The 288,358-nt window shown below is 43.3% G+C and overlaps 1 protein-coding gene across 1 annotated transcript; it reads left to right on the plus strand.

Moving 5' to 3' along the window:
* The first annotated feature begins 11,038 nt into the window (after positions 1-11,038).
* MYRFL (myelin regulatory factor like) lies at positions 11,039-237,978 on the plus strand. Its single transcript, XM_075859394.1, has 25 exons — positions 11,039-11,201; positions 16,221-16,311; positions 28,257-28,315; positions 43,474-43,717; positions 53,619-53,710; positions 53,840-53,990; positions 56,341-56,536; positions 63,428-63,504; positions 74,730-74,840; positions 75,887-75,977; positions 81,400-81,600; positions 102,010-102,118; positions 170,089-170,198; positions 171,038-171,201; positions 172,031-172,121; positions 176,377-176,456; positions 188,974-189,048; positions 189,296-189,354; positions 189,960-190,118; positions 190,823-190,885; positions 197,387-197,474; positions 198,095-198,169; positions 231,031-231,139; positions 235,040-235,114; positions 237,873-237,978. Exons 1-25 carry the CDS (start codon positions 11,039-11,041, stop codon positions 237,957-237,959), a joined length of 2,820 nt encoding a protein of 939 aa, XP_075715509.1. The 3' UTR covers positions 237,960-237,978.
* The last annotated feature ends 50,380 nt before the right edge of the window (positions 237,979-288,358 follow it).

The following is a 288,358-nucleotide window of genomic DNA, read 5'->3' on the forward strand; positions in this document are numbered from 1 at the left end:
AGAATGGGCCTTCTCCTTGGCTCCTGACGCCCCTGAACTTTCCTCCGTTGATCTTTTCTTTTCTGCTCTCGGACTCATTTATGACGAGACTGACAAGACTGCCTTTGCCGAGAGTCAGCTGGTGACCTTACGTCAGGGTAAGAGACCTGTTGAGGAGTATTGTTCTGACTTTAGGAAGTGGTGCGTAGCTACTCGGTGGAATGACCCTGCCTTAAGGTGCCAGTTTAGGTTGGGTCTGTCGAACGCCCTGAAAGATCTGCTAGTTAGCTATCCCTCTTCTGACTCCCTAGACCAGGTTATGGCTTTAGCGGTACGACTTGACCGACGTCTCAGGGAACGACGACTTGAACATTTTTGTGTTTTCTCCCCTGACTCCCCCATGATGCCTCCCGAGGTTCCGTTGCTTCGTTCTTCCACGGAAGACTCGGAGGTACCTATGCAACTCGGGGCCTCCGTGTCCCCCCAACAACGTAGAGAGTTCCGCAGGAAGAATGGTCTCTGCTTCTGCTGTGGGGATGACAAGCATCAAGTGAACAACTGTCCTAGGTGTAAGAATAAGCAGCCGCCTAAGTGATCATCGGGGAGGTCACTTGGGCGCACAGGTATTTCCCGTAAATATGAAACATAATAAAATCTTGCTTCCCTTTAAGGGTCTCTTTTGGTGGTAGGTCTGCTACCGGCAGTGCCTTCGTGGATTCAGGGTCTTCTGCTAATATCATGTCTGTGGAATTTGCTATGTCTCTAGCTATGCCTTTGATTGATTTGCCTAAACCTGTCCCAGTAGTGGGTATCGACTCCACTCCTCTTGCTAATGGTTATTTTACACAGCATACCCCTGTTTTTGAACTCCTTGTTGGCTCCATGCATTTGAAGCAGTGCTCTGTACTGTTGATGCAGGAATTATCGTCCGATTTGGTTTTAGGCCTTCCCTGGTTGCAGTTGCATAATCCCACGTTTGACTGGAATACTGGTGATCTTACCAAATGGGGTAATGACTGCTTGACGTCATGTTTTTCTGTTAATTCTATTTCTCCCCCTGAGGAGGTGAACACGCTACCTGAGTTTGTTCAGGACTTCGCTGATGTTTTCTCTAAGGAGGCCTCCGAAGTGTTACCTCCTCATAGAGAATACGATTGCGCAATCGATTTGGTACCAGGAGCTAAGCTCCCTAAGGGTAGGATATTTAATTTCTCTTGTCCTGAATGTGAAGCCATGAGAGAGTATATCCAGGAATGCCTGGCCAAGGGTTACATTCGCCCCTCTACTTCTCCGGTAGGTGCTGGCTTCTTCTTCGTAGGGAAGAAGGATGGTGGTCTTAGGCCATGCATTGACTACCGAATCTTGAATAAGGTCACTGTAAGGAACCAGTATCCCCTTCCTTTGATTCCTAATCTCTTTAATCAGGTTCAGGGGGCTCAATGGTTCTCTAAGTTTGATCTACGGGGGGCGTATAACCTTATCCGCATCAAAGAGGGGGATGAGTGGAAGACTGCGTTTAACACGCCCGAAGGTCATTTCGAATACCTCGTCATGCCCTTTGGGTTGTGTAATGCTCCCGCGGTCTTCCAGAATTTCATAAATGAGATTTTAAGAGACTACCTGGGGGTATTTCTTGTTGTGTACCTTGATGACATACTTGTGTTTTCCAAGGACTGGTCCTCCCACATTGAGCATGTCAGGAAGGTGCTCCAAGTCCTTCGGGAAAACAAACTGATTGCGAAGACCGAAAAATGTGTGTTTGGGGTGCAGGAGATACCATTTTTGGGTCAAATCCTCACTCCTAATGAATTCCGCATGGACCCCGCCAAAGTCCAGGCCGTGGCGGAATGGATCCAACCTGCCTCCCTGAAGGCGTTACAGTGCTTCCTGGGGTTCGCTAATTATTACAGGAGATTTATTGCTAACTTCTCGGTCATCGCTAAGCCTCTTACTGATCTCACTCGCAAAGGTGCTGATCTCCTCCGCTGGCCTCCTGAGTCTGTCCAGGCTTTTGAGGCCCTTAAGAAGTGCTTTATCTCGGCCCCGGTGCTGGTCCAGCCCAACCAAATGGAGCCATTTATCGTGGAGGTTGACGCGTCCGAGGTGGGAGTGGGGGCTGTCTTGTCCCAGGGTACCAGGTCCCTCACTCATCTCCATCCCTGTGCCTACTTCTCCAGGAAGTTTTCGCCCACTGAGAGTAATTATGATATTGGCAACCGCGAACTCTTAGCCATTGAATGGGCATTTGAAGAGTGGCGCCACTTACTGGAGGGGGCTAGGCACCAGGTAACGGTCCTTACCGACCACAAGAATCTGGTTTTCCTAGAATCTGCCCGGAGGCTAAACCCGAGACAAGCTCGATGGGCGTTATTTTTTACCAAATTCAACTTTTTGGTCACCTATAGGGCTGGGTCTAAAAATATTAAGGCTGATGCACTGTCGCGTAGCTTCATGGCCAGCCCTCCTTCGGAGGAAGATCCTGCTTGTGTTTTGCCTCCAGGTATAATCATTTCCTCTATTGATTCTGATTTAGTCTCTGAAATTGCGGCTGATCAAGGTTCAGCTCCCGGGAACCTTCCTGAGAACAAGCTGTTTCTTCCCCTGCAATTCCTGCTAAGGGTACTTAGAGAAAATCATGACTCCGCACTATGTGGTCATCCAGGCATCCTGGGTACCAAGAACCTCATTGTCAGAAACTATTGGTGGCCTGGGTTGCCTAAACACGTTAAGGCCTACGTCGCCGCTTGTGAAGTTTCTGCTAGGTCCAAGACTCCCAGATCCCGACCAGCGGGCTTACTACGTTCTTTGCCCATTCCCCAGAGACCTTGGACCCATATCTCCATGGATTTTATCACCGATTTGCCTCCATCTCAAGGCAAGTCGGTGGTGTGGGTTGTAGTAGACCGCTTCAGTAAGATGTGCCACTTTGTGCCCCTCAAGAAACTACCCAATGCTAAGATGTTAGCGACCGTGTTTGTCAAACACATCCTGCGTCTCCATGGGGTCCCTGTCAATATTGTTTCTGATAGAGGGGTACAATTTGTTTTGGAGAGCCTTCTGTAAAAAGTTGGAGATTGATCTGTCCTTCTCCTCTGCCTTCCATCCTGAAACTAATGGCCAAACGGAGAGGACTAATCAGTCTCTAGAACAATATTTAAGGTGTTTTATCTCTGACTGTCAATATGATTGGGTCTCATTCATTCCCCTCGCCGAATTTTCCCTTAATAACCGGGTCAGTAACTCGTCAGGGGTCTCCCCCTTTTTCTGTAATTTTGGGTTTAATCCACGGTTCTCCTCCGTTTCACCTGGTAGTTCCAACAATCCCGAGGTAGAGGTCGTTCATCGGGAACTGTGCACAGTCTGGGCCCAGGTTCAGAAGAACCTAGAGGCGTCCCAGAGCATACAAAAAACTCAGGCAGATAGAAGACGTTCTGCTAAACCCTTGTTTATGGTCGGGGATCTGGTGTGGCTATCGTCTAAAAACTTACGCCTTAAAGTCCCATCCAAGAAGTTTGCTCCCCAGTTTATAGGGCCGTACAAGGTCATTGAAGTCCTCAATCCTGTCTCCTTCCGACTGGAGTTGCCCCCATCTTTTCGAGTACACGACGTGTTTCATGCCTCCCTCCTTAAACGCTGCTCCCTGTCCTTGGCTCCCTCGAGGAAACCTCCTGTCCCCGTTCTCACCCCTGAGGGGGTAGAATTCGAGGTGGCCAAGATTGTGGACAGCAAGATGGTCCAAGGCTCCCTCCAGTACCTGGTCCATTGGAGAGGATACGGGCCTGAGGAGAGGACTTGGGTACCCGCCTGGGATGTTCACGCTGGGGTATTGGTCAGGAGGTTCCACCTTCGTTTCCCCAATAAACCAGGTCCACCTAGAAAGGGTCCGGTGGCCCCTCATAAAAGGGGGGGGGGGGTACTGTAAAGGATCTGCCAGGCACAGCTTCTGTGTCAACGCCCATAGGTAATCAGTCTGCACCTGCTTCTATGTCTGTGAGACTGACTCCATCTTCCACCACTCAGGATGGCAGGCTTAGCACTGGGAGAGCCTATCACAGCCTGGCCATACGGAGCTAGCTCCCGCCCTCTGTCTATTTATACCTGCCTTTCCTGTTCCTCCTTGCTTGTGATTCTTCTGTTTGGTTTCCTGGCCCTGCTGCAGCTTTTTGAACTCTTATCCTCTGCTTGTGATTGACCTTGGCTTTTCTGACCACTCTTCTCCTCTGCGTTTTTGTACCTCGCTCATCTCCTTGTTTGACTCGGCTCGTTCACCTCTCCTGTTGCTCACGGTGTTCCGTGGGTAACTTCCCCATTTCCCTTGCTTCTTTGTAACATTTTCTGTTTGTCTGTCGTGCACCTATTGAGTGTAGGGACCGTCGCCCAGTTGTACCCCGTCGCCTAGGGCGGGTCGTTGCAAGTAGGCAGGGACTGAGTGGCGGGTAGATTAGGGCTCACTTGTCTGTTTCCCTATCCCCATCATTACAGACGGTTTATATATGCAGCATCACATTGCATAGGTTCATCAGTCATTGGGCAATTAGCAATCACATGACCTGTCATATGACATCTAAAGCATCTTATTAAGTCTTTACTAATTTGCTTATATGTCACGTTCGTTCACACATACTGTACAAATATTTTATCAAATATATGTTTATATCTTTTCACTTTATTTTGGCAGCACTTTTGAAAAACTTTTTATGTGTTTAAGCAATTTGGGAGACTTACAAATGTAACAATCATTTTTAGAATTTTGAAATAAATGTTGTTTTCCTGCACCAAGCCATGTTTGCGATACTAATACCTATTGAGCGCCGCATCTGGGGGGTTAAACGACGAGATCAATACTGATATCGATCTCGCGTGTTAGAGCAGGGCTACCTCTGGTAGCTGAGAACAGGGAGATTTAACGGCTCCCTGCTCTATTTATTTATTAGCCGTAAAAAGGCTATTGCCTCGGAATAAAGCCCGTTAGTGGCCGCCGTAAAAGCACTAATGGGCGGTCACTAACGGGTTAAGGGATGTCGTGAGTATTTTGACCCAGAGGGTTTTTTTTGCAGGAATTAATACAAAGCAGGGAATTGAAAAAAAAAAAATCCACTCCCCTCAACCCTAAATGTGTCCTTTTTAAAGACCGGTTTTCTTTTATACAACACACATGTCCAGGCCCTGCCTGGACACACAGCAGGACCCAAAAGGAAAGGAACACCTGGTGGCAGGGGCGTAACTAGGAAAGACTGGGCCCCATAGCAAACTTTTGACTGGGGCCCCCCTCCCCTGGCTGTCACACAACCCCCCCTTGTAGATAGTGCCTTTTTTACAGCCCCCCTGTAGATAACGCCATACAACCCCCCTGTAGATAACGCCATACATCCCCCTGTAGATAACGCCATACATCCCCCTGTAGATAACGCCATACATGCCCCTGTAGATAGCGCTATACAGACCCCCCTGTAGATAGCGCTATACAGACCCCCTGTAGATAGCGCTATACAGACCCCCCTGTAGATAACGCCATACAGCCCCCTTTGTAGATAGCGCCATACAGCCCCCTTTGTAGATAGCGCCATACAGCCCCCCTGTAGATAATGCCATACATCCCCCTGTAGATAGCGCCATACAGCCCCCCTGTAGATAACGCCATACATCCCCCTGTAGATAACGCCATACAGCCCCCTTTGTAGATAGCGCCATACAGCCCCCCTGTAGATAACGCCATACATCCCCCTGTGGATAACGGCATACAGCCCCCTTTATAGATAGCGCCATACAGCCCCCCTGTAGATAACGCCATACAGCCCCCCTGTAGATAACGCCATACAGCCCCCCTGTAGATAACGCCATACAGACACCCCTGTAGATAACGCCATACATCTCCCTGTAGATAACACCATACAGCCCCCTTTGTAGATAGCGTCATACAGCCCCCCTGTAGATAACGCCATACATCCCCCTGTAGAGAACGCCATACAGCCCCCTTTGTAGATAGCACCATACAGCCCCCTCTGTAGATAGCGCCATACAGACCCCCCTGTAGATAGCGCCATACAGCCCCCCTGTAGATAACGCCATACAGCCCCCTCTGTAGATAGCGCCATACAGCCCCCCTGTAGATAGCGCCATACAGCCCCCTTTAGATAGCGCCATACAGCCCCCTTTAGATAATGCCATACAGCCCCCTCTGTAGATAGCGCCATACAGACCCCCCTGTAGATAGCGCCATACAGCCCCCTTTAGATAGCGCCATACAGCCCCCTGTAGATAATGCCATACAGCCCCCTCTGTAGATAGCGCCATACAGACCCCCCTGTAGATAGCGCCATACAGCCCCCCTGTAGATAACGCCATACAGCCCCCTCTGTAGATAGCGCTATACAGACCCCCCTGTAGATAACGCCATACAGCCCCCTTTGTAGATATCTACAGAGGGGGCTGTATGGCATTATCTACAAAGGGGGCTGTATGGCATTATCTACGTGGGGGGGCTGTATGGCGTTATCTACAGGGGGCTGTATGGCGCTATCTACAAAGGGGGCTGTATGGCGTTCTCTACAGGGTGGGGCTGTATGGCGTTCCCTACAGGGAGGGGGGGGCTGTATGGCGCTATCTACAGAGGGGGCTGTATGGCATTATCTACAGGGGGCGGTATGGCGCTATCTACAAAGGGGGCTATATGGCGTTATCTACAAAGGGGGCTGTATGGCGTTATCTACAGGGGGGCTGTATGGCGCTATCTACAAAGGGGGCTGTATGGCGTTATCTACAAAGGGGGCTGTATGGCGTTCTCTACAGGGGGGGCTTTTTCACCACTCCCTACAGGGAGTGGTGGGCTGTATGGCGTTATCTACAGAGGGGGCTGTATGGCGCTAATGCCATACAGCCCTCCCTGTAGGGAACGCCATACAGCCCCCCCTCCCTGTAGGTAACGCCATACAGCCCCCCCTGTAGAGAACGCCATACAGAGCACCCCCCCTGTAGGGAACGCCATACAGCGCCGCCCCCCTGTAGGGAACTCGATACAGCGCCCCCCCCCCTGTAGGGAACGCCATACAGCGTCCCCCCTCCCAAAAAAATGCGACCTACAGCGTGTCCTACAAATAACATGCATCCCCTATCCACAGGATAGGGGATACATGTGTGATCGCTGGCATTGATAGGGAGAACGGGCGACTGAAAGTCCCCCGAAGTTCTCCATGACTAACCTCAGACTTCCGGCGTCTGCGCAGCTCACTGCGGCGCTCCATTCATTTCTATGGAGCTGCCGACACAGACCCCGGAAGTCCGAGGTTTGTGATGGAGAACTTCAGGGGACTTTCTTGTGGATAGGGGATACATGTCTTTTGCTTAATGGCAGAGCGGGGAGTTACCTCCCTGCTCTGCCGTAGTGTTCAGTGGCGTCGCGCTGTAGCAGCCATAGCGGCTTCTAGCGGAGCCTCCGGCCATGGTGGGGGCCCGTGCCGGCGGGCGACACGGGCCCCCCCCCATGCCGCAGGCCCCATAGCAGCCGCTACGGCTGCTATAGTGGTAGTTACGCCACTGCCCGGTGGTTTCAGTAAACAAATTTTGGCTGAAAATTGTTTCAGGGCCCATTGCACATTTGTAGAGGCATTGAGCTTTCTAAAATGATAGTATACTCCCTCATCTAGATAAACTAGGCCCTTTAGGACGGGTTCACATGCTGCGGAATTTCCACAACAGAATTCTGTGCAGCATTTACAGTAGCAGCAAAGAGAATCAGACTTAGAAAATCTCATGCCCACACTGTGGAAAAATATCGCAGCAAGAAAGGTTTATAAATGAACCTGCAGTGTGGATATTAAATCCGTAGCATGTCAATTTATGCTGCATTTTCGTTGCTTTTCTGTTGTGGGTATTCCCGATTGCATTCAAGGGGATGTAAAACATGCAACAAATCGCAACTCGGAAGAAAAAAAAATGCTTAAACTTACCATCGAGGCATTGTCATAGCGACACTTTCTTCTGTACTTCCATGCTGGCCTCCTGGGATGACGTTTCATCACATGTGACTGCTGCAGCCAGTCACAGGCTGCAGCAGTCACATGGGCTGCAGAATCATCCCAGGAGGCTGGACTACTCAACAATGGCGGGATTCATTGCTATGACTATGGCCGAGATAAGTATGAACTTTTTTGGTTTTCCGAGCGTTTCTTTCTGCAGCAGAAATTCTGCTAGAAAAATAGCACCACAATGTGGTGCATTTTTTTGTGCAGCGTATCTGAACCGTGGGAACCCGGCTTTAAGGTTTTGATCTAAGTGTTTAGTGATTATTTTGACCCCACAGGTTTTTAATGTAATTAATGCAAAGAAGGTAAAAAAAAAAAAGAAAAACTTTTTTTCTATTTCTCTTGTATTCAAAAATTCCCTAATTGTGGCCTCAATCTGATTATTGGACGTGATGGACATGTGACTGGAATAAAATTGAGAGAGCACTCTTTGGATTTTAGGGCACAATTAAATGGATTCCAGGACCCATACCATGTTTATAGAGGCATTGAGCGGCAAGAACGATAGAAACCCCCAATGAATAACCTCTTTTTTTAAAACGACACCCCTTAAGGTATTCATCTAGGGGAGTAGTGAGTATTCATTTTTTTATACATTTTCACATTAAACAGGAGAAAAAGATATCTGTGAAATCAGTTACTGTGTTAGAAATATCTTGCATTCTTATCTTTAGGGGTCATACAAAAGAAAGCCAATGCTATGTTCTCATAATGGAGGCATGTCCCTAAAAATGAATTTGCCTGTCCATATGACGATGTCTTGCTAACAAAGCAGTTGTCCTACATTTGTGATTCTGATCTTGTTGGGAACAACATTCTAGTCTGATATGTAATAAATCATAGTGTAAAACATAAACTGTACAGGAGTGAAGGGCAATATCCCAAAAATTTAGAAAAATGTATCCAACTATGTGGCAAACTCGAGTTTGTTCACATGATTAAAAACACCAGTAAGACTATGATATTCCCTGCATAAGGGATTAACGTGCCAAGAGACGCGGTACATCATAACCGGCTCCTGCCTGGCAATTTAGGAACCGCTATTTGTACAAAACAACCAATCACCTACATAATACACAGTCGAGTCACATTATTATGAACACTAGCTAATATCCAGGGTAATCGCCGTGTGCAGCACAGACAGCAGCTAGATGGGCTGGGAATGACTCAATAAGGTGCTGGTAGGTTGTCTCAGGTATCTTAAGCCATGCTGACTGCAGTGCATCCCACATTTGCTGGAGGGTGCGTGGGGGAGGATCCCCTCATAAATCCACGCCCACCTACTCTAGATGACAGGATTATGCTAAATTACTCCCGTAGTTTCCAACACCCCAATAATTTATACCACAGTATGCTACCACCACCTATACTTATCTAGGCAATAGGGGCCTAAGTCTCTATGTTCCCTTAACACCAGTTCCTATAACACAGGTTATCTAAATTGAACATAAAATACAGGTAACGTTCCTCACCTTCGGAAGATTAAGTTCTGTAAGACTACAAGGAAGAGACTTATAAATATTTCAGATTTAATACACAATAGTGCAGTGCAATACATAAAATAGTTGTCAGAATAAAAGATAAAAAAATATACATACAGTTACAATGCAATCAAACAGTTTATGAAAATAAAAGGGATAAAAGAAACAGAACAAAACCTTACTGATGTACAGCGGCGATATCCTGCCTGTGGGGACAGCTGAAAATATGGGCAGTCACTCCAACCGAGATATGGATCCCTCTAAATTGTAAAGTGCTGCGTAATATGTTGGCGCTATATAAATAAAGATTATTATTATTATTATTATAGAGCGAACAAGACGATTGAGGTGGTCCCACAGATGCTTAATTGATTCAAGTCTGGCAAATTAGGGGGCCAGGGAAGTACTTGGGAGTCTTGGTCATGCTCTTCCAACCACTGTCGGACATTTCTTAACATGTGACGTGTCACATTGTCTTTCTGGAAGATTCCATCTGCCCCAGGGAAGACAAACCACATGTATGGGTGGATGTGATCTGCAACGATGAATTCATACACAAATCGGTTCAGAGTGCCTTCCACATGGATGAATTGGCCCAGAGAATGCCATGAAAAAATTCCCCAGACCATAACGCCGCCACCAGCTTGTGTTCTTCCAGCAATGGTTGCAGGGTGTTTGTTCTCTGATGTTTCTTGTCTGACACACCAACATCCATCCGTTCGATGAAAACGTGACTCTTTGCCAATCATCAGTGGTCCAATTCTGATACTGCCATGCAAAATGAAGTCTTTTTTTCCGATGCACCTTTGTTAGCATAGGAACAGTGACCATTCGTCTGCTTTGGAGCCCCATAAGCAGTAGGGTTCGCTAAACTGTTGTTTTAGACACACATCTAGTAGCTCCCTAGTTGATTTTCACGGTGAGCTGCTCTACTGTAGCGTGTCGTTCGGCCCTCGCACACCTTCATAGCCGACGTTCACCTCTCACATCAATGGCACGTGGTGCTCCGATGTTTCCACGTTGGTTATTCCCAATGACGCCATTTGTCCATTTTCCACCTACGGCAAACATGCCAACCTTATAAAAAACAATTATGAATAAATGTCTCTCAGGGAAAAGTAAGTGGTTAGGTACAACCAGCACATGTGTACAAAGTACCCCCAAAATATCTAATCAAAGGGTAGCAGGACTCTACCATATCAGATAAAGAAATTGAGAACCAAGAGTCGCAGGGCTACATATATTGTAGAAAGTTCATTTTATTAGAGATAAATATATAAACATATAACATACATAATAAAAACAAGCGAGGTATCTAAAAAGAAGAAAGTTATATATGGACCACTCCAAAACTGCTGTGGAATCGCAGAAATGGTGCAAATGCACCACCAAATTATAGGGTATAGTGTACACATACACCTTAGCACAGGGACATGGCTGCGGTAAACCAAGATAACAGATGCAAGATCATGAAGTCAGCAAAAAAATAGTAATAGTGCATAATCTATATCAACTGCTGTCCAATATGTAACATAACCACAATATCATGTACCGCATATGCTAAGCATCTTAATTGGCGATCTACAAACACGTGTTTTCCGAGAGAGGACCCCGGTGCCACATATCCAGAAGGAATATGGCCTGAATGTACCCAAAGGTGAAAGGCACTTCCAATCTGGAATCAACCAGAAGAAGTTAATGTCTCAGATCTTACCAATTGGTGTGGTGAGCCTGCGATCCACGTGGTCCATGTGACAAAGAAATAACACCCCAACGCGCGTTTCGCTGTTCTAGCTTCCTCAGGGGGTTTATAAAAAACACTTGTAATGTCGGGGTAGGGAGATAGACTGGTGAGCCCTAATCTACCCGCCACTCAGTCCCTGCCTACTTGCACGGCCCGTCCTAGGAGACGGCGTACAACTGGGCGACGGTCCCTACGCTCAATAAGTGCACAACAGACAAGGGTACACAGAAGCTAAGGGAAATGGGGCAGTTGCCCACGGCAACACCATGAGCAACAAGAGTAGTGAACGAGCCGAATCAAACTAGAAGTGTACGAGGTACCAAACGCAGAGCAGGAGAGTAGTCAGTAAAGCCAGGGTCAATTTGAAGCAGAGGTCAATAGTACTAGCAGGAACAGCAGAGCCAGGAAACCAGACAGAATCACAGGCAAAGGAAGAGCAGGAAATGAAGGTATAAATAGACCGAGGGTGGGAGCTAGCTCCGTCTGGCCAGGCTGTGATAGGTTCTCTCACTCCTCAGCCTACCAGCCTGAGTGGTAGCAGATCGAGTCACTCTATCAGACCTAGGAGCAGATGCAGACTGATTAACCACGGGCGTCGACACAGAAGCTGTGTCTGGCAGATCCTTTACACCACTATTACTAAATATTGGGATATGATGAAAAATTACCAAAAATATGGTATCTTGTTTAACCAGCTCAGGACCGGGCTATTTTGAGCCTTCAGGATCAGACATCGTTTAGCCATTTTTAGCACGCGTTAGTTAAATGGCTATAACTTTTTTATTTCTCGGATTAGCAACGTGATTTTTGTGATGTTTTTTCCATAGACAATGCAGGTTTCTTTTTTTTTATCATTTTTATACACATCCTTTTTGTTATTTTAGAATTTTTATTCATAAAGTTTGAAAATAGTAGTAAAAAAATAAGCTTTTTTACATTTCAGCTATTTTTTGGGGTAATAACATAGTTTTACCCTAAAATAGACCTTTTATTTATAATCGTCATTGTCTACCGTAAATGTTAATATATTACTTGTCTATATTAGGGTAATTGGGTCCGGGCTAGCGTTACGACAATGATTGGCGGGGGGGGGGGCATTTTTTTTTAGGGTGGGTATTTTATGTGTATTTATTATTAATGTTTTTTGCACTTTACTTTACTTTTATTTTTTTATTACTATGGTCTGTCCCTCAAAGGTAAAAATAGACCTTTGGGGAACGTTATATATATTTTTTTGCTTTCTTTTACACCGTGCTTTTCCACTGTAACTGGAGCTGCCCCAGTTACAGGGAAAATCAGCCCTCTCATCTTGACGATTGTCACTAATAGGGCTGTGCTGGGTCTAGTAAGACCCAGCAGCAGTCTGCCACTAACGGCAGCCGGCGATCATGTGACCAGTTACATGAACACCGGCATCAATAGAGACAGCAGCGCGGCCGCTGCCTCTATTCCTTTACACAGCGTTCATTGAGCGCTGTGTAAAAGAGATCGGAGAAGACAGAAGCAGCGAAAGCTGCTTCTATCCTCTCCTCAGCATCCCCGGCAGTCACTGACAGCCGGTGACCGACATTCAGCTTTGAGATTTCTAGCAAGGGAAGCAAAATCTCGCGAGATTTCGGAGGTAAACGAGATTTCGTTTCCCTTGCTGCAAATCTCACAGAAAAGATTCAGAAGTGTCCTGATAATGAATACACATGATCATCCAGCCTGGACGTCATGTGTATGCAGAATCCTGACACTTCTGAATCTTTTCTGTGAGATTTGCAGCAAGGGAAACGAAATCTCGTTTACCTCCGAAATCTCACGAGATTTCGTTTCCCTTGCTAGAAATCTCAAAGAAAAGATTCAGAAGTGTCAGGATTCTGAATACACATGACGTCCAGGCTGGATGATCATGTGTATTCATTATCAGGACACTTGATTAACGTTAACCTCTGTGTATGCGGCTGCACATCGCTGCTGTGTAAATCAATGGAGATGAGTGTATGATGCTGACTGGTCACTGATTGGTCAGCGTCATACACATAAACACGCCCAGTTAAAAACACAATACACTCCCAGTTGGACATAACGAAAAAACACTCCCAGTTGTCCATTTCAAACCTCATTTGCATAAATATAAAATGGCTCATAACTTGGCCAAAAATGAACGTTTAAAAAAAAAACAAAAACGTTACTGTTATCTACATTGCAGCGCCGATCACATGCAATAGGAGATAGGGATTTGAGAATCTGGTGACAGAGCCTCTTTAATGAAACCTGTAACTTCGGAATCTTTCTATAATAATGTATATTGAAATACCTTTAGATTTGCATATACTGTATATATTGCAAAAAAGACAAACATATATATATATATATATATATATTTATATTCTAGAGAGAACTATAAAATAAACTATCTATTGAATAATAATACGTAACATTAAATATACAGATACCTAGATATTATTAAAGAGGCTCTGTCACCAGATTCTCAAATCCCTATCTACTATTGCATGTGATCGGCGCTGCAATGTAGATAACAGTAACGTTTTTTTTTTTAAGGTCTATTCATATCTTTCCTTATGCCATTTGTCCACTCACAATACACTTTCACCACAGCACCACGTAAACCGTTCACAAACTGCGCTGTTTGAGAAATACTGCCACCCATGGCCCGAAAGCCAATAATCATCCCTTTTTCCAACTCTGATAAATCGCCCCCTTTAGCCATGGCAATAACAAGTGATATGTGTTCAGACAGCCTATCGCACACCTTATATACGCACCAAGCCAGCCCACCAAAACCATCTATAGGAACAGTAAAAGATCACCAGTCCCCAAAATAATGTTGATATTTCTAGAAGTATTGCCGGGTGTAAATAGTCCAGCAAAAGCACTAATGGAATAAAGCCCATACTATATTAATAAGGAACAGCTCAATTATTATAGATCCTCCAAATAAAAAAAAGATCATGCCCGTTTCATCATACAGTTATATGAATAAAAATAACAGTTTTGTGTGGCAGGACATGCAGTAGTCATAAGAACAGTCAAAAGAAACAAAATGATCAAAAATGCAATATCAGTATAAAAGTACAAAATTTAATTCAATAAAAAATTACGATTATCCACTGATAAATTAATATCGGGTACATAGGAATGTACGTAGGACTTATTCATTCAGAAGGGTGATCAACAACCTCAGTTCTCGCAATTATAACCTGTTCTTTTCTCGGGACAGGGGGGGGGGGGGCACGACTTGAAAATTGTCACTAAAATGCATGAACCACATGATTGCTATAAATACAGGTTTTTTTTCAGGGACACTTGTGTTGGTCCATGATGTAGAACAAGTAGATGTGGGTTTTTGTACGATAAAATGTCTGTTGAACAAATAATTCCGTGACTTGATCACCCACAAATAAATGAGTCACTAAAAATTGGGGTACTTGGGGGAGAGAATGAAAGTGCAGGATCCCACATTGCGGGAGGAACTGCGACACTAGGCCCTGCACCTGACGATTTGACGGTGGTGACTACTTCTATCATCATAGGGCTGAGGGGTCCAGTGGTAGTTGCAGAAGTTGTGTTGTCACTAGATGAATACATTTCTTCCTCTGACATGGTAATGCCAGAACTTTTCTCAGAGCTAAATGACTCTGACCAAAAGCTGACAGTTTCGTTTTTGGCTGGAGTTGCCCTTTAATTTCTTCCCTGGCTGTCATGTTTGTATAACAGGCCATCTCCTTCTCTGTTGTCATCAGTGAAGCTATACGGCTTCCCAGGGCTCGTCCCCTCAAAAGACACACTAGCAACATTATCTGCAAATTGGGTGGCTAATTGATGCAAACAAGATCTGAACTCATTAATACCTTCTTATTGATACATTTTACTACATTTACTACCGAGAGGCCAGACTCCCTAATGAGTAGTTTAGTTTCTTTGGTCCCTGCTGTTAGCTAATCAGTGACCCAAATTTGTTTAACCCCCTGTTGCCCATCAGGGACATTTATGGCATAGCCACAGGATATGCCATAAATGTTAGATAGATGTGGGTCCCACCTATGGGACCCGCACCTATCTCTAGAATGGGGCCCCCTAAACTCTGTTCCACCTTTCTCGGTTCCTACCACAGAAACAGTAATGAAATGCAGAGATTGTGAATAGACATCCCGTGGAATGTCTATTCACTGTCTAAATACTTCAGTATTGTTAATGTGTTAGTATAAGACAGCACATAGCGATCTAAAAGGATCCCTATGCGCTGCCTAAATGAATGGAGAGGAGTGCATGACGCTGATTGGTCAGCATCATACACTCCTCTGTACAACGCCCACTTGGTCTAAAGTAAAAATACGCCCACTTGGGCATTAAGCAACTCATTAGCATAAATCTAAAATCGCTAATAAAGGGGTGAAAACTTGATCGTTTTATTAAATAAAAAGCATTACTATCACCAACATTATAGCGCCGATCTCCTTATGTAGGAGACAGGGCACTTATAATGTGGTGACAGTGCCTCTTTAAGAGACGCACGCCTCATATTAAATTAGGCGCATCTCTGGCTATCCATGGGCCTGAAAGGGACATCTACGCCAGCAACAAGATAGTGTACCTTTTCACTATAATTTCCATTTTAAATTTGTCAAGCTGTGAGCTGAAGCTGTAAAGCTTTCTCATACCCCCTTTCACTAAGCCCCACACACTTTTTGGAAAAGTGGCGTGAGCGTCATAAATGCAGCAACGGTTGCAAATTGTGACTATTGATGCATTTGAAGCTTTTCTACGCCAGAATATCGGAATAGGAAAGTTAATAAATTCCCCCCCTTGGCTATGTTTTTTTGATGTGTACTATTAATAGATTTCAAAATTTTAAAAAAACAATACATGACAAGAGTTCACAGCACAAGACATGTTGGATCTCCATGCTCCAGTAGCCATGTCCTCAGTATTTTCTTATAACCACAGTTCATATTACCTGACCACAATGAGTTTTGTGTAATCTTGCAGGCCAGGATGTACACAGAGCCTTGGATAATCCGATGGTGGATACGAGCATGCTGGAGGAATATATTAGTTGTGACTATGCATTTGGAGCATTGTAAGTGATTATCACTTGTTTTCGTTTTTATCAACAGTGTATGTATATGTGTTTCTGTATGCGTTTTCCTAATAATATTTGAAATTGGTGAAAAAATAAATATTTAGTACATTTAGATTTAGTACTATGAATGCATTTAGGTCAGTTCACACGGCAATTTTTTTCCGGCACAATCCGCCACAATTTCACCTCCCATTCATTTCAATGGGAGCCAGATGCTTCTGTTTCACGCTAGCTGATTTTTTCAGCTTGGAGGAAAAAGAAACATCCTGCTTGATCTTCAGGCGGATTCCGCCCGAACCTCCCATTGAAGTGAATGGGAGGAGGAATCTTCCTGTCGATGACTGGAATAATTCCTCAGCGGATTTTGTGGCGCGACCTGCCAAGCAAAATCTGCTGTGTGAACTAACTTGGGCTCCTTGCACATCACTTTTGGTAGATCCACTCTCTAATATCGGATGCGGGCCAAAGGGAGGGGGAAACTGTAATGTCGGGGTAGGGAGACAGACAGGTGAGCCCTAATCTACCCGCCACTCATTCCCTGCCTACTTGCACGGCCCATCCTAGGTGACGGCGTACAACTGGGCGACGGTCCCTACGCTCAATAAGTGCATGACAGACAAACAGATAAGGGTACACAGAAGCTAATGGAAATGGGGCAGTTGCCCACGGCAACACCGTGAGCAACAAGAGTAGTGAACAAGCCGAGCCAAAACAGGAGTGTACGAGGTACCAAACGCAGAGCAGGAGCGCAGTCAGTAAAGCCAGGGTCAATTTGAAGCAGAGTTCAGTAGTACTAGCAGGAACAGCAGAGCCAGGAAACCAGAAAGAATCACAGGCAAAGGAAGAGCAGGAATTGAAGGTATAAATAGACCGAGGGCGGGAGCTAGCTCCGTCTGGCCAGGTTCTCCCACTCCTCAGCCTACCAGCCTGAGTGGTAGCAGATTGAGTCCCTCTATCAGTCATAGGAGCAGATGCAGACTGATTAACCACGGGCGTCGACACAGAAGCTGTGTCTGGCAGATCCTTTACAGAAACATTCCCTAACATTTCCTTCTTAGACAAAAAGCATTTAAAGAATGACTTGCCACCTCTCCTGGAATGTATGTTTTAGTAAATATATTCACCATAAAATAACAGGTCTGGAGCACAACTGGGTGTTCCCATTCCCCTTGTCAATAGGGTGTGTGTCCCTACACACTCTGGCTCTGTCAGCACTGATTGTACAGTGTCAGACTGTGTGCACAAAAGACTAGCACGCAAAAAGAAGAGAAAAGACAAATGCTACTAGAGTCACACATCCGAAACAATTTTAGTTACTTTATTACAATATACATGAAAATGTACAAACAATGAGCACAGCAGTACTCAAAAGATCTAAACATCTAAAAACAATTAACATATAAGAAAAAAAAAAGAGCACATGTCCAATGGCGTATCGACGTTAGTATGGCTTCATCAGGGGTGAAGCCGTGCCAATGACGATACACCTGGGGTCTCACCCCCACCCTTGCCCTCACAGGAGCCGTCCTTTAATTCCACCAGCATGGTGTGGTAATCGCATCTTATTATCTTGCATACTGTCTTTATTTATTTGCATTGTCTTTGCATTCTATATTTGACACTATATACCACAAAGAGACAAATAAGAGCCTTTATCGCCAATGTATATATAAAAGTTTAAATCTTTATTACACAAACACTGTACATAATAAAATAACATAAAGAAACAACTCTAGTATAACAAGCGGAGACCGCACCAGGTATTGTTACTACCTATCATCCGAGGGTAGCTACATAACTGTTTACATAAGTATCTGATTCAAAGTTAATATACCAGTAATACACCATTACTCAGAGGTAAGAAGAAAGGGAAAACAATGTCTCCATGGGTAAATAGTTGTGAGTAGGAAAGGGTGCAATACCTATCATAATAGATGGTGATTGAATCAAGACACGATTACTAAGACACAGGCTTAACCATAGGTAGAATCAAGTAGGTATAAACAGGTGGTGTCCGCTCCGCTGTATAGACCCCCGACGCGCGTTTCGCCACGTAGTGCTTCCTCAGGGGGATGTAGAGCTGCCTAGATGATATGGGGGGACAGTTGTGGTTTAAACAGTTCCCAGCCCTTGTTACAAATTCGTTTGGAGTCTATATATTGATTCTTTATTTGACACTGCATTTTCTGATTTTTCTGGGTGTCCTTTCTTTTAAGTGACATTTCTCCTGTTCAAATTCTTATAGGGCAATAGTGGGGGTCTCTTTGGCATTTATTCAGGCCAGGGACATGTGCTCTCTTTTTTTTTTTTTTCGATTTTAATTGTTTTTAGATGTTTTTAACCTTTTGAGTACTGATGTGCTCATTGTTTGTACTTTTTCATGTATATTGTAATAAAGTAACTGAAATTGATTTGGATGTGCGACTCTAGTAACATTTGTCTTTCCACACCTTTTTGTGTAATTGTTACACATTTGCTGAGTCAGCACTCCAACACCTTTTTATTATTTGGACAGTGACACAAGTTTTGGAATTTTATCTGCTTACCAAATATTGAATATACAGTTATATAATCAATATGGGCTTAAAGTGCAGACTCTCTGCTTTAATTTGAGGGTATTCACATCCTAATTTGAGGAAGAGTTTAGGAATTACAGCTCTTTAATATGTAGTTGTAATTGGACAATTCTCTCAAAAGCTATTTAATGGGCTGCATGGGCTATTTCCTCATTAATCCATCATTAATTGAGCAGGTAAAAGGTCTGAAGATGATTCCAGGTGTGGCATTTGCAATTGGAAGCTGTTGCTGTGAACCCACAACATGAGGTCAAAGGATCTCTCAATGCAAGTGAAACAGAGCATCGTTAGGCTGAAAAAAAAAGAAGAAATCCATCGGAGAGATAGCACAAATGTTAGGAGTGGCCAAATCAACAGTTTGGTACATTCTTGAAAAAAAAGAGCGCACTGGTGATCTCGTGAACTCCAAAAGGCCTGGACATTCACGGAAGACAACAGTGGTGGATGATCGCAGAATCCATTCCACTGTGAAGAAAAACCCCTTCACAACATCTACCTAAGTGAAGAACACTCTCCTGGCAGTAGGTGTATCAGTATCTAAGTCTACCATAAAGAGGAGACGTCATGAGCGCAAATACAGAGGGTTCACCACAAGGTGCAAACCATTAATCAGCCTCAAAAATAGAAATGTCAGATTAGACTTTGCCAAACAACATCTAAAGAAGCCAGCCCAGTTCTGGAACAGCATTCTTTGGACAGATTAAACTAAGATCAACCTGTACCAGAATGATGGGAGTAAGAAAGTATGGAGAAGGCTTGGAACGACTCATGATCCAAAGCACACCACATCCTGTGTAAAACATGGTGGAGGCAGTTTGATGGCATGGGCATGCATGGCTGCCAAAGGCACTGGGTCACTAGTGTTTATTGATGATGTGACTGAAGACAGAAGCAGCCGGTTGAATTCTGAAGTGTTCAGGGATTTACTTTCTGCTCAGATTCAACCAAATGCAGCAAGGTTGATTGGACGTCGCCTCACAGTACAGATGAACAATGGCCCAAAACATACTGCGAAAGCAACCGAAGAGTTTTCTAAGGCAAAGAAGTGGAATATTCTGCAATGGCCAAGTCAATCACCAGATCTCAACTCGATCGAGCATGCATTTTACTTGCTTAAGACAAAACGTAAGGCAGAAAGACCCACAAGCAAGCAACAACTGAAGACAGCTGCAGCAAAGACCTGGCAAAGCATCACAAAGGAGGAAACCCAGCATTTGGTGATGTCCATGGGTTCCAGACTTCAGGCAGTCATTGCCTGCAAAGGATTCCCTACAAAGTATTAAAAAAAAAACATTTTATTTATGGTAATGTTAATTTGTCCAATTACTTTTGAGCCCCTGAAATTAGAAGTCTGTGTAGAAAAATGGTTGCAATTCCTAAATGTTTCACAGGATATTTTTGTTTAACCCCTTGAATTAAACCTGAAAGTCTACACTTCAATTGCATCTCAGTTGTTTCATTTCAAATCCAATGTGGTGGCATGCAGAGCCCAAATCATGAAGATTGTATCACTGTCAAAATAATTCTGGACCTAACTGTATATTGTCGAGCCCACCCTATTTCTTTGTTAAACCCCCAACTAGTAACACCCTGTTCCCTGTTGTCAATTTATTCATATATTTCTAGGAGACATAACAGAGGAATGGTACATCCGGAAAAATAAGAAAAGACCACACAGAATTGTAATTTATGGGAAATACAAACAAATACTAAAATAGACATGTCAGGAAAGGTGACAGGTCCTCTTTTAAGAGATTTTTTCAAATGAAGTTTTAAAGTGGTCCACCTAAAAACGTCATGGTCCATATTTCAGGATGACGTCCAAAAACCGTTTTTTTTTAAATGTGCTTGTATCATTTAATGTTAGGCAAAGGTTTATTTTTTTACCACAACAACATTTTAAAAACACAGACTGGTACATAGTGCCACATACAGCCCCCCTTGTACAGAGTGCCACACACAGCCCCCCTTGTACAGAGTGCCACACACAGCCCCCTTGTACAGAGTGCCACACACAGCCCCCCTTGTACAGAGTGCCACAAACAGCGCCCCCTCGTACAGAGAGCCACACAGCCCCCCTGTAAAGAGAGCCACACAGCCCCCCTGTAGAGAGCCACACAGCCCACCTGTAGAGTGAGCCACACAGCCCACCTGTAGAGTGAGCCACACAGCCCCCCTGTAGAGTGAGCCACACAGCCCCCCTGTAGAGAGTGCCACACAGCCCCCCTGTAGAGTGCCAAACAGCCCCCCTAGTTGAGAGTGCCACACAGCCCCCCTTGTCGAGAGTGCCACACAGCCCCCCTTGTCGAGAGTGCCACACAGCCCCCTTGTAGAGTGCCACACAGCCCCCTTGTAGAGTGCCACACAGTCCCCTTGTAGAGTGCCACACAGCCCCCTTGTAGAGTGCCACACAGCCCCCTTGTAAAGTGCCACACAGCCCCCTTGTAAAGTGCCACACAGCCCCCTTGTAAAGTGCCACACAGCCCCCTTGTAAAGTGCCACACAGCCCCCTTGTAGAGTGCCACACAGCCCCCTTGTAGAGTGCCACACAGCCCCCTTGTAGAGTGCCACACAGCTCCCTTTTAGAGTGCCACACACAACCCCCCTTTTAGAGAGTGCCACACACAGCCCCCCTTGTAGAGAGTGCCACACACTGCCCCCTTGTAGAGTGCTACGCACAGCCCCCCTTGTAGAGCATGCCACGCACAGCCCCCCTTGTAGAGCGTGCCACGCACAGCCCCCCTTGTAGAGCGTGCCACGCACAGCCCCCCTTGTAGAGCGTGCCACACACAGCCCCCCTTGTAGAGCATGCCACACACAGCCCCCCTTGTAGAGAGTGCCACACACAGCCCCCCTTGTAGATTGTGCCACCCAGCCCCTCCCTGTAGATAGTGCCACACAGTATTTCTTTTTCACTGGTGCCCAAAACTGTACACAATATTCCATATGCGGTCTTACTTGAGATTTACAAAGTGATAGAACTATGTTCTCATCATGCGAATCAATTCCCCTTTTGATGCACCCCATGGATCTTATTTGCTTTGGCAGCAGGTTCCTGACACTGGATGCTACAGTTAAAGGGGTATTCCCAAAATCAACAATTATTACCTATCCAGAGAGGTCGATTGTTCCCTTCAGTCCCAAAGACATTGCATGGAGCAGTGGACACATGCTGGACCGCTGCTCCATTAAAGATTCTCACTGTGATGGGTGCAGTGAGGAGGAACGGGGGGTTTGGGACCACCGTTCTCGCAATCGGTGGAGGTCCCAACGGTGGAGCCCCAAGCGATCAGACCATTATCACCTATTCTGGATAGATGATAATTGTCGATTCTGGTACAATTCCTTTATGTTTACTTTCAACTAAAATTCCTATGTCCTTTTCCATGTTAGTTTTACCCATTTAGTCTGTAATGGTGACAAATATTTTCTTCCCATGTGCATAACCTTATATTTATCAGTGTTAAACCTCAGTTGTCACTTCTCTGCCCAAGCCTCAAACTGCTCCAGATCCATTTGTAATAGAATCTTTCCTTTCCTCCTTTATGTTAATTACTTCAAACTGTTTAGTATCATCTGCAAAAATGTATGTTGAACTGTGCAATCTCTCTACAAGGTCATTAATAAATATATGAAAGAGAATTGGGTCTAATACTGACCCATTTGGTACTCCACTACTATAGGTCACCCAATCTGAGTATATACTGTTAATAACCACCCACTGTTTTCTATCACTGAGCCAGTTACTTAACCACTATCACACATTTTCCCCCAATCCCCCAATCTCATTTTATGTATCAACCTTTTATATGGCACAGTAACGAATGCTTTAGAAACATCAAGCTATATGACATCTAATGACACCCCCCGGTCTAGTCCAGATGTTACCTCCTCATAGAAGCTGATCAGATTAGATTGACAGGACTGATCCCTCGTAAACCCATGCTAATATGGTAGTAGTGTAGCTAGTGGGGGGGGGGGCGGTGGCCCCGGGCCCACTGAGATGGTTGGGCCCAGGGTTGGTCCCCCAGAGGTGGTGTGTCCTGGTTTCAACTGTATCTGCATTCTCGGGACACAGATACAGTTGAATTCAATGCTGGAGCACGTAGCCGACAGCTCCTTGCTCCAGCATTCACTTTGTAATGCCAGCTCCAGCTGTGAGCGGAGCGGCTCGACGCCGACAGGCGCGATGTAGTGACGTCGCACCTGTCTGTACAGAGCCACATGCTGCACAGAGCAGTGAAGTAGGGGGGGGGGTCCTCCACTCATCGTGGGACCGGGGATAGGTAAATATTTATTTTATTATTTCTTTTATTATTTGTTATTAAGCACTATACTGTGTGGTGGCAGCTAATGGGGCATAATACTGGGTATGTGGGGGCCGCAATAGGGAATTTCACTCTATTTGGGCAGCTTTGAAGGCATTATACTGTATGGTGCAGCTATTGGGGCATTCTAATGTGTGAGGGCAACTATGAGGGCATTATACTATGTGAGGGCAGCTATGGGTTCATTCTACTGTATGGGGCAGCTATGGGGGCATTACGCTGCATGGGGCAGCTATGGGGGCAATATGCTGTATGTGGGCAGCCATGGGGCAGTATACTGTGTCGGGGCAGCTATGAGACATTATACTGTGTGGGGGCAGTATACTGTATATGGGCAGCTATGGGGGCATTATACTGTGTGAGAGGCACTATATGGGAATTATACTGTGTGGGGAGGCACTATAGGGGCATTATACTGTATGAGGGCCACTAAGGGTTCATTATACTATGTGGGGGCAGCTTTGGGGGGCATTATCCTGGGTATGGGCAGCTATAGGGGCATTATAGGGGGGCACTAAGGGGTTATTATACTGTATGGGGCCACTAAGGGGTCATTATACTATGTAGGGGCACTAAGGGGTCATTATACTATGTGGGGGTAGCTATGGGAGCATTAATCTGTGTGGGAGAATCCATAGGGGCATTATCCTGTGTGGAGGCAGCTATAGGGGCATTATACTATGTGGAGCACACTATGGAGTCATTATACTGTGTGGTGGGCCCACTCATATGTGTTTCGCCCACCTCCCTGTGCTAAACCCCTCTCTACGCCTCTGTGATATGGAGTTATACCATTATTTTCATTCAGATACTTAAAGATAGCAATAGAAAAAAAAATATTTTATTTTTTTTAAATTCGGTTTATTTATTATTTTTAGTTACAAATATATAGGCAAAACTGCCAAATAAGAAACATGAACAGTCAATTCAGTTTACATCTTATAGTTGAGACATATTAGCACAGTAAGTATACAGGAGAAAGTCACAACAGAAGTACAATATACATCATACAATTCAGACATATTAGCACAATGTATATACATGAGAAAGGCGCAACAGAAGTATAACATACATCTTACAAGTCAGACATACTAGCACAAGAAATATACATGAGAAAGTCACAGTAGAAGTACAATAGGCATGTTACACCCGCTCGGTCCCCTAATCAGTAGTGTCAGAGATAGCACACCAGGAAGCCCATATCTTATCAAACTTAGTAGGACATTTGCGATGGTGGTATAAAACTTTTTCATACGGAAGTAAGTCATTTACTAGAGATCTCCACTGGGTCAGATCAGGCACCGCAGGTGCCATCCACCGTAGCGCAATGGCCTTACGGGCCATAAACAGAGTTTCATGAAGGAAAATTTTTTGGTGGCGTGAGTAGGAGTCATCTCCAGTCACGCCAAAAAGGCAAAACAGTGGATCCGGAGAAAGTGGGGCCCCCATGACCCCAGAAAGATAAGCTATAATCTCACCCCAAAAGGATACAATGTAAGGACACATCCAAATCATATGCCAAAAATCAGCAGCCTCCTGGTGACATCTCAGACATCCGGAGGACGAAATCACCCCATTCTATGTAGACGTGTCGGAGTTAAGTAGGCACCATGAGTGATATAGAGTTGCGTGAGTCTATTGTTAGCAGCTGGCGAGACCAGCAGATGGGAAGACAACATATTCCCCCAATCATCATCAGACAGGAGGGTAAGACTGCCAGCCAACCTGCTTTAGCAGGTGGGACCTGTCTAGAACAGGTTTCCTGCACCAGAGGGGAGAAAATACAGGACAGACGCACAGGCCTAGAAAACAAATTAATAACCTCAAGTGTCTGTAGATCATGATGAGGATACCCTGGAAATTCCACAGTAAGGGCGTGTCGGAGCTGCAGATACCTGTAGAAGGAGCGAGGGGAAATCTCATAATTGTGTTGCAACTGCTCAAAGGTCAGCCATAAATCACCTTCTATTAAATGTTTCAAGTGGGTAACACCGAGATTCTCCCAAAATCCGGCACTGTCGAGCTGATTCGGCTCACGAAGCATGGGATTATGCCATAAGGGCCAAGATACAAGGGGTCCCGTGATATTAAACAGTTTCTTAAGCGCTGTCCACACCTGTTTCGCCACTCGATGCAGTGGCATGAGTAGAAATCCTGGCACCAAGATTCCCCCCTCAAGGTATACGAGCAGGTCCAACACTCCCCCCAGAAAACAATCATTCCCAGCAGAGGTCCCCACCGACACCCAGGGGCCCAGATATCTCAACTGAGAGGCCACATAGTACAAAAAAAAATTAGGAAGAGCCAAACCCCCCGATCTTTAGGACGCTTCAACATTTCCAAACTAAGTTTTACTCTGGACCTCGTCCAAAGAAAGGCTGTCAATATGCTATCAAGCGTGGCAAAAAAGGACCTTGGAATGGGAGTCCAAGTGTGCTGAAAAGTATATAAAAGTTTAGGCAAAATCAGCATCTTAACCAGGAAGAACCCACCCAGCAAGTGACAAAGGGAGCCTGCGCCACGCTGCAGTTTTATCACAAACCCAGCCAATAAGAGCGTTGATATTCAACCGCACAAAATCATCAGGGGTAGGAGCAATGACAATACCCAAATACTTGAAGGTGGGGACCACCTGCAGAGGAAGGCCCCGAGCCGCAACATTAATAGTTAATACGGAGGCCCGTGTGGCGACCAAACCCATCAATGATAGACATAGCAGTCGTCAGAGAATGTTGAGTATCTTGTAAAAATAGGATCAAGTCATCAGCATAGAGTGCAAGCTTCGAGGCAGTCCCCCCGCAGGTGAGCCCACGAACCTCCCCAGAGGTTCTAAGTCTGATGGCCAACATCTCAATAGCTAGATCAAAAAGTGCCGGATACAGGGGGCAGTCCTGTCTAGTACCCCTAAACAAAGAAAAAGTGCCCGACAAAGCCCCATTAGTAAGTACAATAGCGGAAGGTGAAGCATAAAGAAGTCGCACCCACTTACAGAACACATCCCAAAAAACTAATTTTGTCATGCATGAACTACCATTCTAAGGAATCCAAGGCCTTTGCAGCATCAAGAGAAACCATGACTCTATCCCTAACCAAATCATGAACCACTGAGTTATGTATATGAACCCTCCGAAGATTTATAGAAGTAGACTTGGTAGGCATAAAGCCCGTTTGATCATCGTGTACTATGTCAAGCAGAACTTTATTTAACCATTAGGGCCAAGACCTTAGCCAAGATCTTGCAATATGTGTTAAGATAGATCGGCCTATAGGATCCACACCCCCCACTATCCTTATCTGGCTTAGGAATGACAACTATGGTGGCATCATACATTGAAGGAGGGAGACAGCCCCTCGAAAACCCTGCATTGTACGTAGCCAGAAGCTGAGGCACCAATATCTCCTGGTAACGGGCATAAACATCTGGGGGGAGGCCATCAGGACCTGGCGCCTTCCCTGAAGGAAGGATGGAGATAGCCTTTGTAATCTCGACCAGAGTAAGGGGCGTATCAAGGGTCTCAGCCTGCGTAGAAGTAATAGACGGACATGGAAGGGACTGCAAATAGGCCTTAAAGGCAGCAGGAGATACCATAAGAGTCGAGGTATATAGATGTGAGTAAAACTGCCGAACCACATCAGAAACACCAGAAACTGAGGTGACAGCATTCCCACTAACCTTAAAATATTTTACCCACAATAGAGGTTAAAATGTAACTAAACGTTCGACAAACTTCTGACATAAGTCAGAAGTTTTGATTGGTGGGGGTCTGCGCACTGAGACCCAGCACCAATCGCTAAAACGAAGCTGCAGAAGCGCTCGTGTGAGCGCTCAGCCTCTTCGTTTCTGTTCGGCCTTTTCCGGAAATCAATGTATCGGAGTACGGGCTCAATAAAAAGTCTCTGAGCCCGTACTCTGATACATTGGCTTTCCAGAAAAAGCCGAACAGAAACGAAGCGACTGAGCGCTCACACGAGCGCTTCTGCCGTTTCATTTTAGCGATTGGTGGGGGTCTCCGTGCTCGGACTCCCAACAATCAAAAGTTCTGTCATGTTACTATGAAATGTCAGAAGTTTGTTGAACGTTTAGTTACCTTTTAAAGTTCGTGAGAATTCCTCTTATTGATTTTGTTACCATATTACAAGTGCAAGCATAGTAAAGTGAGAACATAGTAGAGTATATTTTCAAAAACTGTAATAATATACATAGGCTTTGGAGCAAGTGATATACAGTATATTGGCTTACATCTGCCACCAATCACACACACAGTTTTTGTGGCAGTTTTTTTTAGCCAAAGCCAGAAGTGAATCCAAAGGAAAAGAAAAGTATAAAGGAAAAGACGGATATGTCTCCTCTCTTAGGGTATGCTCACACGCTGAGTCAAAAACTTCTGAAAATAAGGAGCTGTTGTCAAGGGGAAACCGCTCCTGATTTTCAGCCATTTTTTAAGCCACTCGCGATTTTGGCAGCGTTTTTCGCTGCGTATTTTTACAGCCGTTTTTGGAGCTGTTTTCAATAGTCTATGAAAAACCGCTCAAAAAACGTCCCAAGAAGTGACCTGCACTTCTTTTTTGCGGCAAGTTTTTTTTTACGCGGCCGTTTTTTTTAAATGGCTGCGTAAAAAAAGGGCCCATCGGAACAGAACAACGTTTTTCCCATTGAAATCAATGGGCAGATGGTTGGAGGCGGTCTGCTTCCGAAAATAGGCTGTGTTAACATACCCTAATGTATCTGCTCCTGTTTTGGGCTCAAAACGCTGCTTTGAAAACTGCATGAGTGGTTCCAGGCTTATTGAGATATAGGACATAGATCAATGTAATAAAAGGCAGCAGTAATATGGCTTTTGAACATGGAACGTTCTCGAGCATTATAGCATTATACTGTATATATGAATATATAATTTTTTGTATTATTATCTAGCTGTGCACGTTTATATATAATCACCAGGGTTTTTTTTCTACAGTTACAGCTATGTGATACCATTAACAGATTATTTATATTATGAGTTGTTAATTTATAATCCTGTCCTCTACTATAAACCAGATTACCGGACTCTCCACCTGATTCTGGCTCAGAACCATGTTCACCCCCGCAGATCAATGGTAAGTAAGGTCCAATACTACTGAAACTTTGAAGTTCTGAAACTAAAGAGAATAGCCAAGTTCAAGAATTCTGTAATACATGTACGAACAATATTGTGCAGATTGGATGTTCTATTTCATTTTGTAGACATGGCACTTAATGCTCACAGTAACACCATGTCTCCCCATTTCAGGTCGTTCAGGAAACGGCCATCTGAAATCATTATGGCCAATAGAGGCCGCTGCTCATTTTCTCCCCAGAGTAATAGCAATTATATGCATTCTGTAGTAAAAAGAGCCTAGGCAACACTCTTCAGAGATTTTATTGGGTTAGTCATACAGCATTCACATAGTTTAAGTTGGCAGCACATTTTTTTATTAAAACAAGATGATTCAATTATTGGGCAGAACTGTGCAAGTAAAGGATTATTCCATATATGTGACGCAGGATACTTTCTGCTTTAAGGGCGTGTTCACATCAGCGTTTGGTTTCTGTTGAGGGGTTCCGTCAGAACTTTCCGTCCGAGGAACCCATCAACGGAAAGGCAAGTGGAAACCATAGATTCCTTTTGCATTACCATTGATTTCAATGGTAATGCTTCCGTTGCTAATGGTTTATGTTGTCTCTGTTCCATAAGGTTACAGTTTTTTGGCGGAATCAATAGCGCAGTCGACTATACTACTATACACAGTAGTAGGGAAAATGTGGCAGGGGGAGCGAGAATATCATGCATAGCATTAGATTTATATGCTGTCATGCTGGACCCGCTCTGCAAATATAACCTGTAATATTTCCATAACTACTGAACATTACTAAGTGACAGATCAATGAAATCGGCGTGATTGTTACTACTTTATGCTGCCCTCAGACAGAACAGAATAAAATTCTGACAGATATACATTAAGGATGTTGCCCATGTTATATGAAAAGAAAGCTTAAAGCGACCAAACCCCCTGGAAACCCACAATCCTCCAAAAAGTACTACACATATGCCATAAATGTCTGCCTGGAATACCCCTTTAATCATTGTATAATGACAAGTTATAGAACCTTTTAATACACACTTTGGGGGGAATTTATAAACTTTCTCGACTCTTGGGCCATTTACTCCCTTCTTGCCACTTTTTTTTAAATTATAACATGCTAGAAACTGGTGTAAATTATTGTAGAATTTCTACGCCAGCTCCTAGCTGGCTTTAATTTTACTCTGTAGTCAGGGGAGTAACAGGGGACAGGTATGCCCCGTACCGACCCCCCCATGATCACATTATAAAATAAAGAAAAATAAATGAAAAAAATGTAAAATAAAATTTACTCAACTCATTGATCTGCTTCCCATCACAATGCGTGCCTACAATGCATCCTGACGTTGCTCGGCATCAGGACCTTGTATGCGCCGCAGCCTTATGGAGCCTGAGGAGATGCGGTGGAAGAAGAGGCGGATGCAATAAGTACACATTAGTTTGTCTGAATGAAAGGGAACGGTCAGCGGAGAGATTTGACACATTTATTAAGAGGCATCCGCCTCTAATAAATCAGTTTAAACTTACTAGAGCAGAAAGCTAAGGCTGGCGTAAAAAACGCCAGTTTTCGCAGTTCTGCCCCTTTGTGTTACAATCCCTCACCATTTTAAAGACTACAGATTACGGTCAGTGAGTGTGAACACTTTTTGTTTTTTCACATTTAAACAACCTCCTGACCTACTGTGGCTCATAGAGTTGGTTACAATGTACCAGTCTAGACATTCCTCTAAGAATTCAACACAGCTGTGGCACAAATCTATCTCCTGTTCTGGATTCCTCAATTCGATCTCTTACTTAGGGTATGTGCACACGAGAACTGTCTTTTACGTCTGAAAAGACAGACTGTTTTCAGGAGAAAACAGCTGCGTCGTTTCAGACGTAAAAGCTCCTCCTCGCATTATGCGAGGCGTCTTTGACGCCCGTAATCTTGAGCTGCTCTTCATTGAATGCAATGAAGAACGGCTCAAATTACGTTGCAAAGAAGTGTCCTGCACTTCTTTGCCGAGGCAGTCAATTTACGCGTCGTCGTTTGACAGCTGTCAAACGACGACGCGTAAATGACAGGTCGTCTGCACAGTACGTCGGCAAACCCATTCAAATGAATGGGCAGATGTTTGACGACGTACTGTAGCCGTATTTTCAGACGTAAAACGAGGCATAATACGCCTCGTTTACGTCTGAAAATAGGTCGTGTGAACCCAGCCTAACACTAATACTCTATATGTATGCAAGCTTCACTAGTAGGACCTGTTTTCAGTCTTTGTGTGTAAATACAATGTTTTCGTTCAGTGACAGTAATCCGAGATCTTCAGAAGGAGTTGAAACAGACTGTAAATTGGAAAGCAGAATAACTTCATTATAAAAAGATTAAGCTTTATTATATAAGACTGGAGAACCACTTTAATGACTCCTGTTTTATAAATTGTTTATTACAGTGCAATACTAATCTCACACTTTAAATTATTAAAAAACGCAAAAGCAAAAAATTACATAATCCAAGCGCTAAGTTATTTTGTTAATAAATAACCAGGCCCAGGGTTCAGCTTACAAGATGACTTTTTTGCCATACCCATTTTACTGGCTAAGCTCATTATATGGACTTTACTGCTAGTTACATAGTTGTAATCAATGACACCATAAGCAATACTACTGGCTTGATAAGATCCTAATTATAGAGGAAAATTGGCAACAGAAGTGCATGGATCACAATATACAGTATCATAGTTTATGTACAGTGACTTCTGTGCAGTTGTGTGAGAGCCCAGCTGCCGCCCAACACTGCAGAATCTGGCATGTTCTTGTTTTCTGAGGTAAGGCCACACACCACGGTTGTGGCGCAGTTTTGCAGCTGTGGTGTTTTACTGCTAAAGGCAGATGTGCATTGTTGATGAATGAAAATTTAATAACGCGGTTTTAGGAAATGCTAATCATAGCATGTAATAGTTGGTGTTTTCCCACTATAACTTCAATGTGGAAAACATACAATATGAAATAAGCATAGGAAGTTTTTCCATGGTGTTTTAAGAAAAAAAAAAGAAGAATAAAAATGCCCTACAATTGCAGTTAGATAATCCCAAAATAGTGGTGCAGTAGGTGGTGAGCTTTATGTAAATAAGAACTTAAAGAAAATCTATCACCAGGATTGCATTATCTGTTTTAATTGAAAAGTTGCTACTCCCAGAAAAAAAATTATTACGTGAATTAACAAAATGAAGAAAAAAAATGTGTTATAGGTCGCATGCACAATATGTCCACAGGAGTCAGGTCCGAACTTCCTGGCAAGAAGCTTCCGTCATGCCGAATCGCCTTCCCATAAACCCCACATGGCGGAAAACATTGTGGTTAGCCACGAGATCTCGCTAGTTATCATGTGAAGCGCTATCTAAAGCATTTATATAACGATGTATATATACAATGCATTCGGAAAGTCTTCAGACCCTTTCACATTTTGTTATGTTGAGGCCTTGTGGTAAAATTAAAAAAGTACACATTTTTCCCAATCATTCTGCACACCATACCCCATAATGACAAAGTGAAAACAGAATGTTAGTAAACTTTGCTAATTTATTGGAAAGGAAAAACTAAAATATTGCATTGATATAAGTTTTCAGACCCTTTACTCAGTACTTAGTTGAAGCCCCTTTGGCAGTGATAACAGCCTCCAGTCTTTTTGGGTACGATGCCACAAGGTTTGCACACTTGGATTTGGGGATTTTCTGACATTCTTCTCTGCAGATCCTCTCAAGCTCCGTCAGGTTGGATGGGGAGAGTCGGTGGACAGCCATTTTTAGGTCTCTCCAGAGATGTTCGATTGGGTTCAAGTCAGGGCACTGGCTGGGCCACTCAAGGACATTCACAGAGTTGTCCCTAAGCCACTCCTGTGTTGTCTTGGCTGTGTGCTGCGGGTCATTGTCTTGTTGGAAGGTGAACCTTCGTCCCAGTCTGAGGTCCAGAGCACTCTGGATCAGGTTTTCATTAAGAATATCTCTGTACTTTGCTCCATTAATTTTTCCGTCAACCCTGACCAGTCTCCCTGTCCCAGCCGCTGAGAAACACCCCCACAGAATGATGCTGCCACCACCATGATTCACTGTAGGGATGGCATTGGGCAGATGAAGAGAAGTGCCTGGTTTCCTCCAGACATGATTCTTAGAATTGAGACCAAAAAGTTCAATGTTGGTTTCATCAGACCGCAGAATCTTGTTTCTCACAGTCTGAGACTCCTTTAGGTGCTTTGTTGCAAACTCCAGACACGGTTTTATGTGTCTTTTACTGAGGAGAGGCTTCTTTCTGGCCACTCTGTCATACAGCCCAGATTTGTTGAGTGCTATTGTGATGGTTGACCTTTTGGAAGTTTCTCCCATCTGCACACAGGATCTTTGGAGTTCAGGAGTGACAATTGGGTTCTTGTCCCCCAATTACTTAGTTTGGTGGGTCGGTCAGCTCTAGGAAGAGCCCTGGTGGTTCCAAACTTCTTCCATTTAAGAATTATGGTGGGCGCTGTGCTCTTGGGAACTTTCAGTGCAGCAGAATATTTTTTTGTACTCTTCTCCAGATCTATGACTCAACACAATCCAGTCTCTGAGCTCTACAGGCAGTTATTTCCTCCTCATGGCTTGTTTTTTGCTCTGATATGCATTGTCAGCTGTGAGACTTTATATACACAGGGGTGTGTCTTTCCAAATCACGTCCAATCAAATGAATTTACCACAGGTGGACTCCAATCAAGGTGTAGAAACATTTCAAAGATGATCTAGAGAAATAGGAGATCCCAGTGCTAAATTTGAAGTGTCAGAGCAATGGGTCTAAATACTTATGCCAATACGAAATTTGAGTTTTCATTTTTAATAAATTTGCAGAAATTTCTAAAATTATTTTAGCATCAGGCTTCAACATTAGAAAATGTAAAAAAAAGTGGAAAGGTCTGAAGACATTCCGAATCTACTGTAATATATATTGATAATATACACTGTACACTTTATGCCATGTGGGGCTGGTGTCCATGGAAAGGCACGTAATGCGCACATGACCTATATAGTATTTTTTTTTCATTATTTTTAGATAATTATTTTTTGTGGGGGCTAACAATTTCAATCAACCCATTGCCACCATAGCAATTTTTGTCATTTTTCATTTTAATCTTTCCTTCCCCGTCTTCCAAAAGTCATAACTTTTTTATTTTTGTCTACATGTTTTTTTTAAATATACACTTTATTAAGATTATATGTTCAATACACAGTCAGACAATTCATCATTATAAAAAGTATATAAATATTTTACAGGACATAAAGATATCCTCTCCCTTCCCCTCTCCCCATCTTCTGCCAAAAAAACATGTTTGGTCTATGTTTTTGTGAGATGAGTTGTATTATTTAACATACCAAATAAAGTGCAGGGAAAATTTGATTTCTCCATTGTTTTTTTGGTTTCATTTTTACGGTGTTCACTGTGCAGTAAAAACGGCATGTTATCTTTATTCTGTAGGTCAATAAGATTACGAAAATACCAAATTTAAATAAGTTTTTTTTTATGATGTGCTACTTTTAGGCCCTGTCCACACAGTGCCTTACATAGAAAAAACTATTTGTAAAAAGATTGTTTTGTTTCTCTTTATTCTGAGAGTCATAACTTTTTTAATTTTCCGTCGATGGATCAGTGTGAGGGCTTGTTTTTTGTGGGGTCGAGCTGTAATTTTTATTCATATAATTTTTGGGTACATACAATTTTTTTTAGTACTTTTTATTCTATTTTTCGGGGGGCTAAGTTGATTAAAGATTTTATGCGATGAAGCGTACAACGTCCTGAAGCTGCCCAACATCTGGACCTTCTATGGGCCTGATGTGGCAGTCTGGGGATCCGGGATGGGCCCCCTTCCCTCCTGACCCAATTGCAGTTGCACCCCCCTACAACCGCAAACGTTATGCCATTGTTTACAAAGTAAAAACACATTTGTTTAACCCCTTATTTTGGCCTTGAGGACAGAGAAATTTTTTTTACATTTCCCTCTTTGCATCCCGACGCTCATAACGCTTTTATTTTTTGTACGACCTAGTTGTATGAGACTTTTTTTTTTTGCGGGACGAGTTGTACTTTATGTACGTACCATTTTTTGGTACAAATACATTATCGTTTAATTTCTATAAATTTTTAATTAGATTAAAATGCAGAAAAAAAGCAGTTGCGCAGCAGTTTTAATATTTTTTTCTTTACACCATACACCGATCATCATAAATAATGTTATACGTTTGTTGTACAGGTTGTTACGGTCGTGGCGATACCAAATATGTCTATATTATTTCATGTTTTGGGACTTATATTTTAAAAAGTTGATTTATTATAAAAAATGTGTGTTTCTGTGTATTTTATTTACTTTTTATTTAGTTACCATTATTTTTTTTTTACATTCATTTAACTTTTTTGTTTAATCCCATAAAGGGATTTATCATTTTGATTTTGATTTTGTAACTGCAATGTACTGGCATAGATCTATATGCCAGTACATTAGCCTGTTACTGATTGTACACAGGCAGTTGTTAGGGCATACCTCAGTATGCCCTAACAACAGGAAATATGTTCAGACAGCCCTGGGGTCCTTCACTGGACCCTGGGCTGTCTGGCCATATGAGTTGTGGGCTTTGATCGCGTCACAGTTATTTTCTGTGACGCGATCAATGTGCAGTCCCCTCTCCTTGAACGCCGCGATCAGCTTTCATCGCGGAGTTCAAAGGGTTAACAGCGGAGAGAAGATGTTTCTCTCCTCTCCGCTGTCAGAGCGGGGCCGTGGCTGTGTATTACAGCAGTTGCCCCGCTCTCGATCGCGCGCACAGACGCGTACAGGGCCGGCTGTCACACAGGACGAGTATGCTCGTCCTAATGCACGAAGTGCTCGCCGCTCAGGACGAGCATACTCGTCCTGTGTCGGCAACCAGTTAAAACAAAAATCGCCATATTCTGACAACAATAACTTTTTTTATTTTTCCTTTGATGGAGCTATGTGAGGGCTTAAAGAGGCTCTGTCACCACATTATAAGTGCTCTATATTGTACATGATGCGATCAGAGCTGTAATGTAGATTACAGCAGTGTTTTTTTATTTAGAAAAACTATCATTTTTGACGGAGTTATGACCTATATTAGCTTTATGCTAATGAGTTTCTTAATGGGCAACTGGGCGTGTTTTACTTTTTGACCAAGTGGGCGTTGTGGAGAGAACTGTATGACGCTGACCAATCAGTGACCAATCAGCGTCATACACTTCTCTCCATTCATTTACACAGCACATAGCGATATAGCTATATCGCTATGTGCAGCCACATACACACACTAGAACATTACTGCAGTGTCCTGACAATGAATATACATTACCTCCAGCCAGGACTTGATGTGTAACGTTTGAAATGACAGTTTACACCATAATCTCGCGAGATTACGCTTGCTGTGCTGTAGTGTCGGTATTGTGTTAGCGAATTGTCAGGATTCTGAATACACATCACATTTTACAAAGGAGCTATCTGTTCTGAGAAAAACACAAAAAGTAACAGTAGATTAAATTATAAGGATTATCTCGTACTGTTTATATATATATATATATATATATATATATATATATATATATATATATATATGTATACATATATATATATATACAGTGAAGGAAATAAGTATTTGATCCCTTGCTGATTTTGTAAGTTTGCCCACTGTCAAAGACATGAACAGTCTAGAATTTTTAGGCTAGGTTAATTTTACCAGTGAGAGATAGATTAAATTTAAAAAAAAAAACAGAAAATCACATTGTCAAAATTATATATATTTATTTGCATTGTGCACAGAGAAATAAGTATTTGATCCCTTTGGCAAACAAGACTTAATACTTGGTGGGAAAAACCCTTGTTGGCAAGCAGTCAGACGTTTTTTGTAGTTGATGATGAGGTTTGCACACATGTTAGATGGAATTTTGGCCCACTCCTCTTTGCAGATCATCTGTAAATCATTAAGATTTCGAGGCTGTCGCTTGGCAACTCGGATCTTCAGCTCCTTCCATAAGTTTTTGATGGGATTAAGGTCTGGAGACTGGCTAGGCCACTCCATGACCTTAATGTGCTTCTTTTTGAGCCACTCCTTTGTTGCCTTGGCTGTATGTTTCGGGTCATTGTCGTGCTGGAAGACCCAGCCACGAGCCATTTTTAATGTCCTGGTGGAGGGAAGGAGGTTGTCACTCAGGATTTGACGGTACATGGCTCCATCCATTCTCCCATTGATGCGGTGAAGTAGTCCTGTGCCCTTAGCAGAGAAACACCCCAAAACATAATGTTTCCACCTCCATGCTTGACAGTGGGGACGGTGTTCTTTGGGTCATAGGCAGCATTTCTCTTCCTCCAAACACGGCGAGTAGAGTTAATGCCAAAGAGCTAAATTTTAGTCTCATCTGACCACAGCACCTTCTCCCAATCACTCTCAGAATCATCCAGATGTTCATTTGCAAACTTCAGACGGGCCTGTACATGTGCCTTCTTGAGCAGGGGGACCTTGCGGGCACTGCAGGATTTTAATCCATTACGGCGTAATGTGTTACCAATGGTTTTCTTGGTGACTGTGGTCCCAGCTGCCTTGAGATCATTAACAAGTGCCCCCCGTGTAGTTTTCGGCTGAGCTCTCACCTTCCTCAGGATCAAGGATACCCCACGAGGTGAGATTTTGCATGGAGCCCCAGATCGATGTCGATTGACAGTCATTTTGTATGTCTTCCATTTTCTTACTATTGCACCAACAGTTGTCTCCTTCTCACCCAGCGTCTTACTTATGGTTTTGTAGCCCATTCCAGCCTTGTGCAGGTCTATGATCTTGTCCCTGACATCCTTAGAAAGCTCTTTGGTCTTGCCCATGTTGTAGAGGTTAGAGTCAGACTGATTAATTGAGTCTGTGGACAGGAGTCTTTTATACAGGTCACCATTTAAGACAGCTGTCTTCTTTAATGCAGGCACCAAGTTGATTTGGAGCGTGTAACTGGTCTGGAGGAGGCTGAACTCTTGATGGTTGGTAGGGGATCAAATACTTATTTCTCTGTGCACAATGCAAATAAATATATATAATTTTGACACTGTGCTTTTCTGTTTTTTTTTTTTTATATAATCTATCTCTCACTGGTAAAATTAACCTAGCCTAAAAATTCTAGACTGTTCATGTCTTTGACAGTGGGCAAACTTACAAAATCAGCAAGGGATCAAATACTTATTTCCTTCACTGTATATATATATAGAAAGAAGCATAGAACACAGTAACGGCACCAGGACTTCAAGGTAGATGAAAGCAGGGTGGATTTATTCACCCCAACACAGCAACGTTTCGGTTCAACAGGAACCTTTCTCAAGCCATTGAACCGAAACTTTGCTGTGTTGAGGTGAATAAATCCACCCTGCTTTCATCTACCTTGAAGTCCTGGTGCCGTTACTGTGTTCTATGCTTCTCTCTATTGTGTTTTGGGGAATTGATTCACCCCCAGGTAACGAGCACATGGCCTGATTTTTTGGAACCATTGGAGTGCTGTGTTCATCTATTTCTGGACTGTATATATCACTAGCAGAACAGAGGATTTCTCTCAGTATTACAGGACACGATTTCTACTTTAATTTCAGCAGAGTGAGGTCCATATCTGCTGAGATTCTCTTCTTCTCTGGGAGGTACCAACTGTTAGGGAGGGCTAATTCTATACAGCAGTGGTACCCAACCAGTGGCTTGATCTTTCGGCGACCCACCCCCATTATTAAAAAAAATGCCCCATAAAAAAATTATAATGCCCCTTTAGTGCCCCCATACAGTATAATAACAATATTTAATAATATAATATTTTACAACCCCTTCAAGGACACAATATTTTGTCCTCTAATTGTGCACACAGTATTATGCCACCTGTAGTACCCATACACAGTATAATGTCCGCTTAGTGGCCCCCACATAGTATAGTGCCCCCCTGTAGATTTTGCTATACAGCCCCGATGTAGACAGTGCCATAATCCCCCACCTCCTTCTTGTAGATCATCCCATACAGCCTCCCCCTTGTAGATAGTGCCCCCAAACAAAAACAGGAATTGTACTCACCTCGGCCCCGTTCCCATGACGAACTGAGCTGCTCCACAACGGGATCATGTAGCACAGTACAGTGTTTCCCAACCTTTTCGGACTCTAGGCCGCACTGGAAAAATAAAATTTCCTCAGGGCACCCCTACCAAAAATAGTTTCGAGAATGACATAAAACGGCTAAAAAAAAAAAGCACTGCACTCGTAGGGTATGTTCACACAGGTTTTTTTTTTAAGAAAAAAAAAAATGTGCCTAAAAATTCATTCAGGAACTGACAGCGTTGTTTGAACTTTTTTTGTGTTTTTTCTTAAGCCGTTGAAGCGAATGCAAAAGACGCAGGAAAAAAAGCTCCAAACGAGCGCCGCAGGTATTTTCTGCCTCCTATTCATTTCAATTGGAGGTCAGAGGCGGAAACCACTTGAAGACCATCAGCCCCCCACTCACAGTAAAATGGCCATCAGCCCCCCACTCACAGTAAAATGACCATCAGCCCACCACTCACAGATTCCCCCTGTAGGTAGTGCCACACAGCCCCTTGTAGGTATCGCCACACAGCCCCTTGTGGGTATCGCCACACAGTCCCCTTGTAGGTAGTGCTACACAGCCCCCTTGTAGGTAGTGCTACACAGCCCATTGTAGATAGCGCTACACAGCCCCCTTGTAGGTAGTGCTACACAGCCCCTTGTAGATAGCGCCACACAGCCCCCTTGTAGGTAGCGCCACACACCCCCCTGGTAGGGAGCGCCACACACCCCCCTGGTAGGGAGCGCCACACAGCCCCCTGGTAGGGAGCGCCACACAGCCCCCTGGTAGGGAGCGCCACACAGCCCCCTGGTAGGGAGCGCCACACAGCCCCCTGGTAGGGAGCGCCACACAGCCCCCTGGTAGGGCGCGCCACACAGCCCCCTGGTAGGGCGCGCCACACAGCCCCCTGGTAGGGCGCGCCACACAGCCCCCTGGTAGGGCGCGCCACACAGCCCCCTGGTAGGGCGCGCCACACAGCCCCCTGATAGGGCGCGCCACACAGCCCCCTGGTAGGGAGTGCCACACAGCCCCCTGGTAGGGAGTGCCACACAGCCCCCTGGTTGGTAGCACCACACAGCCCACAGTCCCCTGGTTGGTAGCGCCACACAGCCCACAGCCCCCTGGTTGGTAGCGCCACACAGCCCACAGCCCCCCGGTTGGTAGCGCCACACAGCCCACCGCCCCCTGGCTCACCTCTAGCCAGGAGCCTCAACTTCATATAGAATATTGTTATAAGGGACAGACATACCATTGATGCAACATGTGCAGCTGCACTAGGGGCCCAGTAGGTAGGGTGGCCTACTGCCACCTTAAAGCAGTTTTGTACTGTCTTTTGGATTTCATGTGAGGGACTAATGACAATGGCTCACAATTATTGGTGGATTGTTAGAGACATAAGGTGAAGGGTGTTTTTTGATGAGCTATTGGAGAGTAAGGGACTCGCATACTATTTTTGAAAGGGGGCCCCTCTGCTGTCTATGTCCGCCCCTGAATGTTATGTTATTAGTAATGTAATAAGGTTTCCCTGTGTATTATGCAGCCCAGCTAGAGGAGGGGGATGCAATTGATTGTAAAGGGTTAATCTGCTCGAGGAGAATACAACTGCTTGTTAAGGTTTAATCTGAGTCCCTACATATGAAACCCATGAAGATGGTGATGTCAGTTGTACACTAGCCAAGAATGCTGGAGCAGCAGAAGAGACCTGAAGAGGGTGGTGAGATGGCGGGAGTATGGTTTGGGTGCGGTGAGAGAGTCTGGCGGTATGGAGAGCAGGAGCCTGCTGCCGAGAGAGACACAGCTAAGAGTCTGTTTGTCAGAGGGATTGCGGTGCTAAGGAGCAACTAGCCAGAGGCCAATGTAGGAACACAAGGAAGAGAGATGGCCTGCTTGCAAGGAACCAACAAAGGAAACATTCAGAGTGAGTACTGGAATACTGCGTGGACAGAGAATCAAAGTAAAAGCCCAACAGGATTTATACCAAAAGGGCCCCCGCGGTGTCGAATAGGTGAGGAGTCACCGGGGGTTGAACGTTACCATATAGGAGTGAAATACTATGGTGCATGATAACAGGACTGAGATGATAAACGATACCATATTTTAGAAAATTTAAAAGAAGTTATAGACTTTTGTGCTTCTTCTAGAGCAATCCTCTGGGTTTGTCATAATTATACTGGTGTTTCAAGTTATTTGCAACTTCTTCCGAAGTAAAAGTAAGAAAAATCGTTCTATCCGCCTCTGCCTCCATTATTACGCATATTACACATACACACAGCCAGTAGCAGTCACACACTGAGGAGGAAGCTGTGACAGGATTTACCTCTGCTGCTGCTTCTTTTAGCATTTTTCTTCATAATACAGAGGAATCCATCTTAGATTTCTGCTACTAGAACAACATCCAGTATGAAGCTAGATAGCAGCAGATATATTTACTGTACACATTCTGCACACTTAGTCTCCACCCCTCGCAGTGGTCTCTCTGAGCTTAGAAGCAGCAAATCTCACACAGCAGTTAAAATCTTGTGAGACTTTGACTGCTCACTGCTTCCTGTGGAGAACCATTTCAGCTGAAGTAGTCTTCCTTTCGTAACCCCTTGCCGCAGCAGACGTTTTGGCCTTTCAGACAGAGCCCCATTTCTCAAATCTGATGTCACATTATGTGGGAATAACATTTTAATGCTTTCACTTATCCAATAGATTCTGAGAGGTTTTTTTTGTTACATATTGTACTTTATGTTAGTGGTATATTTTGATTGACACATTTTGTGTTTTTTTGTGAGTAATACACAAATCAATCGTAAAATATGAAAAAGTTGCAATTTTCAAAATGTAAATTTCTTTGCTTGCGTGTTACACCACACAAAAAAGTTATTAATTAATATTTACCATATGTCTATTTTATGTTGGTATAATGTTTTAAACATCCTTTTATTTTTTTAAGGACGTTAGAAGGCTTTAGAAGTCTTGAAGAAAATTTCAAAAATATAATTTTTGTTTAGATACAAATTAAATTCTGAAGTAACTTTGACGGTCCTATTTATTAAAAACACCCATAATTAAACCCATTTTAAAAACTACAGCCCCCCACCAAAGTATTTAAAACAACATTTAGTAAATTTGTTAATCCTTTAGGTGCTGCACATGTATTAGAGCACAATGGTGTGAAATTTAAAAATTTCATTTATTTAGCAGATATTTAATTTGAATATATATTTTTTTTAACATAGGTGATAATAAAGAAACACAACTCAATATGTATTACTCTGATGCTGCAGTATTTAGAAATATCTTTTATGTGGCTCTAGTGTGCTTCTTCACTCAAACACAGGCCTCAAAAATGAAAAATGTGGAATTTGGGGCCTGCTTTTTACTAGGATGTTTTTCAGGCACCTTTATAAGTGTACACCTTTAAGTACCAAAACATAAGAAACCCCTCCAAAAAGATCCCATTTTGGAAACTGCACTTCTTAAATAATTAATCTAGGGGTGCAGTAAGCATTTTGATCCCACAGGTTTTTCAGAAATTTTATTAAAATTGGGACCTGAAAATTAAAAAAATAAATAAAAATGTGGTACTCAATTTCTCCCAAGTGCAGCAATACCAATTATGTGCCTGTAAACTGCTGTATCGACATATGGCAGGGCTCAGAATGGAAGGAGCGGCATTTAATTTTTGGAGCGCAGATTTTGCTGGGTTTCAAGCACCATGTCTTTTGCAGAGCCCAGGAGGTACCAGTACAGTGGATACCCCTGAGAAGTGACCTCATTTTAGAAACTACACCCATCAATGCATTTATTTAGGGGTGTAGTGAGCATTTTGACCCCACAGGTGTTTTCCAGAAATTATTGTGCAGTGGTGTTGTAGAGTAAAAATTAAATTTTTTTCATAGGTATGTCGTTTCACTGCCCAATATATTGCACCAAACCTGTGCCACTGTGAAAAGACATCTCTTTAATCATTATTATGTGTTTCCCGGTTTTATAAACACCCTACATGTAGCTCTAATCTTTTGCTTGGACATACGAAAGGGCTCAGGAGTGAAAGCGCACCATGCGCATTGGAGGCCTAAATTGTTTTTTTACACAGCATTGGCCCACTATTGCAAAGGCTCTGAAGTGAAATAATAAAAGATGTCGCTTTTGCAGAGCCCCTGAGGTACCAGTACAGTGGATACCCCTGTGAAGTAATCCCATTTTCAATACTACACCCCTCAAGGCATTTATCAAGGGGTGTAGTGAACACTTTGACCCCACAGGTATTTTTTTCAGAAATTATTGCAAAAATGGTGCAGAGTTTAAATTTTTCCACTGGTATGCCATTTCAGTGCGCAACTTCCTATGTCCAGCTTTTGCCACTGAAAATACACACCCCATAAATTGTTAAGCCCGGTATGGCATTACCATATATGTAGACTTAAACTGCTATTTTGTCATGCTGTAGGGTTAAGAAGGGAGGGAGCACCATTTGGCTTTGGAGCATGGATTTTGCTTGGTAGTAGTTCTATTTAGGCTTTTAGTGGAATTTCAGTTTATAAAGTGGGGGCATATTTAAGCTGGGTGGAGTACGCCAGGGCATAATAAGGTGGTATAATAATGTTGCAATTAAATGTTACAATGCAGGTGTAGATTTGCGACATTTTCTATCTTAATAAATCTGTTTAAAACTTTGAGACTATGTACACTCCCTTAGAACCACACCCACTTTCTATGCACTTTTTAATTCTGCAAGAGACAAGAAAAGTAGCACATTTTTGTGCAGCTACGTCGTGGGTCATGATTTGCGAATTTTTAAGGCACAGTTTTAGAGTAAACTAATTTATAAATATGAGCAATAGGGCCACACGACGGAAAATTTAGTGGGAAAACAATCTATCGGTATATTTTTGAAGTGTGGTTGGAAACAAAGGTACTTAGAAGAAACACACACAAACAGAAGAACATACAAACGCTGTGACATTTCTTCATTTATTTGCTCATGGCAAGACAACAATCTGATTCTTAGTGATATGTAGACATGGCAGTAAATGCCCACAGAGTAACACCATGGCTTTCCATTTCAGGTCGAATGCACCCTACTTGCTGGTCCAATGGGCTGCAACCCTCCCGTTTAACACATTCTTCAGAATCCTGCAGATACATGGATCGATCACCAAACCCTGGTCCTGGAGTCCATAACCTTCCGGCTTCACGGGACAGCTGTATGAAAGTGAATAACCAGGGCACATCTTGGAATGGCTCTCCACCACCACCTTGCATGGAATATGATTATCAATATATTCAACAGATGGTCTCCCCAAGCAACAGGTTACATTAAACATTGTAATGTGATAGTAACACTATTTGATCAGTACATGCTCAAAATTTCAAAGATATCATCGATGAAAATTCCATGCTTTGACCTCTCTAAACTTAGTTAATTCAATATTGGTAAGGCTACATGCACACATTGCGCATTAGCTGCAGATTTTCTGCATGGATTTACCGACGACAAATCTGCAGCGTAATACAGTACCAGCCTTGTAGATAAGAATTGAAAAAATCTCATCTATAGTCTGTAGAATTGTTCCACATGGAAATTGATCTGCAGATCGGATTTCACCACTTTCAATGAGCATGTAGTCTGTCCAAGTTCATTTGTAAAGTAGTTTTATGTAAATAAAATGTATTCAATTTATAATGAAAAATGTTGAAACGTGCTGATATTGTGTGCCTAGTCCTCACAGTTTTAACCCTGTAGTGATCAGCCTATTTTAGGCCTTAATGACCAAGCTCATTTTTACGTTTTTCGATCGTCTCAATCAAAGAGCTATAACTTTTTTTTATTTTTGCGTTGACATAGCTGTATAAGGTCTTGTTTTTTGCGAGACCAGTTGTATTTTTTAATAGCACCATTTTGGGGTAGAATGTATTGATTAACTTTTATTTGGGGGAAATAGAAAAAAACAGCAACTTCGCCACACTTTTTTGCATCTTAAATTTAAGCAGTTTACCGTGTGATATAAATAACACAATAACTTTATTCAGCGGGTTGTTACGATTGCAACGATACCAAAGTTATATGGATTTTGTATGTTTTACTACTTTTACACAGTAAAAACACTTTTTTTCAAAATTATTTGTTCTTGTGTCGCCATATTTCAAGAGCCAAAACTTTTTTTATTTTACTGCCGATGCAGTTGTATGAGGGCTTTTGTTTGGGCGGGACGACTTGTAGTTTTTATTGGTACCATTTTGGATTAGATGTGACTTTTTGATCACTATTTATCACATTTTTTTTAAGGCAGGAATCACAGAAAACAGCAATTTTTTTATTTTTTATTTTTTTTACGGCGTTCACCGTGCAGGTTAAATAATGTAATAACTTTATAGTTGGGGTCGTTATGGACGCGGCGATACCAAAAGTGTAACTATTTTTTTAAATAATAAAGTATTTTCATTTTCTTTTTTTACTCGTCCCACTAGGGAACTTCACTATACGATCATCCGATCGCTTTTATAATACACTGCAATACTTTTGTATTGCAGTGTATTTGTGCCTGTCCGTGTAAAACCGACAGGCATCTGCTAGGTCATGCATAGCAGGCATAACTAGTGGCAGACCTGGGGGCCTTTATTAGGCCCCCCGGCTGCCATAAAAGACACCTACACCCTGCGATCTTATCGCAGGATGCTGGTAGGGTGAGAGAGGGAGCTGCCTCTATCCAAAACCACTCAGATGCAGCGCTCGCTATTGAGCGCCGCATCTGAGGGGTTAAACTGGCGAGATCGATACTGATATCGATATTGACCGTTCGGGCAGGGTTGCTCCCAGCCCTCAGCTACCGGAGGTAGCTGAGAGCTGGGAGATGTAATGGCTCCCTGCTCTGTTTATTTATTCCGATACAGCACCGTGAAAAGGCGTATGTGTCGCAATAAAGCCCCATTAGTGGCCGCCATGAAAAGGCGTATTGGCAGTCACTAACGGGTTAAAGATCCCTGCTTGTTGTCAGTGAATGGAGTCATTAATTGTTTACATTCAGAAGCTAAAAACCCGTATTGATCTTAGGCTCCTGCAACAAGAAAGTTTAGGCAACAAGTATACAATGTTTTTTTGCACTAGAATCACTTTCACTATACGTTCCTATGAGACTCACATTGAGCGTCTCATAGGAATGTATAGTGAAAGAGACTTCCGGTCCATACAGCAGGCAGTGTAGGAATCAGCCGACCACAGTGTGGTCATGTGACATAATTGTGGCCAGGGTATTTCTACAACAAAGCACCCGGTAAAAGGATGGCCTCCCCAACATTTTGTACAGTACACCTGGTAAACGGGGGCCACAATAAAAAAATTTGCTGGAGTGTCTCTTTAAGTATGTTTATCCTTAAAAGCCCTTTAGCAGGTTCTTAGTGTTGTCAACATTATTCAGTATAACTGCACAAAACTATAGGCAGTTGCCTATGTATGCCATTTACAAGCCTAAAGCAGGTTTCTGTTTTATAAAAGATACCATTAAAATGATATATTTACTTTCCAAGTGTAGTGAAAATGACTCTACTGTGTCTAAGGGCCAGGTCACATCAGTGCTGTCTTTCCGTCGAGGGGTGCCATCTGAGCTTTCCGTCTGGGGAAACCCTCAACGGAAAGACAAACGGAAACCTTAGCTTCCGTTTGCATCACCATTGATCTCAATGGTGATGGATACTTTGCTAGTGGTTTCCGTTTGTCACCGTTGTGAAAGGGTTCTGTTGTTTGGACAGAATCAATAGCGCAGTTGACTTTATTTTATATAAGTAGTGGCTGGACTCTGGATCATAAATATATAAGCTTTCAAAACATATACCTGTCATTTAACATTTATACACTGTGAGTTATATGCAAAAATGAGAACAAATACATGGAAGCCCTCTAGGCATATATGCAACAAGGACTGATTTTGGCAGTGGTAGAAGCAAGTAGTGGGGCTCAGGTGTGACTGCAATCTCGGCATCCTCTATAGATACTCCCCTGATTAATGATGTGAGCACCTTTTCTAATATACAGTTAGGTCCAGAATTATTTGGACAGTGACACAAGTTTTGGCATTTTAGCTGTTTACCAAAACATATTGAATATACAGTTATGTAATCAATATGGGCTTAAAGTGCAGACTCTCAGCTTTAATTTGAGGGTACTCACATCCTAATTTGAGGAAGGGTTTAGGAATTATATCTCTTTAATATGTAGCTGCCTCTTTTTCAAGAGACCAAAGGTAATTGGACAATTATCAGAAAAGCTATTTAATGGGCTGCATGGGCTATTCCCTCATTAATCCATCATTAATTGAGCAGGTAAGAGGTCTGGAGTTGATTCCAGGTGTGGCATTTGCATTTAGAAGCTGTTGCTGTGAACCCACAACATGAGGTCAAAGGAGCTTCCCATGCAAGTGAAAAAGACCATCATTAGGCTGAAAAAATGAAGAAATCCATCCGAGAGATGGCACAAATGTTAGGAGTGGCCAAATCAACAGTTTGGTACATTCTTGAAAAAAAAGAGTGCACTGGTGATCTCATGAACTTCAAAAGGCCTGGACATCCACAAAAGACAACAGTGGTGGATGATGGCAGAATCCTTTCCATGGTGAAGAAAAACCCCTTCATATCATCTACCCAAGTGAAGAACACTCTCCTGGAAGTAGTTGTATCAGTATCGAAGTCTACCATAAAGGGAAGACTTCATGAGAGCAAATACAGAGGGTTCACCACAAGGTGCAAACCATTAATCAGCCTCAAAAATAGGAAGGCCAGATTAGACTTTGCCAAAAAACATCTAAAGAAGCCGCCCAGTTCTGGAACAGCATGAAACCAAGATCAACCTGCAGCAGAATGATGGGAGGAAGAAAGTATGGAGAAGGCTTGGAACGGCTCATGATCCAAAGCACACCACATCCTCTGTAAAACATGGTAGAGGCGGTGTCATGGGATGGGCATGAATGGCTGCCAAAGGCACTGGGTCAGTGTTTATTAATAATGTGACTGAAGACGGAAGCAGCCGGATGAATTCTGAAGTTTTCAGGGATATACATTCTGCTCAGATTCCACCAAATGCAGCAAGGTTGATTGGACATCGCTTCACAATACAGATGGACAATGACCCAAAACATACTGCGAAAGCAACCGAAGAATTTTCTAAGGCAAAGAAGTGGAATATTCTGCAATGGCCAAGTCAATCACCAGATCTCAACCCGATCGAGCATGCATTTCACTTGCATAAGACAAAACTTAAAGGGGTTGTCCCAAGTTGATAAATGGAGCTATAAAGCTCCCCCATGTAAAAATAAGAAGAATTCTAATTACCTGTCCGTCGTCCAGCGATGTCGTTTTCTTGATATCGTTGATTGAAGTTGCGGTCGGTCCCTCTTTGTATCCTGCTCGTTGCCTAGGTTCCCGGCCACCGCTATTTACCTTTAGCGGTGGCCGCGCATGCGTAATGACATCCTCTGCGTCCGGAGCAGAGGATGTCATTTACTCATGAACGCGCATCCCGGCGCATCTCGGCGCATGCGCAGGAGATGCAAGGAGATGAAGTGGAAGGTACCCGTCGCGAGAAGTCTGCGCTCCGCTAAAGGTAAGTGTGTGTGTGTGTGTGTGTGTGTGTGTGTGTGTCTGTGTATATATGGGTGTGTTTGTGTATATGTGTGTGTGTTTATGTGTGAGTGTATACATGGGTGTATTTGTGTGTATATGTTTGTGTATATTTTTGTGTTTGTGTATATATGGGTGTGTTTGTGTATATGTTTGACTGTGTGTGTGTTTTTGTATATGTGTGGGTTTGTGTATGTGTTTGTGTATATATGGGTGTGTTTGTGTACATATGTTTGTGTGTATATGTGTATATGTTTGTGTGTATATGTGTGTGTGCTTTTTTGGTGTGTTTATGTGTGTGTGTTTGTGTATATATGGGTGTGTTTGTGTATATGTGTGTGTATATATGGGTGTGTTTGTGTATATATGTATATGTTTGTGTATATGTGGGTTTGTTTGTGTACATGTGTTTGTGTATATGTTTGTGTGTATATGTGTGTTTGTGTATATGTTTGTGTGTGTGTGTGTTTATGTGTGTGTTTGTGTATGTGGGTGTGTATATGTTTGTGTGTTTTTGTATATGTATATGTGTGTGTGTATATGTGTGTGTTTGTGTATATATGGGTGTGTTTGTGCATATGTGTATATGTATGCATATGTGTGTGTGTATATGTGTGTGTGTGTTTGTGTATATATGGGTGTGTTTGTGCATATGTGTATAGGTTTGTGTGTATATGTTTGTGTGTTTTTGTATACGTGTGTGTTTGTGTATATGTGTGTGTGTGTTTGTGTATATATGTGTGTGTGTGTGTGTGTGTATTTATGTTTGTGTATATATGGGTGTGTGTGTGTATATGTGTGTGTGTGTATGTGTGTGTGTGTATGTGTGTGTGTGTATATGTGTGTGTGTATATGTGTTTATGTGTGTGTTTGTGTAATATATGGGTGTGTGTTTATATGTGTTTGTGTATATGTTTGTGTGTGATTGTTTGTGTGTGCGTGCGTGTATATATGTGTGTAGGTGAGTATAAGTATCGGTATTGTTCACATTGCTAACTTTTTTTTAATGTTGTTGCAGATTTTGATGTACCGATTGGACTACGTCTTTCGATTCGTTGGACTACTGCGTAGATCTACGTTTTTTGAAAATTTTAATAAAATGGTTAACGAGGGTTTTGTTGGGGATTTCTTATTTCAATAAAAAAAAATTGTCTTTGTGTTTTTTTTCCAAACTTTATTAGTGCCTAGATAATGGCAGTTGGCTGATTGACAGCGTCCATTATTAAGGCGGTACTTAGTGTTAGCCGGTGCAGAGGCTAGCACTAACCACCCATTATTACCCCGGTACCCACCACCACCAGGGGTGCCGGGAAGAGCTTGGTACGATCCAGTACCCGACCATCTGTTGTGATGGTCGGGTACTGGGGCGGCCGTAGGCTGGTATTATGAGGCTGGGAAGGGCCAAAAACAGTGGACCTTCCCACCCTTGTAATGCTAGGCTGCTGCTGCTGTGTTGTATCGGGCTGGTTATAAAAATGTGGGGGACCCCCACGTCGTTTTTTTGTAAAATTTAACAATAGACGTTGGGTCCCCCACATTTTTAATAACCAGCCATATACAAGGCCGCAGCAGCCTGGCATTACACGGGTGGGAGGGGCCACTGGTTTAGTACATTCCCAGGCTAATAACACTGTGTTTGTGGCTGGTTATGATAAATTGGGTGGAACCCCATGTCTTTTTAATAAAAATAATAAATAAATAATTTAAAAAAATGACGTGGGGTCCCCCCCATTTTTATAACCAGCCAGATACAACACAGCAGCAGCAGCCTAGCATTACAAGGGTGGGAAGGTCCACTGCTTTTGGCCCTTCCCAGCCTCATAATACCAGCCTGCGGCCGCCCCAGAGCCCGACCATCACAACAGATGGTCGGGTACTGGATCGTACCCAGCTCTTCCCGGCACCCCTGGTGGTGGTGGGTACCGGGGTAATAATGGTGTTTAGTGTTAGCCTCTGTACCGGCTAACACTAAGCCTCGCCTTAGTAATGGATGTTGTCACTCAGACAGCGGCCATTACTAAAGTGATAGTAATAAAACTTGAAAAGAAAAGACAAAGATATAGATAAAATATTTTATTGAAATAAAGCACCCCCAACACAACCCTCATTAACCATTTTATTGTAGAAAAAAAAACGTCATCTAAGTAGTCCTCGAAACCGACGTAGTCCAAACACCAAACCTGTAAAAAATCAAAAATATAAAAAAAAAAAATGAAATAAAACATGTCGTAGGCTTACTTTCACTTTCATGTGTGATACTGACTGTTATACCATGTATAGAAGCCTGCGGCAAAGTTGGCTTAGATACAGGGCGCCAGCAGACAGTATCATACATGGCCATACAGACATATATACAAACAAACATACATACATACATGCAAACATACATGCACGTATACACATACAAACATGACAACATACATACATGAAAACATACATACAAACATACATACATGCAAACATAACTACATGAAAACACATACATGAAAACATACACACATACAAACATGACAACATACATACATGCAAACATACATGCACATATACACATACAAACATGACAACATACATACATGAAAACACATACATGAAAACATACAAACATGACAACATACATACAAGAAAACATACATACAAGAAAACATACATGCAAACATACATACATGAAAACATACATACATGAAAACATACATACATGAAAACATACATACATGCAAACACATGCACATATACACATACATGCACATACAAACATACATACATACATACAAGCAAACATACATACAAGCAAACATACATACAAGCAAACATACATACAAGCAAACATACATACAAGCAAGCAAGCATACATACATACATACAAGCAAACATACATACAAGCAAACATACATGCACATATACACATACATGCACATATACACATACAAACATGCAAACATACATACATACATACAAGCAAACATACATACAAGCAAACATACAAGCAAACATACGTATATGCAAACATACATACATGCAAACATACATACAAGCAAACATACATACAAGCAAACATACAAGCAAACATACATACAAGCAAACATACATATATGCAAACATACATACATGCAAACATACATACATGAAAACATATACATACATACATACAAGCAAACATACATACCTACAAGCAAACATACATACAAGCAAACATACATACAAGCAAACATACAAGCAAACATACATACATGCAAACATACATACATACAAGCAAGCATACATACATACATACAAGCAAAAATACATGCACATATACACATACATGCACATATACACATACAAATATGCAAACATACATACAAGCAAACATACATACAAGCAAACATACATACAAGCAAACATACATACAAGTAAACATACATATATGCAAACATACATACATGCAAACATACATACTTGCAAACATACATACATGAAAACATACATACATGCAAACATACATGCACATATACACATACATGCACATATACACATACAAATATGCAAACATACATACAAGCAAACATACAAGCAAACATACATACAAGCAAACATACATATATGCAAACATACATACATGCAAACATACATACTTGCAAACATACATACATGAAAACATACATACATGCAAACATACATGCACATATACACATACATGCACATATACACATACAAACATGATAACATACATACAAGAAAACATATACATACATACATACATACATACATACATACATAACAACATACATACAAAAATAAACTCACCTAAGACGTTCCCACGAAGAGCTGAACGGTCCCGTCACTTTTCTTCTCCCATTCACAATAACAGAGCGGTGGGCGCAGATGAAGTAATCACGTGGGCCTGATATGATTACGTCATCTGCGCCACAACGCATTGTTACTATGAATGCGAGCGGCGCCAAGAAGAAGGAAGATGGCAAGTGACGGGACCGTTCAGAGCGCCGTTAGAACGTCTTAGGTGATTATTATTTTATTTTATATATTTTTAGTTGTTCGCCGGGTGCTGATGCAGCACCGATGCGGCGGGTACAAAAATGTAGTGACAGGGTGGGGGAGGGAAAAGTGGCTTGCCGAAACGGGGTGAGTGTAGTGTAGTGTAGTTGACATTCACGGTAAGTTCGTCTCAATCGGGCTTACCATGCCCGCTTGAGACGAACATTCTCCCGATGTTGCTAGAACTACAGTATGTAGCAACATCGGGAGCGCGCACACTGCAGAGCGGAGCGGCTTGATTAACATCAAGCCGCTCACGCCCCTTTTTAGAAAAGATAACCAGCACTTGCTGAGTTATCAAGTGTAAAAAAAAGGCACTTAGGAAATGAATTTTAAATTTTTTTTAACACCAAATGTTTTAAAATTCATTTCCTGCTTAGAATGTATAAAAAAAAAAATTTCAGTCAACTTGGGACAACCCCTTTAAGGCAGAAAGACCCACAAACAAGCAACAACTGAAGCAGCTGCAGTAAATGCCCGGCAAAGCATCACAAAGGAGGAAACCCAACGTTTGGTGATGTCCATGGGTTCCTGACTTCAGGCAGTCATTGCCTGCAAAGGATTCTCTACAAAGTATTAAAAATTTTTTTTTATTTATGGTAATGTTAATTGTCCAATTACTTTTGAGCCCCTGAAATGAGGAGACTGTGTAGAAAAATGGTTGCAATTCCTAAGCGTTTCACAGGATGTTTTTGTTCAACCCCTTGAATTAAACCTGAAAGTCTACACTTTAATTGCATCTCAGTTGTTTCCTTTCAAATCCAATGTGGTGGCATGCAGAGCCCAAATCATGAAGATTGTGTCACTGTCCAAATAATTCTGGATCTAACTGTATGCCTCATCAATCACTATAAGGCCTCCTTCACATAGCATTTTAATGCGTTTTAAAACAAATGTAAAAAACGACTGCAGTTTACAGCATGTTTGTTTTGTGCATGCATTTTAAGTGATGTTTTTATTACTCGTGTTATTTTGTTCAAGCGTTCTTGGGAAACCTTTGGAGCCACTAAAACACCACACACCAAAATGCTGTGTAGGAGGAAATTCTCATATTTCACTAATAGGTTTTCAATCATCATCTTGGCAATGCATTTTAGCCCCCAAAGAAACATTTATGGTAGAAGAACCAATGCTGCTAACTAAAAGTGTTTGTGTGTGTGTGTGTGTGTAGGTAGGTAGGTAGGTAGGTAGGTAGGTAGGTAGATATACATGTGTGTATATATATATATATATATATCCGCACATGGTCCTGAATTTGTTAAAGACCCCAAAACTAAAATCTAATCCTGTATACATTTCCTTTTATATTTGCACATCAATACTTTTGCATTCTTGCAACAATTGTAGTTTATAGAGGATTTTAAAATAGCAGAAGAAATGGTGTACAATATACAAAGTTAAAGTAAAACAATATAAAGTATTTTGAATAAAAGTGCTTTGTAGATCTACATGCAGAAGGTAGGCACTCACAAAGTGAAATATGCATCTTCAAGTTACAGATATATCCTCATAGAAAATGGTACTAGGGTTCTACCTTCACACTTTATGACTGTGTAACTTTGCTTTCAAGGTCTTCATTTTCTTCGTCTAAGAAAAGGAAACATTTACATTTGGAAGAAAGAGAGAACTGCACACAAACGTGGAATTTGGACTCAAGTCAAAGTAATTATTTGTTATGTTTCATGTTCTTAAATGTATTTTCACAGTTACCATCAATATGTGCAGGTATCTATTTATTTGTGGCTATACAACAACTGTTATGTATTAAAGACTATGTTTTTCTTATTGTAGCACCACCTGCTGATTGCATGATGGACATGCATGGATATGAAAGTGATGGACAGACAGTATCTTCCATTGACAAATGTTATCAGTCACTAATGTGGAAGCCCTACCAGACCTCATACTGGAGTAGCCTGTACAATGCCCATTCTGAGCAAATGTAAGTAATCACTTCTACATAAGGAAAAAGAGCTACAGTTTTTATATAAGGTAGGCCCAAATAATTATGCGTTCTCTGTAATGTCTGAAATTACATGCCTGTAGGTCCTTAAAGGGGTTGTCCATTACTGGACAACTGATTACCTAACCAGAGCAGCTGATCAGTGCGGGGTCCGGATGTCTGACCCATATACTCATGGACATCCGGTGTATAGGTTATCAGTTGTCTGGTAGTGAACAACCCCTTTAAACTAAGAGCATTAGACCTATGTAACACAAATAAAGAAGTAGCAGTGAATTATCGCTTGCTTTAAAGAGGCTCTGTCACCAGACTTTACAACCCCTATCTGCTATTGCAGCAGATAGGCGCTGCAATGTAGATTACAGTAACGTTTTTATTTTTAAAAAACGAGCATTTTTGGCCAAGTTATGACCATTTTTGTAGTTATGCAAATGAGGCTTGCAAAAGTCCAAGTGGGCGTGTATTATGTGCGTACATCGGGGCGTTTTTAATACTTTTACTAGCTGGGCGTTCTGATGAGAAGTATCATCCACTTCTCTTCAGAACGCCCAGCTTCTGCCAGATCACGCTGTGACGTCACTCACAGGTCCTGCATCGTGTCAGACGAGCGAGGACACATCGGCACCAGAGGCTACAGTTGATTCTGCAGCAGCATCAGCGTTTGCAGGTAAGTAGCTACATCGACTTACCTGCAAACGCTGATGCTGCTGCAGAATCAAATGTAGCCTCTGGTGCCGATGTGTCCTCGCTCGTCTGACACGATGCAGGACCTGTGAGTGACGTCACAGTGTGATCTGGCAGAAGCTGGGCGTTCTGAAGTGAAGTGGATGATACTTCTCGTCAGAGCGCCCAGCTAGTAAAAGTATTAAAAACACCCCGATGTATGCACATAATACACGCCCACTTGGACTTTTACTTTTAAACACACCCACTTGGACTTTTGCAAGCCTCATTTGCATAACTACAAAAATGGTCATAACTTGGCCAAAAATGCTCGTTTTTTTAAAATAAAAACGTTACTGTAATCTACATTGCAGCGCCGATCTGCTGCAATAGCAGATAGGGGTTGCAAAATCTGGTGACAGAGCCTCTTTAAGTTCTATTTCTGGGTGTGACATAAGAATCCAAACTAATGGTAGGTTGCTCTGGCAGCTTGTGATACTTCCCGATAAGGCAACTTATGTGGAAAAATGTTACATTTGGGCCTCATGCACACTTCCATCACCATTTTCACAGCCGTTTCTCACGGATCCGTGTGTCCGTTATGGTATCCGTGTGGTTTCCGCGTGTACTCAGTGTCTGTTAGGTGTTTCCGTTTCAAACGGACGTTGTGCTTCCGTTTGGCTTCTGTGTTTCCGTTAAAAAACAGAAGGTATTGAACTTTATTTGAACTTGTCACATGTCCCAGTCTGTGAACTTTGGCACGCCCTTCCGTTGCTAGGGCAACGGATCCGTCAGAAGCCTTCTGTGTGCCGTCCATCTTTTGACTGACCCATTGACTTCTATGGGCCCCACGGTCACGGAATCACTGACCAAAGTAGGACATGCTCTACATTTGACGGAACGGAGCAACGAATCCGTCAAAATAACGGAAGTGTGCATGGGCCCATTGAAATGAATGGGTTCAGGGTGCTATCAGTGACAAAAACGGATAGCACCCTGAAGGAAAAAACTCAAGTGGGCATGAGCCTAAGTGGGTTTTAATGCAATGTATTGTTTTCTTTTACAGTACAGTTGAGATTACTAACTATTGGTGCTTATATGATTGCTGTTGGACAGCAATCTTATTTCGTAACATTCAGATACACGAGGGATCTTTCTTCATAACAGGAACTAGAGATGGGGAAAGGTTTATGGTAGCATGAGTTGACTTATATCCTATGAGGGCATATGGAGGTCATAGAGTAGGGGCCCCCACATTGGATCCCTCTCTAACAGTCAGAGAAGAGAGCCACTAAGATAGAGTAACTTTCGTTTCATCAGACTTGGCCCAGGCATGCATTATATGGTCATCTATTCATTATCGGTTGCATGTAATACTACAATTCCCCTGCCATGGGCTATTGTTCCCTGACAAAACTTTCCCCAGCAATATCATCTGAATCCCGGGGTTCCAGGACCCACCGCTATCGGGGTCTTGATTAGTCAACCCCTTTACAGAAAAGTGTTTTACCTCATGATCACTAGTGTATCTCTCATGTAACACATATACAGTATATTGTTATCTATACTAAAGTGCAGGCAACAAGCTGATATAATTGCTTCAAATAAAGCCATGCATTCTTCATGCTGAGTTTGCAGGTGTTGCTGAATCTGTTCTTTCTTATAGTCCTGCTGTAGGATACCAAGTAATCACCGACAAAGGATTTAACTTTTCAACAGTGGATGAGGCATATGTATGCCAGAAAAAGAATCACTTTCAGGTCACAGTTCACATCCGAGTGCTTGGAAACCCCAAATATATCAAAACACAGCTGGGTCTGAATCCTGTTGACAGCTTTTATTTGAAAGTCTTTGGAGTAAAGGTAAACTACATTCCACGCATTTTTTTTTATTTCTTTAATGATTTATTAGAACATGCATGATATTTTTACACTCCATGCACACGACCGTGCCCGCAATCACGTCCCGCGATTGCGGGCACGGCCGGCCGCTGACTGACAGCCGCATTTTCGGGCCGTGCTCCCATACAAAGTATGGGAGCACGGCCCGCAAAATGCGAAAGAACGGACATGTTCCATAATTCCCGGAACATTTCCACGGCACTGACACCCTTCCGTAGTGCTACGGAAAGGTGTCAGTGTTCAATGAAAGTGAATGGCTCCGTTTTTGCGGACCGCAATTGCGGTCCGCAAAAACGGAGGTTTTTTGCTGTCGTGTGCATGAAATGGCCATTGAAACCGTGGTTTACGTTTAGCCCATGACAAAAAGTTTTGCTGGTCATTTGATGCCTACCAGTTTTTCGAGTGTGGGAATACTCTTGTTAAAACCACACAAACATGGGGAGAATATAAAAACTCTTATGTAGATGGATTCAAACCTTCAACACCTTTACTTCAAGAAAATTGTTCTAACCACTATGCCTTCCAGGGCTGGTTTTATAGAAAATGGGGTTTGGGCAATAAACAAAGTAGTCCCTTCCCCCCTTCCCTGCTTACCATTATACAGAGATCAATGCAGGAGAGAGTGGGCTCTGATGTAACAGTCAAATAGTTATCTGTATTGTCGGGCAGAACGATTAGTGCAGATGAGATCTCTACTTAACCTCTGCAACGGACAGTGGGGTGGAATGTTTTTCTGCTCCACCCTCTGATTGTTCATACATTTGGGGGCCACTGGTAAATGCCCAGTTTGTCACTTCCTTAATCCGACTCTGGATTTATCGTACCATTGGAACAATATCTGTTCTCCCCATGTCTTTTTTTTCTACACTTACACTTCTGTGTGGATTATTATAATCTGGACGAAAAAAAAATTGCATTGAAAAGACAGTAAGAGAAGTTATTTTTAAACCTGAACTGACCTGGATCAAAAGTGTGAACTATATATATGTATGTGTGTATATGTATATGTATATATATATATATATATATATATATATATATATATATATATATATATATATATACTACCGTTCAAAAGTTTAGGGTCACTTAGAAATTTCCTTATTTTTGAAAGAAAAGCACAGTTTTTTTCAATGAAGATAACATTAAATTAATCAGAAATACACGCTATACATTGTTAATGTGCTAAATGACTATTCTAGCTGCAAACGTCTGGTTTTTAATGCAATATCTACATAGGTGTAGAGAGGCCCATTTCCAGCAACCATCACTCCAGTGTTCTAATGGTACATTGTGTTTGCTAAATGTGTTAGAAGGCTAATGGATGATTAGAAAACACTTGAAAACCCTTGTGCAATTATGTTAGCACCGCTGTAAACAGTTTTGCTGTTTAGAGGAGCTATAAAACTGACCTTCCTTTGAGCTAGTTGAGAATCTGGAGCATTACATTTGGGGGTTCGATTAAACTCTCAAAATGGCTAGAAAAAGAGAGCTTTCATGTGAAACTCGACAGTCTATTCTTGTTCTTAGAAATGAAGGCTATTCCATGTGAGAAATTGCCAAGAAACTGAAGATTTCCTACAACGGTGTGTACTACTCCCTTCAGAGGACAGCACACACAGGCTCTAACCAGAGTAGAAAGAGAAGTGGGAGACCCCGCTGCACAACTGAGCAACAAGACAAGTACATTAGAGTCTCTAGTTTGAGAAATAGACGCCTCACAGGTCCTCAACTGGCAGCTTCATTAAATAGTACCCACAAAACGCCAGTGTCAACGTCTACAGTGAAGAGGCGACTCCGGGATGCTAGCCTTCAGGGCAGAGTGGCAAAGAAAAAGCCATATCTGAGACTGGCTAATAAAAGGAAAAGATTAATATGGGCAAAAGCACACAGACATTGGACAGAGGAAGATTGGAAAAAAGTGTTATGGACAGACGAATCGAAGTTTGAGGTGTTTGGATCACACAGAAGAACATTTGTGAGACGCAGAACAACTGAAAAGATGCTGGAAGAGTGCCTGACGCCATCTGTCAAGCATGGTGGAGGTAATGTGATGGTCTGGGGTTGCTTTGGTGCTGGTAAAGTGGGAGATTTGTAAAAGGGATTTTGAATAAGGAAGGCTATCACTCCATTTTGCAACGCCATGCCATACCCTGTCGACAGCGCTTGATTGGAGCCAATTTCATCCTACAACAGGACAATGACCCAAAGCACACCTCCAAATTATGCAAGAACTATTTAGGGAAGAAGCAGGCAGCTGGTATTCTATCTGTAATGGAGTGGCCAGCGCCGTCACCAGATCTCAACCCCATAGAGCTGTTGTGGGAGTAGCTTGACTGTATGGTACGCAAGACGTGCCCATCAAGCCAATCGAACTTGTGGGAGTGCCTTCTGGAAGCATGGGGTGAAATTTCTCCCGATTACCTCAGCAAATTAACAGCTAGAATGCCAAAGGTCTGCAATGCTGTAATTGCTGCAAATGGAGCATTCTCTGACGAAAGCAAAGTCTGAAGGAGAAAATTATAATTTCAAATAAAAATCATTATTTCTAACCTTGTCAATGTCTTGACTATATTTTCTAGTCATTTTGCAACTCATTTGATGAATATAAGTGTGAGTTTTCATGGAAATTGTCTGGGTGACCCCAAACTTTTGAACGGTAGTATATATATATATATATATATATATATATATATATATATACTGTATATATAGCACATCACAAACTATACAAGATTTGTACATTTATCACTTCATAGAAGTACATTTCAGCTTGTTTTCTAGGGCAAGCACAGGATGATAAAATGGGACCTGTCAGCTCTCCTGACATTTGTTTTAGTAAATACTTGTATTCCCCATAAAATTGCAATTCTGAGACATCTTCTATCTGAGAACTCTGTGTTGCGCCATTCTTCTGTTATTCCACTTGCAAATGTATGAATAAATCAAAACAAAGATACCACGCCTGCGTTAAAGCATAAAGTTGATATAAACCAAATGGAGCTGCAGTAGCTATTGTATATGGTCAGGGCATAAATGACTACCAAAGGAGAAACTACAAAATGAAAGTGAAAGTACCCCACCAAATAAAACACACACACAGAACAAAAAGTGTTAGAACTGCTAAATACACATACCTACAAGAGTACTGTAATATAGAGCATACTAAGCCGGAGTAAGGGGGGATTCACACGAACGTGTATTGGGTCCGTGCGGGCCGCGTGGTTTTCACGCTCCACGCACAGACCAATACAAGTCTATGGGGCAGTACAGACAGTCCGTGCTTTTTGCGCAGCGTTTGTCCGCTGCGCAAAAAGCGCGACATGCTCAATATCTCAGCGTATTTCGCGCATCACGCACCCATTGAAGTCAATGAGTGCGTGAAAACCACGCAGGTCGCACGGAAGCACTTCCGTGCGAACCGACTGAAACAGCGCACCAGCTGTCAAAAGGATGAATGTAAACAGAAAAGCACCACGTGCTTTTCTGTTTCCAAACATCCAAACGGAGTGTCTTTGAGATGAGCGAACCCGGACAACCGAACCGAACTTCACCGGGTTCGGCCGAACTCGGCAAAAAAATTTCCGGTACGCAACGTCAGGAGATAGTCACTGTCCAGGGTGCTGAATGAGTTAAACAGTTTCAGCACCCTGGACAGTGACTTCCGATCCCAATATACATGAACGTGTAAAAAAAAAAAAGAAGTTCTGACTTACCGATAACTCCCGGCTTCTTCCTCCAGTCTGACCTCCCGGGATGACAATTCAGTCCAAGTGACAGCTCCAGCCAATCACAGGCCAAGCACAGGCTTCAGCGGTCACATGGACTGCAGCGTCATCCAGGGAGGTGGGGCCAGATGTCAAGAGAGGCGCGTCACCAAGGACGCGTCACCAAGGCAACGGCCGGGAGGGAAGTTCTCGGTAAGTACGAACTTTTTCTTTTTTTTTAACAGGTTTCTCGATATTGTGATCGGCATTCACTGTCGAGGGTGCTGAAAGAGTTACTGCCGATCAGTTAACTCTTTCAGCACCCTGGACAGTGACTGACGTCGACTAGACTCATCTCTATGATGGCGGCTGTGCGAAAATCACGCAGCCGCGCATCATACACGGATGACACACGCAGCTGTCAAGTGTTTTTTGCGCGCGCAAAACGCCGCGTTTTTTGCGCGCGCAAAAACGCAACGTTCGTCTGAATCAGCCCTTAGGGAAAAGAATGAGAACCACAGGTGCTCATCCCTTATCTAGCAGCTGTTTGTAATCAAAAGGATGAAGTGTACGGCATAGCAGAAGAGTTTTGTCAGGGTATCGTGAGGTACACTGTATACCAAAATCCAGTCCATATTGCACCCCAGTCAGAGTAGGGAGTGTATAGTAGGATCAAACGTGTTTTAGAGATTAAACGTTCGGATTCCTCAGGGAAAATCCTGTCCTCGTTACTTCGCTCCTCTTAAGCCCTTGACTGAGCATAAAAACATTTGCACATTTTACAAGCAATATAGTTCTATACACAACACCAGAAGCAAGCCCAGTACATATATACAGCGCCAGAACCAAGCTCAGTACATAAATACAACACCAGCACAAATACAGCTCAATTTAGTGCAACCCCTGCCGTATAGGTATGTACGGCGTAAAACTACAGCTCCCAGCATGGCCCGAACAATGATAAGGATATGCTGGGAGTTGCTGTTTCACAAAAAATAAATCATATCATAAGCATCTCGCTGCAGATCACACAGTGACTACAGTGCTGATTAGAGGCAGAATGAACATTTACATTAGGTGACTCACCGGTGACATCTCAGATTCTAGTTCTTTTTCTCCATCCGATCGAGACCTCTATGATGACTTCTTCCGGTCACAGCCCATTTCTGCAGTTTGCCACTGAGATGTCTTCAGCTTCTCACTTTTCCAACATTTCTACACCTATAAATAAAGATAAAGTTCTCATTATTACACCGCACCTCTAATTATAATAGCACCATACACCGTGTCCCACATACACACACACACACACACACACACACTGTGCCCCCTGTAGATAGTGCCTGCCATAGTGCCCCCCATAGATAGTGCCCCCATATAGCCCACCCCCGTATATAGTGTCACACAAATAGCTCCCCCTATAGTGCTCCACAGATAGCCCACCCCTGTATATAGCCGCCCTGTAGATATAGCCCACCCCTGTATATGGTGCTCCACATATAGTCCACCCCTGTATATAGTGCTCTACATATAGTCCACCCCTGTATATAGTGCTCCGTAGATAGCCCACCCCTGTATATAGCCCCCCTGTAGATATAGCCCACCCCTGTATATCGTGCTCCACATATAGTCCACCCCTGTATATAGTGCTCCACATATAGTCCACCCCTGTATATAGTGCTCCACAGATAGCCCACCCCTGTATATAGCCCCCCTGTAGATATAGTCCACCCCTGTATATAGTGCTCCATAGATAGCCCATGCCTGTATATAGCCCCCCTGTAGATATATCCCACCCCTGTATATAGTTCTCCATAGATAGCCCACCCCTGTATATAGCCTCCCTGTAGATATAGCCCACCCCTGTATATAGTGCTCCATAGATAGCCCACCCATGTATATAGCCCCCTGTAGATATAGCACACCCCTGTATATAGTGCTCCATAGATAGCCCACCCCTGTATATAGCCCTCCTGTAGATATAGCCCACCCCTGTATATAGTGCTCCATAGATAGCCCACCCCTGTATATAGCCCGCTGTAGATATAGCCCACCCCTGTATATAGTGCTCCATAGATAGCCCACCCCTGTATATGGTGCTCCATATATAGCCCACTCCAGTATATAGCCCCCTTGTAAATAAAGCCCCCCCATAGATAGAGCCCCCCACGTAGATAAATCCCCCTTGTAGATAAAGCCCCCCCATAGATAAAGCCCCCCCTGTAGATAAAGCCACACATTTTTTTTTATTATAATAAAATAACAAACTATTCAAACTCACCTTAATCACATTACCACGCCGGCCGGCAGCAATGGAGACCTGCTCTCCCTGTCAGTCAGTGCCTTTCAGCGATGGAAGCGCAATACCACTTCACTCATACAAAAGAGCTGAATGGCCGGGCACGGACCGTACCCGGCCATTAATTGCTTCTAATTGTACCTGTGTCCTATAGACACAGGTACAATTATAGTGCAGGAGGAGGTGGCGCTGACGCAGCCTTGATGTGAGTCTTAGGCTAGCCATTTTTCACGTCCAAGGTGCATCCATTCTCTGCGCTGCGGGACGCGATATCACGCATCCACCATAGACTAGAGCCTATGGAGGGATACGTGAAGCGTGAAAAAATAGGACATGTCCTATTTTCACGGACCCTTCACACGGTCCATTGAAACAACAGCCGTGTGAATGGCCCCATTGAATTACATAGGTCTGTGTGACGGCCGCTGTTTTGACGGCCGTCAAATGGACGTATAACACGTTCGTGTGAATAAGGCCTTATAGAAATGAATGGAGAAACTGACTTTCTGTCCACACATGAGACGCTGTGGCAATTGGAGAGTCCTATTGCTGGTCACATGACACATCTGAGGTTCATAAGGGAGTGGATAACTCACAAACACAGCCACCGGTAAGACGATTACTTTCACCCCAATTTACATAATGTGCCTCTCTATTGGGCCAGAGAATAAAATATTTTTGTGGGAGTGCTCCTTTAGCTAAAACGAAAATGTCCGGAAAGCTGACAGATCCACTTTCAGTAACACAAGTAGGTACACAGTCTAACAAATATTAGCAGTGGCACCATATAAATACAGTCTGTATTCTGTACATGTTGCCGGTATATTAACATATTAAATGTTCTAGGTAGAAGCTATGAATCAGACAATCACCATTGAACAGTCTCAGTCTGACCGCACCAAGAGAGCTTTCAACCCTGTTACGTAAGTGCCTTTCTCATAATAATAATAATAATAATAATAATCATAATAATAATAAGACACTGGAGATGGAGGACGAACCAATAAAAAACGATTTTATTTAAAATTTATAGAATGGTTGAATAAATATGGATAGTTTTAATTAAACTTAAAAATGTGGACAAAAATACCAGGATCAATGTATAGCTGCATAATTATTATTACATATCATTGATCAGAATCCATATAAATGATCACATATCATCATTAGACAATTTTAACTCAAGCTCACCTAAAATAAATACACAACCATATATCTATATATCTATTTATATATATATCTATATATCATATATATATATATATATATATATATATATATATATATATATATAAATTCTAGATATATGACAATGTTGTGTATACTAAAACCAGGCAGAAGAACTAGAAGTCCCAGCAAATGTACCCAAATAGCATATGAGTTCAAATAATAGTTTGTAGAACCACAGACTCCAGCAATTTCAGTTCAATCGAGTTCATAAAAAATAAAGACACTTTACAATGTTCTTTTGTAAAACTACAAGTCTCAGCAACTCTAAATCTTATACATATTTATATATATATATATATATATATATATTATACAGGGTCGGCGTCAGCACACCGCGGACCCGAGCAAGTGGGGGGGCCCACTCGGCCGCCGGGTGCTGATGCTGCCATCATGACTCCTGCAGGAGTGGAATCCCTGGCCAGAGTCTTCTAGAGGGAGCCCCTGTCTGGGAGGCGGCATAACTACCGCTGTAGCAGCCATAGTAGCTGCCACAGGGCCCGTGGCATGAGGGGGAATGTGCCGCCCTCTGTTACGCACCCTCCCATGCCCAGTAGTCCTGCTAGCAGCCGCTATGGTTGCTACAGTGGTAGCGACGCCCCTTTCAGTTCTATCTGCGTAATTAGGATGCAGATACTATTGAACGCTGTGGCAGAGCAGGGAGGTATCTCCCCGCTCTTCCATTTACTATGCTACAGACTCCCAGGCAGATTTCTAGTAGCTAATAATGCTCTGCCCGGGACTCTGGCTCTGGGGAAGCCACAGACATCACTGTCCATATATGGACAGTGATGTCGGGAGGTGAGAAGAAGTCCCAGGCAGAGTGCTAGAAGTGGCTCTGCTACAGGACTCTGTCTCTGGGGTAGCCTCTGACATTACTGTCCATATATGGACAGTGATGTCAGGAGGAGAGAAGGAGTAGGCAGAGCACAAGAAGCGGCTCTGCTCTGGGACTCCGTCTGTCGGGAAGCCCCTGACATCACTGTCCATATATGGATAGTGATATCAGGAGCAGAGCAGTGTCCCAGGCAGAGTGCTAGTAGTGCTCTGCCCGGGACTATGGCTTTGGGGTTGCCCCTGTCAATACTGTCCATGGATGGACAGTGACGTCAGGGGGTTCTCCTGAATCAGAATTCCCAGCCATAGCGTCGTCAAAGCTCTGTCTGGGGATTTTCACTTCTAGAGGGAGCCCCAAAGGCGCTACTTGCAGGGAGGGGGGCTGTGTGGCGCTATCAAGGAGGGTGGCTGTGTGGCACTACCAGGAAGGGGGGCTGTGTGGCACTACCAGGAAGAGGAAGCTGTGTGGCAATACAAGGAAGGGGGTCTGTGTGGCACTACCAGGAAAGAGCTGTGTGGCACCACCAGGAAGGAGGGCTGTGTAGCACTACCAAGAAGGGGGCTGTGTGGCACTACCAAGAGGGGCGGCTCTGTGGTACTACCAAGAGGGGGGGGCTCTGTGGTACTACCAAGAGGGGTGGCTTTGTGGCACTACCAGGGAGGGGGGCTTTGTGGCACTACCAGGGAGGGGGGCTGTGTGGCACAACCTGGGAGGTGGGGGCTGTGTGGCACTACCTGGGAGGGGGGCTGTGAAGCACTACCTTGGAGGGGGCTGCATGGCACGATCTACAGTGGACACTGAATTTATGGGGTTACAAACTGGGGGCCTAACTTCTATATGGGAGCATAAACAGGGCCTAACGTCTATATGGGGTGTAAAGTAACGTTTACATCCATATTATTGCCGCTGTGAGTTCCCCCGCAAAGGAGCCTACTAAGTTTGTGTTGCCCAAGGACCCACATAAACCTGGAGCCGGCCCTGTGTGTGTGTGTGTGTATGTATATATATATATATATATATATATATAGTCCTAAGATATATAAACACAGCACTCCAGTACTTCCAAAAAATCAGGCCATGTGCTCGTCACCAGGGGATGAATCAATTCCCCAATTCAGAATAGAGAAAAACATAGAACACAGTAACGGCACCAGGACTTCAAAGTAGATGAAAGCAGGGTGTATTTATTCACCTCAACACAGCAACGTTTCGGTTCAACAGGAACCTTTCTCATGGGGAGGGGGGCTGTGTGGCACTACCAGGGAGGGGGCTTTGTGGCACTAACTGGGAGGAGGGGGCTGTGTGGCACAACCTGGGAGGTGGGGGCTGTGTGGCACTACCTGGGAGGGGGGCTGTGAAGCACTACCTGGGAGGGGGCTGCATGGCACGATCTACAGTGGGCACTGAATTTATGGGGTTACAAACTGGGGGCCTAACTTCTATATGGGAGCATAAACAGGGCCTAACGTTTATATGGGGATGTAAAGTAACGTTTACATCCATATTATTGCCGGTGTGAGTTCCCCCGCAAATGGGCCTACTAAGTCTGTGTTGCCCATGGGCCCACATAAACCTGGAGCCGGCCCTGTGTGTGTGTATATATACATATATATAGTGTACCATAAAAAGATTCTTCTCTTCACATACAGTATATACATTGGTTCCTCAACATACAATATTAATTGGTTCCGGGACGACCATTGTAGATTGAAACCATAACCCTATGGAAAACTGGTAATTGGTTCCAAAGCCCCCAAAATGTCCACCGGAAACGATAAAAAAAGGTGGATTGAAGACAAATAAGCACAAAAATACAAAAAACAACACAGTGCCCATGTAGATAGTGCCGCAATGCCCCTGTAGAGAGTGCCACATTGCTCACTGTAGATAGTGCCCACATAGATTGTGCCACAGTGCCCACATAGTGCCACAGTACCCACATATAAAGTTCCATAGTGTCCACATAGTGCCACAGTGCCCATGTGGATAGTTAAACCCCCTGTAGATAGTGCCACCTGTAGATAACGCCACACTTTCCCCCCCACTGTGGATAACGCCACACACACCCTACCCTGTGGATAGCGCTACAACCCCCCTCCCCTGTAGATAGCACCATTGGGGCTCCTTTTTTCCTGGGATTCCGCTTCAGGAGGAGTTCCCAGACAGAGCGTCCGCAATGATCTGGCCAGGGATTCCGCTTCAGGAGAAGCCTCTGACGTCATTGTCCATATATGGAAAGTGACGCTAGGGGCTCCTCCAGTAGAGCAGTCCCCAGCCAGAGCGTTGAGATGTCCCCAGCCAGAGCGTCGGCAACGCTCTAGTCAGGGATTCCGCTCTAGGTGGAGCCCCTGGGCGTCTCTATACATATATCGACATGTGACGTTGTCCCAGCCAGAGCATCGGCAATGGGATTAAAATTGGGATTCTGCAAGGAGAGGGTGTATAGCCCAATCCAAAAGGTTGGGGTGTGTGTGGTCGCTATCTACAGGGGGGATAGTGCGGCGTTATCTACAGGGGAAAAGTGTGGCGCTGTAATGACGGGGGTAGGGAAACGGACAAGTGAGCCCTGATCTACCCGCCACTCTGTCCCTGCCTACTTGCAACGACCCACCCTAGGCGACGGGGTACAACTGGGCGGCGGTCCCTACGCTCAGTAAGTGCACGAGACAAACAGACAAGGGAACACAAAGCAAAGGGAAAGGGGCAGTTACCCACAGCAACACCGTGAGCAACAGAGTGGTGGACGAGCCGAGTCAAACCAGGAGTGCACGAGGTACCAAACGAATAGCAGGAGAGTAGTCAGTAAGCCAGGGTCAGTATGGAGCAGGATCAAATAGTAGAATCTGTAGCTGGGCCAGGAAACCACACGAGAAGAATCACAAGCAAAGGAGGAACAGGAAAGGCAGGTATAAATAGACAGAGGGCGGGAGCTAGCTCCGTCTGGCCAGGCTGCGATAGGCTCTCCCACTCCTAAGCCTGCCATCCTGAGTGGTGGAAGATGGAGTCAGTCTCAGAGACATAGACTCAGGTGCAGACTGATTACCTATGGGAGTATACACAGAAGTTGTGCCTGGCAGATCCTTTACAGGCGCTATGTAGTGTAGTACATTAATGATGCTGATTGGCTGTAAGAAATAAACCCTGCAAGCGTTATTTGGCTGAAAGGTAACATCCAATCAGCGCTTGTCCTGTCTGTAATGTACTGGGCACAAGCTGAATGCCTGGATGTTCGATCCAATTGCGTGCGGCTACCCGGTCATGGCGCTGCTTCCTTGCCCGCCTGTTGCCGCTGACCAACACATTGTAACCTGAGACTGCATTCAACCTGCGATGACTCTTTAGAGACCATAGTATGTTGAATCCATCGCAAGTTGATTCAAACGTAAGTCAGGGGAACACTGTACTCACAAATGATTCACAATACAATATGGAAGGGGGCTTTATTGAAATCCTTATAATCCACAGGTAATACCACAGATGGGTCCTCACTGGTTTTCTTTATAATCCACTGAGAAGTACTGGGAAGATATTTCCTCATGGTAGGCAAATCACCTAGGCAATCCACCCAGTGATCACCACACAGGTCCAACTGGCATCCACACAAAGATAGGTAGACTCTCAATGGCTCCAACTGTCATAAACAGGTAGTTTGGCTGACTCTCACTGGCTCCACTTGTAATCCACAGGTAGGTAATGACTGCAGTCCAATCTCACTGGCTGCCTATACATGCGTACATAGGCTATTATTAGCCTGGACACAAGCTATGGTCTATAGCTCATCTCCTAAGCCACAGTCTTCCTTTGGGTCCCCTTCCAATATAATCATAAAAGGATAGGATTTCCCTTGGCTCTCTCTGGTGGGAGGAGCTTCCTTTCTCGAATGGCTCTCTATATCTTGGCCTTCTTCTGCTGGAGGTATTGCTGCTCCTGTTCTATCAACATTGTCCCTACACCTCTTCTGGCTCTTTTCTGGCTTTCCTCCGGTCTTCTGGCCTCTTGGTCTCACCGCCGGTGGACTGCCCCTGCTGGTTCTATGCACTGGGTATTATAACTCAGCCAGGAGGTGGGGTTATGATGTCATCCATGACATGGCAATGCAGAATTGATCCCTAAATCAATCCTCTATACGCTTAACATTGAGCTCATAGAGCCACACCTCTTTGTGACCTGTTACTACAGGACTGGTCGATTTTCAATACCACTGCGTTGATTGACCAGAGAGATCTGACTCCATTTTGGACTCCCTCTGTGCCATAGTTACCATAGTAACTGCAGTCCAGTGCAGAGGCGTAGCTAGGCTCTCCAGCACCCGGGGCAAAGATTCAGTTTGGCGCCCCCGCCCAACCTCTTTCCCGACATCTCCTTCCTCCTCTCCGTGTTTGTTTTCTCTACCAATCAATGACGTGTCAATTCTTTTCCACATTTCTTTTTTTGTAACGCGAGCATAAAAACATTTGTACATTTTACAAGCAATATAGTTCTATACACAACACCAGAACCAAGCTCAGTACATATATACAGCCCCAGAACCAAGCTCAGTGCATATATACAGCACCAGCACAAATACAGCTCAATTTAGTGCAACCCCTACTGTACAGGTTTGTACAGTGTCAAACTACAGCTCCCAGCATGGTCCAAACAATAGTAAGGATATGCTGGGAGTTGCTGTTTCACAAAAAATAAATCCTATCATAATCATACCCCCCATCATCTCGCTGCAGATCATACAGTGACTACATTACTGATTAGAGGCAGAATAACCATTTACATTAAGTGACTCACCGGTGACGTCTCAGATTCTAGTTCTTTTTCTCCATCCGGTCCAGACCTCTATGATGACTTCTCCCGGTCACAGCCAATTTCTGCAGTTTGCCGCTCAGATGTCTTCAGCTTCTCACTTTTCCAACATTTCTACACCTATAAACAAAGATAAAGTTATCATTATACCACACACTACGCCCAAAAAAATATAAAAGCGCCATACACTGCACCTCTAATTATAATAGCACCATACACACACTGTGCTCCCTGTAGATAGTGTCTGCCATAGAGCCCCCTGTAGATAGTGCCCCCATATAGCCCACCCCTGTATATAGTGTCCCACAAATAACTCCCCCTATAGTGCTCTACAGATAGCCCACCCCTGTATATAGCCCCCTGTAGATATAGCCCAGCCCTGTATATAGTGCTCCACGTATAGCCCAACCCTGTATATAGCCCCCTGTAGATATAGCCCACCCCTGTATATAGCGCTCCACAGATCACCCACCCCTGTATATAGCCCCCCTTTACATATACTATACCTAAATGGAGGACACCAAACAGTTCCCTAGAAAGTTCATGTTGAATGGCCCTTCACAATGATGTGTGGGCTCTATCGGGAACCGGGCCACAGGCCCATAATAAGCATGGTGGTAACGGTGGACCCGCTGAATATACAACAAAACCTATAACTAGGAGTCTGACACACAAAGGATGGGTTAAAAGATAAAAGTTTATTGAATCAATTAAAATAAACACATATGTAAACTTTATAGATATGAGAACCACAAGAAAGAATGGACAACCAGAACACATGTCACACAGAACATCACTGTGTGAACAGACTGAGCACACCTATATTAAATGACAGTCATAATAGAGAAGTGGTGTGCAAACAGCCAACTGTGTGTAAATGAGAAGTACTAGGAGATAGATGCATCAAACGTATGTGCACTTAATGATTTCTCTACTCAATATATCTAGGACAACAGTCCATGTACAATTAGGGTATGTGCACACGCTAGCTGTCATTTACGTGTGAAAAGACAGACTGTTTTCAGGAGAAAACAGCTGCCTCGTTTCACACGTCAATGCTCCTCCTCGCATTTTGCGAGCCGTCTGAGACGCTCGTAATTCTTGAGCTGTGCTTCATTGAGTTCAATGAAGAACAGCTCAAATTACGTGGCAAAGAAGTGTCCTGCATTTCTTTGCCGAGGCAGTCCATTTACGCGTCGTCGTTTTACAGCTGTCAAACGACGACGCGTAAATTACAGGTCGTCTGCACAATACATCGGCAAACCCATTCAAATGAATGGGCAGATGTTTGCCGACGTATTGTAGCCCTATTTTCAGGCGTAAAACAAGGCATAATACGCCTCGTTTACGCCTGAAAATAGGTCGTGTGAACCCAGCCTTACAGAGATTAACAAGAAGTGGAAATATATCCCAATGAAAATAAACTGTACATTGTGTGCAAATATCTCTTACCCATGTCAAGGTTCAAGTGACTGGCATCCACTATTCAAACTTACCTTAATCCCGTTCCCACGCCGGCCGGCAGCAATGGAGACCTGCTCTCTTCTGCGCAGGTCTCCTGGGGCTTGAACGAAGCGTCTATGAAAGGCGCTGATTGGCTGGAAACTATGACTTTCCCTGTCAATCAGCGCCTTTCATCGATGGAAGCTTCACTGGTACAAAAGGTACCAGTCGCTTCACTGGTACAAAAGCGCTGAATAGCCGGGCACGGAACGTGCCCGGTCATTCATTGCTTCTAATTGTACCTGTGTCCTATCGACACAGGTACAATTATAGTGCAGGAGGAGGTGGCGCTGGCGCCCCCCTCTAGGTTGCGCCCGGGGGAACATGGCCCGCCCGCCACCACCCTAGCTACGCCCCTGGTCCAGTGGCCCTTCAACAGAGCAAAGGCCTTTATAAAGGCCCATACATACAATGAAAAGCTGTCTGGCCATACAATTTACCAAATGGGAGATCTCTCTCTTACATTTTTTAGATTGGTATGTCATGCATGTAGGGGTCAGATAGGTAAAGGGGTTGTCTTACAACGACTCCTGTCCATATGCCCAGTTAGAGCATATGGACTTTAAAAAGGAGGGTCCAAGCTTAGGAACTCCTCATGTATTAAGACCTGACCGCTGCTGCGGGAAGATGTATGCATAGAAACCGTAAGAGAAGCCAGCCTTTTTTTCAAAAAAAGGGTTGTCTTTATGAGGAAATATTTTTTTCTCTAAGCCATTATTGATCGCTTTGCTGTTACTGACAGGTTATAAATGTTCGGTTAAACAAAATTGGTAAAACTAAGACATATCCATATTAGACATATATTCTGTAGGCAGAGTTTCTGCCCATGGGTTAAGAAGATTCATGTCAAATGATTTTTCCACTGTATTTAACTTGACGTATTTAACAATGTGCAAAAAAAGAAGCCTATCTTAAAGGGAATGTGTCGCTAGAATTTTTTTATTTTTTTTGTTAAACAGTTATTATATACATGATTAGACATTGTTCTAATTTTTTTAATTTTTTCACAAGTCAGGAAATATTATAAATTGGATTCTAATTTATAACATTCCCCTGTGCTGGTCACTAGAGGGAGCAATTCCCAAAATTGCAGCATTGTCATGTGGTAAAGCAACCACATGGCTTTATACTGCAAAATTTGAGAAGACACACTCGCTCTAGCGTCCTCAAACAATCCCCCCTCCTTTATCCTGGCTAGTGCCAGGAGAAAGGAGGAGATTGAATGTTCAAACCTCCTACACTGTGTGCCGCCATTTTTTGAGCGAATACACAGTGTAGTAGGCTTACATACAGTGGTAGTCACACACTAAAACACGAACATACACAAACATAACTTACCTGCTCCAGCCGCCGCCACTGCCTCCGGTCCGTCCGCTCCTAGTGCTTGTTTCTAATCACAAGGTTCGGAAGCCGCGACCGGAAGTAGTCATCTTACTGTCCGGCCGCGGCTTCTGGTCCACAAGAAAATGGCGCCGGATGTCGCTCGGCCGAAGACCTTCCATTTGGACTGTGTGGGAGCGTCGCATGCGCCGTTCCCACACAGACGGCGTACACCATAGTGAATGGAACGGCTCCCGTTCGCATTCTCTATGGGGATGTATGTGCCGTATTCCATCTCTGTATGTGTCGTTAATCGACACATACAGAGATTTTAAAAAAACGGCAGCCCCCATAGTGAAGAAAAAGTTAGAAAAAAATAAGTAAAACACAAACACACAAATAAATAAAATCTATTTTAATAAAACACTAAAAGCAAATTGATATTAAAAAAAAATGTTCGCGACACCTTTACTATAAACAGGATTTTGATATTCACTGAAATAACAGCACTTTTAATAAGTGCTCTAAAATGAAAAGACATTACAAACTTGTATCAACACTATTTACACGATTTTCTCATTGCTCTTTCCGACATCTTGTTTTGCTGCTGCCTTCGTTGAAGATCAGGCATATAATAAGACTGGCTAATACATAGTACACTATGATTCTGTTCTCTTCGTGCACTAAACTACCAGAGTATAATGAAACTTAATCAATGAAAAGAATCCCAAATACACTAGAATGGGAACTCAAAAAGCTGACCGGAAAGTTGCTCTTGATATCAGTGCCACAAAATGTCAATCAAGAATTTTCATGCCATTGGATCTCTTAACAAGCATGCAAATCTGAGTCTATGAGTGACTAGACAACTTTATAAAACCTCACCCTCTGAAAGGGAAATCGCGCTGTAGTGCTAGTATTTGATTTTGTTTAGGACTATTTATCTGAATTTTAAACACGCCCAAATAGCTTTAAATGTATTAGACCGGACAGTTATATTAGGCTGCGTTCACATCTGTGTTGTGGCTTCTGTTGTAGCGTATCCGGCAGAGGACCACACGAACGGAAGTTAACATTTCCGTAAAAAACTCTATTGATTTCAATGGGTTTTATTTTTGCATCAGTTGTGCTCAGTTAGGCTTCGTTCCGTCAGGTTTCTGTTTTTTTTTGATTGAAGAAATACCGTAGTCTGTTGCGTTATAGTTTCCATCAAAAACGACTGAAGCCTGACGAAAAGGAGCTTTCAGGCTTTTTTTTAACATTTAAGTCGTTGGATGACGGATACAAACTGACATTTCATCTGTTTGTATCAGTTAGGGCCTGTTCACATCACTGTTCGCTTTCCGTTCCGGGGTTTCGTCGGAGATTTCCGTCGGGTGAACACCGCAACGGAAAGTGAAAGTGAAACCACACTTTCCGTTGCGGGGTTCACCCGACGGAAATCTCAGACGGAACCCCGGAACAGAAAGCGAACGGTGATGTGAACAGGGCCTTATGCATTATATTTAACGGATCCAATTTTTTTTACTGCGCATGCGCAGACTAAAAATGAAAGCAAGAGAGATGCAAAGATAAAAACGGATCCGTTAAAAACGTAGTATAACTGATGACAAACTGACACAAACGGAAAGAAAAGAGTCAGTTTTTTAGACGGATCCGGTAAACTGATCCGTCAAAAACAAACATATTTTACCTTCCGTTGCATTCAGTCTAGGATCAGTCAGTCTGTCCATTTTTTTTAAATTTCAACGGATCTGCTAAAACAGATGCCACAACGCAGATGTGAACGAAGCCTTAGGGCTGGTTCACATCAGAGTTGGCTTTCTGTTCAGGGGTTCAGTCGGAGGTTTCCGTCGGGTGAACCCCTCAACGAAAAGTCGAACGGAAACCTTAGCTTCCGTTTGCATCACCATTGATATCAATGGTGACGGAAACATTACTAATGGTTTCCGTTTGTCACTATTCCGGTAGGTTTCCGTTTTTTAGACGGAGTCAATAGCGCAGTCGACTGAGCTATTAATTCCATCACAAAAACGAAAACCTGCCGGTATGGTGACAAACGGAAACCATTAGCAATGTTTCCATCACCATTGATATCAATGGTGATGCAAATGGAAGCTAAGGTTTCTGTTTGACTTTCCTTTGAGGGGTTCACCCGCCGGAAACCTCAGACGGAACCACTGAACGGAAAGCCAACGCTGATGTGAACCGGCCCTTAGTAATACATAAAAACTCTGAACTTTATATAACATAGAAGAGCAATTGACACCAGTTTTCTGCATCATTTTTAAAAGAATATTACTTTGTCCTGTTGGAAAAACCTGGTCCTCTAAAACAAAATTCTCAACCAGTGATTTTCCTAGATAACATCATGTATATTCTGGTTGAATTTTGGGTTTACAATTTGTGATTCAAGGTGAGCAATTTTTTTTTTTTTAGCAAAATTGTTTTTATGTTTTGTAGGGTAAATTTGCCCCCTGATCAGGTCACTAAAGTAACCCTGGGAAGGTTACATTTTAGTGAAACTACAGCAAATAACATGAGGAAGAAAGGGAAACCAAATCCAGATCAGAGGTACTGTACAATGCATGTGCTTAACTCCATCATTTTATATCACGTAATAATACTAATTAGTAAATGCAATTAAATAGTATTTGTCTGATTGAACTAGAAGAAAAATTCTCATATTAGATTTAATTGTTTTATTACAAAGTCAGTCTATGTTTATCATTCATATTTCACACTCTCTTTTTATGACCATACCTCCCATTGTGTAAACCTGCTTCAAAATTACATGTTTTTTTCTGAGATGGGTAAATATTTGCAAAGGCAAGTAAAATTTACCATGTGTACTGGCAGAACCTATTTATTGAGGTAAAGAATGCAAATGGTCAGAAATAAAACTCTATTGCTCAGCAGCTCCTTGACATTGTCAGCCTCCATAAAAAATACACGGAGCCCCAAAAACTGAGATAGGCCATCAGTTGTCCGGTTGTGAACAACCCTTTTAAGAGTTAAGGTCCTTTTACATGGGCCAATGATCAAGCAAATGATAATTCGCCTGAATGCTCGTTCCCGATCGTTGCCCTGTGTAAACAGGTCAAAGATCTGCCAAACGCTCGTTCATCGGCTAATCGCATAGTCTATGCAGCAGAAAATATTATCGTTGTCGGCAGCACATCTCCCTTTGTTATGAACTTAGATGTGATCGATAGCAGCTGAATCCTGCATGTCAGAGTCACGCAGGACATGCTGTCACCGAAGCCGTAGGATCCGCTGACCTGATGGATTCAGGTTTCAGTGCAAGATACAGCTTCTATATATCCAGGATACATAGAAGCTGTATCTCCAAAAGTAAACTTGTTTTTTTAAAAATAAAAAACAATTAAAAAGTTGCATTAAACCGCATCATACATTGTTTTATTTAAAAAAACAAAAACAAAGTAAGTGTTCAAAGGAATATATAGCCTTTAAATAATCTCTTATTTTATGTGGTTAATTTCAACTGGTTCTGAAAGTGACACCTATTCTTTTGGGCTATTCACAGTTACAGTAGCTGAGCATTGTCTATGTTAATCCTGTCTTGCTTGAAAACCCTTTCCCTGGTTGCCTTTTTACAGGTATTTTATGTTGGTGGTTGGTTTGTATGCTGTAAGTAAGGAGGAGCCCCATCTAGTTGTAGCACATGTCTCTGAAAGGATCATTGTAAGGGTATGTGTGATTTCTTTACTCATTTTGGTATAATATTTCGTTATAAATACCGAAGATGAAGCATGCCGTACAGTTGTAATCTCATTATCCATGCTGGTATTGTTACTAAATATGCGTTTACACAGACGGCAAACACTGGCATAGACAACTGACACTCTGTTAGGGACACTTTCCTCTGTGATGAAGTTTTATGTCAGCACATGTGATTCCCCATCACTCAGATTTGGATGTGAAAGAAAAGATGTCATCAAGATATTTCACAAGAGTTTACATCTGCCGGCAGAAGCAATACATGGGTTTATTTTAATACTGCCTTATCCTTGAAATACAAAGACCTACCAGAGATCAAAGATGGTAAAATGGAAGGAGGGTGAAGTCAGCTACATGGGGCAGGGGTGAAGTTCTATTTAGAACTAATGGACAACTGCATCTATCTGGAAAGTCTCATCCCAGAATTAATGGCTGTTGGAGGGAAAGGGAGACAAAATGAACTTTTTATCCCAATATGATGCCAGTATATGTTAACAAAGGGCTTTTGTTAGGAGTATTTTAAATGGGTTGTTCAGTCTTATGGCTATGCCAACACTTACAACCATTTTTTTTTTATTACTTCAATGCATCTTAAACAGGGGTATACAACTTTTTCTGGTCTGAGGGCCACATCGTCCGATTGTACCACTCCCAGGGGTTGCAATAAAACTTAATGAAGTATTTTCATCTGGGACTTTTCTGACATATATACTGTGTATACCATAAATCTCTGGAAGGTGGGGTTCCAATTTTGCCGAATTACGCAACTCTCATAAAATACAATAGAGAGACCAGCATGCATGCGTGGCCATGCACCTACCCTTTTAGAGGATCACTCTGGGTAAAGTTGACACACTGCATTATGCCTAGCGCAGGCCCTGAGAGGGTAGTAAATGAGAAAGTGATTTCAAGTGCACCAAAAAGAGAATACCAGTCATGTACTGACCCCTTCAGACCTGTGCGAGGCATAACGCCGTCACGGTTTATACCCCCCATAATAATGCCAGACAGTGCCGCACAGTGCCGCTGGGTGTCGCACAGAATGGCTTTGTAAGCTGCAGGTAGTGCACCCCTGATTTAAAGTATAATAAAAGGAAGCAACTTTGTCAATGGGCTTGATCAAAAATATTCTTCCATGTTGTGTCTACAACTCATATTAAGACCTACACCATATAGCCAAAAGTGCATGCTCCTCCTAATTATTGAGTTCAGGTATTTCAGCCACATCCATTGCAAACAGGAGCATAAATTCAAACACACAGCCATGCAATCTCCATAGACAAACATTGTTCGTAGTATGCGTTGTAATGCAAAGCTCCGTGACTTTAAACGTGGCACTGTTATAGGATGCTCAACTCCATATTAACGCCCATGGCTTTGGAATGAGATGTCCACCAAACTCGAATAGGTGTGGTAGTATGTGTTTCCATGGTTGCATACTACAAACAAGCCTTGTGTAGCCTGATCACCTAATCATGCTCTTTTCTAGCTAGACCCTACTTCTTGTTAATATAAATATGCAGTGGCGGATCATCATTGGGTGTTTTACGTGGCTGCCCGAGGCTCCTGGGGGGCCCATGACTGCCCAAAGTACAATGTAATTTTGTAACGTATTTGCCACGAATCGCGGCAAAAACCATGACAAAACGTCATTGTATATGTCCTGCAAAAGGACCTTTAGACATATGGTCACATGACCTCATCTCTGAAGTTTTTACTACTGTTTAGAGACCTGCTGGTCACATGACCGCAGGTCCTTGTGCAGCAGCAAAATTCCACAAAGAAGACTGAGGTGAGCTGCTATGTAAGTATAAGGGGATGGATTTGTTTAAGGGGACTGTATTTAGGGGGACTGGTCTGTATATTTAGGAGGTTTTGTGTCTGTATTAGTTTAAGGGGTCTGGGGGTCTGTATTTAGGGGGTTTGAGGTCTGTATCAGTTTAAGGGGTTTAGGGTCTGTATATTTAGGGGTCTGTGTTAGTTTAAGGGGTCTGGGGTCTGTATTTAGGGGGTCTGTATTAGTTTGACGTCTGAGGTCTGTATTTAGTGGGTCTGGTCTGGGGTCTGTATTAGTTTATGGGGTCTTTATTTAGGGGTCTGTATTTAAGGGTCTGGTCTGGGGTCTGTATTAGATTAGGGGGTCTGGTCTGGGGTGTGTATTACTTAAGGGAGTCAGGTCTGGGGTCATTATTAGTGCAGGGGGGTCAGGTCTGGGGTCTGTATTTAGGGGGTCTGTATTAGTTTGAGGTCTGGGGTCTGTAATTAGGGGGTCTGTATTTAGGGGTCTGGGGTCTGTATTAGTTTATGGGGTCTGTATTTAGGGGGCCTGGTCTAGGGTCTGTATTAGTTTAGGGGTCTGTATTAGTTTAGGGGGTCTGGTCTGGGGTCTGTATTAAGGGAGTCCGGTCTGGGATCATTATTAGCATAGGGGGTAGGTATGTGATCTGTATTTATGGGTCTGGTCTGAGGTCTGTATTTATTTAGGGTGCTTATTCTGGGGTCTGTATTTGTTTAGGGGGTCTGGGGACTGCAATAGTTTAGAAGGTCTGGGTCTGTATGTATTCTATGATCTAGTCTGGGGTCCAAATTTATTAGTCTGACTAAAAGGGGTTGTCCAGGCACATCGATAGGTCATCAGTATAAAAAAAACGGTCTGTGCCTGGACAACCCCTTTAATGTATGGTCCTAGGCCTTGGTGTCTAAATTTGTGTGTTTCTATAGAAGTTGGAAATGGCTGCAGAAGTGATGGGCAAAGATGACTCATCAGGAGAAGTCGCCATACTGGTCTGTGTCAGATGGAGAAGAAGAGAAAATTACTCCCATCAGAGAAGACATCACCTGTGAGTCACTGGATCCAAAGAGTATCTGTCCCCTCTCCTGACATGTCTGTTGTAGGAAATCCTTGTATTCATTATATCTTTGTGTACCCAGGAACTACCGTTTGTTAATGCTCACACAAAAAGGTGTTGTTGACTATAGACACGGCAGAGCGGCGGTGGGGGAAGGGGGCCCAAGTTTGTCTAACAGCTCAGGGCCTATGGTCTACTTAATCCACCACTGTAAATGTGGTAGTATGGGGGAGTATTACTGCACAGTCAGACTACACAGAGCTCACGTGTAGTCTGTAACCATGAGGACATACAGGTCTAAAAAGGAGCTGTAGACACAAGATGGCAGGAAGTTTCCAATTAAGGCTATTTGCAATATTGCTTCAGTTTTCTTTTTCGGTGCATTGGAGTAAAAAAAAAATCGTTGTGAAGCTGCACATACTCTTTAAATAATCTAAAAAAAAATAATGACCATATTTTTCGGACTATAAGACGCACCCAGGTTTTAGACAACAGAAAATAAGAAAAAAATAATTTCATATTTTACTACTTTTACAAAAAAAACTATTTGTTAAAACCAAAAATTGTTCTGAGCGCCATAACTTTTTTATATTTTTTCTATTGAGCGGTGTGAGGGACGAGCTGTAGTTTTTATTGGCACCAGTTTTTAGTACATACAATGTTTTGATCACTTTTTATTTAATTTATTTTAGCACTAAGGTGACCAAAAAACAACTATTCTGGTGTTTTAATTTTAATTTGTTTTACGCCATTCACCGCGTGACTTAAATAACTGTATATAGTAATAGTTCAGACTCTTATGGACGCAGCGATACCAATTTTTTATGTCTTTTTTATTTATTTATTTTCCGTTGTGCTTGGGGAAAAATGTGAAAAGGGTGGTTTTTTGAACTTCTTTTAAATATTTTTTTATTTTTTTTTCCACTCCTGAAAATGTATCTAACTTTTTTTTTACACTTTTTATTAGTCCCCCTAGGGGACTTGAACCAGCAATCATTAGATCGCTGGTACAATACACTGCAATACCAATCGTGTTGTGGGGGGGGGGGGCGTTGTGCTGTCGGAGGGGGAGGGGGCCGTCCCCCTTGGGTTTTCGCATGAAGGACATTTAGGACATTTAGGAGACATGCACAGGAAAAAACACTGCTGTAAAACGCAGCTGACGCTGCATGTGAGCCCACTCCAAACATCATCCCCCTGCTCCATAACGTCCCGGGAGGTCATGGGTCGGGAAGGAGTTAATTAAGGAAGCGGGGTTCCTTCCTGCGACTTATAGTCGGCAGTCGAGTTTTTAGCAAAATTTATTCTTGCTAAAAACTGCGTCTTTTAGTCTGAAAAATATGGTAATTTATTAAAAAACAGTATTATGAAAAGACAACAAGGCAACATTCTAAAATACATTGGGCCTCATGCACAAAATGTAATTTTGCCAATAACAATCAAACAAACAAACAAACAAACAAACAAACAAACAAACAAACAAACAACCAAACAAACAAACAAACAAACAAACAAACAAACCACATGAGCCGGGATCTGATTAGATGCTATGGGCAACAGTGCATGTAAGTTTTTGTGTATAAGGTTGTATGTGTTTTAATTCATCATCATTTTGAAGATAATTTCTTGCTGTCAATGAATGGGAACATTCTCTTCAAAATGTAAGATGCCTTTTAGAGAATACTTTAAGTACAGCACCATTTAAAAAGAGTAAGAAGAGTAAATAAATTTATGTAAAATTAATTTCTTTAAAGGGGTTTTCCCATCAGAGACATTTATGACATATCCACAAGATATGTCCTAAATGTCAGCTAGATATGGGTCCCACCTCTGGGACCCGCACGTATGGCTAGAACGGGGCCCCATAAACTCTGTCCTACCACTCTGTGTTGTGGTTGAATCTTGTGATTTCCAACCATGAATTACAGAAAAAGCGTAGCTCGCTGAGCTACACGGCTTCCGTAACTCCCATAGTAGTGAATGGCGGTTACGGAAGCAGCGAGCTACGCTGTTTCTGTAATTCATGGTCATAAATCACATGATTCAACCACAACACAGAGAAGTAGGACGGAGTTTATGGGGCCCCGTTCTAGAGATAGATGTGGGTCCTGTAGGTGGGACCCGCAACTATCTGACATTTATGACATATCCTGTGGATATGTCATAAATGTCTCTGATGGGAAAACCTCTTTAGTTTTCCTCTTTTAGAAACTTTTTATTGTTACTTGGCCTTACTAATTTTCTAATTTATGTCAAATATTACTTAAGAGTAACAAAATACATAGGGTTAATTAGAACAATCCCAATTTTAAAAGTTCACTTTCAGAATCTACATGTTTATCTCATAGCCCTAGGATTAATATGAAAACAGTATGTGTAACAGTTATTAGCTTATTATCCATGACTTATTCTGTAGTTGATTGACCATGGACTGCATAGCATATATCTACGCAGTCAGCACCTATAGCTCCATAGCCCACAAGCAGTTAAACACAAACTTGTCACGCATTTTGAAAAATATAGTTTTATGCTTTTCGTTTTAGGCATCGAACCCTGGGCAGTTTGAGAATGACAATGATGTCCTGTGGCAGAGAGGGCATGTCCCAGAGACTGTGGTATCTCACGGTCGAGTAGGTATTAACACTGACACACCAGATGAAGCCCTGGTTGTCTGTGGCAATGTAAAAGTGATGGGGACGGTCATGCATCCGTCTGACAGTCGAGCAAAGAGGAACATCCAGGAGGTGAGCCCCAAGGAACTGTTATTCTATTCTGGTCTGCACTGCAGAGTACAAACATCATTCAAGTGGCACATAAGATATGGCTTCTTCAAAACACATCAAAACTGTGACCTATGCAGAAGACCTGAGTAGCAGCCTCATAATGTATTGACTTACAGTATTCCTCCTGCTTTCCGTTTATTTGTCACTATACATAACATTACTGTTTGTTTACATGCATTTCTTAAAAGTACAGATTTGTAGCATATCATACAATACAATACTCAGCAGGGTCTATAATTGCTAGAATGGCTGCCTTTCCAATGTACTGTGCTCCTTCAAGTAACGGTGTGTTCACATCCGTGTTTGTTTCCCTTGAGGGGTTCAGTTTTTTTGACGGAATCAATAGTGTAGTCAACTGCGCTATTAATTCCGTCAAAAGATACTGATACCTTACACAACAATGACAAACAGAAACCATAAGCAACGGAAGCATTACCATTGAAATCAATGCTAATGCAAACGGAACCTATGATTTCCGTTTGTCTTTTCGTTGAGGGGTTCCTCAGACGGAAAGGTCCGACGGAACCAACCCTGATGTGAACAGGCCCTTACAGTATATTCGACAACATATGAAAGAGGGATTCAAAGGGAACCAAAAAGAGAATGACAGTTATGCACTGACCCCTTCAGACCTGTACTAGGCATAACATAGTAACAGTTTATGCCCCTATAACATTGCCAGACACAAGGTGCCCTCTATAAGGCCTCATGCACACGACCGTGTTTGGTCCATGATATACGGACTGTATGTCGGCTGTATTTCCCAGACTGACCACAGTTCAGGGAGCCGGTTATCTATGATGCTAGGAGTCCCTGCCTATCCGCAGGAATACTGTCCTGTACTGAAAACATGATTACAGTATGGGGCAGTATTTCCACGGAGTGGCAGAGGCATAGATAACTATGATGCTAGGAGCTCGGCTCCCTGAACTGTGGTCAGTCCAGAAAATACGGCCGACGTACGGTCCATATATCACGGACAAAACACGGTAGTGTGCATGATGCCTAACTGTTCTAGCCACACTGTGCTGCTGGGGGTCACACAGAATGGCTTTGTAAGCTGCAGGTTATAAACCCCTGATTTAAAATTTAAAAAAATAAAGCAACTTTGGACATGGTTTTGATTCAAAATATCCTACCATGTTGCGTCTACAACTCATATTGAGACCTACTGTTAAGGATCTGCCAGGCACAGCTTCTGTATCTACGCCCATAGGTAATCAGTCTGCACCTGTTTCTATGTCTGTGAGACTGACTCCATCTTCCACCACTCAGGATGGCAGGCTTAGGAGTGGGAGAGCCTATCACAGCCTGGCCAGACGGAGCTAGCTCCCGCCCTCTGTCTATTTATACCTGCCTTTCCTGTTCCTCCTTGCTTGTGATTCTTCTCGTTTGGTTTCCTGGCCCTGCTGCAGCTTCTTGAACTATTTGACCCTGCTTCATATTGACCCTGGCTTACTGACTACTCTCCTGCTCTGCGTTTGGTACCTCGTACACTCCTGGTTTGACTCGGCTCGTTCACCACTCTTGTTGCTCACGGTGTTGCCGTGGGCAACTGCCCCTTTCCCTTGCTTCTGTGTACCCTTGTCTGTTTGTCTGTCGTGCACTTATTGAGCGTAGGGACCGTCGCCCAGTTGTACCCCATCGCCTAGAGCGGGTCGTTGCAAGTAGGCAGGGACTGAGTGGCGGGTAGATTAGGACTCACCTGTTTCCTTACCCCCATCATTACATAATCACAAGCCCATATACCTAGTCTACCCTGGTCCCTCACACTACTATGGATCCCATTGAGACCCTGGCTCAGCAAATGCAGGGTCTCTCCCTACAGGTCCAGGCCTGGATCAGAGGGTCAACCAGCCTGATGCTACCATGGTAGTGCCCCTCACCTCACCTCTTGAACCCCACCTCAAGTTGCCTGACCGGTTTTCAGGGGACAGGAAGACTTTTCTCTCCTTTCGGGAGAGTTGTAGGCTCTATTTTCGCCCCACTCCTCAGGTTCTGAGAGCCAGCGGGTGGGTATAATTATGTCCCGGCTCCAGGAAGGGCCCCAAGAATGGGCCTTCTCCTTGGCTCCTGACGCCCCTGAACTTTCCTCCGGTGATCTTTTCTTTTCTGCTCTCGGACTCATTTATGACGAGACTGACAGGACTGCCTTTGCCGAGAGTCAGCTGGTGACCTTACGTCAGGGTAAGAGACCTGTTGAGGAGTATTGCTCTGACTTTAGGAAGTGGTGCGTAGCTTCTCGGTGGAATGACCCTGCCTTAAGGTGCCAGTTTAGGTTGGGTCTGTCGAACGCCCTGAAAGACCTGCTAATTAGCTATCCCTCTTCTGACTCCCTAGACCAGGTTATGGCTTTAGCGGTACGACTTGACCGACGTCTCAGGGAACGACAACTTGAACGTTTTTGTGTTTTCTCCTCTGACTCCCCCATGATGCCTCCCGAGGTTCCGTTGCTTCGTTCTTCCACGGAAGACTCGGAGGTACCTATGCAACTCGGGGCCTCCGTGTCCCCCCAACAACGTAGAGAATTCCGCAGGAAGAATGGTCTCTGCTTCTATTGTGGGGATGACAAGCATCAAGTGAACACCTGTCCTAGGCGTAAGAATAAGCAGCCGGAAAACTTCCGCGCCTAAGTGATCATCGGGGAGGTCACTTGGGCGCACAGGTATTTCCCGTAAATATGAAATGTAATAAAATCTTGCTTCCCTTTCAGGTCTCTTTTGGTGGTAGGTCTGCTACCGGCAGTGCCTTCGTGGATTCAGGGTCTTCTGCTAATATCATGTCTGTGGAATTTGCTATGTCTCTAGCTATGCCTTTGATTGATTTGCCTAAACCTGTCCCGGTAGTGGGTATCGACTCCACTCCTCTTGCTAATGGTTATTTTACACAGCATACCCCTGTTTTTGAACTCCTTGTTGGTTCCATGCATTTGGAGCAGTGCTCTGTACTGTTGATGCAGGGATTATCGTCCGATTTGGTTTTAGGCCTTCCCTGGTTGCAGTTGCATAATCCCACGTTTGACTGGAATACTGGGGATCTTACCAAATGGGGTAATGAATGCTTGACGTCATGTTTTTCTGTTAATTCTATTTCTCCCCCTGAGGAGGTGAACACGCTACCTGAGTTTGTTCAGGACTTCGCTGATGTTTTCTCTAAGGAGGCCTCCGAAGTGTTACCTCCTCATAGAGAATACAATTGCGCTATCGATTTGGTACCAGGAGCTAAGCTCCCTAAGGGTAGGATATTTAATCTCTCTTGTCCCGAACGTGAAGCCATGAGAGAGTATATCCAGGAATGCCTGGCCAAGGGTTACATTCGCCCCTCTAGTTCTCCGGTAGGTGCTGGCTTCTTCTTCGTAGGGAAGAAGGATGGTGGTCTTAGGCTATGCATTGACTACCGTAACTTGAATAAGGTCACTGTAAGGAACCAGTATCCCCTTCCTTTGATTCCTGATCTCTTTAATCAGGTTCAGGGGGCCCAATGGTTCTCTAAGTTTGATCTACGGGGGGCGTATAACCTTATCCGCATCAAAGAGGGGGATGAGTGGAAGACTGCGTTTAACACGCCCGAAGGTCATTTCGAATACCTCGTCATGCCCTTTGGGTTGTGTAATGCTCCCGCGGTCTTCCAGAATTTCATAAATGAGATTTTAAGAGATTACCTGGCGGTATTTCTTGTAGTGTACCTTGATGACATACTTGTGTTTTCCAAGGACTGGTCCTCCCACATTGAGCATGTCAGGAAGGTGCTCCCGGTCCTTCGGGAAAACAAACTGTTTGCGAAGACTGAAAAATGTGTGTTTGGGGTGCAGGAGATACAATTTTTGGGTCAAATCCTCACTCCTCATGAATTCCGCATGGACCCCGCCAAGGTCCAGGCTGTGGCGGAATGGGTCCAACCTGCCTCCCTGAAGGCGTTACAGTGCTTCTTGGGGTTTGCTAATTATTACAGGAGATTTATTGCTAACTTCTCGGTCATCACTAAGCCTCTTACAGATCTCACTCGCAAGGGTGCTGATCTCCTCCGCTGGCCTCCTGAGGCTGTCCAGGGTTTTGAGGTCCTTAAGAATTGCTTTATCTCGGCCCCGGTGCTGGTTCAGCCCAACCAAATGGAGCCATTTATCGTGGAGGTTGACGCGTCCGAGGTGGGAGTGGGGGCTGTCTTGTCCCAGGGTACCAGGTCCCTCACCCATCTCCGTCCCTGTGCCTACTTCTCCAGGAAGTTTTCGCCCATTGAGAGTAACTATGATATTGGCAACGGCGAACTCTTAGCCATTAAATGGGCATTTGAAGAGTGGCGCCACTTCCTGGAGGGGCTAGGCACCAGGTAACGGTCTTTACCGACCACAAGAATCTGGTTTTCCTAGAATCTGCCCGGAGGCTAAACCCGAGACAAGCTCGATGGGCGTTATTTTTTACCAGGTTCAACTTTTTGGTCACCTATAGGGCTGGGTCTAAAAATATTAAGGCTGATGCACTGTCGCATAGCTTCATGGCCAGCCCTCCTCCGGAGGAAGATCCTGCTTGTATTTTGCCTCCAGGTATAATCATTTCCTCTTTTGATTCTGATTTAGTCTCTGAAATTGCTGCTGATCAAGGTTCAGCTCCCGGGAACCTTCCTGAGAACAAGCTGTTTGTTCCCCTGCAATTCCGGCTAAGGGTACTTAGGGAAAATCATGACTCCGCACTATCTGGTCATCCAGGCATCCTGGGTACCAAGCATCTCATTGCCAGAAACTATTGGTGGCCTGGGTTGCCTAAAGACGTTAAGGCCTACGTCGCCGCTTGTGAGGTTTGTGCTAGGTCCAAGACTCCCAGGTCCCGACCAGCGGGCTTACTACGTTCTTTGCCCATTCCCCAGAGACCTTGGACCCATATCTCCATGGATTTTATCACCGATTTGCCTCCATCTCAAGGCAAGTTGGTGGTGTGGGTTGTAGTAGACCGCTTCAGTAAGATGTGCCACTTTGTGCCCCTCAAGAAACTACCCAATGCTAAGACGTTAGCTACCTTGTTGGTCAAACACATCCTGCATCTCCATGGTTGTCCCTGTCAATATTGTTTCTGACAGAGGGGTACAATTTGTTTCTTTGTTTTGGAGAGCCTTCTGTAAAAAGTTGGAGATTGATCTGTCCTTCTCCTCTGCCTTCCATCCTGAAACTAATGGCCAAACCGAGAGGACTAATCAGTCTCTAGAACAATATTTAAGGTGTTTTATCTCTGACTGTCAATATGATTGGGTCTCATTCATTCCCCTCGCAGAGTTTTCCCTTAATAACCGGGTCAGTCACTCGTCAGGGGTCTCCCCCTTTTTCTGTAATTTTGGGTTTAATCCACGGTTCTCCTCCGTTTCACCTGGTAGTTCCAACAATCCCGAGGTAGAGGTCGTTCATCGGGAACTGTGCACAGTCTGGGCCCAGGTTCAATAGAACCTAGAGGCGTCCCAGAGCATACAAAAAACTCATGCAGATAGAAGACGTTCTGCTAACCCCTTGTTTATGGTCGGGGATCTAGTGTGGCTATCGTCTAAGAACTTGCGCCTTAAAGTCCCGTCCAAGAAGTTTGCTCCCCGGTTTATAGGGCCGTACAAGGTCATCGAAGTCCTCAATCCTGTCTCCTTCCGACTGGAGTTGCCCCCATCTTTTCGAGTACACAACGTGTTTCATGCCTCCCTCCTTAAACGCTGCTCCCCGTCCTTGGCTCCCTCGAGGAAACCTCCTGTCCCCGTTCTCACCCCTGAGGGGGTAGAATTCAAGGTGGCCGAGATTGCGGACAGCAAGATGGTCAAAGGCTCCCTCCAGTACCTGGTCCATTGGAGAGGATACGGGCCTGAGGAGAGGACTTGGGTACCCGCCCGGAATGTTCACGCTGGGGTATTGGTCAGGAGGTTCCACCTTCGTTTCCCCAATAAACCAGGTCCATCTGGAAAGGGTCCGGTGGCCCCTCATAAAAGGGGGGGTACTGTTAAGGATATGGCAGGCACAGCTTCTGTATCTACGCCCATAGGTAATCAGTCTGCACCTGCTTCTATGTCTGTGAGACTGACTCCATCTTCCACCACTCAGGATGGCGGGCTTAGGAGTGGGAGAGCCTATCACAGCCTGGCCAGACGGAGCTAGCTCCCGCCCTCTGTCTATTTTTACCTGCCTTTCCTGTTCCTCCTTGCTTGTGATTCTTCTCGTTTGGTTTCCTGGCCCCGCTGCAGCTTCTTGAACTATTTGACCCTGCTTCATATTGAACCTGGCTTACTGACTACTCTCCTGCTCTGCGTTTGGTACCTCGTACACTCCTGGTTTGACTCGGCTCGTTCACCACTCTTGTTGCTCACGGTGTTGCCGTGGGCAACTGCCCCTTTCCCTTGCTTCTGTGTACCCTTGTCTGTTTGTCTGTCGTGCACTTATTGATCGTAGGGACCGTCGCCCAGTTGTACCCCGTCGCCTAGGGCGGGTCGTTGCAAGTAGGCAGGGACTGAGTGGCGGGTAGATTAGGGCTCACCTGTCTGTTTCCTTACCCCCATCATTACACCTACACTATATTGACTAATGTGCATGCTCCTCCTAATTATTGAGTTCAGGTATTTCATCCACATCCATTGCAAACAGGTGCATAAAATCAAGCACATAGCCATGCAATCTCCATAGACAAACATTGTTCGTAGTATGGGTTGTAATGAAGAGCTCCGTGACTTTAAATGTGGCACTGTTATAGGATGCTCAACTCCATATTAATGCCCATGGTTTTGGAATTAGATGTCCAACAAATTCATATAGGTGTGGTATGTGTTTCCATACTACAAACAAGCCTTGTGTAGTCTCATCATCTAATCATGTTCTTTTCTAGCTAGACCCTACTTCTTGTTAATATAAATATGGTGATATGGGGGAGTATTACTGCACAGTCAGACTACACAGAGCTCACGTGTAGTCTGTAACCATGAAGACACACAGGTCTAAATAGGAGCTGTAGACACAAGATGGCAGGAAGTTTGTAATCAAGACTATTTGCAATATTGCTTCAGTTTTTGTTCAGCTATTGTAACTCGAAACCACATTCAACATACGATCCAACAGACCGTCTGTGGCACGTGTGATTAGCTAGATGATCCAGACAATCAGTACGGGCATTTTACTGGTAAAACACCTTTTTTACTGAAGTGCATGCCCAAATTGACTGTCAAGTAGTGTCTCTCTACAGCACACTACAGTACTAATGCCCTCTAGTGCTCTTTACCAGTGCCAGGATAAGTTGCCCCTTTGGACAACAGGTTACGGCGGCTCCATGACGAGGGATAATGGAGTGCGGTCTTGTCTTACCTTACCTCCCACTACTGTACCAATACACACCCTGCATCCTCCACTTACCATACCGCTAGTAGTCCAATAAGACAAAGAGACTTTTGCTTGGAATAAATTGGCCACAGCAGCCATTTTATTAACAAAACAAAACAATACAATTCCACACATTAATACACAGGAATTGATTAACCACAATTTACATAACATTGGGGAGGGAGGTCCTTGAAGCTCAGGAAAGAGGATCTGGCACCAATCTGCCTATACAATTGTAATTTTACCCCCAGCCGTCCAAAACACAGGCTCAGGGGCACCGTGACCAACCACAGATGGCTAAAAGTCACATGTACCTACTCCTCAGGACACCACCCAGCAGGAGCCCAAATCCACCAGATCCCCCAGAACATAATTTTGGGAGGGACCATCCCTACTATTAGTTCCTCCCCCACCAAATTACGACCTACTCCAAGGACCACCAAACCCGCCACAGCGAGCATATCTTGACTCCCTCAAGTATGCGAGTTCCCCAACAACACCAAGTCCCGCTCGATTCCTTCCTGAATCCTCAATACCCACAGATCCACACCCACTGCATTCAAGTGCACACCGTCCGCCAACCAAAATTTACCCACACCATCCTCAAAATCCACATGATGCACAAACACTCCGCCATTCCTTGCCACAAATGCAGACGCTGCCTAATTCACCTTCACCCGTGCCCTATTGATCGCTGACACAGACCTGATGCCCCTCCATGATTTCCGCAGCATGATTTCCGACCATACCACCACCACCCTTGGAAAGATGGCCCATAGCCGCAGGAGATCGAATTGTATGTCCCGAATCAGCTCCCCAAAAAGGACGGACGCCTAGGTAATTTCCCCTAACATGCAGTAGCAAGACATCTGGCACCCTGTCCAACCCTGCCGAGTGATTGAACTCCATCAAAACCCTTGCACACGACATGCCCCAGAACCCCAGCAACGTGGCTACCGGTCTACCTAATCCCAGCTGGCGCTTGTCCGGCCGAACGTCCGCCCACATCGCCCCCCAATGGACATATGAGTGCCCAAAGATCCATATCAGGCACGGGGGCTGGTCTGAAAAAGAATGCAGACAACCGTTAGGCATGAGCAATAACAAAAGCCTCAGGCACGACCCCCCCCTTCCCCCTCCCTTATGCAAGCAAGTGTGGACGCACATATGTTTTATTTCGACACAATTCCCACCTATATGACGTACCACTTCCGGTGCCAACCCCCAGCTGGCTGCCTCCATGGCTGCCCCAATTTGAAATGAATGTGGCGAGTAAGATCTAGCCTCTAGGCCCACGTACCGCAGACACCTTTGAAAAACAGCCGTGAACTGAAAACAAGACATAAACCCCCTTGCAGCTGCATTACATCCTCCCTTAACACACACCCCGGTCGTGATCTACTTGGCGACACCAGTTCCCCCACCCTAAGTGCCCCAAAAAATGCCCAAGAGAAAGCCAATCTAAACAAAACTCATCCCACACCCTGTCCACTGCCGATGCCAGTTGTTCGAGCAACGCAAATGACACTGGGCGACGCCGATCAGACACCACCCGGCCCCGTCTAAACCCCCTCAGGGCCTGGCCAACTAGAAAATCATTTGTGACTACCCGCTGTCCCCGCCATTTGCAACCAAAAGCCAAGGTCACCACAAAGCTATACACCTTCGCGAGCGACCAACTCGCAGCCGACACACGGCCCAAAAACGCAAGCAACACAACCATCCAGTCATCATCCGTTACCACCCCATCCATCTCATTCAACCACTCCTTCCAAACTGCCTCGTACCCTACCGACGTCCCTGGAGCCAATGATGAACGGATCAGCCGATCCGCTCCCTGCAGACCAGATCCCACACCCTGCAGACCAGATCCCACAAGTGTGCTGGACAGACGAGCCCCTCTGCCTCCGCTTCTGGGGCCAACAGTTGGAACCGATCCCACTGTAACCGAGAGAGAGAATCCGAAATTGAGTTGTTGACCCCTGGTACGTGCACTACAGTAACCCACGCATTCAAAGACAAACACAACAAGACTAGATGTCGCAACAAACAAACAACAGGGGGAGACGCCGCCGAAACATTGTTAATTACCATCACCACCCCCATATTGTCACAGTGAAACCGCACCTTGCTGATCCTGAACCACTCCCCCCATATTGTTACCCAGAGGCGTAGCTAGGTTCTCCAGCACCCGGGGCAAAGATTCAGTTTGGCGCCCCCCCCCAACCTCTTTCCCGACATCTCCTTCCCCCTCGCCGTGTTTCTTTTCTCTACCAATTGACGTGTCATTTCTTTTTATGTAACGCGAGCATAAAATTATTTGTACATTTCACAAGCAATATGGTTCTATACACAACACCAGAACCAAGCTCAGTACATATATACAGCCCCTGAACAAATACAGCTAAATTTAGTGCAACCCCTGCCGTATGGGTGTGTACGGCGTAAAACTACAGCTCCCAGCATAGCCCGAACAATGGTAAGGATATGCTGGGAGATGCCGTTTCACAAAAAATAAATCCTATCATAATCATATCACCCATCATCTCGCTGCAGATCATACAGTGACTACAGTGCTGATTAGAGGCAGAATAAACATTTACATTAAGTGACTCACCGGTGACGTCTCAGATTCTAGTTCTTTTTCTCCATCCGGTCCAGACCTCTATGGTGGCTTCTCCCGGTCACAGCCCATTTCTGCAGTTTGCCGCTCACATGTCTTCAGCTTCTCACTTTTCCAACATTTCTGCACCTATAAATAAAGATAAAGTTCTCATTATACCACACACTACACCCCTAAATATAATAGCGCCATACACTGCACCTCTAATTATAATAGCACCATACACCGTGTCCCACACACACACTGTGCCCCCTGTAGATAGTGCCCGCCATAGAGCCCCTGTAGATAGTGCCCCCATATAGACCACCCCTGTATATAGTGTCCCACAAATAACTCCCCCTATAGTGCTCTACAGATAGCCCACCCCTGTATATAGCCCCCTGTAGATATAGCCCACCCCTGTATATAGAGCTCTACAGATAGCCCAACCATGTATGTAGTCCCCCTGTAGATATAGCCCACCCCTGTATATAGTTCTCCGCATATAGTCCACCCCTGTATATAGTGTTTCCCAGATAGCCCACCCCTGTATATAGCCCCCCTTGTACATATAGTCCACCCCTGTATATAGTGCTCCACTAGATAGTCCACCCCTGTATATAGTGCTCCACAGATAGCCCACCCTTGTATATTGTATATACAGGGGTGGGCTATCTGTGGAGCACTATATACAGGGGTGGACTATCTGTGGAGCACTATATACAGGGGTGGACTATATGTACAAGGGGGCTATATACAGGGGTGGGCTTTCTGTGGAGCACTATAGGGGGAGCTATTTGTGGGATACTATATACAGGGGTGGGCTATATCTACAGGGGGACCATATCTACAGGGGGACCATATCTACAGGGCTGGGCTATACACAGGGCTGGGATATACACAGGGGGGCTATATCTACAGGGGTGGGCTATACACAGGGGGGCTATATACAGGGGTGGGCTATATACAGGGGTGGGCTATATACAGGGGGAATATATCTACAGGGGGCTATATCTACAGGGCTGGGCTATATACAGGGAGACTATATCTACAGGGGGGCTATATACTGGGATGGGCTATCTATGGAGCACCATATACAGGGGTGGGCTATATCTACAGGGGGCTATATACTATATAGCCACCCCTGTATATGGTGCTCTATAGACAGCCCACTCCAGTATATAGCCCCCCTGTAGATATAGTCCTCCTGTAGATATAGCCCCCTGTAGATATAGCCCAGCAGATATAGTCCCCCTGTATATAGCCCAGCCCTGTAGATATAGTCCCCCTGTATATAGCCCCCCTGTAGATATAGTCCCCCTGTATATAGCCCCCCTGTAGATATAGTCCCCCTGTATATAGCCCAGCCCTGTAGATATAGTCCCCCTGTATATAGCCCAGCCCTGTAGATATAGTCCCCCTGTATATAGCCCAGCCCTGTAGATATAGTCCCCCTGTATATAGCCCAGCCCTGCAGATATAGTCCCCCTGTATATAGCCCCCCTGTAGATATAGTCCCCCTGTATATAGCCCCCCTGTAGATATAGTCCCCCTGTATATAGCCCCCCTGTAGATATAGTCCCCCTGTAGATATAGCCCAGCCCTGTAGATATAGTCCCCCTGTATATAGCCCCCCTGTAGATATAGTCCCCCTGTATATAGTCCCCCTGTATATAGCCCCCCTGTAGATATAGTCCCCCTGTAGATAGCCCAGCCCTGTAGATATAGTCCCCCTGTATATAGCCCAGCCCTGTAGATAGACACCTCCCGTAGATAAAGGCCCCCCCGCAGATACAGCCGCACATTTCTATTACAATGAAAAAAAAATAAAAATTCAAACTCACCTTATTCCCGCTCCCACGCCGTCCGGCAGCCATGGAGACCTGCTCTCTTCTGCGCAGGTCTCCAGGGGGTTGAACGCGGCATCTATGAAAGGCGCTGATTGGCTGGGCAGGATGACTTTCCCTGCCAGTCAGTCAGCGCCTTTCATCTACGGAAGCGTCACTGGTACAAAAGGTACCAGTCGCTTCATTCGTGGAAAGGCGCTGATTGTACCTGTGTCCTTGCGACACAGGTACAATTATAGTGCAGGAGGAGGGGGCGCTGGCGCCCCCCTCTGAACTGCGCCCGGGGCACATGCCCCGCTTGCCCCCCCCCCCCAAGCTACGCCCCTGTGTTACCGCTACGACAATGGGAAACAACTCCAGGAAAGCCAGGTTATGAACCCAGCCCTCCTCCACCCAGGTGTCGAGCCACCGACCCACACACCACTGCCCCCCCGCAGTAGGCGCCGAAACCCACGCTACCAGATGCATCGGTGAATAAGTTCCAATCAAAACTATTATTTATTTTTTTAACAGAAAGTATCAAGTTATCTATGATGTCGAGTGCTCACAGTCTTCCATTCCTGAGGAAGTGTGGAGTATGTGTTGGCCCTTCCAACTCTATGAATATTTTCAGGAAACGGAATATTCCATTTCTGTAACAGTGCTAATCCTTCTTCCACAGACGCGGCAATAGCAAATGTTCCATTATGTGTTATCAGCAATTTTGTCAGAAAGCCCCATTTATACTTGATATTCTCATCACGCAGGATTTTCGTAATTTGGGAAAAGTTCCTATGGGCTTGAAGAGTGCCCGCTGAGAGGTCCGGAAATAGAGAAATATTATTAAAGGGAGGTGGGAGCGAGCCGGTTCTTCTAGCCTCATACAATATTCTCTCTTTAATATGGAAGAAGTGTATTCTAGCCAACGTGTCTCAAGGGCGCCTTTTCTGGTGCTGCTTTGGATTTTGGTAGTCTGTGGGCCCGGTCTATTATCAAATCCAATTCAGAAAGTGATGGTATTATGGCAAGGAATAGGGAGCCAATTCTGTAGCTGGTATCTCCTCTGCTATACCTCGGATTTTAATATTGTTACGTCTTGATTGATCCTCAGTAGCTGTAGCTTTATGTTTGAGCCAGACAACCTCATTTTCCAAAGCTTTGTGGGCGTCCACCAATTTGTTATGGGCAGTTGTAAAATCTCCCATCTTGCGTTCTACTAGATCAGTACGCTCACCCAGGGCATTAACGTTAGACTGCAGTTTACTAACCAGAGATGACACACTTTTGTCTATGCCTTTTTGTAACAAGATTAGCATTCCTTTTAGTGTGTCTACAGTAATGGGAGCGTCGGAGGAGGGAAACTGGTTAATATCACAAGATTCATCCGTTATTAATTGTGACAACTTAAATTCATCCACCCTTGAGGACTTTTTACGGGCAGGGCTTTTGGTTGCTGGAGAGACCAGGGGGGAGAACGAATCCCCACTTAATACCCTGTCCCCATTTGTTGTTGAGGGAGAACCAGAGGCCCTTATCTTCAGATGGAACTTCATCTTGTGTATGGACTCGTGTAAATATGCTTTCAGGCTTGCTCACCCCTTCTTGTAAGTCACCAGAGATTCCTGGCACTGAAATAGCTTCTTGGGAGAGGGCTGAGCTAGCGAAATATTCTGTCAGCTTCCTCGGGGCAGTTCTACCCTTACGTTTAACGTTTAGTCATCTTGACTACCCTTTTGGTTATAGGAGAGCTGAGGGAGAAAAAAAAAAAGAAGCTAAACAGAGGCTCCCACAGGTAATACAAATCTAACCAGCGCAACTTTATAGATCTCCAATCTCCGAATACATACAGATTAAATACGGTAGGGTACAGTTGAGTACGATAGGGAAACTGTTAAAGACAGTTCTTCACGGTTTGACGTGACTAAGCACAATTGAAAACGGACAGTTTGTAAGATACAGTCACTTTATAAAACTTAGTAAGACTTTAGAGCATACTACCGGATCGCTTGAGTTCAATCCTCCTGGAGTAAAACGATACACGATTACAGGGCACAGCACAGCCAGGCACAGCACGACACACCAAGGCACTGCAAGGCACGGCAAGTCACGGCAAAGCACAGCAATGCAGAGCACAGCACAACAACAGCAAACTGCAGGTAAGATCTATTCAGACGCCGAGACACGTGGTTTCAGAAGTCCGCCTCCCCATCAGTATGCAGCTGTTCGTCGGACCTTGCACTATCCTCCCTGTTGACAAAATTTCCACAGGAGGTGTCTCCGCTGTCCTCTCTCTTCACAACCCCCTCTCTCCAATACACCACCTCAGCAGACCGACAGTCCAGCACTCCAGCATTCCAGCAAAACGCTATGGAGCTGGCTAGCTCATACGGCAGCCATCACCTCAGCGGCTAGGCTCCACCCCCAGAATTGAAAACTCAAAAAATCAAAACTATTAACCACCGGTGCCATCATAACTGATCAGCCATTGTACTGGTCCAGAAACTCTGACCACACCTTTAAGTTGTCCCGATGTTCCCTGACTAAGCGGACAAAATGATGAGGCGCCCGCCGTAGCTTGCACCAACCGCCTACAAAATATCCTACCCATGGGCATAATCTGACATGCAAAATTAAGCTTCCCCAGGAGAGATTGCAGGTCCCGCAGCTTGATTTTCCGCACGTGCTGCGTTTTTCCCACAAGCAACTTTAAAGAGGCTCTGTCACCAGATTTTGCAACCCCTATCTGCTATTGCAGCAGATAGGCGCTGCAATGTAGATTACAGTAACGTTTTTATTTTTTAAAAATGAGCATATTTGGCCAAGTTATGACCATTTTTGTATTTATGCAAATGAGGCTTGCAAAAGTACAACTGGGCGTGTTGAAAAGTAAAAGTACAACTGGGCGTGTATTATGTGCGTACATCGGGGCGTGTTTACTACTTTTACTAGCTGGGCTTTCTGACGAGAAGTATCATCCACTTCTCTTCAGAACGCCCAGCTTCTGGCAGTGCAGACACAGCGTGTTCTGGAGAGATCACGCTGTGACGTCACTCACTTCCTGCCCCAGGTCCTGCATCGTGTCAGACGAGCGAGGACACATCGGCACCAGAGGCTACAGATGATTCTGCAGCAGCATCGGCGTTTGCAGGTAAATCGATGTAGCTACTTACTTGCAAACGCTGATGCTGCTGCAGAATCAACTGTAGCCTCTGGTGCCGATGTGGCCGACACGATGCAGGACCTGTGAGTGACGTCACAGATCTGCACTGCCAGAAGCTGGGCGTTGTGAAGAGAAGTGGATGATACTTCTCATCAGAACGCCCAGCTAGTAAAAGTAGTAAAAACGCCCCGATGTACGCACATAATACACGCCCAGTTGTACTTTTACTTTTCAACACGCCCAGTTGTACTTTTGCAAGCCTCATTTGCATAAATACAAAAATGGCCATAACTTGGCCAAAAATGCTCGTTTTTTAAAAATAAAAACATTACTGTAATCTACATTGCAGCGCCTATCTGCTGCAATAGCAGATAGGGGTTGCAAAATCTGGTGACAGAGCCTCTTTAAATCCTGCAATTTCTCCGGGGGAAGACGACATTCCATATGTTCAGTGTCAATGGTGATACCCAGAAACGCCATTACTGAACTGGGGCCCTCCGTTTTTTCCGGCACCCCGAACCGTCTACACACTCACTGTACAGTTGATAACAGGTTGCTACACACCAGGGAACCTGCCCGCCCAACACATAGAAAATCATCCAAGTAATGAATGATTGAGGCCACCCCCGCCACCTCACAAATTACCCACTCCAAGAAGGAACTAAACGCTTAGAAATAGGCGCAGGAGATAGAGCAGCCCATCGGCAAACTTCTGTCCACAAAGTAACCCCCCTCCCAATAGCACCCCAGCAGCCGAACGCTCCAGGATGTATTGGAAGTAAACAGAATGCTGATTCTATATCCGTCTTTGCCATAAGCGCCCCCTTCCCGTACCGCCTAACCAAATCAACTGCCGCATCAAATTAAGTGTAAACCACTGAACATATAGATGGATCGATGCCATCAGTCACAGAAGCCCTCTTTGGATGCGACAGGTGATGAATAAGCCTAAACTTCTTGGGTTCCTTCTTGGGGACCACCCCCAGTGGGGAAACCACCAAGTCCGGAAAAGGGGGGGGGGCAAAACAAAAGAACCCCCCATTCTACCCAGCGCCACCTCCTTGCTCAATTTTTCCGTAACTATCAATGGGAACTCCAGAGCCGTAAGGAAAAGAGGACCTCATGCTGCGGCGGAGGTATGCGAAAACCGTCCCTAAAACATGCCTCCAGCAACTTTGCCCTCTCCCTTTCCGGATATCTACCTAGATATGGCAACATCTCTGCCAGCTTCACTGGTGTCTCCCCCATGGGCACCTGCACTGGCTTCCTTTCCCTTTCCTTTCGTGAAGCAGCGGGATGACCCATGGGACGCCCCCTCCCCCGCAAATGGAGCAGGAGTGTTTCAATTTGCATCCTGCTCCGTACGTACATTGGCCATCATTAAACTGCCAACACAAACCCGTTTTGCTGTTTGCTTCTCCGCCCGACTGGGCCCCCCCCTGTTGTCCATACTGGCCGGACCTCCCGGCCCCCCCTGGAAAGGACTCCCTGCCAAACCTCACTGGTGCCATTACCCTAAGTCATAACCCAATGTCCTTCTGATCCCACCATATGCTGGGGCGGACCGCCGTACGCTGTCTGAACTGCTCGTCATATCTGAGCCAGGTTATCCCCCCATAGACCCTGTAAGCCTCAGCTATGGCATCTAAATTGCAGAAGAGTCCGGAGCAGTTATCCGGTGCCTTCTCCCCTATATAGCAAACGCCTATAACCAGTTGGGAAAAGTTTGGGGTATTAATCTATACCTACGCTTCTCCTCCTCCTCTTTCTTACTCTCCACCCGCTTTGGCTTATCCAAATTACATTTCTCCAGCGGTAGCATTGAAAAAATCTCCACATACTCGTCCTTCCATATCTTCTCCTTAACCTGTGGTTTTAAATGCGCTCCAAGAGGGCACTCAAAGCAAACATAAACCTCCCCCTTTGCCTCATCATCTAACCGCACCCGATCAACCTCTCCATCCTTATCAGTCTGAACCGACACAGCCATGCCCGACTCCCACACTGTAACCCCCTGCCCCCCGATGCCTGTCCCCAGTGACCCTAGAGACGCTCCTGTGGCACCTGCCCACGCATCAAATGGGCGACGAACTCCCCAAGAAACCGACATTCTGGCACCGCGACCATAATTCCTGTACACCCCCCAACAAATCATGCAAACTATTGTCCTGCCTCTGCCCCACCCCACCCGCACATGATTCCTTCACTAACCCCCTTTGTGACGCCCCACCCTGGGAAGCTAACGCAAACATGAGTAAAATACGGCCTTGTGTACTCACCGGGCTGCGCAGGAGCTGTGGGCCCACCAGCCGGGGAAGCCGGATCATCCTGTCATCCTCTGTAAAATGCCTCCTGTTCTCCCGCAAGGTCCTCCTCTTGGGTCACGTACCCCATTTCAGCCGTTCTTGGAGGGCCGCCCTCCGCCCCTGCCGGCAACATCACCGGCCTCGATGTCCGTGCCCGTTGGTCCTCCATCGCCGAGCCAGTGAGGCGCCGCCCAATGCCGTTGCCCCGCACGACCACCGACTGTGGTCGCCGTGCGATGTCATCGATCCCATCTTGGAGACAGGCAGGGCGCCCGACTGGAGCATCGCCAGGTCGGCCTGCCGTAGATCCTGGCACCAGTGTTCTGGGGCCCAAGGGTGTCTCCCGCCTTCTGGGGACCGGACCCCGCTGGCTCCGGCCGGGAGATGGGATTCCTGCTAGCCCGGGGCCCTCACCCAGGATGGGAGGGCAGCAGGCCCCGGTCTCCAGGGTCCATGGTGGGGCTCCCAACCCTGCGCTGGGCCCTGGGAGTTCCATCTGGGCTCAGCCTTGCTGGTGGCCGGGCCCTCCTGGACCGCCGTGGATTACCCTTCTGGGGATCGCGGTCCTGCGATCCCCCACCACCTCCCCCTCTCTCGCCTGTAAGCCTCTATCTGTTCCTGGCGCGGTCGCGCCACTCACCGCCAGTCCCTCTGCTTGTGTAACCAGCAGGGACCTTAGCCAGTATGTGTCTATATTTTTTGATACGTTAATCGACACATACAGAGATGAAAAAAAAAAATGGCAGCCCCCATAGAGAAGTAAAAGTAAGAAAAAAGTAAAAAGTACAACACAAGAACACAAATAAATAAAATTTATTTTAATATCATACTAAAAGCAATATTATATATAAAAAAATAATAATTTGTGACACCTTCCCTTTAGGCTTCTTCTTTCTTATTTTTGGTTGACTTTTGGGGACTCTGGAATAAAATATTAGTTTTCCATAAAGTTAGTCTCAAGTTACAATATTTTTAACTTACAATGGTCGTTTCGGAACCAATTTATATTGTAACTTGAGGGACCGCTTGTACTGACCAGTATAAAATATGTGAAATTAATCTATAAATCTTTAATAATTGTTATTAAATATATAAAGACAAATTAAAATAATTCGATTGCATATCATATATTATAAGGAACTCTTCTTGGGTGTCTGTCTATGCTTGTTCCTCATTAATTTACACATTTATATTATTACAAAATAGTAACATTAGTAATATTAGCATTTTGTTTATGAGACACCTAATTTTTTTATACAACCGTTGTTGTTTTGCACATGTAGTATGTTATAAGAAATAATGTATTACCATTTCTGCATAAGTGGAATTTATTTTGTATGCATAGCATATGAGTGTCACATATGATATAGTTTCTTGAAGTGTAAGGCTCCATGCACACGAACGTATTTTTGTCCTCCCGTAAATACTGGCGTAAATACGGTCCTTGGTCACACGTATTCGACCCGTATTGCACCAGTAATTACGGACCCGTGCCCGTAAATACGGGTTAGGTGTCACCACTATTCCACCCGTATTTACGGGCACGTTTTCGCTGCAAAATTGCACTGCACTAATCGGCAGCCCCTTCTCTCTATCAGTGCAGGATAGAGAGAAGGGACAGCCCTTTCCGTAATAAAAGTAAAAGAAATTCATACTTACCCGGCCGTTGTCTTGGTGACGCGTCCCTCTCTTGACATCCAGTCTGACCTCCCTGGATGACGCGGCAGTCCATGTGACCGCTGCAGCCAGTGATTGGCCTGTGATTGGCTGAAGCGGTCACATGGGTTGTAACATCATCCCAACAGGCCGGACTGGAGGAAGAAGCAGGGAGTTCTGGGTAAGTATGAACGTCTTTTTTTTTTTTTTACAGCTTTATCTATATTGTGATCGGTAGCCACTGTCCAGGGTGCTGAAAGAGTTACAGCGGATCGTTTAACTCTTTCAGCACCCTGGACAGTGACTATACACTGACGTCACCTAGCAACGTTCCCGTAATTACGGGTGCACACACTTAGTCACCCGTAATTACGGGAGCCCCATAGACTTCTATGGGCCTGCCCGTGCCGTAATTACGGCCTAAAATAGGACATGTTCTATATTTTTCAACGGCACAGGCACCTTCCCGTAAGCAAACGGGGAGGTACCGGTGGCCAACAGAAGTCTATGGGCCTGTAATTATGGGCCGTAATTACGGGCGTTTATACGTTCGTGTGCATGGGGCCTAAGTCCACCTTTTACTACTATTTACAGATGAGCTCTGGATATAGTCTTATACAAAATGAGTAAATCAAGATATTTACAAAGTAAATTTTTTTAATGTTTTTAGCTGACGTATAGATTATAATCATTTGTAATCCAGCCTTCCTTTCAAAATTCTACTGACTGATGTCACAAAAAAATGTAGCATTCAGTATCTACACAGAGCTTGACGGACAGAGAAGTACAGAAGATTGCATTTTATTATAGGCACCTAGTTAAATTGATTATAATTTTTGCGTTTACAACCAGATGTAATCTCTAGACTGCATTTAAAATTCTGCTTGCTGTCTCCGGAAATTGGTCAACTTTTTGACAACAGTCACATCCTTTCCAGCTTAACTATGCTCTTATGATAAAATGCTCTCTACTGTTAGGCCCTGTTCACACAGCGTGTATTTGACGCGTCAAAAATGCTTGGTTTAAGCTTCCCAATGACATCAATGGGAAAGGGCGCCGTTAGTGCATACGATGTGTTGTTTTTTTTTACACGTGTGTGTTTAAAAAACTGTGTAAAAGAAGAAGCATCAGGTCAATTCTTTGGCGCGCTTAATTGCCATAGTCAATGGGAGTCCTGATTACACGGCAAAAAAGCATGCACAAAACGCATCAAAAAACGCAACAATAGCGTTTACATGTCGGTTTTTTGAGCATCGTGTGAACAAGGCCTTATGGCTTCAGGCTCCGGCACTGTGCCTGGTGTAAAGTACATGTCCTATAATTTAGATTACTAGATCAAGCTTCGTGCAGACACTGAACAAGCAGTGGATTTGTTTAGGAGAAACATAGCCAAGTACTTGCACAGTTATTAGACATAAACTGAAAAATTATTCTCAAAAAGAAGGAATATTACTGTCGATCATCTTCTTTTTGTTTGTTTTTTTTCAATTTAGGTTGACACAATGGAGCAGCTCAGAAGAATAGCTCAGATGAGGCTGGTAGAGTATGATTATAAACCTGAATTTGCAACCATCATGGGAATTGATTCTCTTCATGAAACAGGTTATTATTATTTTTTTTTTACAGTTTTATTATCAGAATTCATATAGATTTAAATAGAAACATGGTGTGTATTTTGATAAGGCAATATTACATAATATGGACCTTAATTACAATCCATAGTTGTATACCTTTATCAATTAAATGTATTATACTCACCCTGGGACCCATACAGTCAAGGCTCCTGAGTCCCCCCCCCCCCATTACCAGGGGATATGGTGTGGCAACAGAAAGTGGCAGGACGGGAACAGGGGTGAGATGCAAACTGGAAGTGGCTTTTTGATGGGGCAAGGCAGATTCAAAGGGTGGGCGGGTGCTCTGTCAGAGGATAAGGGAGAGATTAGACTACATGGCAGGGGCTCTGTGGGGGGAGATGGCTAAGAGAGTGGAAAGTGGTAAGGGTGAGAGTGGGGCTAGGGGTGATATGCACCCTGAGAGGGGCTCTGTAGAGGGGCAGGTGGGAGACAGGTGGGCAGTTCTGGCTGCTGCATCTGGACCCTGCAAGCTCTACGATCTTCCACCACCGTGACGCGCCTGGACTGAGTCTCTACCTCTTCCTCACATGTGGCATCCATGTCACCTGCATAGACACCAGACCAGATGACAAAATTTAGACCCCTAAATTAATTCAGACCCCCAAATAAAAATAGATGCCAGACCAGAACTCTAAATTAATACAGATTCCCAACCAGACCCCTAAATTAGACCACCTACCAGATCCCTAAATTAATTCAGTCCCCTGACCAGTCTCAGTGGGCCCTTTTGTGGTGTGTCACACGCGACAATAAAACTGCATGTATTGTAGATATTCCCGAAGATTTCACCTGATTTCCGTGCGGAAAATATTCAGTAGCATGTGGATTTGTTAAATCTCATCCACTTGCCTGCAACAGTCTTAAGCTGCAGATTTTATGCCCAAAATTTATACTCCGTACATAAATACATTACCAGAACCAAGCTCATATTATCATTACAGCACCAAAACCAAGCTCATAAAATATATACAACAGAACCAAGCTCAGTACATAAATAAAGCACTAGAACCAAGCTCAATACATAAATACACTGCCATAATTAAGCTCAGTACATAAATACAGCACCAGAACAAAGCTCAGTACATATATACAGCACCAGAACAAAGCTCAGTACATATATACAGCACCAGAACAAGCTCATACATATATACAGCACCAGAACCAAGCTTAGTACATAAATACGTCACCAGAACAAAGCTCAGTACATATATACAGCACCAGAACAAAGCTCAGTACATATATATATAGCACCAGAACTAAATACAGTACATAAATACAGCACCAGAATAAAGCTCAGCACATATAAACAGCACCAGAGCGAAACTCAGTACATATATACAGCACCAGAGAAAAGCTCAGTACATATATACAGCACCAGAACAAAGCTTAGTACATAAATACAGCACCAGAACAAATCTCACAATAACAATACAGCACCAGAAGCAAGCTCAGTACATATATATAGTACCAGCACAAATACAGCTCAGTACACAGATCATTTGCAAATTCTGTTTGACCCGTGCCAGATAAGTTTGTACGGCGTAAAACTACAGCTCCCACTATGGCTTTAACAATTGTAAGGACATGCTGGGAGTTGGTGTTTCACAAAAAAGAATGTCACCCATCATCTCACTGCAGATCATAATGTGGCTACAGAACTGATCAGTCAGAGGGAGAATAAACATTCGCATCTAGTGACTCACAGGTGACGTCTTCTCAGATTCGACTCATTCAGACCTCCATAGTTACATAGGTTGAAAAAAGACACAGGTCCATCAGGTTAATCCTTTCTCAATAAATTACCCGTAATTCATTGCTTGATTAACATTAGTAAATAAATAAGCATCTAGCCTTTTTTTAAATGCTGACATAGTATCTGCCATCACTACCTCTTGGGGAAGGGCATTCCATAGCTTGACCACTATAACCGTAAAGAACCCTTTTCTATATTGATGTCTGAAATGGCTTTCTTCCACACGCAATAGGTGTCCCCTGGTCCTTTGTAGAGTCCTTGGAAAGAACAGATCATGTGCTAGTTCTCTGTATTGACCACACATATACATATTAATAAGATCCCCTCTAAGATGTCTTTTTTCCAAGCTGAACAAGCCCAATTTTTCTAGCCTTTCATTGTAAGCGACCATCCCATTTAATAATCTCGTTGCCCGCCTTTGAACCCTCTCCAGTTCTCCTATGGCCTTTTTACAATGTGGAGCCCAAAGCGGAATTCCATATTCTAGATGTGGCCTTACAAGAGATCTATATAGTGGTAATATTACATTTGAATCCCGGGTTTTTATCTCTTTTTTTATTTGCTTTTGCAGTTGCTGCCTGACATTGAGTGCTGCTGCTTAGCTTATTTGTTACCAGAATACCCAGGTCCTTCTCCTGTTCCCTTATCTCCAGTTTTATTCCATTTAACGTATATTTATTAATATTATTGCGTCCTAAGTGCATTACTTTACATTTATCAACATAAAATTTAATCTGCCATGTTTTTGCCCATGCTGCCAGCTTATCTGGGTCCTTCTGTAATATTTTAAAGTCAACCTGAGTTTTAAGTATACTACAAAGTTTTGTATCGTCAGCAAAAACTGACACCTTGCTATCAATCCCATCCACAAGGTCATTAATAAAGAGATTAAAAATAATTGGGCCAAATACCTATCCTTGTGGTACGCCGCTGCTGACTTCAAACCATTTTGAGTAAGTTCCATTTATAACGACTCTTTGTTTTCTGTCCCTTAACTAATTCTTTACCCACTTGCATACACGTTCCCCCAGTCCCTGTGTCTGTAGCTTCAGAACAAGACTTTTGTTTGGAACAGTATCAAATGCTTTATCAAAATCCAAATAAATCACATCAGCCGCATGAGCAACATCCAGATTTGCCCTTACCTCCTCATAGAAACCGAGCATGTTGGTTAGGCACGACCTGTTTTTCATGAGACTATTCTCTGCTATATACTTTTGTAAATCATCTCTTAAAATACCCTCAAATACTTTACATACCACAGATGTCAAACTTACTGTATGGTAGTTCCTCGGTTCCACCTTTTTACCCTTCTTAAATATTGGTACAACATCAGCCGTCCTCCAATCCTGTGGCACTGATCCTGTTACAAGAGAGTCTAAGAAGATGAGATACAATGGTCTGTCCAATACTGAGCTTAATTCCCTTAACCCCTTCCCTCTTTAGCCACTTTTGACCTTCCTGACCGAGCCTCATTTTTCAAATCTGACATGTTTCACTTTATGTGGTAATAACTCCGGAATGCTTTCACCTATCCAAGCGATTCTGAGATTGTTTTCTCGTGACATATTGGACTTTAAGTTACTGGCAAAATTTGCTCGATATGTTCAGTATTTAATTGTGAAAAACACCAAAATTTCGCGAAAAATTGCAAAAATTTGCATTTTTCTCAATTTAAATGTTTCTGCTTGTAAGACAGGCAGTTATACCACACAAAATTGTTGCTAATTAACATCTCCCATATGTCTACTTTAGATTGGTATCGTTTTTTGAACATCCTTTTATTTTTCTATGACGTCACAAGGCTTAGAACTTTAGCAGCAATTTCTCACATTTTCAAGAAAATTTCAAAAGGCCATTTTTACAGGGGCCAGTTCAGTTGTGAAGTGGCTTTGAGGGCCTTATATATTAGAAACCCCCAAAAAGTCACCCCATTTTAAAAACTTCACCCCTCAAAGTATTCAAAACAGCATTTAGAAAATGTCTTAATTCTTTACACATTTCACAGGAATTAAAGCAAAGTAGAGGTGAAATTTACAAATTTCATATTTTTTTGCAGAAATAAATTTTTAATACAATGTTTTTTATAACACGGAAGGTTTTACCAGAGAAATGCAACTCAATATTTGTTGCCCAGATTCTGCAGTTTTAGGAAATATCCCACATGTGGCTGTAGCATGCTACTGGACTGAAGCACCGGCCTCAGAAACAAAGGAGCACCTAGTGGATTTTGGGGCCTTATTTTTGTTAGAATAAATTTTAGGCATCATGTCAGTCAAAATCCCCCAAAAGTGACCCCATCTGGGAAACTACACACCTCAAGGAAATTATCTAGGGTAAAGTGAGCATTTTGACCTCACAGGTTTTTTACAGAAATTATTGGAAGTAGGCCGTGAAAATTAAAATCGACATTTTTTCAAAGAAAATGTAGGTTTAGCGATTTTTTTTCTCATTTCCACAAGGACTAAAGGAGAAAAAGCACCGTAAAATTTGTAAAGCAATTTCTCCCGAGTAAAACAATACCACACATGTGGTAATAAACGGTTGTTTGGAGACACGGCAGGGCTTAGAAGGGAAAGAGCGCTATTTGGCTTTTGGAGCTCAAATTTAGCAGGAATGGTTTGCGGAGGCCATGTCACATTTACAAAGCCCCTGAGGGGACAAAACAGTGGAAACCCCCCACAAGTGACCCCATTTTGGAAACTACACCCATTGAGGAAATTATCTAGGGGTATAGTGAGCGTTTTGACCCAACAGGTTTTTTGCATAAATTATTGGAAATAGGCCCTGAAAATGACAATCTAAATTTTTTCAAAGAAAATGTAGGTTTAGCAATTTTTTTCTCATTTCCACAAGGACTGAAGGAGAAAAAGCACTGTAAAATTTGTAAAGAAATTTCTCCCGAGTAAAACAATACCCCACATGTGGTAATAAACGGCTGTTTGGACACACGGCAGGGCTTCGAAGGGATGGAGTGCCATTTGGCTTTTGGAGATCACATTTAGCAGGAATGGTTTGCGGAGGCCTTGTCACATTTACGAAGTCCCTGAGGAGACAAAACAGTGGAAACCCCCCACAAGTGACCCCATTTTGGAGACTACACCCATTGAGGAAATTATCTAGGGGTATAGTGAGCGATATGACCCCACAGTTTTTTTGCAGAAATTATTGGAAGTAGGCCCTGAAAATAAAAATCTACATTTTTTCAAAGAAAATGTAGGTTTAGCTTATTTTTTTCTCATTTCCACAAGGACTGAAGGAGAAAAAGCACCACAAAATTTGTAAAGCAATTTCTCCCGAGTAAAACAATGCCCCACATGTGGTAATAAACGGCTGTTTTGAGACACGGCGTGGCTTAGAAGGGAAAGAGCGCTATTTGGCTTTTGGAGATCACATTTAGCAGGAATGGTTTGCGGAGGCCATGTCACATTTGCAAAGCCCCTGAGGGGAAAAAACAATGAAAACGCCCAAAAAGTTACACCATTTAGGAAACTACACCTCTTGAGGAATTCATCTAGGGTCTAGGGGTGTAGTGAGCATTTTGACCCCATAGATGTTTCATAGAATTTATTAGAATTGGGCAGTGAAAATAAAAACAATCCTTTTTCTTCAATAAGATGTAGCTTTAGCTCAAATTTTTTCATTTTCGCAACAAATAAAGGAAAAAAAAGAACCCAACATTTGTAAAGCAATTTCTCCCGAGTACGGCAATACCCCATATGTGGTCATAAACTGCTGTTTAGGCACACGGCAGGGCTCAGAAGGGAAGGACCGCCATTTGGAGTGCAAATGTTGCTGGATTGGTTTCTGGGCGCCTGTGGGCCCAAAACAGTGGAAACCTTCCAGAAGTGACCCAATTTTGGAAACTACACCCCTCAATGCATTTACCTAGGGGTGTAGTAAGCATTTTAACCCTGCAGGTGATTGGCAGAAATTGGTGTGCACTCGATGTTGCAGAATGAAAATGGGATTTTTTTCCGTAGATATGCCAATATGTGGTGCCCAGCTTGTGCCACCATAACAAGACAGCTTTCTAATTATTATGCTGGGTTTCCTGGTTTTAGAAACACCCTACATGTGGCCCTATTCTCTTGCCTGGACAGTCGACCAGGCTCAGGAGTGAAAGCGTACCATGTAAAATTGAGGCCTAATTTGGCGATTTACAAAGTATTGGTTCACAACTGCAGAGGCTCTGATGTGAAATAATAAAAATAAACCCCTGAGAAGTGACCCCATTTGGAAACTGCACCCCTCAAGGCATTTATTAAGGGGTGTAGTGAGCATTTTCACCCCACAGGTCTTTTCCATAAATGAATGCGCTGTGGATGGTGCAAATTCAAAATTTATATTTTTCCCTAGATATGCCATTCAGTGGCAAATATGTCGTGCCCAGCTTATGCCACTGGAGACACACCCCAAAAATTGCTAAAAGGGTTCTCCCGGGTATGACGGTGCCATATATGTGGAAGGAAACGGCTGTTTGGGGACGCTGTAGGGTTCAGATGGGAGGAAATGCCATTTGGCTTTTGGATCGTGGATTTTGCTTGGTAGTAGTTTTGTTTGGAGTCTTACTGGTGTTTCCGTTTATAATGTAGGGCATATGTAAGCCGGGCGGAGTATATAAGGGGCATAGTCAGGTGGTATAATAATGGGGTAAAAAAAAACAATAAAATGATCCATAGATGTGTGTTACGCTGTGAAGCAATCCTTTCTGCACAGGCCGGTGTCACACTGATAAATGGCGTCCTTTATTATCCTCCTTTTAGTCCACACTCCGCGCCTTTGCAGTTTGGGGAATTTTGCTGGGAAGTGTTGTCCTGGTATAATACGGGCACCGTCACTTCCAGCGGATATGTTTGGGCCCTCCCTTTCCTGGTTCCCTAATTTTAGGTCCTTGATAAATCACCTCTTCAAACAGAAGAAATGTTCCCCTCGGGCACAACTGCATATTTTTTGATTTCCTGACTTATTGGAGCCATAACTAATTTTATTTTTCATAGACGTAGCGGTATGAGGGCTGGTTTGTTGCGGGACGAGCTGTAGTTATTATTGGTACCATTTTGGGGTACATGCAACTTTTTGATCACCTTTTATCCTATTTTTTGGGATGCCAGGTAAACAAAAAAACTCTGGCACAGTTTTTTTCGTTTTTTTTTATACAGTGTTCACCATGCGTTATAAATTACATGTTAACTTTATTCTGCGGGTCAGTACGATTCCGGCGATACCTAATTTATAGCACTTTTTTATGTTTTACAACTTTTTGCACAATAAAATTACTTTTGTAAAAAGAATGTATTTTTTCTGTCGCCAAGTTGTGAGAACCATAACTTTTTAATTTTTTTGTCGACGGAGTTGTATGAGGGCTTGTTTTTTGCGGGACGAGCTATAGTTTTTATAGGTACCATTTTTGGATACGTGCGACTTTTTGATCACTTTTTATTCTAATATTTGTAGGGCAAAGTGACCAAAAAACAGAAACTCTGGTAACGTTTTTTACGTTTTTTTATACGCTGTTCACCGCGTGCAATAAATAATATAATTATTTTGATACCTTCGGTTGTTAGGGTCGTGGCGATACCAAATACATATGGTTTATTATTATTTTTCAATAATAAAGGACTTGATAAGAGTAAAAGGGGGATTGTGTTTTATTTGATTACTTGAAACTTTTATTGTTTTCAAACTTTTATTTTTTGCACTTTTTTTTACACTTTTTTTATACTTTTTTTACACTTTTTCTCAAGTCCCACTAGGGGACTTGAAGGTCCAACGGTCAGATTTTTTTTTTTTCTAATATATTGCACTACCTATGTAGTGCAATGTATTAGCTCTGTCAGTCATTCACTGACCGCAAGCCGATCAGGCTTCGCCTTCCGGCGGGGCCTAAATCGGCTTCCGTAATGGCAGAGCAGGAGACCACTGTGTCTCCTGTTGCCATAACAGCAGTCGCCAGTCCTGATTGCCTGTCAGGGCTGGCGATCTGCTAGTAACCGCTACGATGCAGCAATCGCTTTCGATTGCTGCATCGAAGGGGTTAATGGCGGGGATCGGAGCTAGCTCCGGTTCCTGCCGTTGCAGGTGGATGTCAGCTGTACAGTACAGCTGACTTCCACCGCTGATGACGCCGGATCAGCTCCTGACCCGGCGCCATCTTGCCGGCAGCTATGGAAGCCGATCAGGCTCCGCCGCCGGGCGGTTCTTGACCGGCTTCGGTGCTAGGCAGACCGGGAGGCCAGTATTAGGCCTCCGGTTGCCATTGCAGCCACCGGAACCCCGGCAATTTAATTGCTAGGGTTCCGATGAGCTGCAAACACCTTAAGTGCAGCGATCGCGTTTGAGCGCTGCACTTAAGGGGTTAATGGCGGGGATCGAAGCTAATTTCGGTCCCCGCCATTACAGCCGGATGTCAGCTGTAAGATACAGCTGAGATCCGGTGATGGAAGGCACCGGCTCAGCTTTTGAGCCGGTCCCAAAGATTCGGCGTATGGGTACGTCAAGATGCGGGAAGTCAATGCTTTCCATGACGTACCTATACGGCAAATGTCGGGAAGGGGTTAATACTCGTGGATGAATGCTGTCTGGGCCAGGAGATTTATCAATATTTAATTTGCTCAAACGCTGCTGTACTTCCTCCTGTGTTAAGCAGGTAATATTGAGTGGGGAACCTTCATCACTGTTGCCCTGAATATCTGGTACTGGCAGCTCATCATTGAACACAGATTAGAAGTACGTGTTTAACCCCTTCCCGACATTTGCCGTACATGTACGTCATGGAAAGCATTGACTTCCCGCAAAATGCCGTACATGTACGGCAAACGGGAAAACAGTTATAAAAAAAAATGAGAAGGTTTTAAAGTAAAGATGGCTGCTGTTCATAACAGCAGGCCATCTGTACACGATGCCCAGGGGGGTGTCGCCTCCCCCCCGCATCGGCGATCGCCGCCATTGGCCGGTCAATTCAGACCGGCCAATTCCGGCCGTTTGCGGCTTTAGCCTATTACTGTGCAACAGGGCACAGTGATATGGTGGTGATTGGTGCTGTCTAGGACAGCACCAATCACTACCATCTTCCACGTAAAAAATGGCGGTGATGCCAGCCCCCCGATCGCTACGGTTATTTGAAACACCCTTCACAGCCCTGCCCACCTCATTCCGGTTAGGAACGGTGAGCAGAGCTGGTGTGACCGTCTGTGAAGCCAACTTACCGAATCTGAGGCCTTCTGTGCTGCGATCCTGCTGTGACGTCTTCACCCGACGGCTTCCTGCTGCAGAGTGAACCGTCATCATCATCATCTGTGCTGCTGCTGATTTTTTTTTTGCAGCAGCAGCACTTGTTTTTTCCTAAACGTCTTATCCCTGTACCCTCCCCCCCATCCCCCCTCCCCCTCTTTCCCTTTTTATGTCCTGCGGCTGCGGATCAGTGACCGCCATCACTGACCGCCAATTTTTGGCACAGGACTTACTTTTTTTTTGCATTTTTGCACCTCCCTGTGTGCGCCCTGCGGCCACTGAGTGCTGATCAGTGACCGCCATCACTGATCAGCATCCGTGGTAATTTTTTTATTTTTTGGCCTTTTTTTATTACTCCACCTTTTTTTTTGTGTGCGCCCTGCGGCTACTGAGTGCTGAGTCTAATAATCAGCCTCAGTGGTAATTTGTTTACGCAGGTTTCTTTCTGGCCTTTTTTTTTTTATAAAACTGTAAAAAAGAGTAGCATTAGAGTAGCGGACCGTTTTGTAAAAAAAATATATAGCAGAAGTTATAGCTATATATTTTTTTATACAGTTTGAATAAATTTACATCTTATAGTTAGCGTCCATTTAGTGATGGACATTCAGTCCGTTCACTAAATTTTTGATAGCGTAGCGACAGTTTTAGTATAAATTTATATCTTATAGTCAGCGTCCGTTTAGTGACGGACATTCAGTCTGTTCACTAAATATTTGATAGCGTAGCGACAGTTTTAGTATAAATTTATATCTTCTAGTCAGCGTCAGTTTAGTGACGGACATTCAGTCCGTTCACTAAATTTTTGATAGCGTAGCGACAGTTTTAGTATAAATTTATATCTTATAGTCAGCGTCCGTTTAGTGACGGACATTCAGTCCGTTCACAAAATTTTTGATAGCGTAGCGACAGTTTTAGTATAAATTTATATCTTCTACTCAGCGTCCGTTTAGTGACGGACATTCAGTCCGTTCACTAAATTTTTGATAGCGTAGCGACAGTTTTAGTATAAATTTATATCTTATAGTCAGCGTCCGTTTAGTGACGGACATTCAGTCCGTTCACTAAATTTTTTATAGCGTAGCGACAGTTTTAGTATAAATTTATATCCTCTAGTCAGCGTCCGTTTAGTGACGGACATTCAGTCCGTTCACTAAATTTTTGATAGCGTAGCGACAGTTTTAGTATAAATTTATATCTTATAGTCAGCGTCCGTTTAGTGACGGACATTCAGTCCGTTCACTAAATTTTGGATAGCGTAGCGACAGTTTTAGAGTAAATTTACAGCGTTATAGTTAGTTAGTTATTTATTTGTTAGTGTCAGGTAGTCAGGAATTTTTCTTTTTCTCCTCTTCCTTTTTTTTTTTTTCAATAAATTTCATATACACGTGTAAAAGCACAACACACAACCACCTCTAAAAATAAATTATTACACGTGTTGAAGCACTACATACCCCCCTAATAAAAATGTCCCAATCATCCCAAAGGCTCTACTCCGCTGAGGAGGCATACGCCATCCTTGCCTCTGACACTGAATCGGCCAGTGAGGGAGAAGAGGAAATTGCCCCATTCATCTTGACCTCCTCCTCATCATCCTCATCCAGTGATGAGGAACCCCCACAAAGGCGCCCCAGGGCATCAGCTCAGGCAACCCCCCAAATTAGTGATATCGTGTGGAACCCACCCCCTGATAATTATGAGCCTCACATTCCGGATTTCACAGGAAGCTCAGGAATTCGGTTAGAGACTGCAGGCCTCACGGAAATTGACTTTTTCAAGGTCTTTTTCTCTGAGGATTTGGTTAATTTAATGGTGGCCCAAACAAATTTATACGCCCAGCAATTTTTAGCCCGAAACCCCACTTCATCATTTGCTAGGTGGACCCCCATAGAGGCAGCAGAAATGGTGACATTTTGGGGCCTTTTTCTACATATGAAAAAGCAGAAAGGAGACCCCCAAGTGGCTGGCAGGGATAATTAAACAATGAAGAGAAATGTGCCTAGGCACAAAGTCCCAATTTCCCAGCCACCAGTCAATTAGTCGAAATGTCAGTAAAGGCAGTTAAAACATAACTTTTATTAATGTATCAAACAGACAAACGACACTGAAGGGTTAAAATTGTATCAGAAGACGGCCAGTGTGTAGCAAAGGGTCAATGTGCATGCATCCAGTACAACACTGGACGCAGTGAGAGAAACTGATTCGGCAGCTGCAGACTGCCGTGCATAGAAACAGTTCCCCCGGGTAAAGGCAATAACTGGACCGTCAGTGATATATTAAAATGGCGATAGCCCCCCCGACATGTTTCGCTGCAGAAGCAGCGTCCTCAGGGGATAACACGGACGCTGCTTCTGCAGCGAAACATGTCGGGGGGGCTATCGCCATTTTAATATATCACTGACGGTCCAGTTATTGCCTTTACCCGGGGGAACTGTTTCTATGCACGGCAGTCTGCAGCTGCCGAATCAGTTTCTCTCACTGCGTCCAGTGTTGTACTGGATGCATGCACATTGACCCTTTGCTACACACTGGCCGTCTTCTGATACAATTTTAACCCTTCAGTGTCGTTTGTCTGTTTGATACATTAATAAAAGTTATGTTTTAACTGCCTTTACTGACATTTCGACTAATTGACTGGTGGCTGGGAAATTGGGACTTTGTGCCTAGGCACATTTCTCTTCATTTTTCTACATATGGGCCTAGTAAAAAAGCCAGAGATTAGGCAATACTGGAGTGCGGACATTTTATACAGCACCCCATTATACCGCATGGCAATGACCCGGACACGATTTGAAATCATTCTGAAATTTTTGCATTATAGTGATAATGCACAGTGCCCACCCCGTGATGACCCCACATACGATCGCCTTTTCAAAATCAGGCCAGTCATTGATCATTTCTGCACCAAATTTCCTGAAGTGTACACCCCCGAAAAGAATATAGCAATAGACGAGTCCCCTGTACATTTTAAGGGGAGACAAAAATTCCGCCAATACCTGCCAAGCAAGAGGGCGAGGTACGGAATTAAAATGTACAAGCTGTGCGAGAGCAGCTCAGGGTACACCTAAAGGTTTAGGGTTTATGAAGGGAAGGACACCAGGATAGAACCCCGAGAATGCCCACCTGTCCTGGGAGTTAGTGGGAAAATAGTGTGGGATTTGATGCACCCACTGCTGGACCAGGGTTATCACCTTTACGTGGATAACTTCTACACCAGCATCCCACTATTTAAATGCCTCTCCACCAGAAATACTTCAGCATGCTGCACCGTGCGCAAGAACCAGAGAGGCCTCTCTAAATATCTGATTGCGCAACCACTAAGAAAGGGAGAAAGCATGGCACTACACAGCGATAACTTGTTGCTGGTCAAGTATAAGGACAAGAGGGATGTCCTTATGTTGACCACAATACATGGTTGCGTCAGCACCTCTGTACCTGTCCGAGGTACCACCACAATGACCTCCAAGCCAGACTGCATCCTCGGCTACAATAAGTACATGGGAGGGGTTGATCTCTCTGATCAAGTACTAAAGCCATACAGTGCCATGCGGAAAACAAAGGTGTGGTATAAAAAGCTGGCCATGCACATGGTACAGATGGCATTTTATAACGTTTACATGCTATACCAATGTGCAGGCCGGACAGGGACATTCCTTAATTTTCAAGAGGTGGTTATCAAGGCCCTTGTATTTGGGAACCAGGAAGGGGAGGGCCCCAGTACTTCTAGATGCGATGGTCCACGTATTGTACCAGGGCAACACTTTCCCGGAGAAATCCCCTCCACTGGTAAAAAGGGAAGGAGCCAAAAAAGGTGCAAAGTCTGTTACAAAAGGGGGAGAAGACGAGACACAACTTATCATTGTGAAACCTGCCCTGTGTATAAAGGAGTGCTTCAAAGTTTATCACACATCCATGGATTTTTAATTGGATCATTTATTTAAATGCTCACTATACCCCTAAATAATTTCCTTGAGCGGCATGATTTCCCAAAAGGGGTCAATTTTGGGGGGTTTCCACTGTTTTGTCCCCTTAGGGGCTTTGCAAATGCAACATTTCCGCTGCAAACCATTCCTGATAAATTTGAGCTCCAAATGGCGTTCTTTCCCTTCTCAGCCTTGCCGTGTGTCCAAACAGCTGTTTATGACCACATGTGGGGTACTGTTTTACTCGGTAGAAATAGCTTTACAAATTTTGTAGAGCTTTTTCTCCTTTTGTCCTTGTGGAAATGAAAAAAAATATAGCTAAGCCTACATTTTATTTGAAAAAATGTAGATTTTCATTTTCACGACCTACTTCCAATAATTTCTGAAAAAATTCTGTGGGGTTAAAATGCTCACTATACCCCTAGATAATTTCCTGAAGGGGTGTAGTTTCCAAAATGGGGTCACTTGTGGGTAGGTTTCCACTGTTTTGTCCCCTCAGGGCTTTGCAAATGCGACATGGCCTCCGCAAACCATTCCTGCTAAATTTGAGCTCCAAATGGCGTTCTTTCCCTTCTCAGCCTTGCCGTGTGTCCAAACAGCTGTTTATGACCACATGTGGGGTACTGTTTTACTCGGTAGAAATAGCTTTACAAATTTTGTAGAGCTTTTTCTCCTTTTGTCCTTGTGGGAATGAAAAAAAATTAGCTAAACCTACGTTTTATTGGGAAAAATTTAGATTTTCATTTTCACGTCCTACTTCCAATAATTTCTGCAAAACTCCTGTGGGGTCAAAATGCTCACTATACCCCTAGATAATTTCCTGAAGGGGTGTAGTTTCCAAAATGGGGTCACTTGTGGGGGGTTTCCACTGTTTTGTCCCCTCAGGGCTTTGCAAATGCGACATGGCCTCCGCAAACCATTCCTGCTAAATTTGAGCTCCAAAAGTCAAATGGCGTTCCTTCCCTTCTAAGCCCTGCCGTGTGTCCAAACAGCAGTCTATGACCACATGTGGGGTACTGTTTTACTCGGGACAAACTGCTCTACAAATTTTGTGGTGCTTTTTTTCCTTAAGTACTTGTGGGAATGAAAAAAAATTAGCTAAACCTACGTTTTATTGGGAAAAATGTAGATTTTCATTTTCACGTCCTACTTCCAATCATTTCTGAAAAAGTCCTGTGGGGTCAAAATGCTCACTATACCGCTAGATAATTTCCTGAAGGGGTGTAGTTTCCAAAATGGGGTCACTTGTGGGGGGTTTCCACTGTTTTGTCCCCTCAGGGCTTTGCAAATGCGACATGGCCTCCGCAAACCATTCCTGCTAAATTTGAGCTCCAAAAGTCAAATGGCGTTCCTTCCCTTCTAAGCCCTGCCGTGTGTCCAAACAGCAGTCTATGACCACATGTGGGGTACTGTTTTACTCGGGACAAACTGCTCTACAAATTTTGTGGTGCTTTTTTTCCTTAAGTCCTTGTGGGAATGAAAAAAAATTAGCTAAACCTACGTTTTATTGGGAAAAATTTAGATTTTCATTTTCACGTCCTACTTCCAATCATTTCTGCAAAAATCATGTGGGGTCAAAATGCTCACTATAACCCTAGATAATTTCCTGAAGGGGTGTAGTTTCCAAAATGGGGTCACTTGTGGGGGGTTTCCACTGTTTTGTCCCCTCAGGGCTTTGCAAATGCGACATGGCCTCCGCAAACCATTCCTGCTAAATTTGAGCTCCAAAAGTCAAATGGCGTTCCTTCCCTTCTAAGCCCTGCCGTGTGTCCAAACAGCAGTCTATGACCACATGTGGGGTACTGTTTTACTCGGGACAAACTGCTCTACAAATTTTGTGGTGCTTTTTTTCCTTAAGTCCTTGTGGGAATGAAAAAAAATTAGCTAAACCTACGTATTATTGGGAAAAATGTAGATTTTCATTTTTACGTCCTACTTCCAATAATTTCTGCAAAAATCCTGTGGGGTCAAAATGCTCACTATACCCCTAGATAATTTCCTCAAGGGGTTTAATTTCCAAAATGGGGTCACTTGTGGGGGGATTCCACTGTTTTGTCCCCTCAGGGCTTTGCAAATGCGACATGGCCTCCGCAAACCATTCCTGCTAAATTTGAGCTCCAAAAGTCAAATGGCGTTCCTTCCCTTCTAAGCCCTGCCGTGTGTCCAAACAGCAGTCTATGACCACATGTGGGGTACTGTTTTACTCGGGACAAACTGCTCTACAAATTTTGTGGTGCTTTTTTTCCTTAAGTCCTTGTGGGAATTAAAAAAAATTAGCGAAACCTACGTATTATTGGGAAAAATGTAGATTTTCATTTTCACGTCCTACTTCCAAAAATTTCTGCAAAAATCCTGTGGGGTCAAAATGCTCACTATACCCCTAGATAATTTCCTCAAGGGGTTTAATTTCCAAAATGGGGTCACTTGTGGGGGGTTTCTACGGTTTTGGCACTGCAAAAGTCCTTCAAACCTGATATGGTGCCTAAAATATATTGTAATAAAAACAAGGCCCCAAAATCCTCTAGGTGCTCCTTTGCTTCTGAGGCCGGTGCTTCAGTCCATAAGCACGCTACAGCCACATGTGGGATATTTCTAAAAACTGCAGAATCTTGGCAATAAATATTGAGTTGCATATTTCTGTTGAAACTTTCTGTGTTACAAAAAAAAATGGATTCAAAATGAATTTCTGCAAAAAAAAACGAAATTTGTAAATTTCACCTCTACTTTGCTTTAATTCCAGTGAAACGTCTAAAGGGTTAAGAAACTTTCTAAATGCTGTTTTGAATTCTTTGAGGGGTGCAGTTTTTAAAATGGGGTGACTTATTGGAGGTTTCTAATATATAAGACCCTCAAAGCCACTTCAGAACTGAACTGCCCCCTGTAAAAATAGCCTTTTGAAATTTTCTTGAAAATGTGAGAAATTGCTGCTAAAGTTCTAAGCCTTGTGAGGTCATAGAAAAATAAAAGGATGTTCAAAAAACGATGACAAACTAAAGTAGACATATGGGGTATGTTAGTTAGCAACAATTTTGTGTGTTATAACTGCCTGTCTTACAAGCAGATACATTTAAATTGATAAAAATGCAAATTTTTGCAATTTTTCACTATATTTTGGTGTTTTTCACAATTAAATACTGAATGTATCAACCAAATTTTACCACTATCTTAAAGACCAATGTGTCACGAGAAAACAATCTCAGAATCGCTTGGATAGGTACAAGCATTCCGACGTTATTACCACATAAAGTGAAACGTCAGATTTTAAAAATGAGGCTCTGTCAGGAAGGTCAAAAGTGGCTAAAGAGGGAAGGGGTTAATATCTCAACCCTCCCTTTGTCCTCTACAATTATATTCCCATGGTCATCTTTAAGAGGGCCAATATTATCAGACTTGTTCTTTTTGGCATTGATATATTTATAAACATTTTTGGGATTTATTTTAATGTCTTTAGCAATTTCTTTTTTCTGTAGATCACTTTGCTAACTTGATTTAATGTTTACATTTTCTATTGAGATCTTTGTTAGTCTGGAATGATTTTGCTGAACCCTCAGCCTTCAATGTTTTGAATGCTTTTTGTTTTTGTCTTATTATATTTAGTAATTCCCTATTCATCCATATTGGTCTCCTTTTATTCCTAGACATTTTGTTTCCTGTGGGTATAAACTTACTACACGATTCATGTAATAGATCTTTAACCCCTTCCCGCGATTGGGCGTAACTGTACGTCCGAAAACCAAGTGATTTCCCGCAGACGGGCGTACAGTTATGCCCTGGAGATAAAGCGAGCACAGGAGCTGTGCGCGCTTTATCTTCAGTGGCTGTCAGCTGTTATACACAGCTGACATGCCGCTGCAATGGCTGCGATGGCTGTTACCACCGATCGCAGCCATTTAACCCCTTCAATGCGGCTGTCAATGACATCCGCCGCATTGAAGTGGTTTACAGAGTTAGGGAGCTCCCTCTGTAACCCCCGGGGCCCCCCGCGATGGAAAAAATAGTGGCGATTGTTGCTATGGCAACCAGGAAGCCGTTACTAGGCTTCCTGGTTGCCCAGGTACGGAAGCCTATTAGGTCCTGCCCGAGGCAGGACCTAATACGCTAACTGTCAAATGAAGAATGACAGTTGCGATGCACTGCACTACATAAGTAGTGCAGTGCATCGTACCGGGGATCAGAAGACCAGATCTTCATGTCCCCAGGTCAGTGTAAAAGAAAAAGTGAAAAATGTTAAAAAAAATGTGAAAGAAAAATAAATAAATAAAAGTTCATAAATAATAAAAACAACACTTGCCCTGTTTCCCTGATCAACTCCTTTATTATTAGAAAAAAAATGAAAATATGAAAAAAAACTATACATAATAGGTATCGCCGCGTTCGGAACGGCCTGATCTATAAAAATATTATTTTTACTGCACGGTGAACACCGTAAATTTTTTTAATAAAAAACTGTGACAGCATTTTTTTTTTTGGTCATCTTGCCTTAAATTTTTTTTTATAAAAAGTGATCAAAAAGTTGCAAGTAACTCTAAATGGTACCAATAGAAACTACAGTTCGTCACGCATAAAACAAGCCATCCCGCAGCGATATCAACGAAAAAATAAAAAAGTTATGGCTGTCAGAAGATGGCCACACTAAAACATGATTCTTTTAGAAAATAGTATTTTTATTGTGGGAACGTAGTGAAACTTAAAAAAATGAAATAAATTTGGTGTCGCTGTAATCGTATCGCCCCGCAGAATAAAGTTAACATGTTGTTTATACTGCACGGTGAACACTGTAAAAAAAAACAAAAAAGAAACGTGCTGGAATGGCTGTTTTTTGGTTTCCTCATCTCCCAAAAAATGGAATAAATAGTGATAAAAAAAAATCGCATGTACCCCAAAATGGAACCAATAAAAATTACAGCTCGTTCCACGAAAAACGCGCCCTCACATAGCTCTGTCACCGGAAAAATAACACGTTATGACTCTCAAAACGCAATGATGCAAAATGATTCTAAATCACGGCCCAGACTCCCTTTTAGGTCCAGTAGAATTTCACTAAATACCCCACATCATCATTTGCTGGACCCCACAGGTGGACCCTGTAGACGCAGCGGAGATGAGGAAACTTTAGGGCCTTGTGCGGCTTATAGGGCTAATGAAGAAGTCAAAGATTAGGCAACACTGGAGCGCAGATATTTTGTATAATACCCAATAAACCCGGCCTGTGTATAAAGGATTGGTTCAAAGCGTACCACACCAATCCATGGATTATTCATTCTCCCCATTATTACATCATCCTATTATGACCTGTTGCACTCCGCCCAGCTTACATATACCCTGATGTACTCCGCCCAGCTTACATATACCCTGATGTACTCCGCCCAGTTTACATATACCCTGATGTACTCCGCCCAGTTTACATATAGCCTGATGTACTCCGCCCAGCTTACATATACCCTGATGTACTCCGCACAGATTATATATACCATGATGTACTCCTCACATATTACATATACCCTGATGTACTCCGCACAGATTACATATACCCTGATGTACTCCGCACAGCTTACATATACCCTGATGTACTCCGCACAACTTACATATACCCTGATGTACTCCTCACAGCTTACATATGCCCTGATATACTCTGCACATATTACATATACCCTGATGTACTCCTCACATATTACATATACCCTGATGTACTCCGCACAGCTTACATATAGCCTGATGTACCCGCACATATTTCATATACCCTGATGTACTCCGCACAGCTTACATATATCCTGATGTACTACGCACAGCTTACATATATCCTGATGTACTACGCACAGCTTACATATACCCTGATGTACTCCGCCCAGCCTACATATACCCTGATGTACTCCGCCCAGCTTACATATACCCTGATGTACTCCTCACAGCTTACATATAGCCTGATGTACCCGCACATATTACATATACCCTGATGTACTCCGCACAGCTTACATATACCCTGATGTACTACGCACACAGCTTACATATATCCTGATGTACTACGCACAGCTTACATATATCTTGATGTACTACGCACAGCTTACATATACCCTGATGTACTCCGCCCAGCCTACATATACCCTGATGTACTCCGCCCAGCTTACATATACCCTGATGTACTCCTCACGGCTTACATATAGCCTGATGTACCCGCGCATATTACATATACCCTGAAGTACTCCGCCCAGCTCACATATGCCCCCACATTATAAGCTGAAATACCACTAATACACCAAGCAAAATCTGCGCTTCAAAAGACAAATGGTGGTCCAACTGAGCCTGGCAGTGTACCCAAACGGCAATTTATGACCACATATGGGGTATTCTGGAGAACCCGCTTAACAATTTATGGGATGTGTGTCTACGGTGGTACAAGCTGGGCACAACACATTGGGCACTGAAATGGCATATTTGTTGAAAACAGCCATTTTCAATCTGCAATATCTATTGTTTACTCATTTTTGCAAAACACTTGTGCGGTCAAAATGCTCACTACACCCCTAGATAAATTCTTTGAGGGATCTAGTTTCCAAAATGGGGTAATTTTTCGGGGGGTACCACTGTACTGGTACTATAGCTCAATGCAACATGGTGTCTCAAAAACGAATCTTGTAAAATCTCCACTCCAAATACTAAATGGCGCTCCTTCCATTTAGAGCCTTGCTGTGTGTCCAAATAGCAGTTTATGACCACGTGTGGGGTATTTCCGTACTCTGAAGATGTTGCTTTACAAATGTTACGGTGCTTTTTCTCCTTTATTTGTTGAGAAAATGAAAAATGTTTAACTAATGCTTCAGGTTATTGGAAAATAATGTAATTTTTCATTTTCACTGCCCATTTCTAATAAAATCTATGAGACACCTGTGGGGTCAAAATGCTCACTCCACCCCTAGATGAATTTCTCAATGGGTGTAGTTTGCCAAATGGAGTCACTTTTGGGGGGTTTCCACTGTATTGGTACCTTAGGAGCTTTGCAAAAGCGACATGGCGCAGAAAAACCAATCCAGCAAAATCTGCTCTCCAAAAGCCAAATGGCGTTCCTTCCCTTCTGAGCCCTGATGTGTATTCATACAGTACTTTATTACCACATATGGTGTATTTCCGTACTCTGGAGAAGTTGCTTTACAAATGTTACAGTGATTTTTCTCCTTTATTTGATGAGAAAATGAAACATTTTTACCTAAAGCTACGTCTTAGTGGAAAAAAAAAGAAATTTTTCATGTTTACTGCCCAATTCTAATGAAATCTATGAAACACCTGGGGGGTCAAAATGCTCACTACACCCCTAGTTGAATTCCTCAAGGGGTGTAGTTTCCTAAATGGAGTCACTTTTGGGGGGTTTCCACTGTTCTGGTACCTTAGGAGCTTTACAAATGCGACATGGTGCAGAGAAATGAATCCAGCAAAATCAGCGCTCCAAAAGCTAAATGGCGTGCCTTCCCTTCCGAGTCCTGCCGCTTCTCCAAACAGCCGTTTATAGCCACATGTTGGGTATTTCCGTACTCTGGAGAAGTTGCTTTACAAATGCTGGGGTGCTTTTCATCATTTATTTGTTGAAAAAATTAAAAATTTTGAGGTAAAGCTACATGGTATTGGAAAATAATGTAATTTTTCATTTTCACTGCCCAATTCTAATGAAATCTATGAAACACCTGTGGGGTCAAAATGCTCACTACACCCCTAGATGATTTCCTCAAGGCGTGTAGTTTCCAAAATGGGGTATTTTTTGGGGTGTTTCCTTTGTTTCGGCACCACAAGACCTCTTCTAATCTGACGTGGTGCCTGAAATATAATCTAAGAAAAGGAAGGCCCTAAAATCCTCTAGGTGCTCCTTTGCTTCTGAGGCCGGTATTTCAGTCCAGTAGCGCCCTAGGGCCACATGTGGAATATTTCTAAAAACTGCAGAATCAGGGCAATAAATATTCAGTTGTGCTTCTCCGGTAAAAACCTTCAGTATTACAGGAAAAATGGATTCAAATGGAATTTCTGCAAAAAAAATTAAGCACAGTAAAAAATAGTGTAGTACCGTGTTAGCCAGAGACAATATGAAATGTTAAATACTTTTGTGACACAAAAGTATTTAACATTGCAAAAAAAATGAAATTTGTAAATTTCCCCGCTACTTTGCTTTAATTCCTGTGAAACGCCTAAAGGGTTAAAAAAAACTTTCTGAATGCTGTTTTGAATACTTTGAGGGGTGCAGTTTTTAAAGTGGGGTGATTTGTGGGGGTTTCTAATATATAAGGCCCTCAAAGCCACTTGACAACTGAACTGTTCCCTAAAAAAATGGGTTTTTGAAATTTTCTTGAAAATGTGAGAAATTGCTGCTAAACTTATAAGCCTTTTAACGTCCTAGAAAAATAAAAGCATGTTCAAAAAATGATGCCAATCTAAAGTAGACATTTTGGAAAAGTTAGCTAGTAACTATTTTGTGTGGTATAACTATCTGTCTTACAAGCAGATACATTTGAATTTAGAAAATGCTAATTTTTTGCAAATTTTCTCTAAATTTTTGTGTTTTTCACACAAAAATATTGAATATATCGACCAAATTTTTTCACTAACTTAAAGTACAATATGTCACGAGAAAACAATCTCAGAATCGCTTGGATAGGTAAAAGCATTCCCGAGTTATTACCACATAAAGTAACACACGTCAGATTTAAAAAATGAGGCTCTGTCATTTGGTCCAAAAGTGGCTCAGTCCTGAAGGGGTTAAAAGCTCCCATTTATCTTCAGTATTCCTATTTACTATTACATGATCCCAGTCAACAAGACTAAGTGTTTCCCTCCCCTAAAATTCCCGGTTTTTGTTGCTCCCCTTCGTATTGTTATATTGAAAATTATATTAAAACTTACCATATTGTGGTCACTATTGCTCTAGTGCTCCCGGACCTCCACATCTGATATTGTGTCTGGTCTATTAGATAAGACCAGATCCAGCACATTATCCCCTCTGGTTGATTTATTAACCAACTGAGTGTAATACTTGTCTTGAATTGTGTATAAAAATTTTCCAGGTTTTAGCACATCTAGCAGCCCCTATGTCCCAATTAATGTCAGGATAGTTAAAATCCCCAATAATATGGACCTCATTATTATTTGCTCCTTTTTCTATTTGTTGCAGCATTTCATTCTCAGCCTTGTTCCGCTATGTTCGGTGGCTTATAACAAACACCAATTAGCAGTTTACCGTTATTAACCGTTCCATGAATATTTACCCATAAAGACTCCACACTGTCAGAGTCAGGCTGGATTTTACAAACTCCTCCACCTTTTAACTTTTCTATCCCATCTGAATACGGTATAGACCCCCACATTTGTTACCCAGTCATGGCTCTCATCCATGACGACTTCTCCTGGCCACGACCCATTTCTACATAGTTTTCCACTCAGATGTCTTCTGCTTCTCACTTTTCCCAAAAAAATTCTGCACCTATGAATTAAGATACAATTCTCATGGTGCCTTACACTATGCATCTGATTATAATAGTACCATACACTGTGTCCCTGAATACAATTGTGTCAAACACTTTGAAGTAAAGCACCCCACACACACAGTGCCCTCTGTAGATAGCGCCACTCACAATGCCCCCTTTAGATAGTGGCCCCTCATAATGCCCCCTGTTGATAGCGCCACTCACAATGCCCCCTGTAGATAGTGCCCCTCATAAATCCCCCTGTAGATAGTGCCCCTCATAAATCCCCCTGTAGATAGTGCCCCTCATAAATCCCCCTGAAGATAATGCCCCTCATAAATTCCCCTGAAGATAGTGCCCCTCATAAATCCCCCTGAAGATAGTGCCCATCATAAATCCCCCTGACGATAGTGCCCCTGATAAATCCCCCTGTAGATAGTGCCCATAATAAAGTACTCTGTATATAGTGCCCTCATTAAGCCCCCTGTAGATAGTGCCCTCATAGAGCCCCCTGTAGATAGTGCCCCTCATTAAGCCCCCTTTAGATAGTGCCCCTCATAAAGCCCCCTGTAGATAGCACCACTCACAATACCCCTTGTAGATAGTGCCCCTCATAAAGCGCCTGTAATGGCAGGAAGGAGGTGAAGGGAAAGTGAGCCCTAATCTACCCACCGCCCTGTCCCTGCCTACTTGCAACGACCCGCCCTAGGCGACGGGGTACAACTGGGCGGCGGTCCCTACGCTGTCTAAGTGCACGGGAGAACAAACAGGGAACACGCAAGGGAAGGGGCAGTAGCCCACGGAACGCCGCGAGGAAACGGAGCGGTGAATGAGTAGTCAGGACCAGGATGAAGTAGAGTATACCCAAGTGAGCACGGAGGAGGAAGCAAGCCAGAGGCAAAGCAAAGCAGGTTAAGCGGAACTGCAGCAAGGCAGAAGCACGGCAGAAGCAGGCTGGAGCAAGCAGCAGTGGGGCCAGGAATCCAGAAGAATTACAAGCACTGAGGAGGAGAACACGGCAGGTAATAAAGGACAGGGGGCGGAGCTAACTCCGACTGACCAGGCCGCGATAGGCTCTCCCACTCCTGAGCCTGCCACCCTGGTTGGTGGGAGATGGTGTCAGTCAAACAGGTCTGGCCTCAGGTGTGGATTGATTAATCCCAGGAGTATACCTAGACGTAGTACCTGGCAGATCCCTAACAGTACTCCCGCTTTTATGAGGGGCCACCGGACCCTTACTAAGAGGACCCGGTTTAGTAGGGAAGAGAAGGTGGAACCTCCTGATCAATACCCCAGCGTGAACATCACGGGCAGGTACCCAAGTCCTCTCCTCCGGCCCGTATCCTCTCCAATGGACCAGGTACTGGAGGGAGCCCTGGAACATCCTACTGTCCATAATCTTGGCCACCTCGAATTCCACCCCCTCAGGGGTGAGAACGGGAACAGGAGGTTTCCTCGAGGGGGACCAGGACGGGGAGCAGCGTTTAAGGAGGGAGGCATGGAAGACGTCATGTATGCGAAAGAATGGGGGCAGCTACAGACGGAAGGATACAGGGTTGAGGACTTCAATGATCTTATAAGGTCCAATAAATCGGGGAGCAAACTTCCTGGACGGGACCTTAAGGCGCAAGTTCCTGGACGACAACCAGACCAAATCCCCGACGACAAACCGGGGGTTAGCAGAACGTCTACTATCCGCCTGAATCTTTTGTGCGCTCTGGGACGCCTCTAGGTTCTTCTGAACCTGGGCCCAGACAGTGCACAGTTCCCGATGAACATCCTCTACCTCAGGATTATTGGAACAACCAGGGGAAACGGAGGAGAACCTTGGGTTAAACCCGAAATTACAGAAAAACGGGGAGACCCCTGACGAGTTACTGACCCGGTTATTCAGGGAAAATTCAGCAAGGGGAAGGAATGAGACCCAATCGAATTGACAGTCAGAGATGAAACACCTTAAATATTGTTCCAGGGATTGGTTAGTCCTTTCCGTTTGGCCATTAGTTTTGGGATGGAAGGCGGAGGAGAAAGACAGATCAATCTCCAACTTTTTACAAAAAGCTCTCCAAAATAAGTAAACAAATTGTACCCCTCTGTCAGAAACTATATTGACTGGGGCCCCATGGAGACGCAGGATGTGTTTCACAAACAAAGAAGCTAACGTCTTGGCGTTAGGTAGCTTCTTAAGGGGCACAAAGTGGCACATCTTGCTGAAGTGGTCTACTACCACCCACACCACCGACTTGCCCTGAGATGGAGGCAAATCGGTGATAAAATCCATGGAGATATGGGTCCAAGGTCTCTGGGGAATGGGCAAGGAACGTAGTAGGCCCGCAGGTCGGGACCTAGGGGTTTTGGACCTAGCGCAAACCTCACAAGCGGCGACGTAAGCCCTAACGTCTTTAGGCAACCCAGGCCACCAATAGTTTCTGGTAATGAGGTGTTTGGTGCCCAAGATGCCAGGATGACCAGATAGAGCGGAGTCATGGTTTTCCCTGAGTACCCTTAGCCGGTATTGCAGGGGAACAAACAGTTTGTCCCCAGGGACGTTCCCGGGAGCTGTACCCTGATCTGCTGCGATATCAGAAGCTAAATCAGAATCCGTGGCAGAAACGATTATACCAGGGGGTAAAATACAAGCAGGATCCTTCTCGGAAGGAGGATTGGCCATGAAACTACGTGACAGGGCATCAGCCTTAATATTCTTGGACCCAGCCCTATAGGTAACCAAGAAATTAAATCTGGTAAAGAAAAGTGCCCACCGAGCTTGTCTAGGATTAAGCCTCCGGGCCGATTCTAGGAAAACCAGATTCTTGTGATCCGTAAGGACCGTTACCTGGTGTCTGGCCCCCTCCAGGAAGTGCCGCCACTCTTCAAAAGCCCATTTAATGGCTAGAAGTTCGCGGTTGCCAATATCATAGTTACTCTCCGTGGGCGAAAACTTCCTAGAGAAGTAAGCACAGGGGCGGAGATGGGTGAGGGAGCTGGTACCCTGGGACAAGACGGCCCCCACTCCCACCTCGGATGCGTCAACCTCCACAATAAATGGCTCCTCTTGGTTGGGCTGAATCAGCACGGGGGCCGAGATAAAGCTCTTCTTGAGGGTATCAAAGGCCTGGACGGCCTCAGGGGGCCAATGGAGGACATCAGCACCCTTGCGAGTAAGGTCCGTAAGAGGCTTAGCGACGACCGAGAAGTTGGCAATAAATCTCTTGTAATAGTTGGCGAACCCTAAAAAACACTAACGCCTTAAGGGAGGCAGGTTGGACCCATTCCGCCACAGCCTGAACCTTGGCAGGGTCCATTCGGAATTCATGAGGAGTGAGGATTTGCCCTAAAAATGGTATCTCCTGTACCCCAAAGACACATTTTTCAGTCTTAGCAAACAGATTATTCTCCCGAAGGACCTGGAGCACCTTCCTGACATGCTCCACGTGGGAGGACCAGTCCTTGGAAAACACCAGTATGTCATCAAGGTACACAACAAGAAAATTACCCAGGTAATCTCTCAGGATTTCATTAATAAAATTCTGGAAGACAGCAGGGGCATTACACAACCCAAAGGGCATGACCAGGTATTCGAAATGACCCTCGGGTGTGTTGAACGCAGTTTTCCACTCATCCCCCCTCTTTGATGCGGATAAGGTTATATGCCCCCCGTAGATCGAACTTGGAAAACCATTGGGCTCCCTGAACCTGATTAAAAAGATCCGGAATCAAAGGAAGTGGGTACTGGTTCCTTACGGTGACCTTATTCAGGTTACGATAATCAATGCACGGCCTAAGACCACCATCCTTCTTCCCCACGAAGAAGAAGCCAGCACCTACAGGAGAAGTCGAGGGGCGAATGAAACCCTTGGCCAGGCATTCTTGGATATACACCCTCATAGCTTCACGTTCAGGACATGAAAGATTAAATATCCTACCCTTAGGAAGCTTGGCACCAGGCACCAAATCGATGGCGCAATCGTAATCTCTATGGGGGGGCAACACCTCGGAGGCCTCCTTAGAAAACACATCGGCGAAGTCCTGAACAAACTCAGGAAGCGTGTTTACCTCCTCCCGGGGAGAAATAGAGTTAACAGAAAGACATGACATAAGACATTCACTACCCCATTTGGTGAGATCCCCAGTATTCCAATCAAACGTGGGATTATGCAACTGCAACCAGGGAAGACCTAATACCAGATCAGACGATAATCCCTGCATCACCAGTACAGAGCACTGCTCCAAATGTATGGAGCCAACCAGGAGTTCAAAAACAGGAGTATGCTGAGTAAAATAACCATTAGCAAGGGGAGTTGAGTCGATACCTACTACAGGGATAGGATAAGGTAAATCAATAAATGGCATCTTTAGAGACATAGCAAATTCCACAGACATGATATTAGCAGATGAGCCAGAATCCACGAAAGCACTGCCCGTGGCAGACCGGCCAGCAAACGAGACCTGAAAGGGAAGCAAAATTTTATTGCGTTTCACATTAACGGGAAATACCTGTGCGCCCAAGTGACCTCCCCGATGATCACTTAGGCGCGGAAGTTTTCCGGCTTTTTATTCTTGCGCCTGGGACAGGTGTTCAGAAGATGCTTGTCGTCCCCACAGTAGAAGCAGAGAACATTCATTCTGCGAAACTCCCTACGTTGTCGAGGGGACATGGAGGCCCCGAGTTGCATAGGTACCTCCGAGTCCTCCGTGGAGGGGCGAGGAGACGGGACCTCGGGGGGGATCGCAGAAAAGTCAGAGGGGAGCACATTGAAGCGTTCAAGCTGACGTTCCCTGAGACGTCGGTCAAGTCGTACTGCTAAGGCCATAACCTGGTCAAGGGAGTCAGAAGAGGGGTAGCTAACCAGCAGATCCTTCAGGGCGTCAGATAATCCTAACCTAAACTGGCACCTTAGGGCCGGATCGTTCCACCGAGAAGCTACGCACCACTTTCTAAAATCAGAACAGTATTCCTCAACCGGTCTCCTACCCTGACATAAGGTCACCAGCTGACTCTCGGCTAAAGCAGTCCTGTCAGTCTCGTCGTAAATGAGTCCGAGGGCAGAGAAAAAACGATCAACAGAGGAAAGTTCAGGGGCGTCAGGAGCCAAGGAGAAGGCCCACTCTTGGGGCCCTTCCTGGAGTCGGGATATGATGATACCCACCCGCTGGTTCTCGGAACCTGAGGAGTGGGGTTTTAGGCGGAAATACAGTCTGCAACTCTCCCGGAAGGAGAGAAACGTCTTACGGTCCCCTGAGAACCGGTCAGGTAACTTGAGGTCGGGTTCTAGAGGTGAGGTGAGGGGAACTACTAAGGCAGCGTCACCCTGGTTGACCCTCTGGGCCAGGGCCTGGACCTGTAGGGAGAGGCCCTGCATCTGCTGGGTCAGGGTCTCAAGGGGGTCCATGATAACGTCAGCTTAGGAGAAATGGTAGACTAGGTATGGGCTTGTAATTATGTAATGGCAGGAAGGAGGTGAAGGGAAAGTGAGCCCTAATCTACCCACCGCCCTGTCCCTGCCTACTTGCAACGACCCGCCCTAGGCGACGGGGTACAACTGGGCGGCGGTCCCTACGCTGTCTAAGTGCACGGGAGAACAAACAGGGAACACGCAAGGGAAGGGGCAGTAGCCCACGGAACGCCGCGAGGAAACGGAGCGGTGAATGAGTAGTCAGGACCAGGATGAAGTGGAGTATACCCAAGTGAGCACGGAGGAGGAAGCAAGCCAGAGGCAAAGCAAAGCAGGTTAAGCGGAACTGCAGCAAGGCAGAAGCAGGCTGGAGCAAGCAGCAGTGGGGCCAGGAATCCAGAAGAATTACAAGCACTGAGGAGGAGAACACGGCAGGTAATAAAGGACAGGGGGCGGAGCTAACTCCGACTGACCAGGCCGCGATAGGCTCTCCCACTCCTGAGCCTGCCACCCTGGTTGGTGGGAGATGGTGTCAGTCGAACAGGTCTGGCCTCAGGTGTGGATTGATTAATCCCAGGAGTATACGTAGACGTAGTACCTGGCAGATCCCTAACAGCGCCCTATAGATAGCGCCACTCACAATGACCCCTGTAGATAGTCCCTGTCATAAAGCCCCCTGTAGATAGTGCCCCTCACACTGCTCCCCTGGAAAAAAACGAACGTTATTTCCTCACCTGCCCCCGTTTGTGCGCCGTCCTGCATCGACGCATACCTGGTCTCTTCAGACCAGGCCTGCTTCAGCGGAAAGAAGCAGGTGGAGCGATGATATCATTGCGCCGTCTGAGATACAGAAAAATCGCAGAATGGCGAAGCAGGGAACTGTTCGTTTCTGTGCTTCACCAGCGCTAATCAATTGTATCCACGTCTTATGGATGCGGAAACAATTGAATGCAGGGGGACAGGTTCTTTTCCCCTGTTCTGCGGACCGGCTGTAATTTTAACAACCTGTTCGGGAGAACCGTGGAGAACCAGCCGGATCCAACCCCAAAGTGAGCCCCCCAAAGCAGTAGGCCCCGCCAAGTTGCCTGGGTTCGCTGTGTGCTGATGCCGTCCCTGCCTATGACCAAACCCCTGAATAGACCCCTAAATCAATACAGACCCCAGACGAAACCCCTACATTAATTCAAACCCCAGACCAGACCGCTATATCAATTCAGACCCCTTACCACTACAAGAATTCAGACCCCAGACCAGAGTTCTAAATTATTACAGACCTCAGACCAGACGCCTACATTAAAGAGGCTCTGTCACCAGATTTTGCAACCCCTATCTGCTATTGCAGCAGATAGGCGCTGCAATGTAGATTACAGTAATGTTTTTATTTTTAAAAAACGAGCATTTTTGGCCAAGTTATGACCATTTTTGTAGTTATGCAAATGAGGCTTGCAAAAGTCCAAGTGGGTGTGTTTAAAAGTAAAAGTCCAAGTGGGCGTGTATTATGTGCGTACATCGGGGCGTTTTTAATACTTTTACTAGCTGGGCGTTCTGATGAGAAGTATCATCCACTTCTCTTCAGAACGCCCAGCTTCTGCCTGATCACTGCTGTGACGTCACTCACAGGTCCTGCATCGTGTCAGACGAGCGAGGACACATCGGCACCAGAGGCTACAGTTGATTCTGCAGCAGCATCAGCGTTTGCAGGTAAGTAGCTACATTGACTTACCTGCTAACGCCGATGCTGCTGCAGAATCAACTGAAGCCTCTGGTGCCGATGTGTCCGACACGATGCAGGACCTGTGAGTGACGTCACAGCAGTGATCAGGCAGAAGCTGGGCGTTCTGAAGAGAAGTGGATGATACTTCTCGTCAGAGCGCCCAGCTAGTAAAAGTATTAAAAACGCCCCGATGTACGCACATAATACACGCCCACTTGGACTTTTACTTTTAAACACACCCACTTGGACTTTTGCAAGCCTCATTTGCATAACTACAAAAATGGTCATAACTTGGCCAAAAATGCTCGTTTTTTAAAAATAAAAACGTTACTGTAATCTACATTGCAGCGCCTATCTGCTGCAATAGCAGATAGGGGTTGCAAAATCTGGTGACAGAGCCTCTTTAATGCAGACCTTAGACCAGATCCCTAAATAATACAGAACCTAGACCAGACCAAATTAATTTGCACCCCAATCATCCCCCATGAATTGGGACTGACAACCATACCCCTTAATTAATTTACAACAGACCAGATCCCCCCCCAAAAAAATTCAGACCCCAGTCCATAACCCCTATGTACTTACTGCTCCTGGGTTTTCTTGTCTCCAATTATGGCCTGGCACCTCTTCTTCTCTGGGTGACTCTTTACTTCTGGCCCCTCCCGATCCTGACACCGTGGCCCTGCTTTAGAAGTTCCTAACATCAGACCGTTTGCAGCGGTGCATACAATGTGTCAGGGCATTGTATGCTCAGTCGAACACAACGTACTGACATAAACATATGTCTCACAGGACAGGTAAGTAATTGACTAGGCGATTCCTGTGTATGGTATTACACCTCCAAAGTGAAAAATAGTAACAAAAAATAGAAACTCCAAAAAGTCACGTATATACAAAAGAGATTTCAATGGTGACGGATCCGGTGCAAATGATTTTCGTTTGTCTCCTTTCTGCAAGGGTTCCGTTGTTTTGACGGAATCACTGATGGAGACAAACAGAAACCATTTGCATCAGAATCCATCACCATTGAAATCAATGGTGATGCAAACGGAAATCTATGGTTTCCGGTTGTTTCAGTCAGGGTTCCGTTCTGACGGAAAGCTCAGACGGAACGTTAGAACAGGGCCCTGATGCAGATGTGAACGAAGTCTAAAAGATTTTTTTAATCTTTTAACTGTGTTTGTACTAAGTTGTGTTTGTGTTCAGTTTGTATATCAGATTTTCTTGCTCTTTTGATCTCATGACGCTTGATGTTGTAGCCTCATAAACAAATATATGTCCTCTATTGGATCGGTGACCATTGTCTCTTTTTGGATCAAGAAGATGCTAGCTTTCCATAGTGATGCAGTAATGCACTCATGTTATAATGTAATTGAAATATTTTTCATACTCCAATATCCTTTTCTCCCCCGTCTCTCTGCTTACATTTTATTTTTTCATCACTTATTTCACTTTTACTTGCTTTTAGTCTTTTCTTATTTTTATTATCACTATGAGGCTCTCCATTTTCTTGGATATCGATATATGAAACATAATATTTTGGTAGTCAAGGAATTTATAACTTGTATTGTCTGTAAGGTTTTCAATCTTTTGTTGGCAATATATGATTTGCATATGGACATTGTATTACAATTGCTGTGATCTATATGTGTATTCATATTAGCGACATATAAATGTATGCACATATGTAATTAGTTTATATGTTTTACCACGTATTATTAGTTCTCTGATCTTTTGAAAATATACCACATTTATGTGCTTCTGTTTATAATATTATGTTTTCACTTTCTCACTTGCACATTTACAGAGGAGGGGGGCTGTCTGGGGATGGGGGGGAAATTCTGATATCTCTTTTATTATATTTTTTTTATTTATCATTCAATAAATATGCACCTTTTCTAGTTATCTAGCTGTCTGGGGATTGCGCATGAGCTGTGGCTCGTTCTGCGGAGTCTCCACTCTGGTCATCAATTCGGACGCCCTACGCCTGCGTCGTCTTCCTGGTGACACGTCCAGGGAGCTGCGCATGTGTGGTAGTGTTTGACGGCCCGGCATGGTATTATATCAGGTTTCTACAGAGGTATTCGATTGGGTTCGAGTCAGGGCTCTTGCTGGGTCACTGGACACTCACAGAGTTGTTCCTAGGGTACTCCTGTGTCGTCTTGTCTGCGGGCTTAGGGTCATTGTCTTGTTGGAACGTGAACCTTCGGTCCAGTCTGATGTCCAGAGCATTCTGGATCAGGTTTTCAATAACAAGATCTCTGTACTTTGCTCCATTCATATTTCCCTCAACCCTGACCAATCTCTCTGTCCCAGTCGCTGAAAAACACCCCTACAGCATGATGCTACCACCACCATGCTTCTCTGAGAGTTATTTGGTGTCTTTTTTGCAAACTCCAGGTGGGCTTTCATGTGTCTTTTACTGAGGAGACTTCTTTCTGGCCACTCTGCCATAAAGCCTAGATTGGTGGAGTGCTACAAGGATGGTTGACCTTCTGGTAGTTTCTTCAATCTGCACATAGGATCTATGTAGCTCCGCCTGAGTGACCATTGGGTTCTTGGTCACCTCTCTCACCAAGGCCCTTCTCCTCCGAATACTTAGTTTGTTGGGGTGGCCAGCTCTCGGAAGAGTCTTGGTTGTTCCAAACTTCTTCCATTTAAGAATTATGGAGGTCACTGTGCTCTTGGGAACTTTCAGTGCAACAGAAGTTTTTCTGTACCCTTCTACAGATCTGTGCCTCCACACAATCCTGTCTCTGAGCTCTACAGGCAGTTCTTTCCTTCTCATGGCTTGGTTTTTGCAGGTGTGTATCTTTCCAAATCATGTCCAAGCAAATGAATTTACCGCAGGTGGACTCCAGTCAAGGTGTAGAAACATTTCAAAGATGACATAGAGAAATGGGAGGCCCCCAGAGCTAAATTTGTCATAGCACAGCAAAGGATCTGAATGCTGACGATTATGTGAAATTTGAGTTTTTCACTTCAAATAAATTTGCAAAAATTTTCTAAAAGTCTGTTTCCATTTAGTCATTATGGGGTTTTGAGTGCAGAATGCTGGGGAAAAACCTGATTTACTGGAACATATACATACAGAGACCTAAAGATATAAATTGACATCAGGGCCGGCCTTAGGGATGTGCAACCTGTGCGAGTGCACAGGGCGCAGCAGCCTCCCCACATGTAGGGGGTACCACTGGGGAGGCCGTTTGAGCTCTGTTCTCTGCTTCTCGTTACACACACGGAGGAAGCAGAGACACCAAGTGCAGAGGCGGAAGCTCCGCCCCCAGCCTGTCCTGTAAGGAACCTGTGCAAACGAGGAGAGATGGTATGTGCCAATTTGTATCTATATGTCTCTGTGAGAATATGTTCCAGTATGTGTGTGTGTATAGTTATCAGAGTGTGGTGTTACATAGGACTGCAGGTAATCTATACTACATTACGCTGTGCCTGGAGCTGAAGAGGAGGGTAAGTATAAGTTTACAATGTCTGCTGGGGCCCTCTATCTAAGCCTACCACATGGTAGGCTTAGATACAGGGCCCAGTAAACAGTATCACACATTTTGTGATACTGTCTTCTGGGCCCTGTATCTAAGTCTAACATGTGTGATCCTTTTTGCTGAGCCCATTTTCCAGGCCGTATTTGCCACTAGGCACTAGTGCTTTGCCCGGAGACTCCAGGACTACTCTCGACGTCGCTGTCGCTATATAGACAGTGATGTCGGGAGCTCCCCGGAGTATACGTTTAACACTCCCAGGCCTAATTAACATCTGCGTTAGAGGCTGCATTAGGGGCCTCCGTCGCAGATTCCACCGCAAATACAGAAAACAATGGCGCAGCATGCTGCGCTTTAGTTTCCGATAAAAATACGGACACGCCGATGGGACCCATTAAAGTTAATGGGTTCTGTCAGGCGCCGGTTGTCTCCGCTGTTCAATTGAGCTTGCACTTCCGGCATTTTTGTTGTTCTGCTCCTCTGATAGAGCATAACAACAGAATGCCGATCGCAGATGTGATCAGGGCATTTCCTGGTTACTAACGATCATTCACGTACTTTGAAAGTAGGTGAATGACCGCTAATAACTCCTAGCACAGGGACTCTTTGTATGTGAAGGAGTCCACGCATTAGGTATTTTTAGTGACACACGCACCCGAGATGCAGCAAAATTCTGGCCCACCTCGGGTGATCCTGCACCCTTTACAAGCATTAGTAAACAGTCCACATGGTGCCCGGTTACCTCAGTTCATTGGCCTAATTTTAAAAGTAAGCCCATAACCTGAGGTAACCTGGGATCACATGGTGTAAACTAACCAATGACCGCTTAGAGCTGTCACCGCTTAGTTTACTGTTACCAACCGAGGATAGGTAATATACTAGTTTTTTTTGGGGTTTGTGTTTTCTTTTTACAGGTTCGGTTGTTGCACTACTTTGGGTTCGAGGACTACTTCGATGACAGAGTTTTTTTTTATTCTCAATAGAATGGTTGACGAGGGTTGTGAGGGTTTTTTTTTTCTTCAATAAAATATTTTTTCTATATGTCTGTGTCTTATTTTAACTTTATTACTACTGCCTTAGTAACGGCCGCTGGCTAATTGGCAGCATCCATTACTAAGGCGGGGCTTAGTGTTAGCCGGTGAAAAGGCTAACACTAAGCCCCATTATTACTCCGATACCCACCACCACCAGGGGTACCGGGAAGAGCCGGGTACAATCCAGTAACCGACCATCTGTAGTGATGGTCGGGCACTGGGGCGGCCACAGGCTGGTATTATTTGGTTGGGCAAGACCAAAAGCTATGGCCTTTCCAACACTGGTAATGTTAGCCTTCTGCTGCTTTGTTGTATCTGGCTGGTTATGAAAAATGGGGGGACCCCACATAATTGAAAAAACTATGTGGGGTCCCTCCAGTTTTCATAATCAGCCAGATTGAAACAAAGCAACACACACCTCTAAAATAATAACTGTGTTATCCCTTTTAACTTTGGAATTATATTTCACTATATATTTAATTTACGTAAATTTGTATAATATGGATGAGTGTTTTTAAACACATATACACTTTTGATATTTTGTATAATTATGAATTGTATGTTAATTCATGGATTCATTGTACACTGATTTCAATGGGAGGTGAATGCATTTTTTCCCGCCAGTGGAAAAAAACGCCTGGCGGGGAAAAAAAGCGACATGATCTATCTTGAGGCGTTTTCCACCTCAAAAACCTCATGGGAGACAGGAAAAAACCCAGTGAACGGCCGTGGCATTTTTTTTACGCATCTTATGGCAAAAACCGCTCGCGTTTTTTTCCTTAGCCTATGGAAGAAATAGGTGGAGAAAAAGGCAAAAAAACGCGTCAAAAAGCACTTGTGGTGCAAAACTACTTAAAAAAAAGCCGGAGCTGATTTTTCCAGGCAGAATTTCATGCCTGCAAAAAACTAGGGCCTTAGTCTGGCACTTTGCACTTTGTAATTGCTTGAGAAAAGTTCAGTTGTTCATATTTTTAGGGATATGTGATTGGAATAGGTAGCAATGTCACTGTTTTTGATTCAAAATACAACCTGCCAATGTCATAGCGGTCAGAGGACCTGTTTCCCCAGTGTGACGTAGATGGGGATGATTGGCTAGACGGGTTGCACTGAAACTCGTGCACAGGTCCCTGCCATGCTCTTCGACGTCAGAGCCATGGGAGGAGCCTGAGATGACTCGCTCTGCCTGTCTGTGTCCGAAGTGCCATGCTTTCACTGTAGGCATTCCTGCACATACTTGGTGGGGTGCAAATATTAAGGCTGGGTTCATACGACCTATTTTCAGACGTAAATGAGGCGTATTATGCCTCGTTTTACGTCTGAAAATAGGGCTCCAATACGTCGGCAAACATCTGCCCATTCATTTGAATGGGTTTGCCGACGTACTGTGCAGACAACCTGTCATTTGCGCGTCGTCGTTTGACAGCTGTCAAATGATGACGCGTAAAAATACAGCCTCGTCAAAAGAAGTGCAGGACACTTCTTTGGACGTTTTTGGAGCCGTTTTCTCATAAACTCCAATGAAAACAGCTCCAAAAATGGACGTAAAAAACGCCGCGAAAACGGCGCGAAAAACGCTGCGAAAAACGCGAGTTGCTCAAAAAACGTCTGAAAATCTGGGGCTGTTTTCCCTTGAAAACAGCTCCGTATTTTCAGACGTTTTTGGTCACTACGTGTGCACATACCCTTAGTATGTAAGTAAAATTACATTAATTTTGTGAGCAGGTTCTGTTGCTTATTTGGACCAATGCTTATGGCTAAGCTGAACGTCCTTATTTGTGTTTCTAGACACAACAATGCTATCAACAGAAAGGTATAGGTAACCTTCCCGCTGGGTCTTGAAGGGGAGTACAGTTATATTGCTGTATTTGGTTTATATTATTTGAGTGCTGAAGCATTCTTTTATTGCTGTATTTGGTTTATTTTATTAGGGTGCTGAGGCATTCTTTGTAGTAGATATGGTAGAGGGACAGTAAATCAGAGCCCTAATACAAGATTTGGTTCATTTCATAATACACGTTATGATAGTAGTTTAGCTCCACTTGTATGAGGCCAAAGTACTAAGATTCAAAATATACTACTATTTAATGATCTCTATGAGAGTAATAAGGAAAAACATAGTATCATAAATTGGTGTATACCGATGTCATTATATGAAACTGGTAAATGACATGTAGTCATTGATGCATTGAGGGCTCAGGGTCTGCAATCTGTAGATCCATCGACATTCTTTCTGGAGAAGAAATTTGTCCAAATTTCCTCCACAACTAGATGATCTAATGACCTCTATTATTTGAAATGAGATCTCCGCCTCTCTGTTGTCGTGTACTTCTCTCATGTGTCTCGCTAGACATGTGTCTTCTTTAAGTCTGATGTTTCCTATATGGTCCAGGACTCTTCTTCTGAATTCTCGGATCGTTTTTCCCACATAATTGAGTGGGCAAGTACATGTGGCCATATAGACGAACCCTTTAGACTTACAGTTTACAAATTCCCTGTTAGAGAAGAATTGTCCAGTAGATGCGCTCTGAAAGTTGCTGCTTTTTACAATGTGCTGGCAAGCTCTACATGATCCACATTGAAAGGTCCCTACTGGAGGGTCAGGTAACCAGTCAGTTCGTGGGGAATCTTCGGTAAAATGACTATGGACCAGGCGGTCCTGGAGGTTTCTTCCTCTTCTGAAAGTGATAAGTGGATAGGATGCCACTGCCTGGTTGAGATCACTATCCTCTCTTAGAATTTCCCAGTATTTCTTGAAAATTCTTCTTATCTCCTGATGTCTGACATCATAAGTACCCACCAACCTAACTTTATTCTTTTTTTTTTTTTTTTTTTAAATATATTTTTTTTATTCAAAGTCAGAACAGTTACAGGTATAAAGTACGTGTCACACATACAATAATAAGTACATCATATAACAATGTGTTCTAACTCCAAAATAATTTTTTAATTTTACTTGTCATCATCAAGTTACAAGGCAATGAATAAGGCAAAACTAAGCCGAACATCCCCTTCCCTCCCCCCAACTTTCCTCCATCTCGGTGAGCCGGTTCTTAACTAGCCAGTAGCATGCCTAGCGTGCCCTGGATACTCTATGAACTATACCATGATGTGTGTTGAAATGTGCGCATGAACACCCCTATCTCCGCTGCGGAATAATGTTTTTCAATAAATAAACGCCAAGTTTTAAAAAATTGTTCTGTAGACCTTTCTTTGTGTTTTTCTAGGTCCGTTTTATCATATCCCAATAACGTTTTAAGAGTAGTCACAACCTCCGCCATTCCCGGGACCGATGCCTGTAACCAGTGACGCAACATGCACTTCTTGATAGCCAATAATGCCATATGAATTCCTTTCAGGGCTACTAGAGGTGGTCCCCCCCCATCTGGATCCATGGGGATATAGTGAAACAGCACTGCCTGTGGGTTTGCGTGCACCTCTTCCCCCCCAGGTGTCTTTAATAAATTGTAGAGCAAGGTTCCAAAACGCCCGAATTTGTGGGCACAACCACATCCCGTGAAGTAGATTAGCTTTATGTAGGTCACATTTAGGACAACTACGCAGATAGTGTGCTGGAGCGTCCCTATAGGATAAATTAAAGGCATATGTCGCTCTGTGCATAAGCCAGAAGTGCATCTCACGCCACTGCTCATTTACCATGACCTTCCTCACCCTCTCCCACCCTTCCCGAATTTTGCTAGAGAGCTCTGGATCTTCCAGCTCCACTTCCCAGGTCCGAAAGCAGGAGGTACTAAAAGAGTCAAGGTGGACATTCCGAAGCTTACCATATAAACTTGCAAGACTTCTACCCAGAACGCCCTGAGGCACCATCCCTTCAAATGCCCCCCCGCATCTCCACTACATCAATATTGCGTACTTTGGTTTTACATAACTCTGTTACTTGAGCATATTGCAGATATTGATTATCCCTCAAATTATACTTGCTAGAGAACTCCTGCCACGTAAACCATCTTCCCTCTTCAACATTCATGAGTTGGCCCAGAACATTGATCCCCTCAGATCTCCACTGCGCAAATAATTTATTCTGGCTCCCCTGTGGGAACATGGGGTTGTCCCATAATGGCCAGAATTTAGAAAGACCATACGGAAGGCCAAAAAGCTTCCGCACCGCCTTCCAGGCGCCTATTGCATCCCTTAGCAACAAACTTGACTTAACATTATTAGGCAGCTGAGCATAGGGCAGGTGTAACAGTGCCGTCAACGAATCCGATCCAGCCAAAGCCTGTTCCAGTTGAACATTGGAGTACAAATTAGTGTTATGCAGCCAATCACCTATGTGCCTACAGATGGCCGCTAAATTGTAATATCGAATAAGTGGTAACTGTATGCCACCATCAATTTTGGGCAGTGCCAATTTTTTATATGCAATCCTAGGTCTTTTCTTCTGCCACAAGAATTGTAGAAATGATGTCTGTAATTTTTGGCTATCTAGGTGCTTGATCAATATGGGTATTGTTTGCATTGGATATAGCAGATGAGCAAAGCTTATCATTTTTAAAAGAGCAGCTCTCCCAAACAATGACAACGGCAGTGACGCCCATCTATTTAGTTCCTTATGAATTTTTTCAAACAAGGCTGAATAATTCAGTTTATATAGGGAAGAGGGAAATTTGCCTATTTTAATCCCCAGGTATGTGATATAAGATCTGGCTATTTCCACCTTACCCTGCAAGGGTGGTCTTGCCCCTGATTCCTTCAAGTAGAGTAATTGACTCTTTTGCGAATTGACTTTATATCCTGAGAATGATCCAAAGTACCGTAGCTTCTCCAGCACCCCCCCCCCCCAAATGATCCCCAGGCGATCTCAGAAATTGCAAAAGATCATCAGCAAAGAATGTCAGTTTAATCTCCTGACTCCCAACCATTATCCCTTCAAAATCACTGGAGGACAGAAGATGTCTCGCCAGCGGTTCCAAAGCTAAGTCAAACAGCAATGGAGACAGGGGGCAGCCCTGTCTTGTTCCCTTCTGTAAATGGATCGGTGCTGAAAGAAAACCTGTGGTGAACACCCTAGCTAGAGGTTCTGAATATAACGCTTCCAGGTAATTCCTAAACAAACCCTGTATCCCAAATCTATCTAGAACTAACCCCAGCCAATCCCAGTGGACATTATCAAAGGCCTTTTCGGCGTCTAATGTTAAAAGTGCTGGTGACTCGTGCCCCTCCATGCTAGTAGTCTTTATTGCGTCTTGTACCGCCAGAACCGTGCGTATATTTTTGACCGCCGATCTCCCTTTAACAAAACCCACCTGGTGTGACCCAATCAGATCCGGGAGAAACAGAGCCAACCTGTCGGCCAATATCTTCGACAATATTTTAACATCCTGATTTATCAAAGAGATTGGGCGATAGGAGCCCGGGTTAGTCGGATCTTTCCCTTCCTTGTACAATACCTTGATATAAGCTACAATACCCGATTTCAGGAATTCCTTATTTAAAAGCATATGATTATACACCGGCAATAAAATGGGTGTGACCTCCTCCCTCATAATCTTGTAAAAGTCACTAGAAAACCCATCCGGTCCTGGCGCTTTATTATTCGTCAATGATTTAATGGTTGATACTATCTCTTGTTCCGTGATCAAAGCATTTAACGATTCTCTATCAGAGTCCGAGAGAGATGGTATCGTTAAAGAGTCCAGAAACGCCCTCCCCTCAGTCCTCCCCGAAGTATCCTGTGCATATAGCGCAGTGTAGTAATCTCCCAGTATATCATTGACGATCTTTGGATCTTTCTGTATTTCCCCGTTCCCATCTCTCAACCCCCCTATGTGAGTCGGGCGAAATTGCCCTTTCACCATTTTGGCCAACAGGGATCCTGTTTTATTGCCATACCTGAAGAAATGCGCAGTTGTTTGCTCTCTCTGGATCCTTTCCTTTCTATCTAGCCACATTTCAAACTCTGCCTTAGCTGTAAGCCATTCATCCCGAAACTCTAATGTGGGATTTGACGAGTACGCTGTATATTTCATGCGAAGGTTTCTACTAGACTCGTTATAAAGCTTGTTGGTTTTTCTTTTAAGCGAGGACACATAAGAAATGATACTCCCCCTCAGTACTGCCTTGGCTGTGTCCCAAAACAAGTGGCTGTCTTCCCTATGGGCTTGATTTTCCTGACTATATTCCAATAACCAGCCCTTCAAACATGCCTGAAAGGATTCATCAGTTACCAAGAGAGAAGGAAATTTCCACAAGATATCCGATCCCCGTTTAAATGTATCTGCCAAGATCAGAGAGACCGGTGAATGATCTAAAATCACCAAGTCCTCTATGTGAGCACTAAGAATCCTAGGGAGGAGCACCGGAGAAGCCACCAAGTAGTCAATACGTGACCATGCGGTATGCGCATGGGAAAAGTGAGTGAACTCTCTACCTAGTGGAAATTGTGTTCTCCATACTTCTACCATGCCTGTGGAGGCCAGTAATGGGGCCAAGACTTTATCGTGCGTTCTTTCAACCAGTACCCTACCATCTCCCCTTCGCCTGTCCTCCGTTGTGCATAAAACCGAATTAAGGTCCTCTCCCAAAAGAATCTGAGGTTCTTTATCCGCTAAAAGTTTGCCTTCCAGGAATTGAAAAAAGACCCGATTGTTGTCATTCGGTGCATATATACAGTACAAGCTCATTCTCCCCATTGCGCCTTCTAAGATCACATGTAAACATCTGCCCCCTCCATCCTGCTCAGCAGTAACCACAGAACAATCAATTCTTTTGAGTATGAGGAGTAGCTAACTTTATTCTTATTGTTCTCTTCCTTGTTAGTGGCCTGCGGGATCAGTAGATTAGTTCTGTTACGTGACAAAGCGTGTTGGTAAGCTTGTCTAAGAGTCTTGTCCGGATACCCCCTCGTTCGGAATCTCTGGCGGAGGTGCCTTGATTTGCTCATGAAATCACCCAAGTCCGAGCAATTTCTCCTCACCCTAAGGTATTGTCCCTTAGGGATGCCTTGTTTTAAAGGAATGGGATGATGGCTATCCCACGCTAGGAGGCTGTTGGTTGCTGTGCTCTTGCGATAAAGTGTGGTAGTTATGTTGCCTGATTCAGTTTTAAAGATGGTGATATCTAGGAAGTTAATTGATGTTTCATGTATCTCTGAAGTAAAAAACAGTCCTAGTCAATTTATATTAAGTGTATTAACCAGTCGGTTGAAGTTCTCTACTGTGTCGTTCCAGATAATGAAAATATCATCTATAAACCTTGCCCACATGGGGATGGGCGCTGTGAATGAGGCAAGGCTATCCGAGAACACTACTTGATCCTCCCACCAACCCAGATAAAGGTTGGCGTAGCTGGGGGCACAGGGACTGCCCATTGCCGTCCCTCTCAGTTGGTGAAACAGTTTGCCCCCAAACAGGAATATGTTTTTAGTCAGGATGAAGTTGAGCATGTTCAGGATTAGTTCATTATGGGCCTTAAATTGGGTACCCCGAGTTTCAAGAAAACATCGTACCGCCTCACATCCCTATTCATGAGGGATGGAGCTGTACAGAGCCTCCACATCTAGACTCGCCAGCATAGCTCCTGAGGGAATTTCCAAGCCCTCTAGTCTCTTTAGAATATCTGTGGTATCTCTCAGATAGGAAGGTAGGGCGTGCACAAAGTCCCGAAGGACACGATCCACATAGGTACTTGTATTCTGTAGGAGGCAATTGATACCAGATACAATTGGTCGGCCTTTTAGGGGGTTCGTACCTTTGTGTATCTTAGGTACTGTAAAGGATCTGCCAGACACAACTTCTGTGTCGACGCCCATAGTTAATCAGTCTGCACCTGCTTCTATGTCTGTGAGACTGACTCCATCTTCCACCACCCAGGATGACAGGCTTAGGAGTGGGAGAGCCTATCACAGCCTGGCCAGACGGAGCTAGCTCCCGCCCTCTGTCTATTTATATCTGCCTTTCCTGTTCCTCCTTTGCTTGTGATTCTTCTCTGCTGGTTTCCTGGCCCTTCTGCAGCTTCTTGAACTACTGATCCTCTGCTTGTGATTGACCTTGGCTTTACTGACCACTCTTCTGCTCTGCGTTTTTGTACCTCGCTCATCTCCTGGTTTGACTCAGCTCGTTCACTTCATTTGTTGCTCACGGTGTCCCCGTGGGCAGCTTCCCCATTTCCCTGGCTTCTTTGTACCCTTGTCTGTTTGTCTGTCGTGCACCTATTGAGTGTAGGGACCGTCGCCCAGTTGTACCCCGTCGCCTAGGGCGGGTCGTTGCAAGTAGGCAGGGACTGAGTGGCGGGTAGATTAGGGCTCACCTGTCTGTCTCCCTACCCCGACATTACATAATCACAAGCCCATATACCTAGTCTACCCTGGTCCATGACACTACTATGGACCCCCTTGAGACCCTGGCTCAGCAAATGCAGGGCCTCTCCCTACAGGTCCAGGCCCTGGCTCAGAGGGACAACCAGCCTGATGCTACCCTGGTAGTGCCCCTCACCTCTTGAACCCCACCTCAAGTTGCCCGACCGGTTCTCAGGGGACCGGAAGACCTTTTTCTCCTTTCGGGAAAGTTGTAGGCTATATTTTCGCTTAAAGCCCCACTCCTCTGGTTCTGAGAGCCAGCGAGTGGGTATAATTATGTCCCGGCTCCAGGACGGTCCCCAAGAATGGGCCTTCTCCTTGGCTCCTGACGCCCCTGAAGTTTCCTCCGTTGATCTTTTCTTTTCTGCTCTCGGGCTGATTTATGACGAGACTGACAAGACTGCCTTTGCTGAGAGTCAGCTGGTGAACTTACTTCAGGGTAAGAGACCTGTTGAGGAGTATTGTTCTGACTTTAGGAAGTGGTGCGTAGCTTCTCGGTGGAATGACCCTGCCTTAAGGTGCCAGTTTAGATTGGGTCTGTCGAACGCCCTGAAAGACCTGCTAGTTAGCTATCCCTCTTCTGACTCCCTAGATCAGGTTATGGCTTTAGCGGTACGACTTGACCAACGTCTCAGGGAACGACGACTTGAACGTGTTTGTGTTTTCTCCTCTGACTCCCCCATGATGCCTCCCGAGGTTTCGTTGCTTCATTCTTCCACGGAAGACTCGGAGGTACCTATGCAACTCGGGGCCTCCGTGTCCCCCCAACAACGTAGAGAGTTCCGCAGGAAGAATGGTCTCTGCTTCTGCTGTGGGGATGACAAGCATCAAGTTAACAACTGTCCTAGGCGTAAGAATAAGCAGCCGGAAGGACTTCCGCGCCTAAGTGACCATCAGGGAGGTCACTTGGGCACGCAGGTATTTCCCGTAAATATGAAACGTAATAAAGTCTTGCTTCCCTTTCAGGTCTCTTTTGGTGGTAGGTCTGCTACCGGCAGTGCCTTCGTGGATTCAGGGTCTTCTGCTAATATTATGTCTGTGGAATTTGCTATGTCTCTAGCTATGCCATTAATTGATTTGCCTAATCCTGTCCCGGTAGTGGGTATCGACTCCACTCCTCTTGCTAATGGTTATTTTACACAGCATACCCCTGTTTTTGAACTCCTTGTTGGCTCCATGCATTTGGAGCAGTTTCTTACTGGTGATGTAGGGATTATCGTCCGATTTGGTTTTAGGTCTTCCCTGGTTGCAGTTGCATAATCCCACGTTTGACTGGAATACTGGGGATCTTACCAAATGGGGTAATGAATGCATGACGTCATGTTTTTCTGTTAATTCTATTTCTCTCCCTGAGGAGGTGAACACTCTACCTGAGTTTGTTCAGGACTTCGCTGATGTTTTCTCTAAAGAGGCCTCCGAAGTGTTACCACCTCATAGAGAATACAATTGTGCAATTGATTTGGTACCAGGAGCTAAGCTCCCTAAGGGTAGGATATTTAATCTCTCATGTCCCGAACGTGAAGCCATGAGAGTGTATATCCAGGAATGCCTGGCCAAGGGTTACATTCGCCCCTCTACTTCTCCGGTAGGTGCTGGCTTCTTCTTCGTAGGGAAGAAGGATGGTGGTCTTAGGCCATGCATTGACTACCGAAACTTGAATAAGGTCACTGTAAGGAACCAGTATCCCCTGCCTTTGATTCCTGATCTCTTCAATCAGGTTCAGGGGGCCCAATGGTTCTCTAAGTTTGATCTACGGGGGGCGTATAACCTTATCCGCATCAAAGAGGGGGATGAGTGGAAGACTGCGTTTAACATGCCCGAAGGTCATTTCGAATACCTCGTCATGCCCTTTGGGTTGTGTAATGCTCCCGCGGTCTTCCAGAATTTCATAAATTAGATTTTAAGAGACTACCTGGGGGTATTTCTTGTAGTGTACCTTGATGACATACTTGTGTTTTCCAAGGACTGGTCCTCCCACATTGAGCATGTCAGGAAGGTGCTCCAGGCCCTTCGGGAAAACAAACTGTTTGCTAAGACCGAAAAATGTGTGTTTGGGGTGCAGGAGATACAATTTTTGGGTCAAATCCTCACTCCTCATGAATTCCGCATGGACCCCGCCAAGGTCCAGGCTGTGGCGGAATGGGTCCAACCTGCCTCCCTGAAGGCGTTACAGTGCTTCCTGGGGTTCTCAAATTATTACAGATTTATTGCTAACTTCTCGGTTATCGCTAAGCCTCTTACGGATCTCACTCGCAAAGGTGCTGATCTCCTCCACTGGCCTCCTGAGGCTGTCCAGGCTTTTGAGGTCCTTAAGAAATGCTTTATCTCGGCCCCAGTGCTGGTTCAGCCCAACCAAATGGAGCCATTTATCGTGGAGGTTGACGCGTCCGAGGTGGGAGTGGGGGCTGTCTTGTCCCAGGGTACCAGGTCCCTCACCCATCTCCGCCCCTGTGCCTACTTCTCCAGGAAGTTTTCGCCCACTGAGAGTAACTATGATATTGGCAACCGCGAACTCTTAGCCATTAAATGGGCATTTGAAGAGTGGCACCACTTCCTGGAGGGGGCTAGGCACCAGGTAACGGTCCTTACCGACCACAAGAATCTGGTTTTCCTAGAATCCGCCCAGAGGCTAAACCCGAGACAAGCTCGATGGGTGTTATTTTTTACCAGATTCAACTTTTTGGTCACCTATAGGGCTGGGTCTAAAAATATTAAGGCTGATGCACTGTCGCGTAGCTTCATGGCCAGCCCTCCTTCGGAGGAAGATCCTGCTTGATTTTTGCCTCCAGGTATAATCGTTTCCTCTATTGATTCTGATTTAGTCTCTGAAATTGCGGCTGATCAAGGGTCAGCTCCCGGGAACCTTCCTGAGAACAAGCTGTTTGTTCCCCTGCAATTCCGGCTAAGGGTACTTAGGGAAAATCATGATTCTGCACTATCTGGCCATCCAGGCATCCTGGGTACCAAGCACCTCATTGCCAGAAACTATTGGTGGCCTGGGTTGCTCAAAGACGCTAAGGCCTACATCGCCGCTTGTGAAGTTTGTGCTAGGTCCAAGACTCCCAGGTCCCGACCAGCGGGCTTACTATGTTCTTTGCCCATTCCCCAGAGACCTTGGACCCATATCTCCATGGATTTCATCACCGATTTGCCTCCATCTCAAGGCAAGTCGGTGGTGTGGGTAGTAGTAGACCGCTTCAGTAAGATGTGCCACTTTGTGCCCCTCAAGAAACTACCCAATGCTAAGACGTTAGCTACCTTGTTTGTCAAACACATCCTGCATCTCCATGGGGTCCCTGTCAATATTGTTTCTGACAGAGGGGTACAATTTGTTTCATTGTTTTAGAGAGCCTTCTGTAAAAAGTTGGAGATTGATCTGTCCTTCTCCTCTGCCTTCCATCCTGAAACTAATGGCCAAACTGAGAGGACTAACCAGTCTCTAGAACAATATTTAAGGTGTTTTATCTCTGACTTTCAATATGATTGGGTCTCATTCATTCCCCTTGCCGAATTTTCCCTTAATAACCGGGTCAGTAACTCGTCAGGGGTCTCCCCCTTTTTCTGTAATTTTGGGTTTAATCCACGGTTCTCCTCCGTTTCACCTGGTAGTTCCAACAATCCCGAGGTAGATGTCCCTGTTCTCACCCCTAAGATTGTGGACAGCAGGATGGTCCAAGGCTCCCTCCAGTACCTGGTCCATTGGAGGGGATACGGGCCTGAGGAGAGGACTTGGGTACCTGCCCGGGATGTTCACGCTGGGGTATTGCTCAGGAGGTTCCACCTTCGTTTCCCCAATAAACCAGGTCCACCTAGAAAGGGTCCGGTGGCCCCTCATAAAAGGGGGGGTACTGTAAAGGATCTGCCAGACACAACTTCTGTGTCGACGCCCATAGTTAATCAGTCCGCACCTGCTTCTATGTCTGTGAGACTGACTCCATCTTCCACCACCCAGGATGGCAGGCTTAGGAGTGGGAGAGCCTATCACAGCCTGGCCAGACGGAGCTAGCTCCCGCCCTCTGTCAATTTATGTCTGCCTTTCCTGTTCCTCCTTTGCTTGTGATTCTTCTCTCCTGGTTTCCTGGCCCTTCTGCAGCTTCTTGAACTACTGATCATCTGCTTGTGATTGACCTTGGCTTTACTGACCACTCTTCTGCTCTGCATTTTTGTACCTCACTCATCTCCTGGTTTGACTGGGCTCGTTCACTTCGCTTGTTGCTCACGGTGTCCCCGTGGGCAACTTCCCCATTTCCCTGGCTTCTTTGTACCCTTGTCTGTTTGTCTGTCGTGCACCTATTGAGTGTAGGGACCGTCGCCCAGTTGTACCCCGTCGCCTAGGGCGGGTCGTTGCAAGTAGGCAGGGACTGAGTGGCGGGTAGATTAGGGCTCACCTGTCTGTCTCCTTACCCTGACATTACAGGTACACTATAAAACGTCGGAATTTGTGGGTTGTTTGGACACATAAACTCAAATTCCTGTTTACTGATCAATTTTTCTCTCCAGGCCTTTTGTAACATGTGGAAAAGTTCCCCACCGTGACGATCTATTGGATTATTGGCCAAAGTACAGTAGTTATCTTGTACACATAATATGCGTTGGCACATCTTTTTGTATACCTGTACATCCATAACTACTAGATTACCCCCTTTGTCTGCGGGTTTGATTATAATTGATTTGTGCCCCTCTAAGTTTCGTAATGCAGTGATCTCCTCTGTTGTCAAATTACTGTAATGTTGCTGTAGTTCCCTATTGGTGCCCAATTGTTCTATTTCTTTAGTTACTAGGTTCACGAACATATCGATGTTATTTGTTTCACTCATTGGTGCTGCCCTTGTGCTTTTGTTTTTGAGATTTGTGAAGGGTCCTTGTCCTTCCACTCTCTCATTTTCCGTAATCAGATCCATTAGGTTTAGAAAATCAGGATAGTCACTTTCTTCAATGTCTAATTCCCTACATTTCTGTTGGTCATGATGTTTGTAAAATTTAACCCATTTCAATTTACGGGCAAAGAGGTTAAGGTCTTTTACCCATTCAAAGGTTTCAAAACGGGTTGTAGGGACATAAGATAGCTCCTTTTTTAATAGATTGAAATCCTGTGATGATAGAGTTTTTTTTAGATATGTTGATAATTTGCATTGTATCTGTTTTATTCTCATGTATCTCTGGGTCCCTGCGCTGTGTACTATCATCTAGTGTACTTATAGGTCCCTCTCCTGTTGTGTAGATCTGGTTCGTAGTGTATAATTTGTGACTGGATAGTTGGCCCCTAAAAAATCTCTGCTACCTTGGAGAACCCTCCTAGAGCGTCTGCCTCTACCTCTCTGTGATGTCGAAACATATCAGTACAATCAACAACAATGAAGACACTCCATTAGCTAGACACATTAGATCTACACATAATGGGAACATTAAAGATCTCCAAATCTGGGGGATCACCCAATTAAAATTGGGCCCCAGAGCAGGTGTTCTGGATACGAAACTCCTTCAGGAGGAAGCTCGGTGGATCCATAGGCTGAACTCCTTCATCCCCCTTGGCCTCAATGAGGGCTTCACCTAGGCCGCCTTTCTTTGATAGAGGGGACACTGCCTCATAAATCTCTGATCCCCCCCCCTTTTTCTAAAGGGGCTTTTCTGATTACAGTAGTTTTTCTACTTCCTCTGATCATCACTGATCTGTCATCTCGAATATATTTATATTGAATATATAAAAATTTACATATCGAATATTTAATTCATTTACATATAAATAGGTATCATTCCTCAAATATGGCCCACTTTATGGCGTTTTATATCTATAGTCCTGGTTCTACATCTAGGATATCCAATCCACCCCTTTTCCTTTATGTTTTTATTTACTTTCATGACTGCTTTAATTTCCAGTCTTCCAGTGATTCTACATTACCATCTTTCTTTTTAGATAGTGCATTCCTTATTCTTTATCCATTTCACCTCATTTTCTTATACATACTTTGGCAACCCCACAAGCACTGCTAATTACTCTATACTTATCAATATGTTTCTAAGCCCCCTAAATTAGGGAGTATTTTCTTATCACTTAATTTGTCTCACCAATTTTCCTCATATATTAATACACATATAGTGTCAGCTATCGTTAAATTTCACATCCTTTTATTATTATTATTATTTTTATTTTCGTAATTTACATCCATTTCTATTATCATCCCATATTTATTTTATGTATTTATCTCTCCAACGTTAGTATTGATGTTGTGTGACTTCTCCACACACATTGTCTTTGGGATTTGCAACTATTGGCTGGCTGAATATATTGAGCCCATTTCCCTGACTCTATATAGTTCTATCTTACTTACCTGTTGGTTGGTTTCCTCTCCTCCGACACTCTAAGTACAGTGACATGCGTACTTTCTGCTTTTCGGTACTTCTTTTTTCTGATGTACACCGATTGGTGCAGTCTATTGGCCATTCTGATTGGCCTTACAACCCGCTCGTCTCACTATTGACGGCCGATCTGTTTAGCTTCTTTTCATTGGGTCCCTGCGGACCGACGCCCACTGTCATGGCGGACCGAGGCTTTAAAAGGGTGTGGATCCACAATACGCCGTCAGTAGCCCCATTTGAACCCCTGAGGACACTACGTTCGTAGCGAAACCTGTCGGGGGGGGGGCTTCTTACTATGTTTTAAACGCAATGTCTCACTGACTGTCAGCCACTGCTATGATGTTGTTTTGCAATTTCAGCGTACTGCAGACGCTGTTTAACCCCTTTAGGACACAGCCTGTTTTGGCCTTGTGGACACAGATGATTTTTTCAAATCTGACATGTGTCACTTTATGTGGTAATAACTCCGGAACGCTTTTACCTATCCAAGCGATTCTGAGATGAGGTGTCAAAACGGGTTGTAGGGACATAAGATAGCTCCTTTTTTAATAGATTGATATCCTGTGATGATAGAGTTTTTTTTTAGATATGTTGATAATTTGCATTGTATCTGTTTTATTCTCATGTATCTCTGGGTCCCTGCGCTGTGTACTATCATCTAGTGTACTTATAGGTCCCTCTCCTGTTGTGTAGATCTGGTTCGTAGTGTATAATTTGTGACTGGATAGTTGGCCCCTAAAAAATCTCTGCTACCTTGGAGAACCCTCCTAGAGCGTCTGCCTCTACCTCTCTGTGATGTCCCAAATCCCGGGCCCTTTCTGGAATTACTATAGCTGGTGCCCGCATGTTGTTTGGTCACACCTTCCGAGTCAGACTGTTCAAAATCTGAGGAGGATCTCTCTGAATGTCCGTCCGTCCCTTGAGTTAGGCCTTCAAAATTGTATGCACGATGCTCCTTGAAGGCTTGTAAGTCTCGGGTGAACTGCAGGTGTTTCCTCTCTTTTATGACTGTTTGAAGCTTTTCAATTGTCTGCTGTAATTGTGCCTCCTGTTGTTCGAAGGTACCATCATTTTTATATGTTTTGATTTTATCAATCTGCTCTTTCAGGGCCAGCGATGTTTTTTCCAGGGTTTTATTTTCCTGTTCTAATAATATACGCATAAATCGTATCGAGCTAGCTGTAGCTTCCATGACCCATTTTTCTAGAAGATCCGGTGTCCTAGCTCTTCTGGCTGGAGTTATATTGATTCTTAACCCTTTGGGGACTATATTTTGCTGTATATAGTTTTCTAAACTCTTGACCTCCCACCATGACCTGATGTTTTCTTTATATGTGTTGGCCAATGTATTGAATGCTGATTTCAAAGTTGGTGTGCTAGTAGTGGTTAAATTGAGTTTGTCCGAGAAGACCTCCTTTGCATCAGTTAGCCATTGTTGTGTGTTTATATCCTTAGATAGCAAAAAAGGGAAAGGGAGACCCAGCTGACTGGCAGGCACAATACTGTAACAAAGTTAAACTAATCTGCGGTTAGGCAAAAAATAGAAGGTTTGCCCTTGTTCCCAGCCAGCTACAGGAGTATTCAATAAGTTAAAATATAACTTTCATTAGGTATGATTAAATAAGTAAATGATCAAAGACAAAATGACACACTCGTTTAAAAATTAACCAATGCTCACTGGCAGTAGAAGATCTGCATGCTAAGATGCAAACAGTCAGTACAGTGTAATGGTCAGTGTTTAACCCCTACCCGCACCAGGACGTAACTGGAAATTAAAGCAGTCATGAAAGTAAATAAAAACATAAAGGAAAAGGGGTGGATTGGATATCCTAGATGTAGAACCAGGACTATAGATATAAAACGCCATAAAGTGGGCCATATTTGAGGAATGATACCTATTTATATGTAAATGAATTAAATATTCGATATGTAAATTTTTATATATTCAATATAAATATATTCGAGATGACAGATCAGTGATGATCAGAGGAAGTAGAAAAACTACTGTAATCAGAAAAGCCCCTTTAGAAAAAGGGGGGGGATCAGAGATTTATGAGGCAGTGTCCCCTCTATCAAAGAAAGCCCTCATTGAGGCCAAGGGGGCTCAAGGAGTTCAGCCTATGGATCCACCGAGCTTCCTCCTGAAGGAGTTTCTTATCCAGAACACCTGCTCTGGGGCCCAATTTTAATTGGGTGATCCCCCAGATTTGGAGATCTTTAATGTTGCCATTATGTGTAGATCTAATGTGTCTAGCTAATGGAGTGTCTTCATTGTTGTTGATTGTACTGATATGTTTCGACATCACAGAGAGGTAGAGGCAGATGCTCTAGGAGGGTTCTCCAAGGTAGCAGAGATTTTTTAGGGGCCAACTATCCAGTCACAAATTATACACTACGAACCAGACCTACACAACAGGAGAGGGACCTATAAGTACACTAGATGATAGTACACAGCGCAGGGACCCAGAGATGCATGAGAATAAAACGGATACAATGCAAATTATCAACATATCTAAAAAAAACTCTATCATCACAGGATATCAATCTATTAAAAGAGGGGCTATCTTATGTCCCTACAACCCGTTTTGAAACCTTTGAATGGGTAAAAGACCTTAACCTCTTTGCCCGTAAATTGAAATGGGTTAAATTTTACAAACATCATGACCAACAGAAATGTAGGGAATTAGACATTGAAGAAAGTGACTATCCTGATTTTCTAAACCTAATGGATCTGATTACGGAAAATGAGAGAGTGGAAAGACAAGGACCCTTCACAAATCTCAAAAACAAAAGCACAAGGGCAGCACCAATGAGTGAAACAAACAACATCGATATGTTTGTGAACCTAGTAACTAAAGAAATAGAACAATTGGGCACCAATAGGGAACTACAGCAACATTACAGTAATTTGACAACAGAGGAGATCACTGCATTACGAAACTTAGAGGGGCACAAATCAATTATAATCAAACCCGCAGACAAAGGGGGTAATCTAGTAGTTATGGATGTACAGGTATACAAAAAGATGTGCCAACGCATATTATGTGTACAAGATAAGTTTATGTGTCCAAACAACCCACAAATTCCGACGTTTTATAGTGTACCTAAGATACACAAAGGTACGAACCCCCTAAAAGGCTGACCAATTGTATCTGGTATCAATGGCCTCCTACAGAATACAAGTACCTATGTGGACAGTGTCCTTCGGGACTTTGTGCACGCCCTACCTTCCTATCTGAGAGATACCACAGATATTCTAAAGAGACTAGAGGGCTTGGAAATTCCCTCAGGAGCTATGCTGGCGAGTCTAGATGTGGAGGCTCTGTACAGCTCCATCCCTCATGAATAGGGATAACCGACTGGTTAATACACTCAATATAAATTGACTAGGACTGTTTTTTACTTCAGAGATACATGAAACATCAATTAACTTCCTAGATATCACCATCTTTAAAACCGAATCAGGCAACATAACTACCACACTTTATCGCAAGAGCACAGCAACCAACAGCCTCCTAGCGTGGGATAGCCATCATCCCATTCCTTTAAAACAAGGCATCCCTAAGGGACAATACCTTAGGGTGAGGAGAAATTGCTCGGACTTGGGTGATTTCATGAGCAAATCAAGGCACCTCCGCCAGAGATTCCGAACGAGGGGGTATCCGGACAAGACTCTTAGACAAGCTTACCAACACGCTTTGTCACATAACAGAACTAATCTACTGATCCCGCAGGCCACTAACAAGGGAGAGAACAATAAGAATAAAGTTAGGTTGGTGGGTACTTATGATGTCGGACATCAGGAAATTAGAAGAATTTTCAAGAAATACTGGGAAATTCTAAGAGAGGATAGTGATCTCAACCAGGCAGTGGCATCCTATCCACTTATCACTTTCAGAAGAGGAAGAAACCTCCAGGACCGCCTGGTCCATAGTCATTTTACCGAAGATTCCCCACGAACTGACTGGTTACCTGACCTTCCAGTAGGGACCTTTCGATGTGGATCATGTAGAGCTTGCCAGCACATTGTAAAAAGCAGCAACTTTCAGAGCGCATCTACTGGACAAGTCTTCTCTAACAGGGAATTTGTAAACTGTAAGTCTAAAGGGTTCGTCTATATGGCCACATGTACTTGCCCACTCAATTATGTGGGAAAACGATCCGAGAATTCAGAAGAAGAGTCCTGGACCATATAGGAAACATCAGACTTAAAGAAGACACATGTCCAGCGAGACACATGAGAGAAGTACACGACAACAGAGAGGCGGAGATCTCATTTCAAATAATAGAGGTCATTAGATCATCTAGTCGTGAAGGAAATTTGGACAAATTTCTTCTCCAGAAAGAATGTCGATGAATCTACAGATTGCAGACCCTGAGCCCTCAAGGTATCAATGACTACATGTCATTTACCAGTTTCATATAATGACATCGGTATACACCAATTTATGATACTATGTTTTTCCTTATCACTCTCATAGAGATCGTTAAATAGTAGTATATTTTGAATCTTAGTACTTTTGCCTCATACAAGTGGAGTTAAACTACTATCATAACGTGTATTATGAAATGAGCGAACCAAATCTTGTATTAGGGCTCTGATTTACTGTCCCTCTACCATATCCACTACAAAGAATGCCTCAGCACCCTAATAAAATAAACCAAATACAGCAATAAAAGAATGCTTCAGCACTCAAATAATATAAACCAAATACAGCAATATAACTGTACTCCCCTTCAAGACCCAGCGGCAAGGTGACCTATACCTTAGCCATAAGCATTGGTCCAAATAAGCAACAGAACCTGCTCACACAATTAATGTAATTTAACTTACATACTTAATATTTGCACCCCACCAAGTATGTGCAGGAATGCCTACAGTGACAGCACGGCACTTCGGACACAGACAGGCAGAGCGAGTCATCTCAGGCTCCTCCCATGGCTCTGACGTCGAAGAGCATGGCAGGGACCTGTGCACGAGTTTCAGTGCAACCCGTCTAGCCAATCATCCCCATCTACGTCACACTGGGGAAGCAGGTCCTCTGACCGCTATGATTGGCCAAGACGGACGAGCTGCTAGACAGGGGGAGACTTGCTGAACGTGCTGAGCCCCACGATAGGCTGACACATTACAACGGGGGTGGACACTCCACCTTATAGCATGGAGCGTCTTGCCGCCAACTGCGGCTAGCAAACTGAACCGACGTTAGACATGACCTGATGTCTCTCAATGCATTGCATGCTAACAAATAAATAAACAAACAATACTTACCAACTGCAGGCCCCTGATGAATTGCGGCAGATATTGTTGATAGCAATGAAACGCGTAGGGCATTTCCTGTGAATTGCTGGTACGAGGTATCAGCCCTTATTAGGGCTAGGCAGCTGGCAGCTGAAACAGCAAATACACACTGGCTTACATCCTAAAACAGCGTAGCCAGCTAGGCTTAGCATAACAACATCCGGACCAACCGTGATAATACAGACGCCATGCCTCTTAGTCAGATGCAGCAGACAGAGAATGAACTCTAACTGCACCTACTAGGTTGAACCAATATACCAACGGGGTCACCTTCCCTGCTGGTATTTAAAACCTATACCCGGATTATCGTTTAACTATCTGGATTAACAAAAATCTTTCAAAATTTTAAAAATTCTAAAATTAAAAATCATAAAATATTAAGATACATAAAATAAATAAAAAAAATAGAAAAATCTGAAAATAAGTCCAGTATCTAATTTCAGTACGGTATCCGGTATAAACAAATTATAGGCTTGTATATATACCTCGGAGCTTCAGCTAGTCACAGAGTCTATAGTGGCAATGTAAGTGCATTTGCACTTGAACCAAATAACAATATTATTGCAATCTGCATTGTTCATTTGACATTGGCAGGTTGTATTTTGAATCAAAAACAGTGACATCGCTACCTATTCCAATCACATATCCCTAAAGATGTGAACCAGTGAAAAATTTAATTATACTAGGGAAAACAAACTAGACATCTTTATACACAGTGAAATATAGAAAAGTTCAGTTGTGAACCAAAACATCGCTCACTTTTTGGTGATTAACCCCTTTTGCGTCCTAAATCTGCGCCATTTACCGTGTAGTATAAATAACACAATAAGTTTATTCAGCGGGTTGTTACGATTACAACTATACCAAATTTGTATAGTTTTTGTATGTTTTACTACTTTTACACAGTAAAAACGCTTTTTTTTCAAAATTATTTGTTTTTGCGTCTCCATATTTGAAGAACCGTAACGTTTTTATTTTTTCGCCGATGCGGTTGTATGAGGACTTTTCTTGCGGGAAGACTTGTAGTTTTTATTGGTACCATTTTGGAGTAGATGCGACTTTTTGATCACTTTTTAATCCCATTTTTTTAAAGTCAGGATTCACAGAAAACAGCAATTTTTCCGTTGTTTTTAACTTAATTTTTTACGACGTTCACCGTGCGGGTTAAGTAATGTAATAGCTTTATTGTCAGGGTCGTTATGGACGCGGCGATACCAAATATGTGTAACTTTTTAACTGTGTTTTGGTTTTTTAATAGTAAAGCAGTGTGTAAGGGGGAAATGTGGGTTTTTCATTTTTTTTTCACATTTTTTTTTATTAACTTTATTAAACTTTTTTTTTAACTTTTTTACTAGTCCCACTAAGGGACTTCACTATGCAATCATCCGATCGCTATTATAATACACTGCAATACTTCTGTATTGCAGTGTATTACTGCCTGTCCGTTTAAAACGGACAGGCATCTGCTAGGTCATGCCTGCGGCATGATCTAGCAGGCATTCATCACTGGCAGACCTGGGGGCCTTTATTAGGCCCCCGGCTGCCATTAGAGACACAGACACTCGGCGATCGTATCGCCGGGTGTCAGTGGGATGAGAGGGAGCTCCGTCCCTCTCTCCAAAACAACTCAGATGCGGTGCACGCTATTGAGCACCGCATCTGAGGGGTTAAACGGGTGAGATCGATACTAATATCGATCTCACCCGGCAGAGCAGGGACGCTCCCAGCCCTCAGCTGCCTCTGGCAGCTGAGAGCAGGGAGATTTGACAGCTCCCTGCTCTGTTTACTTATTCCGATGCCGCGACGTAAAAAGTCTATGGCATCGGAATAAGGCCCGTTAGCGACCGACGTAGAAACACGATGGGCCGGTCACTAACGGGTTAAACCAACTTCTCTTATTTACCTTGAAGTCCTGGTGCTGTTACTTATCCTACATGTTTTCTATACATTCCAAGTGAAAGTGTTTATTTTTGGGTAACGTGCACATGGCCTGATCTACAGTGGTGTGGGGAATGCTGTGTTCTTTGTTTTTGGTCTCTCTATATCAGTGGTTCGCAACAAGGGTGCCGCGGCACCCTGTGGTGTTGTGAGTACCCTCAAGGGGTGCCGCAACACTCCTCTAATCCACTGGCCCCCCCCAAAAAAATGCTTGTGCTTGTAGCAGACAGGATGCACGCACGTCTGCTACAAGTACCGCACCCGACTCTTACTTATTCATCCTATGCATGTAGCAGACGTGGCACACGCACGCACGTCTGCTACAAGTTCCTGTGTACCGCTTCCCTCCAGAATAGCATGACATAGAGGAGCCATTATCGCTGCAGTCCTGGGTAGTGTAAATATTCATTCTTTCTCCAGCAGTAAGAACACTTTTGTGCCGTTACAATCACATCTCTATGATATGATTGCAGCGGTGTTATAGTCTGCTTACTGCAGTAGAAAGAATTAAGTTCTGTCTGTGCGTGTGGGGGGGGGGGGCTGATGGTCACTTTACTGTTGTGGGGGGCTGATGGTCATTTTACTGTGAGGGGGGCTGATGGTCATTTCCTCATTACTGTTTTGTTTGGGGGTGTGGTGTAATGTAAGGGTATGTTCGCACAGCTTATTTTCAGCCGTTTTTCGGGTCGTAAAGGGCCGAAAAACAGCCGAAAAATCAGCAGGAGAACGCCTCCAAACATTTGCCCATTGATTTCAATGGGAAAAATTGCATTCTGTTCCGACGAGGCATTTTTTTACATGGCCGTTTTGAAAAACGGCCTCGTAAAAAAATGCCCGGGAAAAAGAAGTGCAGGTCACTTCTTGAGCCGTTTTTGGAGCCGGTTTTCATTGACTGTATAGAAAAACAGCTCCAAAAATGGCCATAAAAAATGCTGCGAAAAACGCAAGTTTACTTAAAAAACGTCTGAAAATCAGGAGCTGTTTTCGATCAAAACAGCTCCGTATTTTCAGACGTTTTTTGCTAAGCGTGTGAACATACCCTAAAGATGTAGCAAAGTATAAAGTGCATCTTATTTGCAGACTAAGCTTGCTGGCCAACATCTGTAAATCTGCCATACATTTCTTTCACCTACCACAAACATCTGTCCATGTGACACATCAGCTGCAAAGGATCTGTCTCCAGGGCTCAAAAGTATCAGTTCACATGGCATTTTTTGGTGCTAATTTTGATGCGGAAACTGCGTTGGAATGAGCGCCAAGAAACGCCCCAAATCGCCCTCCCATTGATTTCAATTGGATGCAGAGGTGTTATTTTTCCTGGGGGCTTTTGGCTGCTCGCAGAAAAAAAATGGCAGGCTCTTTCTTCAAGCGGTTTCCACCTCTGACCTCCCATTGCAATCAGTAGGAGGCAGAAAAAAACCTGGGTCGCTCGTTTGGAGCATTTTTTGCCTGCGGTTTTTGCGTTCGCTTAAATGGCTTAATAAAATGGGGGCAAAAAACACAGCAAAAAAACGTGAAAGAAAGTGTCAAACAATGAAAAATCTGCCTCAAAATTCCTTCAGAAAAAAAACGACGACGTGTGAACGTACCCTAAAGGTGTACTGCTTGTTTTTAGCAGTTTTTTTTTACTTATTGTAAACTATTTTTAATAGGGTTGGCCTGAGGAAAAATTTTTTTTACAGCGGTGCTTCGTGTCTGAAAAGGTTCGGAAACTCTGCTCGATATGAATCTAAACACCCTCTTAAAAATATTGGGAGAGGAAGAAAATGATTCTGTTGGAATTACACCACAATTGTTTACTCATAACCTGGAGGGACGCTAACGGTATCTTGCAGGGACCCATTGGAGATTTCGCCTTTCTAAGTATATTATTGAGGGTGTCAGAAAAAAATCGGAAGTGGACTCTAAAAGATTGATCTCTTTGGAGTTACACCTATCTACATTCGGTGAATACTTCAAATGTCAACGTATACCACGTGGAATGCGCCCACATCTGAGACCCAATTTGTTTCTAACCAATACCGCTTTCAAGGAGATATTTAAGGTGATTTCTAACAAATATTCTCAGGACTTACTACTTCTTAATATTGAATTCTTAAAGAGAGAAATTGATATAATCAGCACATGTCTCAATGAAAGGGATGGTCAACTCAGTGGGATGATGTCTGCACAAGAACTCCAGACTTTTAAAGACAAAATTTCTGGCTTCCTACAGAAATTTCATAGTAAAATTGAGAAAACCAAATGCCAAAAATGGCAACGTGACTTTGGTGATTATATGGCTGGAAAAATCTATTGCTGACATAGTGATGAAGTTGAACCCAGAGGCCCCAGGAGAAAGGAGAGAGGCATAAGAAGGAGCCATAAAATGGCTGACACATTTTGTTACTCATTCTGAATTGTCAGACGATCAATACAATGCACCTTTTTTAGGGGACAGTATTGATACTCCAACTGGAGGAGGAAGCAGGAGACACAAGAGAAAGGGCGAGCAACATTAGGATGAGGGGCAAGACCACTCCCGCACAAAGTAATCATTACCAAACCAGGAGTGTTGTGCCCTCTCTTCATGCCGGCATCTCCCTTCCCAAAGATGCCGGCACATGCAGCTGCAGCTCCCCTCTGAGTCCTGTAAGGTGGTCGTTCCAGGCCTTAAAGGGCCAGCACGTGCACCAGTGCAAAGTTCCCTGGCCAATTCCTATCCACCCTGGACTTTAAAAAAGGGCCCTGCCCTTACTCTTCTTTCCTGAGTGTTGTTGTGCCTGCCCATGTTCGTTACTGCAAATAGTCCCTTAGTTATATCCTCTATCCTGGGGTCCTGTACCCTGTATTCCGTATCCAGTAATGGTTTATTCCAGTGCTAAGCCAAGTGTCATCTGTGCCTAGTGCCATCTGTTCCAAGTGCCATCTGTGCCACGTGTCTGCTACGCCACGTGTCTGCTACGCCGAGTGTCTGCCAAATCATCTATCCAGGTACTCTTGTCCTAGAGACTGTTATTGACTTTAGTTTGGCCAGCTGCTACTCCGATACGGCGGAGCAGCCTAGTGGGTCCACATACCCCATAGCCATGGCAGTTCGCTCAGGCCATTGATCCCGCTGGTCAACCCAAAACCGCGATCCAGCTGATGCAAGTGGGCATGGGTGACCTCCAGGCACACAAGGATCAGCTCTTACAGGCTGTAAACTCTGTCATTTACTGTTTGGATCGTCTTTCTGTTTCACCTCTGGCTGTTACTGCTGTTCCACCACCTGCTATGCGTCCTGCCTGTCCTGGGTCTGCAATCTTGTTGCCTGTGCCTCCTCGCTAGGACGGGGATCCCAAGACCTGTAGAGGTTTCATTAACCAGTGTATGATCCACTTCAAGTTATTTGCCCATCTCTTCCCCTCTGATGAGACCAAGGTCTTTTTTGTTTTTTCTCTCCTCTCTGGCAAAGCCCTGGCATGGGCTAACCACATCTTGGAACGAGGGGGTGCGGAATTCTCTGATCTGCCACTGTTTTTTGAGACTTTCCGTACAGTGTTCGAGGAACCGTGTAGAACATCCTCTGCAGCTGCCTCGCTGCTGACTCCCAACCAAGGGGAATCAACTGTAGTGGAATATGCCATCTCCTTCTGTACACTGGCTGATGATCCAAGAGCACACTTGTGGAGTTCGCCAGGAGGAGAGATCTTATCTATTGGCACCTAAGTTTCAAAGACCTCTACTGCCTTCTCCTGTTGTATCTTTGTTGGTGCCAGTGCAAAAAGACAGACTCAGATTGTCCAACCAAGAGCGGCAACGCAGACGTTCTACTGTATTGTGTCTGTACTGTGGTTACAAGGGACATTTTGCGCGCATGTGCCCTCTGAACTCGGGAAATCTCCAGCACCTTGGGTTGAATGGAGGGACAACTCTAGGCAAATCTTCTTCTGCTACTAAATTCTCTCCCAGATTGTCTATTCGTGTGTCTATTGTCACCAGTGAAGGATCGCACAGTGTCCTGCCTACTTGGATTCCGGAGCGGCTGCAAATTTTATCCAGCGTCTCCACTTGACCACTGTTTCTCCGGAGAAACTTCTGGCGGTCGCTTCATTTGATGGACAACCTCTGCCAAACCCTATTCTGTCTATCACTAAGACATTGAGACTAAAGAGAGGAGTCCTTCATTCTGAGCTTATAGCCTTCTACATCTTAACCAATGCTATTAACCCCCTCCTACTGGGATTGCCATGGCTTCGTCTGCATGCTCAAGTCCTTGATTGGAATTCCAGAGAGGTACTCCAATTTGGATCCTGATGTCTTCACCGCTGTCTTCCTCAGGTTTGACCTGTTGTCGTTTCTCCTCTGCCCCAATCTCTCTCTGGCCTACCTCCGCAATATGCTCATAACGCGGATGTCTTCAGCAAAAAGGAGGCAGAGGTCCTTTCTCCTCATTGTCCCTATGACTGTCCTATCGAGGTGCTTCCTGAAGCCTCTCCCCCTCGCGGATGGGTTTATCCTCTCTCCTTGCCAGAAACCCAGGCCATGTCGGAGTATGTCAAGGAGAACTTAGAGAGGAGGTTCATCAGGAAGTCTACTTCGCCAGCCGGAGCTGGATTCTTCCTTGTGGAAAAGAAGGATGGATCTCTTCAACCATGCATTGACTACCGTGGGTTGAATCAAATCACAGTCAAGAACAAGTACCCCTTGCCGCTTATATCTGAGCTCTTTGACAGGATTAGTGGAGCTAAGGCGTTCACTAAGCTGGATCTACGTGGGGCCTATAGCCTGATCCGTATCCACCAGGTTAACAAATAGAAGACCGTATTTAACACCCGGGACGGTCACTACGTGTATCTCGTAATGCCCTTTGGACTATGCAATGCTCCAGCAGAGTACCAAGAATTTGTGAACGACCTCTTCCGTGATTTTATGTATGTCTGCGCTGTGGTGTATCTGGATGACGCATCAGAAGCATGTACGCCAAGTCTTGTTGAGGTTAAGGGGGAATAGCCTGTACGCGAAACTCGAGAAGTGCGTGTTTGAAAAAAAATCCTTGCCCTTCCTGGGGTTTATTATTTCTAATTGTGGTCTTCAAATGGGTTCGGAGGAGGTGAAGTCCATCTTGGAGTGGCCACGTTCTCAAGGTCTCTGATCTATCCAATGATTTCTTGGATTTGACAATTTTTACAGACAATTCATCCCAAATTTCTCGTCCCTTACTGCTCCCATCTCAGCTCTTACCAAGAAGGGAGTGAACGCTAAGGACTGGTCCCATGAGGCAGCCAACTTTAAGACCGCCTTCACTTCTGCCTCTGTTCTTAATCATCCTGATGTGACTCGACAGTTTTCCTTGGAGGTTGATGCCTCCATCGGTGCAGGAGCACTCTTGTTTCAGAGGAATTCCTAAGGAAAAGTGGTATCATGTGGATTCTTCTCCAGACTTTTCTCTCCTGCTGAGCGGAACTACTCCATTTGGGATCGAGAATTACTCGCTGTCAAGTTGGTGTTGGAAGAGTGGAGACACCTGCTGGAGGTGGCTGCTCATCCTATCATCATCTTTACAGATCACAAAAATCTCACTTATTTGCAGGCTGCTCAATGACTAAATCCTCGTCAAGCCAGATGGTCACTGTTCTTTGCCATATTTGAGTATCTTCTCCACTTCCGTCCTGCGGACAAATTCATTAAGGCTGATGCCCTGTCTCAGTCATTCGAGACAGACGACTCTGAAGAAAGTCCTCAACACATAATTGTTCCTTCCAGGATTATTGCAGTAAACCCCCTACAGATCAAGGATATCCCTCCTGGAAAAATTTTTGTTCATCCTGCAGACCAGAAAAGAATCCTCCGCTGGGCACATAGTTCCAAACTGGCTGGGCACTCAGGTGTCCGTAAGACTCGGTACTTTATTACTCATCAGTACTGGTGGCCCACGCTGCCTAGGGATGTTGTGGACTAGGTTTCCTCCTGTAGTAACTGTGCCTCAAACAAATCTACCCATTCCAAGCCTGCTGGTCTGTTTCAACCTCTGCCAGTGCCTGATGCCCCCTGGCAACACATCACTATGGACTTTATTAAAGACCTTCCTCCTTCGGCTGGATGTACTACTGTCTGGGGAGTGGTGGACCGTTTCTCAAAAATGTTACATTTAGTTCCTTTAACTGGTCTTCCCTCTGCTCCCCGTCTGGCAAACCTGTTCATTCAGCACATCTTTCGTCTACCTGGACTTCCCCTCCATATTGTCTCGGACCAGGTAGTACAGTTCAGATCCAAGTTCTGGAGAGCCATGTGTAATCTCCTGGATGTAAAGTTGGATTTCTCTTTGACCTATCAGCCACAGTCTAATGGTCAAGTGGAAAGGACCAATCAAATATTAGAAAATTATCTTTGTCATTTTGTTTCTGCCCAACATGACAATTGGGCACAGCTTCTGCCTTGGGCAGAGTTCTCATAAAATAACCATACTAGTGAGTCTACTGCTTTTTTTCCATTCTACATTGTGTACAGTCAGCATCCACGAGTTCCTCTCCATGTGCCAGACATGACTCAAGTACTGGCAGCTAATTCTTCATTTGGGACTTTCCTTCACATCTGGCAGCAAACCAAGTCCGCGATCCTTCAGGCAGTTGATCACATGAAGAGGTATGCCGATCGTAAATTAAGGTTTCCTCCTCAGTTTTGCCCCGGAATGAAGGTCTGTCTATCTTCTAAAAACATTAGTCTCAAGATGCCTTCCCACAAATTCACTTCCAATTTCCTCGGCCCTTTCAAGGTCTTGCAATGAATAAACCATGTGTCCTATAAGCTTTGGCTGCCTCCTACTCTCAGGATTCCCAACTCGTTCCTCTGAAAGCCTGTGGTCCTGAACAGCTACAGCAAATCTCCTGGTTCCACAGTTCCTCCCAGCGGTTCTTCTGACGTATTCGAAGTGAAGGAAATCATGGACTACAAGAGGGTAGGAGGAAAGACTTTCTTTCTGGTATACTGGAAAGAGTTTGTTCCTGAAAGGTCTTGGGAGCCAGAAGAGAACATCAATGCCCAAACTCTCATCAAGAGGTTCCTCCTACCCTCTGGACCTAAGAAGAGGGGGCGCAAGAAAGGGGGTACTGTTGTGCCTGTGGTCGCTGACCATCGGCACATCCTACTTACCGGCAGCCATAAACAAAGGACACTCTTCATGCCGGCTTCTCCCTTCCCAGAGACACCAGCACACATGGCTGCAGCTCCTCCCTGAGCCCTGTAAGATGCGAGCTCGTTCACGGCCTTAAAGGGCCAGGGCGCACCAGTGCAATGCCCCTGGCTAATCCCTATGCACCCTGGACTTTAAAAAGGGCTTTACCCGTCCTCTCCTTGCCTGAGCGTTGTTGTGTCTGCCCATGTTCGTTACTTCAAATGGTCCCTTAGTTGTATCCTGTGTTCCCGTACCCTGTATCCCATATCCAGTGATTGTATTTATTCCAGTGCTAAGCCAAGTGTCATCAGTGCCAAGTCTCATCAGTGCCAAGTGATCTTCAGTGCCAAGTGTCATCAGTGCCAAGTGTCTGCTACCCCACCTGTTTGCCAAATCATCTATCCAGGTACTCTTGTCCTAAAGACTGTTGTTCACTACAGTTTGGCCAGTTGCTACTCTGCTACGGTGGAACGGCCCAGTGGGTCCACATACCCCATAGCCGTGATAAGGAGGAAGAACCCTTGAGTTTTGTGTTGAATATTTAATCTATTACACTGAGTATGTTACAACTTAAAGTGCTCAGTCATGGCTTATCTTTTTTTCCCACTAATTTTGTCAAGTGGTTTCAATTGGATCTTGATTTAATTTTTTTTTTTAGAGAATTAGGATTGAAGGTACATTTTATAGAACAACCAACAACTGATAATGTCTTTAAATTGAAGAATCTAAATCTGCACAAAAAAGTAGATTTCAGCCACCACAAATAATGCATGAGATAGAAATATACATTACATTGGTTAATAATCGTGGGGGAACTAACAACAGAAATATGACATATTTAGAGCAAATAGCTCTTAACGAATTAGTGGATAATCCCAATTTGACCATTAAACCAGCTGATAACGGAGTTGCCATCGCTGTGATGGACACTTCCTTTTATATGCAGGAAATGGAGACCCAATTAACGCCTTTAGAACGCAGCCTGTTTTGGCCTTTTGGACACAAACGATTTTTCAAATCTGACGTGTTAATTTGTGTTTTAATAACTTTGGAATGCTTTTACCTATCCAAGCGTTTCTGAGATTGTTTTCTCATGACATATTGTACTTTATGTTAATGATAAAATTTGGTCAATAAATGTAATATTTATTTGTGAAAAATTCGAAATTTTATTGAAAATTTGCAAAAATTAGCATTTTTCTAAATTTAAATGCATCAACTTGTCAAACAACTGGTAACTATTTTGTTGGTGTTACTATCTAACATTTCCCATATGTCTACTTTATGTTTGCATCGTTTTTTTCACGTCCTTATATTTTTTTTTAGGACGTTACAAGGCTTAGAACTTTAGCAGCAATTTCTCACATTTTCAAGAAAATTTCAAAAGGCTATATTTTCAGAGACCAGTTCAGTTCTGAAGTGCTTTGAAGGCCTTATACAGTAGAAAGTTACCATAAATCACCCCATTTTGAAAACTGCACCCCTCAAAGTATTCGAAACAGAATTCAGAAAGTATTTGAACCCTTTAGGTGTTTCACAGGAATTAAAGCAAAGTGGACGTGAAATTTACAAATTAATTTTTTTTTACCGAAATTCATTTGTAATACATTTTTTTCTGGAACACAGAAGGTTTTACCAGGGAAATGCAACGCAATATTTATTGCCCAGATTCTGAAGTTTATCCCACATGTGGCCCTAATGTGGTAATGGACTGAAGCACAGGCCTCAGAAGCAAAGGAGCACCTAGAAGATTTTGGGGCCTCCTTTTTTTTTAGGAATATATGTTAGGCACTGTGTCAGGTTTGAAGAGGTCTTGTGGTGCCGGAACAGTCTAAACCCCCCCCCCCCAAAAGTGTCCACATTTTTAAAACCACACCCTCGAGGAGTTTTTCTAGGGGTATAGTTATCATTTTGACCCCACAGTTTTTTTTTTGCAGGATTTTTTGGAATTAGTCTGTGAAGATGAAAATCTACTTTTTTTCTGCTAAAACATAGTTTTTTCATTTTTACAAGAAATAAAGGAGCTAAAGCACCCCAGCATTTGTAAAGTAATTTCGGCCGATTACGGCAATACCCCATATGTGGTCATAAACTGATGTTTGGACCCACAGCAGGTTAATGCGGTCTTCGACAGCTGTTTTTAACGCATGTGTAGACGCTTTGTCGTCTTTGCACATGCGCGGCAGTGATTACGCCACTGCTTGTGTTTTCTTTTATACACGCTGTCTTTTGACAACGACGGTCTTTGCACATGCGCTTACGCAACGTCTGCTTTGCACATGTGCAGTTCTAATTATGGTAGTTCGTGCGTTCCAGTGACGCACTTCCAGTTTTGGCACCATCTTGCACATGCGCGGTTATCGCTGCAGGACGCTGGTTTGTACACACACACACACACACCTTTAAAACATGGCGCTGTAAGTTTATAGTATTTACATACTTTACTTATTTAAATATATGATTGGCCTGTGCACTCCCCCTTGTTAATATTTTTAACATGTATTATGATGATTGTATTATCCCTTTTTACTTTGGATTTATATTTCCCTATATATTTGATTGTTGTAGATTTGTATAATATGGATGAGTATCTTAAAACACATATACACTTTTGATATTTTGTATAATTATGAATTGTATGTTAATTCATTGATTCATTGTACACTGTATGTTCTTCCTATTTAAGTCTGGCACTTTGCGCTTTGTAATTGCTTGAGAAAGGTTCAGGTGTGAACCGAAACATTGCTCACTTTTTGGTGATTAAACCAACTTCTTCACATCTACCTTGAAATCCTGGTGCTGTTACTTATCCTAAATTTTTTCTATTAATCCTAACCATAGCTTTAGTGGTTGTAGTGCTATATATATATATATATATATATGTGTGTATTTTGTCTACGGTATATATATATATATATATATATATATATATATATATATATATTCTTGTGTGCTATGTGTATATATATATATATATATATATATATATACACACACACACACACACACACATTTTGGGGGGGGGGGGCGGCATATGTATTGGGGCTATTGCCCCTGATGTTTTAAGACCTTAGTGACGCACCTGGCCGCCAGTGATGGATTAAGTAGACCATAGGCCTTGGGCTGTTCCACAAGCTTGGACCCCCCTTCTCCGCCACTGCCATGCCACACCGTGTCTATATTAAACACCACCTTTCTGTGCAAGCGTTGACAAATGAGTATTATGATTCCCCTTGTCAAAGGGTTGGGTCCATACATAATGACAATCTCCAACCATCGCTGACCGTATCACAGTGTATCACACATCCTCTTGATAAGGGGAATGGTAACACGCATTTGTCTATTAGTCCTGGGTACACAAAGACTTTTTATAGAATACAAGCATTTCCTATAACAGACATGTCAGGAGAGGGGACAGCTCTATAAATCCAATGACTCACCAGTGATTTCTTTTCTGATGGGAGTCGTTCTCTTTTCTTCTCTTCTCCATCTCACACAGACCGTTATGGCGACTTCTCCTGATGACTGCAGAATTTCCTGATGAGAAATCTTTGCCCCTCGATTCTGCAGCCATTTTCAGCATCTATAGCAACACAAGAATTCAGGAACTAAACATCCTAAATTGTTTTATACCCCAGACAAAACCCCTAAGCAAATTAAGACCCATACATTAACTGAGACCAATAAATCGAGTCCCCAAGGAGTAACTAAACTTTTGGCGTATCATAGTGATATGTCAGAAGTTTTGATCGATGGGGGTTCGAGCATTGAGACCCCCCACAGATCACTAAAACAATGCGACAGAAGTGCTCGGGTCAGCGCTGTTCCACTTCATTTCTGTTAGTCTTTCCTCGAAGCAGACTCATGGACTTTCTATTGAGCCCATACACCACTTGCTCGGCTATCAGAGGAAAGACGATCAGAAACAAAGTGGCACAGCACTCACCTGACCGCTTCTGCCGCTTTGTTTTAGCGATTGGTGGGGTCCCAGTGCGCGGACCCCACCGATCAGAACTTTTGACATGTCACTATGACATATCAATTTAAAAAAAAAAAAGTTTAGTTACCCTTTAAGCAGTCCGACACCCCTCCCCTTGCAGTAAAATAACAGGACCTTGATCATGTGACTGTGATGTCACCACAGGTCCTTCACCTCCTACTTGCAGTCTTGCCATTGTCAAGCAGCTGCTGGAGATTTAGACAGATGGGACAGTGCACAGCAGCACGGAGGAGCAGACTGTCAGGCAGAGATACTCCAGCACCTGCCCATAACAATCTCTGACAGTCTGCTCTCTACAGCTGAATTGCTGTGCCACCGGCGCCCTGTTCCCTGGCCGCAATTGACTCCCCCTGAACATGCCCCACCTCATTCATTAGCAGGTGGGTCTGATGACCGCGAGAATGCGGCCGCAGCAGCCCTGGATAGTTTTTTTTAACTTATATGCGGCTTGGGCAGCCATAGGCCCCCTGGGAGCCTTGGGCCCTAACCGCGCATATGAGGATCTGCCACTGCTGGCCGCTAGTGCTGCATCATTGGGTCACTTAGGGGACCCAGCAATGCAGATGAAAGTTGTGGGGGGACCCAAGAAGAACTTTTGCACCGGGCCCATGAGCCTTTAGCTATGCCCCTGGTAGGAGCCTATATTAATTACTACAGGTCTCCTATGATGTCACTAAATCCAGATGCAGAAATGTACAAAGCACCATAGTAGGTCTGTAGTAATGAATGAAATAAATTCTGAGTAGATCTTTTATTTATTCATCAGTAGAAGCTGCCCGACCATCCAATTGTCTAGTATATTTGACATTGCTAGGTGGTCTCCAGGATACTTGGTTATAGGAATTTTATTGTACATAGAGGTATAAGATAAGGAAACAAAGATAAAACATTTGTCTGTCTTACAGGTATAATTGCTCAAGAGGTAAAAAATGTTTTACCACATGCTGTTAAAGAAACAGGCAATGTTACATGTGAAAATGGAGAAACAATAGAAAACTTTCTCATGGTAGATAAGGTATTAATAGATATATATATATGTATTACTACTACTGCTTTACAACAATTTTTTTAAAATCTATATCACAGTTTCATTAATTTCAGTTTATTTTTTTGGACTTTTGACTAAAACTGGTCAAAAGATATCTGCTACTGAATATACGGGAGGATCAAGCTCATGTCATAGCATTTCTAATACAACTCTGATCCATATTTCCATTCCAAGTGGTTATACATAAAGAACTATTAGCTAAAACATGAAATTGTGTGGGGGGCACTATGAGGGTATGATGTGTGGGGGTACTAAAGGGGCATAATACTGTGTGGTGGCAGACACTATGGGGACATCATATTGTGTGGGGGCACTATGAGGGTATGATATTGTGTGGCGGCACTATGAATGCAGGTTACTGTGTTTTGCCACTATGGGGGCATGATTCTGTTTGGGGGTACCACAGGGGCATGATACTGTCTGTGGGGGCACTACTGGGGCATAACAGTGTGAGACCATTCTGGGGTATGATACTGTGTGGGGGCACAAAGGGAACTGGGTGCCTATGGACAGGGATTGGGCAAGGATTGGACAGGGTTAGAGACATTGATTAACATTTTAAAAAATGTGCCACTGCAAGAACCACATGAGTTGTTCCTCTTTATGATTGTTGAAAGTTGGGAAGTATACAGTATAATGCCCCCTTGGTGACTCCCCACACAGTATAATATCCTCATAGTGCCCCCCACACCGTATCATTCCCCGCTTGTGCTTTCCGCACACAGTATAATGCCCCCATAAGTCCATACACATTGAAAGTGGTGATATAGAAAAGTTTGTGACAATCTTTCTCTCTTCTTTGTTAGGATCAGATCTTTATGGAAAATGTGGGTGCTGTAAAGCAGCTCTGTAAACTGACAAATAACCTTGAAATGAGGATCGAGGAGCTTGAACTGTGGAACCAAAAGCTTGCCAAATTAAAACGAATAAGCAGCTTAAAACAAACTACCAGTGAAAGGTCGCCTTCAAGGTTAAAGAACATTCACCGAAGTCTTACAATTGAAACAATATGCATGGATTATTCATGAGTTATTATTACTTGGAATGATTAAAATATTGTTGCAGCAATATTGAAAATGCAGGAATGTAATACATAATGTGGGATTTTAGCACTGAACTTCATAGAATAAGTGAATGTAACGTATAATGTACAGGAGATTGGGCCATTGTGAAAAGACTGTTCTGTTTCATATTTTAAAGTTCAAAATCTGTAAATATTGGGGCAGATTTATTATTATTGTCTTAATCTTAGCTTAAAGGGGTATTCTCATCTTGGACATTTCTGGCATGTTCACAAGATATTCCATAAATGTACGGTAGATGCAGAAGCAGCGTAGCACAGCAAGCTATGCTGTTTCAGTAACTAGAGATACCTTGTGGATATACCATAAATGTCTGAGATTGGAATACTTTTTAAAACTAGACCAGGTAGGCAGAAGACACGCCAAATTTATCACAGTGGTGCATGCAGTATGATAAATTTGGCGCATATTGCTTGACCTGTTAAACACTTTCTCTTCCTTACGCCACCTCTTGGTTGGCTTAATTTAGACCAATATTTAGCGCAATTTTGGCACATTTTGAGCCACACTTTTTTGATAAGCCCTGTCCGTCCCGTTTTCTAGATACTGTCTAGTGTGGCGCAAAAAGTGTCTAAAACCGATAATAATTCTGGCGCAGGGAATATCTAAAACATAATAAAGCTGGTGCAAGGAATATATGCCAGTTTTTTGGTGCAAATTGAGACAAAATTCTGCGCCTTTAGCTTAGTAAATCTCCCCCATTGTATTTTATTACAGATTTAACAATATCAACCATGTACCGCTTCAAATGAAAGCAGCTCCAATAAAAGCGAAAATAATTAGTGGAAGAAAAGAGGAAGACCTTCAGGTAAATTATAGAAATTAACCTGATGAACTTAAGAGACACAGGCTAGCTAACAAATGGATATTAAAAATAATGGATGCAACATAATAACATAGTTTATACGCAGGGGCGTAACTAGAGTCCTATGGGCCCCATGGCAAATTTTGCACCTGCCCCCCGACCCTGCTTGTAGCTTTGATGTGCACCCTCTAAGAAAATATTCTTCAGAATAAATTGATGGTTCAGTGACCCATCTCCAGTAAACTAGTTACCTTATCTTGTAATATTATTACGGTCAAGAAAGACATCCAGGACACTTTTTTGAACACTTTAGGGAATTTACTGTAACAACTTCCCCTTACAGAGAGCTCCATATTCTCACTGCTCTTACAGTAAACAGTCCCCTTCTATGCTGTTGTAGAAACCTTTCCTCTAGATGAAGAGGATGCCCCTTGTTATAGTTCTAGTCCTGGGTATGAATAGATCATGAGAGAGATCTCTGTTTTCTATAGTTATAGGGTTTTTCCAGACTTAGAAAAGCATGACTGGTTTTTTTTCCAAACAGAGCATCACGCCTGGTTATGGGTTGTGTGGGTTATTGCAGCTCGACTCCATTGAAGTGAACAGGTCTAATATGCAATCCACACACAACCTGTGGACAAATATTGTGCTGTTTTTGGAAAAAAGAAGGCATGTTTTACTAATCCAGGGCAATCCCCTTTAAGTTCACTGTCAACTAAAAATCCTAAATCCTTTTTAAGTCAGTTTTACCCAGTGTTTTCAAATTATATATGTAATGATGACAAGTATTTTCCCATCCTAAGTGCATAACCTTACATTTGTCAGTATTAAACCTAATTTTCCACTCTTCTGCCCAAGCCTCAAACTTATCCAAATCCATTTGTAACAGAACAGTGTCCTCCTTTGTGTTAATTACTTTACACAGTTTAGTATCATCTGCAAAAATTAATATTTCACTGTGCAATTTCTCTACAAGTTCAATAATAAATGTTTTTAAGAAAATAGGGTCCAATACTGACCCCTGTGGTACTCCACTAGTAACGGTGACCAGATCTGAGTATGTACTGTTAATAGCCACCCTCTGGGTAAGTAACTGACTTATTTATAGAAAACACTTAGACATATTTCCCCCCAGTCCGAGCATTCTCATTTTATGTACCAACCTTTTATGTGGCACAGTATAAAATGTTTTGGAAAAATCAAGATATATGACATTCAATGACTTACCCTGGTCCAGTCTGGAACGTACCTCTTCATAGAACTGATCAGATTAGTGTATATCGATCCCTCATAAACCCATGCTGATATGGAGTTATACCTTTATTTTAATCAAGATACTCCAGGATAGCATTTCTTGGAAAACCTTGAAACATTTTAGGCTTTAGGTTGTAGTTGCAATGTTACAATGTTAAATAGTACAGTTGAAAAAAGACACACACTATATGGACAAAAGTATTGGGACACACCTCTTAATCATTAAATTCAGGTGTTTTATTCAGTCCCATTGCCACAAGTTTATAAAATCATGCACCTAGCCATGCAGTCTGCTTTTACAAGCATTTGTGAATGAATGGGTCGTACTAAAGAGCTCATTGAATTTGAGCTTGGTAGGATGCCACTGTTGCAAATAGTCAGTTTGTTAAATTTCTTCCCTCCAAGATATTCCATGATCACCTGTGAGTGGTATTATTGCAAAGTGAAAGCGTTTAGGAAACACAGCAACACAGCCACAAAGACCAAGTAAAGTTACAGAGTGGGGTTGCCGAGTGTTGAGGCGCCTAGTGCATAAAAGTCTACAACGCTCTGCTGTCTCAAAAACTGCAGAGCTCCAAACCTCTGGCATTAACATCAGCACTAAGACTGTGCCGGGAGCTTCCTGGCATAAGTTTCCATGGCTGAGCAGCTGCATGCAAGCCTTACATCACCAAGCACAATGCCAAGTGTCGGATGGATTGGTGTAAAGCACGCCGCCACTGGACTGTGGAGAAGTGTTAACGTGTTCTGTATAGTGACGAATCACGCTTCTCCATCTGGCAGTCTAATGGAGTCTGGGTTTGGCGAATGCCAGGAGAATGTTATTTGCCCAACTGCATTGTGCCAAATGTAAAGTTTGGGGGAGTAGGGATAATGCTACGGGGTTGTTTTTGGTGAAGGCTCTTTTCTGTTCCAGCATGACTGTGCCAGAGTGCTTAAAGCAAGGTCATAAAGGCATGGTTGGTTGGGCGAGTTTGGTGTGGAAGAACTTTACTGAGCCCTGACCTCAACATCATTGAACACCTTTGGGATGAACTAGAACGGAAATTGCGAGCCAGGCTATGTCGTCCAACATCAGTGTCTGTCCTCACAAATGCCCTTCTGGGTGAATGGGCAAAAATTCTGACAGTTATACTCCAAAATCTTGTAGAAAGCCTTCCCAGAAGAGTGGAAGCTGTTTTACCTGCAATGGTGAGACTAAGGGTATGTGCACACGTAGTGACCAAAAACGTCTGAAAATCCAGAGCTGTTTTCAAGGGAAAACAGACCCTGCTTTTCAGACGTTTTTTGACCAACTCGCATTTTTCGCGGCGTTTTTCGCGCCGTTTTCGCAGCGTTTTTTACGTCCGTTTTTGGAGCTGTTTTCATTGGAGTCTATGAGAAAACAGCTCCAAAAACGTCCAAAGAAGTGTCCTGCACTTCTTTTGACGAGGCTGTATTTTTACGCGTCGTCGTTTGACAGCTGTCAAACGACGACGCGTAAATAACAGGTCGTCTGCACAGTACGTCGGCAAACCCATTCAAATGAATGGGCAGATGTTTGCCGACGTATTGTAGCCCTATTTTCAGACGTAAAACGAGGCATAATACGCCACGTTTACGTCTGAAAATAGGTCGTGTGAACCCAGCCTAACTCTATCTTAATGCCTATGGATTTAGAATGGGATGTCATACAGGCTCCTGTATGTGTAATGTGTAGGTGCCCCAATACTTTTGGCAATATAGTGTATGTCCATATGTACAATGTAAACAGTAGACATTAATAATAAACAGTACGACTTGACTTTCATGGTTTTGCATTATTTTATCCCATTTTGTATAGATATATCATCTATTATTCATCTTTGGTTGTCACAACTTTTCACTGTATTTTGCACAATTTTGACACTGACACGAGGTGCACTCATGCTTTTTATGGTTTTCATGCAGTATGCTTTTTTCTTTTTTGGTTTTATTGCACCACTATTAAGCACCACCTGAACTAAGTTGTATTGATTATTTTTCTTTTTAATGTGTCATTTAGTCCATTGACAACATCTATGACCCATTACTGGTATCTACCCTTCCATTATGTCACACTCGCCTTTTGTCTGTGTCTGAGCATGCGCAGTACTTGTTTGATTATATAATCGCAGGGCGCTTGAGCATTTTCCCTGCGCATGCGCAGTCTACTTTATGCATCCGACTTTGCATGCCTCTGCTCTTGCCGTGTTTTACATCCAGGTTTGCAGCTTCTAATGTGATGTCATGTATTTTTCGTCCCCTACGTGCGTGCCGGGGGTGCAGCACGGATTTGTTTTTACGCGCCTGTCGCGGACACATTTGCTTTAGGTGGGCCTTGACTATTTTCATTCCTCTGGAGTAACTCAAATACCTTAACTTGGTTATGCTTGTTTATACCGCTTGAGATAACGGCAGCGAAACGCACGTCGGGCGGGTGCAGTCTTTAGTCTGGTCTGTATATGCTACTTTAAAATGTGCTGCATCTAGATATCTTTCTCTGCCTACATTTGTTCATATACCTTTAGAGGAGAATGTTTATTCCCATTTACTGCTTTAAAAATTGAGTTTATAAAAAGACATTGTTTTATCATGATTAGCACATACGCACTTTAACTGTGTGTATACGTTTTGTTACGCTGAACAGCCAGTCCACTGTCCGCTCTATTGTATGTGGTTTCTCTGCTTTTTTTATATGATATATGATTGCTTTTCAGGATGAATTAATGAATGATTGATTGTTATTTTAATACATTTTGCCTGTTTAGAACTTTTTGGTAAAACTTTATTGATTATATCGGTGCATTATTATTTATGATACATTTATAGTGGCCAGTATTCTATAGGTATACAAGTACCTAAATGTCAAAATGTAATATGACTATCAAAAACAGCCATACAACCGTCTGATTGCAGTAAACGTAATGAAAAGCGCAGTGTTAAAGAGCAACACTTTTACTTCACTCAAATACATTCTGTTTTTGCTTCTTTCTTCTATTTCCAGGTCCCACCCAAGCAACAGCAATGTTCTAAAAGGATTTTCCAAACAACTGTAATCGCTTTGATCTCTGTGATGGCACTTTGGTAAGTAGAAAAAAATAACAGCAGCCTGTGTCACAGTGATATTAACATACAGGAATAAGCTAATACATTTAAAAGTAAAAAAATAAGTTGTTAAAAAGTTAATCCTTTATGGGATGAAGAAAGAATTCAACAAAAACAATAATAAAGAAATGTCCACAAAAAAGTCATTATTTAGCATAAAATATTTTATTGCCCATACATTACTTGAAACCCAAAACACTAGACATATTAGGTATCTACACAACCGTAATAACCTGAAGAATTAATTCCACTAAAACAATGCCGAAAAACATGCATGCTTCCATTTCCATCTATCAAAATAAGTGCCATCTAGTCCCATGACAGAAGGGAAGGTCATGGGACTAGATGACACTTATATTGATAGGTGAAAGTGGGAGCATGCACAGTGGGTCTCACACAATGCGGACATGCCGGTATTTTATTGTATGTACAAACATTTTTTTTATGTAAGACAGGTGCGGTGATTTTTGATAACTCGGAGGTGAGTGCCAGCTGAAGCTTATGATATGACAAGTAATTATAATGGATATTTTAGCACTTTTTCTGTATTTTTTTGTATTTGGTAATCTGTATGTATTTATATTACATAACCGAAAAACACAGCATGGATCTAGAATGGTTCAAGTGGGGTAAAATGCAGCCATCGGCAAGCATATGTTCAAGTGTGAACCAGATCCTAGGGCGTATACCCATAAAGCATCCAAAGCATGAATATATATGACCATATACATATTACATTGCACCGCTACTACACAGTTTTTTTTATGAATTATGAAATTTGCAAACGTCACATTTTATTACGTATTGTACTTTATTCTATTAATCATGTTTGATTATCTTAAATTATATGTTTGTATTATTGAATACTATATATATATATATATATATATATATATATATATAAGTCCAAATACAATGTCAGCCGCACAGCCTTGTAAATCGTAGGTGGGTGCCGACCTGCCCAGGTCAGGGCTAACAAACCTGCTGTAGTAGAATCCAAAAATCAGGCAGCACTCCAAGGTATAAGCAAGGTAGAAAAAGGTGCTTTATTGGTCCATATACACACGACGTTTCAGCTCCTATGTTGAGCTGAAACGTCGTGTGTATATGGACCAATAAAGCACCTTTTTCTACCTTGCTTATACCTTGGAGTGCTGCCTGATTTTTGGATTATATATATATATATACATGTGTATGTATGTTGAGAGTAGACACATTCATTGCTTCAATGCCTTCAATGGAAAGGTGAAATGTTGCCTGTACACTGGGTGAATAAACGTCTTTGTACCTTTTTTACGTTTGCTTGGAGTGCTACCTTCTTCCTTGGATTATGACTTGATAACTTGAAGGGGACTTGGTCAAGACTCTTTGAGGCTTAGAACCTGCCAATTTGTGGTTTTCCATTACCGCTCCTATACACCGTTTGTATTTTGTTTATAAGGGGGGTTTCCAAACGTTTTGATGCCTAATGCAAAAAAAAAAAAAGTTAAAAACAATGCCAGAATCAGTATTTTTTGGTCACCACCCCTCCCAAAATATAAAATGAAAAGTGATCAAAAAGTCGCATGTACCCCAAAATAGTACCAATAAAAACAAGTCCTTACACAGCTTTTTTGACTGAAAAATAAAAAAAGTTATGGCTCACTAAAAGTGATTTTATTGCGCAAAACATAAAAAAATATATACATATAGTATCACCGTAATCGCATACACCCACAGAATAAAGTAAACTTGTCATTTATAGTCCACGGTGAAAAAAAAAGAACAAAAAACATTGTCAGAATTAATGGTTTTTAGTCTTCCTGCTTGACAAAAAATGGAAACATGATAAAAAAAAATCGCATGTACCCCAAAATGGTACCAATGAAAACTAGAGATTGTGCCGCAACGAATAAGCCCTCACACAGCTCCAGTGGCAAAAAAATAAAAAAGTTCTGGCTCTCAAAATATGGCGACCTAAAATGTGCAGAGCGTTTCAAAGGCGGATAAAATTGGGCACTATTTATCAGTGTGACACTTGCCACACATCTGTGAAATAATTTATTTACCACATTATTATACACTCTTATTATACCCTGATAAACTCCGCACAGATTACATATGCCCCCACATTATAAACTGAAATACCACTAACACTCCAAACAGAACAACCACCAAGCAAAATCTGCAGTTCAACGGCCAAATGGCACTCGCTCCCTTCTCAGCCCTGCAGAGTGCCCAAACAGCAGTTTACGTCCACAGATGTGGCATCGCCATACCCGGGAGAACACGCTTAATATTTTATGAGGTATTTGTCTTCAGTGGCACAAACGGAGCACAACATATTGTGCAGGGGCGTAGCTAGAGGCTCATGGGCCCCGATGCAAAAATTCTTACTGGGCCCCCCCCCCCCCCGCAAACTTCTCATGGCCGACGGTCCGCTTTCAGCTGCATCGCTGGGTCTCCTAAGTGATCCAACAATGCAGCACTAGCAGCCGGGGCGTCACTAAGGCTGGGTTCACACACACTATTTACGGACGTAATTCGGGCGTTTTAGCATTGAATTACGTCCGAAAATGTGGCTCAAAAGCGTCAGCAAACATCTGCCCATTCATTTGAATGGGTCTTACGATGTTCTGTGCCGACGGTAATTTTTTTTTACGCGCCGCTGTCAAAAGGCGGCGCGTAAAAAAGTGCCTGTCACTTCTTAAGACGTAAATGGAGCCGTTTTCCATGGACTCCATGGAAAACCAACTTCAATTACTTCCGTAATGGACGCAGCAAAAGACGCCTGCACATGCCATTACGGCTGAAATTACGGTGCTGTTTTCTCCTGAAAACAGCACAGTAATTTTAGCCGTAACGGACTCTGCCGTGTGAACATACCCTCAGGGCTTAAAATGTCCGGGAAAGCCCCAATACATATGTGTCCGCCCCAAAAAAAAGTGTGTATATGAGACAGCATAGCATATCTATAGCACTACGACCCTATAAACTATGGATAGGATTAGATACAGTGGCTGAGCAGACAGTATCACACATGATAGGATTAGATACAGTGGCTCAGAAGGCAGTATCACACATGATAGGATTAGATACACAGCTCAGCAGGCAGTATAACACATGATAGGATTAGATACAGTGGCCGAGCAGACAGTATCACACATGATAGGATTAGATACAGTGGCTCAGCAGACAGTACCACACATGATAGGATTAGATACAGTGGCTCAGCAGACAGTACCACACATGATAGGATTAGATACAGTGGCTCAGCAGACAGTACCACACATGATAGGATTAGATACAGTGGCTCAGCAGACAGTATCACACATGATAGGATTAGATACAGGGCCCAGCTCGCTGACATTGCGGCTCCAGCGCTGGACCCAGGATAGGTAAGAATAATAATTTTACTTCTTTATGTGTTACTGATTATTTTTGTGTGTTTGTGTTTTTTTTTACAGGTTCGGTTGTTGGACTTTGGATACGAGGACTTCAATGACAGCGTTTTTTTTATTCTCAATAAAATGGTTAATGAGGGTTGTGTTTTTTTATTTCAATAAAATATTTTTTCTATGTGCTTGTATCTTTTTAAACTTTATTATCACCGCCTTAGTAATGGCCGCTGGCTGATTGACAACCTGCATTACTAAGGCGAGGCTTAATGTTAGCCGGTGCAGAGGCTACACTAACCCCCATTATTACCCCGGTACCCACCGCCACCAGGGGTACTGGGAAGAGCCGGGTACAAACCAGTACCCAACCATCTGTAGTGACGGGCAGGCACCGGGGTGGCCGCAGGCTGGAAGTATTAGGCTGGGGAAGGCCAAAAACAGTGGCCCTTCCCACCCTTGTAATGCTGCCTGCTGCTGCTGTGTTGTGTTGTATCTGGCTGGTTATGAAAATTGGGGGGGACCCGACATCGTTCTTTCCAATTATTTTTTTTTATTTTATTTTTTTAAATGACGTGGGGTCCCCCCCATTTTCATAACCAGCCAGATACAATAAAGCAGCAGCAGGCAGCATTACCAGGATAGGAAGGGCCACTGTTTTTGGCCTTTCCCCTCCTGATAATACCAGCCTGCGGCCACCCCAGTGGCCGACCATCACTACAGATGGTCAGGTACTGGATGGTACCCGGCTCTTCCCAGCACCCCTGGTGGCGGTGGGTACCGGGGTAATAAAGGAGGTTAGTGTTAGCCTCTGCATCCGCTAACACTAAGCCCCGCCTTAGCAATGGATGCTGTCAATCAGCCGGCGGCCATTACTAAGGCGGTAGTAATATAGTTTAAAAAAAAACACAAAGACATAGAAAAAAAAAACCCACACAACCCTCATTAACCATTTTATTAATAAAAAAAAAGCTGTCATCGAAGTAGTCCTGGAATCCGCCGTAGTCCAACGACCGAACCTGTAAGAAAACACACAAGAAATGATTAGTAACACATGTGTTAGGGTATGTGCACACACACTAATTACGTCCGTAATTGACGGACGTATTTCGGCCGCAAGTACCGGACCGAACACAGTGCAGGGAGCCGGGCTCCTAGCGTAGTACTTATGTACGACGCTAGGAGTCCCTGCCTCGCTGCCGGACAACTGTCCCGTACTGAAAACATGTTTACAGTATGGGACAGTTGTCCTGCAGCGAGCCAGGGACTCCTAGCATCGTACATAACTATGATGCTAGGAGCCCGACTCCCTGCAGTGTGTTCGGTCCGGGACTTGCGGCCGAAATACGTCCGTCAATTACGGACGTAATTAGTGTCTGTGCACATACCCTAAGGCTTAGATACAGGGCCCATGTGTGATACTGTCTGTGGGACCCTGTATCTAAGCCTACCACAAGGTAGGCTTAGATACAGGGTCCAGCAGACAGTAATCTTATACAGTATAAGATTACTGTGTGCTGGGGCCCTGTATCTAAACCTACAGTGTGGTAGGCTTAGATACAGGGCCCAGCAGACAGGATCACGCATGGGCCATGTATCTAAGCCTACCATGTGATTGGCTTAGATACAGGGCCCAGCAGACAGGATCACACAATCTGTGATCCTGTCTCATGGGCCCCCTAAGCCTGCTACATCGTAGGCTTAGGGCTTGTGCAGTCCCTAAACATTGATGGCCTATCCACAGGATAGGCCATCAATAGCTGATGTGTCGCCCGGGACCCGCAAATCAGCTGTTTTGAAGGGGCCGCAGCACTCGTACGAGAGCTGCGCCCCCTTCATTTCACTACTTGCTCACACTGTGAATCGCCGACACCGATTCACAGTGTGACCGGAATGAAGTGACAGGAATGAAGGGGGGCAGCTCTCGTACGAGTGCTGCGGCCCCTTCAAAACAGCTGATTGGCGGGTCCCGGGAGTCGGACCCCGCCTGTCAGGGCTAACCTTACCTTTCTCTTTGGCCGCGGCGGGAGTTCTGTAGTCTCGATGCTGTGCGCGGTGCATAGCGCTGTGACGTCATGCGCTGCGCACAGCGCTTGACGTCAGGACCTCCGCTGCGATCCGGAACCAGGAAGGCAAGTAAAGTATGTTACTATAGTAACAGGGGACCGCGGCCCGAGTTACTATAGTAACTTTTTATTGATGTGGTGAGGGGGGCCGTGGGCCCCCCTGGCTTCGGGGCCCGGTCGCAATTGCGACCGCTGCGACCCCTATAGCTACGCCAGTGATATTGTGCACTAAATTGGCATATCAGTGGAAAAGTTTAATTTTCACTTCACACCATCCACTGCGCGTTAACCCCTTTGCGCACCACGACTTATTACATCATGGTGCGGGGGGTGATGTATTGAGCAGGCTCACGTGCTGAGCCCATGCCATACCCGGGACTAACGGACAGGAAAAGTGATCGCACTGTTACAGGAGCCTGTAAAAATGACAATATACAGCAATACATTACTATTGCAGTGCATTGTACCAGTGATCTAATTATCGCCGGTTCAAGTCCCCTAGGGGGGACTAATAAAATGTTTAAAAAAAAAAAGTAAATAAAGTTATTATTGGTGAAAACTATTAAATAAATATTTAAAGTCGAAAAAACAACCCATTTTTTCTCTAAAGTAATATAAAAAATTAAAAATACACAAAATTGGTATCGCTGTGTCCGTAAAAGTCCGATCTATTACAATAAAATCATTATTTAACTCTCACCGTGAACACCATAAAAAATAAGGAATTTAAAATGCCAAAATCGCATTAGCTGTAAAAAAAAATTTATAAAAAGTGCTCAAAAAGTGGCATGTACCAAAAAATGGTACCAATAAAAATAACAGCTCGTCCCGCAAAAAAATAAGCCCTCACACCTCCCAATCGACCAAAAAGTTAAAAAACTTATGGCTCTTGGAATGTAGCAAAATATAAAAAGAACTATATAAATTTGGTATCACTGTAATTGTAAGAGTCGCAGAAAAAAATTAAAGTTGGCATTTTTACTGCACGGTGAAAGCATTAAAAACAAGACCCAAAAAACAATGGAGGAATCACAGTTTTTTCCAATTTCTGCCTGCAAAAGATTTTATTTTCAGTTTCCCAGTACATTAAATGGTACTTTATGTGGGGTCAATATAAGCTACAACTCCTCCCGCATAAAATAAGCCCTCACACCACTTTAAAAAGAAAAAAAGTTATGGCTCTTGGAAAGCGGGGAGGGAAAAACAAAAAAGAAAAAGAAAAAATGGATCAGTCCGGAAAGGGTTAATTAATTTTTAACAAAAAAACATTTATGACCACATGTGTGGTATCGTCGTATTCGCGAGAAATTGCTTTACAAATGTTGGGGTGCTTTTTCCTTATTTTTTCTTTGTGAAAATTAAAAAATGCAACATTTTAGTGGAAATAATGTTGATATTCATTTTTATGGCCTAATTCTATTAAATTCTGAAAAAGACCTCTGTGGTCTAAATGCTCACTATACCCCTAGATAGATCCCTTAAGTGGTGTAGTTTCCCAAATAGGGTGACTTTTTGGGGTTTTCCACTATTTTGCTCCCTCAGGGGCTTTGCAAATGCGACATGGCACCCGAAAACTATTTCAGCTAAATTTGAGCTCCAAAAGCCAAATAGCGCTCCTTCTTTTCTAAGCCCTGCTGTGTGTCCAAACATCAGTTTATGACCACATATGGCGTTTTGCCGTAATCCGGAGAAATTGCTTTACAAATGTTGGGGTGATTTTTCTCCTTTATTCCTTGCAAAATTAAAACGTTCTAATTTCTTTCAGAAAAAAAGTAGATTTTCATCTTCATAGACTAATTCCAATGAATTCAGCAAAAAAACAGTGGGGTCAAAATGCTAACTATATCCCTAGAAAAATTCTTTGAGGGTTGTAGTTTCCAAAAGGGGGTCACTTTTAGGGGGTTTCAACTGTTTTGATCTCTCCAGTGCATTGCAAACGCGACACGGCACTGAAAACGATTCCAGCAAAATCAGCGCTCCAAAATCCAAATGACGCTCCTTCTTTTCTGAGCCCTGCTGTGGGTCCAAACAGCATTTTTTTTTTTTACCACATATGGTGTATTGCCGTAATCTGAAGAAATTGCTTTGCAAATGTTGGGGTGTTTTTCCTCCTTTATTCCTTGTAAAAATTTACTTTTCTATGTTTTTTTGTAAAAAAGTAGATTGTCACCTTCGAAGACTAATTCAAATACATTTAGCAAAAAAAAAACGTGGGGTCAAAATGCGAACTATACACCTAGATAAATTCCTTGAGGGGTATAGTTTCCAAAACGGGGTCACTTTTGTGGGGTTTTTACGGCTTTTGGCACCTCAAGACCTCTTCAAACCTGGTGCCTAAAATATGTTCTAAAAAAAAGGAGGACCCAATATCCACTAGGTGCTCCTTTACTTCTTAGGCCTGTGTATCAGTCCTGTAGCACACTAGGGCCACATGTGGGATATTTCTAAAAACTGCGGAATCTAGGCAAAAACTATTAAGTTGCATTTCTCGGGTAAAACGTTCTGTGTTACAGAAAAAAAATTATTACAAATAAATTGTGGCAAAAAAAAGTGTAATTTGTAAATTTCACCTCTACTTTGCTTTAATTCCTGAGAAACGCCTAAAACGTTAAAACACTTTCTGAATGCTGTTTTGAATACTTTGAAGGGTCCAATTTTCAAATTGGGGTGATTTATTGGGGACTTTCCAATATAAAAGGCCCTTAAGGCCACTTCAGAACTGAACTGGTCTCTGAAAAAATAGCTTTTTTAAATTTTCTTGAAAATATGAGAAATTGCTGCTAAAGTTCTAAGCCTTGTAACGTTCTAGAAAAATAAAAGAATGTTAAAAAAACAATGCAAACATAAAGTAGACATATGGGATATATGAAATAGTAACTATTTTGTGCAGTATTACTATTTGCAGTGGCGGAATTTTTATTCATAAAGTTTGAAAATAATAGTAGAAAAATAAGCTTTTTTACGTTTCAGCTATTTTTTTTTGGTAATAACATAGTTTTACCCTAAAATAGACCTTTTATTTGTAATCGTCATTGCTTACCATAAATTTTAATATATTACATGTCGATATTAGGGTAATTGGGTCAGCGCTAGCGTTACAACAATGATTGGCGGGGGGGAAAGTTTTTTTTTGGGGTGGGTATTTTATGTGTATTTATTACTTAATTTTTTTTTGCACTTTACTTTACTATTTTTTTATTACTATGGTCTGTCCCTCAAAGGTCAAAAAAAGACCTTTGGGGAACTTTATATATTTTTTTTCTTTCTTTTACACCATGTTTTTCCACTGTAACTGGGGCTGCACAGCAGCCACAGTTACAGGGGAAATCAGCCCTCTCATAGTGACGATTGTCACTAATAGGGATATGCTGGGTCTAGTAAGATCCAGCTGCAGTCTGTCAGTAACGGCACCCGGCGATCATGTGACCAGTCACATGAACACCGGGAGGAATAGAGACAGCGCCGCTGCTGCTGTCTCTATTCCTATACACAGCGCGCATTGAGCGCTGTGTAAAAAGACATCGGAGAAGACAGAAGCAGCGAAAGCTGCTCCTATCTTCTCCTCAGGGTCCCCGGCAGTCACTGACAGCCGGAGACCCGACGTTCAGCTGCCCGATCGTGCGGGCAGCAAGTTAAAACCCGAGCCGTAAAAAGTCTATGGCTCGGGTTTTAAGGACCCTGACCGCTGGCCGTAAAAATACAGCCAGCGGTCGGGAACCAGTTAATGTTAGTTGGGCAGGAGGATAAACCGGCAGCCAGTACTAACCTCAGTGACGGTGACCGCCCGCCCGGCTCTTCTCTTCCAGCTTCTCTTCCAGCTTTGGAGTAACAGAACAGCCCTCCGTCGCTGTTCTGTTACTCAATGGCGGCGCCCGCAGTGTTAGAGAGGCGTGTCCTAAGCACTAGCAGATGTGCTTAACGCCTGCTACCTACCCCTATCCCGGCCAATTCCCTGCTCCTTCTCCCCATCTCCGTAGCGGCAGTTAGCAGCGCTAGCGCGCTGAATAGTTTTATAAGACTATGTGCGGCCGCCCTAACCGCCCATATGATAATCCGCCACTGACTATCTAAATTTAAATGTATCTGCTTAAAAGTCAGAGAAATTATAATTTTTGCAAATTTTCTACATTTTTGTGTTTTTCATACATAAATATTGAATTTATCGACCAGATTTTTTTGCTAACTTAAAGTACAATATGTCACGAGAAAACAATCTCAGTCTCAGAATCACTTGGATACATAAAAGCATTCCTAAGTTAATACCACATAAAGTGACACGTCAGATTTAAAAAAAATCGGTTTCGTCCTCAAGGCCAAAACAGGCTCAGTCCTGAAGGGGTTAATACACCGGGCTATTTACTATGTTGACTTCATAACACATGTATTCCAACGCATTATTGCCTGTCCGTAAAAAAACAAACCTGACAGGCACAAATTAGGCCATGCCTAAGGAATGGCTTAATAGACATCTACAGTCCTGGCGGCCTTTCCTAGGTCCCCTGCTACCATATTTAACTTTTGGTCACGGCGATCACATCGCAGGGGTCAATGATTGTAGGACAAAGGGAGCCCCTCCTTGTGCATGGTCACCAATGACAGCAGCATCTCAGGGGTTAAGTGTCCGAGATATAAGTTATTTCCAATATCGGCCATTTCCATGGGAGGCCGGCTGTTAATCACAGCCATCCTCCTGATGGCTTCTGATGAGTGATGGTGCGGACACAGATTTTGTGCCTACATCATCACTTTGCTGTACATTTACGGCACTGTTTGCTTGTAATGTCCCTGGTGTTAAGTGGTTACTCCACATAGGTTCAAAATTCTTTATAGGGGGTCACAGCTCTGAGTTTCTGATCCAGAGCTGAAATACCCAGCTTCTGTTTGCACAGCATTAAATGATGATAAAATTCTGTTTTCCTAAAGCTACCACTAGGGGAAGCTCACTTCATAGGGCGAGATGGCCACATCTAGTCACAGACTTGATGGTATGCAAGCTTGTTCATCTCTAATCTATTCATTCTGCATCTGGATGTAGTCGCTGAGGAGGACTTTGCCTGATAGCAAAATGTTTCCTTTTACCTTTGCATTCAAGAGTTATGGATATGTAAACCTTTGCACACAATTATTTTTTTATTTTTATAAAACATGTAATTTTTTTTTGCCTTGTTTACATAGCTTTTAATGCTATGTAAACCTTTGCACATGTTTTAATTCATTTTAATTACAGCTTCTATGTATCCAGGATACATGGAAGCTGTTTCTCAAAAAGTAGAAAATACTTTAATAAAAAACAATTAAAAAGTTGTAAAAAAAACATATGCAAAAGTTTACATAGCCTTTTAAAGCTATGTATATAAAGCAAAAAAAATAGTAAGACAGGTAAAACTTTGATTAAATGTGCAAAACTTTTAAAGCCATATCAATGTCATACAAACATACGTACGTATATACAAACATATGTGCGATGCTCTGTGTTCTGACACCTTTCTATCACAGCCAGCAGTAATTTTTTCAGCAATTTGTGCTACTACAGTTCTTCTGTGGGATCGGACCAGATGGGCTAGCTGCTTCCAATGCGCATCAATGACCCTTGGACACCCATGACCTTGTTGTCGGTTCACTGTTTGTCTTTTACTAACCACTGTATAATAACACTCCACAAGACCTACCGTTTTGGAGATGGTCTGACCAAGTCGTCTAGCTATCACAAATTGTCCTTTAGCGGCAAAGACCCTTACCCTTTTCCCTTCTTTCATTCTTCCAACATGTGAAATATATCACACCCCTTGACAGGCGTCATTGGAACGAGATAATCAATGTTATTCACTTAAAGAGACTCTGTCACCACATTATAAGTGCCCTATCTCCTATATAAGGAGATTGGCGCTGTAATGTAGGTGACAGTAATGCTTTTTATTTAAAAAAAACGATCTTTTTTCACAACGTTAGGAGCGATTTAAGTTTATGCTAATGAGCTTTCTTAATGCCCAAGTGGGCGTACTTTTACTTTCGACCAAATGGGCGTTGTACAGAGGAGTGCATGACGTTGACCAATCGGCATCATGCACTCCTCTCCATTCATTTACACTGCACTAGCGATATAGATATATCGCTATGTGCAGCCTCATACACAAACCCTAACATTACTACAGTGTCCTGATAATGAATACACATGACCATCCAGCCTGGACGTCATGTGTACTCAGAATCCTGACACTTCTGACTCTTTTTTGTGAGATTCCAGCAACGGATATGAAATCTCGCGAGATCACGGAGCTAAACGAGATTTGGTTTCACTTGCCGGAATCTCACAAAAAAAGAGTCAGAAGTGTCAGGATTCTGAGTACACATGACGTCCAGGCTGGATGGTCATGTGTATTCATTATCAGGACACTGTAGTAATGTTAGGGTTTGTGTATGAGGCTGCACATAGCGATATATCTATATCGCTAGTGCAGTGTAAATGAATTGAGAGGAGTGCATGATGCCGATTGGTCAGCGTCATGCACTCCTCTGTACAACGCCCACTTGGTCGAAAGTAAAAGTACGCCCACTTGGGCATTAAGAAAGCTCATTAGCATAAACCAAAATCGCTCCTAACGTTGTGAAAAAAGATCGTTTTTTTAAATAAAAAGCATTACTGTCACCTACATTACAGCGCCGATCTCCTTATGTAGGAGATAGGGCACTTATAATGTGATGACAGAGCCTCTTTAACCTGTCAGTGGTTTTAATGTTATGGCTGATCGGTGTACATAGACGTTTCAAGCCTATTACACAATAGACCAAATATACCAGGTTATGTGCTTTGAATACTCTGAGAGTAATCACTAACAATTCTGGTAAAAATGCATAATTCGCTTAGTAAATAAAAGCAAACCTTGCTGCTTAATTGGTTGAGGTAAAGTTTGATAGTCAGCATTGTAAAAGGTTAAAGGTCATTTTCTCGAAATTGAAAACTGTTGATCTCCATGTTTCCAATGTTTGGGTTATGCATATATGTTAATAATAGATTTTACTAGTGCAGAGATTATAAATCATATCCTTTATTTTTAGTGCCCTGACCATTTCCACATTGTATGTACTCTATGTCCAAGAAGAAGCCATTGAGCGAGAACCACCACCATCACAGTAAGTATTTTTGCTCTGTGTAGATAACATATTTTAAAAGCTGTACCCACTGTAAAAATAAGATATTAATATCGTAATTTGCTACAAATTTTCAGATTTTTTTTTGCTTTGATGCTGAAGCTTAGAAAATAAAATTATTAAAGTTAATGAAAAAAAATTCTCAATTGTTTCTTTTTATTTTTTCCTCTCCTCAAAATTTCAAGTGAATAAGGTGATTATGTTTTTACTATTTCCCTATCGTACACAGGAATAATTTTACAGACATTGCAAGCTCATTAATGCCTTCAGTTTACACCACCATGATGGGTATGTTCCCGTTAATACAGAAATATTTATTGTGGATTGTAAGATTGTGACAACAACATGAAAAGTTAGGGCTCATTCAGACGAACGTCAATAACTTCCGTGTGCTGTGCAGGGAAATCACGCGAAGCAGACGGACCCATTGATTTCAATGGGGCCGTTCACACATGCAGGAGTTTTCACGCAGCGTGTGTCCGTTGCGTAAAACTCACTGCATGTCCTATATTGGTGCATTTTTCAAGCACCTACACGCCCATTGAAGTCAATGGGTGCGTGAAAATCACGCACCGCACACGGATGCACATCCGTGTGCTGTGCGTGATTTACGCATCAATTCAATTGAAAATAATAAAAAATAAAAAAAAAGATGTGCTTTGCGAGTGCGTGAATAACGCATGCCACTCGCAAGCACACTGATGCACGCGCGTGAATCTGATACCCTCGTGTGAATGTAGCCTTAATTTCCTGGAACTTGCCTAACCCTGTCTTATTAGTATCTTTTTGCCACTGCCCTAAATATTCTGCTGTTTGGTATACCAATACATTGTTTCAGTTGTTGTACAGATTATTGTCTATAATTACATAATGTAACCGCCTTCATTCTACAGCTACAACTAAATCTATGTCCACAACTACCACACAATCATCAGGAGGACAGGAAATCAATTTCTGTGATATCTTGCCCTGTGATCAAGAGTACTGCTGTTCAATTCAACAAACCAAGCTGAGGAATATCAGTTATGAGAAAAGGCAGTATTCAGAAAAAAGTAAGTATGTGTTGTCACGGGGGAATGCCACTCATGAAATAGACTTCAGTTAATAAACCAGTTATAGTAATTCAGAAATCCTATTTAGATAAAAAAAGTTTTATAATACTAAAAAAAACAAAACAAAAAAAAAAACAACAACCTCATCATGAAAATGTTAAAGGCTATGTACACCCTTGAAATAGTTTTTTTTTTTTTTATAAATAAAATTGTGCATCAGTGTGATTGGTGCAACTTCCTAAATATGAAATATGAAAAATTATTTTGACTTTTTGAGATATAGCTGCTTTGTATACTTTATATAATGTATTTAGGAAGTTGCACCAATCACACTGATGGACAATTTTATAAAAAATTTTTACAAAGTCGAGTTCAAAGGTGTACATGGCCTTTAAGTATGGAGATGCTGTAATAGTAAAAACACATTGTAAGATGGGCATCATACAGGGATAAAAAGTTCCTAGGCATCATGCACAGGAAACCGTAGATTACAATCTTGCTATGCCTACACATTGTAGATTTTACTGGTATCCTGTCCCATTCTGCAAATGCCGTCTGCAGGGTCACCAGGTTCCTGCCACACAAGTGTGCCACAGCTCTTACAGAGGGGTATCACCACAATATATCTATATTTTTTTTATTAATTTGACATACATCTCGATATTTTAGCACAATTATTAATAGAATAAATATTTTTCTTGCAGGAAGTCCTAATAAAGTTTCAATTAAGACGAGATGGCTTGATAAACCAGGATTTTCAAGTGACTGTAAGTTAATGCTTTAACGCTAATGCTTGATAGACTAACCCTTTTACATGAATAGACTTGAACTATGGATAAATAAGTGGTCCCAAGAAAGTAAGAATTTGGGAAAAATACTATCAATCATTAAAAATAATGTTCACAATAACATAATTAAATTGCGTTTTGTCATACTCATTGGCGTGGTGTTGTATGAGTGTGGCGCAGCGCCACATGCGTAAAGATGCCACAGACGCTTTAAGTGCACTATATTTATTTTTATTTCTCTTGTTTTCCTTCACAGTCTAGTTCCAAGAGAAGAATTAAAGGCTAGGAAATAGTTTTTTGTTTTTTTTTAATTAAAATGTCTATCAGTGTGTTTGGTGCAACTTTCTAAATACTTTAAATTATTTTTACTTTTTGAGTTACAGCTGCTTTGTATCCTGTATACAGAGCAGCTGTATCCTGCGCTGAGACCTGAATCTATTAGGTCAGCGGGACTGACGGGTTCAGTGACAGCGGGTCCTGCTTGTCTCTGACATACTGTATCCACCTGTTATCTATCACATCTAAGTTGTGAACTTAGATGTGATTGGTAACAGCTCAATCTAGCATGTCTGACTCGCCGACACTGAACTCGTCAGTCCCGCTGACCTGACGTATACAGGTTTCAGCACTAGATACAGCTGATCTGTATACAGCAAACAAAGCAGGTGTATCTCTAAAAGTAAAAATAATTTTTAATAAAAAGTATTTAGAATGTTGCACCAAACACACAGATTTTTTTTATTAAAAAAAAAGATTTCAAAGGTGTACATAGCCTTTAATGTTATGTAATTTACATATGTGCTTGTGAATGCTCTTTCACATTATACTGTGGTTTGTACTTGTGGGCAGTGGTGGCTCACTTAATATTGTGTAGGGCCCTATTTATTGTACAGACACTGTCAGTTCCGATTCTAGCTTTTCTGCTGCCTGAGGCGAAAATTGCAATGGTGCCCCCCAGAACTTGATTGACATCCCACTGGCTGCTCTACATCACTAGCAGCCTCCTCCAATTCTTGCGGATACGCCATTGCCTTGTACTCCTCTGGCATGCACGGTGCAATGATGAAGTCGGGCAAAGTACACCTCGCTGCACGATTCGTGCCCAAGGAGTACAAGGCAATGGCACATCCGAGAAAGTTGGAGGAGACTAGTAGTGATGTAGAACATCCAGGAAGATGTCAATCAAGCATGGAACTGTGGGTTTGGAGGCAGGACTATGTGACTCTTCAGGAATCAGGATAGCAGCACCTGTAGACAGTGCCCTACATAGAGCCCTTTGTAGACCGTGCCCTACATAGAGCCCTTTGTATACAGTTCCCTACATAGAGCCCCCTGCAGACAGTGCCCCACATAGAGCCCCATTCAGAGAGTGCCCCATATAGCACCCCTTGTAGACAGTGCCCCCATACATAGTGCTACCTATAGAGCCTCCTGTAGATAGTGCCCTCCATAGAGCCCCCTGAAGATAGTTCCCCCTGGAGATTGGTCCCTACATATATCCCCTTATAGATAGTGGCCGCATAGATACCCCTGTAGATAGTGGCCCCTGTAGACAGTGGCCCATAGATCCCCCTGTAGATAGTGCCCCACATATAGCCCACTGTAGATAGTTCCCCCTGTAGATAGTTCCCCCTGCAGATAGTTCCCCCTGTAGATAGTTACCCCTGTAGATAGTTCCCCCTGTAGATAAAGCCCCCTGTAGGTAGTCACTCACACTGTTAACTGGAAAAAAAAAAACTTTACATACTCACCTGATCCCATTCCTGCACGATCCTCTAGCAGGCCTGGTCTCTTCTGATCAAGTCTGCTGGAGCTGAACGACGCAAGTGGCACGATGATGTCATTGCTCCACTAGCGTCATTGAAAGGCGCTGAAGGGCAGGGAACTAATGTTTTTTGCCCTGCCAGTGCTAGTTATCCATGTAGATTGCTCCACACACAGCTCCCCAGTACATTGCTCCACACACAGCTCCCCAGTACATAGCGCCAGACACAGCCCCCCTGTAGATAGCTCCACACACAGCCCCCCTGTAGATAGCTCCACACACAGCCCCCTGTAGATAGCTCCACACACAGCCCCCTGTAGATAGCGCCAGACACAGCCCCCCTGTAGATAGCTCCACACACAGCCCCCCTGTAGCGCCACACACAGCCCCCTGTAGATAGCGCCACACAGCTCCCCCTGTAGATAGCGCCACACAGCCCCCCTGTAGATAGCTCCAGATACAGCCCCCCTGTAGATAGCTCCACACACAGCCCCCCGTAGATAGCACCACACACAGCCCCCATGTACATAGCGCCAGACACAGCCCCCCTGTAGATTGCTCCACACAGCCCCCCTGTACATTGCACCAGACACAGCCCGCCTGTAGATTGCTCCACACACAGCCCCCCTGTACATAGCGCCAGACACAACCTCCTTAAAAGAGGTAGCCGGCCCTACTGCTGCCACTCTCCGCCCTGCTTTCACTCACCGTCAGAAGAAGGCAGGAGTCTTGCGGCAGTGTTCTCACTGGGATCGATGCCAGCACCCTGAGAGACTCCATTGATTCGGCGTGTGAATTTGCAGAGAGCCTCCCATCAAGTGATAGAGAAAGGGCTAGAGAGTTAAAGAAGGCCTGGAGATAAAGAAGACATTAACCCTGTATCAGGGAGGAGTTAAATCTCTGTCCAGGAGCCAAGGGGTGAGCCACACTGCCCTCATTACAGCTACAGGTCTGTACTTCTCTTATCCAAAACAACACAACTTTTTTTGTGCCATTTGGGTTATAGGAGCAATGAAAGAATTTGCCTAACTCATAGTTATCAGTCTCCTGTATTCATGAGTGGAGCAATTCCCCCCACCCTTGCCTGCCCCTGTCCACGGTGACTGACAGGCTGCTGTGTATATGTGCATAGGGCAGGGATATGCTGCCTTTACATAGGTAAGCATATTAAGCTGAGAGATCTGCTTCAAATATTGGCTGTCAACTCGTTGCTTCATCCTTCCGTAGCATGCCGGTAGGACATGATTTGTGTCCTCCCAGCATTCTTCTGTATGTAGATCACATGCCAATACATATGCAATGAAACTAATACATGCATCACCAGGGATATAAATACAAAGGCATACCTAGAGACAGAGGCGTAGCTAGGTTCTCCAACACCCAGGGCAAAGATTCAGTTCGGCGCCCCCCCCCCAACCTCTTTCCCGACATCTCCTTCCCCCTCGCCGTGTTTGTTTTCTCTACCAATCAATGACGTGTCATTTCTTTTCCACATTTCTTTTTATGTAACTCGAGCATAAAAACATTTGTACAGAAATACAGCACCAGCACAAATACAGCTCAATTTAGTGCAACCCCTGCTGTACAGGTTTGTACGGCATAAAACTACAGCTCCCAGTATGGCCCCGAACAATGATAAGGATATGCTGGGAGTTGCTGTTTCACAAAAAAATAAATCATATCATAATCATACCACCCATCATCTCGCTGCAGATCATACAGTGACTACAATACTGATTAGAGTATAACACAAAGAGACAAAAGAGCCTTTGACGCCAATGTATCAATATATAAAAAGTTATAAATTTTATTAGGACAAACAATATATAAATTAAAAAATGAACCAGCAAGTATGACTCTAGTAAAGCTACGGAGGCCGCACTCACAACCTGCTACACACTCTAATATATGGGCAAGCATGTACACATAGCTGTATGGACCACCCCACAGTTATAATCAAAGACAATGCATAGCATGGGGTTGACTGGTTAAATCAAGGGACTTACCCATGTGTGTAACAGAAGGTAAAAGAGTGTCTGCTCCGCCGTATACCCCGACGCGCGTTTCGCCACGAAAAGCTTCCTCAAGGGGATATAATACTGATTAGAGGCAGAATAAACATTTACATTAAGTGACTCACCGGTGACGTCTCAGATTCTAGTTCTTTTTCTCCATGCGGTCCAGACCTCTATGATCACTTCTCCCAGTCACAGACCATTTCTGCAGTTTGCCGCTCAACTTCTCAATTTTTCCAACATTCCTACACCTATAAATAAAGATAAAGTTATCATTATACCACACACTACCCCCCTAAATATAATAGCGTCATACACTGCACCTCTAATTATAATAGCACCATACACCGTGCCCCACACACACACACTGTGCCCCCTGTAGATAGTGGCGCCATATAGCTCACCCCTGTATATAGTGTCCCACAAATAGCTCCCCCTATAGTGCTCTACAGATAGCCCACCCTTGTATATAGCCCCCCTGTAGATATAGCCCAGCCCTGTATATAGTGCTCCACGTATAGCCCACTCCTGTATATAGCCCCCCTGTAGATATAGCCCACTTCTGTATATAGTGCTCCACAGATATGACACCCCTGTATATAGCCCCCTGTAGATATAGCCCACCCCTGAATATAGTGCTCCACATATAGTCCACCCCTGTATATAGTGCTCCACATATAGTCCACCCCTGTATATAGCCCCCCTGTAGATATAGCCCACCCCTGTATATAGTGCTCCATAGATCACCCACCCCTGTATATAGCCCCCCCTGTAGAAATAGCCCACCCCTGTATATAGTCCCCCTGTAGATATAGCCCACCCCTGTATATAGTATCCCACAAATAGCTCCCCCTATAGTGCTCCACAGAAAGCCCACCCCTGTATATAGCCCCCTGTAGATATATCCCACCCCTGTATATAGTGCTCCACTGATAACCCACCCCTGTATATAGCCCCCTATAGATATAGCCCATCCCTGTATATAGTATCCCACAAATAGCTCCCCCTATAGTGCTCCACAGAAAGCCCACCCCTGTATATAGCCCCCTGTAGATATAGTCCACCCCTGTATATAGTACTCCACAGATAACCCACCCCTGTATATAGCCCCCCTATAGATATAGCCCACCCCTGCATATAGTGCTCCATAGATTGCCCACCCCTGTTTATAGCCTCCCTCTAGATATAGCCCACCCCTGTATATAGTGCTCCATAGATCGCCCACCCCTGTATATAGCCCCCCTGTAAATATAGCCCACCCCTGTATATGGTGCTCCATAGATAGCCCACCCCAGTATATAGCCTCCCCCTGTAGATAGACACCCCCCCGTAGATAAAGCCCTCCCCGTGTAGATAAAGCCCCCCCTTGTAGATAAAGTCCCCCTTGTAGATAAAGCCCCCCCCGTGTAGATAAAGTCCCCCCGTAGATGAAGTCCCCCTTGTAGGTAAAGCCCCCCCTGTAGATACAGCCACACACTTTTTTATTACAATAAAAAAAAAAAAGGATTCAAACTCACCTTAATCCCGTTCCCACACCAGCCGGCAGCAATGGAGACCTGCTCTCTTCTGCGCAGGTCTCCTGGGGGTTGAACGAAGCGTCTTTGAAAGGCGCTGATTGGCTGGGCAGGATGACTTTGCCTGTCATTCAGCGACGGAATGTCGACTTGTACAAAACGTACCCGGCAATTCATGCTTCTAATTGTACCTGTGTCCTATAGACACAGGTACAATTACAGTGCAGGAGGAGGTGGCGCTGGCGTCCCCCTCTAAGTTGCGCCCGGGGCACATGCCCCGCCTCCCCCCCCTAGCTACACCCCTGCCTAGAGACATGGTAAAGGCCTCCTGACGAAGCTAGTCTCAGGCGAAATGCACGTCGAGGTGTTTTTTGTGCCACATCTCTCTACGTCCCCTGCCTTCACCATGCCTCTAGGTATGCCTTTGTATTTATATCCCTGGTGATGCATGTATTAGTTTCATTGCATATGTATTGGTATTGTTGTAGCATATCTCTGCCACACATATTTCTCACTAGTCAGAATCCACTAGACATACCCAGCAGTCCTGCATTTATTTGCCTTTTGGCTAATGCCATATTGCTATATATCCTTTGTACATATGGTGTGACAGGTATGGGACGTTTGGTTTCAGATGGGTTGTCCCTGTTTACCTCATGGTATGTTGACATCTATACCTCACTGGTGCTGCTCTCCGTGTATGACCTGCTTTAATTTTCTGTGATACCATGTATTGTTGTTCATTAATAAAGATTTCTATTTTTTACGATACGTGGTAGTGATATATTTGTATATTCTATTGGGGTGTTATGTCCCCTGTGCTTTTGTGCTTTCTAGGTTGTGAGGGTTAAAGCATTTGCCAAATTACTGTAAAATTAAGAGAAATTACCCACATATGGTGATTTTTTAAAATTTATTTTTACCCTTTCATCAATAACTTTAATTGAGTTATTGTATAGTTTCATAAACCTCCAATGTCAAAATATGCATGTATAGGCTTATTTCATTTATTGGATCAGTAAAAATACAGATTTTTGCTCTTTAGTTCTAAAAACAAACAGTCACATGAAGTTGTGTTTCCTGACACATTCATTTTTTATCATCTTTTCAACTACAATTTCTAGCTATTATAGCCCTATATATTATAATATATTGTTGTATATTCTTATATTCCTTGCCTTTTCAGGGATTGACACATCGATCAGCTCTATCCAAATTGTGGAGAATCAGCAAATAATAGACCGTCACTTTTGTAGGAAAAGCTTGCATTGTGGGTAAGAGATTCTATACATCCTATTGTACTCAAACATTAATTATGTGTATTTTTAGAAAAACCTAAAGGCTTTACAGATTTTCAGACAACTTGATCCTGACATGTGTTATATACAACACTGTAATCTCATTCTAGGAATACGAATGGGAATAAGTACATTTTTCAGTAGTCAAGATAATGATTTGCCAGTAGACGGCAGTATTGTCTATAAAGACATAAAGGCAGGTTAGGAATGCCTACAACTATTTTTGTAATTCAGAAGCACAACATGACTTGACATGTAGTATATCTGTACATTATCTATTCATGGAAAAGTTCTTCATACAAACAGACTGTATGAGGATAGAGCTTATAACACGTTGCCGGCAGGTCATAGATAGTGTGGTAGATGTGTCATATAACACCGGTCTATGAGTGTCCTACAGTTGACCATAGACAATAGATAGTTATCAGTAAGAATTGCCAATTCCAGTAGGATCTGCCAACAATCTATCTATGGGCTTGGCCGACTCTCCATAGATGACACCTCTCTAAAATGATTGCTCTCTTTTCCTTCATTTATGTGAAATTCGTTATTACTAAACCCCTAAAATTTGCTATGTATATAACTTTATATTTTAGGTCTGGTATTTACTTCTATGCCATACCAGTGAATAAGTACACTCCCACCAATATGCGGATTACTTTAGAGATCAAGTAAGTGAAATTACATTATTCTGTAGACCTGGGTTAACAATTGTAGTCATGCTCATTAACCTAACAACAATCTAGTGTGTATCAGGGCAGCCCATCTGTCCTTCCAATGTCTACTGTTGAGGAAAACAAGGTTCAGCAAGTTGGATTCTTTGTTCAACCAGAGGATAAGCAGTCAGAGGTGTCTGACAGCTGCCTATCCCCCTGTCCCTATGGCAATTTAAAAAATGACATGCTCGACCTCTGAATTTCTTCCTTTAAGCAGTGCACACAGAGGGGGCATAGAGCTCCATGGAAGAACAGCGCTCTGGCCATTAGTAAAAAATAAATAGTAAAAGCTACATAACTAACCCTTCTGCCGCATATTACATTTTTTCTTGTTGGCTCCTGGGCAATTGCTCCTTTTGCCCTTCCTATAGTTCCACCCTGATTATTAGAGTTGTTCTCATTTATACCCTTTTCCAAATTTCTTTGACAAGAGATTTATCTGGTAAATGTAATCACCGAAAATAAACACAGTATGGAAGCAGTGCACTGTTTTTCGATAAGCCAGAAGCATTTTTGAAACCTGTTAAGGACCACACACTGTTAATGTACACAGCATGGTCTTCGAATTTAAACCTGCAACAAGCTGAATGCATGGTACAATGCTGCTGCCTCTATTAGACCCGCTGATCTCTGGGTGCCCACCGGCATGGCAGAGCTGCTGGTTCTTAGTAAACCCATCTGTGTTTGACTATGGTATCCACCCAGTTACAGTGGGAAACTGCAAAAAATAATAAAAATACATGTTCTTCAGAGGTCTTTTATGTTCTCTCGAGGGATATATTATGTGGAAAAAATAAGTAAAAAAACAAAACAAAAAAAACCCATTACCCCTAAAGACCCCATTGTAAAAAAAATTATACTGTGTAGTATACATTTTTTTACTGTATACCTTTGTATTGAATAGTTTTGTCTACTACTCTATTTCATACCTCAAAAAACAAGGTATGCCAGCATATGCCAAAAGAAAAAACCCATTTGGATATGCAACTGCAACCAATTTCTTCATAGTAATGAGCACTCTACTACATCTTAAATGGACATGTACATGTCATGTGGTTGGGGCTCAGCCGTTTATTAAAACCTGCTTAGAACGGTTACACCTTTCTTTAAACGGGTTGTTCAGTTTAGAAAACTAATTTTGATATGCCCTATTAGAGAATTCTGAGTTCATAGAAGGGGCACTCTGTTCAGCTTCTTTGGATCCTTTCCATTTGTGAAAGTGTTGTTTGCTATTTTTGATTTTACCCGGACTGTTTCCTGACTTTGGATCACTGCTTGTCCTGACCTGTATCTACAGTATCTTATCATGTTGCATGCTTGTCAGCCCTGACATCAGATTTGCTTTTATCATGCTTCTGTTTCGATTCTGGTACCTTTCTTCAGAAACAGCATCTATAAGGCATCAGCGGCTGCTATTAGGGACTACTTAAAGTAAAAAAAAATAATTTCCCCGTGAAGGGCGTTTAAAGGTGAAGTTTGCTAAAACCTAAAAAACCTTAGACTCAGACCCCTTAGCCAAATCTAACAGTCACACAATGGGTCTACATTCCTGTTCCAAGGCCTGACCATAACAATTGCAATTAAAAGTGGAACATGTACATGTTCTGTATAAATGGTGGGTAGGCCCCCAAAATCATTTCCTCTGTTGGGCCCAACATCATAACTATGAGTCCGCTGTATTCTTTTAGGGCTCCTTTTAGCCAAACTAGCTTTTAAGAGTATTGACCTGAGGCTTTAAAATGATTTCCCTTACATAGCGCAACATATTAGGCTGACTGATCCGCTTTAAATCAGACAAAAATGTTGCATTATTAATGTATTGATTTAGTTTAGGCAGAAAGCACCTACTTTCATAATTCCGCTATACCAACCTGAAAAAGGTTTTCACTAAATGTTAGATACAGAAACATTGTATCTGTTTCTTTGAAAACCATAGCAACTGTGGGGCATTGCTGCTGTTTTATTTCCAGCATGAACTGGGTCATGTCCTTAGTTATTTATCTCAAACAAGTTATAAAAGCAAAGTACATAATAGAGAAAAAGATTGAAATGGATGATTCTCAAAAAACCTTGAGCGGCACAACTACTAAAAAATAGTTTATTGCTTATAGAGCACTATCACTTTTTTAAATCTTCTCTTATTTAATATCAATTTTACCCAGTGGTGTAATTACCGCTGTAGCAGCCACAGAGGGCAGGCCAGCATGATGATGTCACTGGATCATGCCGGCGTACGCAAGGATCCCGTCGGCGTTGATGCTTTGGAGTAGCTCCATTCGTCGCAGGAACATGGCCTAGCACTATATACACGGGGGGAGCTGTGTGGCACTAAATAACTGGGGGGGGGGGGAGCTGTATGATACTATATACAAGGGGGGCTGTATGGCACTATATATAAGGGGGGCTGTGTGGCGCTATCTACAAGGGGCTGTGTGTTGTGCAATCTACAGGAATCTGTGTGTGGTGCTATCTGCAGGGGGGGGTGTGGGGTACTATCTACAGGGGGCTGTATGGTGCTATCTACAGGGGGGGCTGTATGGTGCTATCTACAGGGGGGCTGTATGGTCCTATCTAGAGGGGGGTTGTATGGTGCTATCTACAGGGGGCTGTATGGCGCTATCTATAGAGGGGCTGTATGGTAGAATCTACAGGGGGGCTGTATGGCAGAATCTACCGGGGCTGTATGGTAGAAACTAGAGGGGGGCTGTATGGCAGAATCTACAGGGGGCACGATCTACAAGTGAGAGGTGGGGGGCACTATCTACATAGGGGCTGTATGGCAACATCTACAGGGGGGCTGTATGGTAGAATCTACAGGGGGGGCTGTATGGCAGAATATACAGGGGGCTGTATGTTAGAAACTAGGGGGCTGTATGGCAGAATCTACAGGGGGCACTATCTACAAGGGGGGCTATGTGTGGCACACAGGGGAGGGGCGGCCCAGTCAAAAGTTTGCTATGGTTCCCAGTCTTTCCTAGTTACGCCCCTTATTTTACCATATTCCAGAGCAGTATTTTGGTGTCTTCCTGAATACATTAAAACTAGGCAGGTTGTGTAGTAGGAGCACCTGGCTTACCCAGCTTCTTCTCTAGTGCACCCTCAGTCACAGCTGCTATCTGAAACATTGCATGATTTCAGTTATCATCTCAAAGCCTTGTGGGTATGTTTTGTGATGGAAGAAGGGTGAGGCTCTGTTCACATCTGCTTCGGAGTCTCTGTTACGAGCCTCTGTTGCGGATTCCATCGTATCTGCCAGACAAAATAGTGCAGCATGAAAGACTGTTTTGTCAGGCACAAAAAAAGCAGAAACTATTAAAGTCAATGGGTTCCGTTAAGCATTGCTGTAATCCATCATTTCATGGAACCGGCTCTTCTGTTATTTTCATTATTCTGTAACAGGCCTCTCTCCTACTACATGCCATTTAGAAGTTCCCCCTCAAGAACCAGGTTCTGGGTGCGACTACTAATGTTAAAGACATCCAGTGGCAGAAATATTGGGCAGTAAAGTTTCTGCTTCATGTAAATTGTATATGACCTTTGGATCACTATATCATTGTTTCCCCTTCACTATGATCGCACCACCGGAGAGAGAGTCCACCCCCAGGGACAGGTAATCTGGAGATTAAATAAAAGAGACCCCTCTAGATTGCCTCACTGGTTTTCTGTCCCTGAAGAGAGACCTGGAGCTGTACCTTAAAGAGGCTCTGTCACCACATTATAAGTGGCGTATCTTCTATATAATGTGATCGGCGCTGTAATGTAGATCACAACTGGGCGTGTTTTACTTTTTGACCAAGTGGGCGTTGTGGAGAGAAGTGTATGACGCTGACCAATCAGCGTCATTCACTTCCCTCCATTCATTTACACGGCATATAGTGATCTTACTAGATCACTATGCGCAGCCTCATACACACACATTAACGTTACTCAAGTGTCCTGACAATGAATATACATTACCTCCAGCCAGGACGTGATGTGTATTCAGAATCCTGACACTACGCTAACGTTTGTGTGTCATTTACAGCACAGGAAGCGTAATCTCGAGAGATTACGCTGTGAATGAAAGCCTAGCGTGATCGCGATGTGCTGTGCTTTAAGTCCCACACAAACGTTAGCAAAGTGTCAGGATTCTGAATAGGCATCACGTCCTGGCTGGTAGTGATGTCTATTAACTCGCAGGACACTTAAGTAACATTAATGTGTGTGTATGTGGCTGCACATAGTGATCTAGTAAGATCACTATATGCCATGTAAATGAATGGAGAGACGTGTATGGCGCTGATTGCTCAGCGTCGTACACTTCTCTCCACAACGCCCACTTGGTCAAAAAGTAAAAACACGCCCAGTTGGTCATTAAGAAACTAATTAGCATAAAGTTAAAATAGGTCATAACTGTCAAAAATTATCGTTTTTCTAAATAAAAAAACACTGCTGTAATCTACATTACAGCGACGATCATATTATGTAGAAGATAGGCCACTTATAATGTGGTGACAGAGCCCCTTTAAGAAGTTCCATACATCCAGGAGCTGGGGTTCCCTTTACCTTGGCAGCTGATACTACTCAACTGCCAAGGGAACCGGTTGCCGTGAGTTCACGGTTAGTCCAGGACTCCAGGGGCCGGTGATCGAAGAGCGGGCGGGTCCATTTTTGGCCTCCTTAATCATTATTTCGGGCATGTGTACAGTGTGGTGTGATTCCCCTGGGCAAGCATGGAGGTTTTCTCTTTGCGGCCGACTGGAAGTTCGGCCCGGCACTGTCCAATGACTAGAGAGAGCAGGGCTACTTCTGGTACGACGCGTACCGGATGTTACATGGTGGCTCTTATACTCATGTGGTACCCTAGTTTTCTGGTGGGGAAACTATTTCTAGTGTCGTGGACACCAGAAGATTGCTTCAATTGAAATTCTGGCCAGTGGAACTTCTCTCCAGGCAGCCACAGATTTCGTGACCTCAATAGACCATGGAGGCCTCTGGTGAGAAAAGCAAATGCAATACTTCTGATGCTCCTCTGTCCTCTGCATACCCATGTATGGAACCTTGTGGGAAGTCACACTGTTGGGGGTAGTGAGTCTATATTTGTACATATCTAATGTTTGTATTATGCATATTTGTGTTACATAGTTACATAGGTTGAAAAAAGACACAGCTCCATTAAGTCCAACCTTTCTCACTCAATTACTTGTTTTTTCCCATTTCTAAATTAGTTATAACTAATGTTATAGGGGGAAGATGACCCTAGAAAATCCTAGCATAAAAGCCACCATAAGGAATGTAATATTTGCATTACAAAATAGATCCCTTCTTATGAAAAGCCCACATGTTCGGCTTGTATAGATAAAATAATTTCTGAGTAGTCTCCTTCTGTACTAAAATCCATGAGATATGTGATAAAGGAGGAAGTGCGTAACTCCCTTAGATCCTTACACAAAAGATTAATGTATCTTCTAGCTCTAGTTCTGAAGATTAATGGCTTCTGGAAGATAGCAGTGAATTAGAGTCAAATTCGGACTCCTCTTCCTTAGACAACAACTCTGATAAACTCGTATTTCCCCCTGAAGAAAGCGAGCTATTGCTTAACCTTGGAGACACGGCCAATTTCAGTTTTTTCATTTTCGTTTTTTCCTTCCACCTTCCAAAAGCCGTAACTTCTTTATCTTTTTTGTCGACAAAGCCGTATTAAGGCTTGTTTTTTGCGGGACAAGTTGTAGTTTGACATGGCACCATTTATTGTACCGCATAATGTACTGGGAAGCTGAAAAAAAATTATTTGTGGGTGAAATGGGAAAAAAATTGCGATTACGCCATTATTTGGGAGGTTTTGTTTTTATGGCGTCCATCAGGTGTTAAAAATTACATGTGCACCTTATTCTACAGGTTGATACGATTATGGCAATAGAAAATGTATATGTTTTGTTTTATGTTTTACCACTTTTATTTAAAGAAAAATCTATTTGCTAAAAAAAAAATGTTTTGTGTCGCCATGTTCTGAGAGCCATAACTTTTTAATTTTTTGGTCAATTTAGCGATCTGAGGGCTTAATTTTTGCGAAGCAAACTGTAGTTTACACTGATTGCATTTTGGGGTATATGCGACTGTGATAGTTCGGACTTTTATGGACGCGGCGATACCATTTACGTTAACATAGTGTTTTTTTTTAATGAACTTTTAATACTTTTTTTTTCTTGAAACCTTTATTTAACTGTTTTTTACTTTTTTTTATTAGTCCCCCTAGGAGACTTGAACCAGCGATTGTTGGATCACTTGCATGATATACTGCAATACTAATGTATTGCAGTATATCGTGATACTGCCAGAGGCAGAGCATCAAAGGAGTACAAAGATGGCAGACCTGGTGGCCTTTATTAGGCCCCCAGGCTGCCATAACAACCATTGAAATGCCTGATCGCGCCATAGGGAGGCACGATGGCGTGTTTGAAGGGGCGCCCCCTGATTCTAATAGTTTAAATGCCACGGTCACGATTCACCACAGCATTTAATGTGTTCAACTGTGAACTTTGATTCCGCCCGCTGCAGTGAGGTGTCAGCTGTATAACACAGTCGTCACCCACCAAGTATGGAGCGCGCTCAGCCCGTGTACGCGCTCCATACTTCCCCTTTGCGACAGCAACGTAATAGCACGTGGCATGTCGCAAGGGGTCAAGGCAGTCAGGGCTACAATGAAGGTGGAGGCGGTGAAGATAGGTCCATTCAGGATATTATGTTTGAGGGATTGTAGTCTGGACGCAAACGTGTTTTTCCCATTCACAAAAACATTTAGTCATTCATTCGTAAAGAGTGTATAAGCCTACAAAATAATGGGACGAAGCACTACAGTAATGGAAAGAATATTAAAAAACTATTCAAAATAAGCGTGTATACAGGTATAGATAAGCGGCAGCATGTAATAACAAGTATCAAATTGTAAGTCAAATACAGTGCTCTGCCCTAATATATACCCATCTGTAATGTCTTAGACCGTGATGGCGCCAACTCCAACGCACTTTTTGGCACAGCTTTCATCTGGGGGTAGCGTCATCTCCTCATAGAGGCAGTAATATATGGTACATTAGCCAATCAAAAGGTTTGTCCGTATTTCCCACCATAATACCAGAACCTACCTAACCTCATGAGCCGCAATGCAGGCCATCTGCCTGTATCAGACTACTGCGTCTCCCGGCATCTGACGGTCAGCGGTCACATGGGATGAAACATCATCCAAGGAGGCCAGCCTAGACGAAGAAGCACAGAATCCTGAGTTGCGATTTTTGCAACGGATTCACAGATTTTCTGCAACATCTGCTATTTGTTGCTGGTTTTACCTCCCATTAAGTTCAATGGGGAAAACCCAAAACACAAAAGCAGCTTTTACGCAAATACGATTGACATGCTGCAGATTAAAAAAAACGCACCACAGGTCACTTTCTGACCAATTTTTCCACTCCGCATTTACGCAGCGCGTGGATGAGATTTGTTCACATCTCATCCACCTTGCTGCTACTGTAATATGCTGCGGATCTTACGCAATGAAAGCAGTTGTGGAAAATCTGCAGTATTTATGCTACGTGTGAACATACCCTTAGGCTGTCAGCAAGATCCATTGCCCTATCCAATGCAGCGAGGCAAGCCATATGGGTTAAAAATTGGTAGGGCATGCATGGTCTAAAAACAGTTTGTGTGCCATACTGTCTGAGGGAAATTTTTTGTTTGGATCTGTACTAGAGGATCTTCTCGATAAAGCAAAAAATAAAAAGAAGATTGTCCTGCATGACTTTCTCAGGTTGGCTTTGTATTTGTGCATGCATTTTGGACTACCTTCTATTGAATATTGATTAGTGTTTAACTTTAGAGAGTGATTCATTGAAGCAAGTGTGCTGGCCATCCATGTGTAATAATATATTTACATGAATGTTTTATCATCATTAAATACATTTAACACTCTTGAAGCTGGCCGAATGGGATACAAGTAGATTTGCCATTTAGGAGTTTCGGAAAGAATAGTGACAACCTCTGTATTTAAAACTCACATAGAGTTAAATAAAAAATTCCTAATAATACTCAACAAATAAAGAAGGATTACGGTACTACAACTCTATTCGAGTGATGGATATTTTCGCCAATTTGCCCATGTGTCATGAAGGGTCTGTGGACCCACTGGGCCATACCACCTTGGCGGTAAGGCAGCTGGCCAACATGGAGCAGGTGACTGTCTATAGTTCTATAGGTACCTGTGGCAGCTCAGATAGCAGCAGGGCAGGCTCGGCTGAGACTAGGTAGCAGGTGGACGTCAGGCGAGGTGAAGCAGGTCAGACGTGGATGCAGCACAGCACGACTTTGGCACAGCTCAGTGCTAGACCAGGAATGTATGGATTGCTAGGAACAGGAACTGGAAACCGGTAAGATACAGGGGCAGGAACAGGAAACACACTAGGAGGCCAACACAAAGACAAACTAGGGAACACAACAACGTTCAGGCATAGAACTAGGGGGCTGGTCCCCTCTTATAGTCCAGGGTACTCACGGGTCAAAGTTTATCAACGAGGTACGGGCGTGCGCGCACCCTACGGGATCCGGCTTAGGTAAGTGGACGCGAGCACTGGCGTCTCCTGAGGAGGAGGCTGGGGCCAGCGCTTGCCGACTCATGGATGCGGCTGTCAGGGGGAGGTTGGAGCTGACAGCCCGCAGCCACAGACATTACACCATGTACCCATGCTTACTTGATAAAGTCTCCATGCAGGGAGCTGAAATGTTGTATGGGTGAATAAAGGATCCGTTTCTTCACTGGATTTAGAGAGTTAAGCCCCATGCACATGACCGTAGATTTCGTCCGTAATTACGGACCCATTCATTTCTATGGCCGACGGACACCTTCCCATATAGAAACCGTGCCGTAGAAACCTTCCGTAAAAAATAGGACGTGTGCTATTTTTTTATTTTACGGACTGTGCTCCCATACTTTATAATGGGAGCACGGACGGCAAATGCAGATGACTGTCCGCGGCCGGCCTTACCCTCGTGCTTTGCTTGCTTAAACTTGGAATCTTTGCTTACGATTATTTTAGAACAGTTATAAAAGTTATGTTGCTATCCTTTTTTTTTTTTTTTTTTGTAGTGAGGCTTTGGAGAAATTAATAATGTTTATAAAATATTCTGTACCCATAATACATAGCTGTTGTATGTTTCATTAACCATTTATTTAATTTATCACCACTTGTGGTGATCCCTTTTTATTTCAAAACAAGTTCAACCATGAATAACGTTCAATTTATTTACTTGTCCCTTTAACAAAATGTAGCCGTTGTAGCAAAACTATTATTATGTTGGGTAAATGCCACTGAATGCTTGTCTCTGTGTACTAAACAGTTTGAGAAAACACTTATTTACTTGGCATGGAGGCTCGGGAGCTCTTTTGTATTTTTTTTAAGCTGTTAATTTATATAGTTTTAGTCAGATGTGCTTTAGAATGCTAGCAAACTATAGTTGCCAAGAACTTTTTATAGCCACATCTGTGGGTAAGCTAGGCCAAAAAGATATGCTCTATAATCTTTTTTTCATGCTGCCATCTTTGACATCAAAATGTTCAGATTACAGTTGTTAAAGAATAATTGGATTTAGTCGTATGATAAATTTGTGCAGTTGGTCCTTGATTTAGATGATAAAGCTGTTAAACTTAGACCTTAGGTAAAAACCTGTTGAAATTTACTTCTGCTAATGCTGGTTTCACACAGCCACAGTACAAACTAAACTTAGATCACCATAGAAAAGGTTGCCTGTTATAGAAATTAGGACATATGAAGCTAAGAGAATTAAAGGAGTTGTCTCATGAAGGCATATGGACATGATCGTGAGTCCTCCCTCTATGAGCAAACAAACAGTAGCTCGTCTATGTATTACATGGAAAGCCATTCGTCTCCAGCTTCCCATGGCAAAATGAGCTGCTTGCAGACGGGTGTCAGAAGCCATCATACGGCGGTTCGCTGATTGCCATGGCAGCTACCATATTAAAGAGGTTGTCTGTAGTGAGACATACCTTTAACCCCTTGCCACCTACGCCAATTAAATGAATGGGCTAATGTGCCAGAAGCCGTTAATTTATGTACTGGAAGTGCCATTGGCAAGATCAGGCTGTCACTCAGACAGTCTGATCCTTTAATATGACAGGCAATTGAAATAATAATTTCCCTGTCACTAAAAGCCCCTGAGCACAACGCTCCTATTCGGGCGGTTGGTAGGGAGCACTGTGACATTTTAAAAGACATCATAGGGATTCACAGGGATTTGGAGGAATGCAGAGAAGATGCGATAGGATGTTTGTGTATACAGATCACTGGTAACAATGGTCTAACAGGATGTTAACATTAGATCACTTAGTGGCGTAACTATAGGGGTCGCAGTGGGGCCCGTGGCCCCCGAACCACATCAATGAAAAGTTACTATAGTAACTTGGGCCTATGTAATAAACTACATGGGCCCCCGTTACTATACTTACCCTCCTCGTTCCGGAGCGCAGTGGAGGTCCTGTTGTCACAGCGCTGTGCGCAGCACAGGATGTCACAACGCTATGCGCTGCGCACAACATCCCGACCCTGCATGAAGTCAGGACCTCAACTGCGGCCAAAGAGGAGTGTCTACTGGAGCTAATAGGTTGGGGTCCGACTCCCAGGACCCCCGCCAATCAGCTGTTTTGAAGGGGGGCAGCCGCTCGAACGAGCGCTACTTCCCCTTCATTCTGGTCACTTTCTCACACTGTGAATCGCTGACACGGACGTGTCAGCGAATCACAGTGTAAGGGAAATTAAGGGAAAGCAGCGCTCGTACTAGCACTGCACCCCCTTCAAAACAGCTGATTGGTGGGGGTCCTGGGAAACGGACCCCGACCCATCATCTATTGATGGCCTATCCTGAGGATAGGTCATCAATGTTTTGGGACTGGACAATCCCTTTAAGCCTACCATGTGGTAGGCTTAGATACAGACAGACAGTAATCTTATTATCTCTGAGGTTTCCGTCGGGTAGCCTTAACGGAAAGGCAAACTGAAACCTCAGCTTCCGTTTCCCTCATCATTTATCTCAATGGTGACGGAAACGTTGCTAAAGGTTTCCGCTTGTCACCATTGTGACAGGTTTCCATTGTTCTTGACACAACTAATAGGGCAGTTGACTGCACTATTGATTCTGTCAAAACATTTTTCATAACCAGCCAGATACAACATAGCAGCTGCAACCTAGCATTACCAGGGTGGGCAGGGCCACTGTGTTTGGCCTTTCCCAGCCTAATAATACCAGCCTGTGCCCACCCCAGTGCCCGACCATCGCTACATATGGTCAGGTACTGAATCGTACCTGACTCTTCCTGGTACCTCTGGTGGCGGTGGGTACCGGGGTAATAATGGGGGTTAGTGTTAGCCTTTTCACCGTCTAACACTAAGCCCCGCCTTAGTAATGGACGCTGTCAATCACTCAGCGGCCATTACTAAGGCGGTAGTAATAAAGTTTAAAAAAATACAAAGACCTAGAAAAAATAGGTTTATTGAAATAAAATACCCCCACACAACCCTTAATATCCATTTTATTGATAATAAAAAAAACGCCGTTATCAAAGTTGTCCTCGATTCCGAAGTAGTCCAACAACTGAACTTGTAAAAAAACACAAACACACAAAAATAATTAGTAACACGTAAAAAAGCATAACAATTCTTATACTTACCTTTCCTGGTTCCAGAGCTGGAGCTGCAATGTCAGTGATCTGGGCCCTATATCTAAACCTATCATGTGTCATACTGTCTGCTGAGCCACTGCATCTAATTCAATCATATGTGATAAAGTCTGCTAAGCCACTGTATCTAATTCTATCCATAGCTATAGGGTCGTAGTGCTATAGATATGCTGTTTCCTATATATACATATACATACACGCACACACATTTTTTTTGGGGTATATGCATTTCCCCAAGAAGAACCTTTGCATCGGGGCCCATAAGCCTATAGCTACGCCTCTGAGATGACTCATGTTAGATCATGTGTTCCCTGTTAACCTGTGCCCCTAAGCAAAAAAAGAAATTAATAAATCTAGTAAAATATAAACAAGAAGAAAATATAAATAAAATAAATAAATAAAATTAGAAAAATGTACCCAACCCCAAACATACAATTATTACCCCCGGCCACCAATTTTTGCCTTTTCTACACTGGCCCTACCTGCTTTTGTACCTTCACTAAAATAATTCTGTTCCAGGATGATTATCATCCATGTACAGATACTGCGTTAATGGAGGCAGATACGCTTAAAAACTCAAATAGGATCTTTGTTCCCAGTGCTATAGCAACGTCATGCGTTACACTATGTACACATATTTGACATCACTATTCACGGGCGAATTAGAGGATTATTTTCTGGGGTAATTATTATACATTGAACAAACTACCTTAAAGAAGCACTCCGGCAATTTTTTCTTTACCTATATAGTGCAGCATAGGCTATTTTTAAAGAATACTATAGAGGCTCTTGTGTATCCCTTGTGTATACCTGTTTTAGTTGATGTGCCATTATGGGTTGCTTGCCATCTCCTTCCCCACTGATAAGGTTCCCCTAATGCAGTCTACATTTTCCATGATGTTTCTGGCTTTGCAGAGCGGAGGAGTCTCATCACATTGCACTTGCTCTGCTCTAAATATTATCTAAGTGCAACAAGTGATAGATCTGTGACATAGAACTTCTGTGCACACACGGCAGAGTCTCAATATATCCTATTTAATGCAGTTTCAGCCTTTCTCCTATGCTTCCTGCTAGAGATAGTTTTCTCCATGTCAGTTATTACACAGGAGGCAGTGAGGAGCAGCATCTCATAGAAATACACTGAACTCTCTGCACACAGCCCTCACAGATAGTATAGACAGTGTGAGTCAGGGGAGGTTTACAACTCTGCAGCTAATCGTTGTAGGGACTCCCTTATTATATCATTGCACTCCTGCTTCCTTAGATAGGGACAAAATGACCTATTCAGCAGCACTTAATGCATGGAGGCTCATACAGAGGAACAAGGAGGGTGGGGATGGTTGGGAAGGTGTCTCAAAGCTGCCAGGAGCGATTTGATAGGTGATGATGTAATCCTATAGTTCACGGAAAGACAGACACACAGGAGAAAATGACCTCCTGTCTACACATAAGAGCATGGTCTATTTTGATGGTCATACTGAGATCATATGACACAGCTTCCCATAATGAAAAGGTTAAAAATGTATGGATGCAACTGAGCTGGAAAGAAACAAATGACATTTCTATGATATTATTGGTAAGTTAGAATTATATGTGCAAAAGAAAAAGTGCTTCTTTAAAACAACATTAAAAATTAAGAAAATATTTTTGTTCCTGTTCTGGATGTTTTTAACTAAATAACATTTACAAAATTATTTGATATAATTTTTTTTAAATAATAATAAGAAGAATAGTCCTGCAAAATAAGAAACAAAACATTTTGGGGTAGGCTTTAGAATGCAGCATTCTAAAAGGTAGATTTTTGCCCTTGGCATCAAGGCTGAAAACACACTGGTCATGAAAGGGTTAATAATTCTATGCTAATAAAATGAATGGAAGCAGTATGTCTGGTGAGCCCAAGTTCTGAATATCATAGCCTTACATTATAGGCTAAATGAAAGTCCACCCAGGCACTTCAACTGTGCTCTTCAATCATATGTATGTGTTGTGAGTTTTATTTTTCTCAATGCACTGCTACATAATTTCTGATTTGTTTGAAAATTGTGTCATATCTGTCTACAGAAATTTCTGCCAACAGACTTCAGAATTATTCTAGGTTCTTTGAGAATTTCTAATCCGAAGTCAATAACTTGTTCCCTAAATCACTATTTTCATAGTCATGTGGAGAATGCACAAAAAACACATCAGAATATCTTTATTATGGATAATGATTACATATATTAACATGTGCCCCTGGTTTGGAGGTAGAATATATTCCAATAATTATTTTTACTGTGGCTTACCTGTATCCTGTCAGCCTGTTTTATGGTAGTATATACTCTTTGTCCCCTAAGCCGAATATAGATTTATTGACAGACTACAAGGGCAACTGATATCCTGTTAATAACTTAAATTGCTTGTGCTTATAGCAGGAGAGACTTTGCTAAATAATACAAGATTATACATATATATAGTCCAAACCAATAATTGAACATAGCTGCAACTCCATGCAAATCTACAACCAAGATAGGAAAAAATAGTCATGCAACCATAACTATTTATGCCAATAAAAAATCTACCTTTTCTTGAAATACATAAAGAAACGTTTCACATGATAAAATAAGTGATGGATCACCAAAAGAAACCAATACACACACTGAATTTATAGTTAAAAACCACAATGACACTGGAATAAGGAGCTATTATATAGTAGAATGACAGTATATAACAAGTCTCTATTGAAATAGTGAACCAGCCGCAGAATAACTACGGTATCAAATTTATGTGATAAAATTATAAAGTGAATCTCAGTTTAAGATATAGTGAGAAGATGATGCACATGATGTATCCCGGAGATACAGCAATATACAAACAATGTAAAACTTGGGTAATGGATATAGTAGAATTTCAACACCTAGCAAAATACAGCTGAAAAGGATATATATGTGTATGTACCTAGAGACTGGTTGTCCTCTCAGTAATAACATAAGAATGCAAATAACTCATCTAGGTGAATAGTCCGGAGTGTGTCTGGTCACCTCGCCTCGACGTGCGTTTCTAATTAGTTTTCCTCAGGTGGCATGTAAATAATACAAGAGCCTGTCTACCTCCCAAGTACTACTATACTTGTATGTACCGTAATATAAGAAAAGCCGTTATGATCAACTTAAAGGGAACCTGTCACCAGCATTTCACCTATTGAACTTTACTTATCCCTCACTGGCCGCTGCTATCAAACGTTCATTGCCGTTATCCCCTCTCCTAAACTCCCCCTCCAACTGTAAATAACGGTCTGCAAACATTTTGCGCCTTTTATCATAATAATCCGGTGTCCCGTTGTGCGCACATACCAGAATAGGACATCAATGCACAAGCACGGGATTGTGTGTGCTGGAGGAAGGCGAGGAGCTGTCAATCAAAAGTAAGGAGGCGGGGTCAACTCGGAAAGACTTGAGGAATGAAGATATGACTCTTTTCAAACGAAGATATGATTATTTTATGCTCATTAGCATACAGTGCAGGAACACTAAAAAACTGAATACTAAAGCTACAGAGCCGACTAAGAAGACAATTATAGGTTATATAGAAAAAAAAATTCACCCACTAACACTAGGTATGGCTGGTTTAATAGGTGAAATGCTCGTGACAGATTCCCTTTAAGAAAAAAAAGTCAAATGGGAGGTACTATAGAGGTAACCGGAGACGCACCTCTCTTGGGCTTCAAAATGTACTCATGGTAGGTGGGAACCAGCTTTATTCTGTACTCATTAGAACTAGCCTTGGACAGATGGGCGGAGTGCACGTCCAAGATGAAGGTAGTATCCCCTTGACAATACTCACTGTACTGTAATTTTTAAGACCATAACTAGACATCCACTTTAATGAAATATTTTGCAGACTTACCAAGTAAGGTAACATATAGCTTATTTTATTATATACGTTAGGCAGGGCTTGCTATTTAAGTCGGTGTTGAATCAGTATCTTAATTGAAGACATAAAATGATCGTTACATCTACAGTAATCATTGTATCTGATATAAACTATTAGGAATTATGTTAAAGTAAAAATAACACAAAAAACAAGGAAATACAAGAGTTTTATGAATATAATATTTTTAACCTTTCATGTTTTTACAGTGTTAATGTTCACATTATGATAAAATAATAAAAAGGAAAATAAAGTATAAATACAACACAATACAAGTTAGACAAGTAATACTGGTCCTTTCCTGGTAAGTCCTGAGGATGTACATATGCTGAAACCATATTGGCCTGTTGAGCTCTGAATTGATGCCCATTCAAAGATGATGAGAGCTCAAAAAACGTCATGAAAGACAGCCAATAGCTCTGAAAATAGCCTAGGCAATCTTTTTTAAGACACAATACAATGGATTGGTGCCTTGCCAGTCTTACAAAAACATTACAATAGCAACATATAACACTAAATTGCAAATGTACTATGTCAGAGTGTGTCATCATTTTATTATGGGATCATCCAATGGAGTCTACAAAATGGTGGGAAACACTTTATCTCTTAATCCGAAGATGGTATTATAGCATTTGAGAAAATTACTTACACCCAGATGAAGAACAGTCATCATCCCAGGCAATATTACTCATCTTTACCCAATTGGGATACAATCTGAGATCCTCAGCTTACAGTACCCATCTCCAGCTGCAGACTGCTATACCCATCCACTTATATCTTATTTTCCATTGCCTTTTTGTCATTAATTGATAACCATTTGATAATTCAAAACAATGGTATATACACTCCAACATTAATATTGCAACACCAAGAAGCAAATTCCAAATATCTTAATTTATTCAGTATTGAGTATGAGCGCCATGCTCAGAAATACACGTACTTACACGCCTAGGCATGCTATCAATGACTTTTTTAATGGTTGTCTGAGGAATGTTATGCCATGCTGAATGCATTTGGGCACACACATCATCAAGATTGGCTGCTGGCAGCTCTCTTTGCAATTGCCGACAAATTACGTGGCAGATGTGCTTAATGGGAGACAAGTCCGGAGACAGTGCAGGCCATGGTAGTACTTTTAGGCCACGCAGGCTGCTCACAGTAGCACGAACAACATGCAGCCTGGCGTTGCTGTTGAAAAACAGCTTCTCGGACGCTTTGGAGAAATGGCCATACCACTGGTTGCATGACCAATTCAATGTAACGCCCAGCTGTTGGTGTACCTGAAATAAAGACTAGAGGGGTCCAATTACTGTACATTATGCCACGCCACACCATATTCCCAGGAGTATGACCAGTGTGACCTTTTCATGGTGTTGCCCACGTGGTCTCCAGACTAATCTCTGGTTATCAATGCGTCCGAGACAAAAGCAGGACTCATAAATGAAGAGGATAGACCTCCTTTCCAGCCTCAATTTTCATCTTGTTCTGCACCATAATAGGCTTTGTGAGCGGTGATGTGTGGTCAATGGAACACATGTAGCTGGACGTCTGGCTCGTAGCCCAATGTCGTGCAAACGCCTTCTGATGGTTTGTGTCGACACTGGTTGCCTCCCTAGGCTTGGGATGTGATGTTCAATTTCACTTACAGAATGGATCACTACTCGCCATTCTTCCAAGCAGACAATCCGTCCATACAGAAGTTTGCCTCCATGCACCTCTTGCTGTCATTCCCATTCGTTCTTGTTCTCCCAATCTCCGGGACACGCAACGTTGAACAGTGCTGACATCTCGGCCTAGGCGCGTGGCGATCTGCCGGAGTGATAAGCCAAGGTCTCCCAGTTCAAGGATTCTGTCCATCTCAGTTTGCAATAAGTGGTTATAACTGGCACTTCGATGAACAGGAGGCATCGCACAATCATCATTTTTTAGATTTCATGTGGCTAAAAAATTTTGCTTTCAATCTGGCCTTTATGCCTCTCCCACATGCCACAGATTGGAGCTAGGTGCTTGAACATTTAATCATTTGCAGATCTTAGCGACACCTGCTACTTCCTTGATTTGCATAACCTTACGGCTTGCCCCTCTTGCTGTTGCAATTTCAATGTTGAGGAGTGTAAATCCATGTCTTTGCTTTTCTTGTTTTTGGATTGTATCCAAGCAGAATTAAATATGCATATGCCTTGTACAGTAAAAGAAAACACCCACTAACTTCATATGAAAGCCTGTTTAGAATGTCTATAAAAATGTGTCTTTAACCCCTTAATGACACGGCCAATTTTCGTTTTTTCATTTTAGTTTGTTCCTCCCCACTTTCCAAAAGCCATAACTTTTTTATTTTTTCATCGACATATCCGCATGAGGGTATGTTTTTTGTTAGAACAAGTTGTAGTTTATTATGGCACCATTTAATGTACCATATAATGTACTGGGAAACTGAAAATAAAAGGTTTTATGTGGGGTAAAATGGGCAAAAAACAGCAAATGTGTCATTTTTGGGGCATTTCGTTTTTACATCCATTGTGCGGTAAACTACATGTTCACTTTATTTTATGGATTGAAATTATTTCCGTAATATTAAATTTGTGTTTTTTTTTTAAATGTTTTAACACTTTTTATAAATAAAAAAACTATTCGTTATAAAAAAAAATTGTCGCCACATTCTGAGAGCCATAACATATTTTTCCGTCGATTTGAGCAGTGTGAGGGCTTATTTTTTGCGGGACGAGCCGTAGTATTTATTGATACCATTTTGGAGTACATGCAACTTGTTGATCACATTGTATTCCATTTTTTGGGGTAAGCAAAGATGATAAAAAAACAGCAGTTTGGGCTTTTTTTTGTTTTAATTTTTTTACGGTGCTTAACGAGCAGGTTAAATAACTTTATATTGTAAAATTTCGGACTTTTATGGACGCGGCAATACCAATTAATGTTAACTTTTATTTATTTGAACATTAGTTGGAATGATAAAAGGGTTTTGTTTTTAAAGTTTAATTATTTATTTTTTTGGTACCATGCTGAAAACTTTATTTAATAATTTTTTATACTTTTCAGTAGACCTCTTAGGAGATGTGAACCAGTGGGCCCCCAGGCTGCCATGACCATCATCAGCACCCGCGATCGCCTTGCAGGGGGCCGATGGGTTGCTGGAGGGGGCCGCCCCGCTCTTTCTAACGACGTAGATGCCGCAGCCACTATAGTCGCTATTGAAGTGGGTATATGCCAAGGACAGAGCGATCTCTTTTTCCTGGCTGTTAGTCCAGGGTGTCAGCTGCAATACACAGCTGACACCCTCAACTTATGAAGCAGGCTCATCATGTGAGCCCGCTCCATACGTCAACCCCTGCACCAGGATGTACGGGCACGTCCTTGTGCGTTAAGGGTGTATTTCTGTGTTGTGTAATTAGCCATCAATGTTCCAGACCCTGTGTGTGCAGTGCGTCTGCTCTGGTCTCATTATGAAAACACTTTCTCTTAGGTGACCCGGCCATTCATCATTGTCATAGGAACATTGGGGAAGATTTACCATTGTTGTTGAGCCAGAATTCTGGCCTAAGTTGTGCCTTTTTTTTGGCACAAATTGATAAATACAAAATTATTATTGATTTTCACCAAAAAGAACAGAGATTTGCACCCCACTAAACACTTTTCAAAAGTGTCTCGAAAATGGGGTGTGGCTTAGCAGACACGGGTGTGGCTTAAACTAAGCCAACCGAGAGGTGGTATGAGGAAGAGAGAAATGTTTCACAGATTTAGCAAGATGCGCCAAATTTATTATACAGTGTGCACCACTTTGATAATTTTGGCGCATCTTCTGACTGCCTGGTCTAAGTTTTCGCAGTCTAAATGTTAGACAGTATTAGTAAATCTGCCCCATTGTGTGGATCCAAATCGATCATTAATTCAAGCCATTTATTGTTTTAAGTTTCTCACCTGACACTTCTCAACGGTGAGGGTTTGCTACAATGTATACCCCTTTTGAAAAAGCCATCCACGCGAAACGCGCGTCGGGGTCTCTCTGTACTCTGGAAGACACTGAACTACAGGAACCATATGGGTTAGTAACACTCTATGCTGTGCTGTACATATTTACCTGCTCCTTTCTTGTGGCGATAATATTCTGGGAAGACTTTGTCTATTTTTGTGAGGATTCTTTGAGAGCACATACTGTTTTGCTCAGTTGGGAATCCATTCACAATATTTACCTTCGTTTACTTTTGTGACTCTGGCTGTATGTATGCTGGTACTTACTTACATTTACATACCCTGACTTTTATACCTAGTACTACTTTTTTGTATTCTCTGCCTTAGTCCTAGTTAGTATTTGCTATCTGTTAGTTAAGCTCTTCCCTCCTGCAACTGCCATACAAGGAGCGGTTCCTTTAGGTTCATCCTCATCACTTGGGAGGTGTACAGTCTTCAGATTTGTAGTCTTTTTTAACTCTATGTATTTTGTATTGTCCAATAAAAATTATTTTTCTATGCCATTGGCAAATTGTATTACAATAGTGCATGACTCCTGTTTCTAGTGTTTTTCATAATTATCTTGGAGTTTCTATTCTGACAAAGGGAGGTTTAAATCCGCACATGCTGGTGACCTAGCCCTCATAACCATTTTCCTGTTGAGACATATGTTTATAAATAAAAAATGTATTAAAGGGGTTGTCCCAAGTTGATAAATGGAGCTATAAAGCTCCCCCATGTAAAAATAAGAAGAATTCTAATTACCTGTCCGTCGTCCAGCGATGTCGTTTTCTTGATATCGTTGATTGAAGTTGCGGTCGGTCCCTCTTTGTATCCTGCTCGTTGCCTAGGTTCCCGGCCACCGCTATTTACCTTTAGCGGTGGCCGCGCATGCGTAATGACATCCTCTGCGTCCGGAGCAGAGGATGTCATTTACTCATGAACGCGCATCCCGGCGCATGCGCAGGAGATGCAAGGAGATGAAGTGGAAGGCACCCGTCGCGAGAAGTCTGCGCTCCGCTAAAGGTAAGTGTGTGTGGGTGTGTTTGTGTATATGTGTGTGTGTTTATGTGTGAGTGTATATATGGGTGTATTTGTGTGTATATGTTTGTGTATATTTTGTGTTTGTGTATATTTGTGTGTGTGTATATATGGGTGTGTTTGTGTGTGTGTGTGTTTTTGTATATGTGTGGGTTTGTGTATGTGTTTGTGTATATATGGGTGTGTTTGTGTACATATGTTTGTGTGTATATGTGTATATGTTTGTGTGTATATGTGTGTGTGCTTTTTTGGTGTGTTTATGTGTGTGTGTGTTTGTGTATATATGGGTGTGTTTGTGTATATGTGTGTGTGTGTGTGTGTGTGTATATATGGGTGTGTTTGTGTATATATGTATATGTTTGTGTATATGTGGGTTTGTTTGTGTACATGTGTTTGTGTATATGTTTGTGTGTATATGTGTGTTTGTGTATATGTTTGTGTGTTTATGTGTGTGTGTGTGTTTGTGTATGTGGGTGTGTTTGTGCATATGTTTGTGTGTATATGTTTGTGTGTTTTTGTATATGTATATGTGTGTGTATATGTGTGTGTTTGTGTATATATGGGTGTGTTTGTGCATATGTGTATATGTATGCATATGTGTGTGTGTATATGTGTGTGTGTGTTTATATGGGTGTGTTTGTGCATATGTGTATAGGTTTGTGTGTATATGTTTGTGTGTGTTTTTGTGTTTGTGTATATATGTGTGTGTGTGTGTGTGTATATATGTTTGTGTATATATGGGTGTGTTTGTGTACATGTGTTTGTGTATATGTTTGTGTGTATGTGTGTGTGTATATGTGTGTGTGTATATGTGTGTGTATATGTGTTTATGTGTGTGTTTGTGTAATATATGGGTGTGTGTTTATATGTGTTTGTGTATATGTTTGTGTGTGGTTGTTTGTGTGTGTGTAGGTGAGTAGAAGTATTGGTATTGTTCACATTGATAACTGTTTTTTTATGTTGTTGCAGATTTTGATGTACCGATTGGACTACTGCGTAGATCTACGTTTTTTGAAAATTTTAATAAAATGGTTAACGAGGGTTTTGTTGGGGATTTCTTATTTCAATAAAAAAAAATTGTCTTTGTGTTTTTTTTTAAACTTTATTAGTGCCTAGATAATGGCAGTTGGCTGATTGACAGCGTCCATTATTAAGGCGGTACTTAGTGTTAGCCGGTGCAGAGGCTAGCACTAACCACCCATTATTACCCCGGTACCCACCACCACCAGGGGTGCCGGGAAGAGCTTGGTACGATCCAGTACCCGACCATCTGTTGTGATGGTCGGGTACTGGGGCGGCCGTAGGCTGGTATTATGAGGCTGGGAAGGGCCAAAATCAGTGGACCTTCCCACCCTTGTAATGCTAGGCTGCTGCTGCTGTGTTGTATCGGGCTGGTTATAAAAATGGGGGGGACCCCCACGTCGTTTTTTTGTAAAATTTAACAATAGACGTTGGGTCCCCCACATTTTTAATAACCAGCCATATACAAGGCCGCAGCAGCCTGGCATTACACGGGTGGGAGGGGCCACTGGTTTAGTACATTCCCAGGCTAATAACACTGTGTTGTTTGTGGCTGGTTATGATAAATTGGGTGGAACCCCATGTCTTTTTAATAAAAATAATTAAAAAAAATGACGTGGGGTCCCCCCCATTTTTATAACCAGCCAGATACAACACAGCAGCAGCAGCCTAGCATTACAAGGGTGGGAAGGTCCACTGTTTTTGGCCCTTCCCAGCCTCATAATACCAGCCTGCGGCCGCCCCAGAGCCCTACCATCACAACAGATGGTCGGGTACTGGATCGTACCCAGCTCTTCCCGGCACCCCTGGTGGTGGTGGGTACCGGGGTAATAATGGTGTTTAGTGTTAGCCTCTGTACCGGCTAACACTAAGCCTCGCCTTAGTAATGGATGTTGTCACTCAGACAGCGGCCATTACTAAAGTGATAGTAATAAAACTTGAAAAGAAAAGACAAAGATATAGATAAAATATTTTATTGAAATAAAGCACCCCCAACACAACCCTCATTAACCATTTTATTGATGAAAAAAAAAGCGTCATCTAAGTAGTCCTCAAAACCGATGTAGTCCAAACACCAAACCTGTAAAAAATCAAAAATATTAAAAAAAAAATGAAATAAAACATGTCGTAGGCTTACTTTCACTTTCATGTGTGATACTGACTGTTATACCATGTATAGAAGCCTGCGGCAAAGTTGGCTTAGATACAGGGCGCCAGCAGACAGTATCATACATGGCCATACAGACATATATACAAACAAACATACATACATGCAAACATACATGCACGTATACACATACAAACATGACAACATACATACATGAAAACATACATACAAACATACATACATGCAAACATACCTACATGAAAACACATACATGAAAACATACACACATACAAACATGACAACATACATACATACATGCAAACATACATACATGAAAACATACATACATGCAAACATACATGCACATATACACATACAAACATGACAACATACATACATGAAAACACATACATGAAAACATACAAACATGACAACATACATATAAGAAAACATACATACAGGAAAACATACATACATGCAAACATACATACATGAAAACATACATACATGAAAACATACATACATGCAAACATACATGCACATATACACATACATGCACATACAAACATACATACATACATACAAGCAAACATACATACAAGCAAACATACAAGCAAACATACAAGCAAACATACATACATGCAAACATACATACATACAAGCAAGCAAGCATACATACATACATACATACAAGCAAACATACATAAAAGCAAACATACATGCACATATACACATACAAACATGCAAACATACATACATACAAGCAAACATACATACAAGCAAACATACGTATATGCATACATACATGCAAACACACATACAAGCAAACATACATACAAGCAAACATACAAGCAAACATACATATATGCAAACATACATACATGCAAACATACATACATGAAAACATATACATACATACATACATACAAACAAGCAAACATACATACCTACAAGCAAACATACATACAAGCAAACATACATACAAGCAAACATACATACAAGCAAACATACAAGCAAACATACATACATGCAAACATACATACAAGCAAGCATACATACATACAAGCAAAAATACATGCACATATACACATACATGCACATATACACATACAAATATGCAAACATACATACAAGCAAACATACAAGCAAACATACATATATGCAAACATACATACATGCAAACATACATACATGCAAACATACATACTTGCAAACATACATACATGAAAACATACATACATGCAAACATACATGCACATATACACATACATGCACATATACACATACAAACATGACAACATACATACAAGAAAACATATACATACATACATACCAACATACATACAAAAATAAACTCACCTAAGACGTTCCCACGAAGAGCTGAACGGTCCCGTCACTTTTCTTCTCCCATTCACAATAACAGAGCGGTGGGCGCAGATGAAGTAATCACGTGGGCCTGATATGATTACGTCATCTGCGCCACAACGCATTGTTACTACCGTATGAATGCGAGCGGCGCCAAGAAGAAGGAAGATGGCAAGTGACGGGACCGTTCAGAGCGCCGTTAGAACGTCTTAGGTGATTATTATTTTATTTTATATATTTTTAGTTGTTCGCCGGGTGCTGATGCAGCACCGATGCGGCGGGTACAAAAATGTAGTGACAGGGTGGGGGAGGGAAAAGTGGCTTGCCGAAACGGGGTGAGTGTAGTGTAGTGTAGTGTAGTTGACATTCACGGTAAGTTTGTCTCAATCGGGCTTACCATGCCCGCTTGAGACGAACATTCTCCCGATGTTGCTAGAACTACAGTATCTAGCAACATCGGGAGCGCGCACACTGCAGAGCGGAGCGGCTTGATTGACATCAAGCCGCTCACGCCCCTTTTTAGAAAAGATAACCAGCACTTGCTGAGTTATCAAGTGTAAAAAAAAGGCACTTAGGAAATGAATTTTAAATTTTTTTTAATACCAAATGTTTTAAAATTAATTTCCTGCTTAGAATGTATAAAAAAAAAAATTTGAGTCAACTTGGGACAACCCCTTTAATGTTACTTTGCATTGAGGTTACATTCTAAAAAGGTGAACTATTAAAATAACTGTGTTCGATATTATGGTACACGATGCGGCTGCAAAGCGGTGACAATTTGCAATTTCTGTGGCTTGGCCATATTATGTACGGGTACCCTTAAAGTGGGATTAATTAATGCAACCTTGTTTTTTACATTGCTACTTGTAGTCCACTGAAAAACACGGCAATGTGGCATGTTCTGTCATTTGCCGTAATCCTTCTTCATTGTACCATTACTCAGGCTTTTCATTCCCTTGACACACTGTAATCTACTTGTCTTTCCATTTAAATCCCCATCACTTTCGCTGCTTTGTTCATCACATACAGACCAATCCCCTTCTTTTGATGTAAGCTTTACAAGCCTCTGTGGAAAAACACTCTGGAGAGTCCGTGACCCAACAGTCAGCTCACCCCTTTCTCAGAGCGATTGTTAGGAATTATGATTGATTCTATTTTACACGTAACATTTAACATATTCAGTCTGCTGTCTGGGAGAAAACTATTTTACTGAGCAAAAGAACAACACATATTTGTTTTAATCATTATTACATGTTCCTTTCAGGGTTGTTAAATTGCATCTATTGAAGGAAACCGAATACTAAATGTTTCATCCAGATGAATGAAGTAAACATAACCTTGTGTCACAACAAAAGCCCAGCCAATATACAATATGAAATCATACAACCATGACGTAGTCATATTAACCTGTTAAATGTACAGATGTAGCCGTATTTATCTTGACTCTTAACTCATTAAATACGCAGTGGCAAGAAACTTTAACGACTTTTTCAATGACTTTTCGATGGCTTTTGTTGTGTGATATCACGCTGCAGTAAGTGATCAGAGTCAAGATAAACTTGGCTACATCTGTATGGAAAATAAATACAAAAACCTTTACTAGTACTATTTATTAGAGGGAGCAGGTGTAAAGGATCTGCCAGAAACAGCTTCTGTGTCGACGCCTGTGGTTAATCAGTCTGCATCTGTGCCTAGGTCTGATAGAGTGACTCCATCTGCCACCACTCAGGCTGGGAGGCTGAGGAGTGGGAGAACCTATCACAGCCTGGCCAGACGGTTCTAGCTCCCGCCCTCGGTCTATTTATACCTTCAGTTGTTGCTTGTCCTTTGCCTGTGATTTTCCTGTTTTTCCTGGCTCTGCTGCTCTTGCTATTATTATTGACCTTGCTTCATTTTGACCCTGGCTTTACTGACTACGCTCCTGCTCTGCATTTGGTACCTCGTACACTCCTGGTTTGACTCGGCTCGTTCACTACTCCTGTTGCTCGCGGTGTTGCCGTGGGCAGCTGCCCCATTTCCCTTAGCTTCTGTGTACCCTTGTCTGTTTGTCTGTCGTGCACATATTGAGCGTAGGGACCGTTGCCCAGTTGTACGCCGTGGCCTAGGACGGGCCGTGCAAGTAGGCAGGGACTGAGTGGCGGGTAGATTAGGGCTCACCTGTCTGTCTCCCTACCCCGTCATTACAGCTGGACAGGAGTTCCCCAGAAGGCTGTAGCAAGCTATGTCACTTTTACAGTAGAGATGAAAAACTGATTTCAGCCTGCCCAAAGATGATTGGCATGAGGGCAAGTAAAGCAGGCAACAAATCTATGCCAGAATATAAAATACTTTATCCACTCCTAAACCAAGGAGTAAGGAATTTCAATAGGGTTTTCTTGGAGTGGAAACATTTTTCAGGTGTTACCCCAGGGTAATAAAGAGAGGAATCACTCCCCTAGGATGTGAAGCTGCAGCGTGGTTACATCTGGTACCTAGCCTGTTTCTGAAAAACTAGAAAGTTTGGTTCGAAACATATTCTTTACTAAGGAGTGAGAGGCACTACACTGGAATAATTCATTGGAAATCTCCAGTTGAAGAAATCCTCCAAGGACTTCAAACTGAGACACATCATCACAAGCACGTTATTCCAGCCACATTGGTTATAACTTATGAATTAGCTTCTCAGAAACTGATGGTAAAACTGTCATTGTGTTTTTGATTGGACGAACTAACAGAATGACCATTTTGCAATCACTTTCTGAGTGGCTAATTCATAGGTTGTAACCACTACGACTGCACTTCCTGTCGTCACTTTTACAAAAATTAAAAAAGGTTATACCCTCCAGAGATGATATCTTCACATCAGTATTTGTGTCAGAAAGTATAGCTTCTGTGTCATATGCACGTTCATCTGCATAAAAGAGTGGGATTCTGTCTGCAGTGCCACGTTGATTTTAAAGAGGTTGGCCAGCTCGGCTTAGTCACACCTGTGTTCTATAACGTTGCCAGGCAATTTTAGCTACTTAGTACGGTTAAAAAAAGACATCAAGTTCAACCACGGGATGGAAAGGAATATGGATGAAAGCCTATAATGTATGTTACTCTCTGCTGGAGCCCTGTACTTAAAGAGGCTCTGTCACCAGATTTTGCAACCCCTATCTGCTATTGCAGCAGATAGGCGCTGCAATGTAGATTACAGTAACATTTTTATTTTTAAAAAACGAGCATTTTTGGCCAAGTTATGGCCATTTTTGTATTTATGCAAATGAGGCTTGCAAAAGTACAACTGGGCGTGTTGAAAAGTAAAAGTACAACTGGGCGTGTATTATGTGCGTACATCGGGGCGTGTTTACTACTTTTACTAGCTGGGCTTTCTGACGAGAAGTATCATCCACTTCTCTTCAGAACGCCCAGCTTCTGGCAGTGCAGACACAGCGTGTTCTCGAGAGATCACGCTGTGACGTCACTCACAGGTCCTGCATCGTGTCAGACGAGCCGGCACCAGAGGCTACAGATGATTCTGCAGCAGCATCGGCGTTTGCAGGTAAATCGATGTAGCTACTTACCTGCTGATGCTGCTGCAGAATCAACTGTAGCCTCTGGTGCCGATGTGGCCGACACGATGCAGGACCTGTGAGTGACGACACAGTGTGATCTGCCAGAAGCTGGGCGTTCTGAAGAGAAGTGGATGATACTTCTCATCAGAACGCCCAGCTAGTAAAAGTAGTAAACACGCCCCGATGTACGCACATAATACACGCCCAGTTGTACTTTTACTGTAAACACGCCCAGTTGTACTTTTGCAAGCCTCATTTGCATAAATACAAAAATGGTCATAACTTGGCCAAAAATGCTCGTTTTTTAAAAATAAAAACGTCACTGTAATCTACATTGCAGCGCCTATCTGCTGCAATAGCAGATAGGGGTTGCAAAATCTGGTGACAGAACCTCTTTAAGCCTAGTATGTGTGATACTATCTGCTGGGGCCCTATATCTAAGCCTATCAAGTGTAATATTGTCTACTTGGGCCCTGTATCTAAGCCTATCATGTGTAACACTATTTGCTGGGGCTCTGTATCTATGTCTATCATGTGTGATACGATTTGATGGAGCCCTGTATCTAAGCCTATCATGTGTGATTCTGTCTGCTTGGGCCCTGTATCTAATCCTATCATGTATGATACTATCTGCGTGGGTCCTGTGTCTAAGACTATCATGTGTGATACTGTCTGCAGGGACCCTATATCTAATCCGATCATGTGTGATACTGTCGTTGAGCCACGGTATCTAATCTTTTAATGTGTGATACTGTCTGTTCAGCCATGTATCTAATTCTACCATGTGTGATAGTGTCTGCTGGGGCTCTGTTTCTAAGAATATCATGTTTGATACTGTTACCTGGAGCCCTGTAGCTAAGCCTATCATGTGTGATACTGTCACCATTGGTGATTTTTGTAAAGTGCAGGTGGGGGCACCATTAACCCTTACCCTGGGCCCCAAAAAGGCTAAAGACGGCCCTGTATATGACAGTATCCTGCTGGCCTTAGTAGCAGCTGATTGATATTTCATGCTGTTATTAAAGGGGTTTTCTCATAATCAATGTTTATCACCTATTCACATGATATGTGATAAATATCTGATCGGTGGGGGCCTGACCGCTGGGACCCCCATGATTACAAAAACGGGCTTACCATGCCATTCCTGGGAGCCCCATTCATTTCTATGGGACTGCCGAGTGTGCATAACTTGACATTTATCCACATTGAACCTCATTTGCCAAGTGGATGCCCAAAAACTACAAGTGTGTCCAAGTCGGCTTTCATAGACTGCACTATATTATATAGCTTGGTGTCATATGCTAAAAATTTAAACCGTTCTATTATTCCAATAGCAGTCGCACTTGCAACTTGGCCTCAAGGCCAGGGTGTCTTGAGGGCCAGCCCACACCATCTCTGTATAACAATTGGTGCACAAACAGCAGGAGTTGCAGCAAACATTGGTGCGGAAAATAGCTTGCGGTGCATAATTTACATTCTGCAGTATGCTCAGTCTGTTGCGGAGAAGCAGCGGATTTTCACTGCGAATTTCCGCCACGTCTGAACATGCTCTAATAGTGTGTAAACACGACACAGCACACTATGCTATTGTTTCTGTAAAAAAAAAAATGGAAACCTAGTGGAACGGAACGCAAACTGAAAAAAACTGAAGCCAAAAAAATAAAATTTCTTTCCATTCATCTGTTCCTCTGACAGAACAGGTGAACGGAAAGCTCAAACAGGAGGCAAACGCTGATGTGAACAGGCCCTTACCAAGGTTTTCATGAACAGTGACATTTGCAGTTGAAGCAGGACCATGACCCAAATTAATATCAGGGTAACTAAAATCTCCTGTTATCACCACCGTACCAGCCTGTGCAGCCCGCTCCATTTGTTTTTCGATTATACAGCTGACCACACTGCGACTACGAACTACCATATTTAATATGAAACTATAATTTGAAGATATTCATATCAGAAATAAAAACACAAATGTTGAAATTGAAGTTCATTAATTTCTTAGCCCTTTTACAGGTGAAATTCTGATTAATTTTTTTTGTGATTAGCATTTTGTCTCTAACATCTTACAGAAATTATTTTTATATTATTCACAGTTTTGTTTTCTGAAAGAAAATGAATAGTCTCATTTTTATTAAGTACTTAAGTAATGCCAGATGTAGATGGGTTGGAAGTTTAATGATGATAACTAGAAGTTTCTCACTAATGGGCTCCATCAAATGCCCCCACAAAAGTTATAAAAGCTCTTTACATCTCAGATTGTACTTTTTCATCTAAACTCCCACAATCTAGAAAAATTCTTAGTTTCTTTGTGAATCTACTGTGCATCTTCGTAATAGTTTATTTCCTATTCTGCAATTATTGATAGGATATTTGCTTTTTAAAAAACTTTTATTTTTTCTGCTTTATTGAAAATATATATGAAAAAAATCTTACATAGGCGCTAAATCTTAGTCAGGGGTGCACAACCTGCTGCCCACAATACCATTCTGTGTGGCCCCATCCATCAAGACACAGGCATGCTTGTCTGTTTTCTGATAGCTCAGATACAGATGTCTTTTGAAACCTACTTATGGTACCATTATTGGAGGTACTGTCTTTCTGACACTTTAATTGTGTGAAATGTGAGGCAGTATAAGTTATATTTTAAACAGCAATACAGATAAAACTGTTAGGCATCGGCAAAAACCGCAGCGTTTTTCCTGCATTACAGTTCCGTGTGCCATCAGTGTGTGTTCCGTGTGGCATCAGTTTTTATGTCAGTGTTGGTGCACATTTTCTTGTTTGTTTATTTTTTTTCTCTGCATTTCTTTAGCGACTCGTGCGTGAATCAGGGCAGCACACGGGTGACGTCCATGTGCTGTTCGTGATTTTCGCGCACCCATTAACTTCAATGGGTGCGTGATCCGCAAAAAAGCACCAGAATAGCACATGTAGTGAGTTTCACGCAACAGAAACACGCTGCATGAAAAATCACGCATGTCTGAATTGCCCCATTGAGTTGCATAGGTCCATGTGCTGTTCGTTGTTTTCACGCGCAGCACGCGGACATATACAACGTTCGTGTTAACCAGGCCTTTACAGTTTTATGAGTTGTGCAGACTATGATCATCAGTTTTACCCAGATTGTTTCTTTAAAGAGATATTCCTGTCTAAGTCATTTATGACGTATCCACAACATATACCATAAATGTCTGATAGGTTCAGTACACCAGAGAAGAGAATATGGAGAGGTGGTTGTGAGTACATGTAGCTCTCTCCTTTGTAGGTTATGGGAGGTATGACATGCTCAGCATGCATGTGCGACTACCTTGTGTCCTCTTCTCTTGGGTGCATTCTCCGATACTTGGGAATCCCAGAGGTGGAAACCTCACATATACTATCAATATGTCATAAATACCCCCTTAAGTCTTGTCGCGGTGCATGGGGGTGGTATCATTTGACAATGTGGCCCCTGGACAAGAAAAGGTTGAGCACCCCTGTGCTGAGTATAACTTGTCCTGTGCCTTTGCATGTTTTCATGCTACTTCCCTGTTAAAGTATGGATATATTAGTGCCCCTACAACAAAGCTAGCCACCTCCAGTGCTCTCGCATGTCAAAGTCATTGCCCCAATAGCAGGCAGTCATAGTCAATTCATATTTAAAGAGCCGCCCCTACAGCCCGATTTTTACTGGGACACCAATCTTATGACTGCAATTCAAGGGATTGTCTGAGAAAATAAGAAAACTGACTGTAGGAAATGTGACAAAATAACAACCCAAACATAACTCGCCTATTAAATCCCCCGACAAACTTCCACCGATTCTTTTGTGGTCCCCTGGTCATTGTTGACTCTCCTGCAGCGATGACACACCGTTCTTCCAATTGACCGCTGCAGCCAATCACTGGCCTTAGCGGTGATTCTAGCAAGAATGGCACCTCACCGCTGAGGGCAGTGAATGATTGCAGTGGTCGCGTAAATGAACGGCACATCTTAATTGAAGGACAAGTAGACAGAGGTCAATGGGGACCCTTGGAGCATCTGCGCTAATGCGGCAGAGGATTTAATAGGTGAGTTGTGTTTGGTTTGTTATTTTATCACATTTCTTGCAGCCAGTTTGTTTTCTTATTCTCTCCAGCAATCCGGTAGCAGTGCACTTCCTGACTTCTGCTAGTGTTTAACTCAGCTAGGGGAATTTGATCAAGTTAACCCCCTGTTCTGTATGGCGCTGCTTACATAATAATAGTTATAATGTTCTTATATGTGCATGTGTGTTTTTTCATATAGTCTTTGACAAAAGTTAAGAACTTTCACACTCTTTTATTAGGTAAAAGATTGCAAATTGTTTTATGTTAAGTCATTAAAAGCTGACAAGAAGCAGATTGTAGAGTCCCTTAATGGTATTATATAGGATCACTCCTATCAAACGTTTACCTGAATTATTTGCAGTTATTACCGGCTTCTGAAACTTTTGCATATTTCTCATTGTCCATGGTACTATAGCTTTTTTTTAGATTAGAAAACTTAGGATATAATGGCCTACACAGATTATGTCTATCAATCGATATGACATGCGCCCTTTTATGGCTTCTGACTGAGAGCCCTCCCTGAAGGGCAGAGTTTTCATATAGCATTCAGAACACAAAACTGTGGTACTACTAGAGTCAGGGTTGGACTGTCCCACTAAAGTATCAGAGGATCCTCCGGTGGGCCCAGACTCTGACTTAATAATGGTTCCCAAGAGGTCTAGCAGAACACAACCCTATTTAGAGATGAATTGTGAGGCAAGCACTTGCCACTAGGGTCTTTCTTATAGGTGATTCACAAATAACCTATTAGACATTATTGATGATATGTCATATGTGCACAATGATAACAAGTGGATGTGCACATATTCTGTAGAGATGGTGGGTGGGCCCCCAGAACCATTCCCTCTGCTGGGCCCAAGGGACCCCAATCTGATGCTGACTAGAGTGGCCTTCTAGTTGGTCTAAATACAGTGCCAATTGCATCTGTAGACACACACAGCCTGTCCCCAGTCAAATTATTGTAATAGGTTAACAAAATAAATAAGTAGCCATTAAAGGGCCATATCTAGAAAGGGTGGGATTTTATTGTAGAATAGTAGGAGGAGTTACATATAAACAATTGTTCTAGTCAATGTTTTAATTGTGTTTTGTAGCACTACAGAACCACTGATCATATACCAGTGTAAGATGACACTGGGAAATATCTGTAATCGAGGAACTTACAACAGGAACAAAAGAGAAGTTTCTCCAGAGTCAACTCAGGTATGAAGAGTCTATATAAATATCAATAATGGATATAACAAGCACTAAGAACAAACAGCAGATCAAGAGTAGATGAACGGAGCAGGTGAAAATTAAAAAAGATAGAGTCCTCACTCCTCACAACTTTAAGAATCGAGTCCATATACATATATACTTCACCGCTCAGACGCTCTCTAGGCATGAGACGTAGCTATGCCTGTGTGCACACGGGGAAAACTGGACAGCGTTCGCCTCGTCGGAGTGGATCTGTATGAAGTATATATGTATATGGACTAAATGTTAATGTTAAGAAACAAAAAAAAAAAAAAAGTGTTGTTTACATGGGGCAGCTCCACTACTGCATCACAAAAACCCACAAGAAACCACTCTAGGAAATGTTTCTAGTACAGTTTCTATAATTAAAAACGTCATCACAGTACCACCTAAAAACCAACTGTTTGGATCTGAAACTGCTAAATGATTGACATGTGGCTGGATAAACACAAAGGGTGTTCCTTTACATCTCCCTCCTGCATTTTGTACAGTATAGGCCAGATGTTCAGTCTTTGTTAAATTTTTTAAAGGCTATGTACTCCTTTGAAGATGATTTTATTTAAAACAAACAAAAAAAAAAACCACTGTATGAGAGTGTTTTGAGCAACTTTGTAATGTATTTTTATAAAAAAATATTTTTACTTTTTCAGATACAGCTGCTATATATCCTGGATACATAGCAGCTGTATCCTGCGCTGAAGCCTGTATCCGTTAGGTCAGCAGGACTGATGGGTACGGTGACAGCGAGTTATGAATTTAGATATGATCGATAACAGCTGGATCCTGTGTCAGAGACACCCTGTGTCAGAGAACCTGTCACCGAACCCGTCAGTCCCGCTGACCTGACGGATACAGGTTTCAGCGCAGAATACAGCTGCTATGTATCCAGGATAATAATGTTAATAATTTTTTAATAAAGATACATTACAAACACTCTTATACACTATTTTATTTAGAAAAAAAATTCTTCAAAGGCATCCATAGCCTTTAAATCACCATTCACACATTTTTTTTTAACTCTGATTTTATAGGGATTTTAGAGCATTAGTGTCATTATCAGACACAGGGTAATCACAGGATTTTCTCAATGGGGATGGTTTTTTAAAATAATTAATCATCAAGCTTTGGCCAGACTCTACACTCCCCCCCCCCCCCCATTCTTATTGCGTCTATTAAAGCTGGCTGAGCAGAGGATGCGAATGCCAGTAGTCGGGCAATAAAGGTTCCTAGTTTCCTCTTCTCTTCTGGAGTGGAGACCGGGGTCCTTTCTCCCCAAACACCAGCAGCCACATCCTCTGCTCAAAATTTGCTATACTGACTGTACACAGCCTGCCCTGCCTGTCGTAACGCCGCTTTGCCAGGACAGTACACTTGCTAACAGTAGTAGTCCTGAAGTGTTCTCTGACACTGCTAGGACAGGCAGGATAAGCTGATTAGCAGACTGTAATACCACTATGTAAGGGCCAAATATTACCGCCACACCATGACCACACATTACTACCACAAAGTGCCTGAAAAATACCACCTACTAAATGAAAAACACTCCACAAAGACCAATATTACCTCCATACAGAGCCCATATAGTGGTAAATACCAGTTCTACACAGGCAATCTGCAGACCTTATAAGTGAATACCATACAGTTAAATCCAATGATTCACAGTTGACATCTTCTATGATTGGAGTTGTTCGCTTTCCTGTTTCTGCTTCATCTGATCCAGGCTGCCATGACGACTTTTCCCAGCTATGACTTGTCTCTCCACAGTTTGCTGCCCTGACATCTTTGGCTCCTTTCTTTTCCAGCATCCTTCCCACCTATTCCCTTCCCTCTACACAAAATTCCCATACTTTTGCTTCCCCCAATACTGTGCCTGTTGCTGCCCCATCTGCCCTCACAACTATAATTACCCCAATAAAAATCAAACCAAATGTATAGTGCCCCAGATCGTAAAAGTGCCCCATATAATATTAATGGCCAACTTTGTCCCCTACACAGTAATAGTGCCTCCCTTTGTATCCCACACAGTAATAGTTTCCCCCTTCGTGCCCCACACCATTATAGTGCTCCTTTAGTGGCATCGACACAGCAATTGTGCCACCAACACAGCAATAACGCCCCCCCACACAGTAATAGTGCCCTCCTCATAGTAATAGTGCCCTTTTACTGCCCATACACAGTGATAGTACCCTCTTAGCGCCCCACATAGCAAAAGTGCCCCTCAAAGATAATTAAATGAATACTCACCTAACCCCTTTTCCACAATGAAGGGAGTAGCTCAGGCCTTCTGGCCTGTTCTGTCAGGGGCTCGGCGCAGGCATAATTTGCATTATTTGACACTATATTTATACAGTAGATTTGGGGCTGCATACTAGACTGCTATATAGATATACAGACAGATATATCGGAACACAATTTTGGACCTAAAAAATGCATCGTGTTAAAAGGTGGACTTTAACTTTACGGCTAGGGCTACATGTGACAAAAGGTTGCAAAGACATCACAACTAATCATAGTGAATGTGGCCGCGTTGCGACCCACAAGTTACCACGACAGACAGAATTCCAAACTTGGTGGATTTTAGCACGGGCACATTCACTATCATTAGTTTACGATTTTAGCAGCGCAACATTGTGATCTTATGTTGTGTGGCCACAAGTAGCTGTGTAGCTCTGGCATAAAAGCCCATGTTTGGGATGTGACTAGGAGGTGTTAATCAATTTCCACTGCGTAGTCACATAAATAATTTTGTATTCATTTACAGACTGTGGAAATCATACATCAAAGTAGTCCACATCTTAAAGTAACATTTACCCACATACTTATACTATATTATTACATCATAACTATGTATGTACAGGTTGAGCAGATTCATGTGACAGATGAATGTCCTAGTCCCTTCCTATAAAAAAAAAAAGCCCTTGTGGTTTTAGGAAGTTATTAAAAATGATTTCTATTCTTTAAACCTAGCTGTGTTTGGTTCCATAGCAATATGTAAATGATAAATGTTAAATAATGATAAATGTAGTATATTTTGGCATAGAGTGGTACTACTGGTGAAACTTGGTGCAAACGAGTAGTGGTGTCTGGATTGAATCTGATTGGTTGCTATGGGCAACTACACCATTTTTGCCTTTCACTAGTTTTGATCTCCCCCAATGTCTTCTAAACAATATTTCATGGATAGCTATATACTCCAATACAATACATAGCTGCTCTTTATTCGTTGTCGTTGAAGGTTTTTATAATTTGCTTGTTCTGTATATTGCAGTCAGTGCAGCATAGCCAATTTCTATTATACAGCACACTGCAGTATACAAATAAACACATATATTTGCTTCTCAAAAAACTTAAGCTTTATTTAATGACTATCCTTCAAACATAGGATACATCCTCTAGCCTGAAAGTACATTGTTTTTTGTTTTTTTGTTATTGGAAGGAGCAAATACATTTAATGTGATATCTAGCTATATTCTATTGCCTTGAATGGCATTTTTGGAGATAAATCAGGAGTTTGAGACACATACAAGCAATCTATCCTGGTAGACTTTATTAATAAAGCAGACAGTTTATGGACTTGCTGCTACGACAAAGCTTACTTATCGTGGTTTGAAAATAAAGTGATGTATTATGTTTTAGTGAAATTAGTACTTTAAAATGTTTGCATATCAAGAACACTACTGAATGCAACTGATGTCATTGATTTTATGCACTCTCTTTAATATATTACATCCCAAATAATATATAAATGTATGTATGGAGTCATCGCTCCAATCCAATGTGCTGAGGGACACGTTATAGGTTGAAGATTTTATATTGTCTTTATAGAATGTGAATTAATTCACCTAATTGTTCTATGGTGTTATCTAGGGTCTCCAGCATCACTGGATTCTCCCAGTAGCCCGGCTGTTTGACAGTGAATATCATTTCCGTGTAGCCACACCGGTAAGTGCATATCAAATGATATAACTGCTTTGGTATTTAATTATGCAATATTATTAACTATGGAATTTAAGGATATTGTTTTACTTGTGTAGTCGGGAGGCATTTGCAAACTATAGTAAAAAGTTGTACCCGAAGTAGACATCTTAATGACTAAGGCTCTGTTCACATCTGCGTTGGGGTCCCGTTCTGATCTTCCGTCAGAGCTTTCCGTCAGAACAGGACCCTGAACAGACACAAACTGACAGTCAACTATGCTATTGCTTCCGGCAAAACGACGGGTCCGGTGCACAACAGAGACAAATGGAAACCACGGGCACCGGATCCGTCACCATTGAAATCAATGGTGATGAAAACGGAAACCTCTGGTTTCCGTTCCTGTCAGTTTGTGTCTGTGTTCAGGGTCCCGTTCTGATGAAAGCTCCGACGCAACATCAGAACGGGACCCCAATGCAGATGTGAACCGAGCCTAAAATATTTGGATAGTTTTTTTTATAATTGTGACGTGGTAAGTGTGTTGATTTTATGAATTTCTACCTGAAAATGAAGGTATATTTATTTGCAGAGGCTGTCCAGTTATTCTATACCTGTAATTCTGCTTCATTAGCTTTGCTACACATACAGTGAAACCCAGGGGCCTAGCTAAGGGGGGGGGGGGCAGACGGGGCATGTACACCGGGAGCAACTGGGAGAGAAGGTAGGGGGCGCCGGGCCGGGCACAGATACAATTAAATAGTCCTCCTGGAGCGGAATCCTCCCTGACGTCACTACCCATATATGGACAGTGATGTCAGGGGCTCATCCTCCAGGAGAGGAATCATACATCCCAACCGTCCCGGACGGCCTGGGGTATGTCCTGCAGTCAACTGTATATGCGTCCTCAGGACGAAGATACAGTTGAACCTAATGCTGAAGCAAGGAATAGCCAGTTCCCTGCTTCAGCCTTAGTTCAGAGAGGAGGAGCAGAGGGAGCTCCTCCGCTCACCAAAGACTCCCCGGTCACAGTGATGTGCCCGGGAAAGCGGAATCCCCTGAAAGGAGATTCCTCTGAAGCGGAATCCCCGTCGCCGACGCTCTGGCAGGGGATTCTGCTCCAGGAGTAGCCCCTGACGTCTCTGTCCATATATGGACAGTGACGTTACTGTCCATATATGAACAGCAGCATCTAGGAGCGGAATCCCTGGCCTGTGGTCTGGCTGGGGATTGCGCTCCTAGAGGGAGTCCCAATGTTGCAATCTACTGGGGGGGAGGGGGTAGCGCTATATACAGGGACAGTGGCACTATCTTCAAGGGGGGTGTGGCGCTATCTAAATGGGCACTGCAGCATTATATAGGGACACTTTCTACAGTCGACACTGGCGCTATCTATATGGGTACTGTGGGCACTATCTACATGGGCACTGTGGCACGATCTATGTAGGCACTAGTACTAGGGCCATGTAAGGGGCATTTTACTGTATGGGGGCATCTAAGGTGGCATTATACTGTAGGGGGGCATTATACTGTGTGGGGGAAGCTATAGGTGCATCATACTATATGGGGCAGCTGTGGGGCGTTATACTGTAAGGTGGCAGCTAAGGGGGCATTATACTGTATGGGGCAGCTATGGGGCATTACACCTTATGGGGCAACTATGGGGGGATTATGCTGTAAGGGGGCAGCTTTGGGGGCATTAAGCTCTATGGGGCAGATATGAGGCATTATACTGTATGGGTCAGCTATGGGGGCATTATACTGTATGGGGGAATTATACTGTATGGGGCAGCTATAGGGGCATTATGCTGCATAGGAGCATCTATAAGGGCATTATGATGTATGGGAGAATTTAATTGGGCATTATACGGCATGGGAGGCCTATGGTCTGGCTGGGGATTCCACTCCTAGAGGGAGGCCCAATGTTGCACTCTGCAGGGGGGAGGAGGTAGTGCTATCTACAGGGACGGCGGCACTATCTTCAAATGGGGTGTGGCACTATCTACATGGGTGTGCAACATGTAGAAGGAATAATGGTTGGCACTACCTTTAGCTTGCAGCGTCACAGGTTCCTGTGCTTGTGTTTACTGGGACTTGTGGTTCTACAGCCTTTGTGTAGCGGTGCTCAGTGCGTATATAAGTAAGACTTTAGCAAAAGTCAACATGTAGAAAAATAGACAGCACGGCACTGACCACTTGCAAAAAAGGTTTATTTTTATTCTATGTTGAGGCAGGCAACATGGGATTAAAAGACAATAGAGCCTACGACCGTTTCACGTCCTCCAGCCGCTTTATCAAGGCATCACCAAGGCATCAAGGCATAAGAACTTTTGCATCGGGGCCCATGAGCCTTTAGCTACGCCCCTGGTTGGGAGGTATAGAGGAATCCCCGGCCAAAGGGTTGATGACTCTCTTCCCAGGGATTCCGCTCCAGGAGAAGCCCCTGACATCACTATCCATATATGGACAGTGACGTCAGGGGTTCATCTAGGGAGCTCCAAAGGAAAAGTTTCGAAAAGTTGTCTATTGCTGATTTCTCAAAGACAGTATGTGTTGGATTAGGGTATTTTTCATGTAATGTATTCTACTGAATTATCTTGGTCCTGAAAAATTTGGAGAAATTAAATAAAATTTGATTTTTAAATTATTTGACAAGAAAACATTATGTCACTCACTGGCTGTTTGTATTCTAAGTCTTTATGTTTAAGTAAAATCTTGAAGTGCATCCTGACAGTTGTCAATGTTAACGTATATTTATTAAGCTGATAATGATTTATTTTCTTTCTAGGATCTTGCAAACTGCTCAACAGATTCACACTTTGCTGGATTCCTCTACACAGACTATTTCTTTTACTTTTATCGAGAATGTAATTAGACCATGTCTTACCATTTCTCCTGGCAGGCACACATTCATTGTAGAAAACTGTATTACATGTTTCAGTTCTCACCAGGTTTGTCACCCCTGCATTATGTTTGGATAATAGTGATGCTCTGTTAACTTTTGATGTTACATTATTTTAAATGAGTGCTCAGGATGCATGTCCAAATGTAAATAACAGAAGCACCACTGCTTCTACAAGTGCAGCTTAGTATATTTCAGTGCTCAAACAAAATGATAATCAGAAATGTACAATAATTATGTTGATAAGACTACGGTGCCTCGGTATAAATGTATCACTTTAGTTAACCTTTATTAGGATCAGGTTTCTATCACCCATAATGCTTTGTAATGTGATCAATACTGTTCACTATGCTTCCTGAGAACTGAAGTTTTTAAAATCACTGATTCCCGTCATATAATTCCTGTATCTTATTCTTAACATTTCTTTTAAGTAGAATAATCATTGTTAAATATTTATCTAAATTTATTCTGGATTGTGTAGAGATTCAGATGGAATAGACAGTGAGAAAAACGGTGATGAATTTACAGATTCCATTCATTCATCTCCAGTCTTCTAATTCCAAAATTGTGCCATTTGGTCTTCTTTATCAGTTTCTGTTCCAAACAGTAAATTATTAAATTATATTTTTGTTATTTTCCTTAATTTAAAGAGGCTCGGTCACCACATTATAAGTGGCCTATATTGTACATGATCTGATCGGTGCTGTAATGTAGATAACAGCAATGGTTTTTATTTAGAAAAACGATCATTTTTTACGGAGTTATGACCTATATTAGCTTTATGCTAATGAGTTTCCGAATGACCAACTGGGCGTGTTTTACTTTTTGTCCAAGTGGGCGTTGTGGAGAGAAGTGTATGACGCTGGAACCCTCAGGAACCTATTTCTTAAATGTTTATATATTCTTTGGTATTAAATATTTGTGGTTTCAAAGGACTTAATATTGGTGACTAAGCAGTCGGTACCTAGAGCTATGTTTCCCTTTGCAGCCTATCCACCAACCTTATTCTGGCCCTGAGTCTAGCAGCTAATGGATGACTCATAATTTGAATAACTGTTAGGACAGCGAAAATCTGATTGTATTGCTGTTTAAAGTTGTCCATTGATGCCTTAGTTGCTAAGTGCCAGCACGTGAGACGGGCATTTTTCCCGGGCGGCTTTTGGCCGTTTGCAGGAAACAAACAGGGCATGTCCTTTTTTTTTTACCACAGTTTCAGCCTCTGACCTCCCATTTCCAAGCATTTTTAGCGCCATTTTCTGCCCACTGTTCTTGCATTAACTTCAATGGCCGCAGGTGAAAAACGTTATGAAAAACGCTGCAAAAAAAGTGGAAATAAAGAGCAGGCAGTTCAAAATTCCTGAAGGAAATCTATGGCAGATTTTTTCTGCCTGCAAAAAACTCTGTGTGAACAGGGCCTATGTGTTTTCAGTCATCCTTAGAATTTCATGTAATGTGCATTGGAACCTTAAGAACAGTATCCATATCATACTTTACAAAATTACAATATTTTCTTGTGTTATAATTAATATGTAAAAATGTATCATCACTTTAAATAAAATTGTATGCATTTTGTCTATATAAATGAGCAAATAAACTGACGGTGGTTTATATGAATATTTACATTGACATGATATCTAATGCCATCTACTTCCTAATACAGTCCCCAAGTACTTAATAATTAATAAGACAAACTGTTGTCTATCTTTTGTATTATTGCATTGTATGTAACATTATCTCACTTGGCTGTTATTGTTGTTGTTGTTGTTGTTGTTATTATGCAATGAAGTCTTGCTGACTATATGGGGCAATGTTATGATAGATAAATGCGGCACAGGTCACTGCAATGCCAACTACACTCAGAAATTTTGAGGCTCCACTTTTAAATGACCAGTTAGCAGATGCCTATTGACATTCAACTCCTTAAATTTCCTCCATCTAACAGTAAGGGTCAGCTCACACGTTGCAAAAATACTGCGGATTTTCCGCAACAGAATTTGTTGCGGAAAATCCGCAGCAAATACAGTAGCAGCAAAGTGGATGGGATAAAACAGATCTCATCCACGCGCTGCGTAAATACTGAGCGGAAAAAACGCTCAGAAACTGACCTAAGGTGCAGAGTTTTATTCCGCAGCATGTCATTTGTATTTGCGTAAAAGCTGCTTATTTGTTGTGGGTTTTCCCAATTGAATTCAATGGAGAGGTAAAGTCCGTAACAAATAGCAGTTGCGGTTTTTGCGGCGTGATTCCGCCGCAAAAAACGTAACTCAGAAAAAAAATCTTATACTTCCCCATGAGTCTGCTTCTTCCTCCCGGCCGGCCTCCTGGGATGACGTTTTATCCCATGTGATCGCTGCAGCCAATTACAGGTTGTAGCGGCAGTCACATGGGATGAAACATCATCCTAGGAGGCTGGCCTGGATAACTTAAGAGGGCTGGCCCCCTGGGATGACGCTTCATCTCATGTGACTGCCGCTGCAGCCAATCACATCTCCTGGGATGAAACTTCATTCCAGGAGGTCGGCTACCAGGCAGGCTAAGTGCTGCAGTTTGGTGCGGTTTTTCGCCTGGAGTTCCCTGCAGTGAACAGGATGGATATGCTGCATGCTTTTACGCAGCGCATCCGCCGCGTGTGAACTCAGCCTAAGGGTGTGTTTATACATCGCTATCAAGTTACATTTCTTTATGCAATTTTTGCTAAAATTCCCCATACATTTCATATTGTTGGCAGCACATCCTGTTTACACAGCGAGATTTGCTTCCCCCCCATGATTATTTTTAAGGCTGTACAAAAGGGAAGATCTGCCGACAAACAAGTTTTCTCGTTAAATAAATTTAAAAAAAATCTATTTCCCTTTAATCCACGGTGTCCACTTTTATTCCTGAAGGCGCAACAAAATCAGGAATATGGGGTGTATACATAGAGGGGGCAGCCAATTGGTGTGGGTGTGGTAGGCTGACTCTCAACGCCACCTCTTCTGTGCCTTTGAGGAGGTTCCTCAATATCCTCAATATCAGTGGAGGAAGATGACAAAAAAAAATTGGAACTCCTCGTCACTGGCTTTGTCTGAACATGCATCTCCTCTGTGGTATACAGTCGCCGAGACATATTAACTGTTTCTTTTTTTTGGGGGGGGGCTCCATAAAATCCCTAATGATCATAAATGACCTAACCCTAAAACTATTTTTCTTTTTATTTATTTATTTTTTAACTCGAACGTAAAAAAAAAAATGGAATGATCACAGTGGGGCTGTGAGAGGGATCACTGGGGGATACAAAGGGTAATGGATGGGAAACAGTATGGGATAAGGGTATATTTTTCTTCACTTCACAGGCTCTTCAGGCAACACAGCTCTAATCTCCTCAGATTTCTGTCACACACTGAAGTGATCAGAGCTGGTTACTGTATCCATCCAGTTTCTATTTACTAAATAATACTATGATTGGTCTGTCCGAACTGACAGACCAATCACAGCGTTTGCCAGCAAGGGACCGCTCTGATTGGTACTCTGGCTAATGACCGAGATGTAGGGGCGTAGCTAAAGGCTCATGGGCCCGGGTTCAAGAATTCAGCTTGGGCCCCCCTACCACTCCCCAACACCACCATCATCATCAGACCCCTGCGCGCGCCTATGCCCAGACGCCTTGCCCAACAGCCCCCATAGTATAATGCCCCCACACAGTATAATGCTCCCATAGCTGCCCCCACACAGTATAATGCCCCATAACGTATAATGCCCCCCCATAACAGCCCCATACCGTATAATGCTCCCCATACAGTATAATGCCCCCCCATCTTATCAGCCCCCATACAGTATAATGCCCCCATATGTGCATAATAGAGTGAGTGACTCGCGACCCCCCGGAGGTCTTCACACGAACCCTCAGGGGGACGCGACCCACAGTGTAGGGATGTCACGATACCAAAATTTGGACTTCGATACTGATGCTTCGTTTACTTTGTGAACAGTAATAAAATAAAAAAAATTATTTTGTTTTCTAATGTGAGGCACGTGGTGTGTTGCTGAATTCTGAATGTGCCTCACATTAATAGTAATTAACCCCGAATATTTATACTTTAGAAATTACGCCGATAAAATATTGTCTTACCAGACGTAGATCGTGATGCTGCTTGCTTCGTCTGTAGTGCGTTTCAAATGAATGACGTTATGGCAAGGGGTTTATAAGTTCAGCTCTCTTTGTTAGTTTTTCATTCATTACATAGAAATTGTACCAAGTTTTTCACCACGATACTCGGAAGTCCAAAAAAACATGTTATTTGTTTAAATACCAATTGTATTGTTGCGTTTCATATGTCTATTCCTCTGAACCGCAATCAAATTCACCTGTATAGAACCGGATATAACTCCAACCCCGACTGTCAAACTTCTCATTCTTTCAGCCATGACTAAGGACGAAGACTTCGTCTGAAACGCGTAGGCTACACACCTATTTCTTCTTTTCACATCCACCTTACCCGTTGTGGGAAGCCTGACTCCCGGTTTTATATTCATTCAAATAAAATTGGAACTAGATTCCATTTTAAACCTACCATTGGACTATCTTCTATATTTGTGCGCCGGATCTCATCTACTATTTTTCTACACTTCTACCAACGTGTGCCGACACGAGGATCCGTGCGCAGGAGGCAGTGGAGATCCATTTGCCCTAAGGTGAGCTGGAGGTTTCCTCCCATACATTTTCTACTTCGAACATCGGCTTTGACCTCACGTGCTCACCTTTGTTTGCCCGTAAACCAGGGCTTTTTTGTGTATTTAGACACTTACAATTACAAGTGTCTCGCTAATTTCGGGAGGTGGATGTTAAAGCATATTCCTAATCACTGAGGTTTTGCTTTTGAAGACGCATTTATTCTTGGTCTGAAAAATTGTGTGTGTTTTTATATTTACGTGACAAAACATTGACCATCATTCGCTGATACATTGTAACAACATGCATCGAACAACGCCCTGTGCAGCAACTTTCAATAGAGCTGATCTGGCGGCTCAGGTTTTTGGTAACAGTGAGAACTCAGGAGAAAATAACCATACCCTAAAAAATCTCTTTCATCAAGTGGAAAAACTTAAAATCCAGGAAGCAAAGGTGTGGTGGGATTTAACTACCCTAAATAATTACCTGTCCAAAAGCATGATCCCCAGAGGTCTGCGAATAAAGAAAAATCCCTCCTTTAGATATTCTGATGATTTCTCCAACAATTGGAATCAAACATTAACTAATTGTTCCCTTAAACTAATGGAACTCATTACAAAGGAAGAGGAAATTAAACTCATAAGTCTGGAAACTGACATACAAAAGGTGGAGACACTAATCCATGCAGCCTCCAGCTCACCTGATTTTGCCACTTTTGAAGCCCGTACGTCTCAGTATATTAACAAAGTGAACCAGTCATTAGCTGAAGTCAAAAAGAGAAAGTTTATTCGAGATTCAAGAGACTACGCCAATGATGAGGTGTATACATGGACTAACGAGGAAAGAACATCTGTTCAATTTAAATCTAAATCCATCCTCAAAAAACGTAATTTTGGGAGAAACAGAGGCAACAACACGTCCAAAGTTAGCTTTAGCTCCACGGATTTGGAGTCAGTAGAAACTTCTGATAGTGAGGACCCAAATCCTAGATCAGCAACATTCTATAATCAGGACAGAAATCAGTCCAAAGCCTCAAAAAACGGGGCCGCAGAGGGGGGAGAAAACACAAAGTATTCGGAACAGGATCAAGGTCGACGTCTGAGACACCGGAGAATCTAACACCGCAACTTAGTATCATCAATTTGTCATCTATCACATTAACTCCAGCCCAGGAAAAAGTGCTCTCGCTTGGACTTAATTTTGCACCAGCTTATAATTTTGATCCTTTTACCACACTCCTGGACATTAATAAATTTGTCAGAGACCTTACCATTAAAAGGCACTTCATCAGCAACATGGAGCTAGACCCAGACACTCAAAATCCCATTACATTGGAAACTACAGCGGAAAATCCCCATCCTAAGATTTTCCTTTTTGATGAATTACAAACGCTGATTAATTTGGAAAGTTTAAGTGCGGAAACGCAAACACAAGAGGTCAATATTTCTACAAAAATGAAAACCAGTAATCCCAAATTCTACCCTTTGGAATCAAGAACAGAATCAATGGATAAATTTCAAATGGCCATAGAAAAAGATCTTCAATCACTCACTACTTCCACAAAAGTGTTAAAATACCCAAAGAATTTATCTAAAGAATTATTTACAGCAATGAAGTCTCTTGAAAATAATAATGATCTCATTATTAAAAAATCAGATAAAGGAGGAAGTATTGCGGTTATGAACAGAGACATGTACATTACTGAAGTATCCAACCTGTTATCGGACACAAACACTTACAAGATCTTGGACCACAATCCCACCAAAAATTTCCAAATTAAAATAAAGAAATTAATTCAAGAAGGTCTAAACAAAGGTCTCCTCACTTTGAAACAGTCTGTATATATCGATGTTGATTTTCCTACAATACCTATTTTACATGCTCTACCGAAGGTACATAAGAACTTGAACCCTCCACCGATGAGACCCATTGTGTCTGGGATAGGATCACTCCTAGAAAGGCTTTCCGAATGGTTGGACTCTCTACTACAGCCTCTTGCAATGAATACTCCAGGCTTTCTCAAAGATACCCAGGACGTTCTCAGATCTTTTGAAAAAGAATCCTGGTCCAATGAATATGTGTGGTTGAATTGTGATGTTATTTCGTTATACACCAACATACCACACACAGTAGCACAAAATGCACTGGAGTATCATTTACACAAGCATAGTTCTTACAGTCAGGAGCTCCAACTCTACATTCTAGAGGTGTCAATTTTCTTGATGCAACACAATTATTTTTTATTCAACCATAAATTCTACCTTCAGCTTAAGGGTGTTTCAATGGGGGCAAAATTCTCACCATCCATGGCCAATTTGGTAATGGCATGGTGGGAAGAACTTTATATTTTTTCTGATAATAACATCTTCAACACATGCATACATTGGTACGGTCGCTATATTGATGACCTGCTTTTCATTTGGAAAGGATTAATTACAGACATCCCCCCTTTTATTGATTACCTTAACACAAACAAAGCTAATCTAAAATTCACCCATTCCTTCCACCCTAACAATACAATCTTTTTGGATTTGGAACTAAAAGGGGCTGTAGGTGAAATCATTTATACCAAGACACACCGAAAGCCCATTTCGGGAAACACTATCCTACACGCAAAAAGTAACCATCCGAAGCAAACGATCACCTCTATTCCAGTCGGTGAAATGTATAGAGCTAGACGTAATTGTAGTACCAATCCTTATTTTTCAGTGGAACAAAGCTCAATTTCTCAAAGATTACATAATAGAGGATACCCAAATTGGACACTCAAGAGAGCTTCTAATATTATATCTAAAAAAAGTAGAGAAGACATGCTTACTAATACAATCAAACATAAAGCATTGGATAGTAATAAACCAGTCATTGTTCTCCAGTACAGCAATCAGTTTACAGCAATCAAACATATCATCATGAAACATATACCTATTCTCAAGGAAGATCCAACATTAGATGCCATTCTGAAAGAAGGCTGCAAAATAGTCGCCCGCAAAGCTTCCACTATAGGAAATGCTTTAGCCCCTTCTATGTTGAGACCAGACACACGCACAAGTATGTGGATAGAACATAAGGGATTTTTCAGATGTGGTGCACATCCATGTAAAACATGTACCTATGCCTCTCCGACAAAAAATTTCTGTGATTCCTCAGATACCCACAGTTTCCCCATAAAGAACTACATCAATTGCAACAGCGAATCAGTGATCTATATTCTTGAATGCATAACATGCAATTTGAAGTATATTGGCTGCACCAATCGCAAGTTCAAACTAAGATTTTTGGAACATCTAGGTTATATTAGGAACCCCAACATCTTGAATATTTCCAATGCAGCCAAACATTTTATTAAATATCATAATAGATCTACTCATTCCCTGAAATGTTATGCCATCGAAAAGGTTAACTCACCCAAACGGGGAGGAAATTTGAGGCACAAAATTTTGGGAAGGGAAGCTTTTTGGATTTTTCGTCTCAATACGAGACATCCCCATGGTTTGAATTTGAGAAAGGAACTTATGTTTCACTATTAAAACAGCTTTTATACATTATTTACAATGATCGCTTTAGTTCATACTCGATAGGTATAAAATAAATGAAAAGAGTAAAATACATTACACACTTCATATAATATATACAAATATCAAATATATTAAGTCGACATGAGATTAGAATACAAATCCAGAAATTCATGTTCCAAATTCTTGAAGGATACACACGACTACACAATAAGTATTCCCATTGTAGTACGTCTCCACAATAATAGTGTTTATGGGATTCATACTGTTGCTATTCATTTATTTATCTATGCTTTGGTTCGATCACCATATCATTGACCTAAATTCTATGGATTTGGTTTCCTAGGAAATCATAATCAATGTTTGTCAGTCTATGACTTTATGGTCCAATACACATTGCGACATATCGCATTCATGGCCGTGTTAGTGATACACGAACGAATTTACATTCATATCCATCGTTTATGCCCCCCAATCAATAACTATTATTTCACGGCAAACTAGGTTTTAGCTGCTCTGAAATTAATTAATTGATATACTCTCAGGGGTTTTTGGTATGTGATATGAGATATGTTATGTCTGTTCAGCAGTCTAGTATAGACCTATAGATGCATATATCAATGTTTGTCACTTTTAATCTATTTTAAGCATTTTTTTTTTTGCATTGTATTCACACTATCTTTTCATTCCATTACAATATGTATGACATGTCGGGGTATTTCTATTTAAGCAGGCTTTATCTCCGGTTCCAATTCAATGAAACATCATTATTTTAGTTTAATAACAACATACTCTCCTTCGCAATTATAATTTGATATTAGAATATTTATACTTTAGAAATTACGCCGATAAAATATTGTCTTACCAGACGTAGATCGTGATGCTGCTTGCTTCGTCTGTAGTGCGTTTCAAATGAATGACGTTATGGCAAGGGGTTTATAAGTTCAGCTCTCTTTGTTAGTTTTTCATTCATTACATAGAAATTGTACCAAGTTTTTCACCACGATACTCGGAAGTCCAAAAACATGTTATTTGTTTAAATACCAATTGTATTGTTGCGTTTCATATGTCTATTCCTCTGAACCGCAATCAAATTCACCTGTATAGAACCGGATATAACTCCAACCCCGACTGTCAAACTTCTCATTCTTTCAGCCATGACTAAGGACGAAGACTTCGTCTGAAACGCGTAGGCTACACACCTATTTCTTCTTTTCACATCCACCTTACCCGTTGTGGGAAGCCTGACTCCCGGTTTTATATTCATTCAAATAAAATTGGAACTAGATTCCATTTTAAACCTACCATTGGACTATCTTCTATATTTGTGCGCTGGATCTCATCTACTATTTTTCTACAGTAATTAACCCCATCATGTTTCTCAGTCATAATGGGTTAATGTGTGAGGTACATGATGGGGTTAATTACTATTAGGCCGGGTTTACACGAGTGTGTGCGTTTTGCGCGCACAAAAAACGCGGAGTTTTGCGTGTGCAAAAGGCACTTAACAGCTCCGTGTGTCACCAGCGTATGATGCGTGGCTGCGTGATTTTCGCGCAGCCGCCATCATTATGACACTCCGTTTGGATGTTTGTAAACAGAAAAGCATGTGGTGCTTTTCTGTTTTCATTCATCCTTTTCACAGCTGTTGTGCGAATCACGCTTGTCCCACGGAAGTGCTTCCGTGTGACATGCATGGTTTTCACGCACCCATTGACTTCAATGGGTTCGTGATGCGCGAACAGCGCACAAATATAGGACATGTCATGCGTTTCACGCAGCGGACATACGCTGCGTGAAAATCACGCACTTGTCTGCACGGCCCCATAGACTAACATAGGTCCCTGCGACGCATGTGAAAATCACGCGCGTCCCGCGGACGTATAAAACGCTAGTGTAAATGAGCCCTGAATGTGAGGAACATGGAGGTTAAATTCATCACACCTCGTGCCCCACAATAAGTGATAGAAAGCAGTTTTTATTTTATTTTTTTAAAGCACACACATCATAAATGATGCAAAAAAAATGTTGTGCAGTTTATTACGGCCGTGACAATACTGATTATGTGTATGTTTTATGTATTGAGACTTATTTTAATGTTTATTGTAAAAAAGGTGAATGTGTATTTTTTTTATTTAACATTACTTTGTTTTTACTTTATTTTTAAACTTTAATGTACTGCCATATATCCGATATATGCCAGTACATTAGCCTGTGTACTGATAGTACACAGGCAGTTGTTAGGACATACTTAAGTATGCCCTAACAGGAAATATGGTAAGACAACCCTGGGGTCCTTCAATGGACCCTGGGCTGTCTTCCCGTATATGGTATGGCCCTCGATCGCGTCACAGAAATTCCCTGTGACACGATCCAGGGGCATCTCCCCTTCTCATTTTCCCCTGAATGCTGCAGTCAGCTGTGATCGCAGCATTCAGGAGAATAACGTCGGAGATGAGCGGTTTCTCTGATCTCCGCCGTTATAGAGCGGGGCTGCGGCTGTGTAATACAGTCATTGCCCCACTCCTGACAGGAAGTGCGCGCGGGGTCAGCATGAGGTGATGCGGCCGGCGCTGCACTAATGAGCGGCGGTTCAAGCACTGAAGACAGAACATGCGGGTGTTTTGTAGCGCGCCCGCTATGTTCTGTCTTCAGTGCCGCAGATCATTAGTGCAGCGCCAGCCGCATCGCATCATCCTGACGGCGCGCACATGTCAGGACTCAGGAGCGGGGCAGTTACTGTATTACACAGCCGCAGCCCCGCTCTCATACAGTCATGTGTACTGTACTGTGATTTAACGCCCCCCCCCCTCTCCACTGCAAACAGCACAATACAGCACAATACATTACAAGACATTTCATTACAACACAACACATTACATCCCAATACATTACATTCCAGACTGCAGCTTACCTGGTGTCCTCCGCACCGACTCTTCCATTCCACTGTCTGGAAGCCGTGTCACGTGACAACACAGTCACATTGTACACTAAGTCTACCATGTGACCGTAAGGCCTCATTCCCACGACAGGGTTTCCCGGCCGGGTGCCGGCCGTTCACAAATTGGCCGGCAATTGGCCGGCACCCGGCTGCATTAGGAATAATAGACCCCTAATGGGGCTATTCACACGACCGATTTTTTGACGGCCTGGAAAACCGGCCGTCAAAAAATAGGACATGCTCTATCTTTGGCCGGGTACCCGGCCGCCCCGCTTCCATAGAAATCTATGGGGCCGGGTAATACACGGCCATTACCGGGATGTGTCCCGAGTGATGGCCGGGTTTTCCGGCGCTTGCGCTCTATCTCCTCCTCACAGCGCAGAGTGCATGTGAGGAGGAGGAGTTGATGCCATTCGGACGAATGGCTGTACACTGTGTGGCAGGGCCGGGGTGTACAGCAGGTGGAAGGGAGCGCTGCGCTGGCTCCCTTCCCCTGCTTGTTTTAAAAGCGCCCTGGCCCGGCGACACCTTCGATGGCGCCGCCAGCAGCTGCTGCTGCGGCTGCTATTACTCTAGTGACGCCACTATAGCAGAGCAGGGAGGTATCTCCCCGCTCTGCTATGTGCTAGCCGCACTTTAGCTCCTTGAAGGAGCGGAATCCCCATGTTTTCAGGGATTCCGCTCCTGGACAGAGCGCTTGATGTCTCTGTCCATATCTGGGCAGTGACATCAGGGGAAACTCCTGAATCGGAATCCCCGAACACATGGGGATTCCCCTTCAGGAGTTGCCGCTGATGTCACTGTCCAGATCTGCCCAGCCCGGCACGGATGCAAAACTTTATGCAAACCGGCCGGGCAAAATGGCCAATTTTACCGGCCGTCACTCGGGCTCGGGCGGGACCCGGTCGTGTGAATCCCGCCTAAACAGGAAGTGCCGGGTTCACGGCACAGAAGATTTCTTTAGGAAGCATGCTGTATGGCAACGGGGGCCGGTGGGCCCCCCAGGCTTAGGGGCCCGGTCGCAAGTGCGACCGCTGCGACCCCTATAGCTACGCCACTGCCGAGATGGTCAGCTGTCTATGACAGCTGCCATCACTGTTTCATTACTTTTCTGTCACTAGCAGTGATAATTTATTTTACTTTTATACTGCAAAGTGCTGTGATTGGTCTGTCGGCTCTGACAGACTAATCACAGCGATCACCGACAAGGAATTGCTCTGCTTGGTCCCCTGGCCGATGACCGAGATGGTCAGCTGTCTATGACAGCCACCATCACTGTGTTATTGCTATTCAGTCACTAGCAGTGACCGTTTACTATGCTTTATTTTCTAAAGTGCTGTGATTGATCTGTCAGAATTGACAGACTAATCACAGCGATTGCCGGCATGGGACTGCTCTGATTGGTCCCCCGGCCAATGACAGAGATGGTCAGCTGTCAATGACAGCTGCCATCACCGTTTTATGTAGTGACAGTTTATGGCTGCGCCGCAATAGTACGATGGAGTGCGGGAATGCAGTTTCGCTGCTGATGTACTACTACGGCGCAGCGCGGCAAGAGCTTAAATAACAAAGTATAATTAACCTCTAATAGCTATGGTATGTATGATGTACTGATACCGAGCCCATTGAGACACAAATTGGTGGTTTTTAAGTTTTATTTTTTTATTATTTTATTAAAGATAAAATTTTTACTGTCTCGCCCTACTTGGATATTATATATATTTTAATGCCTTTGCACAGAAAAAACACTTTTTTACATAATAATTTGTTTTCGTGTTGCCACGTTCCAAGACCTATAAAAATTTTATTTTGTTTAGACGTGGCTTTTTGCGGGATGACTTGTAATTTTCATTGCCATAAATATGACTTTTTGATTACCTATATGTATCTTTACTACTATACAATATTCACAAAGAATGCATTGAAATAAACTCATATTTTTTATTCTAGTATTATAGTCTTACTATTATATACTGAACTAGAATATTGAACAAACTGCAATCAATATTTAACAGTATGGCATTGTATTATGCCTGTTAGTGTTACACTGGCAGGAGCTAATAGGCTCTGGTAGTGTAAAGGATCTGCCAGACACAGCTTCTGTGACGACACCCGTGGTTAATCAATCTGCATCTGCTCCTAGGTCTGATAGAGTGACTCGAGCTTCTACCACTCAGGCTGGTAAGCTGAGGAGTGGGAGAGCCTATCACAGCCTGGCCAGACGGTTCCAGCTCCCGCTCTCGGTCTATGTATACCTTCATTTGCTTCTTGTCTTTGCCTGTGATTCTCTCTTGTTACCTGGCTCTGCTGTTCCTGCTAATACTACTGACCTCTGCTTCATATCGACCCTGGCCTTACTGACTACGCTCATGCTCGCATTTGGTACCTCGTACACTCCTGGTTTGACTCGGCTCGTTCACTACTCTTGTTGCTCACAGTGTTGCCGTGGGCAACTACCCCATTTCCCTTAGCTTCTGTGTACCCTTGTCTGTTTGTCTGTCATGCACATATTGAGCGTAGGGACCGTCGCCCAGTTGTACGCCGTCGCCTAGGACGGACCGTGCAAGTAGGCAGGGACTGAGTGGTGGGTAGATTAGGGCTCACCTGTCTGTCTCCCTACCCCGACATTACGTAATCACAGGCCCATATACCTTTTCTACCCTGGTTCCTACACTACTATGGACCCCCTTGAGACCCTGGCTCAGCAAATGCAGGGTCTCACCCTACAGGTCCAAGCCCTGGCTCTGAGGTGCGACCAGCGTGATGCTAACCAGGTAGTGCCCTCCACCTCACATCTTGAACCCCACCTCAAGTTGCCTGACCAGTTCTCAGGGGACCGGAAGACTTTTTTCTCCTTTTGGGAGAGTTGTAGGCTCTATTTCCGTCTAAGGCCCCACTCCTCAGGTTCTGAGAGCCAGCGAGTGGGTATAATTATGTCCCGGCTCCAAGAATGGGCCTTCTCCTTGGCTCCTGACGCCCCTAAACTTTCCTCTGTTAACTTTTTTTTCTGCTCTCGGGCTCATCTATGACGAGACTAACAAGACTGCCTTTGCCGAGAGTCAGCTGGTGACCTATGTCAGGGTAAGAGACCCGTTGAGGAGTACTGGTCTGACTTTAGGAAGTGGTGTGTAGCTTCTCGTGGAATGACCCTGCCTTGAGGTGCCAGTTTAGATTGGGTCTGTCGAACGCCCTGAAAGACCTCTTAGTTAGCTATCCCTCTTCTGACTCTCTAGACCAGGTTATGACTTTAGCGGTACATCTTGACCGACGTCTCAGGGAACGACGACTTGAACGTTTTTGTGCCTTCTCCTCTGGCTCCCCCATGATGGCTCCCGAGGTTCCGTTGCTTCGTTTTTCCATGGAAAACTCGGATGAACCAATGCAACTCGGGGCCTCCGTGTCTCCCCAACAACGTAGAGAGCTCCGCAGGAAGAATGGCCTCTGATTCTACTGTGGGGATGACAAGCATCAAGTGAACAACTGTCCTAGGTGCAAGAATAAGCAGCCGGAAAACTACCGCGCCTAAGTGACCATCGGGGAGGTCACTTGGGCGCACATGTATTTCCCGTAAATATGAAACCTAATAAGATCTTGCTTCCCTTTCAGGGCTCTTTTGAGGGTAGGTCTGCCACCGGCAGTGCCTTCGTGGATTCAGGGTCTTCTGCTAATATTATGTCTGTGGAATTTGCTATATCTCTAGCTATGTCATTGATTGATTTGCCTAAACCTGTCCCGGTAATGGGTATCCACTCCACTCCACTTGCTAATGGTTATTTTACGCAGCATACCTCTGTTTTTGAACTCATTGTTGGCTCCATTAATTTGGAGCAGTGCTCTGTACTGGTGATGCAGGGATTATGGTCCGATTTGGTTTTAGGCCTTCCCTGGTTGCAGATGCATAATCCCACGACTAACTGGAATACTGGGGATCTTACTAAATGGGGTAATGAATGCATGACGCCCTGTTTTTCTGTTCATTTTATTTCTCTCCCTGAGGAGGTGAACACTCTACGTGAGTTTATTCAGGACTTCGCTGATGTTTTCTCTAAAGAGGCCTCCGAAGTGTTACCTCCTCATAGAGAATATGATTGTGCAATCGATTTGGTACCAGGAGCTAAGTTCCCTAAGGGTAGGATATTTAATCTCTTTTGTCCCGAACGTGAGGCCATGAGAGAATATATCCAGGAAAGCCTGGCCAAGGGTTACATTCGCCCCTCTACTTCACCGGTAGGTGCTGGCTTCCTCTTCGTAGGGAAGAAGGATGGTGGTCTTAGGCCGTGCATCGATTACCGAAACTTGACTAAGGTCACTGTAAGGAACCAGTATCCCCTTCCTTTGATTTCTGATCTCTTCAATCAGGTTCAGGGGGCCCAATGGTTCTCTAAGTTTGATCTTCGGGGGGTTTATAACCTTATCCGAGTCAGAGAAGGGGATGAGTGGAAGACTGCATTTAACACGCCCCCGAAGGTCATTTCAAATGCCTCGTCATGCCCTTTGGGTTGTGTAATGCTCCCGCGGTGTTCCAGAATTTCATAAATGAGATTTTAAGAGACTACCTGGGGGTATTTCTTGTAGTGTACCTTGATGACATACTTGTGTTTTCCAAGGACTGGTCCTCCCACATTGAGCATGTCAGGAAGGTGCTCCAGGCCCTTCGGGAAAACAAACGTTTTGCTAAATCCCAAAAATGTGTGTTTGGGGTGCAGGAGATACCATTTTTGGGTCAAATCCTCACTCCTAATGAATTACGCATGGACCCGGCCAAGGTTCAGGCTGTGGCTGAATGGGTCCAACCTGCCTCCCTGAAGGTGTTACAGTGCTTCCTGGGGTTTTTCTAATTATTACAGGAGATTTATTGCTAACTTCTCGGTCATCGCTAAGCCTCTTATGGATCTTACTCGCAAAGGTGCTGATCTCCTCCACTGGCCTCCGGAGGCGGTCCAGGTTTTTGTATCTCTGCCCCAGTGTTGATTCAGCCTAACCAGATGGAGCCATTCATCGTGGAGGTTGACGCCTCCGAGGTGGGAGTGGGTGCTGTCTTGTCCCAGGGTACTAGGTCTCTCACCCATCTCCGTCCCTGTGCCTACTTCTCCAGGGAGTTCTCGCCCACTGAGAGTAACTATGACGTGGGCAACCGTGAACTCTTAGCCATTAAATGGGCATTTGAAGAGTGGCGCCACTACTTGGAGGGGGCTAGGCACCAGGTAATGGTCCTTACCGTCCACAAGAATCTGGTTTTCCTAGAATCTGCCCGGAGGCTAAACCCGAGACAAGCTCGATGGGCGTTGTTTTTTACTAGATTCAACTTTGTGGTCACCTATATATGGCAGATTGATGAGATGAATGAGGGTGCTGTATGGTGTTGATATTTGGTATTGTATGACACTATGATGAGATGGATGAGGGTACTGTATGGTGGTGATATTTGGCACTGTATGATGGTATAATGAGATGAATGGGGGTGCTGTATGGTAGTGATATTTGGCATTGTATGGCAGTATGTTGAGATGGATGACGGTGCTGTATAGTGGTGATATTTGGCATTGTATGGCAGTATAATGAGATGGATGAGGGTGCTGTATGGTGGTGTTATTTGGAATTGTATGGTAGTATGGTGAGATCGATGATGATACTGTATGGTGGTAATATTTGGTATTGTATGACACTGATGAGATGGATGACGATACTGTATGGTGGTGATATTTGGCACTGTATGGCGTTATAATGAGGTGATTGAGGGTGCTATATGGTGGTGATATTTGGTATTGTATGGCAGTATAATATAAGATGGATGAGTGTGCTGTATGGTATTGTATGGCAGTATGATGAAATGGATGAGGGTGCTGTATAGTCGTGATATTTGGCATTGTGTGGCAGTATAATGAGATGAATGAGGGTGCTGTATGGTGGTGTTATTTGGCATTGTATGGCAGAATGATGAGACGGATGAGGATGCTGTATATTGGTGATATTTGGCATTGTTTTGTCAGTATAATGAGTTGGCTCAGGGTGCTGTATGGTGGTGATATTTGGCATTGTATGGCAGTATGATGAGATGGATGAGGGTGCTGTATAGTGATGATATTTGGCATTGTATGGCAGTATAAGATAAGATGGATGAGTGTGCTGTATGGTATTGTATGGAGGGATGATGAAATGGATGAGGGTGCTGTATATTGGTGATATTTGGCATTGTTTGGCAGTATAATCAGATGGCTCAGGGTGCTGTATGGTGGTGATATTTGGTATTGTATGGCAGTATGATGAGATGGATGAGGGTGCTGTATAGTGGTGATATTTGGCATTGTATGGCAGTATAATGAGATGAATGAGTACTGTATGGTGGTGATATTTGGCATTGTATGGCAGTATAATGAGATGGATGAGGTTACTGTATGGTGGTGATATTTGGCATTGTTGGTCAGTATAATGAGATGGATGAGGGTACTGTATGATGGTATTTGGCATTGTATGGCAGTATAATGAGATGGATGCAGGTACTGTATGGTGGTGGTATTTGGCATTGTATGGCAGTATAATGAGATGGATGAGGGTACTGTATGGTGGTGATATTTGGCATTGTATGGCAGTATGAGATAAATGAGGGTACTGTATGGTGGTTATATTTGGCATTGTATGGTAGTATGATGAGATGGATGAGGGTACTGTATGGTGGTGATATTTGGTATTGTATGACACTATGATGAGATGGATGAGGGGACTATGTTGGTGATATTTAGCACTGTATGGCGGTATAATGAGATGAATGTGGATACTGTATGGTGGTGATATTTGGGATTGTATGGCAGTATGATGAAATGGATGAGGGTGCTATATAGTGGTGATATTTGGCATTGTATGGCAGAAAATGAGATGTTTGAGGGTGCTGTATGGTGGTGATATTTGGCATTGTATGGCAGTATGTTGAGATGGATGAGGGTGCTGTATGGTGGTGTTATTTGGCATTGTATGGTAGTATGATGAGAAGGATGATGGTACTGTATGGTGGTGATATTTTGTTTTGTATGACACTATGATGAGATGGATGAGGGGACTGTATGATGGTGATATTTGGCACTGTATGGCAGTATAATGAGATGGATGAGGGTACTGTATATTGGTGATATTTGGCATTGTATAGCAGCAAAATGAGATGGATGAGGGTACCGTATGTTGGTGATATTTGGCTTTGTATGGCAGTATTTTGAGATGGCTCAGGGTGCTGCATGGTGGTGGTATTTGGTATTGTATGGCAGTATAATGAGATGGATGAGGGTGCTGTATGGTGGTGATATTTGGCATTGTATGGCAGTATAATAAGATGAATGAGGGTACCGTATGTTGGTGATATTTGGCATTGTATGGCAGTATAATGAGATGGATGAGGGTACTGTATGGTGTTGATATTTGGTATTGTATGACACTATGATGTGATGGATGAGGGGACTATATGGTGGTGATATTTGGCTCTGTATGACGGTATAATGAGATGAATGAGGGTTGTGTATGGCAGTGGTATTTGGCATTGTATGGCAGTATAATGAGATGGATGAGGGTGCTGTATGGTGGTGATATTTGGCATTGTATGGCAGTATGATGAGATGGATGAGGGTGCTGTATAGTGGTGATATTTGGCATTGTATGGCAGTATAATGAAATGGATGAGGGTACTGTATGGTGGTGATATTTTGCATTGTAGGTCAGTATAATGAGATGGATGAGGGTGCTGTATGGTGGTGTTATTTGGCATTATATGGCAGAATGATGAGATGGATGAGGGTTCTGTATGTTGGTGATATTTGGCATTGTATGGCAGTATGATGAGATGGATGAGGGTGCTGTATAGTGGTGATATTTGGCATTGTATGGCAGTATGAAGAGATAGATGAGGGCGCTGTATAGTGGTGATATTTGGCATTGTATGACAGTATAATGAGATGGATGAGGGTGCTGTATGGTGGTCGATATTTGGCATTGTATGTCAGTATAATAAAATGGATGAGGGTGCTGTATGATGGTGTTATTTGGCATTGTATGGCAAAATGATGAGATGGATGAGGGTTCTGTATGTTTGTGATATTTAGCATTGTATGGCAGTATGATGAGATGGATGAGGGTGCTGCATAGTGGTGATATTTGGCATTGTATGGCAGTATGATGAGATGGATGAGGGTGCTGTATGGTATTGTATGGCAGTATGATGAGATGGAAGAGGGTGCTGTGTGGTGGTGGTGGTGTTTGGCATTGTATGGCAAAATGATGAGATGGATGAGGGTTCTGTATGTTGGTGATATTTGGCATTGTATGGCAGTATGATGAGATGGATGAGGGTACTATATAGTGGTCATATTTGGCATTGTATGGCAGTATGATGAGATGGATGAGGGTGCTGTATGGTGGTGATATTTGGTATTGTATGGCAGTATGAAGAGATGAATGAGGTCACTGTACGGTGGTATTTGGCATTGTGTGGCAGAATGATGAGATGAATGAGGGTGCTGTATGGTGGTGATATTTGGTATTGTATGGCAGTATAATGAGATGAATGAGGGTGCTGTATGGTGGTGATATTTGGTATTGTAATATAGATGAAAGAAATGAAAATGCGGCACTCGCCCGTTTGCAAATCTTCTCAACTTTATTGTGTCAACTTGGCGAGGGTAACAGCATTACAGGGAGGACAGCTAGTTGTAGGTTACAGCCTGTTAAGCGCTGGAGATCGCGCTTCTTCTGACCTAGGTATGTAAGGCTTTTACCCTCGCCAAGGTGACACTATAAAGTTGAGAAGATTTGTAAACGGGTGAGTGCCGCATTTTCATTTCTTTCATCTATATTATACTACAAGACCATCTGTTTTTATGCTGAGCACCGCCCGAAGTTTGCTTAAATGAGGAAACCTTGACTCCACTTGCATCTATCTGCCTGTTCCATGCTGTGAAGATTGAGAGTGGTGCCGACTTCCTTCTACTGTGCTTGATATTTGGTATTGTATGACACTATGATGAGATGAATGAGGGTACTGTATGGTTGTGATATTTAGCATTGTATGGCAGTATAATGATGGATGAGGATACTGTATGGTGGTGATATTTGGCACTGTATGGCGGTATGATGAGATGAATAAGGGCACTGTATGGTGGTGACATTTGGCATTGTATGGCGGTATGATGAGATGAATAAGGGCACTGTATGGTGGTGATATTTGGCATTGTATGGCAGTATGATGAGATGATTGAGGGCACTATATGGTGGTGATTACTTGTCGTTCAGGGTCCGGGTGTGACTTCTCCATCTGCTATACCTACACTACCGTTCAAAAGTTTGGGGTCACCCAGACAATTTTGTGTTTTCCATGAAAACTCACACTTATATTTATCAAATGAGTTGCAAAATGACTAGAAAATATAGTCAAGACATTGACAAGGTTAGACATAATGATTTTTATTAGAAATAATAATTTTCTCCTTCAAACTTTGCTTTCGTCAAAGAATGCTCCATTTGCAGCAATTACAGCATTGCAGACCTTTGGTATTCTAGCTGTTAATTTGCTGAGGTAATCGGGAGAAATTTCACCCCATGCTTCCAAAAGCCCATCCCACAAGTTGGATTGGCTTGATGGGCACTTCTTGCGTTCCATACGGTCAAGCTGCTCCCACAACAGCTCTATGGGGTTGAGATCTCATGACTGCGCTGGCCACTCCATTACAGATAGAATACCAGCTGCCTGCTTCTTCCCTAAATAGTTCTTGTATAATTTGGAGGTGTGCTTTGGGTCATTGTCCTGTTGTAGGATGAAATTGGCTCCAATCAAGCGCTGTCCACAGGGTTTGGCACGGCGTTGCAAAATGGAGTGATAGCCTTCCTTATTCAAAATCCCTTTTACCTTGTACAAATCTCCCACTTTACCAGCACCAAAGCAACCCCAGACCATCACATTACCTCCACCATGCTTGACAGATGGCGTCAGGCACTCTTCCAGCATCTTTTCAGTTGTTCTGCATCTCACAAATGTTCTTCTGTGTGATCCAAACACCTCAAACTTCGATTCGTCTGTCCATAACACTTTTTTCCAATCTTCCTCTGTCCAATGTCTGTGTGCTTTTGCCCATATTAATCTTTTCCTTTTATTAGCCAGTCTCAGATATGGCTTTTTCTTTGCCACTCTGCCCTGAAGGCCAGCATCCCTGAGTCGCCTTTTCACTGTGGACATTGACACTGGCGTTTTGCGGGTACTATTTAATGAAGCTGCCAGTTGAGAACCTGTGAGGCGTCTATTTCTCAAACTAGAGACTCTCATGTACTTGTCTTGTTGATCAGTTGTGCAGCGGGGCCTCCCACTTCTTTTTCTACTCTGGTTAGAGCCTGTTTGTTCTGTCCTCTGTAGGGAGTAGTACACACCGTTGTAGGAAATCTTCAGTTTCTTGGCAATTTCTCGCATGGCATAGCCTTCATTTCTAAGAACAAGAATAGACTGTCGAGTTTCACATGAAAGCTCTCTTTTTCTAGCCATTTTGAGAGTTTAATCGAACCCACAAATGTAATGATCCAGATTCTCAACTAGCTCAAAGGAAGGTCAGTTTTATAGCTCCTCTAAACAGCAAAACTTTATACAGCGGTGCTAACATAATTGCACAAGGGTTTTCAAGTGTTTTCTAATCATCCATTAGCCTTCTAACACAGTTAGCAAACACAATGTACCATTAGAACACTGGAGTGATGGTTGCTGGAAATGGGCCTCTATACACCTATGTAGATATTGCATTAAAAACCAGACGTTTGCAGCTAGAATAGTCATTTAGCACATTAACAATGTTTAGAGTGTATTTCTGATTAATTTAATGTTATCTTCATTGAAAAAAACTGTGCTTTTCTTTCAAAAATAAGGAAATTTCTAAGTGACCCTAAACTTTTGAACGGAAGTGTATAACTACACTGCTGGTTTGATGAAATTAATGTCTTCTGAAGCACAGATATATAATTTGCCATATAGCCTTCATGTGAGGAATACCTCAGATCTCCTTCCCCCTAGTGAGTGTGGAAGCTGCGTGTCCTGCAAATAATCCCACTTTTATCTGACACTCAGGCTGGTCCGTACAGGTTCTTGTTTGTCTCCCGTCCCCCACATCGGATGCACTTTTTCATGCTCCACCCCTTCGGACCCTGCACTAGACATAACACAGTGTATCAGGTTTTACTTCAATTCCTTCACTAGATACTCGCTGGTTTCCCTGTGGTGATACATTGTACAGAACCCACTTAAGTCAATGGACACTGCCTGTCCTCCATTGCAGTCATGATCGGCCTGAATAGTTCATGTGTGATCGGATTGTCAGAACGGCTTTACACGACCCATTACATGTCTCAAAGGGGAACAGTCACCATAATGGTCAACTACTGTGAACAACTGCACTTAACATACAGCTTCCCAGTGCCTGTGGGGGAGGGGGACCAATAAGGAGACTCCACTGAGTAAGGAACAATTAATAATATTTTATTTTCTGCCGTTTTCCTGAAGATTTTCCGTTCTTACAAGTAAAATGTTATAAACCTTTCTGTGGCCGTCCATGGAATATCTGGTAATCCGCCATATACCGAGCTCTTGAACGAGGGGCCGAGGTTTTTTGTCTGGAGTCTTTGCTGTCAGTCCGGGGCGGGGGGGGGGGGTTAGACTTCCACAGGATCAGGCTGAAGCTGGTTCTTGTCCCTGCTCGGTGCGGTTACTGGAAGTCCTGGAGAGCGCGATGGTCTCGGTCGGAGAGCGGAAATGAGATTCCCAGGTGGAACAGTCTGCTAGATAAGAAAAGTGCGTTACAAAGTATACAGCTCCACCTGTAAGAGAGCTGCATTGTAGATTTACTTCATTCATCTGATACTGAGCTGATACTGTAGTCACTACCAGAGCTGCATCCACCAGAACTGGACATCCATTAGCATTTTTCCTATACATCTATAATGTACTGCTGCATTGCATTCTTGGAGATGTTTGGTTTACACTAAACAGTAAGTAAATACAATAATGGGAAACCTCCAAAAATAATGTTCCGGCCAACAAACCTGTACTTCATCTGGATCCTCAGGGGTGGGCGATCTAGTACTTCACTGCAGGAACGCCCCCTGGTGCGGCTTTGGGCAGGGGGGAACTGGACAGCGCTGTATGACTCCTGGTTGTCTGTTGCAGCAGATGACAATGTCCAGAGGAACTTTCTAAGAATTTAACATCAGCGACTCCTCACGATACCGTGCCTCTTATTCGATGGTGTCAATGCTGAAGCAGCAGGAAAGAAATCTGAGGAACCTACAAAAGATAAACCCAGGGTGAGACTGTCATGAGAGGAAACGGGTCTTGTGGGGACAGCGTTGACTGGCGAGTAGGGTTTAGACTGGGGCAGGGGGATTACTGAGGTGACCACTTTTGGACAACCTTGGGACACGTCCTAGAGAGATGAGCTAATTATGGGGTCCTGCGACTAGGTGCCCCCACAATCAGGAGGCAAGACTTGGGGAGCTCTCCAGGAAACTCAAGTGTTCAATGTAGGGCTGTAAATGGCCCTCTAAGGGGAGAGCGTCTCTCGGCTCTATCTAATAGATGAGGATCCTGATGGGGGTGATCCTCCTCTATTACCTTTATTGGCCCTAATAAGCAAGAGGAATAAGCATAGTCTTGTACTTACCTTGGTTGTCTGTTTTCTCTGATTCTGCGGGGGAAAGATAAGAATTAATCATCAACTCCTACATGAGGAAACATAAGGAGGATCCTAGTGCCTTGAACATCCCCCCACCCCTGGAGCAGTTAAAAAAATTTTTTTTAATTATAATACTCTTTCTGCCACCTCTAGGGGGAGCTCACTGCATGATGATTTATTATAGACTATAATAGGAGCTCCACCTAGTGGCCGCTGCAGGTAAACTGAAGGCAAGACAATCACTCACATGTACTTCTCTTTTTTTCTTCTGAGGCACTTAGGTCTCCACCACCTGCGTCTTGTCCTAAAGGAAAAATCCAGGAAAATAAGATCAGCTCCATGTGATGAGTGGAGGACACTTCCCAGGATCAGTCTATAAGGTTATGTGCACTGAAATTGTCATGTGTCACGTTCTGTGGAGACTTAATGAGACGGAGCTCAAAGTATTGCAAAAAGTATGTAATGGGATAAACCTAAATAATCCTGTGTGTAATGTTCTGTAATGAGTCAGCACTAAAGTTACAAAAAGTTTATGAAGGTTTCCCTGTTTTCCTGGTGAATGAGATCATTGGGGCTCTATGTCCTATGTAACATATTGATAGAATTTGTGGCCTTTTTACTATGGACATTGCAGATTTGTCAAAACTAGTGTAAAGTGAAGGAGGAGCAGTTCTGATTGCAACTCTCATTTTTCTAAGGCCCATTGGAAAATTAAGATGTGACCTGATTGGTTGTTATGGGCAACGGCACAACTTTTACTTGCACCAGTTTTGATAATGCAATTAAATCAATGTCCTGACTCCTTACACAATACTTTACAGGGATATACATACAGCAAAAACTGATAGTCCGTCTCTGCCACTTACGCCTTCTCCTCTGTCTCCACCTCATCTTCGTCCTGCTGAATGTTGATCTCCTCCACCTCCTCCACTTCCACCTCCTCCGTCTCCTCCACCTCATCTTCGTCCTGCTGAATGTTTATCTCCTCCACCTCCGTCCACTCCACCTCCTCCGTCTCCTGCTGAATGTTTATCTCCTCCACCTCCTTTGTCTCCTCCACCTCCTCCGTCTCCTCCACCTCCTCCGGCTCCAGCTGAATGTTTATCTCCTCCACCTCCGTCCACGCCACCTCCTCCGTCTCTTTCTGAATGTTTATCCCCTCCACCTCCTCCGTCTCCTCCACCTCTTCCGGCTCCAGCTGAATGTTTATCTCCTCGACCTCCGTCCACTCCACCTCCTCCGTCTCCTCCACCTCCTCCTTCTCCATCATCTCTGTTTCACTTCTCTCAATACTAGGGGTAAATAAGACAGCGAGAGTCCAGAACATACTCTATGTGCTCTACAAATGTATAAATAAGAAATAACTACTTAAGATCAGACAGTAATTTAGAAGAGAGTGATAAACTAGTCTAATTAACCAGACCCCTCCTCAACTTGAATCCGCATCTCAAGACCTGAACCAAGAACTAAAACCCCCTCATCAATACTCATGTCTTATCTACACCTCCAGACCTGTACACATATCTACTGTATCTACTTACTGATACTTGTCCTTTACCTAGACCGGACCACCAAAACCCAACCTATAGCAGCCACTGAGGACCTATACAGCACCCAAGATCTTCAGTACCATCTTAATGATAATAATACCCAACCTGTACCTGCAACTCAAGATCTGTACCCACACACAGAGCCCACTCACTGGTATCCAAACCAGAACCCATCATTTATAGCAGTTACAGGCGCCTATACCAAGCGGTCAGCTGCCATTTATAAAATATCGCAGATTTACAGGATACACCAGTCCCCAGCACGACTCAGTGTCTGATGAAGGTCGATTGTGACCGAAATGTCGCACCAAGCCACTGGCATTTACTAAATAAAAATTAAAAAATTTCAGCTTCAAAAACTGGTGTGCCGAATACTTCTTTCTATGTGACTTTGGTTGGTACCCTGTTCGTGCACCCATCAAGTCTAGCGTGATCTGAACTACTTTGCATATCTTTCTGTTCTGTTAAAGCTTTAAAGCCCCCTTTTTCCTTAAAAAAAAAACAAGCGCATATAATAAATCTCTGCCAGTCTGCAGCCACCACTGGGGGAGCTCACTGCATATGGATTTACAGCTACTATTGAACTTAAAGAGGCTCTGTCACCACATTATAAGTGAGCTATCTCCTGCATAATGTGATTGGCGCTGTAATGTAGATCATAACAGTGGTTTTTATTTTGAAAAACTATCATTTTTGAGCAAGTTATGAGCAATTTTAGATTTATGCTAATTAGTTTCTTAATAGACAACTGGGCGTGTTTTTACTTTTGACCAACTGGGCATTGTACAGAGAAGTGTATGACGCTGACCAATCGGTGACCAATCAGCCTCATACACTTCTCTTTGTTCCAGCCCAGCGTGATTGTGCAGTGAAAGAAGCTGGGCTGGAACAATGAGAAGTGTATGACGCTGATTGGTCGCTGATTGTTCGCTGATTGGTTGCTGATTGGTCACGGATTGGTCACTGATTGGTCAGCGTCATACACACCTCTCCACAACGCCCAGTTGGTCAAAAGTAAAAACATGCCTGGTTAGTGATTAAGAAACGAATTAGCATAAATCGAAAATTGCCCATAACTTGCTCAAAAATTATCGTTTTTCAAAATAAAAAACATTCCTATTATCTACATTACAGCGCCGATCACATTATGTAGGAGATAGGACACTTGTAATCTGGTGACAGAGCCTCTTTAATAGGAGCTGTGTGCAGTGAGCTCCCCCTAGTGGCGGCTGCAGGAAAATTATATTACCCTATGTCAAGTAGTAGGAGGGAAGTTCAGGGCCGGGTCCCCTCTCACTATGGGCCCCCTCACTATGGGCCCCCTGTCAGTGGTATGTCTCTATGTAATGTACGTCACTAATAATGTTGGTCCATACAGTGAAGATGAGAATGTACTCTGGTTAGAAGCAGCTTCTGAGCGTTATCAGACACATTGTACATTTACTGTAAAGATGGATTTACCTGATTCTCTGTAATTCACCAACTCTAAACCTACAAAAGGAGGAAAAGTCAGGGTTTTCCTCAGAAGTGACCATTACTGAAGAGGACGAGACGTGATAGAAGATAATGAAGGACACAACAGGAGCCGCAGACACAGTGGACTTACCTGACACCAACAACTACAACCCTCAAAGGAGTGTTAGCTCTGCAGCTCCTTATATAATGTGAGTTATGTCATAATGTGCAGGGGCAGAGCTAACATCCACAACATTCCGTGACATCTTGAGCAGCAGCAACTGTTATTTAAAGGGACAAGACAAGGCCGAGCAGCCAATTCAATTCTATATAGAGGAAATGTTCTCTAAATTTTCCTCCTTAGCCCCTGAAGCCTTGGAGAAGGGGAGACAATGATTTTATTTCTATACAATGTCATTCTGGAGTCATTTCTACTGATTATAACACTGATACATCCACGACGATCACTCGTATATACAGTATGGTGTCTGTATTATTGGGATATAACATAACACTGGATTGGATGATGGGTGGAGGACAGGATGGACTGATAATGTGTATATAGAAGGTATATAGTCCTATACATTATAACAAACACTTCCATATAATATTCAGATACTTCTAGACCCGCTGCTGTTTCCCAGATGTGATGAGGAGGAGATTGTGAGACTATTATAATATCCTGAAAATTGTTACTCCTCCTTATTAGGACTTTATCTCTGTATAATCTCCAGCCTATAATATCAATTTATTTGTCTCTATATTGATACAATTTACTTCTGATACATTGTTATATGTCGTCTCCATTAACAAGCACCAGAACCGAAAATCTGTAGCCCGCCTCTCCAACTGCTGTGAGACTACAACTTCCAGTATGCCATTCAGCCCTTCCCACCCTGCACGCACGCTATATATATATATATATATATATATATATATATATATATATATATATATATAATGTATATATATATAAAATGTGTGTGTGTGTGTATATATATATACACACACACACACACACACACACACACACACACACACACACACACACACATACACACATACATACATACATACATACATACATACATACATGGAGCGAGGGCTGGTAGTCTGTAACATCAGCGCCATACATTACACTTGCATGGCGCTTGCTCTGTAGCAGAGACCGCGCCATCAACATCTGACTGTCAAGTGCACTGGCCGGGAACCGAGCTAACTCCGATATCGTCCGTTAAACCCCTTGGATTCTGCGGTCAATAGCATCTGCGGCATCTACACTGCTAGACAGAGTTGGGGGCTTCCTCTACTACCACATTGGTCCTTCCATGACTTGACCAGCTGGCTATGGCAGCTGGAGGCCTAACAATGTCCTTTAGGTTGGTTATGTACAGAAGCCGTGTAGACGTCTTAGGTTCCTGAACGCAAAAAAACGCAAACGAAATAAAAAAGAATACCAGAATTGCTGTTTTTGTTTATCCCCCCCCCCCCCTCCTGAAAAACAGAATGTAAAATTATGGTACAAATGAAGAAAACATCAACTCATCCTGCAATATTCAAGCCCTCATATTCTTACATCCATAAAAAAAAATATGGATCTAAGAAAATGGCAACAAAAAAAACAGAAATAATTTTAGGTGATTTTTTTTGTTCAAAAGTAGTAAAACAAAAGAATTCTATACATTTGATATAGCTGTAATCACATCAACTTGCAGAAAAGAGTTAACAGGTCAATTAAATTTCACGGTGAACGCTGAAAATGAAATTCCAGAATTGTTTATTTTTTTGTTCAATCCGCCCCCTAAAAAATCTAATGAACAGTGATTAAAAAAATCGAATGTATCCCAAAATGGCGCCAATAAAATCTGCAGCTTGTCCAACAAAATCTAAGCCCTCACACCGCTCAATTAATGGAAAAATAAAGTTATGGCTCTTATATAATGATTACACAAAAAAAGTTAAAAGTTGCTGCCTCTCTAAGGTAAAGCTGTGGACTGTCAGGTTGTTCTGGGTCTTGTAGTTCTAAAACAGCTGGAGAGCCGCAGGCTGCAGATCACTGACCTAAACCAGTGATGCGACCGTTCTGCAGATCTGTAATCATAATTTTTCCTGGTGCAGATGTTCTTCCAAAGGGGATTATTCCATAGAGGCGGCTCCTATGGGGCCCAATGAATGGTGGAGGGGGCCACAGCTTAGGTTGGCTCCATCATTCCTGCACAGTATAATTCTGCCAAGTGTTCTCCATCCTCATAGACTTCACATCATTATCAATCAAGGAAGGGGTGAATTGAACCCAGGGTGACCCGGCTGAAACAACCAATGAGTCTCCTTGTATTTAAATGGGGGTTGTGTTGATGTGAACAAGCACAAGGTGGGGGCGCTAATGTGATATTTCCTATGGGCCACCTCTCTGTACCCCCCCCCCCATACTTCTCTGTACAATTCTGCAACTTCATAAATCATAGGAGAGCCAGCTCATTACCCCACGTCTCTGCCGGATTGCACTGCAGGCCCATTGCCCCGCGTCTTCCCGCAGGACTGTACTGCAGGCCCACATCTCCCTACAGGACCACATCTCCCTGCAGGACCACATCTCCTTGCAGGACCACATCTCCCTGTAGGTCCACATCTCCCTGTAGGCCCACATCTACCTGTAGGACCACATCTCCCTGCAGGACCACATCTACCTGTAGGACCACATCTACCTGTAGGACCAAATCTGCCTGGAGGACCACATCTCCCTGCAGGACCACATCTACCTGTAGGACCACATCTCCCTGTAGTACCACATCTCCCTGTAGGATCACATCTACCTGTAGGCAGACATCTCCCTGCAGGACCACATCCCCTTGCAGGACCACATCTCCCTGTAGGTCCACATCTCCCTGTAGGCCCACATCTACCTGTAGGACCACATCTCCCTGCAGGACCACATCTACCTGTAGGACCACATCTCCCTGTAGGACCACATCTCCCTGTAGGACCACATCTCCCTGTAGTACCACATCTCCCTGTAGGACCACATCTACCTGTAGGACCACATCTCCCTGCAGGACCACATCATATAATGTTGAGAAAATGCTGTGCTGGTGAGATTTGGCATTGGATGGCAGTATAATGAGATGGATTAGGGTACTATAGGGTGGTATTTGGCATTGTATGACAGTATGATTAGATGAATGAGGGTGCTGTATGGTGGTGATATTTGGCATTGTATGGCAGTATAATGGGATGGATGAGGGTGCTGTATGTTGGTGATATTTGGCATTGTATGGCAGTATGATGCGATGGATGAGGATACTGTATGGTGGTGATATTTAGTATTGTATGGCAGTATAATGAGATGGATGAGGGCACTGTATGGTGGTGATATTTGGCATTGTATGGCAGTATGAGATGAATGAGGGTGCTGTATGGTGGTGATATTTGGCATTGTATGGTAGTATAATGATAGAAATGAGGGTACTGTATGGTGGTTATATTTGGCATTGTATGGCAGTATAATGAGATGAATGAGGGTGCTGTATGGTGGTGATATTTGGCATTGTATGGCAGTATGAGATGGATGAGGGCACTGCGTGGGGGCATTATTTGGGAAGTATTACTACTTACCTTTTAAGTAAAATCTTGTTTCCAGGTAAATGATGGAGGTGAAAGTTGATAATTTTTTTTGTCTAATATCGATCACAGGATAGAGATGCTGATAATAAGATGGGACATTTGGGAAAAGAACAGAGACAATCATCTCCCAAATACTCTATCTGTATTCAGTGTAATGAGAGGCAAACTTGCACTGTGCTGCCTGCTAGTGGTTCACTAGTTGTATTGGCTGTTACTGGACCTGAGCACAGATGAAGATATTTCCTGTGCTTTACATGTGAGGTTCCCCCATATATTCTTCCCCCTGCCCTAACATGAACATTACACCTGTACAACAAGAGTCAGAGATACATGTCAGAAGTTGTATGCAGAGGGACTCTGGAGCTTCAAAATGGCACCTACCATGTGCCATTTATAATACTGGTGTCTCCTTATGGGGCTACTTCTGCACCCCCTATAGCTACACCGCTGGTGATGAAATGACAAACCTTTAAAGCATAGATATTTGCCATATGGCTCTCACATGTTAAACATTGGACCCTCCCCCCTTCCCCATGTAGATGCTGCCCGTCCCAGAAATTATCCCACATTTATCTACTGTACCCCCAGGCTGGTCAGGTTCTCCCCCCTCCCCAACATAGGATTCACATGTTCAATCTCCACCCCTTCGGAGCACTACACCATGTTCCAAATTATTATGCACATTGGATTTAAGTGTCATAAATATTTAATTATTCGTTTTTCAATTAAACTCATGGATGGTATTGTGTCTTAGGGCTCTTTGAATCATTGTAATCAATCTCAGACACCTGTGATAATTCGTTTGCCAGGTGTGCCCAATCAAAGGAAAACTACTTAAGAAGGACGTTCCACATTATTAAGCAGGCCACAGGTTTCAAGCAATATGGGAAAGAAAAAGGATCTCTCTGCTGCCCAAAAGCGTGAAATAGTGCAATACCTTGGACAAGGTATGAAAACATTGGATATTTCAAGAAAACTTAAGCATGATCATCATACTGTGAAAAGATTTGTGGCTGATTCAGAGCACTGACGGGTTTGTTCAGATAAAGGCATAATGAGGAAGGTTTCTGCCAGACAAATTAATAGGATTAGGAGAGCAGCTGCTAAAATGCCATTGCAAAGCAGCAAACGGGTATTTGAAGCCGCTGGTGCCTCTGGAGTCCCGCGAACCTCAAGGTGTAGGATCCTCCAGAGGTTTGCAAGTGTGCATAAAGCCATTATTCGGCCACCCCTAAACAATGCTCAAAAGCAGAAAAGGTTGCAGTGGGCTCAGAAATACATGAAGACTAATTTTCAAACCGTGTTGCTTACTGATGTGTGCCGTGCAACGCTGGATGGTCCAGATGGATGGAGTAGTGGATGGTTGTTGAATGGCCACCATGTCCCAACAAGGCTGCGACGTCAGCAAGCAGGTGGCGGAGTCATGTTTTGGGCTGTAATTCGCATTATACTCCAACGGTTGATGGCTTGAAGATTATACTGACTGTCATTTGCATCGACTATTTAGGAAAATCAGGGAAAAATAACATTTGCATAATAATTTGGAATGCGGTGTATTGATGTATTGTACCGTTTTAGGCTGGGGCTACACAGCGACTTTGGCCGGGACACTGATTGCATACACAGAGATAACTTTGGAACCAGCTCTGGAAAATTTGCTCTTCAAAAGCCAGTTTGCGCACCATTCATTGTAAGCGCCGCCTTGCGCCCAGCGTTTAAGACATACACAAATATTTTATATCATTTAAGTCGGCAGAAGTTGCCAAATATGTATTTACGTGTGTTACCCAGAGGCTGCACCAGATGTAAAAAAAAAATATCACCTAAAATTACATATGCACATTTTTTTTTTTAATTTCCCTTTTTTGCTTTTACATTTTTTTAAAAGTCAAATATCTTATTTTTTTTATACAATATAGAAGCCCAACATCTTCTGAGAAAAACAAGACCAAATCCATGTAGATTGGAAGAGCAATAGAAGAACAATTTGCTTTTAAATCGGCACATGACTAAAACTTGAAGATGGGCCTGGTCAGGAAGGGAGGTAAAGCCTCTGGTTAGGAAGTGGTTAATAAGTCAATTTTGGTCCCGTTCTATATCCTGGCGGTGTCTGATGTATTATATTTATTACACATATTTTCTTCATATTTCTGCAATATTCTATTGATTACTAGAAATGACAATATGATGGAAGAGAGTCCGTTTCCGGGTCTTGTCCACATCTCCGGTAGGTCCCATACCTGCCTCTGTCCTCCTGTGCTGCTCCAACATTTTACAGCAGATAATCAGTCAGCGTTCCTGTATGTGAGTTGCGACTGGTGTTCACATTCAGCCCATCACATGCTGCACAGTTTTGTGGGATTTATTGATTTATGAAATATCAGAATAGCACAAAAGGAAGACGGCATTTCAAGGAGCATCAGAAACAATGTGGAATGTTTTTGTGTATAATCGGAAGGGTGGACCTCTGTGCTGTAACATTTCAGGGCTAATTTTATGTCCCATTCCGGCCCTTTTCTGTTCCACATGACTGCGCCCAGTGCACAAGGTCCATAAACACATGGTTGGGGGAGTTTGGGGTGGAAGAACTTGACTTGTCGCACAGAGTCCTGACCTCAACCCCATCCAACACCTTTGGGTTGAACTAGAATGGAGATTAGGAGCCCAGCCCCCTCCCCCAACATCAGTGTCTGACCTCACAAATGCTCTTCTGGATGAACGGGCAAATATTTCCACAGACACCCTCCAAAATCTTAGAGAAAGCCCCCAGAAGAGTTGAAGCCGTTTTACTGCAATAGGGAGGACCAACTACATATTAAAGTCAATGGATTTAGAATGGGATGTCATAAAAGCTCCTGTAGGTGCAATGTTTATCTTACAATCCCGGTCGTTGTGTAGCATCACGCAGGTCACTTACCGATCAGTAGAACATAGACACAGAGAAGTAGAGGTGATCGCAACGTTGCTGGCTTCATCTCTGAGGCTCGCTGGCTGCAGGAGACAGGGCACGCTGACAGGCAATGAACTGCTTATATACTATATGCTTTCATTTATTGCAGACCTGCTCAAGCTTTCCATAGAGGTTATGCAGAAGGTTCTCAAAAACATAAGTGGAGTCAAAATCTTTTTGGCTGTTTTTTAGTTCTACCTCTGAGAAAGCCGGGTAAGAACCAATATGGCTGCCATTCCAATCAGCTTTCACAGACTGCTGTCAAATCGACCTAATTATGCGGACAGGGGCGTAACTAGGAAAGACTGGGCCCCATAGCAAACTTTTGACTGGGGCCCCCCCCCTCTGCTGGGTATCACACAACCCCCCCCCCCCTTGTAGATAGTGCCTCCCTATAGATTCCACCACACAGCGCCCCCCTATAGATAGCACCATACACAGCCCCCTATAGATAGCACCATACACAGCCCCCTGTAGATAACGCCATACAGACCCCCTGTAGATAACACCATACAGCCCCCTCTGTAGATAACACCATATAAGCCCCCCCCCAAAAAAAAACGGCCTATAGTTTGTCCTACAAAAGACATGCATCCCCTATCCACAGGATAGGGGATACATGTGTGATCGCTGGCAGCGATAAGGAGAACGGGGGACCGAAAGTCCCCCGAAGTTCTCCATGACTAACCTCGGACTTCTGGCGTCTGCGCAGTTCAATAAAAATGAAAGGAGCGCTGGTCACGCATGCGCACAAGCGCGACTGGCGCTCCATTCATTTCTACGGAGCTGCCGACACAGACCCCGGAAGTCCGAGGTTTGTCATGGAGAACTTAGGGGGGACTTTCGGTCCCCCGTTCTCCTCATCGCTGGGCGTCCCAGCGATCCCACATGTATCCCCTATCCTGTGGATAGGGAATGCTTGTCTTTTGTAGGAACAACCCCTTCAGTGGCGTCGCGCTGTAGCAGCCATAGCGGCTGCTAGCGGAGCCTGCGGCCATGGGAGGGGGCCGTGCCGGCGGGTGCCACGGGCCCCCTCATGCTGCAGGCCCCATAGAAGTCGCTACGGCTGCTATAGCGGTAGTTACACCACTGCGTATAGGTTTGTACGGTGTAAAACTACAGCTCCCAGCATGGCCGGAACAATGGTAAGGATATGCTGGGAGATGCGGTTTCACAAAAAAAAAATCATACCACCATCATCTCGCTGCAGATCATACAGTGACTACAATACTGATTAGAGGCAGAATAAACATTTACATTAAGTGACTCACCGGTGACATCTCAGATTCTAGTTCTTTTCTTCTCCCTCCGGTTCAGACATCTATGATGGATTTCTCCCGGCCATGACCCATTTCTGCAGTTTTCCGTTTAGATGTCTTCAGCTTCTCAGTTTTAAAACATTTCTGCACCTATAAACAAAGTTAAAATTCTCAACACATCTAAATATAACTGTCTCACACACACACACACACACACACACACACACACACACACACACACACACACACACACACACACACACCGTGCCCCCTGTAGATAGTGCCCACATATGGACTCCAGAGCTGCAAGGCAATAGCGCTAACCACTGAGCCACCGTGCTGCCCTACATATAGCTTCCCCTATAGTTAGTGCTCCACGTATAGCCCACCTCTGTAGATAGTGTCTCACATATAGCTCCTCCTGTATATAGTGTCCCACATATAGCCCACCCCTGTAGACTGTGCACTACATATAGCCACCCTGTTGCTAGTGCCCCACAGGTATCCCACCCCTGTATATAGTGTCCCACACATAGCCCACCCCTATAGAAAGTACCCTAAAAAATAGCTCCCCTATAGATAGTGCTCTACATATAGCCCACCCTTGTATAGTGTCTCACATATACTGCCCCACATATAGACCCCCCTGTAGATAGTGGCCCACATCCCCACATACAGACCTCCCCTGTAGCTAGTGCCCCACATATAGACCCCCCCTGTATATAGTGGCCCACATATAGACCCCCCCTGTATATAATGGCCCACATATAGAGCCCCCTGTATATAATGGCCCACATATAGAGCCCCCTGTATATAGTGGCCCACACCCCCACATATAGACCCCCCTGTAGCTACTGCCCCACATATAGACCCCCCTATATATAATAGCCCACATAAAGACGACCCCCAACCCCATTATAGATAATGCCATTCACATTTTTGAAGAAAAAAATAAATAAATTGCCATACTCACATGATCCCGTTCCCACGCTGTTCACTGGCGATGCAGACATGCTCTCTTCTGAGCATGTCTGCAGGAGCTGAATGAGCGTCCTCCAATGACGCTGATTGGCGGGGCAGATTGACTTGCCCCGCCAATCAACACCTTCCCAGCATGGAAGCGGCGCGATGATGTAATCGCGCCGCTAGCCAATCAGTGTCATTGTAAGGCACTGGATGGTCAGGCACGGAACATGCCCGGCCATTCAGTGCTAACACATGTATTTGGCTGCCGCTAGCACTGGGGCCCCCTCCGGTGCTAGCGACACCTACAGGCATGATGAGAGGGCCTGTGTAAGGCTCGGCGGCGCGGGCCCCACAGTAGCAGCACTACCGCTGTAGCAGCCATAACGGCTGCTAGCGGCGCCACCGGGCATTTGGGTGGGCGTGTCGGCTGGCGGCACGGGCCCCCTTAAGCCCCGGGCCCCGTAGCAGCCGCTACTGCTGCTACCGCGGTAGTTACGCCACTGTATGTGGGATATTTATAGTTGATAAGGTTGACAAAAGACACAGGTCCATGGAATCCAACCTATAATCCTACCATGTTAATCCAGAGGAAGGCAAAACCCCCTTGAGGTTAATAGCAATTCCCTCATTAGGGGAAAAAATCCTTCCTGACTCCAAATCTGGCAATCGGAATAAATCCCCGGATCAACATCCCATCTCCAGAATCTAGCACCCATAACCTGTAATAATATATTTTTCAAGAAAGGCATCAAGACCTTCCAGAACTTGTTCAAAGAATCAAGCATCACAACGTCCTGTGGTAGAGAGTTCCATAGTCTCACTGCTCTCACAGTAAAGAATCCCGTCTGTTATGATGGTGAAAACGTTTCTCCTCCAGACCTAAACGATGCCCTCTTGTCCTTGTTACAGGCCTAGGTGTAAAAAGATCATTAGAAAGATCACTGTACTGTCCAGTTATAGATTTGTGCATTGTAATTAGATCGCCCCTAAGCCGTCTTTTTTCTAAACTGAAGTTTGATAACCTTTCTTGGTACCGCAATCCACAGATTCCCTTAAATACCTTGGTCACCCTTCTTTGCACCTGTTCTAGTTCAGCCATGTCCTTTATATGCACACAGGTGCCCACAATTGTACACAATATTCCATATGTGGTCTGACTAGTGATTTGTATTGAGGCATCTAGGCCTCCTTTGAAGCATTCCATGATTTTATTTGCCCTGGAGGCACTTTATGCACTGACTACTTGCTGAGCTTGTGCTTACACAGCCGTCATTCTGAAGAAGCAGAGATGCAGTGTAAAGCATGAAGGGGTGACAACGCAGCAGTCTAAACCTCTGATTAAACAGGAGGTGAATGAATCTAAACTGGAGCCACTGATCATAGCTAATGACTAATGATGTGTGGAGGTGTATGGGGGTGGGGGGATGTGCTGCAGCTGTGCAAGGGTCGGATTATGGTCTGTTCAAGGTAGTAACTATAGGAGGGGCAGAAGTGGCAGTTGCGCCAGCGCCTTGAAACCTGGGGGAGCTAGTTTCAGACCCTAACATTTCCTCCCCCTCAGTTCACCACTCATGGGGTGCGAGACACTGGGACAAGGCATCCTATCACTATGTCCCTCTTCCATCAACTTATCATGGATGATGTTTCTCCACATTTTCTCACTCCTCACAACTTTCTTCTTGGCTGGGGGTCTCATCTTCCATGTTCCCATCACTCTTCTTTTTCAGGATCTTAGCAACTTTGTTTCTTTGTATGGTCGCTGTAATTTGACATCGATGTCTTTCACTTCTTCTGTGCACAGTTAACCATTGCTCAATTGGACTGTTCGCTTTTTGCCGCCGCTCACTTTCTGTAGTTTTGGCCAGGGATTCCGCTCCTTGAGTGCTGCTTGATGTTTCTGTCCATATATGGACAGTGACATCAGGGGAAACTCCTGAAGCGGAATCCCCGGTCACAGCATTGCAGACTCTATGACCGGGGATTCCACTCCAGGAGAAGCCAATGACGTCATGGACACAGACGACAGGAGCTTCTCCTGGAGTGGAATCGATGGTCATAGCGTCTGCAACGCTGTGATCAGGGATTCCGCTTCAGGACATTTCCCTGATGTCACTGTCCATATATGGACAGAGGCATCAAGCAGCGGCCACACAGGGATTCCGCTCCTTCAGGAAGCTACAGCGGCGCTATCTTTACTGGAAGGGGGGGTTGCTATCTACAGGGGACTGTGGGCTGTGTGGCACTACCAACTAAGGGGCACTCCCTACCAGGGGTCTTTGCGACACTTCCTACCAGGGGGCTGTGCGGCACTCCATACAGGGGGCTGTGTGGCGCACTCTACAGGGGGCTGTGTGGCGCACTCTACAGGGGGCTGTGTGGCGCTATCTACAAGGGGGCTGTGTGGCGCTATCTACAAGGGGGCTGTGTGGCGCTACCCACAAGGAGGCTGTGTGGCGCTAACTACAAGGGGGCTGTGTGGTGCTACCCACAAGGGGCTGTGTGGTGCTACCCACAAGGGGCTGTGTGGCGCTACCCACAAGGGGCTGTGTGGCGCTACCTACAAGGGGCTGTGTGGCGCTACCTACATGTGGAATCTGTGAGTGTGGGGCTTTTGGTCATTTTACAGCGAGTGGTGGGCTGATGGTCATTTTACTGTGAGTGGGTGGCTGATGGTCTTCAAGTGGTTTCCACCTCTGACCTCCAATTGAAATTAATAGGAGGCAGAAAATACCTGCGGCGCCCGTTTGGAGCTTTTTTTCCTGCGTCTTTTGCATTCGCTTCAACAGCTTAAGAAAAAACACAAAAAAAAGGTCACACAACGTTGTCAGTTGTTGAAGGCATTTTGAGGCAGATTTTTTTCGCCTTACAAAAACGTGTGTGAACAGACCCTATGAGTGGAGTGCTCGTTCTTTGCCGTTTTCTGTCTTTCTCTAAACAATTTTTCCCATCATGAAGCAGCTCCGTTCATCTTGGGAACGGGGCCTAGGTGAGTACAATTTTTGTTTTTGTTTGGGGGCACTGTCTACAAGGGGGAGGTGCAGGGACTGTATGGCACGATCTACAAGGGAGAGGTGGGGGACTGTATGGCACTGTCTACAAGGGGGAGGTGGGGGGCTGTATGGCACCATCTACAAAAAGGAGTTGGGGAATTATGGCACTGTCTACAGGAAGGCTGTATGGCAAAATCTACAGGGGGGCACTATACTGTGTGGGGGCCACTAAGCGGACATTATACTGTGTAGGGGTACTACAGATGGCATAATACTGTGGGCACAATTAGAGGACAAAATTCTGTGTCCTTGAAGGGGTTGTAATATATTATATTATTAAATGTTATTATTATACTGTATGGGGGCGCTAAAGGGGCATTATAATTTTTTATGGGGCATTTTTTTTTAATGATGCGGTGGGGCGCCAAAAGATCATTTCGCACAGGGCGCCATCTATCCTAGGGCCGGCCCTGTCCACAGGATATGTCATAAATGTCAGATAGATGCGGGTCCCACCTCTGGGACACGCATCTATCTCTAGAACGGGGGCCCCTAAACCCCGTTCTATCTTACCCGGCTCCGCTGTCTTCCGGGCACTTCACTTCCTGGTTACATGGTCGAGTTACGCAAACAGCCGAGTGCTCGCTGACCTACGCAGTTTCCGTAACTCCCATACAACTGAATAGTAGTTACGGAAACAGCGTAGCATGCTACATTCACTACTATGGGAGTTACAGAAACAGCATAGCTCAGCGAGTTACGCTGTTTCCGTAACTCATCCATGTATTGCATTGTATTGTACCAGCTCCCCTCAGGAGTGTAAATTAAAAGTGAAAAAAAACAAAAACCTTTTCCCATTTTTCCCCAAGCACAATGCAAAAATAAAAAATTAATTAAAAAAATTGGTATCACTGTATCCGTAAAAGTCTGAAACTATTACAATATAGAGTTATTTGACTCACTCCGTGAACGGCGTAAAAAAATGTATTGAAAATCCCAGAATCATTATCTTTTGGTCACCATAGCGCTAAAAAGAATGAAATAAAAAGTGATTAAAAAATCGTATGTACCAAAAAAAATGGTGCTAATAAAAACTACAGCTCGTCCTGCAAAAAATAAGCCCTCGCACCGCTCAAACGATGGAAAAATAGAAGTTATGGCTCTCAGAATGCGATGAAACTGAACAAATTATTTTTTTTAACCAATAGTTTTTACTTTGTAAAAGAGGTACATTTTAATTTTTTTCCTATTTTCTGTTGTCTAAAACCTGGGTGCGTCTTATAGTCCGGAAAATATGGTAACTGTGACTTATCTCTTCTTTGTGACTATTTTAGCTTCTTTTGTGGACTCCAGCTTGGACACAACATCAAACATTTGCCTTCCATACTGTTGGCTGAAGGCAGACATAGAAACAAGTTTTTTTGTTATAATGATACAAAATTGGTCATTCTTCTTACCGACTATTGTCACTAACTTTTGAAGACCCTTCACCTCATTGGTAAACTCGTCAGCTTATAGTTAGGAGTCTTTTTTGGACTTCCCAAAATTTTCTTTCACCTATTTGGTTTTGGTTCTAGGTCCACTATGTTCCACAAATACTGGCAATGGTTGAACCTTTGGAAGTGTCTTTAGTTGAACACGTGTTTGTAGATCTACAATCTGAATGCATAAATTGGAAGTGATTTTCTCAAACTGAATCCTCAAGGTATTAGCTTTGTCCTCATATAGTTTAAGCGCGGCTTCCAGGTTTCTGTAAATTTCTCTACCTGTAATCTCTGCAAATTATGGGCATGGAAAGATGACATCTCCATCACTTATCTTGGTCTTTTTTTATTTTTTTTTCATCACGAGACGCTAATCTTACTCTCCAGGCTATGGATTTTAGTTTGGAGTTCCCATTTCTCTTTGTTTGAGAACTTCAACTGTGCTCTGCCATTACTTTACTTCATTGTTTATTTGAACATCCCTTAGTTCATGCAAAGTCCGCTCAGATCCGATTGCAACGTCGGCTTCACAAACTTAAATTGCGCATCTAGATCAGACACTTCTTTCTTCAGCTGTGCCACTTCATTCTCCTCATCACTCAACGTTGCGGTAAGGCTGGATTCACACGAGCATGTTACGTCCGTAAAGGACGGAACTTATTTCGGCCGCAAGTCCCGGACCGAACACACTGCAGGGAGCCGGGCTCCTAGCATCATAGTTATGTACGACGCTAGGAGTCCCTGCCTCGCTGCGGGACAACTCTCCCGTACTGTAATCATGCTTTCAGTACGGGACAGTAGTTCCACGGAGAGGCAGGGACTGCTAGTGTCGTACATAACTATGATGCTAGGGCCCTGCAGTGTGTTCGGTCCGGGACTTGCCACCGAATTAAGTTCCGTCCTTTACGGACCGAACATGCTCATGTGAATCCAGCCTTAAGCTTTTCACACTCAAAGTTGGGACCCCAAGTATTCTAACTGACCTCACAAGAAGTCACTTCGCGCTTTCGGCAGGTTCTGTGCTTTCGAGCTCTTTAGAAAATCAAGATCTTCTCTTAATTTTTCAATAATGTGTTCTTGGACACTGGCATCTTGCACATACTGCCCCTTTAAATCCTGCAATTTCTCTTCAAGAACTTACTTTTGCTCTACACTTTGCAGAATTTTATTAGACAGAACTGGTTTAATCTCTGATGACATCGTCAATTTCATACAAACCCAACAAAACATTTTTTGCATGCCCCAGAGGAAGCCGGAAGGGCGAAACCCAGTGTCGGGCGAGTTTGTTTGACGTGCTGCTACTGATTTTATTTGAATCACCAATGCTTTTATTCTCCTATTTTCTGGAGGTATGGAATAAATCTTGCGTATTGTAAAGAAAACAGAGGATGTTGCACTATTTCTCCTCTTCTCTATTGGAGTCCTAGGATTTATGCTGCCTGGAGCTTGAACATCGGGACACGGTGCAGAGCTCCGTGGTACTACAAGGACCAGAACAACTGCACACACCTTCTCTGGATTGTAGATGGTCTATTGCTTGTGGACAGAGCAAAAACGTCTAGAAGACTACAGGCCGGACTGTTTCTCGCTGCTGTTTGAGCAGTGAAAAACTTTATATACTTTTGTTTTATTTCAAGGTGTTTGGATTTCACCTGATTTTTCTGCTCCGGCCTGAAAAACATTCATTGTGGTCATTAGAGCCGGGATTTACCCATATAGCATTTTTCGCATTGCCCAGCATTTAAACTCATTATAGAGAAGTTATTTTGATGATTTTAACGTGTATTTTTCAGACACCGCAAATTGCCATTTCCAATATGATATTTCATCCTCATAAACAGACCTGATGGTTTTTAGTTCATCTTGAATTTGCACCATATTGTTTGCTTTTTCATGTTTTCATAAACACTCGTATGAATCATATTTAGTCATAGAACAGAGACACTTCATAAAAATGAGATCACTCTCATGCAACATATTTGTGTTACATGTGCAGGTGCAGTTTATTACAAAACACTTGTTTTCCAGGACTTGCGTAGATCTCTCCATGCCCCCTGATCCTCCACCATATGGGACAACTCGGGGGGATTTAGCTCACAGGATTGCCATCTCCGTAGTAAGATTATTGGGAAAGTGAACTCAACTCCCACCTGTTGGCAATGCCGGTCTCCCCAGACTAGGAGCGCTGTGTGAGTAGATCACACCTATATTTCAAGAGCCCCTATAGCTGGTAGCTAATCAGATTCATAAGGCAATCCAAACCCTGTACAAATCATGGATTTATCATATTGGCAAGGAAATGGATTTAATTTTGCATTGCGGTTTTGACAGATTTGTAGACGCATGCTCGTTCAGATTTCAGAATTCCATATACTTTGCACTTATTTTATAGGTTTCTGTTTTCTTGGAGATGCAGACATGTGTTGTCTATACAAACTTTTGTTTGAACTTTAATTTTTTGAAAGTCTTTTGTTGATAAAGAGTTTGTCAACTGTGTTGCATGACAGTGTAACCTATAGCACGGGATACAGGTACCAGGTAGCAGGGCACAAGGACACTGGGAACAGGAAAACACTAAGGGACCATTTGCAAGACTAACACGGGTAAACACAACAATGCTCAGGCAATGAGTAAAAGGGCGGAGCCCTTTTATAGTCCAGGGGAATTATGGGTCAATTACAAATTTCTGACATGTGCGTGTACTGGCCCTTTAAGGCCGGGGGCAAGTGTGCGCGTGCACGCTATGGGAGTCAGTACAGTGATGCAGAAGTGAGTGCCAGTGTCTCTCAGGAGGGAGATGACGCTCAGCACTCACTTGTCCATGGCCGCGGCCGTCGGGGGGTAAGTTAGAACGACGGTCCACGGCTGTGGACGTTACAGTTTTAAGGTGTACATGCATGTTGAACGCAATGGGTCCAGACGGCGTCCGCTCCCGATTTCTCAAAAAAAATGCCTGTTAGGAAACGTCCGTCTCCTTAAAGTGTAGCTAAACGTTAGAAAAACTTCTGACATATCATAGCGACATGTCAGAAGTTTGGATTGGTGGGGGTCCGAGCACTGAGACCCCCACCAATCGCTAGAACTAAGCAGCTGGAGCGCTCAGCCGCTTTGTGTCTGTTTGGCTTTTTCTGGAAATAAATGTATCGGTGTACAGACTCAATAGAAAGTTTATGAGCCCGTACTCCGATACATCAGATTTCCGGAAAAAGCCGAACACACACAAAGCAGCCGAGCGCTGACACGAGACCTTCAGCTACTTCATTCTAGCGATTGGGGGGGGTCTCAGTGCTCGGACCCCCACTGTCACAAACACCACTCCCGGCACACGTGCCTTGGATGCTACTGTAAAGGGGAACTCAGCTTGTCCACTCTCACACCTATCGCAACAGGCTAACAATGAGTTAAAGCGCACCCCAAAACCAGTTCACACATCCACACGAAACGCTGCCACCACTTGCCGTATTAGGCCGACAAGAGCCTCCTCCTGGTAATGCACACGTTCACACAGGTACACACTGAATCTAAATAGCATTCAACAGGTTATGCTTTTCCTCTTCGAGATTGTGGGTAGGTTTAGAGCAGCAAGGAACAAACTTATTAATTTTAAGGATTTATATACGAAAGTACAGTGCTTATAAAAAAGGTTACAAAAATGATGTAAATAAAACGACATACATATAAGCAAAACAGTTACAAAATAAAAGGGAATAACGCAAAGAATAACAGACCACTTACGTATTTGATCGGTTAGAGATCCCGCTGGGGAGATCAGCTTGAAGGTGGACAGAACTGCAATGTGGTCGCATCTCCTGTGGCCTGACACTGTGTATTTCTTGGTATGTCATTATAAAGGGTCCAAACAAGACCCCTCACCCCTCCTCCTGGTCAGGTGGGAGGAGGATGGCTAATTACATGCAAAACAGGGAAAGTTGCCGGACACAATTCCAATCGGTCAGAACTCCTTATATGAAACTCGTAGCAAGGTACTATGTCCGACAAGTTCCCGGGCACATATTAACCAACCTTGGCATACCAAACATGACAATGAAATATTAATAATCGTAACCAACATTCAGTTCTGGGGTTTCTCATGGCCGAGAATCCCTGCGCTTGAGACCCAAGGAGCGTCTGAGTTCCCGGATCATATACACCTAGCTGGGTTATATACGATATGAATTATGACAGGGGGGGGGGCTTTGAAGGGTTATATTTCTTTTGTCCCAAACAGTCATTTCTGTAGACATGTGGGTACTGGAGTCTAGCTGTCTGGCTTCCAAAGTATTAATTATATTAGCACCCAGGTGTGATGGGAGCCCCACAGAGACAAAGTTGGTCCTTGTGTTGACATGCAAACTAATTTGATTATGTACATCCTGATTATCCCCCACAGTCAGGGACATTTACCTAATGCATGGGCTTTAAAACATAACTCATGACACCTCTCACTTTTATAGATGGCATGGGAGATTGAGTCACAATCTGAAAATTAAGAATATTACATCCTCAAAAGACTGGTTTATCACACCCACCAATCCAAACTTCTGAAATGCCACTATGACATGTCATAAGTTTGTCAAACGTTTAGCTACACTTTAGGATTGTTATGACTACTAGCTGAGATTATGGGTGGCGCTGGTTTGAGTTGCAGAGCCAATCTCATTTCTCTGTCTTCTTCCTATCAGATTCTAAGGTGGGAGTATTTAAGCCTGGTCAGTTCTTTTATTGTTGCTTGTGAATTTCTTTGTATATGCAAGTTTCTGATCAAGCTGCTGGCTACACCCTATATCACCTGATTATTTGGATTATTGGAACTGGACCCTAGCTTAGATTTAACTTTTTGCTCACGGATTTGGACATTCTGCTGTTGGCTGGTTTTGACCCCTGCAACTCCTGGTATTCTTCTGCTTTCTGATTTGGACTTAGTCTCTCCTGGTTGTGTACTCAGTTTGCTGTTTACCTTCAGTCTGTCTAGTTTCCATTCTGGTATTGCCTGCAATGCGCCTTCTGTCGAACACTGTATTCTGTTAATGCAACCAGGGTTCTATGCAGCCAAATCCAACCTGCCTTGCGATGGGCTCTGGTGAAGACCATAGAGTAGCCTTAGACTCTGCTGATCAGAGTAGTGATGGACTTGAGGTAGCGGATTACCTGCATGCTTTATCTAAACAGTCTCCAGCTTCCTTTGGGGAATCGCTTACAGAGCAATCCCATTACTTTGGGGACAAGTCTCTAGTGATTCCGTTACATATTCACAAGCCATTTAAAAAAAATTCTTTCCACCATGGCACCCATTCACAGCTTAGTGGAACAGATGCACGGTCTGACTCAGCTGGTACAAGATATAGCCAAAAGGACTCAACACCACGAGACTGCGCAGCTCCAAAAAGTCGTTTCAGCTTCTAATCCGGATGAACCAAAAATGAACTTCCCGGTTAATTTTTCTAGTGATCGTAAGTATTTTATAAATTTTTCGGGAGAGTTGTAATTTGTATTTTTGGCTAAAACCATTTTCCTCTGGAACGGAGAAGCAGCGAGTTGGTCTTGTCATTTCGCTATTGCAGGGAGATCCTCAAACCTGGGACTTTTCGTTGAAACCGGATGTCCCTGAACATTTTTCTTTTGAGACCTTCTTTGTTGCCCTAGGTTTAATATATGGTGAACCAGATATCACTGCAGTAGTAGTATTGAGCGTAGGGACCGTCGCCCAGTTGTACGCCCTCGGATAGGACGGGCCCCTGCTCAAGAAGGCACATGTACAGGCCCGTCTGAAGTTTGCAAATGAACATCTGGATGATTCTGAGAGTGATTGGGAGAAGGTGCTGTGGTCAGATGAGACTAAAATTGAGCTCTTTGGCATTAACTCAACTCGCCGTGTTTGGAGGAAGAGAAATGCTGCCTATGACCCAAAGAACACCGTCCCCACTGTCAAGCATGGAGGTGGAAACATTATGTTTTGGGGGTGTTTCTCTGCTAAGGGCACAGGACTACTTCACCGCATCAATGGGAGAATGGATGGAGCCATGTACCGTTAAATCCTGAGTGACAACCTCCTTCCCTCCACCAGGACATTAAAAATGGCTCGTGGCTGGGTCTTCCAGCATGATAATGACCCGAAACATACAGCCAAGGCAACAAAGGAGTGGCTCAAAAAGAAGCACATTAAGGTCATGGAGTGGCCTAGCCAGTCTCCAGACCTTAATCCCATCGAAAACTTATGGAGGGAGCTGAAGATCCGAGTTGCCAAGCGACAGCCTCGAAATCGTAATGATTTACAGATGATCTGCAAAGAGGAGTGGGCCAAAATTCCATCTAACATGTGTGCAAACCTCATCATCAACTACAAAAGACGTCTGACTGCTGTGCTTGCCAACAAGGGTTTTGCCACCAAGTATCAAGTCTTGTTTGCCAAAGGGATCAAATACTTATTTCTCTGTGCACAATGCATATAAATATATATAATTTTGACAATGTGATTTTCTGTTTTTTTTTAATATAATCTATCTCTCACTGGTAAAGTTAACCTAGACTAAAAATTCTAGACTGTTCATGTCTTTGACAGTGGGCAAACTTACAAAATCAGCAAGGGATCAAATACTTATTTCCTTCACTGTATGTGCATGTTTGTATGTATGGTTGCATGCAAGTATGTATGTTTGCAAGTATGTATGTTTGCATGTATGTATGTTTGCATGTATGCATGCATATTTGTTATGCATCTATGTATGCATGTATCTATGCATGCATGTATGTTTGCATGTATATATGTGCATGCTTGTATATATGTATGTATGTATGTTTGTATATATATATATATATATATATATATATATATATATGCATGTATGTTTGCATGTATGTATGTTTGTTTGTATATATGTCTGAATGGCCATGTATGATACTATCTGCTGGCGCCCTGTATCTAAGTCAACTTCGCGGCAGGCTTCTATACATGGTATAAAAGTCAGTATCACTGTAATGACGGGGTAGGGAGACAGACAGGTGAGCCCTAACCTACCCGCCACTCAGTCCCTGCCTACTTGCACGGCCCGTCCTAGGCGACGGCGTACAACTGGGCGACGGTCCCTATGCTCAATATGTGCACGACAGACAAACAGACAAGGGTACACAGAAGCTAAGGGAAATGGGGCAGTTGCCCACAGCAACACCGTGAGCAACAAGAGTAGTGAACGAGCCGAGTCAAACCAGGAGTGTACGTGGTGCCAAACGCAGAGTAGGAGAGTAGTCAGTAAAGCCAGGGTCAATATGAAGCAGAGGTCAATAGGAAAAGCAGGAACAGCAGAGCCAGGAAGCAAGAGAATCACAGGCAAAGGACAAGCATCAAATGAAGGTATAAGTAGACCAAGGGTGGGAGCTAGGACCGTCTGGCCAGGCTGTGATAGGTTCTCCCACTCCTCAGCCTACCAGCCTGAGTGGTAGCAGAACGAGTCACTCTAGCAGACCTAGGCACAGATGCAGGCTGATTAACCACGGGCGTTGACACAGAAGCTGTGTCTGGCAAATACTTTACAGTACACCCCCTTTTATGAGGGGCCACTGGACCCTTCCTAGGTGGACCTGGCTTGTTGGGGAACCGAAGATGGAACTTCCTAAGCAATAACCCGGCGTGAACATCCCGGGCGGGTACCCAAGTCCTCTCCTCAGGCCCGTATCCTCTCCAATGGACCAGGTACTGGAGGGAGCCTTGGTCCATCCTCCTGTCCACAATCTTGGCCACCTTGAATTCTACCCCTTCAGGGGTGAGAACAGGGACCAGAGGTTTCCTCGAGGTAGCCAAGGACAGGGAGCAGCGTTTCAGGAGGAAGGCATGGAACACGTTGTGTATTTGAAAAGACGGGGGTAACTCCAGCTGGAAGGAGACAGGGTTAAGGAACTCACTGACCTTGTCCGGCCCTATATACCGGAGAGCAAATTTTTTGAACGGAACTTTAAGGCGCACATTTTTTGAAGACAGCCACACCAGATCCCCGATCACAAACAAGTGGTTAGTAGAACGTCTTTTATCTGCCTGAGTCTTTTGTATGCTCTGGGACGCCTCAAGGTTCTTCTGAACCTGGGCCCAGACTGTGCACAGTTCCCGATGAACGACATCTACCTCTGGATTGTTGGACCCACCAGGAGAAACAGAAGAGAACCGTGGGTTAAACCCAAAATTACAGAAAAAGGGGGAGACCCCTGACGAATTACTGACCCGGTTATTAAGGCAAAATTTGCCGAGGGGAATGAAGGAGACCAAATCATCTTGACAGTCAGAGATAAAACACCTTAAATATTGTTCTAGAGACGGATTAGTCCTCTCAGTTTGGCCATTAGTTTCAGGATGGAAGGCCGAGGAGAAAGACAGATCAATCTCCAGGTTCTTACAGAAAGCTCTCCAAAACAATGAAACAAATTGTACCCCTCTGTCAGAAACAATATTGACAGGAACCCCATGGAGATGCAGGATGTGTTTGACAAACAAGGTAGCTAACGTCTTGGCATTGGGTAGTTTCTTGAGGGGCACAAAGTGGCACATCTTACTGAAGCGGTCTACTACAACCCACACCACCGACTTGCCTTGGGATGGAGGCAGATCGGTGATAAAATCCATGGAGATATGTGTCCAAGGTCTCTGGGCAATGGGCAAAGAATATAGTAAGCCCGCTGGTCGGGACCTGGGAGTCTTGGACCTAGCACAAATTTCACAAGCGGCGACGTAGGCCTTAACGTCTTTAGGCAATCCAGGCCACCAATAGTTTCTAGAAATTAGGTGCTTGGTACCCAAGATGCCTGGATGGCCAGATAGTGGAGAGTCATGATTCTCCCTGAGTACCCTTAGCCAAAATTGCAGGGGAACAAACAGCTTGTTCTCTGGAAGATTCTCGGGAGCTGAACCTTGATCAGCCGCAATTTCGAAGACTAGGTCAGAATCAACAGAGAATATGATTATACCTGGGGGCAAAATACCAGCAGGATCCTCCTCCAGAGGAGGGCTGGCCATGAAGCTACGCGACAGTGCAGCAGCTTTAATATTTTTAGACCCAGCCCTATAGGTGACCACAAAGTTGAATCTAGTAAAAAACAACGCCCATCAAGCTTGTCTCGGGTTCAGCCTCCGGGCAGATTCTAGGAAAACCAGATTCTCGTGGTCGGCAAGGACCGTTACCTGGTGCCTAGCCCCCTCCAGGAAGTGGCGCCACTCTTCAAATGCCCATTTAATTGCTAAGAGTTCGCGGTTGCCAACGTCATAGTTACTCTCTGTGGGGGAGAACTTCCTGGAGAAGTAGGCACAGGGACGGAGATGGGTGAGAGACCTAGTACCCTGGGACAAGACAGCACACGCTCCCACCTCGGAGGCGTCAACCTCCACGATGAATGGCTCGATCTAGTTAGGCTGAATCAGCACTGGGGCAGAGATAAAGCACTTCTGAAGGAACTCAAATGCCTGGACCGCCTCTGGAGGCCAGTGGAGGAGATCAGCACCCTTCCGAGTAAGGTCCATGAGAGGCTTAGCGATGACCGAGAACTTAGCAATAAATCTCCTGTAATAATTAGAAAACCCCAGGAAGCACTGTAAAGCCTTCAGGGAGGCAGGATGGACCCATTCAGCCACAGCCTGAACCTTGGCAGGGTCCATGCGGAATTCATTAGGAGTGAGGATTTGACCCAAAAATGGTATCTCCTGCACCCCAAATACACATTTTTTAGTTTTAGCAAAGAGTTTGTTTTCCCGAAGGGCCTGGAGCACCTTCCTGACATGCTCAATGTGGGAGGACCAGTCCTTGGAAAACACAAGTATATCATCAAGGTACACTACAAGAAATACTCCCAGGTAGTCTCTTAAAATCCCATTTATGAAATTCTGGAAGACCGCGGGAGCATTACGCAACCCAAAGGGCATGACGAGGTATTCGAAATGACCTTCCAGCGTGTTAAACGCAGTCTTCTACTCATCCCCTTCTCTGATTCGGATAAGGTTATAAGCCCCCCGAAGATCAAACTTAGAAAACCATTGAGCCCCCTGAACCTGATTGAAGAGATCAGGAATCAGAGGAAGGGGGTACTGGTTCCTTACAGTGACCTTATTCAAGTTTCGGTAATCGATGCACGGCCTAAGACCACCATCCTTCTTCCCTATGAAGAAGAAGCCAGCACCTACCGGAGAAGTAGAGGGGCGAATGTAACCCTTGGCCAGGCTTTCCTGGATATATTCTCTCATGGCTTCACGTTCAGGACAAGAGAGATTAAATATCCTACCTTTAGGGAGCTTAGCTCCTGGTACCAAATCGATTGTGCAATCGTACTCTATGAGGAGG

This window comes from Rhinoderma darwinii, chromosome 3 (genome assembly GCF_050947455.1).
Source record: "Rhinoderma darwinii isolate aRhiDar2 chromosome 3, aRhiDar2.hap1, whole genome shotgun sequence".
NCBI classification, from domain to species: Eukaryota; Metazoa; Chordata; class Amphibia; order Anura; family Rhinodermatidae; genus Rhinoderma; species Rhinoderma darwinii.

Excerpts from the sequence above, each read along its gene's own strand:
- MYRFL (XM_075859394.1), top strand. The coding sequence starts at position 11,039 with ATGCTAAGCATCTTAATTGGCGATCTACAAACACGTGTTTTCCGAGAG. Across the intron at positions 102,119-170,088 it reads TGATTCTCTTCATGAAACAG|GTATAATTGCTCAAGAGGTA; the intron begins GTTATTATTATT and ends TCTGTCTTACAG. Across the intron at positions 235,115-237,872 it reads ATTTCCGTGTAGCCACACCG|GATCTTGCAAACTGCTCAAC; the intron begins GTAAGTGCATAT and ends TTTTCTTTCTAG.